The sequence below is a fragment of the Pan troglodytes genome, chromosome 21, assembly GCF_028858775.2.
Source record: "Pan troglodytes isolate AG18354 chromosome 21, NHGRI_mPanTro3-v2.0_pri, whole genome shotgun sequence".
In the NCBI taxonomy this organism is placed as follows: Eukaryota; Metazoa; Chordata; class Mammalia; order Primates; family Hominidae; genus Pan; species Pan troglodytes.
In genome coordinates, this window is record NC_072419.2 from 28,079,898 (window position 1) to 28,368,255 (window position 288,358).

General features: G+C 42.5%; 1 protein-coding gene and 3 long non-coding RNA genes across 8 annotated transcripts; 2 read left to right on the forward strand and 2 right to left on the reverse strand.

The window, feature by feature from the left end:
- Window positions 1-34,009: 34,009 nt before the first annotated feature.
- On the forward strand, window positions 34,010-82,485 carry LOC104003533 (uncharacterized). Of its 3 annotated transcripts, XR_008541187.1 has the most exons (6): window positions 34,010-34,333; window positions 41,597-41,877; window positions 75,653-75,835; window positions 76,472-76,607; window positions 79,311-79,455; window positions 79,541-82,485. It is a non-coding gene; the product is annotated as an uncharacterized LOC104003533 (long non-coding RNA). The 3 variants fall into 3 exon arrangements; XR_008541186.1 differs by having other exon boundaries at window positions 79,311-82,485; XR_001712148.3 differs by lacking the exon at window positions 75,653-75,835 and having other exon boundaries at window positions 34,012-34,333; window positions 79,311-82,485.
- On the reverse strand, window positions 74,729-167,210 carry LOC134809195 (uncharacterized). Its single transcript, XR_010154297.1, has 5 exons — window positions 166,947-167,210; window positions 91,322-91,415; window positions 90,311-90,394; window positions 76,278-76,601; window positions 74,729-75,213 (listed from the first exon to the last, which is right to left on the reverse strand). It is a non-coding gene; the product is annotated as an uncharacterized LOC134809195 (long non-coding RNA).
- A 2,065-nt stretch (window positions 167,211-169,275) lies between these two features.
- Window positions 169,276-182,087, forward strand: PAX1 (paired box 1). 3 transcript variants are annotated; one of them, XM_009436913.4, is made up of 5 exons: window positions 169,276-169,610; window positions 170,050-170,679; window positions 172,179-172,321; window positions 172,843-173,065; window positions 178,073-182,087. In XM_009436913.4, the coding sequence occupies exons 1-5, from the start codon at window positions 169,325-169,327 to the stop codon at window positions 178,162-178,164; spliced, it is 1,374 nt and encodes a 457-aa protein (XP_009435188.2). In that variant the 5' UTR covers window positions 169,276-169,324; the 3' UTR covers window positions 178,165-182,087. The 3 variants fall into 3 exon arrangements, with proteins under 3 accessions (XP_009435188.2, XP_024207872.2, XP_009435189.2); XM_024352104.3 differs by having other exon boundaries at window positions 178,083-182,087; XM_009436914.5 differs by lacking the exon at window positions 178,073-182,087 and adding an exon at window positions 173,259-173,638.
- Window positions 182,088-220,864: 38,777 nt separating this feature from the next.
- Window positions 220,865-222,302, reverse strand: LOC107969897 (uncharacterized). Its single transcript, XR_001712028.2, has 3 exons — window positions 222,225-222,302; window positions 221,365-221,524; window positions 220,865-221,187 (listed from the first exon to the last, which is right to left on the reverse strand). It is a non-coding gene; the product is annotated as an uncharacterized LOC107969897 (long non-coding RNA).
- Between the last annotated feature and the right edge of the window lie 66,056 nt (window positions 222,303-288,358).

Here is a 288,358-nt window from a genome sequence, read left to right on the forward strand (position 1 = left end):
AAGGTGAAGGTATCTCTGTAATCCCACCCCACCGAGATTACAACTGTTAACAGTTTGATATGTGTATTTCTTGATTTCTAAATGCATAGGTATAAGCAAATATGTATAAATAAAATAATTGAGGTTACTTGGAATCCACTGCTCCATAAGCTGCTTTTTCATTTGACTGGATCTCTAGGACACCTTTCCATGTGAGTAAATATAGATCTAACATTTAAAAAGATGCTCCATAATTTATTTCACTAGTCTACCAACAGGTATTTAGTTGGTTTCAAATTTTTCACTTTTATAATCAATGTTGCAGGCATTATTTTGTACATACCTTAGAGTATAGTTTTTCAATTATATTCTTAGAATGAATTATCACAAGTACTGTTGCAGCTTTCTTTCCTCCTAATTTTTTAAGCAAAATACCTAGGTTTTAGGGTATAAGCCCCTCTCATTATCTACAAAGTGATTTATTATCCACAGTGAGACTGAATTCCTGGCTGAATTTCTCCTGTTACCAGCAGTCGTGGGAGATGGAATTCTAAGGGGGCCCCTGAGGTTCCAGCCCTCTTGTGTACACACCGGTATGAACCCTTCCCTTCTGCAAATATGACAGGATATCACTTTTGTGACTGGGTTACTCACCAGTTAACTTTGAGTTAATCACAGGGGATATTATCCAGGTGGGTCTGACCTAGTCATGGGAGCCATTTTGAAGAGGGTAAAACATCCAGGGTGACCTGGTGCTTGCCAGGAAGGAAGCAAACAGCCACTTTGGGAATTACCTAAGGGCCTGATGGCCGGGAACCAGAGCACCCCCTTGAAGGTGAGATGAGTCCCTGGCCAGAGACCTGTGTCCTACAACCACAGGGAAATGGATTCCATCAACAACTCGTGAGCTTGGGTGAGAACACTGAGCCTCATACGAGATAACAGCCCCAACCGACATCGTGAAGTCCCTGAGCAGAGAACCCCCATTAACCTGTACCGAGGCTAAGTTTGCCTTGGTTAAGTTCCTAACTTAGTGGTAATTTATCACACAGCAATAAATGTGACAGCAAACAGAGGCAGGGTACTTCCGGCATGTTCTGGATTTTCTCCAGCTATCATACCTGGGGAAGAGAACCCTTCCCTAGCACCCATCCTACAGAGAATGTGGTAGCCAGCTCTAGGGGTGAGCCTGAGGCTCTGTGGCCATAGCCTTCTTTCTAGACACCATAGTCTTGCCCTCAGGAGGATTTCTCCATATAAGAATCCAACTTTGCCTTCTCAGTTCTTAGAACTTAGGTCAGCTAACTAAAAGGCCTTTCTTAGTGACTTTTGTTACTCTAGCAGTTTTAAATTATTTAATTGACTTTACCTTTTCTCAAGAGATAAATAACTAATTAATACTGGTATGGTCTATTGATTCTTATTTTATTACAAGGATTATGACCTACTACCATCTTATCATTTTGATGCTCAGGTGGTCCTGGGTTTTTCCAGAGGGTGCTCCATTAAGCCGGCCCCAGTGTCCTTCTGGCCCATCTCATTATTTTTTGAGCACTTCTTTATGTGTTCTGGCACAACAATGTATTCCAGACTTATCTGGTACTTTCCATGGATCCTTTCCTTTCTCTAGACATATCTGGTACTTTCCATGGATCTCCTCTCCTCTCCTCTCCTCTCCCCTCCCCTCCCCCTCCCCTCCTCTTTCTTTCTTTCTTTCTTTCTTTTTTTCTTTCTTTCTCTTTCTTTCTTCTTTCTTTCTTTTCTTCCTTTCTCTTTCTCTCTTTCTTTTTCTTTTCTCTCTTTCTTTCTTTCTCTGTCTCTTTCTTTTTCTCTCTCTCTCTCTCTCTCTCTTATTTTGTTTGAGGAAGGGTCTTACTCTGTCACCCAGGCTGGAGTACACTGGTGCAATCATAGCTCACTGCAACCTGGACCTCCTGAGCTTAAGTGACCTCCCACCCCAGCCTCCTGAGTAGCTGAGACCACAGGTACACACCACCATGCCTGGCCAAATTCACTATTTCTAATTCCCTTTTTTAATGGTGGGAAACCTGGCTCTGATTATTTATTCATTTGCTCAATCCCACATAATATAGAAAAAGCTTCAGTGTTGCAAACACATACCGTTGAGATAAACAAACATTCTAATTGAAGTTCAATATCTATTTAGTTCTTTTTGGTTTTAAACTGAGGAGAAATAGAGTACTGCATTCAAAATTACTTGGAATAGGTTTTTTTAATTAATTAAACATTTTTTTCTTTTCTCCAGTATGGATATGTTACTCATTTGAAGTAATATTAGATTCATTTGTTTCTGTTTGGTTTATCCTATTTTAATTTTCTTTTCTTTTTTTTTTTGAAACAGAGTCTTGCTCTGTCGCCCAGGCTGGAGTGCAGTGGCGCAATCTCGGCTCACTGCAAGCTCTGCCTCCCGGGTTCACGCCATTCTTCTGCCTCAGCCTCCTGAGTAGCTGGGACTACGGGCACCCGCCACCACGCCCGGCTAATTTTTTGTATTTTTAGTAGAGATGGGGTTTCACCGTGTTAGCCAGGATGGTCTTGATCTCCTGACCTCGTGATCTGCCCGCCTCAGCTTCCCAAAGTGCTGGGATTACAGGTGTGAGCCACCGCGACTGGCTTAATTTTCTTTTTTATCCTTTTTTAATTACCCATTTTATTCTTTTTTTTTTTTCTTAAGAGATGGGGTCTTGCTATGCTGCTCAGGCTGTTCTCAAACTCCTGGCCTCAGGTGATCCTCCCACCTCAACCTCCCAAAGTCTAGAATTACAGGCATGAGCCACGGCACTCAGCCTTTTTTTTTTCTTACTGAGCAGGAAATATCTCAATAAGAGTTTATCTTCAGAAGTCCTTTTTGCCCCAGAAACTGAGTTTTAGATGCAGGGATCCTCTTGATCTTAAATGGCGTCCTCTAGGGAAAATGTGGTGGTTCTCAGCTGCTTCAGCACGAGCTCTCCAAGCCCGTCTACTCAGCATGAAAATCTAGGAGGGGTGAGCTGAAGAAGCGTCCTCATCTCCAGGAAAGTCCTTATGGTGGAAGGATGCATCCTTGAATGGATGACATCTCCTTACCAAACACAGTGCCCCAGTGCACATACATGGATGTAGCATCAAAGTACAGACAGCAAGCAAAAAACACGAAGAGAAATGTGCACAACACAAGTCTGCCAAATCTCTCTCAATCATACAGGTTAAAGGGAACAAAAAAATAAGTATCCTGGATCGGAATATGGATTGAAAAAATATTGCTTTGGAGGAGAATATTGGGAAAACTGGTGAAATGTGAATAAAGATAATATTAAATATATTTGATATTATATAATGGCATTGTATCAGTATTCAATTTCCCGAATTAAATATTTGCTCTGTGGTTTACAGAGATGGTTCTTGTTCTTAGGAGACACATGGTAGAGAATCTAGGGGTGAAGGGTCATTATATCTGCAACTTACTCTCAAATGGTTCACACACACACGCAGACATATACACACATCCACACACATCTACATATACACATACACACATTCACATACATATATATACACACAATCCACATATCCACACATAGACATCCACACACGTACACATCCACATACACATATTCACATCCACACACACACATACACACACCTCCACATATACACCTCTACATATACACACATCCACATATACACATATACACATTCACATACATCTACATATATGCACACACACATTCACGTACATATACACATACATGCACACAGCACACATCCACATCCACACGTGTACACATCCACATATTCACATACATACATACACACATCCATCCACACACATCCACATACATGCATTCACATACATATATGTATGCAGGCATCCACATGTGTACATATACACACCCATACATTCACATCCATATACATCCACATATACTCATCTGCATATACACATGTACACAATACACATATCCATACATACACATTCACATACGTACATGCGCACGTACATGTACACACATACACACCTGTACACACATACAAATGGCAAAGTGTGAGTAGCTGGTGAAGCATATATGGCGGTTCATTGACATTATTCTTATAATTTTCCTGTAGTTTTGAATTTCTTCAAAATGAAAAGTAAAAATATTGATAAGTAATAAGACAGATCAATTTTACATATGACAGACCAGCCACATCATGCATCTATGTTGAAATCTCTACACTTTTATTCAGACACCCATGTCAGAGTCACAAAAAAGGGACCACATTTTAAGCTACAACAAAACTTCCATAAATTTCAGAAAGAAAGTAAACAGTTTCATTATTAAACAAGAAATAATGAAAATAAAGGGTATTCTATTCAAGAAGTTAAGAAAACGATCAACAAAACATCTAAATAAAGCAGAAGGGTGGGATTAAAGTAGATAAAAAATCAGAAATAAGTGAATTTGTAAACAGAAAAACAATCATACCGAAGAAAAAACCCAAGCACTGGTTCTTTGAAATAATCAGTGATGTAGATAAACTATCACTGGTTTAATTTAAAAACACATTGTTATGGAGAGTTGTGCAAAACCCACTCATGTAGTTCAATCTATTAATAAAGCAATGAAGAAAAATTATACTGGAATCTCAAGAGTTGCCCAAAGTCACTTAATAAATTGTAATGCTCGATATGCGGGGGCCCTTCAGGCCTAAGCTTCATTAGCTGTGTGCAAAATCCACCGAACTTTGCCTCTGGATCCCAGGGTCCTGCGGGGACAATTCAAGTGTCTGCCTAGCATAGAGTTGTGCTTGCCTTAGCCAAGGGATGTGCAGGAGAGATTGGCTGCGGGAATCTCCACAGGACTCAAGGCAGTGTCCAAGAGAAAATGTCCAGTGCATACCTGCCAGACAGAGGGGAGCAACTCCTAGCTGAGTAAGGATTGCTGAGTGCCTGGCCTCTTCCCCACATGCCAGTCATATTCACCCAGGTGGGTTCTGGGGAGGAAGCTTGGCCCAAAACAATGACCAGGAAATGGAGGAGGAGGTGGACATAGACAGGTGGATAGCAGAGGCTACCCACACCTGTGCCTGAAGGGGACATGAAGACGAAGATGAGAAAGGTGGGGAGAAGTCTTACTCTTGACTGAGGGAAGCCTTTTGATAACTAACTGGACACCCTGATTTATGACTCTGAGACTTTGGCTTAAAGTGTTTGTAAGACTTCTGCTTCCCAGGAATGAGCTGAAAAATCAGAGGCTCTGGCGGAGTTTCCATCTATGGCAAGGAAGGATTCCCCCGCACTGAGTAAAGTGAACAGGGCCAGTGGGAGATAAAAGTTAGGTGTGTTTTGCTGTCATCCTTCTCTCAGTTTATCTCTCTTCTTACATTTTACTATAAATTACAAGAAGAGACCAAATGATATCTTCAGCTCTTTTCTTGGAAATCTCTTTAGACAAACAGGTTCATCAGAAGCATATTATGCTTTCTACGTAACTGCAGATGACAACTTTGCTAAGCTTTCTGCCACTACATAACAAGGATCCCTTTCCTCTAGCTTCTAAGAACATGCTCCTTACTTCCTTTTGAGCCCTCACTGGTGGCACCCTCAAAGTCCAGATTTCTGCTAACCAATCTTTAGACTTTTTCTATGACACCACTCAAAATCCTTCCCGCTGCTGTTCACTGCCTAGTTCCACAGCCACTCTTACATTTTCATTTGTTATGGAAGCACCCCACTTTCAGGTACCAAAATCTATACTAGTTATCCATTGCTTCATAACCAATTATAGTAAACTTAGCAGCCTAAAAGAGCATACATTTATTTCCTCACAGCTTTTTGTCTTTTGTATTGTATTGTATTGTATTTTATGGAGACAGGGTTTCACTTTGTTGCCCAGGCTGGTCTGAATCTCCTGGGCTCAAACAATCCTCCTGCCTCATCCTCCAAAGTAGCTGGTAGTACAGGCATGTGTCACCACATCCAGCTAATTTTTTTTTTTTTGTAAAGATAGGGAGGGTATCTCGTTGTTGCTCAGGCTGGTCTTGAACTTCTGGTCTCAAGCAATCCTCACTCCTCAGCCTCCCAAAGTGCTGGAATTACAGGCGTGAGCCACCATGCCCAGCCTGTTCACAGTTTTTGAAGGTTGGGGATTCAGGCATGGCCTAGCTGGATTATCTGTTCCAGGGTTTCTCACACAGCTGAATCAAAGTGCAGACCGGGGCTGGGGTCTCATCTGAAGGTTCTACCAGGGGAGCTTCCACATCCTGGCACACAGTAGGATTCAGTTTCTTCTGGATTGTTGAATTGATGGCTCCAGCTCCTAGCTGGCTATTGGCTGGAGGCCACCCACAGTTCTCACCATGTGGGCCTCCTCAACATGGCAATTTGCTTCATCAGAACTGACAAGGAAAAGAGTCTACTAGCAAAACGGAGTCACAACCTTATGTAATCTAATCATGGAAGAAGCATCTCATCATCTTTGCTATATCCTGTAACTTTACAAGATAAAGTTTTGTAACTGGCCTCTGATGAAGAGTTGAAGATGAATTTTGAAAATACAGTCTTACTTCAATTGGAATAAAAATTTAAAGTGAATATTATAAATTTATTGAAATTGTTTAAAGAAGTTCCTAAAAAGGCACCTTTGTGGACAGGTTTCTCTACTGTGAGTGTTATTCAAGCCAAACTAGAAATGGTTTAGCTGTATATTATGCCCCTTGAGCAGAACTGTTGTCAATCCAATCTGGGTTATATATGTTAACAAGCGAGAAGAAGGCTCGTTTGCTGTGTTAAAAACTTTACATATTTTTCTTTAGTTCTCTTTTTGGTTATGCTATAGAACAAACTGCCCTCAAGACTTAATGGCTTAAATACAAGAACAATTTTATTATCTTTTTTTTTTTTTTGATGCAGGGTCTCAGTCTGTTACCCAAGCTAGAGTGCAGTGGTGCAATCATGGCTTATGGCTCACTGCAGCCTCAACCTCCTGGGCTCAAGCAATCCTCCAACCTCAGCCTCCTGAGTAACTGGAACTACAAGTACATGCCACCATGCCTGGTTAATTTTTGTATTTTTTGTAGAGACAGGGTCTTGCTATGTTGCCCAGGCTAGTCTTGAATGCCTGGGCTCAAGTGATCCTCCCACCTTGGCCCCGCAAAGTGCTGAGATTACAGGCGTGAGCCACCATGCCTGGCCCATTTTATTATATGTAGTGATTTTTTATGTTAGGATTTCAGACATGGCTCAACAGGCAATTCTGCTTTACCTGGCATTTGCTGGGATCCCTGGGTATTATTCAGCCAGTGGCTACTCTGGTCTGGAGGGTCTAGGACATTTTTGCTCACCTGCCTGGAGCCTTGGAGGGGATGGCTGGAAGACCGGGCTGTACCCCAGATAGAATCAGGGTTCCTCTTTGTGGTCCCTGCAACAAGGTCACTAGATTTTCTACTTGATGTTGTAGGGTTCCAAGAGAAAGGAAGTAGAAATTCCCAGCCTCTTGAGGTTCAGCTCCAGAAAGTGGTAAAGCATGACTTCTCCCACATTTAATTGGTCAATGTGGTCACAGAACCTGTCCAGATTCAACGGGAGGGGACACATCCCACCTCCCATGGGAGGACTGTTAAAGGAGGTATTGCCCAGATTAACTGTCCCACAATTGTAACTGCTGAGCAGCAAAAAGCTTAGAGTGTCATTGCAATTGTATATGATAATTGCCTATACACATCTTCTCAAAGGAGCATGTCCAGTTTTCACAATTTTTTTTTCCTCATTATGTTTGTTTTGATCATATTTACTGAAATGTATGTTCCCTCTGATTAACCTAAAAATAAAGTTTGGGCTTATATTTTTAAAATTTTATTTTTCTGATAATTTATTTTTGTTGTATTTTACAAAAGTATGAATCTGAGGATGATAAAAAATTTAGAAAACCCTGGTTCTTACCCTCAGATAGTTTGCATAGTGCTATTATAGAAGATAAGAGTGTTAAATTAGGGAGCAATGTACACATGCTTCCCCCCTTATCATGGGGCTATCCCCTAACAAACCCATTGTAAAGCTGAAAAGTCTTAAGTCCAGTGATCATATATCGGGGACCATCTATACTGGATGGACTACCTGATGGATTGGAACAGGAGGGCAGTGGGGAGGGAGCCAGGACTCAGTCCCTGCTCCTATTTCGAAGCCCAGCTGTCTAGGACCTGGGCGTCCATTCAGAATAGGGATAACTGTTTATTCTCACAGACATGGGATTTGCTCAGCAAACCTGCATGGCTGTTCCCCAGCAGAGTGAGTGCTTTTTCCAAATCCTCCCAGAGAGATGGCTATCCATGGTTAAGCCATGAGCTGTCCAGTCAGAGGGGCAGCCATCTCTAGTTGGCATGGAGGCCCATAGATACTTGTGGCCATGTGAATCAGAGTCCTCATGGTCCTCATAAGTGGGACATCAGAGAAAAAGATATTCAGAGTGTGTTAGGCTGTTCTTGCACTGATATATTTTATAATGAGCAATTATAGACTGGGTAATGTATACATAAAAGGTTTAATTGGCCCACAGTTCTGCAGGATTTACAGGAAGCATGGTGATGGCATCTGCTTGGCTTCTAGGGAGGCCTCAGGAAGCTTACAATCATGGCAGAAGGCAAAGGGGGATCAGGCACTTCACATGGTGAGAGCAGGGGCAAGAGAGAGAGTAGGGAGGTGCCACACACTGCTGAACAACAAGATCTCGGGAGAACTCACTCACTATCATGAGAACAGCAACAAGGGGATGGTGCTAATCCATCGTCCAATCACCTCCTACCAGGCCCTGCCTCCAGTACTGGGATTATAATTCAACATGAGATTTTGGCAGGGACAAATATCCAAACCATATCACAGAGTTAAATGTAAAGGCTTGCATTTGGAAAGCCATACCCAACAGCACAAGGCTGGAGGAGAGATGACATGGAAAAGAGGGGCTTTAGTTGACAGTAAGGTCAATATAGGTCAAGATGTCTCCCCCCACCAAATTAACCTAAAAAAAGAGAGAATGTGTTCTTAGATTCCGGTCATGGAAATTCATATCTGGAACAAAGGAAGTGAGAGTTCCACTGTATTCCACCCTGCTGAGAAAATGTATTCATCCACTCATCAATTATGAATGAGCTATCTCCTGGGGTGGATGCTAGGAATACAGAAATGAAGGATACAAGGCTAGCCCCGGGGATGCTGCTCTGTCTCTATTAATCAGAATTTGGTATTCCTTCGTGGGATACCTGCAGAGGGGTTCAGTTCTGATGCTACCCTTTCATGGGGATGTGGAAAATTAGAGTGAATCCCTGAGGACAGAACTGGGATGTGAAGGACTCAGATGATCACATATAGATGATGTGTAAAGGAACAGACAATGTTTGATTTAGTGAATAAAAGAGAGGGGACTCTTGTTGCTTTTTTAATGTCCAACACTTATGACCAATCTGAAAGCCACTAGCCATACGGGACTATTTAAAGCTAATTAAAATACAATAAAATAAAAATTCAGTTTCTTAGTTGTAGCAGTCACATTCCCAATGATCAATTGCCGCAGGTGCCTAATACTGGAGGCACAGATGTGGAATATTTCCATCGTCACGGAAGTTCTACTGGAAAGTGCTGGAAAGGCTTCCACGTGGGAGATAATTTATTATCTCCATGCTTTATTTAGATGTGAGGGTTGAAATAATGATGATAGATCGCTGAAAATTAGAGCAGAATAGATTTTAACTTTGTATTAGGAAAAACTTCTGAGCAGACATAGCTGTCCAGAGACGCCTGCAGGCAGTAAATCCCCTGTTACTCTAAGAATTCAGCTCAGAGTGGCCTGACTGAGATGCTCTGTATGATTGCTGGGGCTGGCCTTTCTCCCCTGGAGGCTTCTCTGTGGTGCGGAAGATGTTCTTTATCACATGCCTCTTCTGTTCCAGCGGCTCAGCTCCATGCCTTCCCTGCACAATCACATTTATCGTTTCATTGCAATTCTGCAAGTCAGGTAATATTATCCCCCCTTTTACAGATAAGGAAACTGAGACTCAGCCAGATAAGTTGTTCAGGTTCCGGTAAGTGCAGTGATTCAATGGATCCAGGTTGTCAGATTCCAAAGCTTGTAACTGGGACAACTTAATTCTGATTTTTTAAAATTATGCTCAGTAAATATTAGTTGATTGAACAAATTGCCTCAAGCACATGTTAGTTTCTAAAAAAACAAACACTTTTTTTGGGTGGCTTATATCTCAATGAAAGTAAAAATAAATTATGTACAGAAGAAAGGATATTAATAATAAAACATTAACATCAGTTAATAGTTCTTGGTAGAATTAAAGGTATTTTTTTCCTATTTGTCCTTTTTTTTAAATTGTTGTTTACTCAGCAAAACAAACAAACAACTTAAGAATGTAATATGGGCCCTGAGATAACTTAGTGCCTACACAGAGTATCAGTCAACTGTTGCATAAGAATCCACACCCAAAACATAGTGACTTAAAACAGCAGAGGTTTATTACTTCTTGTGGTGGTGTGGATTGGCTGGGTGTTTCCTTTGTTGGCTTCTCCAGGGCTTTCCTCTGCGGTTGTATTTAGCTTGAAGTGGGTGGGACTGGAAGGTCTACATGGCCTCACTCAGTGCTGGCACTTGGAACTGTCAGCTGGGGTAGGCTCTCCACGTGGCCCTTGCCCTCCAGGAGATTTCACCCACTTCCTTACAGAGTAGCTTTCAACATCATCCAAGGGTGTTCCAAGGGGCAAGGGTGAAGGTTGTAAGTTCCCTTGCAGCCTAAGCTCTGGACCATGTCATGTTCTGTGGCTCAAAGCCAGCTGACTTGAGGGATGGGGAAATAGACTTAACTTTTTGATGGGGGGAGCTGCAGGACATTACAGCTATGTTTTTAAAAACCTTCCATTTATTGTAAAGCATGCATTTAACCTCACAGAACAGGGCAGAGAATAGTCTAGGGATTGTCTCAAATACCATCTTGAAACGTTGGATTAATTTTTTGGTGGTCTGTGGATAATTTCTTTAGAATGTTCATAGCTGCTATTCATGGTATTCTTACCTCTATATACATCCTATTTTTGGCCTGTGATGGCTACAATATAATCCTGAACATTCAAATACCTAGGCTTTTCCCTTTTGAATGATTACGCTCAAGTAGAAATAATAGATGGAAACCAATAGTTTTTATCCAAGTGAAGGCACTCTAAATGATATTTTCAGGAGGGATTGATGATTGGGAGATAAAAGAAATAAAAACATGATCAAGGAAGCAAACCCAAATGTTTACCAACAGATGAATGGATAAAGAAGTGTGGTATATAGACACATACAATGAAATATGATTCAGCCTAAAGAAGAAACGAAATTCTGTTGCATGCTGCAACATAGATGAACCTTGAGGACATTATGCTAAGTGAAATACATCAGTTACTAAAAGACAAATACTGTATGACTCTGCTTATACGAGCTACCTAGAGTGACAAATTCATAAAAACAGAAGGTAGAATGATGGTTGCCAGGGGCTGGGGAGGGAGAATGGGGAGCTGTTGTTCAGTGGGCACAAAGTTTCAGTTTTGCAAGATGAAAGACCTCTGGAGATCTGCACAATAATGTAGATATACTTAACCCTACAAACCGTACACTTAAAAATGGTTAAAACGGTTAATGTTTATTTTTTTTTAAGCACAGTTAAAAATTTAAAAATGAAAAAAAAAACTTGATCAAGGGCAAAAAAAAAAAAAAAAAAAAAAAAAGTAGTGCATTCATTCAGAGGTCTTATCCCAGAGTATGGTTCCCAGACATGGTCTGCTTCTGTGCCTTTAGTTCTGGAAGCCTTGCTTCCCAGTGAGAACAGAATCAGGAGACCCTTTGAAAGAAGAAAGTAAGACCGGGCGCAGTGGCTCACGCCTGTAATCTAAGCACTTTGGGAGGCCGAGGTGGGTGGATCATGAGGTCAAGAGATCCAGACAATCCTGGCCAACATGGAGAAACCCCGTCTCTACTAAAAATACAAAAATTAGCTGGGTGTGGTGGCACACACCTATAGTCCCAGCTACTATGGAGGCTGAGGCAGGAGAATCGCTTGAACCCGGGAGGTGGAGGGTGCAGTGAGCCGAGATCGCGCCACTGCACTCCAGCCTGGCGACAGAGTGAGACTCTGTCTCAAAAAAAAAAAAAAAAAAAAAGGAGGAAAGTAAATAATATCTGGAGAAGATAGGGTTCCTGTCTTAGAAAAGCCCAAATGCAGCCTGTTGGTTGGAGCAGTTGAGTTAGTAAGCCACTCCACAGTGACCAGAAGACCTGCTTTATGCCATTTGTTTTAACTACGTTGCCGCGTAGGCACCCACTCAGCTCAGGGCCTTAAATGCCACCAGCAATAAAATCAAAACCTTACAGTTGCCAACCGTTTCATCTGGTTTTGCCCTGAGAATCTGCAAATCCTCTTCCATTGGTCAGAAGTTTCACAGCTGAAGAGATAGGTAATATTCTTGATGAAGTCAGTTCAAGATCAAGACAATGGAAATTTCTTGCAACGACTTTCATCTTCTGTGTCTATTGGCTGCATAACTTAAGCGTGTTGGTATCTCTGTTAGTGGTGAAGTCGGCTGCAAACCACAAAACACCTGACTGCTAGGGAAGATATTAACAGGGACTTTTTTCCTTCTGCATAACAAGAAGTCTTGAGTAGGTAGTCGAGGTTGGGTAGAGGACAATTCTGTTTCAATTCCACATCCCTAGGGCTTTGGAATATGAATGATTCATATTGCCTTGTGGTGGCTAAATGGCTACTGTCCCCCGTCCCTGCAGGCCTCACAATTCTTTTCCAGGTAGGGAGAAGGGTGGGGCACACTAAATGGCAAACAAATGTACCAGCTGAGTCTGTGTGTTCATCTGGAATGCAAAGCTTTTCTGGAAGCCTCTCCTAGCAGACATCTCACTGGCCCAAACCAGAACCCTACCCTATGACCACTGCTAGCTGCAAAGTGGCTGGGGGACAAGAGAGTATTTTTGGAGTGGGCTTGCTCAGGCAGGTAACAAGGCTACTGAAGTTAGTCATTAAAACCTTCTTTTTTTTTTTTTTTTTTTTTTTTTAGACAGAGTCTCACTTTGTCACCCAGGCTGGAGTGCAGTGGTGTGATCTCCGCTCACTGCAACCTCTGCCTCCCCGGTTCAAGCAATTGTCCTGCCTCAGCCTCCCGAGTAGCTGGGATTACAGGCGCCTGCCACCAAGCCCGGCTAGTTTTTTTATTTTTAGTAGAGACGGGGTTTCACCATGTCTGCCGGGCTGGTCTTGAACTCCTGACCTCAAGTGATCTACCCTCCTTGGCCTCCCAAAGTGCTGAGATTACAAGTGTGAGCTACCACGACCTGCCCATCAAAACCTTCTTAAAGGGGCACACATCCATATAATGCCCCCCAACTCCACACACCACTGTCTCTCCAGCAGTCACAAGCTGAAATGGATCTCCACCTTTGTGGCAGGGAATGCTTGTGCACAGCCCTCTGAACAGCCAGCCCATGCCTACCATCCACGTCCCAGGTCCTACTTCTAATAACTTCCTTAACAATGATAAATCCCTTAAAGATGGGAAAATTCTCATATCTTGATCTATTTGCAGGTATACCATACCTTGAATTTTGTTTGTGCTTAATATATATTTGCTGATTTTCTGAAGTGATTGAATTCTTTTCCTCTAAAGACAATTCCAGACTGTTCCAGGAGTGAACCTTGGGAATGGAGAATAGGAACACTTCTTAGCTGGATCTTAGGAACATTGGAGTTTTCTACCAGATAACACTGAATGACATTATCTTTCTGTAAGTTCTCTGTTACGGCTGGTGCTTTAATCTCATGCCTCTCCCTCCAGCCTCCATCTCCTGCTGGGTCTCTGTTGGCAGGTGTGTACCCAGGTACATCCAGTAGCTGAGTTGGTGACAGAAAGAACTGAAAAAACACAATCTCCAACCTCCACATGATGAAAATCACAGGGTTGTTTAAACGGAGGGGGCTATTAATATAGATTTGTCCTTTTCTCCCTTCTTCTGCTTAATCATTGTCAGGAGGGTGGTAGAATAGTCTGCACACCGACAAGGCTCTGGAATAACTAATTGAATACTATAAACTTCCAGCCAGGATTACAAGGAGGGACAGTTGCCCCTCCAGGGTGCTCATTTTGTTTTCGGATCCTGGCACAGGTGGGTCCCAGGCTCCTCTGCCGGGGCGACTATGTCCAGGGCCTCTGGGAACCATGGGCTGATTTGTATGTTCTCATTGTAACAGTTTCTGAAGCCTCAATTTCTGAGGTCTTCCATGGCACACTATAATTTCAGGATTGACAATGATGCTGACAAGAGTGAAAAGAAAACATATTTAGGGAAACGGGAATTTCTCTCAACCTTTATTTTGACATTCAGCAGTAGATGATGGATGTTTTAAATTACTCTTGATAAGAAGCTATCAGTAGGAGTTATTTTGTTTCACAGATACCTGGCAGGTCAAAAACACACTCAAATTGAACAAATATTCTCAAATTAAGTATGGGGAATAGTAAGGCCGAGTAGCTCGTGCTGCAGAGAGGAAGCACATCTAAAGCTACAGTGAGTGCTCAAGGGAGCCACTCCTACATCATTTCCACAAGAAGCAAAGAAGAGACAATGGCTGGGAGTCAGAATGGAAATTAGGTGCTTGCTAGTTTAATCTGGACAGCTGGAGCTGACTTAAGGAAGAGGTGGAGAAAACCTACCACCCGGGCTGTCGGGAAGCTGGGGAGCTTGGACTGAAAGAACACGTTGTTTCAAGGACTCTTCATTTTCAAATGTCTTTCACAATTCACTTAATCTCTCCGAGGCCTTAGTTTCCTCATCTATAAAATGGGCTGGTAATATCCTCATTGTTGCTGTGAGGGCCAAGGAAGTGATGCATATGAAACTGCTTTGAAAACTGTGATGTACTCAGCTACGTGGGAGACTGAGGCTGGAGGATTGCTTGAGTCCAGGAGTTTGAGGCCAACCCAGGCAACACTGAGAGACCCTGTCTCAAAAAACAACACAAGAAAACAAAACTGTGATGCATTATGCAGCTGCTTTTCTTTGGATAAATAATATTTGCTAAGTAAAGATAGTAGATGTTCCTCCTTTGCAAACCATTTTCAACTTCTAACACAGCTATTAGAAGTTGCAAGTTACATATATAAAATTTATATTATTTGTAAATAATATTCATTACGCAAACATTTATTGAGCACCTCTGTGTGCCATGCACTGTGCTTGGTGGCAGAGATATAAATCCAGTGATAATTTTCTCACTGTAAATTCCTACAAGTTCTTTCTTTCTTTCTTTTTCTTTTCTTTCTTTCTTTCTTTTTTTCTGTGACAGGGTCTTATTCTGTCACCCAGGCTGGAGTGCAGTGGCACAATCATAGCTCACCGAAGTCTCAACCTCCTGGGCTCAAGCGATTCTCTTCTCTCAGCACCCGCAAGCAGCTGGACTACGGTAGGGGCATGCAACCATGCCAAGCTAATTTTTGCATTTTTTGTAGACGTGGTTGTGCCATGTTGCCCAGGCTTGTCTCAAACTCCTGGGCTCAAGCCATTTACCTGCCTTGGCCTCCTGAAGTGCTGGGATTACAGGCATGATCCACCACACCGAGCCCCTATAAGTTATTTCTTTAAAATTATTGGGTTTACATGGAATACTATGCAGCCATAAAAAAAATGAATTCATGTCCTTTGCAGGGACATGGATGAAGCTGGAAACCATCATCCTCAGCAAACTAACACAGGAACAGAAAACCAAACACCGCATGTTCTCACTCATAAGTGAGAGTTTAACAATGAGAACACATGGACACAGGGAGGGGAACGTCACACACCGGGGCCTGTCAGGGGGTGGGGGCAAGGGGAGGGGGAGCATTAGGACAAATATGTAATGCATGCAGGGCTTAAAACCTAGATGACGGGTTGATAGGTGCAGCAAACCACCATGGCACATGTATACCTATGTAACAAACCTGCATGTTCAGCACATGTATCCCAGAACTTAGAGTAAAATAAAATAAAATAATTTAAAAGATAAAGTTATTGGGTTAAAGTAAGTGCAAATTTTAAAGATTTTTTATGTGTATTAACCAGATTGATTTCCAGAAAGAGCTTACTCTTTCATAGTTTATGAGAAGTGTTGGTTTTTCTGCCCTTTCGACAACACAGGGCATCATTTGAAATTTTTGTGCTGTTCTGGTTTATTATTTTAATTTTCATTTATTTTGTTGTTAATGCAACTGGATTTTTATAAAATGTGCTTAATGTATTTTACTATTATAATCATATTGAATTAGTGTTTTGTATAAAGCGCCCACAGCAAAACCAAGCAAAAGAGAATATTGTCCTGTCTCTTTCTTCTACTTGCTGGATCATGGTTCTCATGAGTGGTTGAGAAGGAAGCTGTGGGCTTTGGCGGGTCTAGAGAGAAGCTTGAAGTCACATCTAGGAAGGAGGGTCTCCCTTGGAGTCTTGGAGGGGCCATCGAGGGCTGAGAGAGACCGTGGTGGGGCAGACAGCACTATCCAGCCTCATCCACAGAGGTGGCATTTTCCAGGCTCTGGCTCCTATAAAGGTGTGGGTGACTTCTGAAGCTGGATCTATGGGCCACCCCACAGGAACAAATGGTCATGGTTGGAAATTCAGATGCCTTGGGAAGTACCAGTGAAAACACTGCCTAGTGGCTGTCTGCTACTACTGGTTGCTTAAAAAATTTTTTGTGTGTGTTTGGTAGAATACATATAATATAAAATTTCCCATCTTAACCATTACTAAGGGTACAGTCCAGTGTCACTAAGCACATCCATATTGTGCAACCATCGCCACCGTCCATCTCCAGAACCTTTCATCCTCCAGAATGGAAACTCCGTATGCATTGAACAATCACTCCCCATTCCCTGGTCCATTCAGCCCCTGGCAAACTCCATGCTATGAATGGAGGCTCTGTCTCTATGAATGTGGCCACTCTAGGTACCTCATATAAGTGGGATCCTACAGGATTTGTCCTTTTGTCATGGGCTTATTTCACTCATGTGTTCAAGGTTCATGCGTGTTGTAGCATGCGTCAGAATTTCCTTCCTTTTTAAGGCTGAATCATATTCTGTTTACTCTTGCAGCCCCCTTTGGGGCCTTATGAGGCTTCTATGTTCATGGAGGTGCCAGCATTGTGCTGGGGACCCAGCCTAAGATGAACCCACCTGGGAAAACCTCATGGAACTGAGCTACAGGGCCTTCCTCATGGTCCTCCCCCTCCATCCCTCTCAGGTCCCCAAAGGAGACCAGGAGGCCTCTCCTGATTCATCTGAGGAGGGTTTGGTGGGCTGGGAAGTGTCCTTCCACTTACTTGGAGCTTTTCAGCAGCCAAATCTCTATCTTTCTCCGTATAATAGGTTCTCTCCCTGTTTTTGCAGGGAGTTGGTGGTGGGATTTGTGACAGTATGGAAACAGTAAAGACAGGCCCAAAGGGTAACCGTACAGGAAAATATCTATTACTAGGTGAAAATTCCCCTTTTAAAAAAATGTGGGCTGGGCACAGTGGCTCACACCTGTAATCCCAGCACTTTGAGAGACTGAGGTGGAAGGATTGCTTGAGCTCAGGAGTTCAAGACTAGCCTGGGCAACACAGTGAGACCTCATCTCTATAAAAAAAATACAAGAAATTGGCTGGGCATGGCGGCATGCACCTGTCCCACCTACTCAGGAGGCTGAGGTGGGAGGATCGCTTGAGCCCAGGAGCTGTGATTGTACCACTGCATTCTAGCCTGGGCAATCCTGTCTCCAAAAAAAAAAAAAAGTGTAGAGTTTGAACACTTCACTTTTTTTTTTTTTTTGAAATGGAGTCTCACTCTGTCACTCGGGCTGGAGTGCAGTGGTGCAATCTTGGCTCACTGCAACCTCTGTCTCCTGGGGTCAAGCAATTCTCCCACCTCAGCCTCCCGAGTAGCTGAGATTACCGGCACCCACCACCACACCCAGCCAGTTTTTGTATTTTTAGTAGAGACAGGGTTTCACCATGTTGGTCAGGCTGGTCTAGAACTCCCGACCTCAGGTGATCCACCTGAGGGATTATAGGCTTGAGCCACCAAGCCCGTCCGCACACATTTTTTTAAAAAAAGAAATTTATGCACACCTTTTTGGAAAAGCAGGCAACTGAGATGGAATGGTCATTCTAGTCCTGTAGAGGATTTAAAAATATGAGAGCACTTTTGCCTTCTCCTACTCTCATGAAGCTGAAATCTTTTATTTATATAACTCCCACCTTAGGCGTGAACTTCAAATTAAACATAGTGTTATCAATTAATGTAAGAGAAACCCATCCAGAGAGGGGAGTGAGGCAGCTATAAAACCAGGTGGAATTGAATGCTTATAAAAGAGGTTCGACAATGTGATCTTCATGTCCTGGACTCCTGGGAGATTTTCCTTGAACTGGTTCACGTAGTCAAAAGCCTTACATTCTTTTCTGAAGGACAGTTGAGATCATTTTAATCATAATGGAGACTATATGCCGTGAAAGTCTTTAAAAGAATGAGCGGGAGAGTTTGCACGGTGAAGGATATAGAGCAGGCTGGCTTTGAGCTTACATTAGCATGCACCACCTCTTGTCTGGAAGCACCGCGTACCCTCACCAAGACTCATGATAACTACGAAAAGTGAAGCGAGGCTGGAAGAGAGGCCACGGATGTTAAGCATGTTAACATTTCCATTACGTCTAAAAGCAGAAAATGGAACAAATAAAGCAGGTTGGGTTTTCTTCCCCCAGTATAATGTATGCCGGAATGTCACAAGACTCATTGTCTGCAGTGAATACAAAAATATGGGCAATTCAGGCTGAACAATGGAAACGTTGGTGATTCCATAAAAGCATCCCATTCGCATTAAGTTCATCTGGCTTTGTTTTACCCTTATTTTTTCCCCCAATAAAGCTGTGTCTTGAATAATATGATCTTTAAAGTTTAAGCTGCATATAGAAGTGCTTCTTCTTTTCCTCTCCACTTTCTCTGGTTCTGAAATGCAAGAAATGCAGAATAAAAGACAATTGAACCATCGTATTTGTTTTTTCTGCCCCTTCTCTCCAGTTAAATGCTGTTGTGATTTTGATGTAAACATCCTAGTAATTTTCACAGGAAGTGGGTGCAGGGATCCTAGCAGTGTGTCTGCTCAATGGTACTGTTAGGCGTCTTTTTGTTCAAAGGAGGACTTGTTCCAACGCCCTGGCACTGATCCAGTGCAGGCAGCCCGGGGACTTGGTGGGCCACCAGGGCAGGTGGTCCAGGAGCTGGACTGTGCACTTAGAGGGGAGGCTGGGTGGTCTTTTCTTTCTACTCGGGATCTCCTGCTCTTAGAAGACCGGCCTTTTGGGATTGAGTCTTTGAGGACTCAGAAGTGATTTTGACCTTGAGCTGACATTTTCAGAGTAAACGAGCTTGCTGAAAGGATGGCAATGTGCAATGTTTGGCTCTCCCCATGATTACAGAGTTGAGTTTAAGAGACAGAGGGAGTAAAAGAAGATGACATTTGAGTTTTTGTGAGTCTTCATCTTATTCCTTTCTGCCTCTCGTTGGAACTGACTGCCAATTCAGAACAAAACAAATTGTGAAAACTCCCCTCCTGTGTCACTCACCCCTGGCCCTCGGGGCCCAGAGTTGGAACAAATTAGGATGGCTTTTGACATTAGGCACAGGACATAAAGCCACAAAAAGTTTGTGTATCCACAAAGAAGCAGAACCTTTGGGTAGACCCATACACCCATACATATATCTACACAAAACACTGTGTTTTCAACCCAACAAGAAAATCATATTTCTCAGTTCTGTTTGACTTCCTCAGCCTTGTTTTCTTATCCCTGTTTCCTCCCTCCCTCCCTCCCTCCCTCTCTCCCTCCCTCCCTTCCTCCCTCCCTTCCTCCCTCCCTTCCTCCCTCCCTTCCTTCCTTCCTTCCTTCTCTTTGCTGATCCTTCTGAGTCTTGAGTCAGGATACAGGGCAACACTCAAGACTGTCCTCATGCCCTTTCCTTTCCCCTGTGATGACGACTCCCAGACGTGTTTCTCAGGCCTGCAGCTTGAGTGCACATGATGAGCTGAAGGCTGGAAAAGTTGAGAGGCCAAATCAGTTCAGAAAATTTATTAATTTAAATTTTTTAATTTAAAAAAGGATTTCATATTTTACCCAAACAGAAATGATTGATACCCATGTACCCGCCAGCTTAATCTGACTGATGTTAATATTTCCCCTGTCTTATCTTCGGATCTCTCTCTCTCTCTCTGTCTCACACACACACACAGACACACACACACTCACACACAAAGTTTTTATTATTTTACTGCTTGTGCTCCTAAACTTTAGCTTGTGTTAGAATCCCCTGGAGAATGTGTGAAAAGGAAGGTTCTGAGTTCCCAGTCCAGGAAATTGGATTCAACAGGATGGTGGTGGTAGGGAGGTGACCCACATCTACTCTTTCTCCTGGTGGATTGTAAACCTTCAACGAGTGTTATCTTTTAGTAGTAATTTTAACAGTGGCTGCAGCAATATATATTTCTTTTTTGTAAATCCTTTGTATCTTGTAGTAATTTTAGACTTACAGAGGGGTTGCAAAAACAGTACAGAGAGTTCTGTTTATCCTTCACCCAGCTCATCCCACTGTTATTGTTTTATGCAATCATAGTACAATGGTCAAAACCAGGAACTTACCATGGATGCAATGCTAGTGACTGAACTCCAGGTTTTATCTGGATTCCCTCAGCTCTTCTGCTATGTCCTTTTCCTGTTCTCAGGTGGAAGCCAGGACCCCACATTGCATTCACAGTCATGTCTCTGTAGTGTCCTCCCATCTGTGATGGTTCCTCCGTCTTTCTTAGCCTTTCATGACCTTGGCAATCTTGAAGAGTACTGGTCAGTTATTTTGTAGAAGGTCCCTCAGTCTGGGTCTGTTGCACATTTGCTTTGTAACAAGCACCCGAGTGCCCCTGACACAGGCTGTCCTCAGACCACGTTTTGGAAGCACTGCTTTATACCTGGTTTTGGATCAAGCTTTTTCCAGGTTGATCCCCATATGGTTCATAAACATCGAAATTCCAAAATATAATCCGTCCCCAGATTTGGGAGCTCCTCACCTTTGGAGATAATCAAAAGCATGTGTTCTAAGCCTTGACATGTTTTGAACAATTCCAGTGAACTGTACCATGTACCATGGCTTTCTAAAGTGACTACTTTGCAGAGAGAGACACTCCTTGGAGGCGTGACGGAATGATAGCTTTTTAAGGGATGGCAGAGGGACTGGAGAGCTTACTTAATTCTATCTCTCTTCATTTTACACAGAAGAAAACTGAGGCCCGTTATAGGGGCATGATTTGCTCAAGGTCTCAGAACTGATTGTTGGAAGAACCAGAAATAGAAACCAGGTTTACTCATTTTCAGCCTCGTGTTCTCCACCCCTCATCCACCCCCTGATTGTTGTTTATAAGCAGTCGCTGTATCACACCCAGCGGCAGTGATGAGCTCATACCCCTCCCTGGGCTGGCCCAAGGACACAAGCGGGCACAGGGCTGAGGGTGGGGCTCCTCAAGGAGGTGGGCGGGGGACATGCTTTGCAGCCTCTGTCATCCCCCAGTGGCACCGCTGCTCTTGGCCACACCTGCCATACTCAGCTCCGACCTTGCAGAGCTTGCTGCATGGCCCCACATTTTTAAACAGAGCTTTCTCCCAAGTCGCAGGAGCTTTTGTTACCCAGCACAGCGGTGGGGGCTGCTCATGGAGTGCAGAGTGACTCCAACAACGAGGAACGTGACCGGGTAAGTGTGGTAGCCTCCTGACCTGCGAATGAAGAACCCAGAGGATGTGGAGGCTGGTTCTACAAAGTGCCTCAGGGTGACTGCTGTTCAGATGAAGCAAACCATCAATGCGCCCTCATCTACTCTTCTTCGTCACTCTTGCTTCCTGCCACCCCCTCACAGGGGAGCTGCCTGTCCTGAGCACAGGAACCGCATCGGAGGGAACCCAAGCTAAGCCAGGAGGTGAGTGCCCGTTGCCTAACCGCCAATTGTGGCTGTGCAGGAAGGTGGGCCCAGGGGTGCTAGGTATATTTTTTAGGGTGGGGTGCGGTGGTCAAGTTTACTGAGGTATGATGTATCGGTAGGACAATTCACTCTTTTTAGTGTGCAGTTCTGTGAGTTTTCAGCAAATAAATACAATAGTTGTGTAGCCACCACCAAAATCAAGATATAGAGCAGTTCTGGCACTCCCCACAAAATTCCTTCATGCTCATTTTAAGCAACACCCTCCCCACCCCAGCCCCTGGCGGCCATTGACCTGAAGTTTAGCCTTTTCCAGTAAGTCATGGAAATGGAATCAGACAGTGGACAGTCTTTGGAGTCTAGCTTCTTTTCCACTGCGTGAGGCATTTGAGATTCACTCATGTTGGTCATACCAGTCATGTGTTCTTTTATTACTGAGTGGTTTTCCAGGACATGAATGGACCAGTGCTTCTCTTCATTCACCTGTTGAAGAAGATTTGCGTTATTTTGGGGTAATTATGAATAAACCTGCTATAGACATTTAGGTGTGTATTTTTGTGTGAAGATAATTTGTCATTTCTCTAGGGTAGGGGAGGACATACGGTAAGTGCATGTTTAACTTTATAAGAAGCTACCAGGCTGCTTATGGACGCAGGTTCCAGTTGTTCTGTGCCTTCTTCAGCACTTGGTATTGTCAGCTTTACTGATTAAGTCATTCCAAGTGGTATCTCATCGTGATTTTAATTTGCATTTCTCTGATGACTAATGATGTTGAGCATCTTTGTTTGGGCATATTAGCTTCTTGTATATCTTTCTTTGGTAAAGTGCCTATTTGAAGTTTTTGGACATTAAAAAAAATGGGTGCTTGTTTTGATTTTTAATTTTTTTCAAGAGATTCTGGAAACTGAGATTTTTACACAAAATCCTCTGATTTTTAAAAATAAAAACCAGACGAGTCTCGATGGCTCACACCTGTAATCCCAGTGCTTTGGGAGGCCAAGGAGGGCAGATCGCTTGAGGCCAGGGGTTTGAGCCAAGACTGACCAACATGGTGAAACCCCATTTCTACTGAAAGTACAAAAATTAGTAGGGTGTGGTGGCGCGCCTGTAGTCCCAGCTACTCAGGAGGCTGAGGCAGGAGAATCGCTTGAACCTGGGAGGCGGAGGTTGCAGTGAGCTGAGATCCCACCACTGCACTCCAGCCAGGGTGACAGAGTAAGACTCTGTCTCAAAAAAAAAAAAAAAAATTAAAAAAAAGAAAAATTAAAATGAGAACCAATTTAAGAGATTTAGAGAGAGCAGGTGGCTTCTCCAAGATAACGAAGCATTGGATTTTCAGTCCCAATTCTTCTGAATCTAAACCCAGTGTGCCTGCTGCTACCCCAGGGATGTTCACATAAACAAATCCAGAGCAAAATACTGAGCAGAAAACCCCCACTTATGGCCACATTCTGTGAGTTCTGCTTTATGGTCATACTGGTATCCCAGAGATGCCTGAATCCGAAACTTGCTCGCTGAGGGGCTGAGACAATTTTACTCTCATTAGGATTTACCCAGTAACGAGTCGGGTAAAGGTCTCACTCAGAAACAGACTAGGGTCAAATTCGTAGAGACGGAAGGTAGAACGGTGGTTGCCAAGGGCTGAGGGAGGGAGAAACGGGGAGTTGTTTCACTCATAGAGTTTCAGTTTTGCAAAATGAAAGGAGTTGTGGAGATGGATGGTGGTGATGACTGCACAACCATGTGTGTTAATGCCCTGGGCTGCACGGTTAAGAATGGTTCAGATGATCGCTTTTATGTTATATGTATTTTATTCCAATTTTTAAAAAAAAAAACCCAACAAAAAGAAATAGACTACAAAGAAACAAAATGCTGTTTTTCATCATTCTCACACCAATTAATCCCCAGAGCTGTCTTCTGATTTAAGACCACCACTGTGTCTTCATCTCAGGGACAGATGAACCCCGTCCTGAGACAGCACCTCTGGATTTTATGCCATCCTCATGAGTGACCAAGGTTTCTTTAGAGCTTTTATGCTCACGAGTTATATTTTGCATTTGGAGTCGAGGGTACACACAGTGCTGCGCTATAAAGACATTAAATGCGAGTCTGCTATCTTTTGAACGTCAGAGAATCCCACATAAACATGGTTAAAGAAATAGACGAACCCTTTAGGAAAGGGGTCTCAACAAAGCACTCTGCTCTCCTATTCAGTGGGGAGGTGGGTCCAACGGTGGCGACAATGATTTTCATGGATGTGGTTCAAGGCTGTTCTGAGCAGATGCGTCAGATTCACGAGGGACTGCAGCCCCTGGTGGGGCTGGGTTCAAGCATTCTGAGGGCCCCGCCTGAAATCCACGCTCTCATTATCAAGGAAACCACGTGCATCCCTGGTCCTTCTTAAGAATCTGTGTTCAAGGTCGTTATGGATGCTCTGTGATTGTGAAGGCTCTTTCAGGCCCACCCTTCCCATGTGACGGGATGGTTTCACTGGGTCTCATGTGCTCAAGGTGAGCTGGGTTTGTATAACCAGCAGTGACTGTTATTCACCGGGAAATGTTCAAAGCCTTAGGGCCAAAACCTGTTTATCTATAACAAAGGGAAAGTCTCCAAGTCATCTGGGTAGATCATCTTAAAAGAGAGGACTCTTCTACTTTATAGTTTTCCAAATAGTGAGGGATAAACAGTCAAACAGGTAAACTCTCTGTCCCTCAGCAAAACAACACACAAACAAGTGATAAAGCCCCCCTTGCCAGCATAGGGGGACTCTTTCAGTGTTTGCGGGTGGGTTTAATCTCCCTGGGCTGTTATAGACCTTCCTTCCGTTGCACTCCTAGAGGATTCAGTGTTATAGGATGGCACTTCTTCATATTTGATCACTTCTGTACAGCTTCCTACATTTTTGCTATATTCACAAATCATTTACATTTACTTTGTAATTTTCATTAAATCGATTTTAAACCAATTTAAAAAATTTACTTAGCCGTAGCCAGTGGCTTTCAAAGTTGAACATGTATCAGAATCACCTGGAGGTCTTGTTCAATGACGTATGGCTGGATCTCCCCCTCAGGGTGCAGTAGGTCTTGGGGGGGGCTGAGAATTTGCATTTTATCAATTTTTCAGGTGATTCTGATGTTGCTAATTAGAAGGCTACAGTTTGACAAATACTTTTCTAAGCAATAGTATCCCAGGAATCATGGATTTGATATGGCTTTTTAAAAAGGGGTGTGTTGGCTGGGGGTGGTGGCTCACGTTTGTAATTCCAGCCTTTGGGAGGCCGAGGTAAATGGATCACCTGAGGTCAGGAGTTCAAGACCAGTCTGGCTAACATGACAAAACCCCGTCTCTACTAAAAATACAAAAATTAGATAGGCATGGTTGTGGGAGCCTGTAATCCCAGCTACTCAGGAGGCTGAGGCAGGAGAATCGCTTGAACCTGGGAGGCGGAGCTTGCAGTGAGCTGAGATTGCGCCACTGCACTCCAGCCTGGGAGACAGAGTGAGACCCTGTCTCAAAAAAAAAAAAAGGGTGTGTTTTTTAGATTGCAATTAGAAACACGGAGACATTGAGAAGTGGGCAATAATAAAGCCACTTTTCATGAAGTAGTGAGATCCCCTCCCTACAGTGGGTGTCCTTGTGAAGGAGACCAGGGTGGCGCTCCCTGCTGGCTGTCACCCGCCCCCTGGCGTGGGTGTGCCTACTGATAGAGCCAAGGGCTGATATCCTATCTGGCTCTGTCGAAGGCACAACTTGGGGCAATTCCTTACCCCTCTTTGTCCCCCAGTCTTCCCATATAAGCAGGGAGGTGATGACACTGACTGACATCTAAGGGTTCTGTTGCTCCATCCTGGGGCCTTTTTGAAGATGGTTGCCTGATGGAGGCAGCCTCCAGAAGAGAGGCTGGATTCCCCCTCTGTGGGGTGGCAGGTGCACTGTGATGTTTCATGTATCAGCACTTTCTGAACTGCACTTGACAAAAACCCACCTCAAACTGGCTTGAGCAAGAAAGGAAACTTATTAGCTCATGCCACTGAAAAATGTATGTCTGGATTCAGGTTTGGCTGGATCCAGGGAATAAAAGGGTGCCATCTACTTCATCTCACAGTCTCTTTTGCTTTCACCTGCCTGCTCCATCCTCAGGCAGATTCCTCTTAGGCAAAGGTAAAATAGTCACCAGCAGCTCCAGGCCTATGTCTTGCCAACTTAGCACCTTTTCTCAAGGGTTTCAGCAAAAGTCTCAGCACTGACTCTCACTGGACTATATTATGCACCCATCACTGAACCCATTACTCACTGGAGCAGACACAGATTCTGTGGATTGGCCAGACTTGGGTCTGGTTTCTGCTCCTGAAGTGGTGAGGTATCACCTACACCTAAGAGTTGAGGAGGCATGGCTCTCCAAAGCATGTTGTCAGGAGCTATTACTAGAGAACAAAAGTATGCTGGGAAGGAAAAAACCCACAGTGGTCCTCCCAGATTCATCTGCATCAGTGGTGATCAAAGTGTGTTCCCTGGATCGAATGGGAAGCATCAACATCACACGGGAGCTTTTAGAAATGTGATTCATGGCTGGGTGTGGTGGCTCACGCCTGTAATCCCAACAGTTTGGGAGGCCAAGGTAGGAAGAGAGCTTGAGGCCAGAAGTTTGAGACCAGCCTGGGCAACATAACAAGACCCCATCCCTACAAAAAATTTTAAAATTAGCTGATGTGGTGGCCTGCATCTGTGGTCCCAGCTACTTGGGAGGCTGAGGCAGGAGGATTGCTCGAGCCCAGGTGTTCGAGGCTGGAGTGAGCCATGATTGTGCCATTACACTCTAGCCTGGGAGACAGAGTGAGACATTATCTCTAAGAAAAAAAAAAAAAAGGAACAAGAAAAAGAAATGCAATTCTCAGGCCCAGCTGTGCAGTCACTGATGTAAACCAGAGGCTCTCGACCGTGATTTCAATTTCAATCACCTGGGGTATATTACACCATCTAGACTCTACTCCCAACCAATTTTACCACGGCAGGGAGGGGACGGGGATCCAGTCACTGGTGTTTTAAAAAAATGTTTCTCCAAATAATTCTCATGGCAGCCAAGGTTGACAGAACCACTAGCTTAAACAGACTCTTGTTCTCTGCTACTTCTCACTTATGAAATGGCAGTAAATAAGACTGTGGACAGTTTTTCTGTTGAGAATGGTGGTGCATTAAAGGAGCTATTACTAGACTTGGGAGATGGCAACTTGAGCTGAGGATGTGACGGTTTTTAGTTTTTTTAATACACATTAAAATCAATATAGAACTGATTAAAATTTCTTCTGAGTACCAGCTAAAGTTACCTTGTACGCTATTAAGTATCCCTGGTGTAGGGGCAGGAACACTGGATTTGAATCCAGAAGACTTGCAGTTGAAAGCCAAGTTCGGTGATAGCTTGGAGAAGCCATGAAATCTCTCTTTATTTGCATGATGGGAAAGAACTCAGACACCTTTAAACCCCAAACAGAGAAACAGGTGGTGGCTTCAGTGGAGATGATAAGTGGGGTGAAGGCAGCCATTAAAGACAAGCACAAAAACCAAAAATACAAACAGGCAGTGGGATGGTTAGAATAGGATTACAGAATGTCTGTTGCTTTTTTTTTCTTTTCTTTTCTTTTTTTCTGGAGACGGGGTTTCACTCTGTTGCCCAGGCTGGAGTACAGTGGCACGATCTCAGCTCACTGCAACCTCAGCCTCCTGGGTTCAAGCAATCCTCCTGCCTCAGCCTCCTGAATAGCTGGGACTACAGGTGCACGCCAACATGCCCAGCTAATTTTTGTATTTTTAGTAAAGATGGGGTTTCACCATGTTGGCCAGGCTGGTCTCGAACTCCTGATATCAAGTGATCCACCTGCCTCAGCCTCACAAAGTGCCAGGATTACAGGCATGAGCCACTGTGCCCGACCCACCAGAATATCTGTTGCTTTTGATGGGCTCAGTTTTGTGGAGAATTGTGAAAGTCTATGTGGAGGAAGGATCTCAGGTGGAAAAGAGGAAGAAATGACATTGGCGAGCTGGCTAGGACTGAGGGTACGGGATGGAGAGAGTATGCAGGAGTTGACTGAATCCAGAAAAAAAGAGTTTTGGAGTTGGCTTAATTCAGGCAGGAAGTCAGCCCCTGAAGCAGACGTGTGACTAAACGAAGTGTGAAATGCAGGAGAGGCTCAGGGCAGAGATAACATTAGGAACCCAAGAAAGGGGCTGGAGAGCCCAGATGGCAGGCAGTGGAGGCCTTTCCTGGGTATTCCCACTGGGAAAAAAAAGGAAGGAAATAAGAGACTCAAGCGACTTTGAGGAGAGAGCGACTGTTTTAGTGTGGAGATGCTGAAGACCAGCATTTCAAGCTTGGGGAGCTGGATGGGTGGGCGGTGGCGGGGTCAATAGAGGGGAACCTGTGGAATGAGATGATCTGGGGGGGAAGCACCTGTGCGAATGGCAGGGGATAATGTGTAAGAAGGACAGGGTGCTTGTCCCTCAGGGACTCTGGTCTAATGGAGTCTTTCCAGGGCTGAGCGCCAGAAAATAGACCCAGGCTCTGCCCCAGGTTTCCGGCCGACTGCACTTCACCATGTGCCCTGTTGGACTCTGACCTCCTGTTCTCACACCGAGACATTTTAGCCATGGTCAGTGTTTATTTAAGTTACTTCCCCTTGAGTTCACTGGCACAAAACACTGCCCGGTAGGCAAGTACTGCCTGTGCCCCATGGGGTCTGGGACAGTGCCCGCGGGTGTGCGTCCAAGGGCATCAGGAGTGCAATGTCCAGGCTCTCTGCTCTGTGCAGAGGCTCCTGCAGAGCCAGAGCGCTACGAGGGGGAAGGGGAACGTCTGGTTTACATTTTAATTTTAAAGATACTATTCAAATGCGGTACCATTTTTCAGATCCAAACTCAATTTTGCCCGTTTCATATTAAATTAGTCATCTCATAGTTTGCATTCTGTTTTGTCATTTGGAATTTTAAACACAAAAACTCCACGTGGTCCCATGGAGACAGAACTGAAATAACTCAAAGTTTGCATCTTCACCTCTCTAGGCATCCTGCTATCATTTTTTATTTGGAATCCGCCATTCATGGTGAATCTGCAGCATCCCAGGGCTTGTCTTGTGATTGCACCTGAAGGAAAGGCAGCTCAGACAACACAGCCATAGAAACCCACTTTTGAAACAGCCTGAGTCCACATGAGTCAGGTGCCGGCTGTAGAACTGAGAATTCTCTGAATTAACTTCTGAATAGGATGCAATGTTTATTAAAGGATCTGTAATAAAAAGATGCTATTTTGAAACTTACATTTATTTATATAAGATTATAACTTATCAGTAATCATCATGAATTATTTAGACCTTTGATCAACAAAATATTTTTTTTTAGAGAGGAGGATTTTATTCCTGATCTCTTTAAGAATTGCTGGACCATGATAATAAAAAGCAGAAAAGTTTTATCAGGATTAGTATTATTGTTAACTTTTCTACAGACAATGCCCCAGTGACTTGCCCTTGGTAGATCACTGACTCGCAAGGTGGTTATGAGGATTAAATGAATTAAAACAATTAAAGCACTTAGAAGAGGGCTTGATATTAGCTATTACTGTTTTTTCTACAACACATAAATCCCACTGCTAAAAGAATCCACAGGTATTTGATGAGGGCTGCTCATGAATCTCAAAAATCCTTACATTAAGAAGGTGGAAATAGGCCAGGCACAGTGGCTCATGCCTGTAATCCCAGCACTTTGGGAGGCTGAGGTGGGTGGATCACTTGAAGTCAGGAGTTCAAGACCAGCCTGACCAACATGGTGAAATCCCTTCTCTACTAAAAATACAAAATTAGCCAGGCGTGGTGGTGCACACCTGTAATCCCAGCTACTCAGGCATGAGCCACCGTGCCTGGGAAGTTTATTTATTTTTATTGTTTGTATGGTATTGTATTGTATGACTATGCCTCCATTTATTTATCCATTCTACAGTTCATGAACATTGGAGTTGTTCCAGATCTGGGCTAATAGGAACACTATGTTAGTTACCTTTCCTTGGTTACTAACAGGGTTGGGCATCCTTCATATGTCTGTTGGCTATTTGGATTCCCTTTTTTGAAACGCATATCAGGGTTTTGGGGGCCCATTTTTCTATGTTTTGTTTATTCCTTACTGATTTATAGACATTCTTTATGTAGTTTGAGCTCTCTGTCAGTTTTATGTGCCCCTAATATTTTCTCCCACTCTGTGGCTTGCCTTCTCGCTCTCTTAATGTTGTCTTTTGATTAACAAAATTCTTATATTTAATGTACTCGAATTTATCAGTTTTCTTTAACCTTCTAAAAGCTTTTTTTTCTTGGTCTTTTCAACTTGGTTTTCACATATACTGCACCTGGAATTGAATTTTGTATATGGTTTGAGGTAGGGGCCTCATTTCATGTTTTCCTTGTGGATACTCAATTGTCCCAGCCACATACATTTTTAAAATAGTTTTTTCTCTATCCTCCTTCAATTTTATCTTTGCCATAAATCAAGTGTCCATATATGTCTGGATCTCTTTAAGAACACTCTATCCTATTCCATTAATCTATTATCTGTCCTTGAACAAACACTAGGCTGCTTTAATTAATGTAGTGTTATTTTAAGTCGATACTGGGCAGAGCAAATCCACTCTCTTCTTTGTTCTTCAGGAATAGCTTAACTACTTTTGGTCTTTTCATTTCCATATACATTTTAGAATCTGCTTGTTGGGATTTCAGTTGGGACTACAGTAAATCTATACACCAGGTTCATGTAGGATTGGTATTTTTATGACATTGAGCCCTTCAGTGCATGAATATGGTGTTGCTTCTCATTTATTTAGGTCTTCCTTAATAAAAATTTACAGTTTTCTGCATAGAGGTCTCGAAATGTTTTGTTAGATTTATTCCTAGGTACTTGATATTCCTTTCAACATGAATGTAAATGATATATTTTTCTTTTAAATTAATATTCTAGCCATTTGTTACTAACACAGAGAAATGTAGTCAATTGTTGTGTAATGAGTAGCCTTGTGAAACTCACAGTTTCTAATATCTTATTCTGTCAGTTTTCTATGTATTCAATCATTATCTTCAAAATAACAATACTTTTGCTCTTTCCTTTTTAAATCTTTGTGCATTTTAGTATGTTTTTCTTGTCTTACTCTATTGGCTGAAACCTCTACTCTAAATGTTGAAGGGAAGTGGTTATTATGGGCATCTTTGTCCTCATCATGATTTCCAGAGGAAAGTATCTAATATTTCATTATTAAGTTAGATGTTTGCTGAAGATTTATTGTAGGTAAACAATATCACATTAATAAGTCCCCTTCTTTTTCTAGTTTGTTGATAGTATTTATTTTAAATAATAAATGAATGTTACACCTTATACTTGATTTTTGGATCTGTGAAACAATCACGTTTTTGCTTTATATTCTCAGTGTGATAAATTATATTGATTGATTTTTTTAACATTAAGTCAGCTTTGTGTCTTTGAGATAAACTAAATTTAGTAATGAAGTATCCTTCTATTTCATATCCCTGGATTCAGATTGACTTTTTCTGTTGTTTAGAATTTTTGCATCTACGGTCATACATGATATTCATCTGTCATCTCCCTTCCACTACGAATTAAGGTTTCAAGTCTATACTAGTCTCAAAAATGAGTTGAAGAATATACTTTCTTCCATTTTCTGAAAGACAGTCTAAAAGATTGGAGTTATTTCTCACTTAAATATTTTGTGAAATTTATACATATGCAACTTCATTACCTAAAAAGGGCCATCTTCCAAATTACATTAAAATTTACACAATTCTATAAAATTTCAATTGTAATAAGTTATAATCATGTAAAATTACAACCACATAATTAAAAAATTTAAAATGACAAATAGATAAAAATCACATAAATTACAATTTTATAAAAACTACATAATACATTACAAAATTACATGACAAAACCTTCCTCAAAACAGGCTTTGGAGTCAGACTGTCTCTGTATGAATTTTGGCGCTGAGGACAGGCTGTGCAATCCTGTGCCAATCTCTTTACTCCTCTGACCTCTCAACGTCCTTATCTACCATGGTCCCTCTACCTCCTTCAGATGTCAGGAGGAGTAAATGAAACAATGATATGTAAATCAATTCGCCCTGAGCTTGGTCTATAAAAGGTGTTTAATATTTGGTAACAACATTCATGATTATATGTTAATAATTTATTCACTCAAGTGTTTATTGAGCATCTATTGTGGGGCCAGGCATGCTGGATACTGGGAAAGCAACGGGAGGCAAAATTGGATGCGGCCTTTCATGCACCCGGAGCAAGGATTCAGCGTTTGTTCCCGCAGAACCATGACCCACCCCCACTGAAATGAAATGGAGGCCAGTGTTTACCGGGCCACCTCTGCGTACCTCTTTTGAGCTCTGCATATTGCTTTTGTGCCAGATGGGCAAGAATAAATGAAAGCAGCCATTTCTGCTAGGGAGCAATCAGAGCTTAATATTGAGCTTTTTGGAAACTGAACTCGTAGCAGTCATAGGCAAGGGCCACTTCCTTGAGGAAATGAATGAAGACGTCTTGCTTTTCCTAAGCTAGGTTCCCCGTTTGTATTTCTTGACAAGGGCCAAATGTGTCATACAAAGGACTGTTTTCATTGTCCCTGTTTTTCAGTTTCCTCCAAGCCCCACCAGCTTCTCTGCTTCTGCAGGAAGTTTACCAGGAAACAGGTGCACAAAAGGAAGAATTTGCTGAGGCCCTGGCAAACTGGAAACTGAATCCAGGTGACCAAGGTCTAATCCTCCCCTACACCAGGTAATTTCTCTCCCTTGCATCTGACCTTGTGAAGTCAATAGTTCTCAGGTGGCCCATGGCTCCTCCAGTACTTCTGGAAATCTTTGCACCAGTGCCTTTTTTTAAAATTTTTTATTTTTTGCCATACATGGCTTTGATTCTCTGCTACACATTTCTCAGATGGTTTTATGAGACCTCAGGAATAATACCTATTTCTTGGCTTTGTGTGAGGACTCAGTGAAACATGTTAGGAATGCTGAGATGTCTGGTTGGCAGCGCAGAATAAGGGCTCATTTATTGGACTGGTTGTTGGGTCAGGTGGGGCAGTCTATCTGTAGATATACAGACACATAGATCAATGAACATACAGATGGAGATACAGCTATAGATAGATGCACATGTACACATACATATAGTGTATTCACATACATGTATTAATTCAACATTTTTTCTTTTTTGAGATAGAGTCTGAGTCTGTCACCCAGGCTGGAGTGCAGTGGTGTGATCTCGGCTCACTGCAACCTCTGCCTCCTGGGTTCAAAAGATTCTCATGCCTCAGTCTCCCTAGTAGCTGGAATTACAGATGTGTGCCACCACCACGCCTAGCAATTTTTTTTTTTTTTTTGTATTTTTAGTAGAGACAGTGTTTCGCCATGTTGGCCAAGCTGGTTTTGAACTCCTGACCTCAAGTGATCTGCCCTCCTTGGCCTCCCAAAGTGCTGGGATTACAGGTGCGAGCCACTGTGTCTGGCCTAATTCAACACTTTAACAAATAATCCAGTGCCTACTATATGCAATTCACTGTATTCATATTTACATGAGTGGATCAATTATTAGTCCTATTTGTGAAATCCAAAAAAAGAATCTAACATTTGAATTTACGTAAGAAGTGTTGGAAAAACTGTTTTCCCAAATGAGCTAAGATGGAGCAATGGGACTTTTAGGAGTGGGCTTCACAAGTTACCTGCTAATCATTGATCTCAATGTAGGCTAATCCCGGGCAGTGAGAGATGGCCATTCGAGGACATCACTGCAGAAGACCTGGCATTCTGCCTCCTTGTGGAGTCAGACTTTGGTCCCCTGCAGTGTTTGCCATTGTGGGGGCATCAGATGCTGATGGGCAGAATGAATGTGGAGGAAGTTGGCTTCACTAGGGCAAGGAATGAATGGCCACCACTGCTTTTGTGCCAAAGGACTAAGCCTCCCTGGGAGAGAGGACAAGAACAGGCTGGAGGAGGGGTGCCCTTCATCATCTTGTGAGCATCTGGGCCAAGTTCAGGGCTGGTGCTCTCGTTCAGACAGATTTAGCTGGTGGTGCAGAGATCCGTGAGCTTGCTTTTACAGGACTTTAATGATATATAAAAGCAGCACGAGGTGCTCCTGACTGTGGATTAATTTGGAGATGACTTTCTCTGTTGAAGAGTAGCAAGACTCTCGCGAGTTCTTAAAAATGCACTTGTTTGGTATGAGAATGAAAAGCAGTGGCTGAAGAACCAATCTTCAATGGGCAAGCCTTCTCTGGTAAGTTAAACAAATTCAGGCTGGGATTTAGAGGAATTCGTGCTTGTGTAAGGATTAGGGCATGCCAAAGTGAAAACTCCAGTATGCAAAAGTATTACTGAGAGGTGATTTAGAAATACAGATACTTGCGTTTATTTGACAGATCTGGAGCAGTTACTGTCTGCTGCAAAGGTTGCCACTACAGGTGCAAGAGGAAAGGGCCCTCATGATTTCTGTTTGATTGTGGCCACCAAGACTAAATGGCGGAATGTAGGAATTACAAAAGCATGGAGGAAGGGAGGGAATTTTTGCAACTCATGAATAACCTTGTAAATGGAAAAGCCTGTTTTACCCCTGAAAAAGGAATAAAAGACTTGAGTTTACATGAGAAGTGTTAAAAAAAATTTCCCGTATACCCTTGCCTTCTGGTTAATTCCATTTTAAAATTGTAATTTAAAGCTAAATTAAAAGTAAGCCAATGTTGTGGAGGCGTGGAGTTGAATACAAGTACCTGGGCCCCACTTCCCAAGATCTGGATTTAGCTGGTCTGAGATAGATCCTAAACTCTGAATTTCTAACAAGCTCCCAGGTATGCTGATGCTGCTGTTCTGCACGTCATACCTGGGGTGGCACTGAGTGAGAGGTTGTTAGTTTTCCATTTTTGAAGGTATTAAGCAGAGAATGGTTCTCAAATTTGGTTGCATTAGAGTCAACTGGGGAGCTTTAAAAAAGCCCTAGTATCCTGACTGCATCCCAGATCAACAACAGCAGAAAGTCCCATAAAAGCAAGCTCATGGATCTCTGCACCACCAGCTACATCCATCTGAACAAGAGCACCAGCACTGAACTTGGCCCAGATGCTCACAAGATAATGAAGGCTGTGGGGTTCAGGCATCTGTATTTTTAATAGCTTCCCACATAGTTCAATGTGTAGCCGAGGTGAAGAACTGCTGCTCTAGGAGGAAATTATTTGAGGCAACGGCAACCAAAGGTCTTAGTCATCATGAGGTGGCAGAATCACTTTGGAGACCCCGAATATTTTGTAACGCTTCCTGTCCTATCTTGAAATGAAATTCACAGATTGTATAATCTACTTACATGCATCATTACAAAAAGTTCTTTCTGTAATATAAAGGAGAAACAAAAGAGAAGTTGAAAAAGGTAACTTTTGGTAAACACACACACACACACACACACATATATTCGATAGGTAAATGCTTGGGCACAAGCTCTCTAGAAGACGTAATAAAGTATCCAGGTGTTTGTCTTGTAAGAATGTGATCCCGACAACCCCAGAGCCAGGCCAAGCCTGGAGCACAGGACCAGTGACTCAGACACTACCGGCTTGGCGTCATGGTGCCGTGGTTTTCCACACTGGTGAAAAACGCTCAGTAAATTGCTGGGCACAGCAACACACGTTGACTGACTCTGGGTTCCTGCATATTCCGCTCATACTAAACCAGGCGATAATGCTCTATGATTACGTGTCAGAGAGTTAGGGTCCAGGGTAGGTAATTAGCAACGGGTTGTTCACCGACATGCATTTCAGGCTGAATTTTGAGCATTTCAGAAATTCTAGCTTCCCTCTTCCTCCCCCAAATGCGAAGATGTCTCCACTATAATTGAGCAATCACAAACGGCCCCCTCCAATGTCTCAGGGCTCCCCGTTGAACACCCATGTGGAATAAGGAGTGAAGGTGAACTCACTGAAATGCACTCGATGCCAGTTCCACCTTCCACACCGGAGCAGCGTCCCGCAGACCAGGGCTGGTGGGCGAAACTGGTGGGCAAAATGGGGTGGGCTGGATAAAGGACTCCCACCCGAAATGGCTGCAGGGGCCCATTCGAGGGAGTGGAGAGAGAAGGGCTGCGGGCTTCCAGCCAAGCTTTACCCTCACTGAAAGTTCAGGTTCAGGGCCCAGTCCCCCAGCGTGAAAAAGGGACCCTTATAAAGAGGTAAAGGGGCTTCCTTCAAATCCCCTGCACCCGCGCCCCCTCCCTCAAAGATAATCCTGGGAAATATTTAGCGATCTCCAGTGCCCTCTAGTGGCAGATACTTGTCATGCCAGGCACCAAAAGATGGTTAATAATTTTTATAGTTTAAAAACATCACACAAGCCCATGCAGGTTCATACAGTAACAATCTCAAGCTTTCCTGCATTTCCTTTTATCATCCCGATCTTACTACACCCCTAGAGAACATTTACATTCCTTTCCTATGCATTTACAAATGATATATATGTATATTATATATTCGTTTCTATATGTTACACAGAGATGTAGACATGTAGAAATATACATTACATGTGCACATATGAAGTGTATGACTTATACATAAGCATAAAATATATTTTGTATGGCATATATGTGTATATATTTTATATTTACAAATGTAAAAATATTTTAAAACTTTATATAAATATATAAAAATATAATACATTTAATTATATGCTTTATACAATATGTTTATATAAAGTTTATGCTTATATTGATAATATATTTTTATGTACTATATAAAGTCTGAAAATATATTGTATAAGGTTTATTTTTATTTTTATTTATTTATTTTTGCGACAGGGTCTTGCTCTGTTACCCAGGCTGGAGTGCAATGGCACAGTTCACTGCAGCCCCGAACTCCTGGGCTCAAGGGATCCCCCCACCTGAGCCTCCGAAGTAGCTAGGACTACAGGTGCAAGTTGCCATGCCTGGCTAATTTTTTGTAGAGACAGGATCTCCCTGCGATGCTCAGGCTAGTCTTGAACTACTGGGTTCAAGCAATCCTCCTGTCTTGGCCTCCCAAAGTGCTTGAATTACAGGTGTGAGCCACACACCCGGCCTGAGGTTTTTAAACACAAAGTGATCTGACTGTTTTACTGCTGCATGCTGTTGTGCAGTGTGGAAATAATCTGATTTGTTTGATTTTTCTCCCCTACAGATGGACATTTAGATGGCTTTCATTTTTCTTCCATTGCAAGAATACTTTGTACATATATGTGAGTTTTTCTATAAGAAACACTTCCAGCTTTTCATTTAAGTCAGAGACTCAAATCTGAAATGCAAAAGCTTGTAAAACTGTGAAGTGTTAAAAATCATCCCGCCAAAGGAGTGAGGTGAAGGGAAGTTTTATAAAATTGGAATGGAAGGAAAAGGCTGGACAGGAGTGGGATGGCATGGCTGAGAGGGAGATAGGAGGCTGGATATGGATGAGGAGTGGGAAGTGGGGGATGGCGTGGCTGAGAGGGAGATAGGAGGCTGGGTATGGGTGAGGGGTGGGAATTGGGAACACCGTTTTCACCTAAAGCTGTATTCAGGGCCTGGGGTTTTTGTTTTTGTATTTATTTAGAAAATAGATAAAACTTCTATCTGGTTCAAAATTCGACAACAACAGAAAGGTGTTAGATCTCATCTTCCTTATTCTTCTGTCTTCCAGCCGCTCCGTTCTCCCCAGCAGAGCCAACTAAAGTAATCAGCGTCTTCTGTATCCTTCCACAGATAGTTCATGCATAAGCAAAAAGAAAAAAAAAGTTTCTTTCTCTTTCTCATTTTCCCTTCAAAAACCACCAATAATTGTACCTGACATACAGAGCCTGCCCCTTTTCCTCATTAAATAATGGGAGATTATGTCATTAGGAAGAAACAGATTTCTTCATTCCCTTTGCCTGGCATTCCATTATGTGGATGAGGTGTTATTTATTTAGGCAGTCCCCACCTGAAGGACATCTTGGTTGGTTCCAATCTTTGCTATGACAACAGTGCCACAATGAGTAGCCTTGTACAACTGTCATTATGTGCATGTGTGGGGACACATGTAGGATACAGTCCTGGTAGTGGAATTCCTGTCTCAGAGGGTTTTTTAAAAAGAACTGCGAGTTGCCGTCTGTGGAAGCCTTGCCAGTTTGTACCCTTGTGTGATCCGCTTCACCTCTACCAGCACCGGAGTCACTGAGCGTTATGTTATTTGCCAACTAGATAAGTGAAAAATGGTATCTCAGGGCACGTTATGGGACATGTTAAAGTATAAGTGCAGCCAAATATCTTTTCAAACACTGACGAGGGGCCCTGGAGTTTTAGTGCCTTTCTTTAGAGGAATTTTAGGTGCTGGTCTTACTGACTCGGAGCCTCTTCCTCAATCTGCATCGCCTTAGCTGACCCCAGTGCACTTTAGGGCATTACGTGGATTTGGGGTTTTCTCATCCTGCTCTCCTTCCTTTGGGAGTGGCCTCCAAGGCAGCCTTCTTCCCATTCCCCTTGCTTCCTTCCTATCTCCGTCTCAGCCACGCCATCCCGCTCCTGTCCACAAGCCGGGTGCATGAGCCATTCCAGAGGGACTTTACCTTGCTGGAATGAGCGTGGTAAGGGGCCTGGGTGTTGTGCTCCTCCCTCCTTGGGCTCTGGTGCTCTGGCTCCCAGACTGTGACCCACGATCCTCTCGCGTCCCATGTGCGTGACCTCTCCGTCCGATAGCACAAGCAATTCTCAAACAGCCACTTGAGCTGGACGCCCCCGGACATGCCCTGCACTTTTCCAGCTTTACATCCTGGCCTGTGTTGCCCCCTCCATGTGTGATGCCCTCCTTGAGTCCGGCATGGGTGCACGGCTGCCCGCTCCAGCAGGTCAACCCTCGGGCCCATGAACTTCCCCTACACACGCTCTTGTGGCACCAACTGTCTTCCTAGGTGGTGGCCACACCAGGAAACATTTCCCAGCCTCTCATTGCTCTTGAAAATTGTATCATCAAATAGCAGCACATGTTAAACAGTTAAGAAGAAAATTAACATGCAAAATTAACAGAAGAAAGGGAACAAAGAGAAAATGCAATCTGCCCAAAGCTGTTCTTGACAATTTTTGGAGTGATTTAATGTTATTTTAAGTTTTATGAAGAAAGTACAATCTTATCAATATTTGTATCTTGCTATTTCATATTCACTGCAATTTAATATGTAAAAGTTACCACAGGGACACTAAGTGGTAAAGAGTTAATGGTCTTCCCATCCACTAAGTGCATGGAACCAGAACAGAACAGGGGCCTGATTCCCACTGCCTGAGGCCAAATTTCCATCCACGCCAAGCATGCTTTTCAGCATCTCCACCTTCAACTGCTGTTATCTGTCTGCCCTAGCTTCTTCCAGTGCCCCAGGGAAAAAGCTGCATCACATTTTGGAGGGAAATAAAGAAAGAGAACTAAAGACCTATTGGATTTCAGCCTTTGGTTGGTGGTTAATAACCTAGATAGCTCAGGTGTTTTCCAGGCTGGAGTGCGGTGGTGCCATCATAGCTTACTGCAGCCTCGAATGCCTGGGCTCAAGCAATCCTCCTGCCTCAGCCTCCTAAGTTGCCTAGTTAATTTAAAAAATATTTTGTAAAGACAGGGGCTTCACTATGTTGCCCAGGCTGGTCCCAAACTCTTAGCCTCAGGAGATCCTCCTGCCTTGGTATCCCAAAGTGTTAGGGTTACAGGCCTGAGCCACTACACTTGGCCCAAGAATTTAATTAAAGAGGTGGGATGAGCAAAGAGTTCCTGGAGGGAAGCTAGCTTTCACCTGCCTTCCTGCTACCTGGAAGGTGCTGTTTATGAATTCAGGATTCATCTGTCCACATTGATGGTTTTCTTAGCTTGTGAGGTTACTGAAACACAATTATTATAGATAGAAAACTTTCCCCAGTGGCCCCTTGAGACAGGTTGAATAATGTCACTTAATCTCTATAACCTTCCTCTGAAATAGGCATGGTCACTCTCTCTTTTAATGATGAGAAAAACAGAAGAGAAGTCCATAGGAGGATGGAAACTTGGCCTCGGGCGGTGGGGCTCAGGCCCCTGTTCTGTTCTGGTTCCATGCACTTAGTGGATGGGAAGACCACTAACTCTTTACCACTTAGTGTCACTGTGGCAGCTTTTACACATTGAATTGCAGTGAATATGAAATAGCAAGATACAAATATTAATACAATTGCACTTTCTGCATAAAGCTTAAAATAATGTGAAGTCACTCAAAAAAAGGTCAAGAACAGCTTTGGGGCAGATACCTACCTTCCTTCCTTCCTTCCTTCCTTCCTATGGAGATATTGTTACAGGGAGGCCTATGGGATCCTGCCTAACTAGTTTTGGAGGCAAATGCTATGTGGGGGCTCGTAGGAGGCAGCGCTGTGCTTGCTGGAGTTAAGCTCTAACCTGAGTTGGGTTTGCATCCAGCTGCTGGTTGGTCCAGGGAGGTCTCCAGCTGCTGCTTGGAAACCAACAAAAACAGTAGTGAGTTCCAGAAACGTTGGAGTAAGGTGATGACTTGGTGATAAAAAGTCTTTCTGGAGGAAAGGGAAAACACTCCCATTTTATTATCTGTGAAATCTGGTGGCCAATGAAACCACTTCCCACTGACTTGGGTGGGGAAGGCAGATACTTAGATTCACGTTCCCAAAGAAGAACATTATGCAATGGAAGATGTAGCTTCACAGTATATCCCACTCTGTCAGGACTCTGTGCTGCATATAAACTCTGATGTGAAAGGCATTCTTCCTCCCTGGGATTGTGCAGTTCCCAGGCTGGGCAGCTGTATACTCTAGCCCTGGATAGGTTGATTTGTTTAAGGAAGGCTGTTTGCTAGCAGGTATACAGAGATAATGCATTTTATATGCAGAGTTAGTGTCTTTTAAAAAGAGAAAGCTGAAAAAGCCTGAAGACATAAAAAACAATCTATTCACTCCTGCACCTCTCCCTTCTGCAGACACAGAACTTCCCTGGCAGCTCTGATCTGGGGGCTTCCTGTAGGTGCAAAGACCTGGTTCTTCAGACTCCATCCATGGAAGGAGGGAACACCAGTCACGGGGAGGTGGGCTCTGCACTGGGTTCCAGACACAGCAAAACAGGGCCTGGCATAGGTAGGAAGGGGAAAAGGAGGCCCTAGTCAAAGGGCAGGGCAGCCTCAAAGTTGACCCCAAGGCTGGGACCAGGGGGTACTTCTGCTCCTTTCTGTACCCAGAGTCAAAAGAAACAGTTCATTCCTCTTAACCCTTTCATTGAATCCTCCCTGCAACTTGGCACCCCTGAAACCACATAGAGAAATCACTTCTGTTGTAAACCCTTTCTTGGTGGCCCCCTGTGGCAGCAATGACTTAAAGCCTCATCACTCATGATAGTTGTGTTCTATAAAGCTGCCACGAACACTGAACTAGTAGACGCTGAATCGTTGCTCCTAGGAGAAGCATAGGGTTAGATTCCTGCTGGCCTCTGGTCATGTTTTGTCAGCTGATCGGTACATAACATCATTCTATGTATGTTTCTGTTGACAGATGCCTTGTTTGAGGTATAGTGTGAATCCATTAGCACTGAACTCAGGACCAGCAACGGTGTGACTCAGGCCTGAAGGAAGCTTTTCTAGCACATGGATTTCCTCTGTAAGGCACCTCACAGCCTCTCGTGCCTGGGAACTCTAGCCAGCACTGCAGCACGATGCCTAGGGCCATTATAAATGTGAAATCACCAAAGAAACCCCACAAAAATGTGAAAATCACGGCACTAAATAGACCACAAAAAGGATGCTTGTTTGCAGTATGAGAACTGGAACCAGAAGGTAGGATGTCATCTTGTTCTTCCTTAGCACTGGATGACTCAAATTTCTCTCCACTCTGCCAGTGTCTTTGAATGACCAGGAAATTGCTGGGAATATTGATTTTGGGATAACAAATAAATTTTATCGACTAGCTGAATTTGCAAATATGGAGTCCACAAATAATAAGGGTTGTTTGCATCTTGAGTTAATTGCCATTTAAAAACAATGTCCTTTTCCAGTTTGTTCATTCATCGTGGTCCAGGTCTCAAAAGTGATTCCTCCCAGGGGTCAGATGGGCAGTGCCAGGGTCTGGTGGTGACTCAGGTGGAACAGAGGTCACTGGCCTTGTCCAAAGGAGGCTGCAGCTCCTTTCCTCCTGCAAGCTTGGTAGGGGTTGGGGCCTCATCAATTTTTCTTGAGTGGGGCCCATAGTGGCATCTGTGTGAGTGTGGCCAGGGATGTCTCTGGAAGAGGGGGTTGCAGACTGAGATTTTCTGTTTATTTGGAGGGTGAATTTGGGGTGCTGAAGGGCACTGGGGTGTCTAGGGCTTCCTATGTCTTCCCTTAGTGCTACCTCTGGGACTCCATTTTGTCAGAGTTCCTGATATTTCATGAGAAAGCTGGAAATCCAGGTTTTTTTTTAATCAGAAATGTCAGGATTTAAAAATATAAGCATCTAACTAAAAATTCAAAAATCCCTAACCATTGTGCAAGCCAAATGAAACAGGCATAATAAACATGAGCTGCTATGTTCCTAGGTGCCTGGTCAGCTGGGATACAGGTGAGGGGCTGACGGCAGGTGCAGGTGACCCCCTTGCCCACTGCCTGTCCATTCCATGTGTTGTTGCTTGGACCCATTAACATTGTCTGCCTCATATTTCTGTTTGAAGAAAGTTCTGCTACGTGGGTGAGTCTTGTCTATATTGAGAGCAGGGTTGAGCTGCAGTCAGTTATAAAGTCTACCTTCAGTGGGATATTATAAGGGTTCACAAGAATTGAATTAACAACATTTTTATATCTGAGGCTACACAATCCTAAAGGAAATGTGACTTCTACAGAGAGAATGAAGATGTTCCTAGCACTTTCAAGTATATCGAGCATTCCTCCAATAAGTGTATTTTTTTCATCTTGTGCATCTTGTGTATGAAAGCTTTCTGTGAGGTTATGTCCATGAAAACAAACGCCTTTTTTTCTTTTCCTAATAAAAGCGGAATAATGAAAGATAAGGTTAAGGTTACACCATGGCTACAGTGGTTGTCAACAAGCCTTTTGAGATTGTCTTTTTCTGTTGAAATCAGTTAATGAATTGGAGTTTTCCACTGAGCTCACAGAAGGTAGCTTTTCAGATCTGGGAGCAGATAATCAGAGAGACACTTTTTCCATGCAGCATGTTGAAGGGCATCATTTGGTCTTGTGGCTACACCAACTGAGTCTGGTCCAGGACCAATCTCGCTAATTACCACAGGTGGACCTTTGGCCCAAGGAAGCAAACAAGGCTTTGGGGCACTTCTCCATGGCCGCCTTGGGACCCTTTAGAAGTGATAAGCCGCCAATCTGGAAGCTGCTTGGGTGATAATGATTCTCGAATGGGCTTTTATGTGGACGAGCAACATGACCTAAGGCACCAGGGATACCAGAAAGGACACTTTTTATGCAGCTTGAAATGTGAGTAGAGAGCAAAACAGATTTCAAAAGGTGAGCACCGCCGCTCTCTCGACATTATAAAGTGTCTTCTGAGTGACAACAGTGCATCCTTGTGCATGAATTGCACTTAAGCTTTGTATTTTTGGAAAATAACAATCTGTGTTTTCTGGTTACTGTAGACCCAGTGTGGGCCTAGAGGTTTTATGTGTGCAGGACCTCATTCGTGTAACCCTTTCAGTGATTGGGAGAGGCAGGAGTGATTCTTGCCCCCATTTTACAGGGGAGGAGACGGAGATCCCTAAGCTAGTGAAGGATCCAGCTGGGACTCTCGAGCTGAAGTCTGTGGATCCCAAAGCTTGTGCTTGTTGAGGATCAAGAGACGATAGAACTTGCAGTGGCTTGGATGTGGCAGGAACTCATTTCACTTATCTTTTCTCAAGACATGGGTGGTGGGAGTCGTCAGGCTGATAGAGCATCTGACGGGAAGTTAAAAGAACTTTAGCCTGGTTAGTAGTGTGTTTGGAATCACCTTGTAGGGTTTACCTTAAATCATGGGGATTGTTGCAAATTCATTATCTATGTAAAAAAAAAAAAAGCCTCTCAGTGATGCCATGGGAGGGCCATTGTGGATTACTGCTTGATTAATCATGGCTGAGTAGGGAGAGTTGCTGTCATTTTCCTTTTTCTCTTGTTTCTGTGAAGTTCCTCACCTTCCTATCTCAGCCAGATGTCTTCATCAACCCCATCTCCTCCCAGCTCCTTGGGAAACTTACCACATCTGTTTTCTTTTTACTTTTGAATAGTCTTTTTCTGTCAACTGGACTCTTCTTATTTTCTTTTTCACCAATGTTGCAAAAGTTGAAAGAATTGTACAGAGAAAATCACGCACTTACCACCCAGATGCCACAACTGGCATTTGCTGTATGTGCTGGATCACACATCTGGTCTTCTATCCATTCTTCTAACCGCCCACCAAGACTTTAAAAAAATGCATTTCAAAGCAGCTTGCAGACATTATATACTCGCTTCCTACACACTTCAGCCTGCATACCACTGACCAGATTTCAAGATTCATTTTTGTTGCTTTTTCTGTTAAGTAAAAATTTACAGTGAAATGCATAATTCTCACATGTAGCATTGGGCAAGTTTTCCCCATTAGCTTTTAATACATCTGCTAATCTCTTCTATTAAAAAATCAAGCCAAATCTGCCCTCACCTCAGGCCCATTCAGCTACTGCCCCGAATTGCTCCTCCTCATTTCCAATCAGACTTTTCGAAAGCACTGCACCCGTTTCTTCTCTCCAGCCTCTCCCTGCACCCATCTGGCCCCGTCCCTACCCATCCTGCCATCTTCACTGAGGTTACCAATTCCTTCTGTGTCACCAAATCAAGGGATATTTTCTAGTCATCACTCTCCTTAGCCCTCGGTGGCACCTCAAGCTCCTTTCCTCTGGACACACTCCCTTGCCTGACTTGCAGGGTGTCACGCTCCCTGGGCTTTCCCCCCAGCCCTCTGGCCACTTTCTTTCTCTCATTTGAAGTCTCCTTCACCATTTTATCCTCTGAAATTAGGTATTGGAATTGCTTAGGGCTCAGCAATTCCATACTTTTTTCCTGACTCCATATTTTCACCGACATGATCTCATCCTCTTCTGTGGTTTTAATTTCTGCCCCCACACACATGACCCTCACATTTGCGTGCTGCCTGGCATCTCTCCTGGAGCTCTAGGCCTGTATTCCAGCTCAGTGCCCCTTCTTAGATGGTCCAGAAGCACCTAACATGTTCATGTCCAAAACCTGAATCAGTCTTTCCTCTTCACACTTGTTCTCTGTCTTAGTCCATTTTGTGTTGCTAGAATGGAATATCTGAGGCTGGGTAATTTATAAAGAAGAAAAGGTTTGTTGGCTCATGATTCTGATGGTTGGACAGTTCATGATTGGGCCTCTGCATCTGGTGAGGGCCTCAGGCTGCTTCCACTCATGGTGAAAGGGGAACCCCGGCTCTCAGAGATCACTGGTGAGAGAGGAAGCAAGAGAGAGTCGGGAGGTGCCAGGCTCTTTTTAACAAGCAGCTCTTGCTGGAACTAATAGAGCGAGAACTCACTCACTCCCATGGGAGGGCATTATTCTGTTCATGGGAAATCTACCCCATGACCCAAACACCTCCCACTAGTCCCCACTTCCCAGCATTGACACACTGGAATCAGACTTCAGCAGGAGATTTGGTGGAAACAAACCATGTTCAAACCACAGCATCCTCCTCTAGGATTCCCCCAGCACAGGGAGTGGCATTACCATTAACTCAGGGGGCATTGCTTGTCCCTCCTCCATTGCCAAATTGTATTGATTTTGCTTCTTACAATTATGTCTTGATGCCACCTTCTGCTTCTCTCCACTGCCATAGTCAGGGTTCATATCCAGCTGGGCCTCCCACCCTCTTGACGCCCTCCCAGCATGCATTCTCCACCCAGTAGCCAGAGTTCTGTTCTCAAAACACTAGCCTGGTCCTGGTGCTCCCCTGCCTACACCCCCCAGTGGATTTCCAGTGTCTTCTGTCTTTGCAGGGATTGCAAGGATCTTCTGGGTCAGGCCCCTGCCCAACTCTTCAGGCCCCTCTCCCTACCCCCTGACCCCACCACTTTCTGCTCTCCAACCTCACCAGCCCATCATGCCTTGGTTCCTCCCACTGCTGGCCTCTGCCCATGCTTTTCCCTCTTCAGGAAGCCCTTGCCCCTCTCCTTGCCTGCCCAGGCCTCCCCATATACACAACTTGCCCTGCAAATGCCTCCTTCATGTTATGTGTCCCATGATGCCACATGCCTCTCCTTTCAGATACTTAGCATGGCCACACTTTTATATTTCACTGTGAGCATCTTTGATTAATGTCCTCTTCCTCATGGAAGCTTCATGACTATATTTTTTCCCTTCGCCTTTGTTTGATCTTCAACATCTAGTGAAATGCCTGACACATATTAGACACACAACTGTTTGCTGACTGAATACATGAAATTTCATTCTTTACATTTTCCTAATTTTTTAATGGAAGGCAATTAATGTTAGCCAAGGTACCAAAATTGGAGAATTAGTGTAATAGCTGTGGCTCAGATTTTAAAAAATATTTTGATAAATCTGGGACATCTAATTCCTTGGGCAGGAAACAAAGGCTCACTCATGTCACCTCAGTTTTTAAAAAAAATTTGGACAGTGGTCATATACTCTGTGGCTTACAGAACAGGGGCAGGAGACCTGGAGCCTGGAACCTGAAAATCATGTGGCTATTAAGGGTGAATGCCTCCTGGTCGTGCTGTTATTCTTGTTTGCAGAATGGGACAGTCACATGCCCCTGGGGTCTCCAGGACTTGTGAGAATGGGATAATATTTGGGTGTCTCTGCAAAACGATAAAATCACATTAGTCCACTGCGGAACGGGCAATCATGTTTAGGATCAGGATTCCACCAAATTTTCCTGTTCTGTCTTGCAAAGGGCAGGACGCCACCCCTTGGACCATAGTGGAAGGGGCTGCTTTATTGGGTCCTCCTGCTTTGGAGACTTGAGAACTGGGCTGAATCAGTGTCACTCTTATTATTATTAATGTTGTGATGATTGGTATTTCAGTAGGACTGGCTCTCTGTAAGCTCCGGCCATCCCATCAGGATTCAGTGGCCTGCAAGAGCTTGACCATGATGCTCCAGCTGAAGGGCGCTTTGGTCCCTGGTGCCAGGGTGATGGGCAGCTCAGTGGGAATGCACCTCCATCCGAAAGCACAGGGAGCCGGTAACCCAGGGGATGGGCTCTCGAGAAGCTGCCAACCCAATACTTCTGGGAATTGGCTTTCTCTTTTCCTTGTTGTGGAAACCTCACCAGCTGCTTCATGGGGGAGGTTAATTAATGCAATTAACAACAAATGCCTTAATTGCAGATGTTTAGAGAGACACTTTACTATTATTATTGTTATTATTGTTTTGTGTGCAACTCTCTGCACACTTGGATATCTCTTTATTAAAGCAAATAAAACCATAATTAGGTGCAGCCCAATTCAAACAGCAGCAGCAGCTTGGAGCAGGAAACCATAATTCAAGAACAAGAGGCGTTCTTGACAAATATTATGTTGTCTGCCTAGTAACTGGTTGTGTGCCAGGGTGCTGTGAGCCACTTCAGGAGAGCTCTTACCTGCTTTCTCTAAAGCCTGGACAGAGGGGAGAGGCCAGATTGAAGGAGACAGGCCGTGGGGAGCTAGGGCCATGCTGGCAGCCCCCTCAGAGAACAGGCCCTTGAACAAGCCCACGGGCCAGGGGAGCTTGTATTCCAGGAGGCTTTGATCAGAAATTGGGAATTACACAGGAGCTTGGAGTTAAGGGAAAAGAAAAGGAAGACAGTTTACTGCTCTTAAATTGTGGTTTTGGAGGATTAGAAGAAAGGAACCAGAGATCAGGTTAGCATTTCAAGGCGAAACAATCGATAAAACACACATTCCGGGCCTTGACCATGGATCAAGGCCTTGACCATGAAGTCTTTAGCTGTGTTTCCCGATTGCACGGACGGCTTATAGTGTGAAGTTGTGTGCATCGATATGCTAATGACGGCCTCTTTAAGTGAAATTAATGCCCGGATTGTGTGCTTAGAGCAGCCCTTCATTATTCCCTGTGATATGAAGATGTGTTGGAGATTCTTCCCGGCTTCTTAGTGACACTCTTCATACAAAATTTATCTCTTTTATGGGTTTGAAGCTCTTTCAGATACATATCAAAGACCTTTCCATGCCTCTACCCTGCATAATATATTCTGCAACAGCTTATAATAAATCATCCTCCTTCCCTGACTGGTTAGCCGTGAGCAAACATGGCTATTGCTGGCACCGAAAGGATGCGAGATCCTCATATTTAATGCTTTGCCTCTTATGTTACTACTGTCTGTCCTTCCATCTTCCCTGGGGAGCCCCACAAAATAGCAAGGGGCTGGAATCACCGGCAATGCTGTTCTGATTTTAAAGCCATTGTCTGGGTTGACAATATAGAAAATGTAACATGTTGTTCTTTCATGTTGAAAGAATCTTTTCCTCTCGTTTGCCTCATTTTCTGATTTCACAAGTAGACGTGGCACAGGTGCCCACTGTATTTCCAAAGGACTTAGGTTGACAAGGGTGACCATATTGGAGGTTGCTAATGAGCTGAGCATAGATGGGCTTTGTTGCATCTTGTTGAGGAGAGAAATCAAATAGAACAAAGGGAAAGATTGTCCAAAATGGTGGTCTCTGGGGTAGGAACTGCACCATGGCTGCTGGCTGCTAACACGGGAGGCGGATCCCACTCTAACATGGGTGACTTGGGAGAAAGCCTCCCTCAGAGAGGTTCCCTGTGTGGGCACAGAGGGATCAGGCTTTCCAACGCTCATGGGTCAATGGGGCTCTTGTGTTTGGTGTGAGTGGTGGGGTAGAAGGATAGGTATTTTTTTAAAAACAGAAACAGAATTTGCTTTTGGTGTGGTTATTCCCAAAGGCCAATGTGTGTTAAAGGAAATGCACCCTGTGATGAATATGGCTAGCTGCACCCCCTTTCCTCACCCAAATCTGCTGGCTTTATCTTCTGTAGAAATTTATAGCTGGAGAGATGGTTGCATAGAATAAATGGGACACTTTCCAGATTCCCTTGCAGCTAGCTGTGGCCACTGAGGTTGACCAAAGATTAAGTAAAATTCCTGAAGTCATACAGCTAGAAAAACAACAGAGGTAATATTTGAACCCATATCTGTTTGATTCCAAAACCATGATCTTTATTGTCTCCTTTCATTCTCTTAGAGGATGGAGAATTTCAATCAGGTAGTTTTTAAAATTTCCAGAGAATAAAGAATACACTTAACAAAAATGGCTTATCTTAAATTTATAGTATTATTATTAACTACAGATAATCTATTGAATAGGTAACATGTATTACCATACATCAACAGATAAAAACATATCATTGGGACAATTACCGAATGGTTTCTCATAAATTATAAAAGTATTTCAATTAGTTTTATTGAGGTATAATTTACATACAATAGAATCTGTAGACTTCTGTTGGATAGCTTGATTAATTTGGCAAATGTACACAGTCATGTAACCATCCTCGCAATCAAGATGTAGGACATTTCCATTACTCCAAAAGCTCTCCATGCTGCAGTGTATTCAACCCATCCTTGCAACTCCAGCACCTGGTAAACACTGACCCGTTTTCTGGGACTATTGTTTTGCCTTTTCTAGAATCTCACATATATGAATTAACTCTTGCTTTCCAATTATTATGTTGGGGGCAGTTTTTATTAGAAGGCTGTTTTGGAGTAGAAAGTTTGGAGTTTTCCTTTATAGCACTGCAGATTGAAGTCATGTAGACCAAGTGGCTATTGCTTTACAGACTCAGTCAAGTGTTCTTTTCCCTATTGCAGAGGGAATGGGATTTACATTGTAAGCAGCACTATAAAAATGGCTGTGCACTTCCTCAGAGCCACTCTGCCAGTTATCTAAACTGAGCCACCAGAATTTACTGATGACACTTGTGAGTAGGTGAACTCTTTATGCACTTAAAGAGGAATGTTTAATATTTGTGTAGAATATTGGAAATGTCCAAGTCAGAGCAGGTTAATTGGATGCATGCAGTAGTTGGGAGGTGGGCTGAGGACACTTCCAAGCTCTGAAGGCTCTTCCAAAAGTCCCATGACTTGCTCAAAGTCTGAGGCCCCCTGCTAAGTTAGCAAATGTTTTGTCCAAGTGTAGGTCTGAAAAAATGCAGCATTGTCTCTCTGCAGTTCTCACCAGAGCCAGACCTGCAAAATCAGGCACCTCTGCGGTCAGCTGTGTTGGGTATTATTCTTGGAGTCTTATGGACAGCACCAGAGTCTTGACTACAAAAGCCAGTCACGGCTGGACTCCCTCAGTTGCTTCCCTACATCTGCCTCACATTGACTTATAACCCTTGAGTAGGTAGGACTAAGAAAACAACTTTTGTTTTAGGATATTTTAGTTTGGATTTCCCCAGAAGCAGACCCTGAGACAAAGATTCGGTGACCATCTGGATAAACATCCTCAGGGGATGGGGCAGTGCGACAGGGAAGGGAAGCCAGTTACACTGGCAACCGGAGGACGGTTCCTCTAGGAAACTCTGGGAGATGGTGGCGAGCTCGCAAAGAAGAGGCCAGGAAGCTGAGGTCCTGGTGCTGCCAATCCCTGTCTGTGGCTGGGTGAGGGCTGCGTCCAGAAGCATGGGATCGCCAGGACTCCTGGCTCACCCTGCGAGCTTGTGGTCAGTGCATTCCAGAGTACACAGGAAGCAGCCTTTGGTGTGCAAAGGTAGCACTGAGGGGCTTGGGCAGGGCACCTGCAGGGACTGCTACACAGGCCATACCAGGTTCCCTTCCTCATGCACCGTCTAAACCGTGCCTACTCTCCCTGCACCTGCCATAAACACTGTGTTCCTCATCAGTTTGCACTGGGCCATGTCTCTTTAGTATCTTACCATTATTGCCTTTTCTAGAAGACTTCTAGGATCTGCCTAGATAACTTCTCCTCAGCCATCAGATCTCATCTAAGCACGCTTTTCTCAGAAAGCCTTGCCCTGGCATCCTGGTGAGCGCAAGTCCCCCTGCCACATGCGGAGGGGGCGTTGGTGGACAGGACTGCCCAGTGCTCCTCAAGAGGTTTTTCAGCAGAAAATCACATTTTCCAGACTCCCGTGGGGCTGGGCTTCTGGACATCATTGGGAAGTGTCTTTGTAGCACAGGTGGAGTGGAGCATGCCTTCTGATTTTTCCACTTTGTGCTTTCTGCATTCCTGTGCATTTCTGGCAAGCAGACCTGGAGATGTGGGGTTGTTCTGTGGTTCCTTTCCAGCAGTCAAGTTTTGTAGTGTCAAGAGATCAACGGAGGGAAGGTCACTCATTATTTTGTCCTTGTGTATCTATCTGGTGTGCTGTGGTTTAGACCAATAGTTGAGATGATAATGGTTTCCTTACTGATCTTTGGATCAAAGAGAAGGTGGTGTGTTCCCAGAGCCTCTCGATTCTGTCTCTCTGATGGTCCCATGGTTGGTGGTTGTCCTTGAGGAACAGGCCCATGGTATTGTTGAGAGTAAATGGAAGTCTATCCTAGAGTCTGCTGCTTCCGCTCTTCCAGAGATTTTGTAAGCACTCAGCCCACCAATTAAATACTCTCTGCTACAAAATAAGATGTGATGGCTTATGTCTCCTAAAATTGAACTTCAGTGGATATGTCTAATTGCACCAATACTTTTTATTTTCTTTTATTTTTAAAATTAACACATAATAATTGTACATATTTATGGGTATAATATGATGTTTTAATACGTGCATACCTTGTGTAATGATAAAATCAGGGTAATTAACATACCTGTCACTTCATGCATTTATAATTTCTTTGTGGTGAGAACAATTGGAAACCTCTCTTCTAGCTATTTTGAAATATTCATTATATTATTGTTAACTATAGTTGCCCTACTGTATTTTTTAAATTTTATTTTTATTTTCCACATACTTCTACTTGGAAGCAGTTTTATATTTATTTGTGGGAGTATATAAAATAGGGGTCTTCTATTCAGAAGGTGCCGTGACGATGGGCTTATATCAGCTTTGGCTAGTATAATAACTTAGGGCAATGGTTCTCAAACAGGGGTGACTTTGTCCCCCAGGAGACATTTGGGAATGTCTGGAGACTTGGGTCATCAAAACTGAGAAAGGTGCTTTTGGCATTCAGTGGGTAGAGGATGGGGACACTGCTCAGCATCCTACGGTGCACAGGACAGCACCGACAGCAACGAGTTACCCGGCCCAAACTGTCAATGGTGCTGAGGTTAAGAAACTCGGATTTATGGACTTCTGTCTTTTTTTTGAGACAGGATTTCACTCCCATAGCTCAGTCTGGAATGCAGTGGCGCGATCTTGGCTCACTGTGCTTGGGTGATCCTCCCGACTCAGCCTCCCAAGTAGCTGAGACTACAGGTGCACACCATCACACCCAGCTAATTTTTTGTATTTTTAGTAGAGATGAGGTCTAGCCCTGTTGCCCAAGCTGGTCTTGAACTCCCGTGCTCAAGTGATCTGCCTGCCTTGGACTCTCAAAGTGCTAGGATTGGGCCGGGCGAGGTGGCTCATGCCTGTAATCCCAGCACTTTGGGAGGCCGAGGCAGGTGGATCACCTGAGATCAGGGGTTTAATACCAGCCTGGCTAACTTGGTGAAACCCTGTCTCTACTAAAAATACAAAAAATTAGCCAGGTGTGGTGGCAGGTGCCTGTAAGCCAGCTACTGGGGAGGCTGAGGCAGGAGAATCGCTTGAACCCAGGAGGTGGAGGTTGCAGTGGGCCGAGATCACGCCATTGCACTCCATCACTCTTGGGCAACAAGAGTGAAACTCCATCTCAAAGTAAAAAAAAAAAAAAAAAAAAAAAGTGCTAGGATTACAGGCATGAGCCACTATACCTGGCTGGTTTTCTGAAACTATATCAGATAGTGTACAGGATCTTTGGGAGAGCAGAGAGCTTGGTGAAATGCACAAGCACAACCCAGACTGCTCCAGGAATCATCCTGATGCTGCCATCCCATGCCTTTAAGGACTAGATGCCAGAAGCCCTCCTCGGCAGGGGCGTGATTATTGATCCTTACTGTGCAGAGAAGGACGTGGAGGTATGCTTGTCTTGACACAAGCTTGGGTCTGTTCTAGTCCATGCTTTCCTGGACTCCCACACCCTTCCTTTTGTGGGACGTCTGTTTGGAAAAAAAATCACTAATAACCTGACTGAATGACTTGTAAGTTCTAGCAAGTAATAGAATGGCATTTGTCTCTTTTATCCAAATTGGTAATGTTTTAAAAGATTTTATGACTTTAAGGTAGTCATTTTGTCTAGTCATATTTCTGTGTGGGGAGGTGCTACATATTTATGCACACATAGGCTATTTATTTAATTTTTAAATAATTCAAGAATATATTATCATCATAGAAAACATCAGACAATAAAGAAGTGCACAGAGAAAAAAGTGAAAATACCATTTGAACCCCTCTCCTTCTTCACTTTCAAACCCACCGCCCTTCCCAAATGTACCTGCAGTTCCGTTCTGGTGTATATTCTAGATATTTGGTGTACATATATTTTCTATGTGTTTACATGCACAAACATGCATGTAAAAAAGGCATCGTCTTGTTTTCAGGATTTGTCTAATCCTTGTGATCATATGTATTATTCTGCAACTTCCTTTCTCCATCTCCCCTCCCACACTTTCTTTTTCTTTTAGCTTGATATGTCTTGAAGAACTTTATACCCAGGAATGTCTGGCTTCACCTCATTCTATTGGCTGCTGCGTAGTGTGGCTTGGGACAGATATGCTGCATTCAGGCAACTATAGAGTGGTGATCACAAGCTCTCATCCTGCTGTCAGCCTGCTGGGGTTGAAATTGTGGCTTCACTACTTTGTACATATGTGACCTTGGACACTTTACTTAGCTTCCCTGTTGCTTGTTTTTCTCATTTGTGGCCTGGTTCTTCATCTGTTAAAAAAATGTGAGCTTGTTGAAGTCATCCAACAGATTAACAAGATGTGCTTATACTGTAGACACCATCTACCACATTTTCCCCAGGTCTTGACATGAGAATGGATGCAGTTTGAATTGCATTGAAACCTTATTTCTTCTTTTCTAAAATTTTCTTTTCCCTAGCAGAACAATTCTAAGCAGATGTAGTTGAAACCCAGGTTTTGAAAATTCTGAGCTTAAGAAATTATATTTTTTATAGTTTCCTAGAAACTTTTCCTTCATGACCTGCTGGCTACAGGCAGGATATCAGTTGATTCCAATGATTCTTTATTTCACCTTGGCATGTCTTTTATCAGAAATCATATGGAAACTTTTTAATTTATGGGCTTTTATTGCAATCCTCAATTCACCCTGAGTAGTCTATTATGAAGTGTTCTAGAGGTTCTTATTGTCCCTTATCAGAGAATTGTATCTCAGTGCAATTCATCTGTAGTCATTCTTCACAGAGAAAATCTTTCATATTACCTTTCTTTCATCATATAACGACAACTCTTGAATACATCATTATTCCACAATGAGCTTATAAATTATTATCATTAGGCAATTTTTCATATAATCTGATTTTATAAACTGTTTCTTTTTATTATCGTTAGAGGGGAACCAGTAAATGCATCTGTCTGTTTTGATCCACCATGATAACAGTAATAGAAAAACTAAGTAAGGACATCTTACTGAGTCGCAAACATACTGGATTTGTAATGACTTCAGACCAGGATATTCATGTGCAAATGGCCCAGCACCATGGCCCTCTCTTATGAGTCACAGTGCCACCCATAGTGGCATCTTAATTGGTAATGCTGAGCTATCCAGATGTCTTAAATGGAATTTTTTCCCCACAGAAATGAGTTTTTATTTTTATTTTTTCTTTTTTGTTTTGATACAGGGTCTTGCTCCGTCACCGAGTCTGGAGTGCAGTGGTATGATTATGGCTTACTTGAACTTCTGGGCTCAAGCAATCCTCCCACCTCAGCCTCCAGAATAGCTGGGACTATAAGTGTGGATCATCAACCCTGGCTAATTTTTTGATTTTTTATAGAGAGACGAGGTCTCACCATGTTGCCCAGACAAGTCTTTAACTCCTGGGCTCAAGCAATCCTCCCACCTCAGCCTCCTAAAGTGCCGGGATTACAGGCGTGAGCCACTGTGCCTGACTTCCAGATTTGCATCTTAAAGGGCTGTTCCATTGAAGTAAGTTTTAAAAATGTAAAATAAAATATTTTTAAATGAAGAAAAAGCCAAAGTAGATTACAAAGTAGAATATGTGATTTGCTGTGTGTAATGGTAACCCAAGAAAGACCCCTCACCTGTGACCTACCTACCTCCCCGAAACCTACTTACCTGTTCTTAGAGAATGCATATTTTTTTCATATAGAAGTAGAGAGGTACATTTTTCACATATGGCTTTTAGATCAGCATTGTCTAACAGAGCTTACTGTTCTGATGATGCACATATTTATCCTCTGTTCTGTTCAGTATGGTGGTGGTGGCTGCATGTAACATTGGGTTGTGAAATGTGGCTACTGCTACTGAGGAACTGAATTTTAAATTTTATTTAACTTTAACACTGAAACAGGTTCATGTCGCTGGTGGCTATTATCTTGGATAGTGCAGTTTTAGGTTGCCCTTAGTTGTGGGATGTATATTCTGTGTTACTGCTTGTTTCCAATAGTATGGATAATTGAGAATTGACTACCTTTTTTCCCCCAGTCCAATTAACCCTTTAGGTGAGTAGGACAAGTAACATTCATTAGGAAGACAACTTTTTTTTTGAGACGGGATCTCACTTTGTCTTCCAGGATGGAGTGCAGTGATGTGATCTCAGCTCATTGCAACCTCTGCCTCCCAGGCTTGAGCAATCCTCCCACCTCAGCCGCCTGAGTAGCTGGGACCACAGGGGCGCGCCACTGTACCTGGCTAATTTTTTTGTATTTTTTGTAGAGATAGGGTCTCATTATGTTGCCCAGGGTGGTCTTGAACTCCTGAGCTAAAGCGATCCACCCGCCTTGGCTTCCCAAAGTGCTGGGATTACAAGTGTGAGCCATGATGCCCAGCCAGGAAGGCAACAATATCAACAATAGCCAGCCTTCTCAGGTTCTGGTTGTGTTCTCACACATTGCCTGGGTTAACTATCAAATTTTCCCACTAGTTATGAGGGAGGTAGTACTTTTATCTTCATTTTGCACTTAGGGAATGAAGGAAGCACAGAGAGGTTAAGTGCCTTGCCTAAGGCCACACAGCTGGTGGCTGTCCAGCTGCCCTCTTTCATATCCCATCTATGTGTGGGTTTGGCTTTTGATTCTGCTGCATTTACAAATGTGTCTACCCCTGTACTGCTTCCACATAGTTTTATTAATATTTACTAACATTTTATATTAAGTTCTGATAACTGCAGGCAAGTCTCCCCCTGTGTTCTTTTTCAAATTAGTCTTTATCCATTCCAGAGCCTTTGCTTGTTTATATTAGGGCCTCACAACTTTGGTACCATTGGTACTTGGGTCTAGATTATTCTTTGTGGTAGGGTCTGTCCTGTGTGCTCTAGATGATGAATAGCATCTCTGGTCTCTACACCTGGACTTCAGACATTGCCAAATGTCCACTGGGGCCAAAAATCACCCTTTGTTATAAACTATAATTCTGTATAAATTGTAGAGTCGGTGTATCAAATTTCAAAAACAGTTTGGTTTGAGTGTTGATTGAAACCCTGTCAAATTTATAAATTAGTTTTGGGAAGAATCACTATCATTATAATATTGAGTCTTCTCAAACATGGACCTGTTTCACCTCAACATCTTCTCAATCTCATTTCATGTCTTTTAATAACATTTTATAATTTTCCTCATGAAAGTTGTGTGCATCCTTTGTTAAATTTATTCCTGGGCGTCTTGTAGTGTTTTGCTATGATAAAGAGATTTTTTCTTTTCTGATTCCAAGAATTGGTCATTACTGGTGTAAAAGAACATTACTAATTTTTAGTGTGTCTTGCATATGAAAATCTTCTTGAACTCTTTTATTAATTCTAATAGTCTGTCTGCACATCTTCTAGAATTTTTTATGTAGATAATTATATTGTCTGCAAAATAATCACAATGTTGACCCATTGTTTAACATTCTTACACCTTTAACTTCTTTTCCTCATCTCATTGCATTGACTAAGACCTCCAAGAAAATGCTGAATTCTCGCAAGGACAGAGGGACACTTTCATTTTGCAAGCAAAGAGACAAAGACTTGGGCCTGTCCAAGGTCATTCAGCGAATTAGAACAGAGTCAAGGCTAGATTCTAAGGTTTACAAACTTCTTTTTCCTTTATTCCTTCTTGCTGCTTTTGTTTTTGGTTAATTTAGTTAACATAAAAACAATTTGCTGTCAGACCCTTTTCATTTTAAACGTATTAAAGTCTGAAAAGAAAGTTACTTACAGTCTTTTATTGCCTGCGGAGTATAATGCATCAGCACACTAATATTGACACGAAACCTCTGTTATTCTTTCATTACAAAAGCATGTCAACTCTTTAATATCTACTAGTCTGCAAGTATGTTTCCCCTTGGGAAATGCCTGCAGTAGTGTCTTCCTGTTAGTGAGAGATATTAAGAGGATCTGAGTCTTATAATAACAATAGCTATGTTTGATGGATCACTTAAAATGAAGCAGGTACTGTGATAGATACCTTACAAGTATGCCCTCACTATGTCTTTATAACAATACTCTAAGGTGTATATTATTATCCGTGTTTTACAGATGAGGAAACTGAGCTTCAGGGTATTAGGTAATTTGCCCAAGGCCTCTTGTTTCTAAGTTTGCTGAGCCTGGACTCAGACCTGGGTTGGACACCAAAGTAAATGGCCTACTTGCTATAGATTTTGGTTGCCGTTAGGTGTACAGATGTAAAATTAATATGGGATGAATTCAAATTCAGTTTGATGGGTCTAGGAATTAATTCTTTTCACTGCTTTAGCTTAAGCAAATGAAGTTATCTCCTAGCATTACTTCCACATAAATACATACAAAGTAGTAATAGATTTGATTTAGTAAATGCCTCCAATATGCTGGGCACATCATACATATTATCTCTTATCTGCGTAACAAATTTGAATGGAAAGCCTTGTTAGTACCACTTTAGGGATCAAGAGACTGGGGTTCATAGAGATTTAGTAACAGGTAAGAAGGAGCACAGCTAGGTTGCACACTGCTTTTTGCACCACGTCAGGCCCACCAGTTGGCTTGTGAGCCCAAAGCTGTGTTTTGGTCACACTAGATTCACAGTTGAAAGAATATAGTCCAGCAGCTGCATTTTAAAGAATCATTTCCATCATTATGCAGTATTGGGAACCCAAGAGAGGCTTCTATAAACATGAGTACATGTTCCCAGACAAAGGAGATAATATCGATGACAAACAGCCATTATCTAGAACATCTGTTAGGCTGTTTCTCCTGGTTTTAAATAATGCATGGCATGCTCTAATTCAGGTGTACTCTGAAAACCCAGCAGCTTCTCCCGTGATTTCTGTGATCTCTGGGTATGATGAATGAGAATATCTGTTGATCATGGAGTACACCACTTAATCAAGCACTTTGGCTGCAGATCAAATTTTCTATATTTTTAACTATAATTATAGCTATAACCAACACTACTTATCTTGCTTTATAATTTACACAGTGATTCCACATTCAGTGTCTCATAAGCATTTAATCCCCAAAATGGCTCTGCTCGGCAGTCATTAATATTGTCCTCACAATAGTGTTTTTGAGATTGCCCACATGTATCAACAAAGAGAGACATCCAAGAGATATTGTTCTTTGAGAAGAATGGATTTTTACAATATGGTTTAATGTGGTACCATTTTAGTTTAATTGCATTCAGAAGAGAACATATATTAAGCAGTTAGTTGATATCTCTGGGGGTAAGAGTTTCAGAAAAGCTTCTTCATTCTATTTTACATATGCCTGAATTCCTTTTATTAGTTTTTAAATTTAAATTTTATAAATGCAGATGGTTTCTTTAAATATATATTTTACACAAATACAAAGTCATACAGGGATATTGTTTAAAAAATCATACAGTCCCATAAGGCTGGTAATAAGAGAGATATTCTACCTTGTCACCTCCCTCACCCCCACCAGTATTAGAAGGTAACAACTCTGAACTCTTATAGAGCACCGTTTTAGGGATTAGGAGACTGGGGTTCATAGAGATTTAGTAACAGCTAATGAAGAGCAGAGCCAGGTTTGATATTTATTACTCCATCTTAAATTGAGTGGTTTTACTGTTATTTGTTATTGATTGGTTTTAGATATTATATATTGACTTCCTGCTGTGGAAGATGAGGATTCAGACCCCTTCCGTACCTTCCTTCCATCCCTCATCATTCCACTGTGGTCATATCATTAGTCAATGTGAGATATGCACATTATTATGACTCTAGGTCAATACCACTTGCAGCCAAGCCACACCATGTGCTGTGTAGACTTATATTTCTATTCATGTACAACTTCTCCTCCAAAGTTGGTAATAGTCTCTTTTTAAAAAACTTTTGCTTGTTATTAAAAGAAAATCACTCATTCATTTTCAAGCTTTCTGCTGGGATCCTGTTTCTTCTCAAGATGATGCAGGGCAGGGAAGATTCAAAATTGAGACTTAGCATGAGAGGGTTCTTTGCTTCACCCAGGGAAGAATTCAAGGTCAGTGGTGAGAGAAAGCAACTTTTAACAAGCAGTGCCTGGCTCATAGGCAGTGTGCCCAGCATCAGCAGTGTACGCTGGCAACTGTATTTATACCACTTTGAATCACATGCTAATTAAGAGGTGGGTTATTGAGAAGTTTCTGGAAAAGAGGCGGGAAGTTTCAGGAACCATTTAAGTTAACTTCCAGGCTGTTGCCATGGCTTGTTGCCATGGCGTTTACAAGCTGCCATGGCACTAGTGGAAGTGTCTTCATGGTAATGAGCAGTTAGGCCAACTGGAGGTTGCTTTCGTTGCTGTCTGCTGGTTTTGGGTGGCTTCTTCCCTGCATCCTGTTCTGACTAGATCCTGCTTCCATCAGCGGGGTTGTGACTCAAAAATAAGTCCTGCCAGTCTCCTGCCTCAAGGACATTCAAGTATTTTGGGAGCAGTTTCATCATCTTGATGACACCCCTCCTAGATGTCCCCGTCCTTTTGTCCCAAGATTGCAGGCCTCTCTCCTGACCTGCTCGGCCACCCTAGAAGCTCCCTGAACCGTCATCTGGTTCTTTCTGCTTTTCTTTTGGGATGGATCTCACCTCAAAAGAATGTGCTCTGGATCCCACATCTTTCTTTCTTGATTTACTGCCTCCACCCCTGCAATTTCCTTGCCTCTTTTCAATTTCCGCTCCTTTAAATCATTTTAGAAGTGTTTGAGGAAGAAATAGTGATCAATACTTGCATTCGGTCTCCAGGTTTAACCTGAAGTTCCCCATATTTTATGACCAGAAAAAAAAAATAAAGATTTTTTTCCATTTGGGTAGAGAAACCTATATTTTCAAATTCCACTACTTGAATTATTCTGTGCCTTGTCTTCATTGTGTGGGTGTACCATTCACCAGCAACTTGTAAAATCCATGTAGGGAAGCACCTCTCAAGTTGCTTTCTGCAAAAGGGTACCCAAAAGAGACACAAAAGTTTGGCCTCAAAAGTTTGAAAATGTCTTTATTTTATCCTTGTGCTTGTCGACATCTTGCTGAATACAGAATTTCAGGTTGGAAACACTTTTTTCTAGCTTTGGTGGTGTTGTTGAGAAGTCCAACAACAAAGGATTCTTAATCCTTTGTATACACAATTTTATTTTCTTTATGGAAATGTTTAGAGCCTTCTCTTTGTTTCCAATACTCTAAAATTCCCAAATAATAAGCCTTGGTATAAATCTATTTTCACCTATTTTGAAGAATATTTGATATGGGATTGCAACCTGGAGACTCATGTCTTTCAGTTCTGGTAAACCTTATTGAGTTAATTTATTTACTTTAAAAAAGAATATTCTCCTCTCTGTGTTTACATTCTTGAACTTTCATTGCTGGTTATGGACCCTCCTGGACTGATCTTCTAATTTTAAAGGTATTTTAAAATTTAAATTCTAACTCTTTTATTTTTTTTTAGAAGAGCTATACTTCCCAAACTTCTTCTGAGTTTTTTTCTACTATCATATTTTTAATTATTTTTTTTAAGAGACAGAGGCTTGCTATGCTACCCAGGCTGGAGTGCAGTGGCTATTCACAGGTGGGATCACATAGGGCACTGCAGCCTTGAAATCCTGGACTCAAGTGGTCCTCCTGGCTCAGTCTCCTCAGTAGCTGGGACTACAGGCAAGTACCACCATGCCCAGCATATTTTTAAATTCTTAAGAGCTCATTTTTTTGTTCTCTGATTGTTCCCTTTCTACATAATGTTGTTTTAGATTCATTGATATAATAGCTTCATTTGATTTCTCTGAAAATATTAAAGATACTTTTTTGGTATAATTTTTGTCTTTCTACATGGGCTCTGTTTCCTCTAATTTACTTTTATCTGTTTTTTTCTTAGGGGGGATCTACTTCATGCTAGAGCTTTTCTTACATGTCTGGGGATCCTTAGCTGTCTGCTGAAATTTAAAAGTGGAGCATTGAAAAGTAGATTGGAAATGTTGAGCATATAGTTAAGGCTTATCACTTATGGGTTCCACTGTGTGGTAATCTTTTCGGGTCATCATAGGAGAACTCTTGATGTCAGGATCTAGGTCCTTTCTTTTGTGTTGGTCAAATTTCCCAGAGAATAAGCTTCTCATTTCCTTTTGGGCAGTATATTTATTGGCCAGTGAGTCTGGGGGTAAATAGGTTTGAGGGTTCCAATATTCAGTATGGAAATTCCATAAAATGAACTATTTGTAGTAGGGACACCTGTCCTCCCATGTGCCTGGTATCCCCCAGGCCAGAAACGTTCTACTTTATTTCCAAGAGAGTCAAGCTCAGTCTTCTAACACAGTGAGGGACATGCAGCTCTCTGGAAGTGTATCTTCCTCCATAGGTTTGCATCCAATTCCCCTATGTTCAATTCAGGCCCAGCTGGGCTCCCATTCTGTAGAGTAGGTACCTCCAGAATTGTAGACTTCATGGGTTCTGAGGTTTTGCTTCTGGGCACTCCCATGACCAGGTTAGAATTATCTTTCTCAGGTGTGCATAAGTCAGGAAGTCTATTATTTGTTGCAACTCCTTCATCAGCTCTCTACCACCTCCCCAAATTTTGTTGCTGCAATCTACTTTCCCATTCTCCTTGTCTCTTTTTAATCCCTCCTGCCCCACCCCACCCCACTTTAAATCATTTTAGAAGGGTTTGAGGAAGGAGCACTGATAAGTGCTTTTGTTCAACCTTCCAGGATTAACTGGAAGTTCCCTATGTTTTATGACCAGAAAAAAGAAAAAAATATATATTTTGCATTTGGGTAGAGCAAACTATTGTCAAAATTCTACTACTTTAATCATTGTGTGACTTGTCTTTATTGTATAGGTGCACCATTCACTAAGTATTGCTGAAATCCAAGTGGGGAGTGAGTTTTAGTTTGCTGTAATAAGAAACAAAACCACTCAGTTTTTCTCTTTCTTTCTTTCTTTCTTTCTTTTTCTTTTTCTTTCCTTTCTTTCTTTTTCTTTCTTTCTTTTTCTTTTCTTTTTTTTCTTTCTTTCTTTCTTTCTTTTTTTTTTTTTTTTTTTTTTAAAGAAACAGGGTTTTTCTTTGTTGCCCAGGCTTGTCTTTCACTCCTGGGCTCAGGTGATCCTCCTGCTGTTACCAAAACACTAGTTTATTCTAGTGCTTGCTGCACAGAAAGCCAATTACTGAGACAACAAGTATTGCCAAGGAAGAAGGCTTTAATCGGGTGCTGCAGCCAAGGAAATCTCAGTCTCAAATCTGTCTCGCTGACCAACTACAATTGGGGCATTTATATCATAGGGTAGGAATGTAACTAAGTGTAGGAAAACAGGAATTATGGAGGGGTAAGGAAGAGGAGTTGGTCTACAGGAAGCAGGTGGTCAGTTAGGCAATCATGATGAGTGAGGGGTCTGGTGTCTCATTGTCTAGATGCAGTGATCTGGTGAGTTTCAGTTCCTTGATACCATCTGGGAGGTCTGACAGTTGGTATTCTGAGGAAGGAACTCAGATAAGACAAATGCATTTCAAGCTTTAAGACCAAGACAGTATATTTCTATGTTTATCAAAAAAAAAAAAAAAAAAAACCCAGTGAACATCAATTCTATGGGACAATTGGGCTAGTTTCCCCACCTCAGCCTCCTGAGTAGCTGGGACTACAGGTGTGAGCCACCATGCCTAGCTTAGCTCAGTATTTTTCAAATGATTTCCTTAATTCATTAGTAGGCTGTGAAATCAGTTCATTGGATTATGGGCAGTTTTGATTTTTTAACTAATGAAATTGAACAGACTAGAACAAAATGGAGTAAAATAGAAAATATGAGGGTTTTTATATATGGTAAGTGTAGGAATTATTTTATAAAATTGTTTTATATTGATATTAAAAGCATATGTGTATTACATTGTGATATAATTCTCATTTCTTATTCAGAGTATGTCCAACAACATTTGAAGGTCATGCTTTTGCTAAAAGTTATTGAGCTTAGCTAGAGAATTTTTGATGTTTGCCTTTCCAACCAGTTGAATCAAATTCAATTTAGTGGTTGTAGGACATGCCCTAATCTGAGGGCTTTTGGAAAATTTTCTCAGTGGGTTGATGAAGAAGGTAAATGGTTCTTGGTCACTAGGCATTTTTGTTTGTCCACATAAACCTTTCACTTTTCTATCCTAGCTCAATCCAAAACTTTAATGTGAGTGATAACAAACAGCTCATCTCTTCGGACCACTATTATTTTGTGTCTCTGACTAGAAGTCCAATGTCAACCTAACTGATACAGATGGGTACTAGCTGAAATTATCAGAATGGTGGTCACTCTAAGAGTTCTACTGAATGTTAAGTAATACTAAGTACATGAGATTTAATATTTCCAAATATTTAAGATCACCTATTAGGCAATGCATCACTCTTCACTTTTGTTATCTCATCTAATCATGAAACAGACTTAGAGAGTTATTAACAAGGAGCTATTCTTAGCTCCCATTTTATATAAAAGGCAACTGAGAACCAAAGACATGTGGAGAATTGACTCAAAATCACAAAGCTAAGTGACAGAGTTGGCTCTAATTCCATTGCTCCAAGTCAGAAGTTGTAGCTGTTTTGTGGAAGATGGCATAAAATAGCATTTAAGGAGGAAGGATTGGGGGCCACAGAGAATTTAGGTTAGGTCTGTCACATGATAGTGCTTTGATCAGAGGCAAGTAACAAAAGTTCTTTGTCTCTTCATTGGTAAAGGGAAGGCTAACACTATCTGCCTTACAGGGATGCCATGAGAATTAAATGGAATAATGCCTCTGTGGAAGATTGTGTTTTCTAAAAATGGCCACAACAATATTTTCAATCCCCATGGTTGCCTTACAATGTGATTTTGATACTCTTCTCATCAAGAGATGAGCTCTGTGTTCCACTATCTTAAATCCGAACTCATGTGTATGGTGGAAATGGCACTATGTGACATCTACGGCTAGGTCATAAAAGGTGATGCAGTTCTTACCTGGTCCTCTTGTCCTGTTTGTTTTTGAAACCAGCCACCATATTGTGAGGAAGCCCAAGCAGCTCATGGAGAGGCCCACATAGAAAGAAACTGAGAGGCCAGGCATGGTGGCTTATGCCTGTAATCCCAGCACTTTGGGAGGCTGAGGCGGGCGGATCATACGGTCAGGAGTTCGAGACCAGCCTGGCCAACATGGCAAAACCCTGTCTCTACTAAAAATACAAAAATGTGGTGAGCACCTGTAATCCTAGCTACTCAGGAGGCTGAGGCAGGAGAATCATTTGAATTCAGGAGGCGGAGGTTGCAGTGAGCTGAGATTGTGCCATTGCACTCCAGCCTGGTTGACAAGAGCAAGACTCTGTCTCAAAAAAAAAAAAAAAAAAAAAAGAAAGAAAGAAACTGAGAATCCTGGCCTCCCACCCTGCTTGAGCTCTCATCCAGCACCAACTCACCAGCCACATATCTGAAGAATCCTGGAAATGAACTCCTAGACTCCATTTGAGCTTCCCCAGTTGACACCAGATGAAGCAAAGATGATGTTCCCCACTGGTCCAGGCTGACATGCCAGATTCATAAACTAAATAAATGATGTTTTTAAAAAGCCACCAAATTTTTGAGTGGTTTATTTATGCAACAGTAGATATATGGGAACAGATGTGCAGCACAGCATCTGCTGTTTAGTAGTACTTGATGAAAGCTCACAGTGATTATTATTACTAATATTATTCTTATTGTTTAAACTGCATTCTTTCCTCCTGACCACTGATGAAGATATTTGGAAACTGGACCAAAAAAGTCAGGAGACAGAAATCTTTTTGGAGATTTCTCTACAGAGCCTTAATGAAAAATGTAGGATTCTGACTAATGACTACAGTTTAGTGCCCATGGAATTATAAAAACAGAAAGGGTTCCATGTCCCTGTCTTATCAATTCCTCATCTTTAGATTGGCAAACATCCAAACTACTCAAACGTGGTATTTTCTCCTGCTATCAGAGCTTTTAGAGGGGAGGGGCTGCAACTTATTCTTCTAGGGGCAGGGAAGCCCGTAAAAATCTCCCATGACTCCATGGGGAAGCTGAAGGAAGTTTGAACTGAATTGTTGGTCCAGTGAAGTACCCTGGACCAATGCAGGGGAACCATGAACACCACCGAGATGATGATGAAGGTGGCATGGACTGCATCATGGGGATTCTGAGGACAGAGATAATCAGACTTCAGGGTTCTATTCACCGTTTCTCCTGTGAATGAAGCAACCTCTGGCTGGGGTTCCTTTCACAATAAACATCAATAAGCTCGTAGACAGCTATTTTGTCTTTCTTTTTCTGGGCTGGTTATGCAAACTCAACTTTCTTCATTGCTCTTCGCCAAATCTCCTCTACTGTTTTTTCCACACACACTTGAAAGTGAGAAGACTAAATCTAGACACAATTAGAGTTCAACCAAGCCTGCTTAAAACAAAAGGGCTGATCCCTGACCCCCACATTTCATACATGTGCAAGTGCTCCTAAGGGCACCATTCTCACATGCTACCTTTATAACTTTTATTGAGCTTAGGGTTCACTATAACTCCCAGATTTTCTCTATCTCCTGATATCTGTGCTCTTTTTTTCTTCCTCCCAATCGTTACTGCTTGGCATAATGTAGCCAATCCCAATTAATACACTTGGCTGACAGGGCCCTCCGTGATTCTTACCACTTTTCTGGCTTAATCTTACCATTCTCCCGCTTGTTCATTATATTCTTGATGTATTGGCCTTCATTCAGTTTTTTAGTCCAGCTAGCTCTTTTTCTTTTTATTGTTCAATGTGCCTGGTGTTCAGTAATCTGTAGCAAATGCAGTCAGTGCCCCATTCATATCCCCTCAGCATTCACTATCAATGGCTTCCTCCTAAGCATATATGACGTCTCCACCTGAGGCTTCCTGGGGCTTGGGAAGAAAGCTCTACTGTGGGTAGGGAGGGCTGGAGGTGGGGATTGGGTGGAGTGGGGTGGGGGGAGAAGGAAAGGGTTGATCCACTGGAAGCAGCTCTCAACCATGGTGGATGGGAATTTGTGAATCAACAATCCACCTTCATGTTCTACACCATCTCCCCAAATTCCCAAGCTGGAAGGGCTGCGCCTCCATTGCTCATAGCACTAACTTGCTCATTGGCGCTCTTCCCTGCCTTATTTCCTCACTCCCCTACCCATGTTTATTGAAGTCATCTCTCAAATAACTACATACACTCCAATCCTTTTCTCAGATCGAAGACATAGGGGTTTATTGTATGTTTGTGGTTATTATTAACAGCAGAATGGCTATGGTAAAACAAAATGTCTCAACCAGGCACCTCACAAGGTGCAACCAGCTTCAGTTCATAGAGGGTGTTTTGCAGTTGAAATACCTGGTTATACTCCGATAGGGTTCACATTCATTCATTCAGCCATTCAGCAAATATTGATTGAGTGCTTACTCTTAGCCAGAGGTAGGGATTTCAGCATCAGAAGTGGCTGCAAGTGGTTGCAAATCTGAGTTAGAATTACTGTTGGGAAAACAGAAAGGTAGCCCTAATTCCAGGGAAATAGAAGGGCAGCCCCAATCCCTTCCCACTCCACTCTCTGACTCCATTTCCCTTTTCCTCCCCTCAGCATTCTGGCTGCTCCTTAAACAGAACTCAGTCAGCTCCCCTCTGAAGTATTCCACCTTCTTCATGAGATCTTTAGACCTCAACCCCCTTTCTTTAACAGCTGCTCCTCCAACCCCTTAGCCTGAACTGGTTCCTCAGGGTGAATCAGCCTATTTCCTCTATCCCCTCTTCTAAGCATTTAGTTTCACCTCCCTCTGCTTTGGCATCACCTATTACCTAGATATGTCCTAGACTATGGCACGGCACATGCCTACTTGGAACTGTGTCTCCCTTTCTAATTTGTAATAGACATACATGGCGGCTATTGTTGCCATAACCATATCCCACTGCCCTTACCACTTCAGGGGCACACTGGCCCGATTTCCAGCTGGCTGCACCTGCATTTATTGATCTGAGCTTGACTTCCCACCTGTGCAGCGATCACCCACAGGGATGGCAGGCTTGATAATGGGCCCTTTCAAGGCTGCTTCCTTTCCCTATCCCACCTCCCTATTCCTCTACCGATGTTTTATTCACCTTCCAAATAAACCACCCGTGGCTGAATCCTTAATTTAGGATCTGCTTCTGGGTTAGCCCAAACAAAGATTTAGTTTTAAATTTATAGTTAATTTTAAGCAAAATATATGGATTTCTATTTTTTGTTCCGTCAAGTACAGACACTATATCTTAATTCTTTTTTATTTTATTTTACTTTAAGTTCTGGGATACATGTGCAGAACATGCAGGTTTGTTACATAGGTATACATGTGGCATGGTGGTTTGCTGCACCTATAAACCCATCATCTGGGTTTTAAGCCCTACATGGATTAGGTATTTGTCCTAATGCTCTCCCTTCCCTTGCCCCCCACCCCCCGACAGGCCCCAGTGTGTGTTGTTCCCCTCCCTGTGTCCATGTGTTCTCATTGTTCAACTCCCACTTATGAGTGAGAACATGCGGTATTTGGTTTTTTGTTCTTGTGTTAGTTTGCTGAGGATGACGGCTTCCAGCTTCATCCATGTCACTGCAAAGGACATGATCTCATTCTTTTTATGGCTGCATAGTATTCCATGGTGTATATGTACCACATTTTCTTTATCCAGTCTATCACTGATTGTCATTTGGGTTGTTCCATGTCTTTGCTATTGTAAATAGCGCTGCAATAAACATATGTGTGCATGTGTCTTTAGTAGAATGGTTTATATTTCTTTGGGTATATACCCAGTAATGCGATTGCTGGGTCAGATGGTATTTCTGGTTCTAGATCCTTGAGGAATCGCCACAATGTCTTCCACAATGGTTGAACTATTCAGAACTTGTTATCGGTCTATTCAGGGATTTGACTTCTACCTGGTTTAGTCTTGGGAGGGTGTATGTTTCCAGGAATTTATCCATTTCTTTTAGATGTTCTAGTTTATTTGAGTAGAGGTGTTTACAGTATTCTCTGATGGTAGTTTGTATTTCTGATTCTTTTCAGTCTAAGATCAGATATTTCCCCTCCTTTCTCTTCCACCTTTTCTCTACTTTTCTATATGTATTTTTAGTTCTGTCTTCATTTTTACAGTGTTTACGTTGCTAACATTTACTTTCTGTAATAACATTTGAATAATCTTGAGATATTTTTTCCCTATAAGTTGTTTCTAACAGTTGAAAACCAATAAACTAAGTATACATTATTATGCCTTTATATCTATCTAAAATTGCAGGGCCAAGTGGTTTTGCCTTTCCTTCTTCATGAGTTCCACACCAAGAATCCTACATCACTCAAAGGAGGATGTTTCTAGCACCAAGGGCAAATAGAGTCCCCCTTTTACCCACCATTGATTTCTCACAATCATGTCACAGTGTAGTCTGTTTTGCAGTGCGAGCTTGATTCTCTTGTGCAGTTTTATTTCCCTAGTACTCCTCCTCTTATCCCAGGTTTTGCTTTCTGCAGTTTCAGTTACCTGCAGTCAACTGTTTTTATATTTTGAGAAAGAAAGAGAACACACTTACCTAATTTTTATTACAATATATAGTTATACTTTTTCTATTTTATTATTAGTTTTTGTTGTTAATCTCTTACTGTCCCTAATTTATAAGTTAAGCTTTATTGTAAGTCTGTACAGAAGAAACAGTATACATAAGGTTTAGTACCATCTGTGGATTCAGGTATCCACTGGGGTTCTTGGAACATATTCATTGAGAATTAGGGAAAACTACTATATATTTTTTTCTTGTAGAGATATGTCACCACGTCACAGCTATTTTTAAACTTCTTACTGATTCTATCAGTCGGTTTCATCCCAGTCTTTCATGAATATATTCTTTGTGGAGCCTACTTATTTTCTGTTCTGATTTGGAGTTTTGCTTTATAGACCTACTTTACAACTCTCACCCTTGCATTTCTTTTAGTTGCACTTTAGGGCTCATTCTACTGTTTTTTTTGTATATGACTCTTTCAGTCTATTAATTTTTATTCTTCTTTTGTTGTGGCACAGCCTTAAGTAATTTCTATGAAAAAGATATTGGGAAATTTACTTTCTGAGTCCTTGAATTATTAAAAATATGCTTATTTTATCTCAGATTTAATAATAGTTTGGTTGGGTATAAAATTCTCACATACATTAATTTGAATATAAAATTATTGTAAATTAATTTTCTGATAGAAGCTTCAATACTTTTCTGCATTGGCTAATAACACCCAGTATTGTTGATGTTAGTATGATCCTCAATCCTTTGTATATGATCTAAGTTTTCTGTCTTCAAGCATTTTATATTTTCGTTATATCCTTGGGATTCTGATATTTCATAAGTATGTACACAGTTCTGAATCCTTTTTCACTCATTTTGCTGGCATGCTGTGGGCCATTTAAAGATGAAGATTCGGATTAAATTCTCTGGCAGCCTTTTTTCTGTCATTGCATGTCTTTGATAATCCCCTCTCCACTACCCCCGTGCCCCAGCATTTCATCTGAAACTGCTAATGCTCAGATCATTTTCCTGAATTGATTCTCTATGCATTGTATCTTCTCTATTATGATTTTGGCCATTGTGTATTTACTCTGGATTCCAGAAAATTACCTTGACATTATTTCTCAACATTTCCATCTGATTTTCAAAACCAGAAAACATATTTTTAATTTCCAAGAGCTCTTTCTTATTTTTTGTTCATTTTTTTAGAGCATTTCATTCTTGTTTTGTAGATGTGATATAATCTCTAATCCTTCTGAGGTCATTAATTAGAGTTTTTTTTTTTCTTAATTTCTTCTTTGGTTGCCTGAATTGTGTTTGTTTCCTCTGGCGTTGTTTAGTTCTGTTTGTTTGGTGCTTCTGCTTTGTGTAGTAGTTAGTATTCTCCATATTCTTGGTGATCTGTTTCGGTGTTCATTTTTAAGAAGGAAGACATGGATCCATTTTTCTAGGTAACTTGGTGTGCACTTTTGCTGCTGTAAGCTGTGTGGCTTGGGTGAGGCGCCTGCATGAGGGCAGGGCTAACTGACTGATAGGCTTCACATTAGAGAGAAGAGGCAGGCAAGGAGGTTTTGGGCCTGGGGACCCCCAAATGCCAGAATGAGGAGGGCATGGCCATGGGTGCTTTTACACACTCTAGGAGTCCTGGATCCTAACTCCTAGAAAGCGTGTTCAATTTAGAAAAGAAAGCTTTGTCGTCGCTGTTGTCTTTCTCTTCCCCAGGAGCCAGAGGTACAAGCTGGGTGGGCAGCCTGCCCTCTTTGTGCTCAGAGTTGGAGGAAAAGTAGGGCAGGGTGTAAGAAATGAATGGTGCAGTGGGTTGGGAGTACGTTTTTAATTCCTCTCCTCTTTTGCAGTCCTTTTTCCTCAATTGCTCAGCCCTGGTCTGCTGGCTGAGGAGCCTGTGTCCTGCTGGCAGGGTGGCCCTTTCCCTGCTGTCCCCTCCTGTGCCTTCTGAGCCACCGTTTCCCTCACACAGCCTTGTTCATCAATACACTCCGGCCACGCAGGCCCTAGCATTGTTTTTTAGAAACCTCTCATCTTTTGCTTGTTGGTTTCCTTACTGTTATCCTTTGCTCTTAAGAGATTTTTATTCCTTGATTCCTCCATGTTCAAGGTGTCTTAGGTGAAGAGGAAGACAAATAGTATGCCCTGTCTCTATCTACAATTTGTCCCTTTTTTAAGATTTCTACTTTGGGTTAATTTTCCTGGTATTAGAACAAGTCCTGCTTTTGGCCAAGCCCAGGTATGGGGAATAATTTGGTGTTCCTTTCAACAGATGTTTCAATATTTGTTCATTTGAGGAGAGGTGTCTGGGAGGGGTGCTGGACAGCAGCAGCTGGTGGTGGCTTGACAGGTTCTTGGCCATCCCAGGTGACTGTGCCTAGTCCCTAACTCACAGGCCCCAGCCCACAAAACAAAAGCCAGTTCTTAGCCAGCACCATCCGCTCTAGGTAGAAGTTCACTGACCACCTGTAGTTACCTAAGCTTGACTCCTGGGAACTCTGATTCCCTACCCCTAGAAGCTTATTATAAAAATTCTCCTTTGGCCACACTAGATGAGACATGCTCCGGTGAATGCAGTTTTCTTCATGTGATTCTATTTCCAGTGGCGTTTGGGCATCTCTCATGGAGAGCTCTCCCATTCACGGGCACCTCTGTGCAGGTGGGTTTCCAGGAGAGCCCAGCTGGGAGCACAATTCGGGAGAGTTTGAGAGCCCTCCTTCTGTGCCCAGCAGAGCCACTCTAAGATCCACTGGCGCTGGGACTGCGCCCACTCTTGGCTGCCTTTCCAGGCCATTCAGCAGCCCATTGTTTGCCACAGCCACACTCGAGTCTCTCGGGCTGTGCCCATTTCCAGCAACTCTGAGCGGGGTCACCAATTAAAGGAGGAAACAAAACGTTTCCTGAGCCGGCGGCCTCCGGCTGGCTCTGCTTCCTGTTGCTGTGTGAGTGCGGGGTTCTCGCGTTGCCCACGGCTCCCACCGTTCTCCGTGTGTGTCCCTCTCCACGTCTTCATTATTCCTCATTAGCTTTGGTTTCCTCTCTCCCCCTCCCCTTTTTACACGTCTGTTATTTCCAACCCTTTAGCCACACAAAATGAGGGGTGCCCTTTTCCTGTCGCCTCGGGAGTCACTCCTCCCTCTGCCGTCACCTGCGGATGCCGGGCCATGGCACTCGGCCACTTCTCGGCCACAATGGGAGCTCTCAGAGCCGGGCGGCGCGGCCTGGGCCGGGTGCCAACATGCCACAGCGAGGCAGCTCGGCCTGCAGAGGGGCGTGAGCCTGGCAATCAGACCCTCGCAGAGCCGCCACCGACTTGCTGTGGGGTCTGGGGCAAGTCACTTGACCTCTGCTTAGCTCCTCGTCCCGGAGAGGAAGTGAAGATGGCTTTCCTGGGACGCTGGAGGAATTACCAATGAAGGCAGGATGCCTCCTGGCCCAGGCCTAGAGACCCACTGCCAGCCTCTTGGATGGGTGATTTTGTGCATGCTCTCAGACACACACACACACACACACACACACACAAATACACATGCACATGTGTAGACACACATGCAAGCGTACATATATTCATGCATTCATATATGTACTCATAGACAAAAACATAAATACATATGCACACAGACATACAGACATACATTTACACACAAACACACATGAACAACCAATGCAGACACACACAAACACATGCACACTCAGGCACAAAAATATTTCCACACCCACACAAACACATTTATATACAGACTTACACACTTTTTGTACACTTATACACACAGTCACAGACTTATTCTTACCCAAAATATGCACATATACATACACACATTTACACACAGACATACACACTCACATACAAATGCATGTTCACCACATCAAGGATACATATAAGTGTGTGTATATGAGTGGGTTTCCCAATGAAACAAATATAAACCAAATAAAATTTCAACTTCTCTTTATGAAAACAAAACAAACAGCTTGAAATCTCTGGGATTTTGCCTGTTCTTTTCCTGTTATACAGCAGTCAAAAGTCCTTGGCCTGTGTGTGCTAGTCACTGCGCCAGGCACAGTGAGGCATATGACAAACAGCTGATGTGGCCTCAGGCCTTGAGGGACTTATGGGCTATTCGGGGAACACAAGCCAATGACTTAGGGCACTGACATGCTAACACACTCGGGTAGAGAGCTTATGGGAGGGTCCAGCTGTGGCACAAAAGATGGAATGTTGCATCCTGCCAGAGGAGAAGGATCAAGGAGGGCTGCATGGAGGCAGGGGCTCTTGATTTGGATGGCCCCGCCAGATCAGGGCAGACCACTCATTTAGCTGGGCTTGGTGTCAGAGCCACAGACAATGACTCTGACTCCAGACATGCATGTGGAATGTGTGGGAAAGAGCAAAGGGTCCCATCAATTCATTCTTCTTTGAAGAGGTGGCTTCAAGTGCCTGCCATGACCACAGTGGGTTGGGGGATTCTCAGCTACATCTGGGCCACCGCAGGCATCAAAGCTGGAGAAGCAGAGCTGACCGCCCCTCGAGCACCTTCACACCTAGCCTTGCTCGACACTGTCAGTGAACTCCTTGCATGTTTTTCTTCTGTAGCTGTGTATCTGTGGTGATAGACTGTATTTTTCAAAGGCAGTTGCGTCAGTATTTTTGTTCCACATGCTCTTCCAGAACCTTGCCTCATCTGCACCAAGAGGTAGTGTCTGTTTCCCTCCCCTTGCACTTTGTTGCAAGGGTATGGCTTTGTTGACTACCTTGGTGAATAGAATGTGTGACCTTGAGGCTATGTCATGGAAGGTGGTAGGGTTTCCTCATGGCTCTCTCTTTGGGTCAAGTGCCTTGGGAGCCTGGCACACATGGGAAGTCCAACTGCCCTGAAGCTGCTGGGCTGGAGAGACCATGTGGAGAGACCACACAAGGACAGAGAGAGATGCTGGGGTCAGGGAGGACCCCCTGCTTGTCCAGCCCCAGCTGTTTGCATCTCCCCAGGGCCGGCACCAGCCATGAGTGAGGGGCTTTCTGATGACTCCATTCCAGCCTTTGGGCTGCCCAGCTGATGCCTAGTAGAGCAGAGATGCACTCTTCCTACAGAGCCTTATGCAAATGGCATCTTCAGGAACCAAACACACTTGCTGTGGGCTTAAGCCACCAAGTTTTGTGGAGGTTTGGTACCCAGCAACAGACAACTGGAGCATCAGTTCAAGCAAATGTTTGGTCACGTTTGCCCTTAAGGGCTGAGACAAACCTTGCAAAATCTTGTTTACTCTTGGAGGTCTTATTCAAAAGGCAAAGTCTTCACATGTGGACTTAAAAAAAATTGCACTCCTCCTGGAACACTGGAGAGGAAAAGCCCAAAAGATCCAAGGTGCCTCTTTACAAGCAGGTGGCTTTATCTAAACACACGATCATACAAACCACCTGCTGTCCTGCCTTTTCATGAACTTGGCTTCTTTTCTACCAGGTGTAGGGAACACGACCATTCAGCATAAACAACACTTACACTGGGCTTAGAAAGTCTAATGAAATGAAAGTGACAATCCTGGCATATTTGGGATTAGTCTTTGAATCCGTATGGTTCATTCTGCAAGGCAGGCTGACCTCCCACACTAGCAAAGGGACAGACCCTTATAGCCAGGGATCTCTAGAATGGAGAGCCGCCTGTTCCATCTGCTTCATGATGCATGAAGTACCTTGAATGTGCCTGCTAGTCAAGTCATGGAAAGTTAAGAGACAGAGAGAGGACATCTTGACTTAAAAATAGATGTTTAAGTGCATTTTCAATCCACCATAGGTGAGCATTTTCATAAAATACCATAACAGGCTGGGTGTGGTGGCTTACTCCTGTAATCCCAGTGCTTTGGAGGCCAAGGAGGGAGGATCACTTGAGCCCAGGAGTTTGAGGCTGCAGTGAGCTGTGATGGCAACCCTGCACTTCAGCATGGGCTACAGAGTGACTCTGTCTCTAAAACAACAAAAATAAACATACAATGCAATGACAATGAATTACTAAGAAAATGAAATAAAAATATACACTAAAATTCAAGCCTAAAATTATTATTAGATTTAACAGACCTAAAGTTACCCTGCTTAATTGGTATCAAAGTCTCTAAGTGGTTGCCCTCCAAATCTCCACCCATCTCACTGCAGATCAGCACAAATCTTCAGTGCACAAGCTCAGGTGCCCAGGACCACTCATTGACTAGCACAGGTCTAGAGAGCAAACAAGCTATTTTCAGGAAGGCAGAGTTGGAATGGGAAAGGTGCAAAGGAAAAAGCCATAAAATATGTGGGACCCAGGTGTAAGAAGTAAGAGAAGTGGGCTGTCTTCAGCAGGGGAAGCGCCAAGACAGAGAATGTTAGGGTTCCATACAGACTGACTTTGTTCACTCTTTGTTTTTTAGCCTGAGGTTGATCTTAAGATCAGATTAAGAAAATGTGGCACATATACACCATGGAATACTATGCAGCCATAAAAAACGATGAGTTCATGTCCTTTGTAGGGACATGGATGAAGCTGGAAACCATCATTCTCAGCAAACTATCGCAAGGACAAAAAACCGGACACCGCATGTTCTCACTCATAGGTGGGAATTGAACAGTGAGAACACATGGACACAGGAAGGGGAATATCACACACTGGGGCCTGTTGTGGGGTAGGGGGAGGGGGGAGGGATAGCATTAGGAGATATACCTAATGTTAAATGACGAGTTAATGGGTGCAGCACACCAACATGGCACATGTATACATATGTAACTAACCTGCACGTTGTGCACACATACCCTAAAACTTAAAGGATAATAAAAAAAAGAAAAAGAAAAAACACTGAACAGGAAAACACACACACACACACACACACAAAGAGTCTCCACTGGAGAGAGGGTGGACAGGGCATGAGGATTTGTAACTTCTGGCATTCTGGCAGAGACTGGTATTAGGGCTCCTTTAACTAAAAGCAAATTCTATTTCCAGTCCTTCAGAGACACCAAGTAGGCTCCAAAGAGCCTGGCCAAGCACACAGTCCTCACCCCACGGTATTCTTCTTGGACGTTTGAACCTGGGAGTTGCAGGAATTCTGAGGATGCTTCAGCATGTGTGTGTATGTGTGTGTGTGTGTGTGTGTGTGTGTGGTGTATGCCAGCCCAGTATCTAGCAATCAACTTCCATGGTGGCATGACACTTGTAGCATGGCTGACAGATATGTCCTTTCCTTCTTGGATAGTGTCTGTTCTAACACGTGCCATTTGGGATCCCTTGGAATCTTCATGTACAGAACTGGTTGCTGCCTCGTTGAGTCGGTGGGGACAGAATAGCTCCTGGTTGACAGCATGGGTTGTGCAGAAGGACGGATCCTGCAGGTAAATCACAGCAGATCTCAGCCATGTTTGCAAGTATGTTACTTAAAAAATTCCAATTCTAATGCATTTAAGAGTTTTCATGATTCACGTCATTTTCACCCCTCTTTCATTCTGCTGTGCTTTCTTGAGTGGAAGGGAAAAGCATAGCCTTACAATTCACAGGCATCACCCACTCCTCTCTCACCATTATTGCATCTCATGGCCCTCAAATCTTACTGATGTTTTGTTACCACTTATAGCAATTTGAGGTTATTATAGAGTTTCAAATCCCAACATTTTTGGGGGGAGCCTTTATAAAAATCTCATATGATATTTATGTCAGTTTAATAAAATATGATGATACCCAGCAATTTCACTTTCATCATTTAGACCAAAGGAATATTTGTACACATGCATGAGGCAGTATGTGAAAGGAAATACATTATGGCAATTTCTGGAAAAATACGAATTTAGAAATGCCCTAAATGGCCATCAAAACGGGGATGGACAGATAAACTCAGATTCATTCATACAATGGGATGCTCACAAGACATATCTGTAAGTGGGAACATGGAAGGGTCTCAAGATGCACTGTTGACCGAGGAAAGCGATTTCCAAATAATACACGCAGCACGATAGCATTGCTGAAGGAAACAGAACCTCATAAACTATAAAGCGTGACCACAGGTTTTCTAAGGGTACATACCTCATAGAAAATAATTTGTAGTGCAACATCCAAAACGATGACAATATCTCCTGTAGTAGGAGAGGAGGAAACCGAGAGCGGTGGTGCTCAAAGGGGATTTTTAGTCTTACTTGTAATTCTTGGAGTTTTTTTTTTTTAATGAGGAAACATTACTCATGTCTTATTTATGTAGTAATAAAATCATGTCAGAAATCTGGGTATACTGATGAGCATGACCATCACCCCGGCAACGTCTATCTGAGTAAAGGCCAAATAAAGATGAGAGAAAGAGACAAGAGCACTCACAGAGCAGTGCTCAAGGCCAGGGCCCATGACTCCAACTGCCAGAGCCTCTAGCTCCAGCTCCACCCCACAACCCACCCTGGCTGCGGCAGCCCTCAGAGGTTTCCTGGGCTTGCTGCCAGCTGTGGGGTTAGGAAGTTAAGAGAATGAACCCTGGAGCCAAGCCACCTGGCTTCCCATTTTTCCGATCTTTCCAAGCGATGCGATCCCTGGGGAAGTCAGGCACCCCTCAGTGCTTCAGCTCCCTTGAGTGTCAAGTGGGTACAAAAATATGGGGGTGTTATGGGAGTTAAATTAAATGATATGACCAAACCTTTAGAATGGTACCTAGGACAGAGACATCTCCAAGTAAATATTATCTGCTACTATTAATCTTCAAAAGCTTATTTTTCTTCCCTAGAAGTTTCTTTAGGGACTCAGATGTTTAATTTCCACTAAGATCAAGCCAGCTCCAAAGCCTCCTCCTTTATTTCAGATCCTTGATAAGTAGCAACATGGGAAGGTTTAAAAGAAAGTCAGGTCCAACATTTCCTTGTATGAATGGAGAAACTGAGGCCCAGAGACGCAAGTCTCATTGCTGATCCTCCCAGGAAGTTAGCAGAAGAGCTAGCCCAGATGTCCTCCCTCCTGACCCCTCTGGCCAGCTCTGTGACCATTGGCACTACACACTCCTCTGACAGAGGAAAGAGCGGGAGCTGAGCTGGGCGCCCTGGCTCATGCTTGGAATCCCAGCACTTCGAGAGGTTGAGGCAGGAGGATTGCTTGAGCCCGGGAGTTCAAGACCAGCCTGGGCAACATGGTGAAACTCCATCTCTACAAAAAATATAAAAAATTAGCTGGGTGTGGAGATGTGCACATGTAATCCCAAGCTACCTAAGAGGCTGAGGTGGGAAGATCACATGGGACTATAGTGAGACATGATCACGCAACTGCACTCCAGTCTGGGCGATGGAGTGAGACCTTGTCTAAAAAAAAAAAGGAAGCTGGAATTGGCTTGTGGAACAACAGAATTGTAATTTTTCTCAAAAGACTGACTTATTCCACTTTGGAAAATGGGCAAAATACTCCTGCAGCTCCGGCAACATTCTATGGGGTCCTCAGTTATGACCATGACAATGGTACAGACAGGCTCGACCCTGCTGGTGCCACAGAGCAGGGACTGTGGGAGCCTGAAGATGAGCTTTCATGGCTCCAGGACAGGACAGAGAGGAGGCACCTCTGCAGGAGGCTCGGATATTGAGATGTGCTCATTGCAGGCAGGCAGCTGCCCTTCCCATGGATGAGAGCAGCCCCTCTCTTCTGCAATATTGACCAGCAAAGAAAAAAAAATCCATCTTAATACTTTTTCAGTAGAAAATGAAGCAGTTTATTTAATATTATTTGGATAACAAGCCTTCACATGAACAGGATTCGAATGTCAGTTGTCTTAGGGGAAAAAAGATTTATTGGTTGGTAAATATTGAGAAAGAAAAGCTGATAAAGAACAGTTTCAGCTGCGGCTTCTGCCCGGAGCAGGAGAACAGGCCTGTGTTGTATTTTGGGGCCCTGGGAAGGCAAAAAATTGTGAATGTCTTTCTTTGTTGGTGGGTGTAAAAGTGGAGCCCGCTACAAATAATTTCTTATTTCTTGTCGCATAGATTTTAAATTATGTAGCTTCCCTACCTTGTTAAGTATTAAAGCGGTCTTGTTTAAGGAAGAGACACTTAAATAATGAAGCTTATGTATCTTGTTTTCAGACATCAATATCTGGCTTTGAGTGGCACAAAGAAATAAAGGAATGTGGATTCAGACCTCACTGGGATGCTTGGCAATTCTAATTCTACCCCAGACTGCAAATGGACACACAACTGTTGTGACTTTTGTTGAAGAGGAGAAGGATGGGTGAGCATGTGACGTTGGGAAATTGTATTTTCTTCTTCGAGTTCTTCTGTTTCTGAATATTTAATCCTACTGTTCTCTTCTTTAGTGAAGGTCTCTTTAGTCAATAATCTCTTTGCTGAAATTGCTTCGGGCAGCACAGAAGCTGGATTCAGAAGCACACAGGTCTGGGGATGCAGGCTTCGGCCAGCCTGATGCAAGGAAAGACTGCCATCTCGTGGTCAGCTCAATCCTGGCACCTTGGTGAGGGTCCAGGCTACAGAAAACCAGGCTTGGGGAGGAAATGGTGCTGCAAACTGGATTTCTGCCGGACAGTGTGGATGCCCTTAGAAAACACCCAGAAAAGAGCTGAGTGCCCCCCAAGGTAGGCTTCAGTGAATCCTCTGCAGGTGTGTTGTCATCCCTTGAGCCAAACACATGCTTCACACACACACTGCAGGCTGTGTGAAAATGAGGTAGAAATGTGGGGAAAACATAATCCCATGGAGAGAACAAAGAGCTGAACACGTAAATGTCTCCGGCGTGCCTGGCAGAGAGAACACTCAGGCTGAGAGAAGGGACAGTTACTTGTACCAAAGGTAGGCAAGTAGCCTTTGGGGGGGGTCTCAATCAGCAGGGCATCTGGTCAACCCCTCAGACAAAGTCAGGTCTGAGCAGGCAAGATCCATGGATCTGATTTATTAATATTTTTACAATTAAATAGAATCTGATTGTAAAACTGTTACATGTGTTGTAAGAAAAAAAGAAAAAACGAACGATATAGAAATGTACAAAGAAGGAAATAAAAGACTGGAAGCGTCCTCACCTTAGGGACCCATGATTAACGCTTAGGTGGCCAATCTTCCAGACATCTTGCTACGAATATATTCAAACGGAAATAAAAATGTACTTTTACACAAGTGCAATCAGACCTTGTACTCCTCTATCCCATAACCTGCTTTTTCATTCAACACTATGACAGAAGCGTCTTTCCAGGTCCATAAATAAAGGTTGGCCTCATCGTTTTTTATCAATTACATAAAGCTAATGGTATATAATACTGATTTCATACCTGCTATATGCCAGGCACATACATGATCTTGCATAATCTCATAACGACTCTATTAAACGGGAGTTTGTATTATGCCCATTAAGCAGATGAACAGGCTGTGGCACAAGAAAATTGATCAGCACTGCCAGGGTATCTGACCTCAGAGCCCAGGATCTTGACTAGTAGGCTAGAAATGAACATAATTTACTTACTAGTTTTCCAGTGATGGACATTAAGCTATTTCCTACTTTTCTGGTATAAAAAATAAGATTGCAGTGAAACTTCAGGGCATATACATCTTTGCACGTTAGTGAGTTCTCTCTAAGTTAACCTGAAAGTGGTGGGCTGTGGAGTTTGTGGGTCAAAGTGTATGCTCGATTTATGCTTTACTATGTGCCCGACTTCCCTCCAGGCAGCATGTGCCAGCTCACACTCCCAACAGCTGCGCAGGAGAATTTCCAGTGCCCCACGACCTTGTCAATACTAGGCTTCCTCATCAGTTTTTTCTCTCCTTTATTTTTCCTTAGGAAAAAAAAAAAAAACAGCCTTTGAAAAAAATTGTACGAACAAGTGCAATGTGCGCTTGTAAGTGCTTCACCAAATGTAGATCCACCCGGTGTTAACCTTTTGCCACATCTGCTCTCTATTAGTTTTTATCAAACTTTGGAATTATCTATAGACATCATAACACTTGATGCCTAAATACTTCAGTGTGTGTCTCTTAAGAACAAAGACACAACCTTACCTAAGCATAATATAATTGGTACACTTGGGAATTGCTAAAATACATTGCTAAAATACAGTTTTCTAATACAGAATCTATATCAAGTCATTGAATAAAGACACTTCTTGACTTAAAATGAGATTACATCCCATAAACCCATCATAAGTTGAAAAAATGTAAGTAAAAATGCATTTAATACACTAAATCTGCTGAATATTATAACAACTTTGCCTACATTAAATGTGCTCAGAACACTTACATTAGCCTACGGTTGGAAAAAATTATCCAACACAAAGGCTGTTTTATAATAAAGTGTTAGATATCACATGTAATGTATGGAATACTGTACTGAAAGTGAAAAACAGAATGGTTGTATGGGTTCTCACAATACGGTTTCCACTGAATGCCTATCACTTTTGCACCATTGTAAAACTGAAGAATTGTAAGTTGAACAATTGTAAGTTGGGGACTGTCTGTACTTAACAGATTTTTGTCTTGATCCCGAATGGAATCAAGGGTCACATATTGAGTTTTGCAGTCGTGTCTCTTGAATCCAGAACAGATCTCCAGTCTTTTTGTGGTCTCTCATGACATTGGCATTTTGAAGAGTTTTACAGAGTGTACTTAGACCTGGATTTATCTGATTGAGCCTCAGGATTAGATTTAGCATAAATATTGTTGGCAGGTATATTATATAGATGCTGTTGCTTCCTTCTCAGGGCGTCATATCAGGAGGAACAACAAGATGCCAATTTGTCCACAATTTGTGACATTAACTTTGATCACTCAGTTAAGTGAGTGTCTGCTATATTTCTCCATTGGAAATGTACCCTGATCTTTTGTGATTATTAAGTGACCTACTGGGTGATACTTTGAGACAGAATATCGTGCTTCCCAACAATCTCTTACCCAGTGATTTTAGGATCTATTGATTATTCTTGCCTGGATCAGTTGCTGCTTTGCTGGCTATAAAGTGCTCTTTCATTTCCCATTCTTTCTACTTTTAAAAAAAGTTATCACTCTTCTATAAAGAAAAGCTTCTTATCCTATCCCTCAACTTTTTTAGTATCAGATTGTACTCATGGCTTCTTTCTCTATCCAGTGTATTTCTGTAACTATCCATTTTGACAGCCAGATCATCCCAAATTTGGCAAGTGGCAGCCCCTTCAAGCTGGACCTGTGTCCTCTGAGCCCCTCTCTGCTCTCTGGCACGAGATGCTCCAGGCTCATCTTGCATTTTCCTTGCCTCAGGCCTGGCATCAGCCATTTCTCCAGAAGCCCTCCCATCTTTGTTTATATATTTATTAATATTTAATATCTCTTATTATTATTAGTTTTAAAATTTATATAAAATAAAGTTGGCGTTTTTTGTGTAGTTGTAGGAATTTTAATATAGGTATAGGTTTGTGAAGCCACCACTGTAATTGAGATACAGAACAACTCCAAATCATCAAGTTACACACCTTAAATGTATACAATTTTTAATTGTCAGCTATACCTCAGTAAAACTGGGGACAAAAGATACAGTTTCATGCCCAGAAGCTACTTTGTGCTTCCTGTTTGTGGTCAAACACATCCTTCATCCCTGACAGCTGCTGGCCTTATCTCTGTCTTTATAGTTTTACCTCTTCTAGAATGTTACAAGAATGAGATCGCACAATATGCAGCCTTTTGAGTCTGGCTTCTACTTTCATTTAGCATAATGCCTTTGAGATTCAGCTGTTGCATGCATCAATAATTCGTTCCTTTTTATTGCTGAGTGGTAGATATTCCATCATGTGGATGAACCACAGTTTGCTTATCCATTTACCCATTAAGACAAATGGGTTGTGTCCAGTTTTTGTTGATTAAGAATAGAGCTGCATAAACATTTATGTATAGGGTTTTCTTGCATGAACGTAAGTTTTCATTTCTCTTGGGTAGGTGCCTCGGAGTGGGATTGCTGAGTCACACAGTAAGTGTATGTTTCACTTTTTAAAAGCCGTCAAGCCTCTTCCAGAGCAGCCAAGCCAGTCTGCGTTTCCACCAGCAATTTCTGAGAGTTCCAGTTGCTCTGCGTCCTTGCCAGTGCTTGGTATTGCCAGGTTTTTAATTTTTTAACCCATTCTAAAATATGTTTAGTGCCCCCCATTTTTTTATCTTTGTAAATGTTATAGGTGAATTTTAAAAGTCAATCTCAATATATATTGGCTGTTAATAATACTATTAATACCTATTACTGTTAATAATGCTAATAAGTAACTATCAAATCTCATAGATGAAAAAGATGATTTTTGATCTTTAAAATTTTGCATTTTTATTATTAGGAAAGTCAGAAGGGCTCAATTTTAAACAGAGAGAGAAGCGGATAGAGAAGTGTGTTCTTGCCTGAAGGTGTCTTTCATCTTGGGCTGCCTCTATCTATTTCTGGAATCACTGGCAGCCCTTGTACTCCTATCCTCAGCTCTTTCTGTAGGCTTTTTCATTTCATCGAGGACATGGATGGGAAAGAATGTCCAGCCCATTCTCTCTCCCTCTTTTGGTTAAAAGGAGGGAAGGCAGAAGTGGAAAGGGCAAAACCAATTACAGGTTGTAGCCTACACTATCCAAAGCAATGTATACATTCAGTGAAATCCCTATCAAAACACCAATGACATTCTTTAGAGAAGCAGAAAAAAATAATCCTAAAATATATGTGGAACCACAAAAGACCAAAATAGCCAAAGTTGTCCTGAGCAAAAAAACAATCCTGGAGGAATCACATTACCTGACTTGAAATTGTACTACAGGGCTATAGTAACCAAAACAGCATGGTACTGGTATAAAAACAGACACATAGACTAATGGAACAGAATAGAGAACCCAGAAATAAATCCAGACATGGTCAGTGAACTCATTTTCGACAAAGGTGCCAAGAACATACACTGGGTAAAGAAGTCTCTTCAATAAATGGTGCTGGGAAAACTGGCTATCCATGTGCAGAAGAATGAGACTAGACCCCTGTCACTTTCTACCCACAAAAATCAAACCAAAATGGATTAAAGACAAATGTAAAACCTCAATCTACAAAACTACTAAAAACAAAAACAAAAACAAAAAAACATTGGGGAAGTTCCCCAGGACATTGGTCTGGGCAAAAATTTCCTGAGTAATATTCTAAAAGTACATGCAACTAAAGCAAAAATGGAAAAATGGGGTTATATCAAGTTAAAAAGCTTCTGGCCTAGCGTGGTGGCTCACGCTTGTAATTCCAGCACTTTGGGAGGCCAAGGCAGGTGGATCGCCTGAGGTCAGGAGTTCGAGACCAGCCTGATCAACATGGCGAAACTCCATCTCTACTAAAAATACAAAAATAAGCTGGGTGTGGTGGTGCATGCCTATAATCCCAGCTACTCAGGAGGCTGAGGCAGGAGAATCATTTGAACCTGGGGACACAGAGGTTTCAGTGAGCCAAGATTGCTCCACTGCACACCAGCCTGGGCAACAGAGTGGGATTCTCTCTAAAGAAAAAAAAAAACAGTTTCTGCACAGCAAAGGAAACAGTCAACAAAGTAAAGAGACAACCCACAGAATGGGAGAAAATATTTGCAAAATATCCATCTGACAAGGGATTAATAACCAGAATATATAAGGAGTTCAAACAACTCAAAAGGAAAAAAATCCAGTGATTCAATTAAAAATGGGCAAAAGATCTGAATAGATGTTTCTCAAAAGAAAATATACAAATGGCAAACAGGTATACGAAAACGTGCTCAGCATCATTGATCATCAGAGAAATGCAAATCAAAACTACAATGAGATATCCTCTCACCTCAGTTAAAATGGCTTATATCCAAATGACAGGCAGTAACGAATGCTGGCAAAGATGTGGAGAAAAGGGAACCCTTGTACACTGTTGGTGGGAATGTAAATTAGTACAGCCACTAGGGAGAACAGTTTGGAGGTTCCTCAAAAAACTGAAAATAGAACTACCATATGATCCAGCAATCCCACTGCTAGGTATATACCTGAAAAAAAGGAAATCAGTGTATTGAAGAGATATCTGCATTCCCATGTTTATTGCAGCACTATTCACAAGAGCCAAGATTTGGAAACAACCCAAGTGTCCATAAACAGATGAATGGATAAAGAAGATGTGGTACATATACACAATAGAATACTATGCAGCCATAAAAATATGAGATTCTATCATTTGCAACAACATGGATTGAACTGGAGGTGGTTGCATTAAGTGAAACAAGCCAGGCACAGAAAGACAAACTTCACATGTTCTCACTTATTTGTAGGAGCTAAAAATTAAATCAATTGAACTCATGGAGATAGAGAGTAGAAGGATGGTTGCCAGAGGCTGGGAAGAGTAGTGATAGTGGGGGTAGGGTAGTGGGGAAGGGAAGTGGGGATGGTTAATGGGTACCAAAATATAATTGAATGAAGGATGTTCTGTCAATTGAATAATTGATAGAATGAATAAGATCTCATATTTGGTAGCACAACAAGGTAACTAGTCAATAATAATTTGATTATACATTTAAAAATAACTAAAAGATTATAACTGGAATGTTTATAACATGAAGAAAAGATAAATGCTTGAGGTGATGGGTACCCCATTCACCCTGATGTGATTATTACACATTGTATACCTATGTAAAAATATCTCATGTACCCCATAAATACATACACCTACTATGTATGTACCCATAAAAATTTATAGAGTGTGGTTATCAGATCATGGAGTCATGTTCCTACATAGTGCTTAAAACTTCCACTAGGAATTATCATGCTCAATTCAGCTTGTTCCAGCTCTAGAAAAACAAGAGTATCAGCTTGGCTGTAGGTACCAGGCTGCACTTCCGATACATAAACAAGACCCTAGCCTTGTTTTCAAGAAGCTCATTCTAGTGGAGACAGGGTGGGAAGGAGACACAGACAAAACCAGCCATGGGGGTTAATGTGTCTTAACAAAATGACACATATGTCTGACCCAGGAAGAAAAGGAGATAGCTTTCAGAGGCCAGAGCTGAGCTCTGAGTAACTGTGGCTGCCGGAAACTACCTCTTCCTTTCCAGCACCGGCTTTCCCAACCTGAAAAACTGGTTCAGTCTCACATGTGGATCCTGAGGACATTTAAAGAAGACATTTTACAGTCGTCCAGGGAACTCTGATGAGATCTGAAACGTTCTGTTGGTTCTGCAGCTATAAAATAACCTGCCTAGCACAGAAACATATACCGACCATGCCTGAAAGAATGAATCTGGCTTTTGAAAGTGCTCAAATAGAAATCTGTTTACTGAGCAAAGCCATCATCCTGGCTGACTTACAGAAAATTGATAGCACCATTGTCCAAGATTCATGCTGTCTCCTGGCACATCAGAGACAGCCCTGGGGGACTTGATATCTGAAGTCATTTTCTTGGAGTTAAGGGACACTGTCCATGGGAACCACAAACTGCACTGGTCCAAACATTTGGTCAATGCAGCATACATACAAAGCCTGATTCATCTAGGAAAGCCACCTTCTCATCCTTTGGCAATGTGTCAGCATTTATGTAGGGGGGACTCTTTCCTCCCAGATTTGTACCTAATATAGAGCTTTAGTGGTGGTTCATAGTGAGTGCTTTCATCAGTCAGGAGATAAAACCATACCTTTTAACAGGCATAATTTTATATAAAAATTGTTAACTGGGTTCTTTCGCAGAAAGGCAAAAAGAGAACTCTAAGAAATCATGGTGGTGGCAACTGCAGGAAATAGCTACTTCCCCTAGGGGTGAGGGAATAGAAGGAAGAACAGAAAACTATTAAAATATAGAAGCTCAGAGGAGGGGCCCCATGGAGCTGGGACTAAGATGTCTGAGTGAGGACGCATTGAAACTGGGTCTGTGTATACTGTAAAAACTGCAAACTGGATGGAGTCACTGCTACAGGAAAGAACTTCCAGTGCCTGGGTTATCATTGAGGAAGTGATGCAGACAATAAGAGGAAGTATTCAGGAATAGGAGCTAATCAGAAACAGGAAGTGCTCAGGAACAGGAAATATTCAGGAGCAGGAAGTACTCAGGAACAGGAAGAAGAGGGCCACTTTCCCTTCCCCAGCCTCACGGTCTCCTTTTACTACCCACTCTTGGTGGATCCCAAGGAGCAGCTGGCTGGGCAGAATGGTGGATGCAGAGTTCTAGCCCTGGCATTACAAAGCTGGGTAGAAAAGGATAAGTTTGGAGCTTAGAGATAATAGCTCAATAACTGGCAAATTGTTCAATAGATATTTTTGAGTGACTGGATAATTTTACATGCAATAAAAGTCCAAGCTTTGACTTTCATTCAAAAATTTATTAACATTCCTAGGATTGCTTTCTCATGGGGAATTCTCATTTGTGCCAGACTCTCTCTCTCTCTTTCCTTCCTTCCTTCCTTCTTTGCTTGCTTCCTTCTTTTCTTTTCTTCCTTCCTTTTCCCCCCTTTCTTCCCTTTTCCCTCCCTCCCTCCCTCCTTCTCTCCCTTCCTTCCCTCCCTTCTCTTCCTTCCCTCCCTTCTCTTCCTTCCCTCCCTTCTCTTCCTTCCCTCCCTTCCCTTCCTTTCCCTTCCCTTCCCTTCTTCTTCCTTTTTTCCTTCCTTTCTTCCTTCCTTCCTTCTTTCCTTTCTCTTTCTTATTTTTTCCTTTCTTCCTTCCTCCCTCCCTCCCTATCCCCGTGTCTTGTTTCTTTTCTTTCTTTGTTTCTTTCTGAAATTTGGCCTCAATGAATCTTCTGAGACAATTTAGCATCCTCAACTGTTTTCACTGCCTCCGTCTCTATGTTCTGACCTTCCCCATATCTGTTCTGGGGTATTGCAGGTTTCTGTGACAGTGACAGAATGTGACTGATAGCACCTCTTGGCCCATGGAATCCCAGACCAGGACTCAGAGCCCAACATTTCTTATCATTGGATAAAGCATATGACTTCTTTGAGGCTCACTTTTCATGAAATGGGAATGAGAATATGGTTTTCACCCATCTTACATAGATGTTATTAAGATAGAAATGAGACATAAGGCTGGGGGTGGTGGGTGACACCTGTAATCCTAGCACTTTGAGAGGCCAAGGTGGGGTGATAGCTGGAGGCCATGAGTTCAAAACCAGCCTGAGCAAGAAAGCAAGACCCCATCTCTACAAAAAATTAAAAACTTAGCTGGGTGTGGTGGCGTGCACCTGTAGTCTCAGCTACTTAGGAAACTGAGGTGGGAGGATCTCTTGAGCCTGGGAATTTGAGATTGCAATGGGCTGTGATCACACCACTGTATTTGCCCAGGTGACAGGTGAGACTCTGTCTCTAAATTAAAAAAAAAACAAAAAACAAAAAACAAATGAGATATAAGATGGATAAGTGAATTAAAAACTTTTCTAGGTGAAGTTTGCTGATTGAACATATGTGTCTGCATTTTTCTCCTCCTGAAGTCCCACTGGAATAATAACAAGCAATGGATTGTTTTGAAAAAGGCAAAACCCACTACAATGGAAAAAATGGGAGAAGAAATGACAACAACATGGTTTTGGAGTTGGAATACAGATAGATGAGTGGTAACTGATGAAAGAAAAAAAAGCTCAGAAGGCCATAGTGGGGGAAAATTATAAAACAGCAGATGTGTGCTGCAAATTCCACAAACCTTGGGAACTAGGGGCAGCAGGTACCTCTGAAGTTGGGGGTAAGGCAGAAAGACTCAAATAAGGAGGATTTGTTTAGCAAGCCCTCAGATCTCTATGTCTTCACCCCACTGTGGGCAGCCAGGCCACTGCCCACCTCTCTTAGCAAAGACTGGCTGGAGAGGGTAAGGCATGGTCTCTGGACACCTGGGCTGTGCACTGCAGCAGTGCGATGAGGGACAGCTGGATGCTGACGAGCCTCAGCCCGCTTTCCTGACCTGGGTCCCAGGATGCTGCAGTCAGTCTTCACCTTCCAGTCAGGAGACCTGGAGAGTGTTCTCTCGGGAGTCTGTCCAGCCAAAGAAGAAAGAGTTAAAGGTACTGAAATCAGCAGTTTCCCAGAAACATGGCCCATCCGGAGTCTCCTACAGTGGAGCTGCAGATGCTGAGTGTGGTTCTTGCACTCTGATCTTCCAATTAGCATTTAGTTCCTTACTCTGAAATGCTAGCAGAAAACTAAGAGTTACTAATGGGATTCATTTCCTATGACTACTATAACGAATTACCATCAACTTGGGGCTTGAAACAATACACATTTATTTTCTTGCAGGTCTGGAGGCTAGAAGTCTGAAATCAATTTCACTGTCAAGGCAAGGTATTGGCCAGGCTGGTTCCTGCTAGAGACTCCAAGGAATATGTTCCTTTGCCTTTTCCAGCTTCTGGAGGTGCTTAGATTTCTTGGCTTATGGCCCTTTCACTCCAATTTTTGCTTCTGTTGTCACATGTCCTTCTGTCTCTGTTGATCTTGCCTCCTTCTTTTAAGGACTCTGGTAATTACGTTTAGGTCTCACTGAGATAATGCAGGATAATCTCCTCATCTGAAGATTCTTAATTTGATCTGAGAAGTTCCTTTTGTTATATACAAGTCCTGGAGATTAAGGCATGGGAAGCCCATTATTCAGCATATCACAACTGTCCCATGAATAATCAGGATTTCCTTGAAAGAAGTAAGCCTAAGGCCTCCAGATGGACATAGAATCATCCTATTATGTACCATTTTGAGGGGGCAGAATTAAGAAAATAATCACAAATAATTTTCTATGATCTGTGGTTCAAAAGAAGAACCTAGTTGAGAAAGACTGACTTAGAATAAAATAAAGGTGAAAGTAATCAGACAGAAGAGGCATAGAATAGTTAGGAAGAAGACACTCTAGAAACAGACTATTAATACTTTATGGCAGTGGCCTGCAACCTTTCTGACACCAGGCACTGGTTTCATGGAAGACAATGTTTCCACTATGGGGGTTGAGGGGGTTGGGGGTCGGGATGGTTTCGGGATGAAACTGTTCCACCTCAGATCATCAGGCATTAGATTCTCATAAGGAGCACACAACCTAGATCCCTTGCATGTGCAGCTCACAATAGGGTTCACACTCCTATGAAAATCTAATGCTGCCAGCAATCTGATGGGAGGCGGAGCTCAGGCAGTAATGCTCATTCACCAGCCACTCACCTTCTGCTGTGTAGCCTGGTTCGTAACACACCATGGACCTGGCTTATGGCCCCTGGTTTGCATCCCAGGGATTGGGGACCCCTGCTTTGGGGAGATAAGAAAATAGACTGCAATAATCAAAAGAGAACAAGATGTTATAAAAAACGTTCAGAGAATACAAATAAACTCTTGGAAATGAAAATAACATAGCAGCAAAGAAAACCTCAAAATAAGTTTCCAGATAAAATTGAGGTATTCTTACAAAAAACAGAGCAAAAAGAAATAGATGGAAACCAGAAGAGAAAAGAAAATTAGAGAACGAGTCCAACAGACCCAACATCTGATTAATAGAAGTTGCAGAAATAGGATTAAAGAAAACTTATGGAATAAAATAATAAATGGAAAAAATTCAAAAAACTTTCCAAGTTTTTTAGAACATAAGTTTTCAGATTGGAGGGGTCCCCCAAGTTTCTATCATAATGGGTGAAAATAGGCCTATGACAAGGCACATCATCACTGTGGTAAAAAAAAAATGTATATCTATCGATATCTGTAGATATACGTATATCTATCTATATCTGTAGGTATACGTCTATCTATCTATATCTGTAGGTATATGTCTATCTATCTATATCTGTAGGTATACGTCTATCTATATCTGTAGGTATACGTATATCTATCTATATCTGTAGGTATACATATATCTATCTATATCTATAGATATACGTATATCTATCTATATCTATAGATATACGTATATCTATATCTATATCTATATCTATACCTACATCTATAGAGAGGCTTATAAAGAACCTAGGATTAGGAAGGCTTTGAAGTTCTCAATGCCAACTAGAAGGCAGTGAAGCATGCTTTCAAACTAGTGAAGAAAAATGATCTCCAACTAGAATTCTACTCCCACCTGAACCACCACCAAAAGCTATTCAAGGTGTGTGTTCCATCAAAATTACAGAGTAAATCCAAAAAAGGAAGACAAGAGGTATAGGAATGAGAAGATCCAACACAGGAGGTTACCGAGTGGCAGCAGACTCTGGAAAAGACCTGTTGCATTTGGCTGTGCAGGATGTACACTGCTCAACTTCTGGTAATGCCATTCTTTTCATTTTCTCTGTGGATGACATAGAAATAGAGAGAAATCAAGACAATTTAGAGCCCCTCTGAAGGCTCCTGGGGAGACCTCCTTAGGAAATTAAAATCAATAGAAAGCCTCATGCAGTAAGAAGAAATTTAGACAATTGATAGCATTTGTGATTGAATGAATGATAAATACACAGAAATCTAAGCAAATCAAAAGAAAACAATGATTAACTTTGGAGTATTAATAACTACAAAAATTAAATCATAATAAGATCTGAAGAGTATTTACATATTCATAATAATTCAAGCACTGATGATTTATCTCTAACTACAAATTTTGAAATAATTATGTTGGGAGAGCCAGGGTTATGGGAAAGTGGCGTGTGTGCAGAGGGGTGACGTAAAAGTCAAGATGTAGCAATAAAAACATATTCTTCAAGAAAGGTCAGCATATGCCAAAACAGTCAGCTAAGATCCGTGAAGGGGGCTGATGAGTAGGGGCAATGATATTTTATAACAAAACTTGAATTGTTAGGCTCTTTAAACTGTATGTATTTGTAACTTTGCTAAAAATAGAAACTAGTAAACGTTTTAAAAGTTCTTTCAACTCTGGGAAAGTCATTTAATCTCTCTTAGCCTCGATTTTATCTGGGTGAGTGTGCACAGGGGCATATGTGTATCACTCCTGGCACAGCTGAAGTGCAGAGTGAAGGCTAGTGTTACACATGTCATCAGCATCATTGTGAGCTGATGTTACTGCCGTAGAGCTTGCTATGCACAGAGTTGGTGTTTGAGTCAGAGCAGCAAAACTGAGTCCCTGATACACATCATTTAATTACCTGCACCTGTGCTCCCCTCTTACTTCTGGCTTGCCAGGAATTGCTCACATTGACACTGGCCCAATTGTCCCATATAACTAATGTTTATGGTTTCTTTTGAATAAGCATAGAAATTGACTCTCCCAGTCTTAAAACTTGAGAAAGTTACATTTGTCTTACCTGAGTTTCTTCCTCAGGAAACTTATAATCAGGCCTCCCAGATTGTATCAAGGACCTGAAACTCATCAGATCACTGCATCTGGACAATGAGATGCCAGACCCCCCACCCCCACCTGTCATGACTGCCTGACCGGCCACCTGCTTCCTGTGGACCAATTCTTCTCCCCTACCCTCCCTAATACCTATTTTCCCACACATGGTTACATTTCTTCCCTGCTATATAAACCCCTAATTTAAGTCAGTTGAGGAGATGGATTTGAGATTGATTTCCCATTTCCTCAGCTGCAGCACTGAAATAAAGCCTTCTTTCCTGGCAATACTCATCTCAGTGATTGGCTTTCTGTGCTGCAAGCAATGGGACCTAGACCGAAACTCTGGTAACATCAGCAGGAGAAGTTATGCCCAGGTGTGCGTGATGGTTGAGGCCAGAGTTGGGGATCCTGTCCATTCCCATGGCTGGGAAAAGAAGAAGCTTTCTGGTCTTGGAGATGAGGCAAATCTTCAGCTCTTAGAGAAAGATTAGAGATAACCCGTGTGGAAGCAACGGTGCCGATAGACCAAGGCAACACAGCTTTGTTCAGTGAACAATGACAATGAGGAAATCAGTCATTTCTAACCTGGGAACAGCTGGCAGCAACCTGGTCTCCTGGTGGGTAGGGAAACTTTACCTGTCTGAGCTCATCACTGGTGCTGAGGTGTGGAGATGCGGAGATTGTTCTGGATGCTCTTTTAGAAATGTGGGCTCGTAATGACGTGTCGGGGATCTTCTCCCCGGTCCAGACCAGCAAGGGCTCTAGATAAAAGGGTTCTAGGACAAAAGTCCATTCTCCTAATCAGACTCCAGGGGCCACAACAGCTGAGAAAGGAAGGTCTGGCTGTAAGAAGAGCAAGCTCTACAAACATGTGCGAAGGAGGGCCACACAACCCTGTCTCTCTCTCCCACCATCTGGAAAGCTGGTGAATATTTCCCATCATCATCATGTCTCATTTCTATCTTTGTGTGTCCTTAAGTAACCACATTGTATTGTGAGGGAGTGTAAGGAACATGGGTTCAAAATTTTGAAAAAGGAAGACTGGATTCAAGAATAGCCCATGTTATCCCTGACTGTGTGATTCTGTGTAATTTTATCTCTCTGAGTTTTCATTTCCTTGTCTATGGAATAGGGGTAACAATCGCTTCCCTAGCTACTGCAAAAGGTTTAACACAGCTTAACTAAAAGGTTTGACAAAGGGCAAATGGTACAGCATAGGTCAAAACTGCTTTGTAAGGAGCTGAGAGACAGGAAGGAAACCAGCATTTATAAAGCGCCAACCCAGTAGCAGGTGCACGGTAGCTACGGTGATACCTGCCCTTGATGTATATTCTCTTCTTCACATTGATATGGTGCTGTAAGTGTTAGGACTTTTTCTATGGAGCAAGAAACTGAAGGTGGCAGGGAGAATAACTGCCTAAGTCACATGTGAGTGGATGTGTGAATGAGGTCCTCAGGATGTCACTGGCTGGGTGCTGGGGCTTCAGTAATGAACAAGCCATTATATCCCACTGGTGGGAAATGAAAAATAAAGAAGTTAATAAATAAACCAGACAAGTATAGAAAAAATACTGTGCAAAAAATAAATGAGTACATGTAAGATGGGGCTGTCTCACACTAAGGGGTCAGGAAGGGGCTTTCTGAGGAGGTGATATTGGCACTGAGACCTGAACAACCAGAAGAATCAGCCATGTGAGGATTGTGGGGAAAAGCATCCCAGGAGATGAGAAGAGCAAATGCAAAATCCCCAAGGGGTATTGAGGTGTGTGCATATGAGGGGCAGAGAAAACCAGCACAGCCGCCACACTGTGAGCACAAGGTAGGGAGAGGATGTTGTAGAAGATGAGGATACAGAGGCTTATAACAGCCCTTCTGGGCCTTAAAGGTCACAGCAAGGAGACTGATGTTCATTTGAGGTGTGTTGGGAAGACACTGGACAGGTCTAGGCAGGGGCTGCTCCGTCTGGTTTGTACTCTTGGTGTGGTCATTGTTACATGGTTTTGTGTTTGGCGGCTCCCCAGGCTTTGTTTCCATTAACATCGACTTGTTGGGAGAAATCGCACAGCTGGGGGATCCTCCTCTCCACCCATGGTTTCAGCACTTGCCTGCCACCCCTAACCAACTTTAGGCATTGGGGTGGTGTTGGGGTGGGGGTGGCTGTAGGGAAAGAAAGAGTCAGGGAAAAACCCCTAAGGCAAAAAGAAGTGCTCTTCTTCCCTGCCAGTAGTGAACCAACCATCAAAGCAGGGAGCTGGTGATCACTACAGAAGGCAGTCCTGAAGTCTTTGGCAACAAGCACCAACAAGCACCAACAAGCCATCAACAGCCAAGCAGTTCTGTTGTTGTAAATAAAGACCTTCTATCCTTCTACCAGCTGGGGTGGGCTTTTTTGGCCAATAACAGACACATGGAATTTCAGGACCTCCTCAAAAAATACTTTCATTGATCTACCTCTGAAGACAAATAAATAAAAAATATAAAGAAATATTGACTGAGTGTGGTGGATCATGCCTGTAATCTCAACATTTTGGGAGGCCAAGGTGGGAGGATGGCTTGAGCCCAGGAGTTTGAGACCAGCTTGGACAATGTAGTGAGACCCCAATCTCTACAGAAAAATTAAAAATTAGCTGAGTATGATGGCATGCACCTATGGTCCCGGCTACTTGGGAGGCAGAGGTGGGAGGATTCCTTGATCCCGGAGGTCAAGGCTGCAGTGAGCTGTGATTATGCCACTGCATGATCATGGCTCACTGCCCTCCAGTCTGGGTGACAGTGTGAGACCCTGTTTCCAAAAAAAAAAAAAAGAAAAGAAAGAAAAAAGAAAAATATTAATAAAAACATTTTTGCAAGGTAATTATTTGGTAAAATATGTATTTCTACGTAATAATTGATACATATGAAAGACTCTAATATATTTCATTTTGAATTGATGAAGCATTGTATTAAAATAAACATTGAACCCACCATCCACCTTGAGAAAGTGTACATTACTAAAACTGTTGAAATTAACTGTATGTATCTCCCTGATTCCATTCACTTACCTTCCCTGGAAGGTACCCTCTACATTACATTATATGGAAGTACAAAATTTATTTTTCCTTCTTCCTTTTCTAAAGAGTTTCCTTCCACATTTTTGTTTTGAAAATTTTTAAACCTATAGAAAGTTGCAAAATAGTACAACAGATACAAATTTACTCCTCATCTAGATTCACCAATTATTAACGTTTTGCTCAATTTGTGCTTAGTTATCTATCATCTATCTATCTATCTATCTATCTATCTATCTATCTATCTATCTATCATCTATCTATCTATTTATCTATCTATATCTTTCTTCCTTTCTTTCTCTCTCTCTCTCTTTCTCTAATCTTTTCTGAACCCATTTGAGATGCAGTTATGCACACATAACCTTTGATCTGCAGATGCTCTAAGACCAAGGATCTTTGCCTACACCAAAATCAGGAAATTTTGCATTGGAACAACACTGTTATCTAATATGGTGTATATTCAAATTTCCCCAGTTGTCCCAGTATGTGTCCTTAATAACTGTTTTCCTGTGTGTTTGCTCCAGGATCCAGCCCAGGTTCACACATTGCATTTGCTGACTTATCTCTTTATCCTCCTCTATTCTAGAACAGTTCCTCAGCCCTTTCTTCCCCCATGGCATTGACAATTTTGAAAACCCCAGGCTGTTATTTTTGGAATGTCCCTCATTTTGGATTTGTCTGATTGTTTCCTCATGAGGAGATTCAGATTAATAAAAAATCAAAGCCCCTTTAAAGGCTTCAAACTGAATGAAATCTGCTCTCAATTTGCTTCAACACCGGGGACGCTATTGCACAGGGGAATTGAGTCTGGATGGCATAGTCCACCTCTGGAACAGATTTCAGCTAAGCTGGGTAAGGCTGGTAGCTGAGTTGTCAGCCTAACACTCCAACAGAGCTGACAGGAACTGTAGATATCCCTGTTACACCCTGAGTTAAGTCTTTATTTCCAGTTCATCTCTGCAGTGGGCCTTCCCAACCCAGAGGTCTGCTCTGTTCCATGCAGACTGAGATTATCGTCCATGAGGAATCGCTGAGATATGAGAGGAGGCCCTGGGTGCCAGTGAGGTGGACTCGATGGCTGGCAGATGTTCACTGCACTGGCTGCTGGGACAGAGGCCAGCAAAGTGAAAATGCATGTGGAGTCCCAGTAGGCAAAAAGCAATTTCCTGAGCTGGGCCTTGGCCAGGAGGCTGCAGTTTTACCCTTCCCTGCATTCAATGGCTATGGGGAGGCTGACGGCAGGACTTGAGCCTGATGCTTCATTTCCAAAGGCCCAGCCTTCAGGAGCCCTCATGTCCTGCACAGGCAAGAGGCAGTTCTTCACCTCCTAAGTGTGCAGGGCCTCAGCAGTGCTCCCTGGACACTGCTCATGCTGATATTAACCAGCCCCAAATGCGTGAACTCCCAGGAGGCTTGGGTTTCCTCATGAGGTGGCACAGTTTAACTGCAGGCCTAGTCGAGTGGAATTTTTCACACATTTATTTCCCCTCTAAAGGGCTTACATGTATAGCCACATTTCTCTCCATCACTGAGAACGGCTCGTGGGGAAGTGGGAAGCAGAAATGGCTGCAGGGTTGCTTGTTTTGTTCCTGGCGTTGGGGGTGTGGACTTTCCACTTCATCTCCCCTCTTCCTAGAGACAAGGCATGAGACACTGGCTTCACCACGATGAGGCTGCTGAGACAGAAGCAGGAAAACAGGAAGGCCATGGGCTCCAGAGCCGGGTCCACTCACTGCTGTGCCTTCCCATGGTTTAGCCTTTTCCAGCCTTAGTTTCCTGAACTGAAGAATGGGGATGACAACACTCACAGGGCTGCCAAGAGGATGGCTGTAGACACCCATACATGGATGTTGTAATGTCAGACACTCTAGAATGTCACTTGGTTCTTAGCCTGGGATCTGCTGAGAGTCCCTCAAAATTCTGGGAGTAGAATTCAAGAGAATAATATAATTGCACCTTTATTAACATGGAAAGTGATGCACAGCTTAGCATTTCCTTCAATTCTGTGGACAACAACTTGTGGCAGTGTTAGTAGCACCTGTGACTGTCATCAATAGAAACCATAGATATTTTCATATTACATTACATTTTTATAGGCATTTCAAAACATTATTTACACTCATCATGACTTCAAAATCATGTTAACGTTTAGACATACAGCTAGATCCTGCTATTTAGTGTGCCAATTAATAGTCACAGATATTAGCATATCATAAATTTGTTGTAAGATATTTTGATAACTGTAGTTCAGTATAAGTGGTTTCCTTTGTACTCCTGTGTATTTTACTTAATGTGCTTACAAGCATTTTGAGAAGGGATTCAAGGGCTTTACCAGAAGTGTCCTGTGTTCAAAAAGTGGTTCAGAAGCGCTGCTCTAGCTACTCGGGCTTTGGATAGTAACTTTCCCTTCTCAGGGGCTCTTGCTGGGTCCTGGCTGAAGACGTGAGGTGGCTTTCTTACTCGTAATTTCTTCCTTTGCTGCCCTTCTGAAAATGGAGATAGTTAGCGGGAAGGCAAGGGCCTTGAGGGGATCTGAACTGTTCCCCAGTGTCTTCAGATTGGTGGATGACAGACAGGCCTGCCAAGGGCATTCATATGTGCAACAGAACAGACATGCATGAAGTATCAGAGTTGTTGCCCAGATTATACCAGAAAAGTAAAAAACAAACTGAGCTGCAGGTCAAATTGAGGAAGCAATGACTCTCTTCTCTTCTGCAATGAGGCTGAGAATTAGAAATCCCTGCTGGGTGCAGTGGCTTACGCCTATAGTCTCAGCGCTTTGGGAGGCCGAGGTGGGCAGATCACCTGAGGTCAGGAGTTTGAGACCAGCCTGGCCAACATGGTGAAACGCTGTCTCTGCTAAAAATACAAAAGTTGGCTGGATGTGGTGGCGCATCCTCTAATCCCAGCTACTTGGGAGGCTGAGGCAGGAGAATCACTGGAACTAAGGAGGCGGAGGTTGCAGTGAGCTGAGATTGTGCTACTGCACTCCAGCCTGGGTGACAGAGTGAGACTCTGTCCCCCCCCCCCCCCAAAAAAAAAAAAGAATTGGAAGTCCTCACAGTCACGAGCTAGGAGATCCAGGAATCTGCCTCTTGAATTCTGGGAAATAGGGATGTGAAGCTGGAGGCTCTAGTGAAGCCTCTCAGGCTACTTTCTCTTGGATGCCAGCTTTGACCAACAGACAGAGAAGTGCATGATCGCCAAACTACAAAGCTAGACTTGTGGGCCAGCTTGTCATACCCAAATCCAACAGAATGTAGAGACAGGAGCTCCAGGGAGAAAAGCAAATAACTTCTAATCTGGACACGGGTCGAATCATGCCTTCTAATGGTGCAGCACTGGGCAAGTGGCTTCACCTCCTTGACCTCTATATTCTCCTCTATAAAATGGGGGCACTGGGGATCATGTCTACCTTTGAGGATTTAATGACAGCATATAAATAGAGCCTGGCAAGTGGCAGAACCATGATATATGTTCAGCATTGTTAGTTCTTGAGGTGGGTAACTGTTGTTTTTTCCCAACCAAACTCCATCTTCCTCTTGTTCTGGTGACAGTACCTGGACTTTCCTTTAGAAAATCACCTTCCTCAGTTCTGGCCAGGGCAATCAGCAAGAGAAAGAAATAAAGGGTATTCAATTAGGAAAAGAGGAAGTCAAATTGTCCCTGTTTGCAGATGACATGACTGTATATTTAGAAAATCTCATCGTCTCAGCCCAAAATCTCCTTAAGCTGATAAGCAATTTCAGCAAACTCCCAGGATACAAAATAAATGTGCAAATATCACAAGCATTTCTATACACAAATAACACACAGAGAGCCAAATCATGAGTGAACTCCCATTCACAATTACTACAAAGAGAATAAAATACTTAGGAATCCAACTTACAAGTGATGTGAAGGACATCTTCAAGGAGAACAACAAACCACTGCTCAATGAAATAAAAGAAGGCACAAACAAATGGAAGAACGTTCCATGCTCATGGATAGGAAGAATCAATATCGTGAAAATGGCCATATGGCCCAAAGTAATTTATAGATTCAATGGTATCCCTATCAAGCTACCACTGACTTTCTTCACAGAATTGGAAAAAACTACTTTAAATTTCATATGGAACCAAAAAAGAGCCTGCATAATCGAGACAATCCTAAGCTGCCTCAGAACAAAGCTGGAGGCATCACGATACCTGACTTCAAACAGTATTACAAGGCTACCATACATTACATTGATATTGTAATATTACAATATTACAAGGCTACCATAACCAAAACAACACGGTACTGGTACCAAAACAGATATATAGACCAATGGAACAGAACAGAGGCCTCAGAAATAACACCACACATCTACAACCGTCTGATCTTTGACAAACCTGACAAAAACAAGCAATGAGGAAAGGATTCCCTATTTAATAAATGGTGTTGGAAAAATTGGCTAGCCATATGTAGAAAGCTGAAACTGGATCCCTTCCTTACACCTTATACAAAAATGAACTCAAGATGGACTAAAGACTTAAATGTAAGACCTAAAACCATAAAAACTCTAGAAGAAAACCTAGGCAATACCATTCAGGACATAGGCATAGGCAAAGACTTCATGACTAAAACACCAAAAACAATGGAAACAAAAGCCAAAATAGACAAATGGGATCTAATTAAACTAAAGAGCTTCTGCACAGCAAAAGAAACTATTATCAGAGTGAATAGGCAACCTACAGAATGGGAGAAAATTTTTGCAATCTATCTATCTGACAAAGGGCTAACATCCAGAATCTACAAGAACTTAAACAAATTTACAAGAAAGAAACAACCCCATCAACACGTGGACAAAGGATATGAACAGACACTTCTCAAAAGAAGACATTTATGCAGCCAACAGGCATATGAAAAGATGCTCATCATCACTGGTCATCAGAGAAATGCAAATCAAAACCACAATGAAATACCATCTCACACCAGTTAGAATGGCGATCATTAAAAAGTTAGGAAACAACAAATGCTAGAAGGGATGTAGAGAAATAGGAACACTTTTACAGTGTTAGTGGGAGAGTAAATTAGTTCAACCATTGTGGAAGACAATGTGGTGATTCCTCAAGGATCTAGAACTAGAAATACCATTTGACCGAGTAATCCCATTACTAAGTATATACCCAAAGGAATATAAATCATGCTACTATAAAGACACATGCACAGGTATGTTTATTGTGGCACTATTCATAATAGCAAAGACTTGGAACTAACCCAAATGTCCATCAGTAATAGACTGGATAAAGAAAAGGTGGCACATATACACCATGGAATACTATGCCACTATAAAAAAGGATCAGTTCATGTCCTTTGCAGGGACATGGATGAAGGTGGAAACCATCATTCTCAGCAAAATATCACAAGGACAGAAAACCAAACACCGCATGTTCTCACTCATAAGTGGGAGTTGAACAATGAGAACACATGGACACAGGGAGTGGAACATCACACACAGGTGTGGGGGGAGGGGGGAGGGATAGCATTACGAGATGTATCTAATGTAAATAATGAGCTGATGAGTGCAGCAAACCAACATGGCACATGTATACCTGTGTAGCAAACCTGCACATTGTGCACATGTACCCTAGAACTTAAAGTATAATAATAATAATAAAAAGAAAATCACCTTCCTCTATGTGTTTTACGTGGAACCAATGCTGCCTAAATCCTGCAGTGCATACGCAAGTTGGTGTTGGCCAACCAGAGCATCCTTACTGCTCTACACCATGATAGATTTAGGGTTGGCCCATCATCAGGCCAGATTCGTGAGAACTCCATCCTAGACTTATACTAGAACTGTCAAGGAAAAATAGTTCTCCTTGCACTGAGGCCACTAATCCTGGCGCTGCAGGCATCAATCTCAGCCCTCTAAGGATACAACCCCCCTAAGAAAGCAGAACTGAGAGATGGAGGTGGCATCATTTGAGCTCCGGACTCCCATGGTGCCTGAAGCTAGAAGACTGCTGGAATTTTTAGTTAAGTGAGCAATAAATCTCCTATTTCTCTGAGCTAATATAAGTTTGGTTTCTGCCCTTTACAGTTACGAGGGCATTGCATAATTCCATTCATTTTTGTCTCCCTCTCTATGGAAAGAGTGGCTAGGATGGGTTAAAACCGGTAGTCAAGAGGACAAGTAGCAGAGGTGAGGACCAAGGGGACAAACTAGGGGATTCTTCCTCCACCCCCAGAGATAAGAAGGCGGGCTCGGAAAGCTGCGGTATTCACCGCCACTCCTGCCTGTCTGTGGCTGAGTGTCTCACTAGGGGTAACTCCCCAGCACTTCCAGGGAGAATGCCCTGATGCAGTGATTCCGGAAGCCAAGAATAAGCACAGGGACAGTTCCCGGTGGGAGATGTGGCAGGCCTGGCAGAGACTGGCTCAGAGGTCACAGCACTCTCCAACTCTGCTTCATCTCTCTCTTAAAAAACCCAAACAAACAACACTTTATTGAGGGATGATTAACATACAATAATCTATATATATATGTTATTAAAAGTTTTTATTTTTAATTTTCATGGGTACAAGGTTGTACATATTTAATGCATGCAACTTGGTATGTGTGGAGATAAGTATGCAAGGTGAAACCATCACCACAATCAAGGCCATAACCATATCTATCACCTCCCAAATTGTCCTTGTCCCCTTTTTATTTATTTGTTTTTGTGATAAGAACACATAACACAAGATCTATCCTCTTAACGAATTTTTAAGTGCACAATACAGTATTGCTGGTTATGGACACTCTGATGTACAGTAACCCTTTAGGACGTACTCACCTTTATAACCAAAACCTTGTGCCCTTTGACTAATACCTTTCTCTTTTCCCCTCCCCTCAGCTCCTGGCAACCATCACTCTACTCTTTGCTTCTGAGTTTAATTATTTTAGATTCCTCATGAAAGTGGTATCTTGCAGTAATTTTCCTTCTGTATCTGGCTTATTTCACTTAGCATGGTGTCCTCCAGGTTCCTTCATGTTGCTGCGAAGGCAGGATTTGCTCCTTTGTTAAGGCTCTTTTGTACGCATCCGTTACATACTCATACTCTGCTTCCTCTCTTGAATGCTGCCTCCCAAGATGCTCATTTTATGCATGCCCTCTTCCCTCAATCATGCATCTTCTCTTTGCCCACTTATCTTAAAGTATAAATCTCTCTCGTCCCCATCAAAACTTGGCTATCTGGTGTTCCAGTCTGCTAACATTCTGCTAGCCAAGGTGGCACTTTGTAATAAACCAGGGATTCCAACCACACACCAGATTTTATATTGAATGACCCTAATGCTTAAAATGGATAAAAGTGGAGCTGCTTGTCAGAGGGCCAGCAGGCTCCACGTCCAGCGTGCATGGCCTCACTGGCCTCTGTGTGCTGGTCTGGGGGTGCCCTTCGGTATGGTAGCATCCTTATTGCAAGTGAGAAACTAGTCTCCTCTGAATCTTTGATTTCAAAAGAAATAAATTTGGAGCCTTTTTAGATGGGTCGGAGAAGAAAACGAAGGTGAGAAAAGTCAACCAAAGCATGAACATTCCCTGGCAAACTCACAGCAGGGTGTGGTTTGGAGCCAGCCTTGAACCCTGCATGCTTCCAAAATGGCACCTCCTCTCAGGTTTTGTCTTCACAGGCTCCTGGTGGAGCCCAACGTTTCATGGGAATTGGCTACACTTGGAGAGCCACAAGCATGTGCCATGTACCTAGCATTAACTGTCATTATCTCCTTGAATCTGAACAATGCTCCAAGTAGTCATTGTTAATGCCATTGTACAGATAAAGACTTTGATCCTCCATATGGACAGTGGAATAATGAGGCCTATCTTGTTCTCTCTTCTGTTAAGGTCTGTGTTAGCTTGTCTTAGAGATGGTGCCTACAGTCCTCCCCTCCACATAGGCTTTTATCATTTTATTCTTCCTGTTGATAGGTGGAATCTGTTTCCTGCTCCCTGAATCTGGGCGAGCCTGTGACTTGCTTTGATCAGTAGAATGAAGCAGAAGTGACACTGTGTCAATTTCAGGCCTAATGGTTGAGAGATCTGGGAGTTTCTGTGTTGGCCCTCCCGGAAGTGGGCTGCTGTACTGTAAGAACATCCATGCTATCCTGGTAGAGTGATGCCATGGGAAGAGGCCCTGGGGGATGAGTCAATATGTGGAGGAAGAGGCCACCCAGCAGCACATGCAGGTGCAGATACCTGACAGAGGCTGTCTGGGAAGCTCTAGCCCCACCCAGATGAACACAGGTGTGGCCACAGCTGACATGGTGTAGCTTTAATAACTTGTTTTAGTTTAATAATAAATTGTTTCAAGCTGCTACATTTTGAGGTGGTTTTTTATGCAGCAATACATAACTGAAAGAGTTTGCCTCTCTTTTCACTGAAAATTAACTTCTTGTGGCAAATGGTCAGCTCTGATGTTTTTCAAAATTAGGAACAATTGAGCTATATTCTTCCTGGAGCAATGGCAGACAATGAATTGGAACCAGGAAAAGCCTAACTTTAAACCCTGGCTTCCTGAGAAAATCAGCATCAACTTCACTCCCTGCAGTCCATTCTAGCCAGATTTTGTTTGGTAGTGGCGGTGGTCTGAGCTCATAGCCAGGAAATCTGAATGCAAAAATTTCCACTTTTGGTGGGTTGTGACACAGTCTACATTCCACTTTGGGAAATACTTGTGTTTTCCAAGGATAGCTTAGTTTATCATGTGAGATGCTGCTTCAGTGGCCATCCTTATGCTGATACTATGTGAAGAGACAGGATTGTCTTTCATCTTAGAAAGATCTAGATGACGTTTTTGCTTTGCTAAGGGGCGGGATTTTAGGCCCTGGCAAAGGCAGGTAACCTAACAGATGCCTCATGGATAAAAATTCTGCAGAAGCAAGGTGCTTGGGAAGGTGGGCCTGGAATAGTAGTTTTTCTCTGAATGTGGGGTAGTTCATCTCTCTATGTTAATTTTTATTGGGTAGGGCTTGCCTGCCTTTATGTTTTTAAAACAAATGTTGGTTCTATATTTGAACTCCCTGAGCCAACTTTGATGAGGGTCAGGAAGACAGAGCCAAGATGGCAAAAGCATTCTGCAGGCATCGATTCCCTACATGGTGGCTTCTCATGTGATCATTTTCCAGCCCCTGAAAGCCTTTTGGGAACTCGGAAGCACTTATCCTCAGACATGTGGCTCATTCTTGTTTCCTCCAGGAGCCAATAGGTGGTAGCAACGGGCCAGCAAAGAAGCACCTGCTAAGGTGGGTGGTTCAGCCTAGCTGTCAAGGCAATAGAAGCAGCTATGTGGTTTAACTCAAAGAATACCTCTAGAGAAGAACTTTAAGTCTGAATGTATGTGATGCAGACACTAGCTTCTCAAAACAGCCTGGCTTAGCACAGACTCCATCTTCCAAGGATTTTTCATCTCTCTGAATATCTCTCTAGAATATCTACCTTCTTGGCAGATGGGAGTAGCCAGGCACATTAGGAGTAGCCAGGCTGCATCTGAGCACCTGCCAAATGGTGTGCAGCCTTTAGGGGTTGTGAACACATGCCAGTTGTGCTCCTTTCCCTGGTAGGGCCTGACCGTACCCTGGGCATGTGGTCCAAGCCCAGAAAGGTGCGGGGAGGCACAAAGATGCAAACAGCTGGATGGGCAAACACAGGCACAAACATCCCATGAGCACTGACTGTGGGGATATGTGGAGGCTGTGAGGATGAGAAAGACATGATGGAAGGATGATGAGGCAGGGATTGGCATGAGGCTGGGCTGCTCAAGGAAGGTTTGGTGAAGATGTGGAGTTTGGGAAGAATTTGGAAGAAGGAACCCAACTTGGTGGGGAAAAAATACTGTGGAGGTGGAGGAAGCATCGGAGGAGCTGCTGTGATGGACTTTGATTGGTTCAGCAGATGAGAAGTCTTGGGCCAAAGCAGCTGTTGGCTAGGGGGGTACCTGGGAGCTGATGGTGAGAAACATTAGTGTGCGGATCCCTGTGCACCAGGTTATGGCCCATCGGGGGGGCAGCCGCATCAGTGTTGATAATATGAATGCCATCAGCAAACCAGATTCAGAGGCACTCACAAGGCTTGACTTGCCTGACACCTTTTATCCCACATTCATGTTCTTGAATAAATATCTTTCAGGACTTCAGAACTTTCTAGACTCAAGTCTTTATTAGAAAAGGTGGCATCATAAAGAGTCTATCACAGTCTCTAGGGGGCCTCCTGTAGCTCCGCTGACCCCTATTACTGCAGGTGTTCCGTACATTTTCTATTTGGTGTGATTTACACAGACTCACAAGGTGAAGAACCCCACTGGGATAAAAAGACCAGAGATGTCCCAACTTGGGGGCAATGATTTGCTTTTTAAGAACAATGTCTTTCAAATGTTATTGACCACAAGTTATACAAAAGAATACATTTTTACAATATAACCCGGTATACACATTTTAATGTGCAATTCGTAATGGAAATTAAAAGTTCATGAAACAATTTTCACTTTGTATCATATCTTTTTTATTTTTTAAAAAGCTGACAGTGACACACTAAATGGATCTGATAACCCCAGCAGTTTTCTTTTTACAGTTTGTATCTTTCTTTCCAACCAAGATACCTCTGGGTTGACTTCTAAAAACAGATGCTCTCACTTCTTCAGAGACCGCCATTAATCTGCTTCTTGTGATCACTTGACTGGGTACTGGGCAGAAGTTTGTCTTCTCGATAAGAAAGAGCAGTGCTCAGCAGAATGAGAGAACAAATTGTAGAACTTAAGACAAAAACAGTGACAGAAAGCCTAGAAGCAAGGATTTGATTTATTCACATAGAGTTGATGTGATTATGTGTTTAGCATGTAATTGCCTTGGTTGCTTTCTTTGGGAGCGTTTCTCCCCCATCCCCCACCTGTATTTTAAAAACCTTAGGGTCAAGGAGCAGGCAGTATAGCCTAAAATAGGCTTGTGGTACCAATGTCATGAACCCTTCCCAAGGGACGTGCAGTTTACAGCTTCTGGTGTCTTTCTGGGCATTGTGCAGCAAAATAGTTAAAAAGCCAGAACTCCAGCTTTCCAACACTGAGCATGGATCCCTGCTCCTCCATGTCTTTGCTGTGTGAACTTGTGTAACTTCAACTGTCTGTGCCTCAGTTTCTTTACCTGTATGGAGCAATAATCACAGTACCTACACCACAGGGTTACTGAAAAGACCAGAGGAGAGAATGCTGTAACATGAACTCAGTGCTGGGGACATGTGAGTGTCACCTGTTGGTATCTGATAGGGCTCCCTGAGGCTTCCTGTTAGACAATATCTTTTTACCAGCCTACTTCCAGCAATAGGCTGGAAGTGATAATAAAAGCATATTCCTTTCTTTAAAAAACCCTATAAACCTAAACTTTTAATAAATTCTGATAGGCCTTTCCATCAATAGACTGGTTTTTCGAGTCTCATAAGATAAGCTAATTTTTGGAAAAATTTTGCTTGTTAATATCTTACAGCCAACCCAGAGTCAGTAAAATCAGCAGAGAAATGAAATACAGGCAGGTTAACAAGTTTCAGCAATGTGTCACAGTGGAACCCTTTAAAAAATACTGACCAGGCTATAGTGTCAGTAAGATTCCAAATTATTGTCTAATAGTCATCACTTTCTTGAACTACATAGGAATGGACTAGATAAAAAAAAATACATTTAGAAAATCAACATAGTTTTACTCATAAGAGATTGCATGAAAGAAGTTACCTTGAGACGTTCATGGCAAGCAACACGATTCCATATACTGATGAATTTTATTTTTCCATTTGTGGCATTTCCTCCCCTAATAACTGCTCTGTTGTGACCACGGGAATGTCAGGTATATAAAAATACCCAAATAATGAGCCCTCTCCTAAAATGATAAAGAAAACCAATTTTTTTCTTTCTCCTTGTCCTCTCCAGCCCAGCTTCATACTGACCTTAAAACTTTGGGCAATAAACCTGTCATATAGTGTTGCGTGCTTGGTTCCATCAGCATTTTTTGGTGTGTGTGTGTGTGTGTGTGTGTGTGTTAGCCAAAACAAACAGCGTCTTGTCTACTACGAACATGCAAGGACAAGTTTTTTGGAGGAGCTTGGGTAAGCGTTGTGCAGGGGCTTAAATTTCGGCTTCATGTGCATGACGGTTGAAGGCTCCCTTGTCAGTCAGCCTGGGGCAGCACAGGAAGGGGGAAGAAGGTGAGAGAAGGAAAGCAGTTGTCTCCTAGGAATACAATGAAAGGTGGGGCTGAGGGGAAAGAAAGGAGAAGGAAAGACATACAGGAGGCCTCTCTGACCTAACAGGACACCAGTAATCCATGTTGCTTTCCAAGATCCCTGGGATTAGCACAAACACAATTGATGCGTATTCCGCAGGTGCCTAGTATGGAGGCTTCCTCAGGCTACCTGAGAGGAATAATTTTCCTCTTGTGGGATGCTCTGCCTAAATCCACTTTGATTATTTTTCTGGGGTTCACTGTGGTTGCATTAAGATTTCTAAGGTAGGAGGCATTATTGTTTCTTCTCTCTGTCTTGCACCTGCTAAGGGTGATCAGTCACTTCCTATCTGGAAAACCTAACCTTCCACCCCATCGTCACCCTTAGCCCAGGCCCACATCCTTCCTTAGCTGGATAATGGCAGTGGTCTTCTCTCCTATACCTGTTTCCTGTGTCACCTTTTCAACTTGTTCTCCCTCTTGGAATCATAATCATCCTTCTAAAATGAAACGCTGACCATGTTATTGTTGTAAGCTCATGGACATCCACTGCCTTCACAGTGATATTCTAACTCCTTAGCATGGCGTGCGAGACCTTTCACCATCTGACTAGCCCTGCTCACTTATCTCAGGAGCACTTACCTTGCTACAACATAGACACCTATTCTCTATGAGTCCATACTTCAGTTCCTTTGTAGGTGTTATCTTCTCTTCTGAGAAGGTAACCTGCTCCCCATCCCTGACTCATTCCATGTTGTTCTGTGACAAACTCCTACTTATAAACATTAATCACAAATATTACTTAGTTAACCCTACAATGATAATTGGAGACTCCAAAACCCAAGCTCAACAATTGACATAAAAGCCAGAAAGAAGATAAGTAAAGAAACAGAGGACTTGACCAACAAAGTAAAACAACTAGATCTAATAGATATATACAGAACACTCCACTCAGCAACAACAGAACAACTTCCTCTCAAGTGAACATGGGACATTTTCCAGGACAGACCTTATGTCAGGCCACAAATCAAATTTCAGTGGATTTCAAGAAACAGATATATTCAAACTATCATCTGTGACCATGATGGGGTCAATCTACACATCAATAACAGAAGAAAAACTGTAAATTTCACAAATTTGTGGAAATTAAATAAGCCACTCTTACACAATTAAAGGATCAAAGAAGAAATCACAAAAGAAATTAGAAAATACTTAAAGATGAATGAAAATAAAAACACAACATACCAAAACCTATCGGATTCAGTAAAAGTAGTGATTTAAAGCTGTGAACACATTAGGCCAGAGGTGGTGGCTCACACCTATAATCCTAGTACTTTCAGAGGCCAAGGCAGGTGGATTACCTGAAGTGAGGAGTTTGAGACCAGCCTGGACAACGTGGTGAAACCCCGTCTCTACTAAAAAAAAAATACAAAAAATTAGCTGGGCATGGTGGCTCATGCCTGTAGTCCCAGCCACTTGGGAGACTGAGGCAGGAGAATTGCTTGAACCTGAGAGGCAGAGGTTGCAGTGAGCTGAGTCACGCCACTGTACTCCAGCCTGGGTGACAGAGCGAGACTCCGTCTCAAAAATAAATGAATAAATAAATAAATAAATAAATAAATAAAGCTTTGAACGAATTAAACAAGAAGAAAGATCTCAAGTGAACAAATGAACTTTACAACTAAGGAACTAAAAAACCCAAATTAAACCCAAAGTTAGCAGATGAAACAAATTGTAAAGATTAAAGCAGAGATGATAAGATAGAGAAGAGAAAAATAATAGAGATCAACAAAACCAAAAGTTCACTCTTCAAAAAGTTTAACAAAATTGATAAACATTTAGCTAGATTGGCTAAGAAAAAAGATAGAAGACTCAAATAACTAAAATCAGGAATGGAAGTGGGGGACATTACTAACTGGTTCGCAGAAATAAAGTAGATTATAAGACAGCACTATGAAAAACTGTATGCCCACAAATTAAATAAACTAGATGAAGTGATAAATCAGAGACACAAGTCCTATCAAATCTGAATCATGAAGAAATAGAAAATCTGAATAGACCTGTAGTTAGTAAACAGACTGAATTAGTAATCAAAAACCTCCTGAGATAGAAAAGCCCTGGACCTGATGCCTTCTCTGGTGAATTCTCTTAAGCATTTAAAGAACTAACATTAATCCTTCTCAAACTCTGCCAAAAAATTGAAGAGGTGGGAACACTTCCTACCTAATTCTGTGAGGCTGGGTGTTGACTGATACCAGGCCAGACAAAGACATTACAATAAAAGAAAACTACAGATCAATATATATGATAAACTTTAATGTAAAAATCATCAACAAAATACTGGCAAAATAAATTCAGCGGCATACTAAAAGGTTTATACACCATGACAAAATGTGGTTTATTCCTGGAATGCAGGGATGGTTCAATATGCAAAAATGGGTCAATGTGGATCTGTCTTTATTTTGCTTTGTTTCACCAATGAGCTTAAGCCATTTTTAAAAAGCAAGAAAATATATGTGAATATAAAGGTATTCTCAAGTTAGAGTGACAAAGAATGCAAATGATTTCAACACTTTTTATATTGATTGCATGTTAAAATGATAATATTTGGATATGATTGGGCTAAATACAATATATTATTAGAATTAAAAATTTGGTCAGTGTAATATACCACATTAACAGAATGAAGAAAAAAAATCCACAGGATCATTTCAATTGATTTAGAAAAAGCATTTGACAAAAGTCAACATCCTTTCATGATTAAAAAAAAAAAAACACACACTCAAGGTAACTACCTCAACAATATAAAGGTATATATAAAAAATCCACAGCTAGAATCATACTCAATAGTAGGAGGCTGATAAATTCCTTTAAGATCCTGAACAAGGAAAGGATGCCCACTTTCACCCCTTCTGTTCAGCGTAGTATTGGCAGCTCTATCCAGAGCAATTAGGCAAGGAAAACAAATAAAAGGCTCCAAATAGGAAAGGAAGAAATAAAAATATCTCTGTTTGTAGATGACATGATCTTATATGTAGAAAACACTGAAGGTTCCACAAAAAAGTCTTAAAACTAATAAACAAATTCAACAAAGTTGCAGAATACAAAATCAATATGCAAGAATGAATTGCATTTTCATACACTAACAATGAACAATTCAAAAATAAAATTAAATGAACCAATTCCATTTACAATAGCATCAAATATAATAAAATACTTAGGAATTAGTTTAACCAAAGAGTGAAAGACTTCTACACCGAAAATGATAAAAAGTTGGCTGGGCACAGTGGCTCACACCTGTAATCCCAGCACTTTGGGAGGCTGAGGTGGGCGGATCACCTGAGGTCAGGAGTTTGAGACCAGCCTGGCAAACATGGTGAAACCCCATCTCTACTAAAAATACAAAAATTAGCCAGGTGTGGTGGCATGTGCCTGTAATCACAGCTACTCAGGAGGCTGAGGCAGGAGAGTTGCTTGAACCCAGGAGGTCAAGGTTTCAGTGAGCCATGATGGCACCACTGCACTCCAGCCTGGGTGACAGAATGAGATCAATCTCAAAAAACAAACAAACAAATGAAAGAAAATGATAAAAAGTTGCTGAAAGAAATTAAAGAAGACATAAATAAAAAGAAAGATATTTATGTTCATGAACTGGAAGACTTAATATTGTTAAAATGACAACACTACACAAAACAATCTGCAGCCTTAATGCAATCCTTATCAAAATCACAATGGCATCTTTTGCAGAAATAGAAAAATTTGTCCTAAAATTCGCGTGGAATCTCTAGGGGTTCCAAATAGCCAAAAACAATTTTGAAAAAGACACAAGTTGAAAGTCTCACACTTCTTTATTTCAAAATATATTACAAAGCTACAGGAATCAAAACAGTGTGGTACTGGCATAAACACAGACATATAGCTCAACAGAACAGGAAAGAGAGCCCAGGAATACATAACCCCACATATAAGTTTAAATGATTTTTGACAAGATTGCCAAAACTATTCAATGCAGAAGTATTATCATTTGTTGAAGGCACTTAACAAATGATACTAGAAAAACTGGATATCCATGTGCAAAAGAACGAAGTTGGACCTTTGACTAATGTTATATATAAAAACTAGAGATCATGGCGGATGGGAAGCAGGACTAGATTGCAGCTCCAACTTGGACGGACAGAGAAGCAGGGGGAAGATAACATCGTGAATTTTTGCTCCAGAGTGATTAGAGGAATAAATCAGAAAACCTGAGAGGACCCACAGACCCCCTGAAGGAAGTGGATTGCTCCTGCAGGACCCAGGAGACACCCCAAATACTGTGCTGTTATCCATAGCTGAGAGACCCAAAGATGGTTCACATCACAGGACTCTGCAGACAACCCCTAGTACCAGCCTGGAGCCTGGGTAGACTTTCTGGGTGGCTAGATCCAGAAGAGAGATAACAATCACTACAGCTGGGCTCTCAGGAAGCCACAAAGAGTACTACAACAAGGGAACCCCTGTGGGAAGAAAGAAACTGAACAACAGCCTTCAGCCCTAGATTTTCCCTCTGACAGAGCCTACCCAAATGAGAAGGAACCAGAAAACCAGCTCTGGTAATATGATAAAACAAGGTTCTTTAACACCTCCAAAAAATCACACTAGCTCACCAGCAATGGACCCAAACCAAGAAGAAATCCCTGATTTACCTGAAAAATAATTCAGGAGGTTGGTTATTAAGCTAATCGGGGAGGCACCAGAGAATGGTGAAGCCCAATGTAAGGACATCCAAAAAATGATACAAGAAGTGAAGGGAGAAATATTCAAGAAAATAGGTGGCATAAATAAAAAACAATCAAAACTTCAGGAAACAATAAACACACTTATAGAAATGCAAAATGCTCTGGAAAGTCTCAGCAATAGAATTGAACAAATAGAAGAAAGAAATTCAGAGCTCAAAGACAAGGTCATTGAATTATCCCCATCCAACAAAGACAGAGAAAAAGAATAAGAAAATACAAACAAAGCCTCCAAGAAGTCTGGGATTATATTAAACAATTAAACCTAAGAATAATTGGTTTTCCTGAGGAAGAAGAGGGATCTAAAAGTTTGGAAAACGTTTTGGGGGAATAATTGAAGAAAACTTCCCCGGCCTTGCTAGAGACCTGGACATTCAAATACAAGAAGCACAAAGAACATCTGGGAAATTCATCACAAAAAGATCATCACCTAGGCACATTGTCATCAGGTTATCTAAAGTTAAGACAAAGGAAAGAATCTTAAGAGCTGTGAGACAAAAGCACCAGGTAAACTATAAAGGAAAACCTATCAGATTAACAGCAGATGTCTTAGCAGATACCCTACAAGCTAGAAGGGATTGGGGTCTTATCTTCAGTCACCTCAAACAAAACAATTAACAGCCAAGAATTTTGCATCAAGTGAAACTAAGCTTCATATATGAAGGATAGATACAGTCTTTTTCAGACAAATGCTGAGAGAATTTGCCACTACCAAGCCACCACTACAAGAAATGCTAAAAGGAGCTCTAAATCTTGAAACAAATCCTGGAAACACATCAAAACAGAAACTCTTTAAAGCATAAATCTCACAGGACCTATAAAACAAAAATACAAATTAAAAAAACAAAAACAAAAAACAAAAAAACCAATGTATACAGGCAACAAATAGCACAACGAATGGAATGGTACCTTACATGTCAATACTAACATTGAATGTAAATGGCCTAAATGCTCCCCTTAAAAGATACAGAATTGTGGAATGGATAATAATTCACCAACCAACTATCTGCTGCCTTCAAGAGACTCACCCAACACATAAGGACTTGCACAAACTTAAGGTAAAGGGGTGGAAAAAGACATTTCAGGCAAATGGACACCAAAACTGAGCAGGAGTAGCTATTCTTATATCAGTCAAATCAGACTTTAAAGCAACAGCAGCTAAAAAAGACAAAGAGGGACATTACATATTGATAAAAGGCCTTGTCCAACAGGAAAACATCACAATCCCAAGCATATATGCACCTAACACTGGAGTTCCCAAATTTATATAACAATTACTAATAGACCTGAGAAATGAGATAGACAGCAACACAATAATAGTGGGGGACTTCAATATTCCACTGACAGCACTAGACAGATCATCAGGACAGAAAGTCAATAGAGAAATAATGGATTTAAACTATACTCTGGAACCAATGGACTTAATAGATATATCTATCCACCAACCACTGATTATACATTCCATTCAACATTGCATGGAACTTTCTCCAAGACAGACCATATGATAGGCCACAAAATGAGCCTCAATAAACTTAAGAAAATTGAAATTATATCAAGCACTCTTTCAGACCACAGTGGAATAAAACTGGAAATCAACTCCAAAAGGAACCTTCAAAACCATGCAATTAATATATGCAATATTAAATATTTTATACAATATTTAATACATGGAAATTAAATAACCTGATCCTGAATGATCATTCAGTCAAAAATGAAAGAAAAATGGAATTAAACAACTCTTCAAACTTAATGACAATAGTGACACAACCTATCAAAAACCTCTGGGACACAGCAAAGGCAGTGCTAAGAGGAAAGTTCATAGCCTTAAATGCCTACATCAAAAAGTCTGAAAGAACACAAACAGACAATCTAAGGTCACACCTCAAGGAACTAGAGAAACAAGAAAAAGGCAAACCCAAACCCAGCAGAAGAAAGGAAATAACCAAGATCAGAACAGAGCTAAATGAAATTGAAACAAAAAAAAAATACAAAAGATAAATGAAACAAAAAGTTGGTTCTTTGAAAAGATGAATAAAATTGATAGACCATTAGCAAGATTAACCAAGAAAATAAGAGAGAAAATCCAAATAAGCTCAATAAGAAATGAAACAAGAGATGTTACAAGTGACACCACAGAAATGCAAAAGATCATTCAAGTCTACTGTGAACACCTTTATACACACAAACTAGAAAATCTAGAAGAGATGGATAAATTCCTGGAAAGATACAACCCTCTTAGCTTAAATCAGGAATAATTAGATATCCTGAACAACCAGTAACAAGCAGAGAGATTGAAATGGTAATTAAAAAATTACCACCAACAAAAAAAGTTCAGGACCAGACAAATTCACAGCAGAATTCTACCAGACATTCAAAGAATTGGTACCAATCTTATTGACACTATTCCACAAGATAGAGAAAGAGGGAACCCTCCCTAAATCATTCTATGAAGCCAGTATCACCCTAATACTGTCAGAGGCATCTGAACCAAAGCGACACCATCTTGAGTGAGGGCTAGGAAAATGAGGCTGGGCCTTGCTGGGCTGCATTCTCAGAAAGTCAGGCATTCCTAGCCTCCAGATGTTTATAGTTAAGGGAACAAATTAATAATGTTTACTAAACAGACCCAGACTTGGGGGTGTCCAGCTATCCTAATATCTGGAGAATGAAGGCATTCCTAATTTTGCTTTGAAGACAATATTGATTCTTGCAAAATATAGTAATTAAGAAAATTAATCCTTTATCACAAACCCTTGTAGCAGAACACATCTCCCCATATATACAAGCATTGTACCTAAGGTGCACGCGTTCCTTCTCTTACTTTCAGGAATGTCCTACACTGTCTATGGAGTAGCTGTACTTTCACCACTTTATTTTCTTAATAAACTTGTTTTTACTTTGCGTTGCAGACTTGCCCTGACTTCTTTCTTGTGCAATATCCGAAAACCCTCTCTTGGGGCCTGGATCAGGACCCCTTTCCTATAACATCTTTCTGGCGACAACAGAGGGACAATGGTGTGGAATCCCCCTTCCCAAATGCTACTTTTAGGTAAGTATTGGGGTCCTGTAACACATTTCTGGCAAACCATGGAAAGGACAAGACTGAAGAAACTCGCCAACCCAAAGGATATAGACTGTAGCACTGATTGGACGACTCTGAGCAAGTGGTGGGGTACCTGGGTAAAGAATCGGATGGGATTAGAGGCCCAACTGGGTGAGTTAGAGTCTCTCCCAAGCCAGAGTGGGTTAGAGGCCCCTCTTAGTGAAAGGCAAGGACGCTTGACCCACCTTGGGTGGGTTAAAGTCCCTTCCAAGATTTAGGGGGCTGGAGGCCCCTCTCAGTAAAGTCCCTCTCAGCTAAGAATGAGTTTGGCACTGCAGGCTATGCTCTTTGTATTAATCTTCCTTGTTCTTCTTGCTGCATCAATCAATTTCTCGGTTGCTGTCTGTTTCGCTGTCATTTTCAGAAGACTTTATTTAACGGGTCTTAGGGATTTTAACTTACTCTTTTCCTATGTGCCTCCTGATTTTTGTCTGTTTACTTGTGAAACATTGGGAGCAAAAACCATTGAAGGCTCTGTCTCTAAAATTGCTCATTGAGATTTGGTATTTAACAGTTATAAGCAATAAAATTAAACAGATGTGGTTATGTTTGGTTGCCGCTATGCTGACTAGGTGTGATCGAGAAGCACTAGGATGGAAATCAGGGGACTTTTCTCCTTGCTGTTTTGTTTTATTTTACACACTAAAAAAACTTCTTTCCTTTCTTGGATTCAGGCAAACTGGCTTTGCTTGTTCAATCCACACTGTCGCTATTTCCCAGAACCTGCTTGCTCTGGTCATTCCCATCTAAATCCTCTTCATTTCCTTTGCCTTATTTGACATTTTTGTCAAAGTCCATGTTGTGGTTTATCTGAGATTCATGGCTTGGCTCACTTATGTTATTTGGATAATGTGAATCATGTTTGATGAGAGGAAAGGAAGGAAAATAAGAAAAAGAGCTAGATATACTAGATGATTCTTTAATACACCCCTCCCCTCCCCGCCATTCAGTGGGCAGTTTTGGGTGGAGCAGACCCTCCTTCTCTCAGTTCTGATGGTTCAGAGCTGGTCCTTTCTCCCTCCAGTCCACCTGAAAGTTCAGTTGAGAACCTTTTGTCCCCTCTTCCTTACCTGTCTAGCCTACTCTATACCCACCACTCCCTGAGGAACTTAGCCCAGTGAGTACTACTCATAGTGAAGCCTACTATCAGCCTCCAAAGGGAAATCTTTGTCTATTTAGGGAGGTGGCAGATGGGGAAGAAGGCACTGTGAGAGTACATCTTCCCTTTTCTATGTCTGATTTGGCTCTATGTAAAGAGAAGTTTGGTCATTTCTCTGAAGATCCAGGAAAATTCATAGACGAGTTTGAGAAATTAACTCTGACCTATACTTTAACTTGGCAAGATCCGCATGTTTTGTGTTCTCTGTGTTGTACAGTGGAAGAGAAACAATGCATTTTGGGGACAGCTAGGACTCATGCAGATGAAGTATTGGCTCATAATCTGAACCATAATATATATCAGGCAGGAGGTATAGCAGTTCCAGATCAAGATCCAGAGTGGAATTATCAAAGGGGCAGTGAGGACTTGGGGAGGAGAATTATAAGGTCACTTGTTTGTAAGAAGGGATGAAGCAATGTATGAAAACTCCCATTAACTATGAAAAGGTTAAGGATGTTTCTCAGGGCAAAGATGAGAATACAGCTTTATTTCAAGGGCATTTAGTTGAGGCAATGAGGAAATATACTAACACTGATCTTGCTTCAAAGAAGGACAAACCCTCTGGGAGTGCATTTTATAACCCAGTCTGCCCCTGATATCCATAGGAAACTACAAAAACCAGCTATGGGTCCCCAAACTCCTATGGACAGCTTTTGGAGATGACATTTTTAGTTTTTAACAACAGGGACAAAGCAGAGGAAGCAGAAAGAGCAAGAAGGACCTCCCACAAGGTGCAGCTCTTGGCTGCAGCCTCAAACTTACCTCCCACGTGGGGCTGCCCTCCTGGCTGTTGGCCTGGACAAGGGAAGCTGAAAGGTGGGAAGCCCAAAGCTGGTAGTCTGAGTCACCATGCCTTGGGCATAAATCAGTGTGCACACTGTAAGAAAACTGGCCGTAGGAAGAAGGATTCCCCAGGGCTCGGAAGGGAGTCACTGGGACCTGAACCAATGATGGCCGAAATAGCTGGGCAAGCCCAAGAGTGATGGGGCCCGAGACCTTCCACTGAAGCTCCCATTGGACAACTAGCCATATCTCCAGAGAAGCCTTGGGTAACCCTTAATGTGGCAGGTAAGAATATTAACTCCTTTATGGACTGCTTACTCTGTTTTGACCCATTATAATGGGACTTTGTCACCCCAAAATGGTATAGTCATGGGGATAGATGGACAATCCCATAGACACCATTTTAAGAATCCTTTAAGCTGCTCATCAGGGACTTTGGTTTTTCTCCTGAATGCCCCATACCTTGTTGGGAAGGGATTTGTTAACTCAGCTGCAAACAGTAGTATCTTTCATAAATCACAAGGCAGACAGAAATTGCTCCTTCTCCTTTCCTATGAATAAATATCAGGCTTTGTTGCTAAACATCCTTATATAATTCTTAAATTATGCCAGACTGAACCCAGCTACCTATTTACCTGAACTGGCACCCTAGATCATTCTTGTATACAAATTATGGAGCTAGTTTACTCCAGCCATCTGGATTTAAACGATCAGCCTCTAGATAATCCTGAGGTAGAATGGTTTACAGATGGAAGTGGCTTCGTGCACCAGGAAAACTGGCAAGCTGGGGCTGTTGTCAGTCAACATGAGGTAATTGGATCTCAAGGCTTACAAGCTTCTACCTTAGCTCAAAAGGCAGAATTAATAGCTCTTATTAGAGCCCTGCAATTGGGAAAGGACCTAAGAATTAACATTTACACTGATTCTAAGTATGCCTTTCTGGTACTTCTGCTCATGCTGCTATCTGGAAGGAATGGGGACTCCTAACTGTTAAGGGTTCCCCTGCAAAACATTACTTAGAAATTCGGAGAATATTGGGTGCTGTTTTGCTGCCCAAGGAAGTAGCTATAACCCATTGTAGAGGTTATCAAAGAGGAGACTCTGGTGCGGCTAAGGGAAACTCCTTTGTAGATGCAACTGCTAACGCAGCAGCACTAAAGGAGCCAATAGGACTTATTGGCATGTTGGTGCCCTCAGCCACTGCATTGACAGACCCTAGATATACTAAAGAGGAACAAGAATGGGCTAAAGGTCAGGGTTTAATTAAAGATCCTCTGGCTGGCTTATCAATGACAACAAACTGTTATTACCAGGTGCTAATCAGTGGAAAACAAGCATTTGTGTGACTCTAGTCATTTGGGAAGATATTCCATTTCAATTAACTTTTTATAGGAAAAGACTTAAAACAGTAAAGCAGCTAACTCAGGCCTGTGAACTATGTGCCTGGAATAACCCAAATAACCAATCTTCACCTCCTCCTCTAGTAAGGCCTGTTCAGCACAGGGGAACGTACCCTGTTGAAGACTGGCAAATAGATTATACTCAAATGCCCCTATGTAAAGGGTTTAGGTATTTATTAGTATTTGTTGGCACCTTTTCTGGTTGGATCGAAGCTTTTCCTACCTGGTCTGAAAAGGCAATTGAGGTTTCTAAACTCCTGCTAAAGGAAATAATTCCTAGATTTGGTCTGCCTTAAGAGCTTGCAGAGTGATAATGGCCCATCTTTCACAGCGACAATTACCCAAAACATATCTTTAGCCCTAGGAATTCAGTACCACCTTCACTAAGCATGGAGACCACAGTCTTCAGGGAAAGTAGAAAGAGCTAATCAAACTCTAAAAATGACTCTTGCAAAACTATGCCAAGAAACATCAGAAACCTGGTTGTCTTTATTACCTGTAGTCTTATTACTGGTTTAAATAGCCTCTAAGGGAAATCTGCAGCTCAGTCCTTTTGAAATAATGTACGGCAGACCTTTCTTAACTACAGACTGCCTAATAGACATAGATACTTTCAAGTTACAGAATTATGTGATCAGCGTAGGACAAGTGCAAAACGCACTCCTTGAATATGGAAATCAAAGACTCCCTTCCCCCACTAAGGAAGAGAATCTTGTTACAACCCAGCCGGGAGACTGGGTCCTATTAAAAACTTGGAAGAAATGATCCCCAGCAGATCAACTGTCCCCCCAAATGGAAGGGATCCTATCAAGTTCTCCTTAGTACCCCAACTAAAGTTAAACTTCTGTGAATAAACAGCTGGGTCCGCTTATCTTAAATTAAATCTGTCTCTTATGAAGTCCCACAGGCCAGTGGAACACAAGAGACTAATCCTGTTTATTCCTGTGAGCCAATAAGTGACCTCTGACTCCTGTTCAGAAGAAATGAGAGGGATGAGTAACATAAAGATATGAATTGGCATTCTACTTTTGGGTGTAAGTTGGAATCATGCAGAGAGTAACTTATTTACTGAGTGGGCATAGACTTTAGCCTCTTTACATAATCAGACAAACTGTTGGATATGTGGACATTTTAACATACCAGCGGCCCAAGGGGGAACTTGCGTATGATCGAAACTGAATGTTTTGTGTATGTTCCAGACTATTCACATGACATTACTCAGGCTATGAAAGCTTTAGACACTCAGATCTCTGCCACCGACGTGCTATCAGTCAACCCTATATTGGCTTGGTTCCAACAACTGCCCAGTTCTTGGAAAGCTTTCCTGTTTAGTTTACTTGGAACGACTTTACTTATTTTGCTTTGCTGTTGTGGAATATATTGTGGCTGTACTCTTTGTGTAGAAATGCAAGACAAGCTCACTCAATGTTTTTTAAATTGAATACTTATTAATCTTCCAGATATCACCTTTTGTCGGAACTCGGAGTTGGTAATGACCTTCACCATACCACCACTCTGGGACTGAGCTTCTCTCTACCCTGATGCAAGAGACCCTAATAGGCAGGAATATGACCACCCCTATTCAGCCTGAAGAAGTTACAGAAGTTCTGCAACCCTTAGAAATGAGGGTTTTCTTGTAAAGGGAGGGGGGAGATATATCAGAGGCATTTGAACCAGAGCAACTCCATCTTGAGTGAGGGCTAGGAAAATGAGGCTGGGACTTGCTGGGCTGCATTCTCAGAAAGTCAGTCATTCCTAGCCTCTAGATGTTTACGGTTAAGGGAACAAATTAATAACGTTTACTAAACACACCCAGACTTGGGAGTGTCCAGATATCCCAATATCTGGAGAACAAAGGCATTCCTAATTTTGCTTTAAAGACAATAATATTGATTCTTGCAAAATATAGTAATTAAGAAAATTAATCCTTTATCACAAACCCTTGTAGTAAAACACATCTCCCCATATATACAAGCATTGTACCTAAGGTGGATGCGTTCCATCTCTTACTTTCAGGAATGTCCTACACTGTCTAAGGAGTAGCTGTACTTTCACCACTTTACTTTCTTAATAAACTTGTTTTTACTTTGCACCAAGGACTTGCACTGAATTCTTTCTTGCGTGAGATCCAAAAACCCTCTGTTCGGGTCTGGATTGGGATCCCTTTCCTATAACATCCTTCTGGCAACCATAGAAGGGACTATAGTGTGGAAACTCCCTTCCTAAATGCTGCTTTTGGGTAAGTGTTGGAGTCCTGTAACATATTTCTGGCTGTCACAGAACAGATTATAGTGCAGAAACCCTGACCCAAAGGCTACCTTTGAGTAAGTGCTGGGGTCCTTTAATAATATCAAAACCAGGAAAGGACATAACCAAAAAAGAAAACTACATTCCAATATTCCTGATGAACATAGATGCAAAAATCCTTAACAAAATGCTAGCTAACCGAATCCAACAACATATCAAAAAGATAATCCACCATGATCAAGTGGGTTTCATACCAGGGATGCAGGGATGGTTTAACATACATAAATCAATAAATGTGATACACCACATAAACAGAATTAAAAACAAAAATCACACGATCATCTCAATAGATGCAGAAAATGCATTCAACAAAACCCAGTTAATATTTATTATTAAAACTCTCAGCAAAATCAGCATACAAGGGACATATATCAGTAAAATAAAAGCCATCTATGACAAACCCACACCCAACATAATACTGAATAGGGAAAAGTTGAAAGCATTCCCTCTGAGAACTGGAACAAAATAAGAATGCCCACTCTCACCCCTCTTCTTCAACATATTACTGGAAGTCCTAGCCAGAGCAATCAGGCAAGAGGAAGAAATAAGGGGCATCCAAATCAGTAAAAAGGAAGTCAAACTGTCACTGTTTGCCGATGATATGATTGCTTACCTAGAAAACCCTAAAGACTCCTCTAGAAAGCTCCTAGAACTGATGAAAGAATTCAGCAAATTTCTGGATACAAAATTAATGCACACAAACCAGTAGCTCTTCTATATACCAATAGCGACCAAGCTGAAAATCAAATCAAGAACTCAACCCCTTTTACAATAGCTGCAAAACAAAAGTAGGAATATACCTAACCAAGGAGATGAAGACCTCTACAAGGAAAACTACAAAACACTGCTGAAAGAACTTATAGATGACACAAACAAATGGAAACACATCCCACGCTCATGGATGGGGAGAATCAATTTTGTGAAAATGACCATATTGCCAAAGCAGTCTACAAATTCAACACAATTCCCATCAAAATACCACCATCATTCTTCACAGAATTAGAAAAAACAATTCTAAAATTCATGTGGAACCAAAAAAGAGCCCATATAGCAAAAGCAAGACTAAGAAAAAAAAATCTGGAGGCATCACACTACCTGATTTCAAACTATACTATATAAGACCATAGTCACCAAAACAGCATGGTGCCTATACAAATAGGCACATAGACCAATGGAACAGAACAGAGAATCCAGAAATAAACCCAAATGCTTACAGCCAACTGATCTTCGACAAAGCAAACAAAAACATAAAGCGGGGAAAGGACACTGTTTTCAACAAAGAGTGCTGGGGTAATTGGCTAGCCACATGTAGGAGAATAAAACTGGATCCTCATTTCTCACCTTATACAAAACTCAACTCAAGATGGATTAAGGACTTCAATCTAAGACCTGAAACTATAAAAATTCTAGAAGATAACATTGGAAAAACTCTTCTAAACATTGGTTTAGGTAAGGATTTCATGACCAAGAACCCAAAAGCAAATGCAATAAAAACAAAGAAAAATTGCAGGGACTAAAACTAAAGAGCTTTTGCATGGCAAAAGGAATAGTCAGTTGAGTAATTACAGATAACCTACAGAGTGGGAAAGAATCTTCACAATCTATCCATCTGACAATGGACTAATATCTAGAATCTACAATGAACTCAAACAAATCAACAAGGAAAAAAACAAAAAATCCCATCAAAACGTGGGCTAAGGGCAAGAATAGACAGTTCTCAAAGGAATACATACCAATAGCCAACAAACATATAAGAAAACACTCAACATCATTAATGATCAGGGGAATGCAAATCAAAACCACAATGAGATACCACTTCACACTCATTAGGATGGCTATTATCAAAAAACAAAACAAAACAAAACAAAACAAGTGTTGGCCTGGATGTGGATAAATTGGAGCACTGTGCATTGCTGATGGAAATGTAAAATGGGGCAGCCACTGTGGAAAACAGCATGCAGTTACTAAAAAAAAAAATTAAACATAGAATTACTACTTAATCCAGCAAGTCTACTTCTGGATATATCTACATATCAATTGAAAGCAGGGAGTAAGACAGATATTTGTACTCCCGTGTTCACAGTAGCATTATTTACAATAGCCAAAAGGTGGAAACAACCCAGGTGTTCATCAATGGATAAACGGATAAACAAATATGGTATACACATAATTAATGGCACTGAAATACCTTCAGCCATAAAAGAAAGGAAATTCTGACATGCTCTATATAATATGGAGAAGCCTTGAAAATGTTATGCAAAGTAAAATAAGCTAGACACAGAAGGAAAAATATTGCATGACTCCACTTATATGAAGTATATAGAATAGGCACCTCATAGAGACGAACATAGGTTAGAGGTCACAGGGGCTGGGGGCTGGGGAGTTATTTTTTACTGGGTACAGAGTTTCTGTTTGGGTGATTTTAAAAGTTTTGGAAATAGTGGTAACGGTTGTACAACATTGTAGTGTAATTAATAGCACGGAATTATACACTTAAATATGGTAAAATGGCAATAATCACTGATCATACTTATATCATATTGATCATATATATTTCACCACAATTAAAAAATAGTAAAAGGAAACCCTACCCACAAAAAACATAAATGATTAAAGCATTTTAAAATATGATAGTAAGTATTTATCTGATCTTTAAATGGGAAAGGTAATTCAAAGGATAAATCCAATAAGAAACTCATAAATGAAAATATTAATAGAAATTTTCCAAACAGGAATTAAAATCCCTTTAATTTCCAAAAGGGTGTATAAACAAAATAAAGATGCATCCAGAAAGACATTTAATAATTATAACATTTGACAAAAGGTTAACCCTTAAAATATAGTATCATATAATTTAATAAAAATCACACCATGCCCCACAAAAATTCATGGGCAAAAGCAAAATATGATAATTCACCAAAGAGAAATACTTTTATTTAATAAATATTTTATGCTTTTCAGCCTCATTGGTAAAAAAAATAATAATTTTTAAAATGAAATATTTCTTCCCAATTATCATGAGAATATACAGGACTGGTGAAAGATTATAAATTTCTCCAACAATTTTTGAATGCCTTTTTAATAGTATGTACCAAAGAATGTTTGTATTTTTAAAAATAATAATTTCACTTCTAGGAACTTAGCCTAAGAAATGTTTCCCTGACTGCAGTATATAATTAAGAACTATATTCATTTTGCATTATTTAAAATTGTGAACAATTGGTAACAGAATGAACAATAGGGGAATATTTTGGAAAACCACATTTCATCATGTTAAGGAGAAAAGCCAGAAGATAAAGTTGGATATAATGTAGGATCACAATTAACTAAGTGTGCATGAAAATACGCCAACAATTTTACAGCTATTGGTGATACTTTGGCCCCTTTTTTCTTTTTTGTACTTCTCAATTTTTCTATAATTAACTGTCACTTTTGTAATGAAGAAGAGAACTTAACCAATGGTATTGTATAAGATAATGACTTAGAAAATCTGAAAGAGTACTATTTATTTTGATTCTTTGGAGGCAAATAAAGTAAAAAAAATCTTCTTTCTAATTAAGTCAAAATGATTTGGGAACAAAATGAAATCCTGATAGAATAAGAGGGCATGAAAATGTCTATTTCAAGAGACCTGGCTTCTGGCTTTTCTAGAATCATGTGTAGGCAACAATTATTACTGTTATTCCTGCAGACTCAGTAGTTTAGTCTCAAAATATGTGATCTGATCTTATTTGTTTGGGTTCCATATTTATGCAACAAATATTAACTGAGCCCCTACTCTGTATCTTAGACTGTTACAGAGGGAAAAAAAAGAAAGTTTGTTAATAACAGCTGCTGCTTATTGAGTACCTACATGAATGTTGGAGGTGTTACAACTCTACAAGGTGGAACTATGATTCCCTCTTTACCAAGGAGGTAACTAAAGACCAGAGAGGAACCTGCTCCAGTTCCTTTATTGCTTCCATAGCAATAAAGTAATGGATGTGGTTTTTAACCCATCCCACAATCTTTCAGTTGCTCCATGCCATCATGCTTCCAAAATAGTGAGTGATGGCATTCCATTACAGAACATAGATACATCTTGCCATGAGCAGTCTTACGGCCCCAGGCTTGGCTGTGCTCTCTCCCCTGGCATACTCTCCTGTGCTATGTGCCCCTCCCACCTCTGAAGTGCAAATGTGCCAGCTGGACAAAACACCTAGATCCCCAAGAAAGGTGCGGAGCAGGCAGCTCTCCCAATGCATGCTGGTCTGACAGGTTTGCTTTGGTGCCCAGATCCTATCGAGGTCTTGAACCTGTCCTGAGGGAGAGTTGTTGACAGAAAGGTGTAGAGGGATAACATATTTGTCAGCAAAATCACTAAGGGGTAAGCAGAGCTCTGCTGGCAGCCGAGTTTCTGTGGGATAAAGAGACACATGCCCTTAGTTGGTTATGCACACAAAGCAACCAATAGGTCCAGGCTTTCTGGCTCTCCTTCAGCTTAATCAGACAGAAAATCACTGAGGTATTAAAACATTTTGGAGAAACTCAAACAACTCAGCCCTCAGATGCCTCATCTTGTAAAGTTTGCACGCTGAGCCAGAACTAAATAATTTCCAAGGTTTCCTACAGTTCAAGGAGCTTGTGATTTGGTTTGCACAAGGCTTGGAAAATCATTTGTCATTTGATATTAAATTAAAATCTAAGATAATACTATATTCCTAGAATGGTCCCAAATAGATTTAAAATAATTACATTTTCATAGGAAAAAGGATGGGAGAGATTTCTAAAAATATTTATAACGTGTGATCATAGGTGATGTAAATTTTTTGCTTATTTCTCTTATGGGTCTTGTTAAATATTAAATGTCTATATTATTTAATTATTAAATGTGTATATTGTTTAATTATTAAATGTTTATATTGTTTAAGCAGTTACTTGCAGCTGAATGTAACCTAACTAATAGAAGAGATTATTTTAGAGTGTTTGGGGAAGGGTCTCTGAGCAGGTGACATTTAACTGATGTGAAGAAGTGAGCCATGTGAAAGAATAGGGAAGGACATTCTTGGCGAATGGAACAAGAACAAATTGGTTTGTTCCAGGACAGCAAGAAGGAAGACTAATGTGTCTGGGGCACAGGGAGGTGGGGGATGAGGTCACCAAAGGGGGCAAGGCAGATAGCGAGAGTGAGTATGGGTTAAGAACCAGGGCTGGAGAGGGAGGCATGGACTAGACCACAAAAGCCTTGGAGTTGTACCATGTTCTGTGATTCCAGGTACAATGGTAAGTAAGCCATGGTTGGGCTTCGAGTATAGTGACATGTTCTGATTTTTGGTTTAGAAAGCAAACTGCTGAAGGCAGAGAGATCAGTTAGGAGCTATGGCTGTAGTCCCTGTGTAAGATGATGGTGGCTTGGAGAGGGTGTCAGCCATGGGGGTGACAAGAAGCAGTCAGGCTTTGTTGATGGATTGGATATGGGGTGTGAGAAGTACAGAGGAGTGAAAAATGACTCCCAGGTTTTTTGTCTGAGCCACTGGGTGGATGGTTGTGCCATATTCCAAGATGGTAAGACTGCAGGAAGAAGGAGCTTAGGATGGGTTAAAAAGAAAGTTTTGCTTGGACATATTGAGTTTTAAATGCTTATTTGGCAACCACATTGAGATGCTAAGGAGATAACTGATGGCTGCATCTGGAACTTAGGGAAGACGTATGAGGCAGAAATATACATATGGGTGTCATCAGCATAGAAATGGTGTTTGGAATCAAGGGACAGAGATCGCCAAGAGAAGGAGGTAGAGAGGGAAGAGAAGAGCCCAAGGCTGAGCCTCAGGTACCTTAACACTTAGAAGTGCAGAAGGAGGAGCCTGGAGAAGGGGCTGTGAAGAAGTGGTCAGTAGGGTAGGGAGAACGAGGAGGGTGTGGGGTCTTAGAAACATGTGAAGAAAGTGTTTTCAGGAGGTGGAAGTAACCAACTATTCCAAATGTTGCTCAAAGTTTGAGTAAGACAAAGATATGGCATTGTCCATTGGATTTGGAAAAATGGAGATCCATTATGACCTCAAAGAGTGTGCTCAGCGGCATTGATTAAAGAGAAGAAGAGAAGTGAATCAATGGAGTTGTCAAAACATGTGCCTTTGTTATGAGTGCACATGGGGGAATGGTACAGTATGTAGAGAAGAACGTAGAGTCCTGGGAGGAGCTTTTGAAGACAGAGAAACCGGAACATGTTTGCATGCTGCTGAGGATAGTCCAAGAAGAAATCCATGATGTAGGAGAGAGAATTACAGGGAAGAATCCCTGGGAAGAGGTAGAGGAGATGGTGTCTGGGCAAGAGTGGTGAGCTAAATTTGGATAGAAGATGGGTCAATTTATGTATGGAGCTGGAGGGAAGGAGGCTGCATGGAGACAGATGCAGCTGGGCTGGGAAGTTAGTGGTGGGAATATGAGGCTGTTGTCCTCCCTCCTTTTTTCGAGACAGGGTCTCACTCTGTCTCCTAGGTTGGAGTGCAGTGGTATGATCATAACTCACTGTAGCCTTGAACTCCTGGGCTCAAGCAATCCTCTGACCTCAGCCTCCTGAATAGGTGGGACTACAGGTGTACACCACCATGCCCAGCTAATTTATTTTTATTTTTTAGTAGAGACAAGGTCTCTCTATGTTGTCCAGGCTGGTCTTGAACTCCTGGGCTCTCGCCTTGGCCTCTCAAAGTGCTGAGATTACAAACGTGAGCCACCTTGCACAGCCAGTTCTCCATTCTTCTGATTGATTTTGCTCTCTCTGTGAAATAAGAAACAAAGCCATTGTATTGGAGTGGGAAAGTGAATGAACTAGGTTGGGCAGTTTTCAAACTTTTTGGTCTCAGGACCCCATTACTCTCTTAAAAATTGAGGACCTCAAGGAGTTTTTATTTGTATGGGTTATCTCTATCCAAATATACTGTTTTTTTAACTGAAAAAAATTAAATTTAATTATACATTTTTAAAGTAAGAGTACTAACCCCATTACATATTAGCATGACTCATTGTATTAAAAAATAACCATTATCCAAAACAAAAAAATAGTGAGTGTGGTAAGAACCAGGGCTGGGAAGTGAGTGAAGTGGCAGTTTTACCTTTCTTTCCCAAATTATTTTAATGTCTGGCTTAATAGAAGATAGCTGGATTCTCATAACTGCTTCTGCATTCGATCTGCTAAGATGACGTACTTCCTGTAGCCTCTGGGAAACTGCACTGTACAGTTGTGAGAAAAGGAGAATGGAAAAAATAACTTCTTGATATTACTATGAATATTTTTAGACCACACAGGCCCCTGAAAGGGTCTCAGGCACCCCATTCACACTTGGAGAAATGCTGGGCAAAGGAAAGATGGTAAGATTGCTTGGCAGAGCCTGGGCTCAAATTCAGGTTTGTCTGATTCCAAGTTCATGGAAGATTATCAGAACAGTGAGCCTGGGTTGACCAGCAGCCTCAAATAAGGAAACACGGTTTTCAACTCAGCCAGTAAGTTAATGCTGAAATGCTGTGGTTCAAACACCTCTTGTGGTACAAAAACCAAGAGGTATCAGTTTAACCAGGAATATTTCAAAGGCTAAAATTTTCCTGAAGTTTCTATAATCTCAGGAAAGGAGAACCCTGAAGGGTGGGCATAGTACTGGCTCAGCTAGCACTGTCTGGGGCTTAGAGCTGTACTTTGTGTTTCCAGCTGCAGTTTCTGATTTCTTTTGGTTCTATTCTATTTAACCATTCTCGGAAGGTCCACTGGATAGCAAGCCCTGTGGGAGAAGCTTGTATGTGGCTGCTCACTCCTTACACGCTGTAGGCAATGGGGAAACATTTTTTGAGCAGATTGACCCTAAGGAGACAAACATGCATGGGTAGCCCCATTCCATCTCTTCAAAGGGCTCCCTTGCACTCAGCAGACCCCTGCTGCAACCAGGGGTGTAGAGGAGTGTCTGAGGACGTGAGAGCAATGCTTCTGCTGACCTTCTCTTGGAAGCTCCTACCTACCCAATACGATGTCCTGGGGTATCTAAGCCACCTTGAGTTTCCTTTAAGTGTTATCAACAGTCACCTTCATGTTCACGTCTGGGGTCAGGATTGCAGCTGCAGGCGCAGCTTAACTTGGGAGCTCACTTTGCATTACAGCAGGAAAGATGTTGATAAACCCTCAATCTTCATTTCCCACACGCACTTCACTACCGTTGGTGTATTGCTTCTATCAATTCTACTGGAAGGTAGGGAGCAGAATATCCACCCCAAAGGGAGAAAACACTACAAATGCGGATTTGGGATGATGAAAAAAAGCTCCAGCGAGGGTAGAATTAGGGTCTAGCTCCACCCTTTGTGCAACAGTGTCATGTGACCTCCACAAATACTGGGACTCATTTTAAAATGATGTGCTCACCCCCGACCCTTTCTGCTGTGTATTTACTGACTTCCTTTGTCGTCAGTGATTCAGATCTGGGTGTTTACTTCATGAGCTCAGCCAGTAACCTTGAAGAACTTGAGTTTCCTCTACTAACCTTTTAACCAAAATTCCTTTTTCCTTCTCCAGGCTGTTTCCCATATAAGGTTCATGACCCCCAGTGAGGATGAAACTGCCTGCAAGGTTTGTCTTCTCTCCTGTTCACTGGTTACTCAACCGGGCTGATTCACGGGCTTCTCAAAGGAGCTTGTTTATCAGAAGCTTGTCTAAGACACCATGTCTTCCAGAAAATCTCACCTGAGTCACCAACAGATTCCTCTAAGAATCTGTAAGCCACTCCTGACCAGCAGGAAATCCCAACAGAGGCAAAGAATAGCAAATTAAATATTTCGTCAAGAAAAAATGAGAGGCTGGGTGCGGTGGCTCATGCCTATATCCCAGCACTTTAGGAGGCCTAAGCGGGCGGATCATTTGAGGTCAGGAGTTTGAAACCAGCCCGGCCAACATGGTGAAACCCTGTCTCTACTAAAAATACAAAAACAATTAGCTGGGCATGGTGGTGGGTGCTTGTAATCCCAGCTACTGGGGGAGGCTGAGGCAGGAGAATCACTGAAACCCAGGAGACAGAAGTTGCTGTGAGCCGAGACCACACCACTGCACTCCAGCCTGGGTGAGAGTGAGACTGTCTCAAAAAAAAAAAAAAAAAAAAAGCAAGAAAGCTCCCATTTAGATCACTCGGACAAAAGATTTCTTTTTGTGCCAAAATGTTCCACTAGGCTTCCAGTTTTCACCACATAACTTGACAGTCATGCAAGACTTAAGTGTATTTTCATCTATCCTTTCTCTTTCATTTATTTCTGTTTAATAAGCTCTGTCCATTGATTCTAGTTATTACATTATATATCTTTTTAATCACTTACCTGCAGTGAGCATCTTTCCATGTTGGTAAATACCGGTGCTACTACTGTTACTACTGAGTACTTACTCCATGTCAAATCCTCTGCCAAGCATTTTCAAGCATTGTCTCATTGCCTTCTTGCCACAACCCTATGAAGAGGCCATGACTGTCCTCATCCAATGGAGGAGGAAGCTAAGGCTGAGAGCAATTAACACAGCTGTGAGTGAACAGGTAGGATTTAAAGCCAGGCAGTATGATTCCGGAGCCTACGCTTTTAATCACTGTTATTTTACTCTCCTCCACTCCCCAAATATACTGCATTTTTTGTGTGTGATTGTATTGTATTATTCTGTTCTAGATGTACTATGATTGATTTCACCCATGCTGTAATTACACTTCGGTTGGTTTTAGTTTTCACTACTACAAATGGTGTTGCAACGAACGTCTTTGTGGGCAAATCTTTACAGGTCATGAATGACCCTTTCCTTAGGACACATATTGCCAAGCTGATCTCCACAAAGGTAGTACATGCCCATCATATTGTACAAAAGTACCCTTTGCCCTCCACCCTTGACACTGGGTTGCATCTATTTTTTAATTATTGCTGTTAGGATAGAAGAACAAGGCTGACACATCGTTGTTTCAGTTTGTAAGCTAGAACACTTCATTGCACATTAGCTGTATTCCTTAGGTGTATTTCTTGTTCATGTCCTTTGCCCTCTGAGGTTTGTCTCTTTATCACAGATTTGAGAACTTTTTGTATATGTCTTATATTTTTAGAATTAATAAATTTAGGGCATAAATCCAATAGAAAGAAAAACAGACTCATTCTGTGTTTTGCATAGCATCTTACCTCCTATCCTTCCTCCATATTGACAGTAAAGCATAAGAAATTATTCCTGTGCCCAGAGGTTGAAAGCAGGTCCATTTTAACAAAGTCACTTGGAAGCATCCCCTTTCTCCAAAAGAAGCTCCCAGCTTCTCCTCCTGCTCTTCGGTCTCAGAGGAAGGGAAGATGTTGGAGAGGAGCATAAAAACTTACTTTGGGCCAGGCGCGGTGGCTCACGCCTGTAATCCCAGCACTTTGGGAGGCCGAGAAGGGCAGATCATGAGGTCAGGAGATCGAGACTATCCTGGCTAACACAGTGAAACCTTGTCTCTACTAAAAATACAAAAAATTAGCCAGGTGTGGTGGCGGGTGCCTGTAGTCCCAGCTACTTGGGAGGCTGAGGCAGGAGAATGGCATGAACTCGGGAGGCGGAACTTACAGTGAGCCGAGATGGCACCACTGCACTCCAGCCTGGGCGACAGAGTGAGACTTTGTCTCAAAAACAAAAACAAAAACAACAAAATAAAACAAAACAAAAACTTACTCTGTAGGGGCCACATAATCAGACAACTGGCTTGAGCAGGCCCTATGCCATCTTTTATTGATAATGATGAATCGGAGTGGCCAGGCCTGGTATGTGAGTTTTGGATGTGATCCTAAGTGGAGTTGTCTTGTTTATACTTGTTTTCCCTTTGTTATTATTTTGGCATTATCATGGATAATTCCATACTTCTAGGGTGTAATTCCAGTGTAATTAAATTTGAACAGCCCAATATCACACAATTGATTACATACAGCATTTATTTCTAAGTATTTCAGGGCTACGAGTGTGACCAATGCCTGGGGGTGTTGAGAGCTAATTCAGGTGCCACCCTGCTGGTCTGATGGCTCAAGAGGGCTGGTCACACACAAACCATGGGGTTCATGGGATGTAGATCTTCAGAGCTGGTGGGTTGGGTGGGACCAATGGTTTGGTGCCTGAATCTCAGGCCTCTCTTGGAAGGCTGGCCTCTCCACCCATGCCCCAGAGATCCCATAGGTCCCTATTGTTCTGTCCACAGTCTCACAGACCCTTGATCCCACCCGCCACAAGAAGGGTCCTCAGGAATCAGGCTCGACATGGAGTGTAGTGTGCAGGCTGTATATGAAGCAGCACCCTTGTAGAAGGGGAGGGAAGGAGGCAGGAGAGGGCAGAGAGAGAAGTGGAGCTGTGATTCCCATCCAAGGACACCCTTGGCCAGCTCCATAGGGAGATCTGCAGCAGGACGGCCCTTTCGAGTTGGCCTGAGTTGGTCAAGATAGCCAGCTCTCCACTCCCATAACAATCAGCTGTGGGACCTGGGACCACCTGGGAAGGGGTTTCATTGTGGGTGGGGCACTCTCTGACCCAGACCCTGAGGCTCTGATAGTTGGAGGCCCCTGGAGGCAGTGCTTTCCCCAGCAGGGCTGCAAGCGTGGAAGGAGATGGGGTCAGCATGCCTTGCTGTCCACCACACCCCTCCTTTCTCTGCTTCTCCTGCGCTACTAGGTCTTCTTCCTCCAGGCTGTCTGCATCTCAGAGTCTTTTCTTGACACTTGCTCTCATTCCTTCCTTCTGCTTCTAGGTATGCCTCTGTTTTGATATCATCACAGCCCCTTCCAGTGTGATGTGTCCTTCCACTCTACTGAAAATATTCCCCTAAGTCGCCAAAAGTCCAGGTACCCAGCTTGTCTCCCCTGACCCACCTCTGACTTCAGCTGCAGCTGGGAGACCATCCCTGGCATCTTAAGGCATCTGGATTGGTGATGGGCAAAATGCCTTTTGCCAAGTCACTGGCTGAATGTGTAGGTGCTGCCAGCCTTGCAGGGGGTTGAGGATGGCTTTGTCCTGCCCTGATATTCCACAGGTGAACACTTGATCCTAACCTCTCCTGGCCTCACTCAGGTGTTCACTAGGGACAGAGAGCAATGCCAGGACACAGTTTTGTCCTACTGATGTAACCAGGTCACTGCCCCAAGCAGAGGGTGGCCATGGTCATGAGGAAAGAGCAAAGGGAAGCCTGGGGTGCCGGGGAGTTGGGGTCAGGGAGCGGGTGGCCTAGAACTCATCCAAGGTTTTGGACTGCAAGACCATGTGTGAGACGCGGCTCCAACTACCTGGCCTGTGCCCCACTGTCCCATGGGATTCAGCTGCAAAACACAAATCCAAAAATAATACAAGAATTTCAAGATGGCAAATGCAGAACGATAAGCCCCAAGCACGAGTTCCTCTTGCAGCTTCCAGCTCTGCCAACTCGTTTCAGTCCCAGTCTCAGGTTTCTGGGTGCCAGGAGGGCAGTTCTGCCTGCATCTCCGTCATCTCGCAGATTCGACAGGCCCAAAGTCAAATTTCATATGCATCTCTGAACTAGTGTTACCCCCCAAAACCTGGGGTTTGTTTGCCTGGTGAGTAACAAACAACTCTCCACGAGAATTCAGGTTTTGATCAGGACTTTTATTCCTAACGTAAGGAGAGCACAGGAATACTTTCCAAAGGCGTGCTTCCCCAAGGGAAAGCGACAGGAGGGCTTTATGGGGCGATGGTGAGGGGAGAGGATGCGTCATGGCACGTGGAGGAGGGGTCCCAGTGGCACAGAGGCAGCGAGTCATCACGCCAGCATGTAGGTCGCATGTTACGGTAATGAAGCTGTGGCTCCTCCCAGGGTGGAGACGCTAGCATGGTCATGTGGAAAGTTCACTTGGGCCTGTCTGTAAGTTGCTGAGGTCTGTCAGGAGCTGGTTCCAATGACTAGGTGACCTCATTCCACTCAAGGTTTGGGAGAAAACCAGCTGCAGGCCAGGCGCGGTGGCTCACGCCTGTAATCCCAGCACTTTGCGGGGCCGAGGCGGGCGGATCACGAGGTCAGGAGATCAAGACCATCTTGACTAACACGGTGAAAACCTGTTTCTACTAAAAATACAAAAAATTAGCCGGGCGCGGTGGTGGGCGCCTGTAATCCCAGCTACTCAGGAGGCTGAGGCAGGAGAATGGCGTGAACCCAGGAGGCGGAGCTTGCAGTGAGGCGAGAGAGCGCCACTGCAGTCCGGCCTGGGCGAAAGAGCGAGACTCCGTCTCAAAAAAAAAAAAAAAAAAAAAAAGAAAAAAAAGAAAAGAAAACCAGCTGCAAGGCAGGAGGCTGTAAAACAGGCCGATTGCTTAAGTCAATTAAATTTCTATGGTCCCTGGAGACCCTCCCCATCTGCTTACATTAGCACCCTACTGTCAAAGGTACCCCCATTCACCCAGGACAGGTTTTAAACTGGGGAATCATCTGTGTTTTATTTTTCAGAAGAGAGTTATTGATAAGCACAAGGTCAGTCTATCGGGTTTCCAACCTCCTTCCTACATTCACACACACACACACTACAGCCCCCCCCCCCACATATACATACACAAATTCACACCAACACACACATTTACACACTCCCACATGCATACACACTCCCACACATACATGCACTCACACACATTTACACACACACACATGCACACACATCTACACACACACATGCACATATACAGCCCCCCCACACTTGCACATTCACACATTCTCTCACACACACACTCACACTCACACCTCCCTTTGATTCTGTGGGTCCTGGCATAAGCCAGAACTTGACTCCTATCTTTGTGAATGTGGCCTGAAGCAGGATGGACTCAGAACACACTTTTTTTTTTTTTTTTAAAGACAGAGTCTCTCTCTTTCTCTGTTGTACAATGGCACAATCATGGCTCACTGCGGCCTTTACTTTTTGGGCTCAAGTGATCCTCCCACCTCAGCCTCCTGAGTTGCTGTGACTACAGGCATGTGCTGCCATACTTGCCTATTTTTTTTTTTTTTTGTAGGGCTGAGATCTCACTATGTTTCCCAGCCTGGTCTCAAATTCCTGGGCTCAAATGATCCTCCAGCCTCAGCCTCCCACAGTGCTGGGGATTACGGGCATGAGCCACCGTGCCCATCATGAGGACAATTTTGATGATGAGTGGCTTTTGCTCATGGTCACAAGGATAAATTCCACGTGCCTGGGAGTTATTTTTTATTTAACCTTTTTTAGGCTTTTAAAATATATTATCACTTGAACAGCATTAGGAATTATTGTAAAGTTATATTTGTATTGATGTAAATTACATTGTAAAGACTTTTTGAAGTGTGAGTTTTTGTTGGTGTGCACCCTTTTCTTTCTTTACTTTCTTCTCTTTTTTTCTTATAATAATTTTGTATCAGATTTGACTTCATTTTTTTGGTTCTTATTTTTCCATGAAATTACACTTTTGGAGCTTTTAAAAAGGAAGTATACTTTGAGAAGTTTTCTAATGTCATGGCTCCCAAGGGCTCTTCCCTTGTCGGTGTGAGTGTGAACAAGCCTGGCAGCTGGCATTGAGATCTTCTGGGTCTGTGCCTCTTCCACATTTCTCTGGACTTTTCCTTTCTGTTGTCTCTTCTGCACCTGCACTGTTCAGGTTGGATTCTGATCTCGGCAGTTTATTCTGAGAGAGTTTAAGGGGTCAGTTTTGACAGCATATTGTTTGCTCCGGCCACTCAGACCTTAACTAAGCACTGCGGCAAATGCCTCCTGGCTCTGAGGAGAAAACTGGGTTCAGGGCTTTCAGACACCCCCTCACCTCCCTCTCCTTCCCCTTGCACAGCCCATGCTGACCCTGTAGCTACTGGGCGGTTCATCTCTATAGGCTGGTATTTTTCGGCTTCTGGGGTTTTGGTTTCTCTGTTTTAATATTTCTGTGTGTTGTGAAGGGGGCGATGGGAAGTCTTCAAAAATCATGCCACCCTTGCCACTGCCTTCCAGTATCCCCTCTTTATACTCTGGGATCCTCTGCTGCCCTGAAGAAGAAAGGCCACTCAATACCGTAACATTTCAGAGACACCTTTATCATCTATTTTTATTTATTTATTTTGAGACAGGGTCTCACTCTGTCAGCCAGGCTGGAGGGCAGTGGCCCAATCATGACTGACTGTAGCTTCAACCTCCAGGACTCAGGTGATCCTCCCACCTCAGCCTCTCAAATAGTTAGGACTACAGGCAAGCACCACCATGGACGGCTAATTTGTTTGTAGAGACAGGTTTTCGTCATGTTGTCCAGACGGGTCTCAAACTCCTGGGCTCAAGTAATCCATGTGCTCCTTTGCTCACATTATTTGCTGCCTGTCCCAAGGAGAGCCTTTGAACCTCTCTGAGCCTTGGTTTCTTCATCAGTAGTGAGGCTCGCCCCTGCTACGTCACAGGATGGCTGTGAAAATGCGGTAAGTTATTGTCGAAGAAATCACATTCCAAAATGTACAACTCACAATGTAAGATCTTGCTATTATTGTCATTAGAGCTCATGATCAGTCTGAGTATCCATCTATGTTTAAGGCATAACTGAAGTACTAGGGACAATGTTTATGAATATATCACTGTCTTTGCTCTTTGTGGCTTCCCCCCAGTTGCCTCCAGGAAGAACAGGATCATTAGAAAAAGAATGCCGAGACAAGAATCTATGTCCAGCTTTTGAGATAGAAAGGAAGTCTTCTTTTTCTTTTTTGGTTCTCAACTTTAATATTGGAAGCTAGGCTTCGGGGAGAGACCAAATTGTTTTCTAATATCAAAAGCCCAACACTGTGGGCAATGTCAAGACATTTACTATGAGTCAGGAATAGAGGGAATCTCAAGACATGATGTAAGAGAAGCCCTTGACACATAGAAAAAAGATAAATGGATGAAGTACCTGCTGGACTTGGTACAATAGGAAAGGCACGTGGTCAGATGTGCACATGCTCTGGTTTTCTGGTTCTGAACCAAAATCCTGCAAAGGATATGTTGGATATTTTGAAGGGTTAAATGTAAAATCAGGGGGACTTACTGCCTTTGCTTGCTCTGAGACTTGGAAGGAGGAGCTCACTCACAGGGTGATGTGTGGACTCCATGAATGCAGGAAGGAATGGTGCCATGATAGAAGAAAGAGGTGGCCAGACAGATGAACCAGAGTTAGTATTCTCATCTCATGGTTCACATGTGGCACAGAAGGAGCCACATGACCAAGTGGGATGACAATGGCTTCAGTTATCTTTATTTAGCTGCCCTACAAACCATCTCAAAACTTAGTAGTATAAAAACAACAACCATATTTTTATGCTCAAGGATTCTGTGGGTCAGGAATCCAGAAAGGCCACTGTGGGAATGACTTGTCTTTGCTCCATAATGAGGTCTCGGTTAGGAAGATTCAAATTTCTGGGGGCTGGAATCATCTCAAACCACCTTTCCGTCATGGCTGGTGCTTGGACTGGAATGCCTGAAGAACGGGTCAGCTGAGCCTGTTGACTGGAGCACCCACATATGACCTTTCCATGTGGCTTGGGCTTCCTCTCAACAAGGCCGCTACAGGGCAGCTGACTTCTAACATGGCAGCTCACAGTTTTAACAGAGAGCATTCCAGTGAAACAAGGCAGAAACTTTCATGGTCTTTTATACCTTAGCTTCAGAGGTCATAAACCTTTACCTCAGCCATAATCTATTGGTCAAAGTATCCACAAGTCTTCCAGATTCAAAGAGAAAGTACAGAAACACCACTTCTCAATGGAAACCATGTTAAAAAATGTGCAGCTATGTTGTAACAATGTATCTAAGAGTGTGGTTTGAGAACCACATGGACAGGGGAAAATGCTAGCGCCTGAAAGCTCCAGGGAAGGTAACCAGGCTGAAGACCAATTAGGAGCCAGGAGGGCTCTGCAGTCATGGTGTCATGTAAGAGCCTTGGTGTTGTGACTCAATAAGAGAAACCATCTGACCCTTAGAGAGCTGAGAGAAGACCATGAGTTCTCCAGGTGCAGAGACTAGAAGAAATCACCAGCAAGGTTCCCTGGGATAGACTCACATGAGCCACACCTCAGCTAAATCAGCCTGCACACACTCAAAGACCAGACCCACTGCCCCTCAGCCACATCTCCACAAGGATAGACAGGAGTCCAGGGAGACCTGCCGCAACCTCCAGGGGGACTCTCAGCTGCCCCAGGCGACATCTTGGGAAGGAGGCAGGGTGCTGCAGTTTGAACATATTGAATGTTTCATGGATGGAGCCTCTTTTAAGTAGAAGGTAATTAATTAAACCAAAGAAGGCAAAAATACTGTGAATTAGCAACCTATGTCTCCCCACTGGGGATGGCGGGGCCCCAGAGAATGATGGAAGCAGTGATGGAAAGTAAGGAAGCTGCATTTTTCGGCTGGGCACGGTGGCTCACACCTGTAATCTCAGCACTCTGGGAGGCCGAGGCGGCAGATCATGAGGTCAGGAATTCAAGACCAGCCTGGCCAACATAATGCAACCCCATCTCTACTAAAAATACGAAAAATTAGCCGGGCGTGGTGGCAGGCACCTGTAATCCCAGCTACTAAGGAGGTTGAGGCAGGAGAATTGCTTGAACCCGGCAGGCAGAGGTTGCAGTGAGCTGAGATCACACTATTGCACTCCAGCCCCGGGGTCCGTGTGAGATTCTGTCTCAAAAAAAAAAAAAAAGAAGTTGCATTTTCTTGTACATCTGAGTGGAGTGAATATGAAACACACCAGCAAAGGACACTTGCACATATACTATTTTTGGAAGTGATGTCACAGAACTTCTGCAGCAAATTCATGACAGACCATGCAGCTTCCAACGTGGACACTGGAACATCTCAGTCTTAAGCCACATGTAGGAAGTCCAGTATCCTGAGGCCACCATGTTGTTAGGAAGCCCAAGTCATGTGCAGGGCCTTGTGTTGGTGCTCCAGTCAGCAGGCTCGTTCTTCTGGTCACCCCAGCCTGGGAACCACACATGTGAGTGAAGATGTCTCCAGATGATTCCAGCAGCTGCAGTCACTCCCAGTCAGGTATCCCCAGCTGAGGCCTCAGACATGGAGGGGCAGAGACAACCACCCTCCCTTTTTCCCACTTTGACATACAGAATACTTGGGTGAAATCAAATGGGTATTCTTTGGCACCGTTAAGTTTTGGGGTGGTTTGTTATGCAGCGGGGATCACAGAAGAGCAGGGATGGCATTGTTCTTGCCAGTGTGTCCTCAACCTTATGACATACCCGGTGCCTTCAACCTCCTTCAACCCTCAATGCTCAATGTGTAGCTGCAAATTTAGGCCAATCTACTTTTAGCAGAACACTCAGAAAAACTTGGCTGCTCTATCTCACTGGGGGCCATTCTTGCTTAGACTGTTGTGATCAATTTGAATATATATATTTAAATTTAAGTAAAAATGTCACAGTTTCACATTGTGGACAGTTCCTGATTACCTTATGGAGAGGTCAATTTTCTTCCTTATTTTTTTAGAAAAAGAATTTGGCAAACAGAAATCCAAAGCAAGCAAGCACACACACACACACACACACACACGCATCAAGGTCATAAATTCAATGCCTAGTGCTCTGGAGAATTGATTGTGTCTGACATGACTAGAATTAGGTGAGACAATGGCCAACATTCCTCAGTAGAAGTTCTTTGAATACCCGAATTTAGGAGAAAGAAACAAAGTATTGGACCCATATGAAGCAGCCCTTCTGCCTTGCCGCGTCCAGAATCCGTCCCCCGCTCCCCATTGGTAGCCTCTAGTTCCTGGCCCTCAGCTGGACTCTTCACTGTGCTTTTCCCTAAGTTGTTCTTCAGTTTTCAGAGGGATTCAATGGGCACAGTGTCTGGAGAGACTTGAGTTGTCAGTTCAACCATGTAATTGGATTGTAGAATGGAAGAGACATATAGGATGTCAGGGTGGGAGAGGAGGGGAGCTTTTTCAGAAAGAAAACCCAGTTCAGAAGGCAGGGCTGGAGTCCTGGGGCACAAGTTGAGTGGAGTGATGGTGACGGGAGAGTGGGACTGGAGCAGCCATCGAGGTTAGGGAGCAGTGGGAAGCAAGGCTGGTGAGCAGGAGGGATGGTACCAGGCTTCAGAGCATGACAGGAGGAGATGGGAACCAGGACAGGCTCAAGCCAGCCCAATCAGCGACTCCACAAACACAGGTGGTGAGATCCTTCTTCTCCCCAAGAGCCATTTCCTGGAACTGTTTTTGAATCCCCAGTGAGATTTGAGATTTCAACGTCTACAGAAATATGATAAGCATGGACTACAGCATCCCCCTCATCTCCTCAGCATGGGCATGCTGGTGAGCAGGACTGCAGGCCTAAGCAGGGGTGTAATGTGTCTGTTGATGGCGGGCCTGCCTGACAAACTGCAGACAGCTCTTGTTCAAAGCCAGTGTTTTTAGGCAACACAGAGGGGCCCTGCCTAAGAGGCATCCTCCACAGTCTTCCCATTCCAGTCTGATGCAGTGGGGAAAGGCATCCCAATGTGTGACGTTCTTGAGCCCATGTCCTGCACACTGTGGGCAGGTGTAGTAGGCAAGTGTGGCTTGTCAATTACTTTAAAGAGAATGTCTTCCCAATTGGCTTCCCATCTTCCCTGGAACAAAAGCTTTTGGGATTTTCTTCACCAGCCTTCTCTCTTGGTAGAATTTTCCATTAAAAAGCTGCCTGAAGTCTGAGGCACATTCCCCTCTCCTAACATTTTCAGTTTTGTATTCCATGTGACTGGGTCCAGCATATACATTTGAAATAGAATTATATGCATAGAAATAGGATTTCCTGATTGTGTGATAAAAGTTTATCAATTGCCTACCATGTACCTAAATCCTCATTTAATGTTTACAGTGCCCTTATGCGATTAATGTTATTATGACCCATTTTACAGATGAGAAAACTGAGGCACAGAGCAAGGAAGCATTTTGTCCAAGGTCACACAGCTAGCCAGTGGCAGAGCAAGGTCTGAGCCCAGGGAGTTTGGCATCAGCATCCATGCCCTAATTAAATATCACCGTTGGCTCCTGCACCATCCAGCTATGCTCCACATTTTGATTTTGAACTTATATTGCAAAAAATATCACCTTATTTACTCATACAGAGTTCCCCCCACTCCACACCTTACTCAACTTTTCCTACAATCTGATTTATTTCAAGAAGAGGATAATGTTCAAAAGTCAAAACTTTAAATACCATTTTTCAGCAAAGAGGTTCCACAATCTTTATGTAGCCTCTATTTCTCCAGGCATAAAATAAACTGAGCCAGCCGTGGTGGTTCACACCTGTAATCCCAGCTACTTTGGAGGGTGTGGCAGGAGGATTGCTTGAGCCCTGGAGTTTGAGACCAGCCTGGACTACGTAGTGAGACTCAATCTCTAAAACAATAAAGAACTGAAACAACATTCCAAAGCATTGCCACAGCCAGAGGTTCAAATATTTATATGTGTGCTTCTTGGGAGAAAAGATTACGTCTTGATTAGGGTTGTGGTTACATGACTATGCATTTGTCAAAACTCATAGAACTGTATACCAAGAAAATGGAATTTCACTGTATGTAAATTGGAAAATTTTAAAAGTTAGAATGAAAGGGCATAAGTATTTGTGTCAATAATTCAACAGAAGAAAATAAATCTTTCATGTCTACTTAAAAGTGCCAGGGCAGAAAATAATACAAATGTTCCCTTCAGTAGTTCATCAAAAATGACGTGTTCGTAAATTATTCTATGAGATCTACTTCTCACCACATAGTGAGGGTACAAGACTCACTTAGCACATTTGCCACAATAGCTGTAGGATTCACCCCCCACTTCACATTGAATATGCCTTATCATTCCCGTAGGAAACACTGGGGAAAAAACAGAACTGGGATTTAATTTACAACTTCATGGAGCTGTTTGGAAATCAAGTGTATTATCACATCACCTCTGATGATTATCTTCAAGCCATCTGTAGTTTGGTCTCAAAGAAAGAAAGTTTGGCCTCAATTTATAATTGAGCAACACACCTCTGAGGCTTTAGAAACTGCATGACAAACACACATTTATTTGTGGTCGTGATCACAAAATCTATTGGACCTCACGTGGGAGAGGTCCTCAGTGGCCCTTATAGGGTGGGCTGGAGATGCAGAACCTGTCTACTCTACCTGGCAACACTGGCCTCAATTTCCACTTCGAGCAGTGAGAGAAGCAAGGTTATAAAAAGCAACTTCTAATTCAAACTGACACATTTTCTCAGAATGTGAACATAAGCAAGCCATTTCTAATTCCAATACTTAGAAATAACCCCTTTTGACATTTTCACAAAAAATGGAATGAAATATATTTAAATATCAGGAGAAATGTCATTAAATATTCTCTGTCATCCTGTTCCTTATATTTTTAATAACAATTTCAAATACAGAAAGGTGACAGAAATTATAGGCAGAGAACACCTGCATATCCACCACCTATTTCTGTTACTAATCTTTTGCTATATTTGTTTTATTAACCATCTATTCATTTCTCCATCACTGTATCCATCGATCATTCCATCTTCTGTTTAACAGATTTCAAAGGTTTTAGTCTGTTCGGGCTGCTGTAACAAATTACCACAGACTGGGTCACTTTCAAACCAGAGAAATTTATTTCTTACAGTTCTAGAGGCTGGGAAGTCCAAGATCAAAATGCCAACAGATTCAGGGTCTGGTAAGGACCCACTTTCTGGTCCATAAATGATACCTTCTTGCTGTGTCCTCACATGGTAGAAGGGTTAGCTGTCTTTCTGGGGTCTCCTGTACAAGCGCACCAATCTTGTTCATGAGAGCAGAGAGCAGAGACCCCATGATGACCTAATTACCTCCCAAAGGCCCCACTCTCCAACATCATAATATTGGGGATCACGTTGCAGTGCATGAACGTTCGGGGCACACATACATTCAGACTAGCCTCAAGTAAGTTGCAAAAACCAGTACACTTCAGCATGCACACAAGTAACTAGAGCTCAATATTTCTTTATGGCTGTTTGCTTAGGGAGATTTACATACACGGAAATGCACAAATCTTGAGTGAACAATTCAAAGAATTTTGACACATGCATACACCTGGGTAATACACACCCCTGTCAAGGTATAAAGCATTATCGTCAACCTACAAGTTCTCCAGTGTCTCTTCCTGGTCAAACCCCCACTCCACTCTCAAGAAAGTACTGCTCTGATTTTTTCACCACATGTTAGTTTTTTGATATCATGTTCATTTTGGTTGCATATTACTCTATTGTACCATAGTTTAAGCAATTTTCGATACAGTCATGTGCTATGTAACAATGTTTCCGTCAATGTCAGACCGCATGTATGACGTGGTCTCTGGCTGCATAGAGAGCACATAAGTTAAGTGTTTCGCTGAGACTTAGGATGCCTCGAGGATGGAGTGGTTAATTCATTCCTATGGATTAAAAATGTTTCCAGAATGCACCACTTAACAGGGCAGAGACAAGTGATGTGGTATGCTCTCTAGGACCTGTATAGAATAATGTCTCCTCGGCAGAGCTTGCAGTGAGCTGAGATCGTGCCACTGCACTCCAGCCTGGGTGACAGAGAGAGACTCTGTCTCAAAAAAAAAAAATAAAAAAAAATAAATAAAAGTATAATGTCTCCTCAACCTTTTTATGGCATAATAGAATAGGCTGGTTTATGGTGTAGGCTTATGGGAGGAGAGAGGAAATAGATAAATAGATTTATTTATTGAAAATAAAAGAAAGGGCTGGGAGCAGTGGCTCATGCCTGTAATTCCAGCACTTTGGGAGGCCAAGGCGGGTGGATCACCTGAGGTCAGGAGTTTGAGACAAGCCTGGTCAACATAGTGAAACCCCATCTCTACTAAACATCCAAAATATTAGCTGGGAATGGTGGTGTGTGCCTGTAATCCCAGCTACTCAGGAGGCTGAGGCAGGAGAATCATTTGAACCCAGGAGGCAGAGGTTGCAGTGAGCCCAGATCGTGCCACTATGTTCCAGCCTGGGCAGCAGAGTGAGACTCCATCTCAAAAACAAAACAAAACAAAACAAAACAAAACAAACAAAAAACAGAAACAAAAACAAAAAGCCAAAAAAAAAAAAAGAAAAGAAAAGAAAAGAAAGACTGAATTCTTAAGAGCTTTGGGTCACCAAAATGAAATAAATATATGTCCATGTCACCATCATGCAAAGGCACTCAGGCCTTTGAAATATACTCCATTTATTTACTTTTCAAGAGTTTGAGCTGAATTCACTTAGAAAACCCCATGTTCTGTCAATAGACTAGGTTTATGATGATGATTTTTAAACCCAGTAACCCATACATTCCTCACTGCCACTGCCTTATGCATGGGTGGTCACTGTATTACTCCCATTTTGCAGATGAGGGAGTGGAGGTGCCAGGTTGTTAATGAGCTGGTCAGGGACTGCTGGAAGTAAGTGTCAGGAGTGAGACTGGAACACTGTATATCCCCACCTGGCTGCCTCTCTCCCACAGAACGTGTAGATTGAAATAAAATGAGCCTGACAGGGGTTTCACCCAGTTCCGGACCATTGCTTCTCCCTGCAGAGCTGGCTTTGATGAGGGCCACCTCCATAGGAAAGAAATCAGCAGAGGAATCAGCTCTGGATTCTCAAGAAGCCAAGGTGTATTATAATAATTCTGCTTTCAAAACCCCCGGGACAGGCTAAGTAGCCCACCCACCAAATGCACACAGAATGACCGTCATCTGTCCAGCAGATGAGACGCCTGGGAGGTCAAGAGAGGAGACTGAAGCCCATGTGGAGGCTTGTGGCTCACAGTAGCCTCAGCCACCAGGCCTCCCTCCCTTCCTTGAAAGCTGCAGAGATATGCATGCCTGCAGCCTGTTGAGAAATCCGGTCTCGGGCCAGACAATCTGAACTCCACTCACACACACTTTTCTAAGGTCTGAGCTGAGAAGGGGCCCCCAGATGTAGATGTCTAGGAACAAATCCCAGGCAGCTGGTGGGATTTGCTCTCTGGTTACTGCTCATGCCTCTTCCGTCTTCCCCACTCTTGCATCTACTCTCTGTTTCAGACACTTGGTTTTGTGCAGCTTTTCCCATGCCAGACAGGAGGCAACACCCATTGGAAGCTGTTGGTGCCGCAGCGTGCTGGCCTGGGCTGAGATGGTGTGAAAACCCTGCCTGTCCCGCTGTTTCCTAACTCTCCCAGGCAGTGACAGCCTCTTGGCCTGCTCCACTGGCAACGCCTGCCGTGGGGTCCCACCAATTCATCATATCTCCAATGTGCAGTTGCTGCAGGCAGTGCGATCTCTTGGCGCTTCGCTGGGCTGCCACATTTGGAAGTGATTTGGGACTCAAAAAGGCTGTGGATCGAGGAAACTCTGAAGCATTGTTCCCTTCTATTTCTGGCCACCTATTTCTGAGCTGAGGGAGTGGGATCTGGCCAAGTTGAGCCAAAGTGAAACTGCTGAAATCAAGAAAGATAGTAGCCAACGTGACGGCAGTGGGTGGTGAGAATCCCCTCCTCCCTCTCAGTTTGGTGGACTGTCAGTCCGGACGCCTGAGTGGGGCCTCGCTAACCCTGCCTGCTGCTCTTGCTGCCAGGCCTGGCATCCGTTTTCCATCTCTATATGATTGTTTGCCCTGAGCCCAGTGAGTGCTGTCTGCATCTCTGGCTGCCGCAGACAGCAGCCTGATTTCTCAAGCTGGACATTGCTTTGATTTCCCCTTGGTCTACAGACCACACCACAGTTCCCCCTCTTCTCATAAGCGCAAGCATCCCTTTGCAGTATCTAAAGGCTCCTGACGCAGTGGAGGTCCTCAAGACTTTCCTCCCCTTAAGCTGGTGCACCGTCCCCTCCCCATTCCGCTCTTACGCCTCAAATCCAATTGCATGGACATCACCAACTGCATGTCAAGTGGTGATGTTAGAAACGACTTTCCCTAATGATCCAGAAAAAGTCCCATTTTTCACAAAGGTTTTTTTTTCTTTCTCCTTGACTTAGTTTTACATATGACTATTGTTTGCAATAAAGATCAAGTTTTGCAATCCATCATGCTCCCTTCCGACTCCCCTGTCCCCATGGTACTGTCTCCCACTCCATGTCCGAGTGCCCTCCCTCCTCCCTCAGCCCCCACCCTTTGGTGGGCTGTGCCAACAGTGTAGCAAGAGGAATTTCTGGAAGGAGGCCAAATTTGGCTTCAGATCATTTCTCTTCAACACACACTGGCCTCTGAAAACCAGATTCTGTTTGTCATTTGGTTTGCTCTCCCAGCGTTGTGTCATTCCGATGGTAATGCTGATGGATTTCAAGCTTGCCTTGTAGAGTAACGCACAAGGTTTTCATAAGCACATTAATCTTAAAAGAAAAACTGTCAGATGCAAACAATACCCATATGACTGATGTTGTAAAGACACAAACTAACTCTTAACATCCATTCCCAAGGAATATTATCTTACAGGGGCCTGATGCTGCCTTTAACTCTCTTCCAACATAGGTACTTGTGTTGCAGGATTTTGTGGCACCTAAAAAGCTTGCTTTCTACACCAAAAGGCTGAGGATTAATGGCCTATCTGCTCATTTGCCAAGTCCAAATAATAGGCTTGGTCACATGGTGGTGTAAATAAGACCATGATTACAAGAAATATGTAATTTCATTAGTTTTCAGAAAATATAATATAAGCAGTCCTTATGAAAACCAAATTGGAAAATCATTATTCCTCAAGAAAAGGGATTCTGATCTCCGCAAAACCCTAAAATCTCATTAGCAGATGAGACATGCTGCCCCAAACTCTTTCCATGGTGGAAGAGTTCTTAGCTCACAAGCTGATTTGAAGGCATTTTCCAATTTTGTTCCGAGGTTTGCAAAATGTGTGGTATGAATTAAATATATGATATTGCTATAAATGTGTGCCAGGCCATGATCAAGAACAAGCTAGTAGCTTGCATTAATTTAATGGTGTTGAAGTGTTCCACTGTAATTAAGCATCTGAAATTCAAATAGAGACAGTCATTAGGCTCAGCGATACAAAGCCACCAGACCAAAGACTATAAATTATTTCAAATAGAGGCCTCAAAAAAGTGTTACAGGGTCTGAGATGAGGTTCTTCAACAGGGTTGAGTAGTCACTGGCACTTAGGGCCATCAGTATTAATGAATACGGTTATTAATGAATACATTGAGACTGTCAACGGAGGAGCCTGCAATTTGTTAGCAATTGCCATATTTGGCTAAAAATTTCTGGACAAGGTTAGGCCCAGGTACTGTGATTCCACCTTCCTCCTACAAGGTCAGTGTGGTTCATCACCTGAAACAGAGGTGGGGCCAAGCAAGACAACTCCATAAAAAGATAAAGGAGACTCAAGCCTTTAATGTTCACTGCCAGGCCCTGAATTCTCAGCGAGGGTCTCCTCTGGCTGTAGACGGACCTCATGGCACTTGGGCCGCTCAAGAGTCCAGAGTCCTTGCAGCCTGAGAAGGCAGCAATATTTCCCAACGTTCAACATAAGGACAAGTACCTGCTTTTCCTTTCATTTTAATGCCCACCTTTCATGGAAGTGAAAGATTGTTGTGAATTTGGCCAGGCAAGAGGATTGCTTGTCCTTCAGATCATTCCCTGAAGGACAAATATTGTCCTTAGGAAATATTATCCAAAGCTTAGGAAAACATTGTATCTAAACTCCATGGACATTTTCAAGGGCTAATGTTCTTTCACAAGACAATGTAATATTTTTTAAACCCATAACTGAACCATTGGATTTAGCAGGCAGGGCAAAATCTTGCTATCCTCCTTCTACGAAACAAGCCAGCTGAGAAATACAGGCCTTTCCTTGGGACACACAGCTGGTGAATGGCTGAGCCGGCCTAAGAACCGAGGTCTTCTGATTTCAAGATCAATGTCTTTTCTAAAAAGCAAAATTGACTCCTGGTAGGAAACAGAATAAAACTTGTGCTACCTTAAATGACTGCATTTGCCACTGTGTTGCCTATTTCACAATACACTTTTACTTATTCACAAGTTTGAATAACAAAGATAGCAATGATTTTAGAAATTTTTTAGTAAGACTTTTGACAATATAATGAAAACAAAGGATTATTTAAGGTACACAAATTTGCAATCCGTGTTAGTGGATTTGTGGATCCAGAAGCCATCCATGGCACCTGGGATCTCCATTAAAATGTAATGGATAGATAATTAAAATCTGTAAATTCTATTAGGTCTTCACCTTACAAATCATCTACTAAATATTTTTGAAAAGAGGCTTAGTCAAATTCCCCAATTGCCTTCTTTGCCTCTCCTCCCATCAGCCGCCTCCTGGTGGAGGCAGTGGTGAGCACTCAGAGCATCCCAGTGGGGCTCTAGAGGGGGCTACAGGAGTCGTTCAGGGACTGGGTAGCCCGCTGGTCAGAAATCCCTCTGGGAAATTCTGAGTGGGCTGCATATTAAACCTTAGAGGAGGGTTGGATGTTCCTGAATTGAGAACAAAGTGTTTGTGCCCCAACGTTCTCATCCCTTGAATAGCACAGGGAAGTAATGTGCACTCTGGAGTCAAATGCCAGGTTCAAATCTTGGTTCAGGCACTTCCTGGTTTGCATGGCTGGAGGTGAGTTGTCATTTATAGCCCTCAATTTCCTCATCTGTACAATGGAGATAACTTGGTTAGTTTAGCCTCCCAGGGCTGTTGTGAAGCTCAAGCAAGATAGTAAGTGGAAATGCCTGGAACGATGCCTGGCACAGAAAAGTTGCTCAGCAAGCCTCAGCTCTTCCTAGCAAGGCCAAGAAGGAGCACATCAGTTTACGACCATATGGACCCAGTGGAGTGGGATAGTTGACAGTGAGGCAGCTGCTGTAATTTCTTCGGTAACCAAGCAAGACCCGACCTTGAGGTTTGCTCATCAGCTGCATTTGTAGTCCTTGTGGGGCTAAACATCCAAGTTGGCATTTTTCTTCACTTAAATTGGTAAGGTAAAGAATGTTTTATCAAAAAGGGGCCTGTTTCCTTTGGAAGTGACTGCGTTGTCTCCTTTGTCCCCTTTAATTGTTCATTTGCTCTATGTGTGCGGCTACTGTGATTTTCCAGTATTTCAGATGCAGGTCCTCTCATGCAGGGGCTTAGCACTAGGTCATAAAACTATCCTCACCTCACAAGTTTCACCTTGGAAACAGCTTCTATTCCTAGGCATAAAAGGAATGTTCCCTGGAAATAGTCTTTTTTTTTTTTAAACTTATAAACACCTTATCTTCTTTTTTTAAAATTTATTATCTTTTTAACACAGGAAGCCTCTTCACCTCTTTTGAAATTCAGAGTTCCAATTCTGCTTTCATGACCTGAATGGTGAGTATAATGCAATTCAGGTGATTCGCAGCTGGAAATACTAAACAACACTTTTTTTTTTTTTCTGTGCTCCAGTGACTGCTGCAGAAAGGGACACTTAGAGGAGCCTTCATTATTAATGAGATACAGTTGACTCCCTGGCTTGGGCAGCCATTTCTCAGTGTGTGCTCCCATCTGGGGCAGCTCTGGCTTGGGAGTACAAATGACTCAAGTCAATCCACCAGTGGTGGGAGAACTCAGACTTCCTTGCACTGCCAAGAGCCAGATGCAGATGCCTCTGTGGCGGAATGTGCAGTTGAAGCAAAGGATCAAGAAGTCCTAGGAATGATGACACACTGAAGGTCATGGTCAGAGCATTGCTGCATCTGAGCTCCAAGCCACTCTGTGGTTTCTGAACAGAATCTGCTTGTGGTTATCAGGAATAATGTGATAATCTCTTTGCTGTCCAAAGTTACCCACACAAAATTTCTGAGACTAGAGATGAGAAAAACAAATGGAACGGGATGGCCAATGTCCCATTCCAGAGAAAACAAAATGTATCCATTGGTAGAGTGTTTTATGCAAGATCATTATGAATGGTGAGAGGACTTCCCCTCAGATCACCAGGCCATCACCCATCTTTGCCTCCCATTACATCAAAACCTGACATTTTTCAAAATCATATCCAATAGCATCTGACAGCTTCTACACATGTTAGGCTTCCATAAAAGTTCTAAATATCTGCTTTATTTTATATTGGTGTGTCAGTAGGGTTGTATGTCAATAAAGCTAATAAAATAAAAAATTAAACAGCAAGGCCAAAAATGGATGATGAATATTCCAGCAGTGATAGCCAATATAGTAGTTGAAGTTGAACATTAAAATGTTGGGGAAACATGATGGAGTATAGAGTAGCGCATCTGAAGAGGAAGCAGGCCAGCTCTTTAAGAAAGACAATTTGGGTCTAAAAAATGTTCTCCTTGATGGACATGTTTTACTGGTGTTCTTCATGCTGATTTGCTGATAAAGTTAAAGCTGGAAAACTGTGCTTCATATGACATGAATAAACTCAGCCTCAAACTTTACATTTTTTTTTTTTTTGAGATGGAGTCACTCTTTTGCCCAGGCTGGAGTGCAATGGCATGATCTTGGCTCACTGCAACCTCTGCCTCCCAGGCTCAGGTGATTCTCTTGCCTCAGCCTCCTGAGCAGCTGGGATTACAGACACGTGCCACCATGCTCGGCTAATTTTTGTATTTTTAGTAGAAACGGGGTTTCACTATGTTGGCCAGGCTGGTCTCAAACTCCTGACCTCAAGTGATCCACCTGGCTCGGCCTCTTAAAGTGCTGGGATTACAGGTGTGAGCCACCACGGCTGGCCTCATCTGTGTATTTTAAGTGAGCAGGAATTGTAGCTCTCTAAATTGCAGGTGAACAGGAGGTTAGCATTTAGGAAAAGAAACAGAGCAATGGACTCTGGCCTGTCTTTAGAGAGCTCTTTGAGTTCAACTATGTTTGGGAACAAAACACTAAAAGCCTTAAAGACCATTTTAAGTGGACTACATAGTGTTTTATTTTCCTGTGCTCCACACAAGGGGGGTTGGATGTTACAATAATGAAGCTCTTGTTACTGCCATTTCCCAGGCTTCTGTTGGTGGAAGGAGACTAGGTGCTGAGCATAAGTTTGGCAATGTTTTCCATGAAAAACTAAGAAGGCCAACTCTCACCAGACTCCTATCATCTTGTCATATTCATGTGATGACCCAAGTTACCCAACCCTCAAAATGAGGGACACTTGGCAACCAAGCTCTGCTCCTCTGCTGATGTGAATGTGTTCAGAAAATTCAACATATGCCTCCTGGAAAATCTACACTCAAGGACCAGTGGAAGAATGTCTGCTCCCTGACCTTGAGTGGCTTCTGATATAATAAGCATGGGCAAGAAATGCATTGGAATATAGCTTGTACATTTGCTGGATTGTGCTGAAGCCAATCTCAGATGCCAATTCATCAGAAAATGTTTCAGTATGTCTCGCTAAGAGATTAGGACGTAAAAAAAAAAACAAACACACAACACTACTATGCACCTAAACAATTAACAATAATTTAAAAATATTTTCTAACATTTTGTCAGTGTTCACATTTCTGTGGTGGATCAATAAATGAATTTTCGCAGTTGATTTGTTTGAATCAGAATTCAAACAAGGTCAACCCTCTCCACTGGTTGATCTATCTCTTAGGTGTCTTTTATTCTAATTTTACTTTTATGTGTTACATACCCTTCTGTTTTCCACTGCCATTTATTTACAGAACGTGTTAGGCCATTGTTCTGTAAAATTTCCCACATTTCAGATTTGGCTAATTGCATCCTCATGAGGTCATTTAATAAGAACCTTTATCTTATAATTCCTGTAAGCTGGTGATTAGATTCAAAGTTTTTATCAGATTCAGTTTTACTCCATGGGCCTGGGGCTTCCTACTGCACCATACAGAGACACATAAGGTCCGGTTGTTTCTCTCTTTGTGATATTAAGATTAATAATTGGAGACCAGGAATGGTGTCTCACACCTGTAATATCAGTGCTTCAGGAGGTTGAGGCAGGAGGATCACTTAAGTCCAGGAGTTCAAAGGTGCAGTGAGCTATGGTCGTGCCACTGAACACTGCACTCCTCTAGCCTGGGTAACAGAGAGACACCCTGTCTCCAAAAAGAAAAAAAAAGAAAAAGAAAAAGAAAAAGATTGATCATTTGGTTCAGATGTTGACAGCCTTATTGATGAATAGGATTTCATTAGGGCCGTGAAAGACCTGAAGACAATTTTTTAACTCTAAAGTGTTCTGGGTATAGCTAATAAACTAATATCAAAAATGGAAACCTCATAGAGGGAAGCAAAGCAAGATGAAGCTAGAAATATGGATAATAATACTTTAAAAACACATATAACAGGCCATGTGCTAAGTGCTTTGTATATATATACTTAGAACAGAGTCTGGTGCATTGCAAGACTAAATAATGATATTATTGCCATTGTTAGCTTGAACCACTTTATTCTACTACCTCCCTAAGTCAGCCTGGTAATACAGAGGAGGTGAAGATTCCTCCCTAGGCAGAATGACCTGGTTGCTCAAAAGTGAGAAATGGGAACTCCTCTCCTTTCTGTTTTTGGTAACATTGAGCCTGGACCATTTGTGGAATGTTTGGCCATAGGTGCTGCAGAGTAGGGAGGAGGAGTATTGAAAGTTGTAGGTTGGAGAATAGCATTGTCAAAGGCATTTGAGAATGAAGAACTGGTCAATTACTGTACACAGAAGGAACGGCATAGAATGGCAGGATAAGATGCCAAGAGAGTGGGTTCAGAGCTTTGGTAATGGTCAAGCTCAGACCTCCAATTCTATGGGTTGTTCCTCTACTAGGTGACTTGAAGAAAGACAGATTCATAGCTCACACCACGCACTTAGGTTTACCCTAGCGGGTTAAATATGGAAAATGATGCCATGAAAGTACTAGACAGAAGCATGGAATAATTTTTTATATCATGGAGGAAGGAAAGCTTTTCTATTTGTAACACAAAAATCCAGACTCCATTAAAAAGAAAAGACTACTCTGACTCCTAAGAGTCAAGAACTTGTACATCAAAAAAAAAAAAAAAAATCACCATAAGCAAAATCAAAAGACAACTGAGAAACTAGGAAAAAATATTTGCATCTTATATGACAGAGAAGTACAAATCTTTCCAGTATGTGAAGATTTCCGAGAATCTGAGAAAAGGGCCAACAACCCAACATAAAAATAAACAAAAACATTTAACAAAACCACTACAAAAGGGCTTAAACATGTGAAAAGATGTTTAATCTTATTCTGAAGAAGAGAAATGCAGATGTAATTGTAATAACTGTCATGATATGTAATAATAACTTACCATCCAGCCCTATTAGATTGGCTGAAAAAAGTGACTGTTGGGGGCAGAAGATGGTACAACCCTTGGAAAGGACCATTTAGGAATATTTATCAAAATTACAAATGCATATATTATCTGCACAGAAATCCTACTTCTGGAACTTATCCCACAGATGCATACCTGTGTGCCCACAAAATGTCAAAGAACTAGACACAATTCAAAGGCTAAAAACACTTTGGTACCTCAGTCAGTGGAACACCACGCAGCTATTAACAGAGACTGTGAGGTTTTCCATGTGCTGTTACGGAAAAATCACTGGAGTCAGTGAATACAGTCAAGTGCAGAAAGAGTACCTGGCATGCCGCCTTTTGGGTAAGAAAGGGAGAGAAAAGACCATGTACTCTTATTTGCATGTATTTGCATAAAAGGAAACAAAAGAAACAGATTAAAAACTGACCTCAGGGAGGACAGGGCAGGGTGTGAGTAAGAAGAAGGCTTCTCAAGGTGGACCTTTATGTATCATGTGGACCCTCAAGTCACGTGAATATCTTACATATTTACAAAAAATAAAATTTAAAAACGGCTGAGTGCAGTGGCTGTAATCCCAGCACTTTGGGAAGCTGAGGTGGGTGGATCACCTGAGGTCTGGAGTTCAAGACCAGCCTGGCCAAAATGGCGAAACCCCGTTTCTACTAAAAATACAACAATTAGACGAGAGTGGTGGTGGGTACCTGTAATCCCAGCTACTCAGGAGGCTGAGGCAGGAGAATCGCTTGAACCTGGGAGGCAGAGTTTGCAGTGAACTGAGATCATGCCACTACACTCCAGCCTGGGCAACAGAGCAAGACTACGTCTCAAAAGAAAAAAAAAATTTAAACATGAATGGTACTGGGTCTGAAAGATATACAGCTTGTTCAGGAAGGAGAAGGCTTGTGTACCAGTATGTGTAACAGGAAGCCCCAGCAACAAGGTGCACCCTGCAAAAAGCACTCACTGGGGAACAGTGGCCCATGATTTTGAGGGGGCAATTTTAAAAATGTGTCATGGAAGGGGAAGCACTTGAGCTGGATCTTGGTTTCAACAGGTGCTGATTGAGGAGAAGCTGACAGGCAGTGGATAGCAGGAGGAAAAGCTCAGAGGAGCAATGTCTGGGTGAGTGTGGGCAGCAGCTGAGAGCACCATGGGCCTGCTGGGAGCAGAGGGCACTGGAGGACAAAAATGGCCCTTGGGGTCAGCACTGGGGGGCCCCACCTGTCCAGATGGGAGCCTGAACTTTATTCTGCAGGTGGTGGGGTGCCATTAAAGGGTTTTGAGTCTCTTTGAATCCACTGGAGCTGCAGTTCTATTTATCTGTTCATGCATTTCCTGTGTGCCTAGGACAGTGGGCACTGCTCCAGGTGCTGGGGCACGGAGATGAACACCACTCAGCACCCAGCCAGTAGCTGGTGATCTCCTGGGGACACAGGTTTATCAAAAATGACTAGGGGCCATGTGCTGAGGGAGGCACTAGAAGTCTGAACCAAGTAACAGGAAACAGGTTCAATTCATTCATTTTAGGGGAAGATGGAGGCCTAGGGGAGCCTCCAGAGAAGTTGGGATGCTTAAATAAAAAGTGGAAAGGCTCATCTGGTGGATGGTTACTGTTGTAGGGATTCGGGAGGAGAGAATGGTTAGTGTTGTGGAGATTTGGGAGGAGAGAAGATGCTGGAGTCAGGAATCCAATCAGCAAAGCAGGTGAATCAAGGCATCTAGGAGAAGTTGCCTGGAGATGGAATGAAGGGGGTTCCAACTGTACGAAAAGTACCAGTGAAGCAGGACAAACAGGATTAGGGGTGATGGTTGAGGTGAGGTCATGGGGAGGTGGTGAAGTGGAAAACAGGGTGCCGGAGTCACAGCCAGGAGAGGGGCAGAGCTGGGAGAAAGAGCCTGTCAGCCTCCCAGGGTCCCGAAGGCCTGTGTCATGGGGCGGGAGTGCAGCTGGTGGCTGGAAGTGAGAATCAGGGCTCTGGGAAGAGGTGGCAGCTGGGGAGGGGGCTGTGATGTTGGAATTCCTGTGAGCATGGCTTGAAGCAGTGGATACAGCAGAGGTCCTCCAGAGAGGAAAAAGTAAGACTAAAGAGATTGAGAATAGTTACATTTTAGGGTGCAGGGGCTGAAAGGAGGAATGAGTGAAGGAAGAGAAAAAAATCACAAGATTTGGGCGATCTTGGGGAGATTAGAGCCTTGAGAGCAGAAAGGCAGAAGGGACGGAGGGCAAGGCATGGTGCAAAGACCACTCCGGAGAAGCCTGGAGCACGTTCTGACACAGGCAGCAGCAACGGAGGACCACAGCAAGAGAGGCTGGCTGAGCCAGAGGTGAGGAGAGTGAGGAGGGAAACAGCACTGTCCTTTCCATGGAGCTCGAAAGTGAGAGAAGACAGGAGGGTAGGCCAGGGGTCCATGCGAAGCAGCGGCACGGTCCCACAGCAGGCTGAAGATGGGGCTCCCTGAACTGCAGGGCTGACCCCACCATCACATAAGAAGCCTGAAGGCTGGACCCAGCCCTTGGCTTTGGGGAACCCCCAGTTACTAGCAGCTGGGCAGAGACCCAGAAGACAGACAATGGCGGAGAAGTTGGTGTCTGAAAGTCAAAGTTAAAGGAAGCAAACAGGTGATTCTGCCCAGAGTCCTCCCCCACTGAAGCCCACGGGGGCCCTTGACTGGGCTCCTTGACTCCTGCCTTTGCTTCCCTCTGCGGTCCGGCCCCTCAAGGCCATCCTCCAAGGGCTGCTTTGATTTCCAGGGGTTGCTCCCAAGACTGAGTGTTTTAGGGTGGGAGCACAGAGAGGAAGAACATTGTGAAAGTGCAACTCAACTCAGAAGAGATTTTAAAAATGAGGCTTTGTTGCTTTCCAGGGAGGAATATCTAGGATGCCAGCAGGCTAAGGCTTGCAGAAATTCTGCCTTAGTGAATAGCTAAGATCGTCTTATAGTTAGCCAAGCAAGGAAATCTGTCTGAGCATCTTTCCTCTCTTGGCATTCTGAGCTCACAGCTCATCTGGCTTCCTCTTGATTTCTCAGTACTCTCATGGTTAGTCTTGAAAACCATGATAACAATTATGTATTATATGAAAATTGTCATCTATTATAGCTATATAATATTATTATAATAACAATCATTTATTGAGCACTTGTTATGCAGCTGACATTGTACCAAACTCCTTATCTTTTTCATCTCATTTAATTGTTGGCCATCCTCACAAAATGGGTTCTGTTGTAACTTCATTTTCCAGATGGAAAAACTGATGTCGGGAGGTTAGATGACTTGCCTGGGTCACAGGATGCAAGTGGGTGAGTCAGGAGGCCTCTTCAGGCTGAAGTCAATGTTCTACCTCCCAGGACTTGGGCCTCTCCCCTCGCTGGATGCCCCCCTCAAATCAGTAACCGCACTTTAACCTGCCTTTTGGGCTCATGAGTGATCAACTTCAACCCTCTTTCCTGCTCTCCGCGCCACCACACCCCACACTGCCCAGCTCCTTTCTTGAGCCAAACTGTCTCAAGCCTGCTTTCCTGTGACTTTACCTCTGCGACCACCTTTGCTTTCCCAGGGAGACGTTTCCTGTCCTTCCTTTGGCCTCTGGACTTCCGCCTGTCAAACTCCACCCATTGGTCAAGGTCCGTCTGAGATGCCAATTCCTTCCTGAAATGCCCCGTATTCTTTGGCGGCCCGTGGCCTCCTCAGTCTCAGAAATGTGTGTTTACCTTGTTCCCTCTGCTTACAGTGGGGCTCAAAGTATTCTGCTACAGCACCCCCTCCTGGTTCCCAGAGGTAAATGTCCTGCCACTCCGGAAAGGGACCTCAACCTGTTCTAGACAACCGGGGCGGCATTTTTAAATGTTTTCTATTCTGTCCTACAAATGGACAAAAATTTCAATCCTGCGCCAGGAAGAGTTTACACTTGTTTTGATATCAAAATAATGTTATTTTCCAAAATCATTAGGTGAGGTTGAGATTTCAGGAAGACGTGCTTTCCTGTGGTGGGCCCTTCCTCCATCCCACTGCCAAGTACTAAAAGGAGAGGCACATCCAAGTTTAAGAAGCAGGTGAGCAGAACACAAAGTCCTCAAAGGCAAAAACTGCCTCTCGCCCTGCCTCACCAGCGGGTGTCGACTGTAGAAAGAATGAACTTTATATTTGCTCAAATGGATTACACGTTAACATCACCTCTTAAAGGGTCTGAAAATCATTTATTTCTCAGCAGATGTGGGTTTTCCTTGTGATCAAAATGACTTGATTAATTTGCTCAATGAAGCTATTTTTTAGAGCTGGTATGAGCCCACCAACATAGTTTATGTTCCCAAGTTCTAATTTGTGGGGTCCCTAGGAAGTTCTGTCGCTTTTCCATTTCAGAAGTCTACATGTGCTGGAAACAGAGCCAGACCACATTCTTAAATCGCTGCATTTGTCCCAGAGCCCTCCCACCTCCATATTCGTTGCCTTTCTCTTGCCGCTGAGATTCTAAGAGACCCGATGTTAACCTAACTCTGACGTGGCCCTGCTGTAGCTCAGCCTGTCCCCTCCTTGCTCTTGGGGCACCACAGGCTAAATAATTTCCTTTGGGCAAGAACTCCCACTTTCTCAGAATAATTCCTCCTGACAGGGCAGGGGGTCTGTGGCTGGAGCCACAGAGATAGAAATCTCTGTGTGATTGGGTAGCAATGATTTTATCTCCATGCCTTCATCTTTGCAGCAACAAAACTGTTATAACAAACCCACATGGTTGGCATGGCATGGGCTGGATTTCCCGGCAGGCAGCTGGTGTACTGGGAAGAGTTATCGAGATTGATGCCTGTGAGGGATGAGGAGCAGGGCTGACCAGGAGAGAAGTCTGACTGTGATGCAGTAGCAAAACAGATCCAAGCTGATCTTCCGTGGAGCTCTGGTGCTGGGATGGTCCTCAGAGTTGTCCTCCATTGAAGCTTTTGTACCCCACAGTGAGTGGTCCCCAGGAAGGGGGTGTTTGCTTGGGTTTTATGGTTCTCTTTAGCCTAAGGCAATGGAAAGGAGGCTCTGCTGTGAGCCACCAGCCTTGAGGGAATGAGCGTCTCAGTGCTGGTGGGGGGATCTAGGCATGCTGGGCAATGTTAGCTACAATATACAGCTGCCCAGCCTCATGGTGAACAGAGGCCATGAGCTCCCTACAGCACTCCACCGCATTAATAAGGACGAATAACTAGGAGCCTGCTTGTCCCAAGAGTACAACATTTTCATAACAGAAGATGTCACTTCACTAAAATCTTAGACATCAGGCACCTCAGGGAATGGGGAGAAGTTATAGATGGGGGCAACCCAAGAGAGGCGTGAATTTTTTGAAAAATGGTAATTTGGGATAAATGGAAGAGTCAAGTCTCACTGTTCCTTAGTCAGGAACCCTTGTCACAAGCAGGGGCCTGCTCAGAGAGCCAGTCCCTGAACCCCAAGCCCAGGCTTGATTTGTAAGGGACTGGGCCCATTCCCTGAGGGAGCTCCTGGTGAAAGAACATGTTCAGAAGGCAAACAAGGAAGGGGAAATACCACACTCAGGACAAAAAAGCATAACAGTAAACACAGAAGTAAAATATCTTCTTTCTGGCAAAGGAAGAGCTTGATGTTACAGTGGGTTTAGCCAGAACAAGCCGGTGATTCCTGTTTAGCGCAGGGCCCAGCATTTCAAGAGGACTGGACCTCAGGAAGAACCATAGTTCTCCCATGATACAGGAAAATACCTGGCCAGCTGTGGATTGCCGTCTTCCTCAGCTTTCTGAAACTGGAGAGCGTATAGCTGTCACTCACCACCTCCATCACTCATCTTCTATTGGCAACAGACGCTGCTGACCCTGTTTCCCTAGTGAGTGTCACTTCAGGGTCTTGAATGCAGCCCTGTGAAGTGCTTCTGAACCGAGGAAGAACGTGACAAGCTAATGGAAACTCAGAAAAATAGGGCTGTTTTCTTCTCAAGACTCAATTTAAGATGGCTTGATTTATACATATTTCTATTGGCAAATCATTCACTGCATGTTTAACAGATGTCCTATAAAAGAGACACAAAGGCCGGGAGCAGTGGCTCACGCCTGTAATCCCAGCACTTTGGGAGGCCGAGGTGGGCAGATCATCTGAGGTCAGGAGTTCGAGACCAGCCTGACCAACATGGAGAAACCCCATCTCTACTAAAAACACAAAATTAGCCGGGCGTGGTCGTGCATGTCTGTAATCCCAGCTACTCGGGAGGATGAGGCAGGAGAATCACTTGAACCTGGGAGGCGGAGGTTGCGATGAGCTGAGATCATGCCATTGCACTCTAGCCTGGGCAACAAGAGAGAAACTTCGTCAGAAAAAAAAAAGACACAAATTAAAATGTATTAGTTTTTTAAAAGTATAGAAAAATAAGCAGGGCATAGTGGCTTATGCCTGTAATCCCAGCACTTTAAGAGGCTGAGACAGGAGGATTTCTTGAGGCCAGGAGTTCAAGACCAGCCTGGGCAGCATGGCGAGACAAAAAATTAAAAAATTAGCCAGATGTGGTGGCGTGCACCTGTAGTCCCAGTTACTCAGGAGGCTGAGGTGGGAGGATGGCTTGAGCCCGGGAAGTCGAGGCTGTAGTGAGCTGTGTTTGTGCCACTGCACTTCATCCTGCTTGACGGAGCAAGACCTTGTCTCAAAAAAAAAGTATAGAAAAATAGTGTAATGAGAATAATGGCCAGTGATTCAGCATCTCCTGTCATCAAGTGTTTTCTGTGGTTAGGTCATTTGGCCCTGGCCATGACCCTATCATATAGATGAAAACACTGAGGTCCATGAGATCCATGAGATTAAGCCTCAGGAGGTGGAATCCAGAACATGGATTTCAGCCTGAGGACTTTTGAGCTAAAAAAAATGGCTGGACTTGTCCATATTGTGCTTTTCTGTAGCCAGGTGGTTTTCTGAGTTCGAGGTGCATATGCATTTTTTGACCTATAAACACTGAGCCTTAAAGAGCATGTGTAGATCCTCTGTGTGCTTACTCGACAATGAAATACACACACACACACACACACACACACACGCAGGCACTAGCCATGGGTAGTAGCTCTAATAGTGTCTGGTCACAAATTTCTTCAACCTTCCTAGCAGCCTAAATACTAGAGCTGCAAAGAGAAGCTCTGAAGGCACAATGAGAACAGAGGGTCATTAATTAAGTCCCCACTCCCTCTGTAATGAAGGGCAGGTGAGTACAGCCTAAAATGGCAGAAAAACCTCAAGCCTGAGTCGTAACAAAATGCCATCAAACCCTGCCTAAAGCTATTCGTCCAAATTAAAATTCTGCTGAATGTCAAGCCCCAGCCAATTCCACAGCTCCTCTTCCACAGTTACCTACACCCCAGTTTAAAGAGAAAGTAAGATGAAAGTGCCTGATTCACTCTGCCCAAATCAGCTGGCTGACATCGCAAACATGAACACATATCCCGCACATGAAATGACCAGCCCCTTGCAAAACGAACTGGGTTATATTTTGGATAACAAAATTGCATAACAGAGATTAAACCACACAGAATTTGGGCTCAGCCAGAGGTGTTATTATGCAAAACGAAATGGACAGTACCGTTACAGGGTACCCATTACAGGGGAGCAAACCTCTCGCCTTGTTGGCCTGCCAAAAACAGATATTCCAAGTATAGAGCATTTCCCAGTCTGACGGATGTTGATTCAATTAGCCACTTTGCCAATGTTGAAATGCCTAGAAACCTTGTCAAAACTCATTTTCTCAGCATACCCGTTCATAAAATCTACAGTCCTGCACCCTCGTTCAGCATCTGTTACTGCATTTCCTGTAACCCTATAACCCTTAAGCTTCTGGGTGTTGCCGAGAAATACCATATATTAAATGTCATTTTAAGGACATTTTAGTTTCTGTTGTTGCTATTATTAATTTTCATGTACCTATAAATTATTTTAACATCATCATGTAACACACAGTTAATTTTACTAAAGTAGATGAATGTAAAGAATATTTTACAAGATACTTTAAAAAAACCGATGAGGTTTCTAAAATATGCATTTCAAGATCTTCTCAAGAGGTGTCCATGCAAGATTTTAAAAGATAAACGAGACCCAAAGCCCCTCAAGAATTTGTGTATTTGCTCTTTTAGTCTTAATAGTGACTTAGTAACAACATTTTACAGCTAAAAAGAATCTGAAAAACCATTGCTTACAATGCTGCACATTTATGTACCTTTTGAGGACACAAAGGTCCTACAGTGATGCGGTTACTTCCAGATTTTTTGCAACTTGTTTAAAAAATGAAATGAGGTTTGTATTTTAGAATAAGCTTACAAAACAATAAAAATCAAATCAAATCAAGCAGTTGAGATTTTAACATGTATTACCAAGGTGAGGCTAGCGAAAATGAAAAGGAGCTTTCTTTTATTTGATTTCTGAGACTTGGAAGAGCATAAGTGAAGTGTTCTATGAGGACCACAAGTCTGGGTCTGGATGAAAGCAACACTCAGATCTGCAATGCAGTAGTCCCTAGCCAGTGTGCAAAAGTCACTTAGAACACCCGTTCTAAGCTGCATGGCAATGAAATAATGTTAACAACCCCACTAGTCATAAAGATACAAACTACACTGAGCCCTTCAGAAGATTCTGTATTTCTCAGATGGCATCAGAAGCTTGAGGGTTATGATTGCTCTGTGACCTTACATATCTAGAGAACTGTGCTATTTAACAGTGCTAACAGTCGAGTTCAACTCCCACCACCTTGGACAATGAAATCATTCTGACTCCCTCACTGGGTAGCATTTATGATTCATTGCCACCTCTCCCAAATTTGATCTGTCAGCCCGAGAGGCTAAGTCAGCCGCTGACTCTCTGCTGCTCCCCAACCCCTCCAGCTTACTGTACAGTGAAGCTGTACAGACGGTTACACCTAAGCAGGAGGCTGGGGTCACCTGTGTGAGGGCAGGAAGACAAAGGGATCTTTAAAGACGACAAACGTCAGGCAGCCAACCCAGCCTGGGAAGGCAGTGTTCTCCCTGTTTCCAGGAGGGGTCAAAGTGACATAGTGTGAAAATGCACAGGAAGGCTGTTTTAGACATGGATTTAAATATATTTTCGTGAGCCACTGTAAGGTGTTCACAGAGGTGAGACCAGTGAGCCACCAGCCTTTCCTCTGGCATCCAGGAAAACACTTGTGAAGCAAGAAGTATCATGTTACACCAGCCCTTCTCTTCCCAGTTTCTCCTAAAGCAGATTCTCCAACTTTAATACGCATTAGAATCACCTGGGCAGCTCTTAAAAATCCCAGTGTCCAGGCCACAGCCCAGAAAAATTCAATCGGAATCTCTGGGGATGGGGCCCAGGCATCAGGGCCTTCTAAGTCTCCCTTTGGTGAATTCAACATGCAGCACCAGTTGAGATTCGGTATTTCTTAAAGAACCCTTTACAAAAGCAGGACTGGTTGAAGTGGTGTCTATTCAACGGCACAGAACTGAACATCGACTCTAAATGACTGTTCAGTCGGCTTATTGCTGGACTGGGGAGAAGCACTCACCCGCGGTGGTGATGCGGGTCTTTTCCTGCATAAAATCTACAGACCCTGTCTAATATTTTCCATGCCAGGCAATGAGATCACAAACTCCAAAACATTAAATCAAAACCGGAGGCATTACAGGTCTTCAATAAAACTTCATAGTCCGTACACAAGGGGGAGGGAGAAGAAAATTAAAACCATCACCAAGCTGCGGACATATTATATGTGTGTGTGTGTGTGCATTTTTTTGTGTGTGTATGTATGCATGTACGTATGTATGTATATGTAGCAAGCATTGGGATGTCATAGCAATTAGAGACAAAAATATGTAGAACAATAATTAGTTAAAAGTGATTGGCTAGGCAGACAGTAAAAAGTTACTCACAAGTAAAAAGAATCCATTTGTGCCTTAAAGAAAGCTCATCATAAAAGATCCTTGATTTCTAACAAGGAAAATGATTTATGCCAAGGTGGGTGGAAATAACAGTGATATACATATGATAAATTAAATGAACATGAAGGAGATCCTACTTTCATGAGAATATTCAATTATAAAGGACTTCAAGACTTCTGAGTTTACAAAACCCTGTAACAAAGTCTTTATTCCAAAATAGCGGTGTTTCTAAATAGTATGCTGGATATAAAAAATAAAAGCCTTAACATCTAATTCTAATCATAATTTTAATAATGGAAGAAATGGATAACTGAAGATGAGAGCAGTACTTTGGTTTTAACACCTGCAGTAGCTGCAGGTGTTAGCGTTCCTTTGGCAAACCTTCTACCTATCTCATTTTCAGGGCTTGAATTATGTTTTTGTGTGGGTGTGTGCTGAAGATTGGAGAGGACTGATCTTTAATAAGAAACTAGACAAATCCAGGCAAACAAGGACTGGCTTGACATTGTCTTTAATCAAGACAAAGGGCTCCACATGGGTCCTTCAGCTTCCTTGTCCATTATTCAGGTTCTATTACCATGTAGGAACAGAATTTCCAAAGCACTACCCTTGCATTCAAGGGCAACACACTTCAAGCTGGTTCCAATTAGGCTGGGCCAGTGTGGATGTCTCACACGCGTCAATATTTGCAGCTGAGCTAGTCAGATCTGCAGGGGTATCCTCTAGACAGCAGGAGACTCTCCTTACTGCTGCCTTTGTGAACAATCCTGCAGGCATTTACACCACCTCCCTCTCGCCTCCCTTCACAAATACCATTTCTATCCTTTGTACCCCTGTGGCTACTCTTAGATCTCCCCTTTTCCAAATACCTGGGAGATATGCCACATGGACATTTCAAGTTTCCCAAATAATTTCCATTTTATTAGTGACATTTAGACTTAATACTGTCACTTAAACATTTTTTGAGTGCTCACTGCAAAGGTGGAATTTTGACCCATGTCTGGAAATTTCTGCAGGCATTAATGTTGATGAAATGAAATTAAATAAGATCTAATTGCACGGTAGAGGTCATTTTATATAAGAGGAAATTGAGGCTTATTTGACATGCTCATTGCCAGGGAAAGAGAGAGACATAATAGCAATCTGCAGAACTCGATTTGGGGCTAGTGAGAATATACACACAAGAATGGCAAGAATGCCAGATCCTCCTGAAGGCTCTAGAAACCGTTTCTTCCTACGAAGGGCACCAACCCTCTGTAGTTTACTTTTATCAGCCAAATTCCACGTTTAAAATATTTCTACTCCAAAATAAATGTTATTAATGTAGTAGTCAGATCCCTGCATTGCAGGGTAGAAAGTATCTCAGATCTTCGTTGCCAATACTCAATTTCCCCCTATTTATTTCTAGTGCAGGTTTCACAGCAAATCTGTTTTCTAATTTGCTTTTTTCTTACATCTCTGAACAGAATTGAGGAGCACTGGTCTTCCACCGTTTTGTTAATCACATTGAAAATGTTCACCTATTCTTTTTTATTCATTTCACTTTAGGAAAACGAAAAAAGTTTTCCTGGCTTCTCTCGCCATGCATTGCCAAGGACGTTGTTCGCTGGTAGTGGCCGGTGTCAGCGGAAACGGTGCTCCATCCACCACTGCTGACCCGACTCATTTTCGATAATAAACATTTCCAGGGTAGCGAACATCATGGAGGCCTAGGCAAAGAACCAACTTTACGACCGCCTTGGTCAGCAGCAGGCCAAATGAAAATAAGCCGCGGGAATGGGTCCGCGAAGCCAAGGACGTTATTTCTCGCTCTTGGGGGCTCTGTTTTAATGCCAGTTGGCAGGGTCCTCAACACCTTCCATTTGGGGTCTGGAGAGTGTGTGTGTCCTAGTCAGGAGAGGCAGGTTCTGTGCAAAACGCACTCCCCACCTCGTCCTTGAGGATCCACACTGTTGGGAGGACGCTCTGACCTTGCGCTCCGAGGCGGCGCTCACAGGCGCCAATTCAGAATCTAGTCTTCCTCTCCCCTTCCTCGCTCCCTCCTTCCACCGCCGCAGTCACTCCCCGCGGAGTTTCGTTGCTTTGTTACACAAGCCAGCTTTTGGTTTGTTAGTTGTTCGCATTCCCCCAGGGTTTGCAGCTCCCCGATCTGGCTCAGCTCTTCTTCCCATAGTTTCTTTGCAGCTAGCAGCTCCTCATTTCTCTTTTCGTCAATTTTCTTCTTATTTTTAAGTATGATGTGGCGGATCTTTTTTGCAAAACTATGGGCATGTGTACGTGTGGAGCTTGGTACTATAACCTGATGCATAAAGTGCGTTTTTAGCCCGAGCTGCTTTTTTCCCCCCTTCAAACGTAAATTTAAGAAGAAAATTAAGAGACTCAATTTGACTTTGATTTTGAACCACAGGACTCACGGCTCAGTGCTCTTAAAACTCTGAAAAACACAGTAAAAGCGCAGGTCCTGAGCAGAGCCAGGACTCATGCAGGAGCGAAAGCGGGCCTATTAAGGCCTGAGGCTAGGACGTCGTGAGGAAGACCCGGGATCCCGGCCCTGCGGCCCCTGCGGGCTGCTGCTGGTGGGTACCAGCTTTCGTTGTTAGGCCCAAGTCTGGTCAGGGCTCTCGGGGAGTGCCACCTGTGTTTTCTGCCCTCTGTTACTTCCCGCAAGAACCGAAATGCGCACCTGTATGCCCAAGTTGGACTTAAATCAGCTTTTTCTTAAGGTTTCTCCTGGAGTCCTTGAAATGCATGGGCCCGGGGAACATCCCGGCCTATTGCTTGTTTTAACTCCCGGAAACAAACCCACCAAAAATCAAAGCCAAGTATGAGACATGAAGTGGGGGCGACTGTAGCTCCAAGAGCGGCCCTGTCACCGAACCCCTGGGTGTTTAGCAGTGTGAAGTTTCGGGTGCTGAGTTCACGGCTCAGGTGGCGTGCAGCAAGGGAGTACTCATCAGTAACCCCCCTTGCCGCCAACCCCCAGTCCCCAGAAGGGCAGGCACCCCTTCGCGCCTCCTTTTTGACTCCCGCTTTTGGCAAAGAGTTTTCCTCTCTTTCTTTTCCTGCCTTGGGAAAACTGGGCGAGGGCCCGAGGCCTCTCGGGTGCCCTCAAATCCATCCTCTGCCCTGCTAGGAGTCCAGCCCCAGGCGGAGGAGTTTTGCCCCAGGTTTCTGAGTGCGCCCTCAGCTAACAGGCTCCCGCGACCCTGGAAGCGGAACTTTGTTGCACTCCGCGTCCAGAGGACGCTGAAATACGGTGCCAAACCCAGCCAAGCAAAAACGCAGAATCCGCGAGCTCTTTACCTCTGTGCGCTCAGCGCTGACTAGTAGCTGTCCCCGGGCCATGGAGAGGGCTAAGCTGCCTCCTTGGGAGGTGGGAGAGACGTTTCTTTTCCTTCTGCAATCTCATCTTAGGGCCATCTCTCACCAAGCCTTGCCTGCAGCTCGGGAACCCGCGATACCCGGCCGGGGAACGACAGGGGGCGACAAACTGTAAGGTTTTCCCTATGCCCGACCGTACAGAAGGCTGCAGCGAGGGCTGTGTGCTCCCGATCGCGCACAGCTGGCTGCGGGAAAGGGGCCAGGATTGAGACGAGGGCTCGCGGACTCTGCTACCGGGGAGAACCACCCCCTCTCATCGTGCGCAGTCCCCAGACTCACCCCTCTACAGTAGCCCCCAGCCACGGGCGGCCTTCACGGGGACGGGGGCGGAGTTTTGTCCTGGACTGCGACTCCTTGCCACTTTTCCAAGCTCGGCAGCAGAGGTCGGGTGGACGTTCCCCTGAAAGGGTAGTTGGGCGAACCAGCTCTCACGGTGTCACGACCGGCTTTATTTCCTCGTCTTTAGAGTGTGCCTGTTGGCTCCTCACCTACTGGGGGGAAGAAGCGGCTTTAGCTGCTTTTCTGGATCACGAGTATCCACTGGACTGGGGCAGGGATGTGGCGTTCCTTTATCTCAGAGACTCCAAGGTCTGGAAATCAACCTTTCTTGGTATCTCGCGCCCGACGAAGCTAGCAGATTCCGCAATGGAGAGCACTGGGCAGGGTGCGTCCCCACTCCCCGCACCCCCGGAGCCCCGGGCATACTGTGCGTGCTTAGTCCTCTCTTCGCTGCCTTCGCGGAACTCCTGGCTTAGGCGTGCCCACTTTAATCCAAACCATTCCCTTTCCCTGTTCCTTACTCCAAACCTACGCTGTCATGGACAGGCCTAATCTTCTACATAGGTTCCCCTGCTCCCACTCTCGCACCCTCCTGCCAGTGCACTGACCCTCAAACCTCCTCCAGGTCTCCAGGACCTCCCAGAGCCAGAGACTGTACTGTGTTCATGCCGCCGGAGAGGAAGAGTTCACTTCTTTTAAACCTGATTTTTCTTTTTCCAGGGGTAATTCTTGTCTGTGGCCCCACCGCGTGCTCTCTCTAGAGAGCCCAGGAATTATGAGCCAGTCACTCCTGACAGATACATTTAGACAGGTGGATTAGGAGCCAGGGATGCTCTCTGGCCCTACAGCGGAGGCAAAGGTGTCGGGGCCTCCGCAGCCATGGCACCCCAGGGTGGGCTGATAGGGTCCATGTGCTCCTCAGCCACTGTCACCGCGCTGGCGCCATACTCAACTCTGGGTGGCTAAGGAGAGCTAGACCCTTGGGGTGGGCAGGAGGGAGGGGAAGGGGGTTCTCTCCTCTAGGGGAGCGCTGGGAGTCTCAGAAACCTCGGCTGTTCCTACTCTCTCCCCTATGCCCTCTTCCTGGTCTAGCACATTCAGCCCAATGCCTTTCGTGCTTACTGGGCTCAACCTCAGAACTCTCAGATCCTGACCCCCTCAAATCAGTTCATGTTCAAAACCACGAGTTTCCTCCTCTTGGCCCTCACCGCATGGCTCCCGGACACAGTTAGCTGCACAGATTGGGGAGTTCAGAACTGCTTTGGTGCAGGGTAGAAACAGAGAAATTGTTGATGTTCAATCTCAGGGGTAAATAATTCAGGGCTGCGCAAAACCTCATTTAAATGAAGGAGAAATGACCATTCTGTGGTTTAACAGAGACTTCCTGAAGCTGCAGGTGCTGGGAGAAAGACGAGGCCAGGCCACCTGGGATAGAGTGGTGCGAGATTCCACCGCCAGGGAGAAAGGAACTTGTCCTTCAGACCTAGAGCTGGAGCTATGCATTTGGCCTCCCGCTGGTCGCGCTTGGGGACAGGAGGGCGCCGGATCTATGCGCCCCTTAGCAGCAGATCGGGATCCTTTTGCCTCCTGCCCCTTCTGTCACTTCTTGGAGAGGGATGAGTTCTGGTGGCTGGGCCTGGCTGTAGGAGACAGGATTTGGATCGTGCCCCTCTCGCGTCACCGAAATCACCCCCACTATTCCAAGAGTGGTTGGCTATTAAACGTGAAGATTTCCTGAGAGAAGGATTGAGGACCTGGCCAGGAATGGGACACAAGTTCCGCCTTGTGTCTTCCTGACAGGAGCCCTGCACCGCGCTGGACGCTCCCCTTGACACTCCCAGCCAGCTGGGGTACTGATCCCACCCTTCCCCGGCCGCTGCCCCGGGAGTGGGGAGGTAGAGAGAGCCACACCCGAAACACCTTTCCACGATAAACTTTTATTCTCTATCTTATTATTAATGGTGGCGGAATTAAAACTAAAACCCAAACGAAAACGAGTACTAGTACTAACACACTAATCAATTTGAGATGACTTCCCCATCATTCCCAAAGCTAGAGGAGGAAGGGGGCTGCAAGGGGCTTAGAGCAGTGGAAGGTCCCAGGCCCAGCTGGGGTTGGGACGAGTGTGTGTGTGTGTGTGTGTGTGTGTGTAGAGGGGTGGGTTCCGGGGGAGGGGGTGGAAGAGGGCCGAGGGGGGAGGATAGAAGGAGGCGGTAGAGTTTCAGGGCGGGGAGGGGGGCGCTGGGGCGCAGTGACGGGAACCAATGAGCTGCCAACTCGCGCGTCTCCGGCGTGACTGCCGAGATTGACGTGGAGGACACGTCAAATTGATTCCCGCACGCTGCAGCCTCCCGGTCAGACGAATTTCTCCCAATCGGATGAAGTTCACCCTGGGCCTGGGGTCGCGGGCGTGGAGAGTGTCCTGGGAGGGGGCAGCAGCGGCGGGGGCAGGCCCTGGAGCGGGCGGCAGCGCGCTCCGCTGCCGCGCACAGCGCGTCTCCAGCCCGCGGCTGGGCCGCCGCGGCTCTCGGCTCTCGCGCGCCCTCCCTCTATGCCTCTCCCGCGGCGGCGGCGGCGCCCAAGCTCTCCCGGACTGCGCCGGGCCCAGCCCCGGCCACCCCGGCCACCCCGGCGCCAGGCAGCTGGCCGGCCCGCTCGCTATGGGTAAGGGGCGGGCGACAGGCAGGGCTCGGGCGGGCTGATGAGGTGGGTCGGGTCCGCCTGCCTCCCTTCCCTCTCGTCCGCTTTCCCTGGGCGACCCAGTCCTGGGTCCTGGAGAAGCTGCATTCTCCTCTGATCCCCAGCCTTCAGGGGGCAGTTGAGCAAGTCTGGGAAGGGAGTGTTCCAAGTAGACGCGCTAAAAGTCGCGAAAGGGCACGGAGGGCTACAATGCGCCGCGCTCCACTCCGCGGCTCCTCTGCGCCCTTGCCCACTCCAAGCCAGACCCAGGCGGTTTGCCCTTGGACTCCGAGCTGTCTGGGGACCCACAGGTCACCTTTGGAAGTGCGCCTGGGTGCAGTCCCTCGCTCCGCGTGGGGACCCTTGGCTAACCCGCCGGGTGTTTTCTCCCCCTCCGGCTCACTCTTGTCTGGCGCATCCGCAGAGCAGACGTATGGCGAGGTGAACCAGCTGGGCGGTGTGTTCGTCAACGGCCGCCCCCTGCCCAACGCCATCCGCTTGCGCATTGTGGAGCTGGCGCAGCTGGGCATCCGACCCTGTGACATCAGTCGGCAGCTCCGCGTATCCCACGGCTGCGTGAGCAAGATCCTGGCGCGCTACAACGAGACCGGCTCCATTCTGCCCGGGGCCATCGGGGGCAGCAAGCCCCGCGTCACCACTCCCAACGTGGTCAAGCATATCCGGGACTACAAGCAAGGAGACCCTGGCATCTTTGCCTGGGAGATCCGCGACCGGCTGCTGGCCGACGGCGTCTGTGACAAGTACAATGTGCCTTCGGTGAGCTCCATCAGCCGCATCCTGCGCAACAAGATCGGCAGCCTGGCGCAGCCCGGACCGTACGAGGCAAGTAAGCAGCCGCCGTCGCAGCCTACGCTGCCCTACAACCACATCTACCAGTACCCCTACCCCAGTCCCGTGTCGCCCACGGGCGCCAAGATGGGCAGCCACCCCGGGGTCCCGGGCACGGCGGGCCACGTCAGCATCCCGCGCTCATGGCCCTCGGCACACTCGGTCAGCAACATCCTGGGCATCCGGACGTTTATGGAGCAAACAGGTCAGTTGTGGCGGCCTCCGTAGCCTTCTATTAAGGGGCAGAACCTGGGGCGGGCAGGCTTGCAGGAGAGGACTCACACTCGCTCTCCTCCCGGGACCGGTTCTGGCTCAGGGGAGGGCTCCACACTGGCCAGGGAGGCTGGGGGTCCTGGGCCTTTTGTAAGAGACCTCGGACATCTTGAACTTTTTATGACAAATATGGAAAATATTTCCCAAATAGAAGAGCAATCGCCGACCACAAATTTGGAGGCCTGAAATTGTGCTTTTTCATTCTTGCAAAAAGTATGCAAGCCCCTGTTGCCAAATCTAAGGGGGAAAAAAAACCCGCTCAATTTTGAGACCCTTTCTTTAGCTCTCAGAATCCTTCACGATTTCCCAAGGGTTCTGTCCCCCACTCCCAGGCCCAGTGGCTCTTCTGAGTTAAAGGAAAAGGGATCTTGTGGTCGATTGAGTGGCCTACATCTCTAAGGTCCTGTGGCCTTGCAGGTCCTGGAGTTTGCGGTGATGGCTGGTGGGGCTGCAGCCACCTTCACAAGGATTTGTCATTTATCTGCAATTAAAGCTTAACACACTATAGGTCAAGTGGGTGACGAGGAAGATGGGGAAGGCGGGAGGTTTGGAACAACTTTGATGCCTGGCTGGGAAAGAAACCAGCCAGAATCGGGTCTGGATTTCTTTGCGCTCTCCCCAGCTGCCAGCAGCTGGCCAGGGGATGGCACACTCTTAGGTGATCAGACTCAGGAGGAGGGCAAGAAGCAAAATTCACCATAGCCTAGGAGGAAAGAGTGGTGGCTGGAAAGAAACTGTGAGTGCTCAGCTCCAGCAGCAGCAGCGCCTCTGTGGCCCTGCTCTGGCTTTGTGTCTCCTGGTGGCTCTAACCCAGCCTAAGGCTAAAGCTTCCCATGGAATGGCAGTGGGCAGCTGGTCCGGAGGTGACCCCACCAAGCCTGCACGCAGATCTGGAGGTTTCCCTTGGTTCCTGGCACACACAAGGGCCCGGGGAGCAGCTGTGTGCTTCTATCTGACCGGTGGGGACAACAATGTTGACGCTTCTTTTGGGAAACCCTGGGCGTTTCCAGAGGCAGTTCTCGTAGAATCGTCTCCCTGCCCTCCAGATGCTTGTGCAGATGTTGAGAAATCAATACAATTTTCATGAGGTTGCTGTAGCTTTGAACTCGGAAGTTTCTGGGAGCCGTGTCTGGACAATGGAGCGGCCGCTTTGGCCGAATCTGCCCAGGCTTTGACTCAGCAGCAGCCTCCCGTTCGTGGGAAACGGGTTGAAGGCTAGGAGGACCGGGCAGCAGGCCTGGCTGCCTTTCCTCCGCCCCACCCGGAGTGGTGAACATCCCAGTCCCTGCCGCCTCCTGGTGGAGTGTCAGGCCACCTACAAATTTTGTGGGACCCCTGGCCGTGTCTTCAGATACAAATTGGGTGGTTGGCCACACGTGTGCCCAGGGCAGATTCGGAGGCACCTTTTAATCCGTCCTCTCTCTCCTGCAGGGGCCCTGGCTGGGAGCGAAGGCACCGCTTACTCTCCCAAGATGGAAGACTGGGCCGGCGTGAACCTCACGGCCTTCCCCGCCACCCCCGCAGTGAATGGGCTAGAGAAACCTGCCTTAGAGGCAGACATTAAATACACTCAGGTAACCAGGAGGCACGTGAGGCCGTGACCTTAAGTAGGGAAGCAGAAGGTTTGGGGAAGTGGAGAAAAAGAGAGAGAAAGAAAAGAAAAAATTTCCAGGCAGAGAGATGGTTGTATCTGGCAGCCGGCCAGCAAGCGTCCTTTCTGTCCTTTCCTCAAGCGTACTAGTTTGGGAGAGTCTGACTTTAGAGGGGGTGACTTGCCTTTGCCAAGATAGCTTAGCTAAAAAAAGCTGGAACTCCAGATGACGAATCCACAGTCAAGGGCCTTCTTTCTCTAAATCCCGATATGAATACCATGACCCCTTCAAATCGTTATTTGTAACAGTTTGAGTGAATTCTTAGAAATCACTTTGCCAAAGAGTCCTGACTAGGAAATTTAGAGGCCAGGCCTCGCATGGGGATAATGGATGGGCACAGGACGTGGGGGAGCGATAATGGACGAAAACCCCCGTCTCAGTGATGGCGTGGGCTAGAGAAGGCAGGATTTTCTGCTGCTGACGGTCCCTCTCTATCCCCACAGTCGGCCTCCACCCTCTCTGCCGTGGGCGGCTTTCTCCCCGCCTGCGCCTACCCGGCCTCCAACCAGCACGGCGTGTACAGCGCCCCGGGTGGCGGCTACCTCGCCCCGGGCCCGCCGTGGCCGCCTGCGCAAGGTCCTCCTCTGGCGCCCCCCGGGGCCGGCGTAGCTGTGCATGGCGGGGAACTCGCGGCAGCAATGACCTTCAAGCATCCCAGCCGAGAAGGTGAGGAGCGCAGGGAGTGGGGCGGGTGGATGCTGGAAGGGTTAGGAAGGGTACTGGGGAGCGGGTGTGAGCCTGGGAAAAGGGAGAGCGGGTGGGGAAGAGGTGGGTCCTGGGCATGAACCCTTCTTCTGGGTTAACCTTTAAGCATGTAGCTTCTTGGAGCAGATTAGTTCTGACAGGTGTCCCTATAAAGGTACCCGAGGTTGAGAGAGACTGGCCCCAAGACTGTCCCCTCCACTTATGATGGGAGAGGAGAAAGGAGGTCCTTCTGGCACACGGGACGCGTGGGTTTGGATCCGGTTCTGGCACCTTCGACCAAGTTCCTGCTTCTTTCTGGGTTTCTGTTTCTCCATCCAGAGACACGTCTAGCAGGCACCCTCCAGGCTCACCTTTCTGTAGACCTGTTCTGGCACCTAAGCCCTTTAGGTGGGGTTGGACTTGCTAGTGGCACCTAACCTCCATCCCAGGACCCTTCCCGTCTCTGCCCCACTGCCCATCTGTTTTTTCCAGGTTCCTTAGAGAGAAAAAAAGGCGTTTGGATTCTTTTTCTTAAATACACACTGTGGGAAAGTAGAGGCCATGTGAATCAGTGTCCTTTACTCCAGGCTCAGGAGCTTTCTGTGGTTGTGGGTGGTGGTGGTGGTGGGTGTGGGGGGGGGGGTTCTCTCTTTCTGTGGAAAATGTGCCTGGGAGTCTTGCCTCCTTTTCCGCTTCCTCCTCCTCTTCCTTTTCCATAAGTCCACTTCCTGAAAAGTCAAGGAACAGATTTTAGGTATTTCACTGACAGTCAGCAGTGTGAGGGGGATCTTCTCACACAACCAGGAGGGTTCCAGTTTTTCCTTTAACTTGGGAAAAGCTCACCAGCCCTTGAGTCCTCATTTTCTTTGTTGTTAAAAGGAATGGCTTGATTTGCTAAGTTCAAACTTGCCAGTGCTTAGGTTCTGAGCACCAGAAATTTGCAACTTCAACCAACCTGGGAAAGGAAAGGGTCACCCCAGGGCGTCCCAGCCCCAGCAGAGAAAGAGACAAGGCACAAACCTGGGGGACAGCGTGGAGTTCCCAGATTATAAAAGGATTTTTACTAGCTGCTTTGCCTCCACCTGTCCAGGGCTGGAAGCGAGGTGGATGTAGTGGCAGGTGGCAGTGGGCAGGCAGGGGACAGGAGGGCCATCCTCCTTGGTGCTGCCCAGGCAAAAAGTGCTATTTCCAAGTAGTCTTGATAAGATAGGAGGGCATGCCCTGGGGAGTGGGGGTGGGGTTGGGGGCAGGAAGGAAATAAAGATGCCATCCACAACAGTGAAATGAAGGGAGAAAAATACTTTTTCTATTTCTACCTTTCCTAGAGCACAGACATCCTGGGATATTAGGATAATGTTCACTTGCATAGTTACAGACAAATCCAAATAAGGAAAATTTATAAAAATTGGGATTTAGAGCTCTTTTAAACTTTAAGTTTAATTTAAATAGGATACTATCATTTACTCATTTATAGAAAAATCCAAGTGAAGGAAATGTTAAAAGTTGAGAGTAAGAACTCCTTTAAGCTTTATGTTTAAGGATAGTTAAGGGGTCGCAGATGAGCTCTTCACTCATCCTCAGCCTCCAATCAACCTGTTTTCTCAACAACTGAGGTTATCTGTCGAAATCGAAATCAAAATAAAATTTACCACATTACACAAATCACTTAAATAAGCAGGTTCTTTTGAATTAAAAATGTATAACCACAGATTTGAAATATTTCCCTGGGTTCATCTTAAGGAGAAGGAAGACTTAGAAAAAAGACCCACAGTCTTCAGAGGAATGCATTTGTTTTCAATAGAGCCACTTTGCTCTGGAGGCATTTTAAGCTCTACATTAGACACAAATTATAAAGTGCAGATAATAAGCCAAAGGTAACACACACAGTTCCTAATTCTAAACTACCTGTCTTAATTTGTGGTGAAGTTGCGGGGAAGCTGATTTTAACATTAAGCCTCACTGGTGATTGCTTTTCTTTAGAAGACACTTTCCTTTTCAGAAATACAGGGTCATTGAATGGTGCTGGCATAAGTCCCTTTTACCATTATATCGGTTTCCTATTATGTAATATCCCACCTGTTTTTAAAAACTACAGCAATAATTTGTTACTCTAGTTATTAAATTAATAATTTAATTTTGTGGTCCTCCAAGTTCTTTAAAGGTTCTAATAAAAGATAATCAGATAACTTGGGGACACCATTAGCAATGATTTCTCAAGCTGGCATGCAACTGTTTGTGTTCGAACAGGAATATAGAAATAATCATTCATTATCTATCTATTTTCACAGCCTGAAAATTACATACATGCTTGGGTTATGGATTTTTACTCCTTACTGGTAGAACAGCTGACTTCAAAGATCTATTCCCTCAACACAACTGGTCTTTGGAAAGACAGAAAAATAATAAGAATCACTGCCTTTTATTTTCTGATCAGTTCTTAAGAAATTAATATCTTCAAAGAAACCTGTCCCAGAGGACAATTTACTATCAGCAATTGTTCAATTCATAAGAATAGTGAGAATAGTATTTAGTGAATTCCTTTTCAGTAAGAAAAAAATTTTCTGTGTAATGAAAAGCAATTTAATACAATAAATGCTCAGTAAAAGCAAATACCTTTGATCACCTAACACATACACACCACACACGCACAGTGCAATATATATCAATATGTCCTCCAAATTAGTGCAAATGAACAGCTTAACAGTTACTCTAAGTGAAACTTAATCAAATGTCAAATCGAAAATTTAGCATTTAGTTAGATATTAATTGATTAATTGTGTTATTTAATACTATAATTAATTTTTTTCTTATTTTTTAAAAAGGTAGTGAGTCTGGGTTTCCTATTATGTAGGTAAAAAGTATGATTTACATTTCCCATCCCCTGAAAGGAAACTTTAATTTTTGGGAATTGAGAAGAATAGAAAAAGTTTCGCTTAATCTTCACTTGGAGAGGCTGACATTCTAGCAATCTCCACCCACATCCAAATGTCTTTTCACAGCCAGGGCACGACCATCTCCCCTTCCCCACCCTTAGGTGACAGACACCACCAGATGTTCCCTCAAGACAGCTGGTATTTACAGGATGTTTTCAGAGACCCTCGAAACCTCAGGGTTTTAAGTCCCTCCTCGTGGGGCACTGGAATGACTAAAGATTTGGAAATCAAATCTATAAGATATTGCATACGCACAAAGAAAATGTATTGCTTATATTTGTTAAAGATAACTTGCAGCTTCGCTCCAGTTACCTTTGCCTCGGGATTGGTTCTTGGAAGATCCTAAAAGTAAACTTTGTCAAAGAGCACTAGGGCGCTGGCATTGTCGCACCCGGACGCTGGCAACCCCGGCCTCCGTTTGACCCAGCCCCGGGGATCCCTTCCCAGACCCGTGCCTCCCCTCAGCGGTGGTCTCAGAGTGCCCTGCAATTGCAGTTGAATATTTAAAAAATGCCTCTCCCCATTCTTAGCCCCTGAATTAAATGAGCCTGACCTAGGCCCCGGCCTCCGAGGGCCCAGAAGTACCCACCCATGTTGTCCTATGGAGGGAATGGAGGGCAGGAGGGGCCCTATGAGGAAGGATGGCTCGGACAGGGCTAAAAACACAGCAGGATTCGCCCCTGTAGGGTGGGATGCAGTCTTCCTGGGTGTTTATTTTTCATGAGTTCAGTTTCTTGCTTGTCTCTAAGGTAACCGTCCCTTGGCTGAGAAACCTCCACCTCCTCAGATGTTTTCTAAACAGGTCCTCACTTTGAAGTGTGTGTCCACGGTAGAAAGAAAAGGTCTGAATACTTGTTGGCTGGGCGGCCACAACTTTGTTTAGGAAAAAGAGCTGAGAGCCAGGGAAAAGCAGAGGGGCCACTCTGTCCTGGGAAGGTCTTTAGACCTCTTTAAAACCTCAATGAAACCGTGTGTTTTCGTGTGTGTGTGTGTGTGTCTTGCACAGAGGTGGTTGGCCCAGCTCTGCGCAGCCACAGCAAGTTGCGCCTGAGGCTGAGGCGAGGGAAGCTGCAGGAGAAAAAAAAATCCAGAGTTCCCCTTACTTCAAATCGAGGCGCTCCAAGCTCCCCCTTTAAAGGAGGACTTGGGGAAAAAAGAAAATTGAAAATAGGCCCCTGTAGGTATAAACAAACTGTGGATCCTAGTGTAGGAGAAGCAGAGTGGCCCAAGGTTGGGAAAGGAAAAACAGGCTTGCGCAATCGTGGCGTCACTTTCTGGCTTCCGGTGGCAAAACTTGGGCCCCTTCCCAAGCCCCTAAATAATAGAGTAAGGCGCAGAATACTGCCCGATCTGGCAATCCCACTGTCACTTAATCCGGAGGCCCACAGGTCCCAGGACGTGCTTTGCCCACAGTGGTGAGCGCATCTGGATCCCCGGACCTCGTGGGCACAACGTAGTTTGCCGCTCACTTAAAGCGCAACTGCCTCCTACGTCGGAGGAATCCAGGCCGCTCCAGGGAAATCTCTGGTGGCTCATTTCCCGCAAGATTTCCCCCTGCCCACAGCGAGCTCCGAGCCGCGGGTGTCAGCGGACTCGACGCATTGGCTGCTCTTCGCACTTGTGCGCGCGCCTGGGGTTTGGAAAGGGTGAGGGTCCGCGCAACGTTAGAGTCCCGTTCCCTTCTGCGGAAGTCGCCATCAGACCTGAAACCTTCCCAGCCCTCAGCGCCCTTCACTTCCTTTACTGAGCAGGTGGTGAGGGGGTTGGACGGCAACGGGAATTGCACCTGGCCAGCGGTCAGTGTTTGCAAATGGCCTTGCGAGGAGTCCCGCTTGCCAAGGCTCTCCTTGCAAGTGGCTCTCCTAGCGGGAGAGGAAGGGCTGGTCGCCCACGGAAGCTTGGGGTCTCTGGAGAGCGCGAGTCTCTGCTTCACTCTTCCAGAGCCTTCAAGGGTTGAGCGCTCACGACCTCGCTCTGCAGGCGTCCTGAGTCCCAGTGCCTCTCGCACTGCGCGGCGCTAGGTAGTGATCCGACGCCTCTGTGCTTCCTCCCGCAGTGGCTGACAGGAAGCCTCCCAGCCCCGGCAGCAAGGCCCCGGACGCCCTCAGTAGCTTACACGGACTGCCCATCCCGGCCTCGACCTCCTAGGGGCAGCTCTCCCCGGACCCGAGCCCGGAGGGAACGGCAGGCGGACCCGGGCGCACAGGTCTGCGCGGCGGCCCCGGCAATCGGCGCCGGCAGGATCGGAGGACTCGCGGAGGAGGAAGCCAGTGCCGGCCCGCGGGGTGCACGCCCAGCCAGCCCCCAGGCCCAGCCCTGCCTCTGGCCCGACCCACCACACTTCCTTTATTGGTCTGGGTTTTTAGGCTTCTCTGAACTTTGGTTTTAGACTGTCGTACCCTCCTCACAATCCTTGCTCTGACGTGGCCTCCTTCGCTCTGCCAGCTTCAAATTTCTTTTTTGTCACTCTCTTGTCCGTCTCCGTCTCGCCTCTCTCCCTCTTTCCTTCCCCCCTCTTTCTTTCTCACTCTCCCTCCCTTCCCTTTCTCTTTCCCTTCCGCCCTACCTTCCACCCCGGCTTTCCCCGACCTTCCAGGGCTCCCTCTGCCCTTCCACTCTCTTTTCCTTGCTCCGACCTCTGCTCCAGCCCCGCTCCTTCCCCCGTCTCCTCTTTCTAGTCCTCTATATGCTATCAGCCCTTTTTCCTGGTCCATCCCTGTCGTTCCTTCTCTCTCTCTCTCTCTGGTTCTACTGCCAAGGGCCCTAGTTCCCTTTGTTTTACTGCTTCCCCAACCCTCCCTCAGTCCCTGAGAGCCCTAGAGCCATCTCGGTGACAGTCCCTTCTCTGGCACCTGGGACTTTGTAGCCTTCACTCCTCTGAGCCCACCAGCCCTAATGGAGGGGGGCTCAAACCTAGGAAGTGGACAGAAAAGCCACAGCCTTTATTTTGTATATTTTTTTGTAATAACAAACCCTAAATAACCCTCCATGAACTGTCCTCTCCCGTCGATCCCCGCAGCATATTGTCTGGAAATCTGTTTTCTTTCTCAGAGCCCAGTGGCCGCCGGGCTTCTCTTCCCTTCTGAGATGATGTCACCCCAAAGAAGACTGGGGTAGGAGTAGGGAGCACAGGGGTTGTTGGTGTTTTCAGTGCTTAGAAAACTGGGTTGTCCTGCAGGTGTCTCCTCCCACCCCTCCACTCGCAACACTTGCTAGGGAATCCGACCAGTGGTAAACACATCAGCACCTTTTGGTGTTCAGGGGTCAGCACATTTGTTAATTTAAACCACAGACTGCTTCCAGGTACAAAGGTTCATTTGGACTTCTGGTTTGCAAGGGATGAGGGTTAAAACAAAACAAAACAAAACAAACAACAAAAACAACAACAAAAACAACCCAGAAAGTATCTTCTAGAGCCAGCCGCAAGAGCTGTGAGCTGCTTCCAAGTTAGGCGAGCTGGTGGTGGTACCCTGGACATAATGCAATTCTGTAGTCATAGCAATATCCCTGGCGAGAGCCTAACATTGCCTGTTAAAGGTGGCTGCCTCTGAATAAAGGAAAGCGTCTGAAAGGTGTGTGGTGAGGTGAGCAAGTCTGTTTCTGAGCGCAGAGTGTTGAGTTCTTACTCCGCAGCTACCCTCTCCCCTGAGTTCCTAGGATGAACACTATCAAGGGAAATTATGCAGAAACCACCTTAAAATGCAGTTAATTCTGAAAAGAGTAAAATGGGCAAAAGGCAATGAGGCAGAATGGAGGATTTCTTCAGAACATTTCTAGGATTCTAAAAGCTAAAGAAGACAATCCCAGGCTACCAAGTAATCTAGGGGGTTTGCACTACAAAGGGGCTTCCGGCTAATTGTTTTTTTTTTCCTCCCTCTGTTTGACTTTCTAAAACTGATGGAAGAGATTTTTGAATTGAAGTTGCTGTTTGTGAGTGGAGCTGCCTGCTTGGTGTGTGCACTGGTCCCACCTAGGGGACTAGTGGTAAACAGTTTTTGTCTCAACTCTTTGTGATAGTATCTGTTGAAGGTATCAATTATAAAACAGTACTTACTTTTTTCCTAGAGAGACTCTTCTTCTCAGATTCAAAGTCTCTTGTATTTTTTTTTTTTTTAAAGTTTCACTTTGTAGACAGTGTTAGTGATGGCTAGGGATTTGATTTATTTTCTTTAGACTACATAGCAAGGTATGAATTAGAGGGCTTGTGCTTGGAAACTGGGTGACACTATCTCATCAGAGAGGCAGGATTGAGACTTGGACTTTGAGACTGAAGTCCTCAGCCTTCCATGGCAGCATATCCTGTAGAAGAGCTTGTCATACTGATAATAGGATAAAAGTATGACAGAGAAGCATGTTCGCAAGTCCCCCATCCTCTCAGCCTGTCTCCTTGTGCTTAGATGAGCATTGCATGCTCCATCGTGACGTCCTGGACAGAATTTTCATGCACCCATTTGTGCTGCCTGGAGAAGGACTGGCTTGCTCAGGCCAGGAGGAAGACATCACATCCCTTTCTGAAGGAATGAGAAGAATCTATATGACAACTTCTACCTTTGAGTTGTCACCATCCCCATTTCCCTGCTACGGCCCACTTCTGTGTTTGAGCTGATCAGGGTTATGGGGGAGAAGAGCTGGGAAATGTGCCCCAGGGTGGATGCAAAGCACCTGTGTTTTAAGTGCCACCTGCAAAGGGAGGCATTTTTCAAATCTGCCTCTTGTTCCCTGTATCCTGTGGCTGGAGGCGGGTCTTTGAGTTCCCTGGCTCTGGGGCGAGCATTCACTGAGGATAGGCAGCCTTCGTCCCAGAGACAGCAGGCTCTGACATTTCATGTGGGGTGTGGAGGGACATACCCCCTCTCTCGCGGCTGGGGGTCACGGAACATCTTAGTGAACTTGGCTTAAATCTCTGCTCCACTGTATGTGTCAGGGGACTGGGACCTCTTGGAACCTGTCTGTGAAATGTAGCCTTCAATGCAGTAACGCGCAAGGTGACCTGGCCTGTAGGAAGACTGCCACTGGTGTGGCTTCACCTCTCTGGAGACAATTTTGCTTATCTGTTAACAAAAGTTAGAGGAATCACTTGTAAGGTTGGTGGGAGACCCAGAATTTAAATATTTTCCAAAAGATCCCATTGGAATATTGCACTTTTGCTCTTTGTTCGTATGGATCTGTGGAGGAACTGAGAGCTCATAATAAAATTATGCAGCATCACGTCAGGTAGAATAATTTGAGAAACAATCACTCCCTAAACGCAGTTTGTCTTTGCCTTTTATTTTTTTAATTTAAGAATAAGTTTTTTAAGAAAAATATAGAGATGTAACCCAAAGAAAATAAAGACATAATCAGATAGCCCTCTGATTTTTTGAAAGAATAGAAATAATATATGCATATCACTAAAAAACTCAAGCAGTACAGAAACATTAAAATGAAAAGTGGAAGTTCTTCCTGCTCTCATTTTTGTTCTTAAAGGTGAATGCTGTTATAGTATTTTGTGAATCTTTCCAGGAAAAACATGCATGCGGGAAAATATCTGTTTCTGTCTATGTGTTATTTGAAAGTGCACACTAATGAGTTGTGCTGTGCACACACAGACATGAGCTGAAGATCTGCTCTTTGTGTACCACCAGCTTCAGCTCCAACGTACCCACTTTATTCTCGTGAATGGATGTCTATTACCGAGGATTTATTAAAAACAGGGTATTTGTAAAGAGGGCCAGCTTTGTGCTTTAAATGAATAAAGACAGGATTTTGTTGTGTTCATTATTGGAGGAAGTACTTGCAATGGATTGTAATAACTTCCCTGCCAAAGGTAGCTGTTTTTTGGCAAGAAGTAAGGAAAACAAACCAAAGGAAAGGAGGATTGAGGGGCAAGAGGCATGAAGTTTTGCCCTTCTTGAATATGCCCCGAGTTGTTCTACAGATCACTGAAGGGCATTTGAAAGTGTGAGGGGAAGGCTTCCTCTCCTTTGGAGGGAGTCAGTCTCTCTGGGCCAGGAAAGAGACATGGAGGCAGAGGGGTGCGGGAAAACCTTGTGTGAAGAAATACTGGCTACAAATAAAGTTTAGATTTTCAATACTGGCACAAGCATTTTTTTAAACCTATCCCAAATTCAATTTACTAAAATCCACGTGGAATTAACCTCCTGACGAGTGAACTCCACTCACTGACAACTGTATTTCTGCCATTTGTGTGTTTCTGGTAAGAAGGACGGAATTTATTTAATTGAACTGTGGTTTCGGTAAAGCACACTGTAGATTTCCTGGCATCAGCTTCCCTAGCTAGGATTACGTTGGCCTGGGTTTCTTTTCAAAAGAAACTCTACCTGCCCCATGTAATGCTGGATGATATGAATTTAGAATCTTGCTAGAATGTGCCTGAGGAACTCAGTTGAAAGGACTGTGCATCCAGACAGGCTATATAATAAGAAACATTTGAATCCCTTCTTTTAATGGGCAAGATTTATGCACAAAGTGGTATTTGGTTTTCACCTTGACCTTGCTGTCTGAACCATAGCCTTACTCACTGAAGAAATGTCCTATGGTTGAGATATTTCTAGCCAAACATTTGTATCTCAACCTTAAATTTTTTTTTCGGTTTTTTTTTTTTTTTTAAACAGAACAAGGAAGAATCACACTGTCTTCTTTTTCAAGGCCATAAAATGAGAACCACACATTTAGCCCCAGTCCAACTTGGGAATTCTAAACACTTGGAACAATTATACTCAGTTTAGTCTGGTCCTTTCTTTGGAGTTGAAACCAGTTGAAACTCCTGCTGCACTCTAAAGAGCTCTTGTCCAGGAGATGCAGCCTGTGATTCTTGTTGGAACACACATCTGTTTCTGGCTGGCCAAATCCAAAAGTGGAATCCCAATTGCAGTTTTCATGGGTGGCAGAATTTCAACTGCATTATAATGTAACCACCTGGGTTGGCTTCACTTTCCTTTTTCTTCTTAAGGATGAAATAGGCAGATAAGTATTCATTCAGCTATTAAATTACATTTCCATCCTGTAACGTCTTATTTCCTTTTTCTCTGGTGAAATATATTGACTTGATGGATTATCTGCAGTGTCATTTCTTATATAGACCTCACAATTTTAACTTTCAGAGTTTCTTCCAGTCATTTGCGGATGTGGTTTTAGCTTTGTAAGATTTTATTTTACCCCAAACAACAAACAAACAACAAAACAAAAATTACTAGATGGTTTTGATTTAACAACAATCTCTTGGATGAAAAGTAAGCAAGATATTTAAATGAATGGAAAGAAATTGACTTCTTAAAAAGTTGAATTGGAGCCTGAAACTTGTGAAACATAAAAAATGCTTCTCTGGCAAACAAGTTGTAATATGATTAGCTTGAACCGGGAAGCTGAAAGTATTATTCTGGCCACCAGGGGGAGCACATATTGTTCCAGGAGATGAAGACAAGCATGAAGATAAATAATACAATGTAAAAGATTTGTCGTTTTGTTAAAGTGGCGACTTTCCTGTTGTGAAGGTCTACTTACAAGAGAAGGGCTCTTGTTGTTGTTGTTGTTATTATTATTATTGTTAGCCAGATGCTCGCACATGTGGTAAAAAATGGACTTTCTAGGCTCATCAACACATGACTTAGCAAACAAGTTAGCTTAGACATCAATAGCACCTCGAAAATAAGTTTCACTTCCAACTTTGACTGTAATATATACATAGATTGAAGTCTTTGAGTTTAAAATAAACATATGTGAATTTTAAAAGCAACTAGCCAGGCACAGTGGCTCACACCTGTAATCCCAGCACTTTGGGAGGTTGAGGAGGAAGGATTGCTTGAGCCCAGGAGTTTGAGACCATCCTGGGTGACCTAGCGAGACCCCATCGCTACCAAAAAAAAAAAAAAAAAAAAAAAAATTAGCTGGATGTGGTGTGCATGCCCATAGTTCCAGCTACTTGGGAGGTTGAGGCAAGAGGATTCCTTGAGCCCAGGAGAGGGAGGCTGCAGTGAGCTGTGATTGCACCACTGCACTCCAGCCTGGGTGACAGAGTACGACTCTGTCTCAAAAACAAAAAACAAAAAACAAAAAACCAACCTAATCTAAACTGATATTTTTGGGAAATAAAATCAATTTCATTTATATTTGTGAAATTTTAATTTTTTTTGGTTCATTTGAGTTTGTCTCTCATTTTAAGCAACTTATCTATATTTAGTGATCTTTTTGAAAGTTTTAATCATTTAAAGTGACAATACAATATTCTCTGTAAGGACCAACATATTACAGAGGCAACAAACAGCAAGGAAAATGATTATCTTGTCACTCTCTATTTATTTTAGGATAAAATCCAGAAAGATTACCATGGGCGAGGCAACGATAATTTATTTCTTAGATTTAAAAAAAGGAGCCTCTCTTACCATCTGTAATGTGGTCGTTTGCACATATTTAACTCAGAATACCAGCTGTGGAACATCTTTATGCAGGAGGCAGTTTAGGAAAAGATAGGGGATGTGTAGCTAAAAGTTGGCAGAGCTATCTGGTTCAAAGTCTCAGTTTTACCACTTACCAGTTGTGTTGCTTTGGGTAAATTTAGGCAAAACCTTTCAGCCTTAGTTTCCTCATCCGTTTAATGGAAATTATACCTCTCTCCCTGGGCTGCTGTGAGAACTAAATGTAATAATATACATAAAGAGTAGGGACTTGCTTTGGGTCACAGTCAGCTTTTATTAGTGTTATTATTGTTGCTGTTTTCTTCTTTTTCTTTGTACATCAACATTTTATGGTGAATTAAATCGTGTTTTAACCTTGTAGACCACATTGGCTATTACATATATATTTAATATATATGTAATATATATATAATATATGTAATGTATATAATATATGTAATGTATATATGTAATGTATATAATATATATGTAACGTATATAATATATGTAATACATATATAATATATGTAATGTATATTATATATGTAATGTATAATATATGTATTACATATATGTACATATATGTACATTACATGTACACATATATGTAATACATATATAATATATATGTTATACATATATATATATATAATTTTTTTTAAAATTGTTTCTTGAGATAGGATCTCACTCTGTCACCCAGGCTGGAGTATAATGGTTTGATCATAGTTCACTGCAGCCTTGAACTCCTAGACTCAGGTGATCCTCCCACCTCAACCTCCTGAGTAGCTACAACTACAGCCATGCACCACCACACCTGGCTAATTTTTTAATTTTTAATTTTTTGTAGAGATGCAGTCTTGCTGTGTTGCCCAGGCTGGTTTTGAACTCCTGGGCTCAAGCCATCCTCCCACCTTGACCTCAGCCTCCCAAAGTGTTGGGATTACAGGCATGAGCCACCGCACCTGGCCTTGGCTATATATTAGATTCGTTGATGATCCAGAGCCCATCAAGACTGCTAACGCAAGTCTCTGAATTTACTGGAGCACTCGACAGCATCAGAGGGAAGAGCCACCATCACCTACTAATCATATCTGATGGCCCTGGGACATTCACCAAGACCTTAAGACTACTTGATGATTTCATGGCTAGACCTGTGAGGATTAACAGCCAGCAGGTCACTGCCATTACTGCATTGAAGCAGAGTTTGTGTAGCAAGTCCACTTAGATCAATTTTATGTGATCATGCTTTGTGTCATGTCTACAGATCCAGAATTGGTGTGCAGAGACCTCGTCCTGCTTGGAAAACGCATTCACCTCCAGGGGGCTGAAAAGCCTGTTGCATCTGCTGCTGACTTTAGTGCAATGATTACGGGCAGCCATGTTGGGCTTCAGTTTGTGTCTCTTTGATGAGTAAATGACTTTCGTTAAGGCAAAGCTACGTATTCTAGCTGCTACTGGAGACACCGCAAGATAGCACAAAAGCCTTTAACTCATCATCTTCGGGAAGAGTTACATTTCAAATCTTCCCTCTTTGAAAGATCCTATCAGATTTTTATGGCCATTGAGAGAGGAAACGTCCTGTCCATCTCAGATGTCATTTGAAATTCAAAATGTAGGTAAGAGCTTCATATATTGCTGAACTTTAACTAGAGGAAATCCTCAAATTCTCAAAGCCTTCCAAGGCACACACACCAAATTAGTGACAAAAGATGACTTAAAAGGTAGCAGTAGAATTTACTGTTACAGTAACATTCACAAGCATTCATCAGGCCTTCTTACTTAACAGTGCGTCTTAGTTTTAGAGTGTCCACGAGTTTGTTCCAGATGTCTACAGCCCTATTAGTCATCTGTGAAGGGTGCATGCTAATTGAATATGGCAGCTGGGTTCTGATTCCAAATTTTTGGAGTTTGTCCTCACAAACCGGATGCTTGCAAAAGTAAACAAAGACATTAAAAGATTTATGAAGAGACTCTGTCACACATTTTGAAGTGCAAAGTGTAAATGAATTTTTACAAGCATATGGATTTCATTTCTCTGATAATATGCATGAATTTAAAAATTAAAAGAAAATATGCTGGCTACAATATGTTTTTCGTTCTTGTTGAAACTTTGAAAATAATCAAAGGTGCCTAACATATTCAAAACCGCGCAGACTCCTCTATCCTATGATGTCATTTGAACCATCAGATAGTGATTAATATTACCCCAAAAGGATGCTTTTCTGAAAGAAGCTCCAGAGAGGCACTTGCAATTTGAATTTCTGTTTTTAAGCACATTCCACAGCTTATGGCCAGTCTCATTTCTTCCTGTATAAACTTCCAGGTTTCTATGCTCAGCGCACTATCACTCTCTTAAATTTGGATAACACCGTAGTCAAGTCTAACAGTTGAGGCTTCATGATAATATTTACATTGAGGCATAAGAGGACTGAGAGAGGAAAAAAGTGCAGGGAAAGCATGTTCAGTTCCTTGTGGTCACATGGAATGGATTCTGTCAAGAATGTAAAATAACATTTGTATCTGAGTGGTGCTTGGAATCAATTAAGATCTACCAGTTCAGTCAAGAATGCAGCCAACATTTTATTTTTAATTGTCTTGATAACATAGCCTTAGAGAATTATTCAGGTTACACTAGGCTCAGCATCAGAAGGAATTTTGGCTGCAAGAATTTCATTTTGTTTAGTTAAATAAAAACAAATTAGCACAGATTTTTTTTTTCTTGCAATTTCCATTTTTAGCTGTGATGTTACAATCGGTAATGGTGGTAAGTATTGGTCCGGTAAAAGGTTTATTTTGAGAGTTTAATACAAATGAAAATAATAAATGGTCTAGTTCACTTCCATCTGTTTTTATCCATGTAGAGCTTTTAAACCTGTGATTCCCTTGGATAAAAATAAATTTCTCATACCCTCACATGTGTAAAGTATTCAAAAGAAGTATTATGGCTTACAAAAGAGAGAATAGTAGGAGAAAAAAGTTAAAGGCTTGAAAGAGCCATATTTTTTATGAAACTCTCTTGTATAGGTATAAATGTGGAGTCCCTTGTTTTCCCCAAACTTTTCTGGAAAGAAAGACGTGACACTGACGGCATCCAGTGCGAAGGCTACAGTTTTAAAAGTCAGAGGACAGGAAAGCCAGCTGCACAAATGGAGGCTGTCATCTTCTGATATTAAATTTGCTTTTATGAAGTATGTAGGCTTTCTCTACCTCCAATGATAAAGGCTAATATTTATTACACTCTTACTAGGTACCATGTATGTTTCAAAATATGAACACTTTCTAATTCAGTCCTTGCAGACTTCAGGGGAAGTACTTGTTTCTATCCCTGCATCCCAGATGAAGAAATTGAGGTAACATAACCTGACTGAGGTTACCCACCTAATAATGGCAGGGCCAAAACTTGAATTTATACAGTTTGGCCTCAGAGCCCTGCTTAATCCCTGCAAAACCAGGAGATACTTGTAAGTCCTTCAGTGGCTCTTCTCTCCCTGCCCACAGGTGAAGAGTCTACCCTTGAGATCTCACTTGTTTCTGGTGTCTGTATAATGTCACAGTTGGAGAGTCCCTACATTTGCAATAGCCTCCAATGCAATGCAGAGTTATTTGTATATGACATTTGCAACATTACTGTATATATATCAGCCATCTATTGCTGTGTAACAAACCACACCAACATGTGGTAGCTTAAAGCAACAACAATTTATTATTTATCATGATTCTGTGTGTTGGCTGGGTGGTTCCTTAGCAGGTTTCCCCTGGGCTCACTTATGCAGCTTCCTTTAGCTGGAGGTTGGCTGGGCTGGAAGGCCCAAAGTGACCTCACTTACGTGGCTGGCCGTGGCTGCTGACTGTTGACTGGGGCTCTCAGCTCTGCTCTGCATGGCTTCTTTTCATCCAGGAAGCTAGACCAACTTTCTTACCTAGCAGTCCCAGGGCAGCAGTCTAAGAGGGTGACAGTGGAAGCCGCAAGGTCTCTTAAGAGCCAGCCTTGAAAGTTGGATAATATCACTTCTACAGCATTCTAATGGTCAAAGCAAATCACCAGGCCAACCCAGATTCAAGAGATGATAAAGTAGACTCTACCTCTTTATGGAAGAACAGCAAAGTCACATTACAAAGGGGCATGCATACCTGGATGGAAGAAACTTATGGCCAAGTTAGGCGATCTACCAGAGTAGACACCACTAAAAAGATAAATAATTGATATTAAAAGGGTTTTTCAATTTCTAAAATATTATAAAATATAGTTTTTGCAGCATCATATTTACAATATTATTTTTAATGGTTGGAAGTCACTTCTGCATCTTATTTCAGGGTTCTCATTAAAAGCACTGGCTATCACTGTGCTAAACAAACATTAGGTATGAAATTGGGGGGCCCTCTGAATTCTTATCAAATGAGATATGAGTGAGAAAAACAAATAAATGTCTTTTGAAAACTTCAGTCCAGTTGTCTGCATCCTGAAGGGACTGTGGGAAGTATGAAAAGGTAAATATGTTTGATATTTTATTTTGATGTTTATATGCAGAAAGTAAACTGGAAAACTGAAGAAGTTACATATATACATGGAATATATTTAAAATATATATATTTTTTCCCTGATTTTGGCTTAAATCATGCAGATGGTTCAATTCTTGTTTTTAGCTTTGTTTTGGGTCTGTAGGCAGCCACAAAAGCAGATAAGTAACACAGTGTTATGAACAGGTCATTTTGATTCTACTGTTTTTGGCAGGATCAAAGGCAGAAGGTTAATCTAATGCAAATGCTTGTAACTGTCGGCTTTTAAACTCTGCTGGGTGAGGGCAAGGTTTAAGTAAGCACCTGAAATGCTGGCCACTTACATGGAACCTGAACACTTGGGATTTTGAGATGCAATTGCCCAATCCTTAATGTTCTATGCAAAAAAAAATTTTTTTTTTTAACTGAAGCTTGGCATTCAGTTTAGAACTAGGAAAACAACCTGCTGTTTATACAGAAGAGAAAAAAATTCCTTGCCTTTATACGAAAACAGAGTAGCTCCACCTCCTTCAGCCCTGAAATGCAGGCATACAAGTTCAGTGGCATTCAGGAGCTTTGGCTCTTTTACAAGTACGAGGATCATCTTAAGAATGCATGACATGCAATACGACCAGGTGAGCCTCCCTACTGCCTTCCTGTCTTGGTCCATTTTCTGTTGCTTACAGTAGAATACTTGAAACTGGGTAATTTATGAAGAACAACATTTATTTCTTACAGTTCATGGAGGCTGAGAAGTCCAAGACTGAGGGGTTGCATCTGTTAAGTGCCTTCCTGCTGGTGGTGGACTCTGTGGAGTCCGAGGTGGTGCAGGCCATCACGTGGCAAAGGGCTGTCTGTGCTGGCTCTTGTCTCTCTTCCTCTTATAGAGCCTTTAGTCCTAATCTCCTGATAACTCATTAATCAATAACCCATTAATTCATTAACTCATTAATCTTTTAATCCATGAATGGCTTAATCCATTCATGAAGTCAGAACCCTCATGACTCAATCACCTCTCAAAGGTCTGACCTCTCAATATTGCCACATTGAGAATTAAGTTTCAACATGAGTTTTAGAGGGGGCAAATATTCAAACCATAGCACTTTCCAGATTTTCACTTGTGTTTGTAGAAGGTGGGACCAGTCATCATGATGTCAGAACAACATGGAGGCCAAGAGTGAGGCTCTGAATTCAGACCCGAATCTGAGCCCTTGTTCTGCTGCTGACTGTCAGTGTTAACTGGGGAAGTTACTTGCTCTCCTTCAAGCCTCAAGTTCTGCATCTGTAAAATCGGTGAGCCATCCATGGGTGAACCATCGGTAAAATGGGTGACTCCTTGACCCATGAGATTGCCATGAAGGTTTTCCTGTAAACACTCTTAGCCCAGGATCTTGGCCAGAGATCACTATTGGCAGTTATTATCTAATTATGGAATTATACTTTGGGATCTTCAAAGATAATAGATCTCAGATTTTAACTTCAAATATTGCCCCCAAATTGTTTGCAGAACTTTCAGCCTAATGACATCCTCACATTTCCCCCCATCCTAATAGATCCACCTAATTCAGTTAAAAAGAATTCAATCACATCTTTTTAAGAACTAATCAAGTGAAAAACTCATGAAATATATTTTTGACTGACTTGACTAATCTAATTGGTAAAAGGAATTGATCTAGAAGGTTTGCTCTTTGTGTTCTGAGCAGGATAGTTTCATGGGTGTGAGACCCCTGTGCAACCTCATACTTAGTTTAATGCTTTGTTGTTACCCTCTTGACATTCTTAATACTTTTTGAGCAAGGGGCCCCACATTTTCTTTTCACACTGGGCCCTGCAAATTATGTCGCTGGTCCTGGTCCCAGGAAATACAGTTTACAAGGCAATAAAGGCCAAGATAGTCCTGGAGAAGACTGCACCAGGACACCTGGTTGGCTTGTGAAAATGAATGAGTTCAGAGTCTGCAAGAGGGAGGGCACAGGCCTTTCTGAATGTCATAGTCGTTGATTTTTATCTTCTCCCTTGATAAATTAAGAGTTTTTTTAAACATTGACAAAACAAATAACAGTTTTTCCCATTTATAGACAGCTTCATAATGTTCACTGAAATAATTATAGACATCTTTTCCCTCTGGTGAATATTCATATAATCATGGAGGGACTGAGAATTGTGTATATATGATATTAGAAACGCTAAGTCACAAAGGAAAAGACTGAGACATTTGGCCTAATACAAACAAAAACCAGCTTATTTCAAAACATTATAAATAGCATTAGACAATAAAGAATACATCTAGGAATAGAATTGTAATGTATAGCAAAGCTTTAACAATTCATCTAAGAAGCTCTTACCAATCAGTAGGAGAAAGTGGTTGAGTGAAAATAGTATGATTTATATAACAGTCACAAACTGCAAGTGAAAATGCCCAGTAAGCAAGAGAAACAAATGTCCACTTCAGTAGTGATCAAAGAAAGGCAAAATAAAATCAGCTACCATTTTTTTTTTTTTTTTTTTTTTTTGAGACGGAGTCTCGCTCTGTCTCCCAGGCTGGAATGCAGTGGCGCAATCTCGACTCACTGCAAGCTCTGCCTCCCGGGTTCACGCCATTCTCCTGCCTCAGCCTCCGCAGGAGCTGGGACTACAGGCTCCTGCCACCACACCCAGCTAATTATTTTTGTATTTTTAGTAGAGACGGGGTTTCACCGTGTTAGCCAGGATGGTCTCGATCTCCTAACCTCGTGATCCGCCCACCTCGGCCTCCCAAAGTGCTGCGATTACAGGCGTGAGCCACTGCGCCTGGCCCCATTTTTTTTTTAAATGAATATACAAAGATCTGTTAAAATGTTGAGGGGCCAGGGGAGCCTGGGTCCGCAGAGGGAGGAAAAATCGGTGCTGCTGTTTCTGGGATCCCATCTATCAGTGCAAGGCTGGGGTCCCCAGTGAGCTGACTCAGATGGAGATGAGCCTGAGGGATGCCTGTTGGTGAGAGGTGAGGCCAGCTGAACTTCCTGGATGGAGTGGGGACTTGGGGAACTTTTCTGTCTTACAAGAGGATTGTAAAATGCATCAATCAGGAACTTTCTCACTCCACAAGAGGATTGTAAAACACACCAATCAGCACTCTGTAAAATGCACCAATCAGCAGGATACTAAAAGTAGCCAATCGCAGGGAGGATTTAAAAAAGGGCACTCTGATAGGACAGAAATGGAAAATGAGAGGGGACAGTAAGGGAATAAAAACTAGCCACCCCAGCCAGCAGCAGCAACCCGTGCGGGTCCTCTTTCAGGCTGTGCAAGGTTTGTCCTTTCACTCTTCACAATAAACCTTGCTACGGCTCACTATTTGGGTCCGTGCTATCTTTAAGAGCTGTAACCCTCACCCCTAAGGTCTGCGGCTTCATTCTTGAAATTAGCGAGACCATGAACCCACCAGCAGGAGCAAACTCTGGACACATTGGGAGCTGTTCCTGGGATCTGCACCTGGAGGGCAAGGGGCAAGAACGAAGCAGGAGTGGGCGGCAGAAAACTGTCTGCCAGGCTGTAGGGGGCAGCTCTGAAGATGAGTGGCCCTCCAGAGCGGTCCCAACTTCCGGCGAGAGAGTCGGAACTTTAAATCCCGGAAGTGGGCCAAGTTGAGCATAGTTTGGGGGTGACTCTGCAGCTAAGGCCACCCCTCAGGGTTGGCTGCTGTGGCCTGGGCGCTGTGGCACTCTCAGCAGCTGCTCGATGGGTCCTGCGTTCCAGCACATTCCACACCATCAGAGGCGGAGCACGGAGGACCTAGGATGTGAGGACTGGGGTGCTGGGGAGGAGCGGGGAGGAGGTGGATGGATATGATTCCCTTAGCTTTTTGAGGGCCAGTATGGGATTCCACGGATGCAGCTGACAGCACGTCTGGGCCCAGAAGTGGGGCACGCGGACGCTTCCACGGGTGTGCTGGGACATAGCTGCTTCCTCTCCACGCTGCGCCCCAGGGCCAACCACAGGCCCGCTCGCTGCTGCCAGTTGTAGATTTCCCTGTGAATTACCTGCAATTTCACTAGGCCTATCCACAAATATCAGTTTACAGTATGCTTACATTTTAATAAAAACTATTTACATAGCAAAGGTCTGGAAGTATATACAGTACATCGAAGTATTGAAAATGCTGTCCAAGCGGTCGTTCAGGAGTTAAAAAAATTTTAAATCTATCTGTATTTCGAAAATTTTTCAATAAAGATGTTTAATGTGACAGTATATTTTAAATTTCTACTAAAAGTGGTGTAAGAGTAATAAAAACTGCCCAATAGAATCATTCGAATTTATTAAAATATGTGACTATAAAATTAGAAATAAAGAAGGTTTAGAAAAAATAAAGAAATGAAAAACTGTGGAAGTGTAAGCATAGTAGAAAAGAACAGTAAAGGAATAATGTAGGGAGGATGTAAAGACAGTGAGGTAAGAAAAAAGAAGGTATGGCAAGAAGAAGGTAGAAAACTAACTTTATTCATACAATTTTTCTTCTGTGAGTCAAGAAGTTAGAAGGTGAAAGTGTATTGAGAAAAGATTAAAAGTGCAAAGAAAAAAGATCTGAAATTTTCATACATCAGTGGTAATAACATTTAAATCAATACTGGAATTTGAATTTTAAAAGAGAACTCATTTTTTTTTAAGGAAAGAATCTTTGAATTATTGTCAGAAAAATTGAGGAACAATATTTTAGTTTTCCACTATTTAAACATTTTTACTATTAGCAGGGACCTACGATGACAGCATTTTATTAGTACAGGAGCAGAGAAACAATGGTTTGGGAAACATAATTGAAACTGGAAAATAAATTGACCAGCCTTATTTTATGAAGAAGACAAGGGAAAGGAAAATATCACCATAGGAATTAAATGTGGCTGTGTTTAACTTATAAGTGAGAGCTAAATAATGAGTACACAAGGTCATAAAGACAGAATTAAGAGACTCTGGGGACTCCAGAAGCTGGGAGGATGAGAAGGGGTTGGAAAATTACCTACTGGGTACTGTGTCCTCTATTTGGGTGATGGGCTCATTAGAAGCTCAAACCCCAGCATTACACAATATACCGACATAATAAATCTGCATGTGTACCCCCTCAATCTATGTATGAAAAAAATTCCCAGAAATCTAAGCCATTGATTTTCAAATGTTTTAAGTTGGGAACCCCTGTTTTGCTTTGTTTGTTTTCTAGAGGGGATCTTTGTGCAGGAGCCCAGTGTATACAGCAGGTAAGGTGGTAATGATGGCTGTTCTGGCTGGGGGTGGGATCCAGCCGCTTCTACCCTGACAGTTACGCACTTTCCCTTCCCCTCTCCCCCGTGCATCCCCCGTTCCCAGCTCAAAGTACAGGTTTTTAATATTTATGTAATAATGGATAATACAGGTTTAATATTTGTGTAATAATGGATCAGAGCAGCCTTGAGACCTCATACTTAGCGTTACACTTGAACAGATCCTTTCACCCACATATCTAACTAAGCAAGTATTACGTTTAAACTTTCTCCTGAGGCCCAGAAAGATGCCCTTCACATCATGGAGAGTCATTTATAGTATTTTGGAAAACAAGTCTAAAACACAAATTTGTGTTCTCATTAGGAAGATTTAAGTTCCCCGAGGAGAAGACCAAATTCATTTATTGAAATGTGCGTGTAGGAGTTGAATTGTTGAATTGTCGAAAGATGTGTTGAAGCCTCAATCCCCATTACCTGGGAATGTGATCTTATTTGGAGACAGGATCTTCGCAGATGCAACTAAGTTAACATGAAGTCATTAATGTGGGCCCTAATCCAGTATAACTGGTGTCCTTATAAGAAGAGGAAAATGCCATGTGGAGACAGACATACTGGGAGGATACTGTGTCACAACAGGGCAGAGGTTGGAGTTGATGCAGCTACAAGCCGCAGAATGCCAAGGACTGACAGCTACCCTCAGATGCAGGGAAGAGGCAAGGAAAGGTTCTGTCCAGAGTCTCAGAGGGAGCCTGGCCCTCCTCACACCTTGGTTTTGGGCTTTTGTTGTTGTTGTTATGAATGGCAACCCTAGGAAACTAAGGCAGTATGCCTTAGTTTTTAATGCCAAATAATTCCTATTTTTAATAATTTTAAGAATAAAGGGAAAACATTTATTCTCAACATCTTAGGTAAAGGCAAGTCCCTCAAAGACAGTTTCTATGTCTGATTTATTTTTCCACTCATGTAGTTTACAGAACTGTGCCTGGCATACTTTGGACACTCAATGATTGCTGGCTGAACAAATAAGGAGATAACCACGTGGAAGATTTGAGTCAAATCCTGATAGAGGGAGGTTAGAACCTGAACCTACGCAATGCTGAAATAATCATCTTTGGAGGTGAAATGTCTGTCATCTTAATTTTGGGGATTGTGTGACAGTCATATAATGTTTTCAGAGGTAAAACACGGGAGAACGGAGTCACATGAAATTTTATACTCTGACTTTGGTTTTAAATATAAATCCAGGCAGCACCAGCAACATTTTAATTAGGGTTCACGCTCTTGAAATTTTACTTTTAACCAGAATTTGAGCCAAAGCTGTGGGAACAGTTGAGGAACCCAAGATGAAGGTCTTTGAGCAAATTACCCACTCACCCCTATTTTAAAGGGCCACTCTGCCAATTAATTTGATTCCTAGATGGTATAAGTTTAGGCACATTTTGCCTTTGGTTTCAACTTACTGTATCAATAATTCCTCGTTACATAAATATGCAAGAATGAGCAAATGGATATCCTCAATTTTATCAGGTACTGTGGGTGCTAGATGTGTTCAGGCACACACAAACACAGACACACCCACACGCACACACTTTTTTTCAATTGCAGAGTTTTAAAAGTATTACTTTTCTGTAACTGTTTTTTTTTAATTTTGAAATAATTCTAGACTTACAGAAAAGTTGCAAAAATGATACAAGGACTCTTCACCAAGATCCCCCAAATTTATATTTATGTCTAAATCCTTAAGTGAAAATTTCCAAAAGACAAGAACATTTCCTATAAACCACAGCACAATTACTAAAATCAGAAATTAACATTCATATGATGCTATTATCCAACTGATAGACTTTCTTCAAATTTCATCAATTGTTTCCTTCGTCTGGGCCAGAAGCCAGTCTAGGATCACACATTGCATTTAATTTGTGTCTATTTAGCCTCCTTTCACCTGGAACAGTTCCTTAACCATTGTTTTCATAACCTTGAGACTTTTGAGTACAGGTTAGTTATTTTGTAGAATATCCCTCGATTTAGGTTTTCTTTTTTTTTTAATGATGAGATGCAGGTTTGAGATTTCCGGCAAGAAAGTTGCAAAAATGATGCTGTGAGACTTTCAATTTCTTCTATCATGAGGCCCACGGTGCCCTGTTGTTTCATGACTGGTACACATTGTCATGGGCTGAGTCATGTCCCCTAAAATTCAGATGTTGAAGCCCTAACCTCTAGTTTCTCAGAATGTGGTAGGATTTGGGGACAAGTTCTTTAAAAAGGTGATTAAGTTAAAACGAAGTCATTAGGGCGGGCCCTAATCCAACATGATTGGTGTTTTCATATGAAGAGGAAATCTGCTGGGTGCGGTGGCTCGTGCCTGTAACCCCTGCACTTTGGGAGGCCTAGGTAGGTGGATCATTTGAGGTCAGGAGTTTGAGACCAGCCTGGCCAACATGGTGAAACCCCTGTCTCTACTAAAAATACAAAAATTACCTGGGTGTGGGGGCACACCTCTATAGTTTCAGCTACTTGGGAGGCCAAGGCATGAGAATTGCTTGAACCTGGGAGGCAGAGAAGGCAGTGAGCTGAGATTGCACCACTGCGCTCCAGCATGGGTGACAGAGTGAAACTGTCTCAAAAAAAAAAAAAAAGATAAAATTTGGACAGACATGTACAAATGGAGGATGCTATGAAGACTCAGGGAGAGAGTGGCTGTCTGCAAGCCAAGAAGAGAGGCCTGGAAGAACAGTCCCTTCCCTCATGGCCCCCAGAAGGAAACAGCCCTCCTGATGCCTCGATCTTGAACTTCCAGCCTCCACAGGTATGGGAAAATATATTTCTGTGATTTAAGCCACCCAGTCTGTGGTACTATGGTAGCCCTTGCAAACTAACACATATGTTAATGTTGATAAGTTGATCACTTGGTTAGATGGTGTCCTCAATTCTCTTTATTGTAAAATTACTATTTTTTTCTTTGCGAGTGATAAGTGTGTTGTGGGTAGAGAGTGAGACTCCAGATCTCCTGTTCTCCATCATGCCTTCAGGCCACACAGTTCAGCATCCACTGATGATTCTGTCTTTTTCCCCTCTGTGGGGCTTTGCTTTACTTTTATTTATTTATTTTTATTTCAATAGGTTTTTGGAAAACAGGTGGTGTTTGATTACATGAATAAGTTCTTTAGTGGTGATTTCTGAGATTTTGGTGCACCCATCATCCAAGTAGTGTACACTATACCCAATGTATAGTCTTTTATCCCTCATCCCACTCCCACCCTTTCTTCCGAGTCCCCAAAGTCCATCATATCATTCTTATGCCTTTGAATCTTCACAGCTTATCTCCTACTTGTAAGTGAGAACATATGATGTTTGGTTTTCCATTCCTGAGTTACTTCACTTAGAATAATGGTCTCCAATTCCATCCAGGTTGCTGCAAATGCCATTATTTCATTCCTTTTTATGGTTGAGTAGTATTCCATGTTATATATATAACATTTTCTTTATTCACTTGTTGATTGATGGGCCTTTGGTCTCGTTCCATATTTTTGCAGTTGCAAATTGTGCTGCTATAAACATGCATGTGCAAATATCTTTTTCATATAATAACTCATTTTCCTCTGGGTAGATACCCAGGAGTGGGATCGCTGGATCAAATGGTAGATCTACTTTTAGTTCTTTAAGGAATCTCCACACTGTTTTCCATAGTGGTTGTACTAGTTTACATTCCTACCAACAGTGTAAAAGTGTTCCCTTTTCACCACATCCATGCCATCATCTATTATTTTTTGATTTGCAGGAGTAACATGTTATCTCACCGTGGTTTTGATTTGCATTTCCCTGATAATTAGTGATGTTGAGCATTTTTTCATATGTTTGTCGGCCATTTGTATATCTTCTTTTGAGAATTGTCTATTCATGTCCTTAGCCTGCTCTTTGACGGGATTGTTTGTTTTTTTCTTGCTGATTTGTTTCTTTGTAGATTCTGGATATTTGTCCTTTGTCAGATCTATAGATTGCAAAGATTTTCTCCCATTCTGTGGGTTGTATGTTTACTCTGCTGATTATTTCTTTTGCTGTGCAAAAGCTTTTTAGCTTAATTAAGTCCCATCTATTAATCTTTGTGTTGCATTTGCTTTTGGGTTCTTGGGCATGAAGTCTTTGCCTAAGCCAATGTCTAGAAGGGGTTTTCCAATGTTATCTTCTAGATTTTTTTTATGGTTTCAGGTCTCAGATATGTCTTTGATCCATCTTGAGTTGATTTTTATATAAGGTGAGAGATGAAGATTCAGTTTCATTCTTCTACATGTGGCTTGCCAATTATCCCAGCACCATTTGTTGAATAGGGTGTCCTTTCCCCACTTTATGTTTTTGTTTGCTTTGTTTAAGATCAATTGACTGTAAGTATTTGGGCTTATTTCTTGGTTCTCTATTCTGTTCCATTGGTCGATATGCCTGTTTTTATACAAGTACCATGCTATTTTGGTGACTATGGCCTTATAGTGTAGTTTGAAAACAGGTAATGTAATGCTTCCTGATTTGTTCTTTTTGCTTAGTCTTGTTTTGGCTGTGCAGGCTCTTTTTTGGTTCCATATGAATTTTAGGATTGTTTTTTCTCTATTCTGTGAAGAATGATGGTGGTATAATATTTTGATGGGAATTACACTGAATTTGTAGATTGCTTTTGGCAGTATGGTCATTTTCACAATATTGATTTTACCCATCCATGAGAATGGGATGTGTTTCCATTTGTTTGTGTCATTGATGATTTCTTTCAGTAGTGTTTTGTAGTTTTCCTTGTAGGGGTCTTTCACCTCATTGGTTAAGTATATTCCTAAGTATTTTATTTTATTTGCAGCTATTTTAAAATGGGTTGAGTTCTGGATTTGATTCTCAGCTTTGTTGCTGTTGTTGTATGGCAGGGCTACTGATTTGTGTACATTAAGTTTGTATCCTGAAACTTTGCTGAGTTTATTTACTAGTTCCAGGAGCTTTTTGGATGGGTCTTCAGGGTTTTCTAGGTATGCAATCATGCCATCAGCAAACAGTGACTGTTTGGCACCCTCTTTACTGATTTGGATGCCCTTTATTTCTTTCTCTTGTCTGATTGCTCTGGCTAGGACTTCCAGTACTATGCTGAGTAGAAGTGGTGAAAGTGGGTATCTTTGTCTTGTTCCAGTTGTTAGTGGGAATGCTTTCAAATTTTCCCGTTTAGTATAATGTTGGCTGTGGGTTTGTCATAGATGGCTTTTATTACCTTAAGGTATGTCCCTTCTATGCCAAGTTTGCTGAGTGTTTTAATCATAAAGGGATGCTGGAGTTTATCAAATGATTTTTCTGTGTCTATTGAGATGATCATGTGATTTTTTGTTTTAAATTCTGTTCATGTGATGTATCACATTAATTGACTTGCAGATGTTAAACCATCCCTGCATCGCCTAGTATGATACCCACTTGATCATGGTGGATTATCTTTTTGACATGCTGTTGGATTTGGTTAGCTAATATTTTGTTGAGGATTTTGCATCTATGTTCATCAGGGATATTGTTCTGTAGTTTTCTTTTTTGTTACGTCCTTTCCTGGTTTTGGTATTAGGGTGATGCTGGTTTCACAGAAGGATTTAGAAACGATTCCCTCTTTCTCTATCTTTTGGAATAGTGTCAATAGGATTAGTATCAATTCTTTGAATGTCTGCTAGAATTCAGCTGTTAATCCATCTAGCTTGGACTTTTTTTTGTTGGTAACTTTTATATTACCCTTTCACTGCTTGTTATTGGTCTGTTCAGAGTTTCTGTTTCTTCCTGGTTTAACATAGGTAGGTTGTATATTTCTGGGAATTTATCCATCTCCTTTAGGTTTTCTAGTTTATGTGTGTAAAGGCATTCGTAGTAGCCTTGGATGATCTTTTGTATTTCTGTGGTGTTGGTTGTAATATCTCCCATTTCATTTCTAATTGAGCTTATTTGGCTCTTCTCTCTTCTTTTCTTGGTGAATCTCACTAATGGTCTATCAATTTTATTTATCTTTTCAAAGAATCAGCTTTATGTTTCACTTATCTCTTGTATTTTTTTGGTTTCGATTTCATTTAGTTCTGCTCTGATCTTTGTTATTCCTTTTCTTCTTCTGAGTCTGGGTTTGGTTTGTTCTAGTTTCTCTAGCTGCTTGAGGAGTGACCTTAAATTATCTATTGGTGCTCTTTCAGACTTTTTAATGTAGGCATTTAATTCTGTGAACTTTCCTCTTAGCACACCTTTGCTGTATCCCAGAGGATTTGATAGGTCATGTCACTATTATCATTCAGTTCAAAGAGCTTTTAAATTTCCATCTTGATTTCATTGTTGACCCAAAGATCATTCAGGAGCAGGTTATTTAATTTCCATGTATTTGCATGGTTTTGAGTGTTCCTTTTGGAGTTGATTTCCAATTTTATTCCAAGTCTGAAAGAGTACTTGCTATTATTTCAATTTTCTTAAACTTGTTGAGACTTGTTTTTTGGCCTATCATATGGTCTATCTTGGGGAATGTTCCATGTGCCGATGAATAGAATGTATATTCTGCAGTTGTTGGGTAGAATGTTCTGTAAATACATGTTAAGACCATTTGTTCTAGGGTATAGTTTAAGTCCATTGTTTCTTTGTTGACTTTTTGTCTTGATGACCTGTCTAGTGCTATCAGTGGAGTACTGAAGTCCCCCACTATTAATGTGTTGCTGTCTATCTCATTTCTTAGGTCTAGTAGTAACTGTTTTATAAATGTGGAAGCTTCAGTTTTAGGTGCATATATATTTAGGATTGTGATATTTTCCCCTTGGACTAGTCCTTTTATCATTATATAATGTTCCTCTTTGTCTCTTTTAACTGCTGTTGCTTTAAAGTTTGTTTTATCTGATATAAGAATAGCTACTCCTGCTCACTTTTGGTGTCCATTTGCATGGAGTATCTTTTTCCATTCATTTACCTTAAGTTTATGTGAGTCCTTATGTGTCAGATAAGCCTCTTGAAGACAGCAGATACTTGGTTGGTGAATTCTTACCCATTCTGCCATTCTGTGTCTTTTAAGTGGAGCATAAGTGGAGCATTTAGTCCATTTACATTCATCATTAGTTTTGAGATGTGAGGTGTTATTCTATTCATCATTGCTATTTGTTGCCTGCCTGAAAACCTTCATTTATTTTTTAATTTTTTAATGTTTTTTTAATTGTGTCGTTGTTTTACAGGTCCAGTGGGATTTACGCTTTAGGACATTCTATTTTGGTGTATTTTGAAGATTTGTTTCAAGATTTAGAGGTCCTTTAAGCAGTTCTTGTAGTGCTCGCTTGGTAGTGGCAAATTTTCTCAGCATTTGTTTGTCTGAAAAAGACTATATCTTTCCTTCATTTATGCAGCTTAGTTTCACTGGATACAAAGTTCTTGGCAGATAATTTTTTTAAGGAGGGTAAAGATAGGACCCTAATCTCATCTAGCTTGTAGGGTTTCTGCTGAGAAAATCTGCTGTTAATCTGATAGGTTTTCCTTTATAGGTTACCTGATGCTTTTGCCTCACAGCTCTTATTTTTTTCCTTTGTCTTGACTTTAGATAACCTGACGACTATGTGCCTAGGTGATGATTTATTTTTATGATGAATTTCTGAGGTGTTCTTTGAGCTTTTTGTGTTTGGATGTTTAGACCTCTAACAAGGCCAGGGAAGTTTTCCTCAATTATTTCCTCAGATATTTTTCCAAACTTTTTGATTTCTTTTTTGCCTTGAAACACCAATTATTCTTAGGTTTGTTTGTTTAACATAATCCCAATTTCTTGGAGGCTTTGTTCATTTTTTTATTCTTTTTTTTGTCACCATTGGGTTTATTTGAAAGCCTTGTGTTTGAGCTCTGAAATTCTTTCTTCTACTTGTTTGATTCTGTTGCTGAGACTTTACAGTGCATTTTGCAATTCTCTAAGTGTGTCCTTCCTTTCCAGAAGTTGTGATTGATTTTTATTTATGCTATCACTGAAGATTTTCCTATTCATATCCTGTATAATTTTTTTTTGATTTGTTTAAGTTGGGCTTCACCTTTCTCTTGTGCCTTCTTGATTGGCTTAATAGTAAACCTTCTGAATTCTTTTTCTGGCAGTTCAGAGATTTCATCTTGTTTTGGATCCATTGCTGGTGAGCTAGTGTGATTTTTTGGGGGATGTTAAAGAACCTTGTTTTTTTCATATTACCAGAATTGTTTTTTTGTTTCCCTCTCATTTAGGTAGACTACGTCAGAGAGAAGATCTGGGACTCAAGAGCTGCTATTCAGATTCTTCTGTACCACAGGGTGCTCCCTTGATGTAGTGCTCTCCCCCTTCCCCTGGAGATGTGGCTTCCTGAGAGCTGGACTGCAGTGATTGTTATTTCACTTCCGGATCTAGCCACCCAGCAGAGCTACCAGGCTCTGGGCTTGTCATGGGGAGTGTCTGCAAAGAGTCCTATGATACGATCTGTCTTCAGTTCTCTCAGCTGTGGATACCAGCACCTGCTCTGGTGGAGGCAGCGGGGAGTGAAGTGGACTCAGTGAGGGTTCTTGGTTGTATTTTTGTTTAGTGCGCTGGTTGGCCTCCAGCCAGGAGGTGGCCCTTGCAAGAGTGCATCAGCTGCAGAAATATAGGGAGGATCAGGTGGTGGGTGGTAGAGCTCCCAAGATAATATGTCCTTTGTCTTTGGCTACCAGGGTGGGTGAGGAGGACCATCAGGTGGGGCAAAGTTAGGTGTGTCTGAGCTCAGCCTCTCCTTGGGCAGGGCTTACTGCAGCTGCTGAGGGGGATGGAGGTGTGGAGGCCAATGGAGTTATGTTTCCAGGAGGATTATGGCTGTCTCTGCTGTGTCATACAGTTTTCCAGGGAAGTGGGAGAAAGCCAGTAGCCACAGGCTTCCCCCAGTTCCCATGCAGCCCAAAAAGCTAGTCTCTCTCCCAGCATGCCCCGCTCCCCCTGCCACACCCCAACAGCACTGAGTTTATTTCCAGGCAGCCAATGAGCAGGGCTGAGAACTTGCCCCAGGCTATAAGCCTCCCAGCGGGGAAAGCAAGCCGACTCACAGTTCCTCAGCTGTCTCACAGAGCCTGCAGGGGCAATTCACCTCCTTCAAAGGGCCTGTGGATTCTCTCAGCTTTCCTGGTATGTTCCTGTGGTAGTTCCTGGAGCAAAATTTCACAATGTGGTCTCTGCATGCTGCTCTGTCTGAGTGGGGCTGCAAGTTACACCTGCCTCCAATCAGCTATTTCCCCCAACTGATGATTCTTGCTTGAAAGAATGATTATTGTGGTGGCAGCCAAATATATTTTTAAAGTAAACTATTTTATCAAAGTAAAGCATATACAGAAAAGTGTACAAATTAAAGGTTCATATCTTGATGAATTTTCAGATGGTGAACACATCCATGTGGCCTCTGACTTGCTCAAGAAGAGAATAATATCTGCACCCAGAAACTTCCTTTTGTCCCTCTCAGTCTCCATATCCCACTTTCCCTCAATGCTAACTGCTCTCATGATTTCTTATCCCAAATGAATATTAATTTTTCCCAATTTGTCCTAATTTCCATTTATATTGTGGAATAATTCATTGTGGATTATTTTTGTGTATGTTTTCTTTCAGTTAGCATTCCTTTTATGACTGTATACTATTCCATTGTGTAGAATATACCACTATTTATCTATTCCAATGGGGATATATATTTGGATAGTTTCCAGATTGGGGCTGGTATGCATAAAGCTACTGTGAATATTTTAAAAGTATTTTTGTTGGCATGTTTTTGTTTCTCTTCAATATCTAGGAGTGAGATTTCTGGGTCATAGAGTGTGTATATGCTTCTAGAAACTATGAAACACTTTTCCAAAATTGTTGGCTTCAACATACTCTTCCCACCAGCAATGGGTTACTCCAGTTACTCCACATCCTCACCCACACTAAGAAAGTTTTGCCTTTTTCATTATGTCTATTCTAGTGGGTGTACAGTGATATCACATTTTGGTGTAAATTGTATTTTTGGATGACTAATTATGCAAATGCTTTTTATTGACTTGCTGGACATTTGTATAATTTCTTTTGTAAATCTTTTGCATATATGTATGCAAAAAATCTTTTGGGAGATAGAGATAGAGAGAGAGAAAGAGAAAGAGACAGGTCTTGCTCTGTTGCCCAGGCTGGAGTGCAGTGGCATGATCACAACTCACAACTCACTGCAACCTGGACCTCCTGGGCTCAAGCAATCCTCCAGTCTCAGCCTCTCAAGTAGCTGGGACTACAGGTGTGTGCCACCATGCCTGACTAACTTTTGTACTTTTTGTAGATGCAGAGTTTCACCATGTTGCCAGGCTGGTCTCAAACTCCTGGGCTCAAGTGATCTGCCTGCCTTGGCCTCCCAAACTACTGGGATTACAGACATGAACCACCCTGCATGGCCCTTTTGCTTATATTTTAATTGGGTTGTTTGCCATCTGCTTATTGGGTTATAAGACTATATTTCCTGTATTGGTTTCCTAGGAATATCTCTTTTAATTTAATTTTTAAGTGGTTGCTCTATGGCTAACAATATGCATCCTTCAATTATCAAAGCTTACTTAAAGTCAACCTTGTACCATTTCTCAGTTTGTACTTCACACCTGGTCTGAAATGTTTCACTTCCTACTTTACAAATGTAATAACCTTACAAGAGTAAACTCCCCTGAACCTGTTCCCCTGACATGAACTTCAATATACTTTGTAAACCTCACCTTACAGTGTTATATTTTTCTCTGTATAGTCAGTTGTGTTTTAAGACAATTATGAGAAGAAAAGAAACTCCATGTTATTTTATGTTTTCCTACTCACTTATCATTTCTCATGCTTTTCCTTCTTTCCTGTAGATAGACATTCCTATCTAGAATCAATTGCCTTTGGCCTGAGGAACATTCTTTACTATTTCTTATAGTACAGATCTGCTGGTGATGATTTTTTTTCAGTTTTTATTTTCTGTGAAAATGTCTTTGCCCTCATTTTTTGAGGTTCTCGGTGTTCTCTTTCTATTGTTTTGCAGCAGAATGCCCACATAGAACATAACTGCAAATATTTGGCGGTGCAAATGAGGAGCCAGTGCTTAAGTACAAATCGGTCACATGTTTCTTTTGTTTTACATAAATATTTACACACATCTCAGGCCCTACAAACAACTAGACTCTAGGTCTGAGCAGCAGAGAAAATGCCCCTGGGCCTGCTTCCCCCCAGCGATCAGTTCATGGAATTGATCATGGTCATTGACTGTGATGCTGATGGTCGAACGTGATCACAATGCACCCATTTTCTAGAGCCTTCCCCCACCCTCCACAGACATATCTGGCCAGGACAGACAATTGGAGTTTCTTGAAGGTCAATGGTCTGCAGCTGTTGAGTACTCACCATGATTCTGTTGTTTCCTGTTTCTGTGGAGGAGACAAACGCACTTCATGACTTTCTTCAGCTCCTCTTACAGGACCAGCACCAAAGCCCCTGACACCTCCAAGGACATTGGACCTCGCCCTTGAAGAAGCCTTTGCCCTTTTCATCTTTAAAGATCTTCCTCCAACAATCTAGGGTCCCTGTATACATGATGTGGGCTCCTTTGAGCTCCATGTGGGAGGATAGGAGATCATGTTGGCCATGGCCCTCATAGTCTTTGCAGTAACTCAGCTTGCCAGGATGTGCATGTTCTTGGGGCTGGGGAGTATGCCCTCAGCTGTATCCTACTAGTGGAAGGAGGCTGCTGGGTAGATGATGATGTCTTGCATGAGATGCTGAAGCCCTGGTACAGGCCCTGGGTCCATTGGATTTGGTGATCCTCACCGGCCAGGCTCCCAGGTCTTTGAACTCATGCACTGTGCCCAATTTCCCAATGTCTGCTGCCAGGAGGTTCTGGGAAATCCAGGGAGTACATGAAGCAGAGTGAGGTGGTGCCAGCCAGGCCACCCAAGGCCGGGTGGCCAGCGAAGCACCTCCAGAACTGCATGCGCTTGTCTGCACCCCCAGGAAGAACTGCTTGTACTTATCCTTGAAGGCAAAGTTAAGGGCTTGCATGGGAAGTAATGGATGGCACTGGCAAGGTTGCCCTTCCAGGAGGACAGCCCCATGCTCCTTGGAGATGCAGAGGACGCAGTCCATCCACCATGCTTCGTGCTGCTTGTGGGCTGCAATCTGCTACTGGCATGTTGCCCCTGCAGCAGCAGCAACTTGACCTGCTGGATCTGAGCCATGGCCATTTGGGAGTCCTTGGTGAAGGAGTTGGACTGTTCCATCATGGTGGCAGGCAGGACAATGGAGTGTGGAGAGCTAGGGAGCAGAGGGAGGTGCTGGTGGCTCAGCCCTGCCACCTTGGACCAAAGGCTACCCTCAATGTTGAAGGGTATTGTCACCGGATATTAATCTCTGGGTTGACAATCTGTCTCTGCCTTTCAGCTGGCACTACAAATGTAGTGTTCTATTGTCCTTTAGTTTCTATTGTTTAGGACATGAAGTCAGCTGTTGTATTTGTCTATTATTTTCATACTGCTATGAAGAAATGCCTGAGACTGGGTAATTTATAAAGTAAAAGGTTTAATGGACTCACAGTTCCACATGGCTGGGGAGGCAAAGGAGACAAAGGCACATCTTATATGGCAGCAGGCAAGAGAGCATATGTAGGGCAACTGCCCTTTATAAAACCATCAGATCTCATGAGACTTACTCACTATCACGAGAACAGCAAGGGAAAAGCTGACCCTCATGATTCCATTACCTCCCACTGGGGGGGTTTACGGGATTATGGGAGCTACAATTCAAGATGAGATTTGGGTGGGGACATAGCCTAACCATATCAGCTGTCATTTGTAATTATTTTTTTCTTTTATGTAATACATCTTTTCTCTCCACTTTCTGTTTTTGAGATTTTTCTTTTTACTTTTAGCAGCTTTACTCTGATATAGCTAGATGTGCTTTCTTTGTATTGTTTGGGGTTTGCTGAATGTCTGGAATCTCAAATTGATGTTTTCCATTGTATTTAGTTATATTTTGGAAATTATTTCTTCAAATATATATATATTTGGCATCATTCTCACTCTTTTCTCCTGTTGGGCTCCAGTTACACATATGTTACATTGTTTGATATCATCCCATAGTCTCTGAAACCATCTTTTTTCTTTCTACCCTGTAGATTGGATAATTTAAGTATCTTTAGAAAAAAGAAGTCCGGGTCCAGGTGCAATGGCTCATGCCTGTAATCCCAGCACTTTGGGAGGCCGAGGTGGGCGGATCACGAGGTCAGGAGATCGAGACCATCCTGGCTAACACAGTGAAACCCCGTCTCTACTAAAAATACCAAAAAATTAGCTGGGTGTGGTGGCGGGCGCCTGTAGTCCCAGCTACTTGGGAGGCTGAGGCAAGAGAATGGCGTGAACCCGGGAGGTGGAGCTTGCAGTAAGCCAAGATTAGGCCACTGCACTCCAGCCTGGGCGACAGAGCGAGACTCTGTCTCAAAAAAAAAAAAAAGAAAGAAAAAAGATGTCCGGATACTATTGGGATACTATTGATATGTGATCATGTAAATTTTCCATCTTTTTCTTTAAGATTGTTTTGACCACATTGGCCCTTTGCATTTACATATAAATTCACAACTTTCTACATAGAAAAAGTCTGTCAGCGTGTTGATTTGGATTGCTTCAGATCTAGAGAGTAAATTGGAGATAATTGATATAAATACAAATTTGAGTCTTCTAATTCCTGAAGATGGTGTACCCCTCTATTTATAGTCAGATGTCACTTAAAGATGGGGATACATTCTGAGAACTGTGTCAGGTGATTTTGTCATTGTGTGAACATCACCAAGCGTACTTACACGAAGTTAGATGGCCTAGCCTACTACACACCGAGGCTATGTGGTATAGCCTATTGCTCTGAGGCTACAAATCTGTACAACATGTTACTTTGCTGAATACTGTAGGCAACTGTAACATAATGGTAAGTGTTTGTGAGTGTAAGCATATCTAACATAGAAAAGGTACAGTAAAAATATGATATAAGAGATAAAAAATGATGTACTTTGTATTAGCTTGTTCTTGCATTGCTATGAAGAAATATCTGAGGCTGGGAGAATAGAGGTTTAATTGGCTCATGGTTCTGTAGGCTTTACAGGATGCATGGTGCTGGCATCTGCTTCTGGTGACACCTAGGATGATTACACTCATGGTAGAAGGCAATGGGGAGCCAACATGTAACATGGTGAAAGCAGGAACAAGAGAGAGCCAAGGGGGAGGTGCCAACTTTAAACAACCACATGCTCATGTGAACTCAGAGCAATACTCACTGGTTATTTTGAGGACAGCACCGAGAGAATGGTGTCAAGCCATTCATGAGGGATCGACACCCCAATCGAATCACCTCCCACCAGGCTCCACCTCCAACATTGGGAATCATATTTCAACATGAGATTTGGTTGGGGGCAAATATCCAAACCTTATCACACCTGTATAGGGCACCTACCATGAATGGAGACTGCAGGAATGGAAGTGGATCTGGGTGAGTCGGTGAGTAAGTGGTGAGTGAATGTAAAGGCCTAGGACATTACTGTACACTACTGTAGACTTTACAAACACTTTGTACACTTTATACAGAGTGTATCATTTTATAAACTGTACACTTAGGGAACACTACATTTATAAAAGTATTTTTTTCTTTAATAATAAATTAACCTTGGATTACTATAACATTTTTACTTTTTAAAACTTCAAATTTTTAAAAAAGTCTTGACTTCTGTAATAATATTTAGCTTAAAACATGAACACACTATATAACTGTATAATTATTTTCTTTCTGTATATCCTTATTCTATAAGCTTTTTTCTACTTTGTTTATACTTTAAGTTCTAGGTTACATGTGCACAAAGTGCAGGTTTGTTACATAGGTATACATGTGCCATGTTGGTTTGCTGCACCCATCAACTCGTCATTTACATTAGGTATTTTTCCTAATGCTATCCCTCCCCCCTCCCCCCACCCCACAACAGGCCCTGATGTGTGATGTTCCCCACCCCCGTGTCCAAGTGTTCTCATTGTTCAATTACCACCTATGAGTGAGAACATGTGTTTGGTTTTCTGTCTTTGTGATAGTTTGCTGAGAATCATGGTTTCCAGCTTCATACATGTCCCTGAAAAGGACATGAACTCATTCTTTTTTATTCCATGGTGTATATGTGCCACATTTTCTTTATCCAGTCTGTCATTGATGGACATTTGGGTTGGTTCCAAGTCTTTGCTATTGTGAATAGTGCCACAATAAACATACGTGTGCATGTGTAGTTATAGTAGCATGATTTATATTCCTTTGGGTATATACCCAGTAATGGGATGGCTGGGTCAAGTGGTATTTCTAGTACTAGATCCTTGAGGAATTGCCACACTGTCTTCCACAATGGTTGAACTAATTGACACTCCCACCAACAGTGTAAAAGCATTCCTATTTCTCCACATCCTCTCCAGCATCAGTTTTTTCCTGACTTTTTAATGATCGCCATTCTAACTGGTGTGAGATGGTATCTCACTGTGGTTTTGATTTGCCTTTCTCAGATGAGCAGTGATGATGAGCATTTTTTCATGTGTCTGTTGGCTGCATAAATGCCTTCTTTTGAGAAGTGTCTGTTCATATCCTTTGCCCACTTTTTGATGGGATTGTCTTTTTCTTGTAAATTTGTTTAAGTTCTTTGTAGATTCTGGGATATTAGCCCTTTATCAGATGGATAGATTGCAAACATTTTCTCCCATTCTGTAGTTTGCCTGTTCACTCTGATGGTAGTTTCTTTTGCTGTGCAGAAACTCTTTAGTTTAATTAGATCCCATTTGTCTATTTTGACTTTTGTTGCCATTACTTTTGGTGTTTTAGTCGTGAAGTCCTTGCCCATGCCTATGTCCTGAATGGTATTGCCTAGGTTTTCTTCTAGAGTTTTTACGGTTTTAGGTCTAACATTTAAGTCTGCAATCCATCTTGAATTAATTTTTATATAAGGGGTAAGGAAGGAAGCCAGTTTCAGTTTTCTACATATGGCTAGCCAGTTTTCCCAGCACCATTTATTAAATAGGGAATCCTTTCCCCATTTCTTGTTTTTGTCAGGTTTGTCAAAGATCAGATGGTTGTAGATGTGTGGTGTTATTTCTGAGGCCTCTGTTCTGTTCCATTGGTCTATGTATCTGTTTTGGTACCAGTACCATGCTGTTTTGGTACCAGTACCATGCTGTTTTGGTTACTGTAGCCTTGTAGTATAGTTTGAAATCAGGTAGCGTGGTGCCTCCAGATTTGTTCTTTTGGCTTAGGATTGTCTTAGCAATGTGGGCTCTTTTTTGGTTCCATATTAACTTTAAAGTGTTTTTTTCCAATTCTGTGAAGAAAGTCAGTGGTAACTTGATGGGGATGGCATTGAATCTATAAATTACCTTGGTCATTTTCACAATATTGATTCTTCCTATCCATGAGCATGGAATGTTTTTCCATTTGTCTGTGTTCTCTTTTATTTCATTGAGCAGTGGTTTGCAGTTCTCCTTGAAGAGGTCCTTCACATCCCTTGTATGTTGGATTCCTAGGTATTTTATTCTCTTTGAAGCAATTGTGAATGGGAGTTCACTCATGATTTGGCTCTCTGTCTGTTATTGGTGTATAGAAATGCTTGTGATTTTTGCACATTGATTTTATATCCTGAGACTTTGCTGAAGTTGCTTATTAGCTCAAGGAGATTTTGGGCTGAGACGATGAGGTTTTCTAAATATACAATCATGTCATCTGCAAACAGGGACAATTTGACTTCCTCTTTTCCTAATTGAATACCCTTTACTTCTTTCTTTGCCTGATTGCCCTGGCCAGAACTTCCAACACTATGTTGAATAGGAGTGGCGAGAGAGGGCATCCCTGTCTTGTGCCAGTTTTCAAAGGGAATGCTTCCAGTTTTTGCTGATTCAGTATGATATTGGCTGTGGGTTTATCATAAATAGCTCTTATGATTTTGAGGTATGTTCCATCAATACTAGTTTATTGAGAGTTTTTAGCATGAAGGGCTGTTGAGTTTTGTCGGCGGCCTTTTCTGCATGTGTTGAGATAATTGTGTGGTTTTTGTTGTTGGTTCTGCTTATGTGATGGATTACATTTATTGATTTGCGTATGTTGAACCAGCCTTGCATCCCAGGGATGAAACTGACTTGATTGTCGTGGATAAGCTTTTTGATGTACTGCTGGATTTGGTTTGCCAGTATTTTATTGAGGATTTTCACATCAATGTTCAAAAGGAATATTGGTCTAAAATTCTCTTTTTGTGTTGTGTCTCTGCCAGGCTTTGGTATCAGGATGATGCTGGCCTCATAAAATGAGTTAGGGAGGATTCCCTCTTTTTCTATTGATTGGAATAATTTCAGAAGGAATGGTACCAGCTCCTTTTTGTACCTCTGGTGGAATTTGGCTGTGAATCTTTCTGGTCCTGGACTTTTTTTGGTTGGTAGGCTATTAATTATTGCCTCAGTTTCAGAACCTGTTACTGGTCTATTCAGAGATTCAACTTCTTCCTGGTTTAGTCTTGGGAGGGTGTATGTGTCTAGGAATTTATCCGTTTCTTCTAGTTTTTCTAGTTTACTTGCGTAGAGGTGTTTAGAGTATTCTCTGATGTTAGTTTGCATTTCTGTGGGATCGGTGGTGACATCCCCTTTATCTTTTTTATTGCATCTATTTGATTCTTCTCTCTTTTATTCTTTATTAGTCTTGCTAGCGGTCTATCAACTTTGTTTTCAATCTTTCCAAAAAATCAGTTCCTGGATTCACTGATTTTTTGAAGAATTTTTTTGTGTCTCTATCTCCTTCAGTTCTGCTCTGATCTTAGTTATTTCTTGCCTTCTGCTAGCCTTTGAATTTGTTTGCTCTTGCTTCTCTGGTTCTTTTAATTGTGATGTTAGGGTGTGGATTTTAGATCTTTCCTGCTTTCTCTTGTAGGCATTTACTGCTATAAATTTCCCTCTACACACTGCTTTAAATGTGTCCCAGAGATTCTGGTACATTGTGTCTTTGTTCTCATTGGTTTCAAAGAACATCTTTATTTCTGCCTTCATTTTGCTATTTACCCAGTAGTCATTCAGGAGCAGGTTGTTCAGTTTCCATGTAGTTGTGCAGTTTTGAGTGAGTTTCTTGACCCTGAGTTCTAATTTGATTGCACTATTGTCTGAGAGACAGTGTGTTGTGATTTCTGTTCTTTTACATTTGCTGAGGAGTGCTTTACTTCCAACTATGTGGTCAATTTTGTAATAAGTGTGATGTGGTGCTGAGAAGAATGTATATTCTGTTGATTTGGGGTGGGGAGTTCTGTAGATGTCTTTTATGTCCGCTTGGTGCAGAGCTGAGTTTAAATCCTGGATATCCTTGTTAACCTTCTGTCTCATTGATCTGTCTAACTTTGACAGTGGGGTGTTAAAGTCTCCCTTTATTATTGTGTGGGAGTCTAAGTCTCTTTGTAGGTCTCTAAGGACTTGCTTTATGAATCAGGGTGCTCCTGTATTGGGTGCATGTATATTTAGGATAGTTAGCTCTTCTTGTTGAATTGATCCCTTTACCATTATGTAATGGCCTTCTTTGTCTCTTTTGATCTTTGTTGGTTTAAAGTCTGTTTTATCAGAAACTAGGATCGCAACCCCTGCCTTTTTTTTTTTTTGCATTTGCTTGGTAGATCTTCCTCCATCCTGTTATTTTGAGCCTATGTGTGTTTCTGCACGTGAGATGAGTCTCCTGAATACAGCACACTGATGGGTCTTGACTCTTTATCCAATTTGCCAGTCTGTGTCTTTTAATTGGGGCATTTTAGCCCATTTACATTTAAGGTTAATATTGTTATTTGTGAATTTGATCCTGTCATTATGATGTTAGCTGGTTATTTTGCCTGTTAATTGATGCAGTTTCTTCCTAGCCTCGATAGTCTTTACTATTTGGCATGTTTTTGCAGTGGCTGGTACCAGTTGTTCCTTTCCGTGTTTAGTGCTTCCTTCAGGAGCTCTTGTAAGGCAGGCCTGGTGGTGACAAAATCTCTCAGCATTTGCTTGTCTGTAAAGGATTTTATTTCTCCTTCATTTATGAAGCTTAGTTTGGCTGGATATGAAATTCTGGGTTGACAATTCTTTCCTTTAAGAATGTTGAATATTGGCCCTCCCTTTCTTCTAGCTCATTGGGTTTCTGCTGAGAGATCCACTGTTATTCTGATGGGCTTCCCCTTGTGGGTAACCTGACCTTTCTCTCTGGCTGCCCTTAACATTTTTTCCTTCACTTCAACCTTGGTGAATCTGACAATTATGTGTCTTGGGGTTGCTCTTCTCGAAGAGTATCTTTGTGGTGTTCTCTGTATTTCCTGAATTTGAATGTTGGCCTGCCTTGCTATGTTGGGGAAGTTCTCCCGAATAATATCTTGAAAACCATTTTCCAACTTTGTTCCATTCTCCCCATCACTTTCAGGTACACCAATCAAATGTAGATTTGGTCTTTTCACATGGTCCCATATTTCTTGGAGGCTTTTTCATTTCTTTTTACTCTTTTTTCTCTAAACTTGTCTTCTCACTTCATTTCATTAATTTGATCTTCAATCACTGATACCCTTTCTTCCACTTGATTAAATTGGCTATTGAAGCTTCTGCATGTGTCATGAAGTTCTTGTGCCATGGTTTTCAGCTCCATCAGGTCATTTAATGTCTTCTCTACACTCTTTATTCTAGTTAGCCATTTGTCTAACCTTTTTTCTAGGTGTTTAGCTTCCTTGAGATTGGTTTCAACATGCTCCTTTAGCTCAGAGAAGTTTGTTATTACTGATCTTCTGAAGCCTACTTCTGTCAACTCATCAAAGTCATTCTCTGTCCAGCTTTGTTCCATTGCTGGCGATGAGCTGCAATACTTTGGAGGAGAAGAGGCACTCTGGTTTTTAGAATTTTCAGCTTTTCTGCTCTGGTTTCTCCCCATCTTTGTGGTTTTATTTACCTTTGGTCTTTGATGTTGGTAACCCACAGATGAGGTTTTGGCGTAGATGTCCTTTTCATTGATGTTGATGCTATTCCTTTTTGTTTGTTAGTTTTCCTTCTAACAGTCAGGTCCCTCAGCTGCAGGTCTGTTGGAGTTTGCTAGAGGTCCACTCCAGACCCTGTTTGCCTGGGTGTCACCAGCAGAGGCTGCAGAAGATCAACTATTGCAGAACAGCAAATATTGCTGCCTCTGGAAGCTTTGTCCCAGAGAGGCACCCGTTTGTATGAGGTGTGTATTAGTGTCTTCCACCTCCACATCTCGTCCCAAGAGAAGATCTTCTGGGGCAATAACACACATGGAGCTGTCATCTCCTATGATAACAATGCTTTCTTCTGGAATACCTGGTGAAGGACCTGCCTGAGCCTGTTTTACATTAAAATGTTTTTTATGAGTAGAAAGAGTGCACTCTAAGGTAATAAAACAGTATAGTATAGTAAAGATGTAAACAAATAGCATAGTTATTTATGATCATTATCAAGTATTATGTATTATACATAATTGTTGTGCTATACTTTTATATGACTGACAACACAGTAGGCTTGTTTTCACCAGTATGAGTAATGTTACAGTGACTAAGACATCACTAGAAGATAGAGATTCTCAGCTCCATTATAATAATCTTATGAGACCACCGTTGTACGTTGTATATACAGTCTGTTGTTGTCCAAAACATTGTTATGTGTTTCATTACTCTATTTAGGTTTTCTTTAATTTCTCTCAATAATGTTCTCTAGTTTTATGTGTAGAGATCTTGCACTTTTTTTTAGGTTTATTTCTAGAAATTGGATGCTATTATTAGCATTTGTAGAATCAGTAGGATCTGTTTAAAATTTCATTTCCTAGATGTTTACTGCAGTGTATCGACCTCTGTTGCCCCAGCTAAAATTCACTTACTGATTTAAATAATTTATAAGTAGATTATTGTGTATTTTAAATACATGCTTTTATGTATTCTGTAATTAATCACTTTATCTTTTTCCTTTTCAACCTGTATTTTTTACATTTCCTTTTCTGCTTTATAATGTTCTAGACTAATATTTAACAGTGGACATCTTGTGTCAATCCTCATTGCAGGTAAAAACTTTAAATAGCTCACCATTATGTATCATATTTGTTTTAGATTTTCACATATCATTTTTATTATATTAGGAAAGTTTCCTTATATTTTTAATTTGTTAACAATTTTTGTTTTCTATTATGAGGGTATTGAATTTTTTCAAAAGCTTTTCTGCATTTCTTATATAGTCATATGATATAACTTTCTTTTTATTCTAACAATGTGGTGAATTATGTTGTCATCTTTGAATTTTAATCACCTTTGCATTTCTGAAATAAACTCAAGCTGGTCATGATATATTATTCTCTTACGTATAACAACTTGGTTTTCTAATCTTTTGTTAAAAATTTTACATCTGTATTTACAAGTGACATTAGTCTGCCAATTTCCTTTTTTGTAATGACTTTTTCAGATTTTGGCATCAAGATTATGCTGGCCTAATAAAACGATTCAGAAACTTTTTCTGTTTTTCTGTATATAGGTCATAGAAAATTTTCAGCTGTATTATAATAATCTTATGAGACCACCATTGTATATACAGTCTGTTGTTGACCAAAACATTGTTATGTGGTGCGTTACTGTATTCAGATTTTCTTTAATTTCTCTTAATAATGTTCTCTAGTTTTATGTGTAGAGATCTTGCACAGTTTTTCATTTATTATCATGATAATAATAATAAATGACTATGTTATTGATTAATGTCTTTTCTATACTATATTATAGTATCTACTATCTACTATACTATACTGTTTATTATTTTAGTGTACTCTTTTCTGTTATAAAAAAAATTAATGTAAGTCAGCCTTAGGCAGGTCCTTCAGGTCCTTCACTATATTGCCCAGGTTTTTGGTACATGGTTTTAAATTAGTTGTTTATCATGTTCTCTCATTATGTAGAGATGTTCTCTCTTTCATTCCTGATATTAGTAGTTTGTGTTCTCCTCCCTTCATTTCTAGAATCCACTTCTGACTTTCTAGATTTTTCTCTATTGTATGTTAGTTTTGTTTCACCAATTTCTGTTATCACTTTTATTATTTTTCATCTTTGTCATTTCTTTGGGTCTAATTTGCTGTTGTTTTCCTAGTTCTTTGGTTGCTCATTAATTCTACCTTTATTACTTTCTAAAATATTCACAGATGACCATACATTTTCCTCTGCGTATGGTTTTATCTGTATCCCAAAGGTTTTCATGTCACATTTTTATTACTATTCAGTTTCATATAATTTATAATTTCTATTGTGATTTCTTCTTTACCCCATAGGGAATTTAGGGTGTATTACTTACTTTGCAAACACTGGGATTTTATTAGTTATCTTTTTTCTATTAATTTCTAGTTTAATTCTGCTGTGACCAAAAACATGACATCTCTGATGTCAAACTTCTGATATTCATTAAGATTGCTTTATTACCCCTTACTTACATTTACTTTTATCTTTATGTTTACTTTTCTTATTTTTTACATGGGTTTGAAAACAATGTCTATTCTGCTATATCCTACATATGTCAAACAATTCAAGCTTATTCATTGCCTTATTTAAATCTTCTATATTCTTCCTGATTTTTTCTTCTGTTTGCTCTATTTAACAAAACCCTGATAGGCCTTTGTGGCTTTCTTTGTATGTTTTTCTTTTCGGGTTCATAGCACTTCCTAAATGTAAGACATTCTGTCTTCCATTGCTTTTGGAAAGTTTTGGGTCATTATTTCTTTAAATATTTCATCTGTCACATTCTCTCTCTCCTCTACTTTGAGATTCCAGTTATACTATGTATTATGCTTTTTCATGTGTCCTGTATTTCTTTTATGTTCTTTTCTGTACTTTCCATCTGTTTTTCTTCTGTGCCTCAGTTTGTTTAATTTCTGCTGATCTTTCTTCCCCCAAGTCTAGTCTGCTTTTGGACCCATCTAGTTTAGCTTTTATTTCCAGTTTCTTTATTTTTCAGCACGGAACCTGGATTTAATTCTTTTCTCAAATTGGATTTATATGCTGAAATTTTTTGTCTTCTATTTTCTAGAACATGTTTATCACAGCTGTTTTAAAGTTCTTTTCTGACAACTCTGTTAACTGGATTACATTTACATTTACATTACATTCTATAAGACTGTTCTTTAAACTTCTATATTGTCATTTTGTCTTATCTCCTGGTATGCCTGGTATTTTTTATTAAATACCAGATATTATATATAATACATTTTAGTGATAATTGGAGGTTCTGGACAGTCGTATCTTCCTGTAGATAGGGTTTACTTGTGCTTCAGGCAGGCTGTGATGGAAGGAGAGATCATCAGTCTAGCCCCAGGAGGTGAGCCAGTGTTTGTCATGGCTTGTTTAATTCTAGTTTGCCTTACTCCTAGGGTTCATCCCTGTGACAGTCCCAACCCAAAGCCTGTGGTGTTTTCCAGAGCTTCTCTTCTTTGTCAGGCTCTGAGTTCTAATTTTTGTTCCTCCCACCCAGCTTTGTGAGACTGCTTAAAGCTATGCCTAGTATATCTCAGACTTTTGGAGCTGTCACTTCCTTCTCTGTTCTCCTCCCCTTCAGTTTCTAGGTCCCTAGGCTGCTGCTTTGGAATCCGTCAGTCTCTCAAGGAGAAAGGCTGGACTTTTTTCTTCTGTCTTGGATCATGGCTCTTCAGATTCAAGCAGCCTTCACAGTACTCTGATATCTCCAAACAGGTATTTTTCATGATTTGTTTTCCAAGTTTTCTAGTTGTTCTGGATAGAGGGTTTGGTTTATTCTAAGCTAGCCCACCATAGCTGGATTCACACATACAACTTTTAGAAGGCTGGGCACAGTGGCTCACACCTGTAATCCTAGCACTTTGGGAGGCCGAGGTGGGAGGATCACTTGAGGCCAGTAGTTCAAGACCAGCCTGGGCAACATGGTGAAACCCACATCTCTAAAAGGAAATAAAAATAAAGAAATTAGCCTGCTATAGGGGCAAATGCCTGTGGTCCCAGCTACTAAGTAGGCTGAGGTAGGAGGGCTGCTTGAGCCCAGGAGTTGGAGGCTGCAGTGAGCTTTGATTGTGCCACTGCACTCCAGCCTGGGTGACAGAGCAAGACTCTGTCTCTACCCCCACCCCCTGTTTTTAAAGAATAAATTCTCGTCTTGTAGGTTATAAATCTGAGACTAAGAATGATTTACTCAAGGTGACATGCCTATTAAGTGCAGAACCAGAATTTGAACCAGGTCTTTTGAAATTAAGTCCTATTTAAGACTCCCCAGCTCCATGTATCAACCACATCTAAGGATTGGCACCTCAGTGAAGGCAACAGTGAAAGTGTTTGGACATGTCAAAAAGGGAGGGAAGGGCTCTCGACCTTAGCGCCATTTTTTTGGAAACCTCTGCGCCATGAGAGCCAAGTGGAGGAAGAAGCGAATGCGCAGGCTGAAGCGCAAAAGAAGAAAGATGAGGCAGAGGTCCAAGTAAACCGCTAGCTTGTTGCACCGTGGAGGCCACAGGAGCAGAAACATGGAATGCCAGACGCTGGGGATGCTGGTACAAGTTGTGGGACTGCATGCTACTGTCTAGAGCTTGTCTCAATGGATCTAGAACTTCATCGCCCTCTGATCGCCGATCACCTCTGAGACCCACCTTGCTCATAAACAAAATGCCCATGTTGGTCCTCTGCCCTGGACCTGTGACATTCTGGACTATTTCTGTGTTTATTTGTGGCCGAGTGTAACAACCATATAATAAATCACCTCTTCCGCTGTTTTAGCTGAAAAAAAAAAAAAAAAAAAGGGAGGGAAGGAGTGAGCTGAGTGGTGGCTGTTTTGCCAACAGGGGTCAGCTTAGCTTGTTTGTTCATCTAGCTGGTGTTCTTACCCTGAGCTTGGTTGTAGCCACACTTCCAATGGAGACAGTCACATTCATCACCCATACACAAACACAACCTACGACTTGCAGCCACACATATGACTGTGTCTGCGACAGATCCAAAGAAGTATATACAGTAGGAAAGCTGTTCAGGCAGTATTGGTCCCAGTAGTCAGTTGACTCAGAAAACTGGGCAAGGATTTTTATTGCTTTTGGGACATATAGGCAGTGATACAAATTGTACCTTAGGCCGGAAAGACAATTGGCTAGGCCTAAAAGGGATTAGGCATGTAAGTGCTTTATTCATAACATAAATAGTGCAAGCCACAAAACTACTGTTACCATGTTCCCTCCTCCAGGGACCAAGCCAACAGAAATCACCAGTGTGGGATGAAGTTTGACCTGAATTGGAGCCACATGGAGAATGCTGCCTCAGGGTTGGGTGTGGATGGGGAGGCACTGAGTACGATGAGGGAGAAGCCAATTTGATACTTTGTGGAAGAGGAAAAATCATAAGATTACTGCTTGGTGGCCCCAGAGGACTGGGATGACATGGTCTTGATTGTTTCTGTCATTTCTCCCTGCAAAGTCATGGTAGCTGGGTAACTGTGATTGTCAAAATGGAGGCTGGGATTAAATTCTTGCCCCAATTCCTTTGCCCTCCACCCTCAAGAATGAAGAATATTAGTTATGTTTACAAATAAAAAAGTTTTTTCACTGACCCCCCTCTTCTGACAAATGCATGTGAAATGGGCAGACTTACAGTTGACTTTTGAATAACACGGAGGTTTGGGGGTACCAGTACCACCCCCAACATCATCTGCCGCCAAAATCTGCTTATAACTTTTGACTTCCCCAAAACTTAACTACTAATAGGCTAGGTTGACCAGAAGCCTTCTTGATAACATAAACAATTTACCCATATGTCTATGTTATATGTATTATATACTGTATTCTTACAATAAAATAAGCTAGAGAAAAGAATATTACTAAGAAAATCATAAGGAAGATAAAATATATTTACTCTTCATTAAGTGGAAGTGGATCATCATAAAGGCCTTCATCCTTGTTGTTTTCACGTTGAATAGGCTGAGGAGGAGGAGGAAGGGGAGGAGTTGGTCTTGCTTCTCAGGGGTGGCACAAGTAGAAAATCCATGTATAAGTGGACCCACAGAGTTCAGACCCAGATTATTCAAGGGTCAGTTGTATTTCCCTTCTCATGTTCTTTCTCCGCTTTTCAGGGGGAAGCAACATTGGAATGGGGACTTTTAGTGTTTCTTCTGCTTCCTCTTCCCCCAAGGAAGGAGCTAATATAATTGGTAAGGACCTACTGTTTTTAAGGTCTGTGCTGCCCAAGGGTGGGGTTATGGGGCTTCAAACACAAACCCCAGGGCCCAGTTTCTCCTCTTTTGTGCTGTCTCTCTCATGAGTGAGTAAAACATCCCTGGATCCCCTGGCTCCCGTACCACAGGCAACCCAGGGCAAGTCTTTCTCCTCCTTTCACTCTTCTGAAGCCCTCTGCAGGGAGATCCAGTGAATCTACCTGGAACTGGACAGGGAGCCAAAGAGGTGTAGGTTTCCCTCTTTCAGAGTCAGGCTTAGAGAGCCCCACTGCAGCCTCAAATCTAGTATCTACATCTTTCCATCTAAATACTGCCAAATCTCCTATTAAAGCTGTCACTTTGACCCCCACAGGGTTATGTGCCATTCTCTGGGGAGAATCACCTTGAACCTAATCCTACAGGAAGAAGAACATCTGTCTCTGTTTCTTCAGACATTTTTGCTCCCAGCGGCTGGATGTGCATTCACTGGCACTTTGACAAAAGCAGGACATGCTGTAAACATTTCTCAGTGTGCTGATGCATTTATTGAACTTGTAATATATAAAAGGGTGAATCACCATGTTGCAATCATAAAAAATTCCATTTTTAAGCATGTCTTCTTGGTCTTCTAGATTCCTAAAACATAAGTCTCAAGTGCTTTAGGTAAATGGATATAACAGAACACCATTACAACCATGAGCAGCAATAAGCAAAAGAAAGGGAACAAAGAACCCACAGCGGAAGCAGAATTGAGCAACCAAGCAAACAGGCATGAACAGAAGAACCATATATAATGTTGACTTGTGTTCAAACAGCCCCCTGATCTTCTCGGAGAAAGGTGCTACCTGAAATAGAAATAAGATAGATATTTTTCACACATTCCTCATACCCTTTTTCCGGTCTTGGTTACAAAATGTATAGGGCTTCAGGTTACTCCTCAACCAAAATTATATTACAGGAGACCTCAAAACAGTTGCTCTTGGGAGCTCGGGTGCTGACCTGCTGGTATGTCATAAGATTACCTTGTTTTTCCATCAGTTCTGATGCCTGAGCTCTGGGAAAGTGAGATCTCTGGGTTTTTGGAAGAAGAACTTGAGGAAGGTAAAGTCCACCTTTGTCAATCCTGGTCCTCATTCAGGGTGGTGACTTGGAACATCACTCATCTTATCCCAGGGCACATGTCTGCACTCATAGTGATGGAAATTACTTACTGTCAGAAAACTGGACTGCAATCCTCTAACTTGAATTGCAGGTGGTTCTGTGAATTCTACACTGGTGAGGCTAAGAGATTTGGAATGCTGTCCACATTGTCACTTGCTGCCTGTTCTCCTGAGTACGCTCAGCATTTGAGTCCCCAGTAACTGTCAGGGAGGCTTAGTAGGTAACAAGCATTCTGTTCTATTTTCTGAATGAAAGTATGAACACTTTTCCTAGAAAATGTACCCATGTGGAGTGGGAAAGGTGTATGTGGAAAAGGCGAGGAATTGACAGCCTAAGGAGGAAAAGGGGCGGTGGACTGAAGAACTGCTTCTTTGTAGGGGTTGGCTTCATCTGAGGAGATGACCAGCTTGCCATTGTGCCTGCAGGCCTGACACATGCACATACATGCCTGTTAGGTAATCAACCCTGCCAAGTCCTCAACATCACCAAGCAAGGAGAGAATGTGTTCCTTAGTCCCTCAAGAAATGACTCCTAGAATAGCTTGGAGAGATGCAGCAACCAAAAATCTGGCAGAAGTATTCAGTAACAGCCTCTATGGTTTGGTCTTTGATTCCCCAGCGAAACCCAAGGAAACTCTTGGGGGCAGCTTGTCCTTCCTGAATACCCCTTTTGGGGCCACCCTCCAAGTGGGACCCGCTGACCCTCCCTTCCTGCTGCTCACGCTCTTTGGTAGTCCTTTCCCACACTGATTAGAGCTGATCCATGTTAGCAACAGGACACTGTGGACATGAGAGTGTGTGACTTCTGAGATGAGGTCATAAAAGACACCGTGGCTCCCACTGTGCTTCAGAAGGACAACTTGCTTGGGGGAGGGGGAAGCCAGCTGCCATGTTGTGAGGAGGCTCAAGCACCTCATGTGGAGGTTCATGTGTTTAGGGACTGAGGCCTCCTGAAAACAGCCATGCTGAGCCTGTTTCCTTCTCGGTAAAGTGTGAATGATAATAAGATACACCTCATATAATTTTATGAGAATCAGATGACATAATCCCTGTCAAGTGCTCCATACATTCTTCAAATAAATAACTTTTACTGGTTGCATGATGTTCCATGATATGGACATATTACAGTTTAATTAGTTCCTTTTAGGTGGACATGTAGGTTGTTTCCAAATCTTACTATTTTTATAAATCACTTTGCAATACATATTATTGAATGTGTGGATTTGTCTAGGTCTTAGATTATTTCTTTAGGGTATGTTGTTTACTAAATTGCATCAGAGGCTGTGAGAATGAAGGTTATGAAGTCTAATATATGAGCAGGTCCTCCTACTTCTACTCATCTTTATCTCACCAGGGTACCATTATCAAAAGCTAAAAACTGGGCACACAAGAGACCATGCTTTAATGCATGGTTATGGAGGACCCCCAGGGGACATCATCTGTACGAAATGGGACTGATAAGTGGATGATTTTGCCACAAAATAGAAAATGGACAGTAACAGGCATATGTCTCTTGGGTAGCCTCTGAACCCCTGAGAGAGGAAGACCTGTGGATATTTCTGTGAGCTTCTGACCACACTACAAATGTAAACATTTGTACTTCTTCGAATATGTTCTTGGTTAACTCAGTGTTCATAATCAATATTTATTTCAGCTTTTCTGCAAATGCTTATCTTTCCTAGTAATCAGATCTCCTAAGACCTCCGGGCTTTTTGGCCTGTCAGGGGAATGGATCTGATTCCACACTAGGCTGGATATGCAGGATTTAATCAGTTGTATTAACCTAGCTTATTGAACATTTTCTCCATCGTTGCTCATGTTGGACAGTTCTTTTATAATAAATTAAGTGGTGTTTTTTTCAGGGTTGTCTAGTTTATTCACTTAGTTTGTCTGTGTACTCTTGCACCTTTGCACATTGAGTTTTCTTACTTCTTTAGTATATTTTGATATGTAATTATAGGCCACTTTCCTCTACCTCACTTTTTTCTTTCAAAGTTCTAGTTGTTATTAAATTTACTCTTCCTGATGAGAAAATAGGAGACTAGAAGATAGGTGTGAAGAAACTGTAGATCATGTAAGATTCTACACAGATTAAGTATATAGTTAATTCATTTCTTTTCTTTCATTCAAAATTAATGCTTTTCTTTCTTGCTTCTCCTCCTCCTTCTTTCCTCTCTGTTTTCATTCTGTATTCCTCTGTTATCCACTTATATTCTGAAACTTTTACTTCCCATTTTTGATTTGCTGGTTTCCTGTTGGATCTTTTCTATGATCACCATTTCTTGTTTTAGAGTTATTTACAGTCTCTTAAATTTTCATTTTAGGGCTTTTTAAAATTAAAGGTTAGCATAGATACAGGAAAGTGCACATAGTACAATAGTCTTAAGTACAGCTTGCTGAATTTTTATGAAGGTATAGATCCGTGTAACTACCATTGGGATCAAGAATCTAATAAGGCTTTCTCATGCCCCTTCCCAGTCTACACCTCATCTCTACCCAGAATGAACCACTGTTTTGACTTTTATCAGTATATATTGGTTTGCTTGTTCTTCACCTTCATATAAATGGACTCATACTGTGAGCACTCGCCTGTGTCTGGCTTCTTTTGCTTATCATTATGTCTGTGAGATCCACTCATGTTTTATGGGTACTAGTAGTTTGTTCTTTTTTATTGTGGGGTAGTATTATATTATAAAAATAAAGCATAATTTGGGCCAGGTGTGGTGGCTTATGCCTGTAATTCCAGCACGTTGGGAGGCCGAGGCAGGAAGATCACAAGGTCAGGAGATTGAGACCATCCTGGCCAACACGGTGAAACCCCATCTCTGCTAAAATACAAAAAAAAAAAAAAAAAAAAAAAAAAATTAGCCGGTCATGGTGGTGCGTGCCTGTAGTCCCAGCTACTCAGGAGGCTGAGTCAGGGGAATTGCTTGAGCTCGGGAGGTGGAGGTTGCAGTGAGCCAAGATCGCGCCACTGCACTCCAGCCTGGTGACAGTGAGACTCCATCTCAAAACTAACAAACAAAAAAACAAAACAGCCCCCCATCCCATAATTTATTCATTCTCTTCTTGATAAGACAATCATATTCTTATACAGCATTTTAGTAAGCTTCACTAGAAAGAATATCCCATAATTAAAATAGGAATCTTTGTATTGTGTTAAAAAAACTCTATTTAGATTCTTCCATTAATTTCCAGCTCTAACTCACTCAGCAAAATAATAAGACAACCACCAAATTGGGACCCTTTGCAGTTCATTATCACAGAATTGACTGAAGTATGTATCTTCTCACTTATGATATAAGCATCTTTTTCTTTATTTTATTGTAACATTGAGATACTGAAGCTTAAATATGCTTTCCTCAAAGTTCCACTGGTAATCAGGAAAGAATTGTGGTCAGAAAAGACAGAGAAGACAGTCAAAACTGGTTTGAATGCCTTGAACATTTATTCATTAGTTACATTTCAGGTAACATTCTTCTCCCCTTGTATAGAGAGTTTCAGGTGATATGAAATAGTTGAAATGAAGAGGTCTATGTAAATTTTAAGACAATAAGTAATTCATGATCATTTCCCATGATCACTTGAGACAGAAAGGGGGCTGAAGGACTGACAGCTGGCAAAACAGGTTCCCCAAAGGCAGGACCGGACAGACACTGCCCTGTTTTCTTTGGAAGCCATTTGTCACTGTCAAAAACACATAGTGGCCTCTCTTTTAGCTCTATTCAAACAAGAATATAATTTGTTTCCTGACGTTTCCCTGAAAATAGCAAGTTTCATTTGTCACCCGGGTGGTTTTCAAGCTTCATATCCACTGTTGTAAAGGTGAGTTGAGCTTTTTAAGAGTGGCTTTGTTCAGCAATGTTATTTCCTCATGAAAACCCATAACTTGACTTTTCAAGCTTATATCCTTTCACATCCTCTTGCTGTCTCCATGAAACTTGACAATTATTTATTTTTGTATTATATGCTTATTAAGCTCAACTTCATTCTTTAAATAATCATATTAGTATTCATGTTTATGATTGTGGGTCACTGATTCTTCAGCTATTACTTTTCATTCATATCTCTTCTTATAAAAGAAGGTAATAATTTAAATATATGAGTCAAAGATGATATTAAGACTGTCTTTTAGAACAATCTAAAGCTCAGCTTTGAATGGAAATTACAGTGTAGCCATGATAGAACTGTAGTTTCATTGTAACTGGGAATAAAATGAATTGCTTTTCACGTGAGGTAGGAAAATATGGAAGAATTAAGAGACTTTCATATTAGAAGAATGCTAAGAAAGTGACTACTATATTATTACATGTATGTATCTCATCCAGCCCATTTTTCCTTAAAATAATTCCTAAAACTATGAAAGAGAAAGACTTGTGAAGTTGTATTACTTTTTTTCCTCTTATAAAGGAAGAGCGCCTAGATTGTAGAAATAGTAGAAAATAAACACACTTTAAAACAGAGAAAAAATTCATGTTAGAATACAGCAACTCCTATATTGAAAGCCTGGAATTCTGGAGCTTGATGATACCTAGGAGATGTTTTAGTTCAGCAGTTGGCAAACCATGGCCCCTGTGCCAAATCCAGCCTGCTGCTTGTTTTGGCGAATAAGATTTGATTGGAGCCCAGCCACATGCATGTGTTTATAGTTTGTCTATGGCGGCTTTCATACTACATGACATAGTTGAGTAGCTGTGACAGAGACCAAATGGCCTGCAAAGCCTAAAATATTTGCTATCTGGCCCTTTACAGAAAACATTTTCTGATGCTTGATCCAGTTCCCAGTAAAGAGTTGATTATGCAGGAGAGTGCTCTTGAACATACTGTGATATGCCTGGGCCTTCCGCACAAAGCTTACAGTCTAATTGGGAAAGTTAAGTCATGGGCATTAGTACAATTTGGAGGAAGAAAATGACTAGTGCCCTGGAAAATACAAAGGGTTTCAGGATTTCAGTGGAGCCTTGGGGAAGGCACCATGGAAAAGTTTAGGCTCAGTTTGATGAATGGATAGGGTTCAACTATGCCCAAATGTCTGTAGAATATTCCTGTTCAAAGGAACATTGATAAGAAAGGCTGAAATATGGGAAAGCACTGTGCATGCATGAGGACCACCAAGCAGATCAACTGGGCATGTGCAAGAGTGGGCTAGGGGATCCAACCATAATGACGGGGCTGGGGGATCTAAATGTAGGCTGAGAATGATGTCTTTTATGTCATAGGCTTAGAGGGGGTTGGAGGAAAACATGGTCATTATAGTGGCTTAAAATATATCCACAAACCCTTTGATACTCTCTTCAAAAGATGGGACTGGATTCCTCTCCCTTAGGTGTAGACTGGATTAGATTTGGTGAGCTGCTTCTAAAGAACAAAGTCATGTGAGGATGATGGTGGGTGATTTTCAAGACTAAGTGACGAAAAGCACTGTGGCTTCCTTCTTGCTCTCTCTTGGGTCACTTGCTCTGTAGGACGCCAGGTGCCCTGTCTTGTGGATACAATGATAGCCCTATGGAGAGGCCCATGGATTGAAAACCTGAGTCTTTCTGCTAACAGTCATCAAGGAATGGAGGTCTTCTGACAACGGCCATGTGAGTCAGCCCTCCTGGAGGCAGATCCTCCAGCCCAGGTTGCGCTGTCAGATGGCTGTGGCTGTGGCTGAGAGCTTGGCTGCAGCCTCATGACATATCTTGGTCCAGAATAACCCAATTAAGCCACTCCTGGATTCTTGACCCTCAGAAACTTTGTAAGACGTTTGTTGTTTTAAGCCACTAAGTTGGGGGAAATTTGTAATATAGCAATAGATAATGAATAGAATTATTGCCTTTATGGTGTCACTTTGGGCAAAATAAGCCTAGTAATTTTCATTAATTCATTAATTAATTCACTGACTGCATTCAATGGCATGTGCTCTGTGCAGTGCCCTGAGGGAGCCTTGGTCTTCAGGCTTCATGGAATGTTGCAGCACATGGGATAGGCCTTGCTAATGAGTGACTACCGTGGGCATTCAGTCCCATTGCAGTCCAGGAGAAGGGGAATTGTGGCACTCACTTGTTGCTCTTCCCATAGAGTTCCCGACACACCAATAACCTCCTACCTCTCTACCCATGGGATTTCGGACTGTTTCCAGTACTCCCCATCATTGTAGAGTTTATTTCTAAAAAGCCCACCCACGCTATAGATGAAAGCTCAAACACAGAGGCTGAGAAGTCCAGGGACCTACAGCTCATAAATGACAGGGTCAGGACCTCAACCTGGTCAGTTGACTCCTGGCCAAAGTTGTCGTTGGCCCTTTTTTGAGAAGCTACATATAACTTTGCTTACAAGTTCAAAGGAAAGTGATTCAAAACTTCCTCCGTCAAATGTCTTGATTTTAGGATTCACAGGTAGAAATAAAATGAGTGAAAAAGCACTGAATTCATGTGAGAATGGGTTCCAAAAAATATAGCAGATTTATTCACTCATTCATTTATTTATTAAATATGATGATCAGGCCATTACGCTAGTGATCCAGATAAGAAATGATTCTGATCTCTCCCAAGCTCAAAACAAGAGACTTCTTATGTGAGAAATGCTAAAATAGAGGTATCAACACAGTGCTACCTCTAGTCAGGAAATAGTGCAAAGAACACACACACACAATACACACACATACACACTACTTTTTCTACCTCAACAAACTTAGGCTGTGGATTACCCACTGCATGTTTTATGGTCTCTAAAATAGGGGACATTCTCTTGTATTTTTCCTGTAATAGCCAGGAAGAGAATTTTTTTATTACATTTTTTAATTTCCATAAGTTATTGGGGAACAGATGGTGTTTGGTTACATGAGAAAGTTCTTTGGTGGTGATTTGTGAGATTTTGGTGCACCCGTCACCTGAGCATTATACACTGCACCCAGTTTGTAGTCTTTTATCCCTTACCCACTTCCCACCATTTCCCCCTGAGTCCTCAAAGTCCATCGTGTTATTCTTATGCCTTTGCATCCTCATAGCTTAGCTCCCACATATGAGTGGGAGCATACGATGTTTGGTTTTCCATTCCTGAGTTACTGCACTTAGATTAATAGTCTCCAATCTCATCCACCTTGCTGCAAATGCCATTAATTCATCAGGAAGAGAATTTCTTTGTGGTTAATTCAGCTTGGCTTTTAAAGCTTTTAAGGAAAAGATAATACGTGGTTATATGTAAGGTGTAAAGTTCATGTCATTAAAAGGTGCTTGTCTATATGGCATGATCTGAGGCCCCATTGGTTTAAATATCTCATTTCTTACTTGTCAAAGTGCATGAATGTCCAGCATTAGAAATGCAGTTCCTTGGGGTCTGGAGGGCATTGAGAGCTCCCAGCCCTGCTTCTTAAGTGCATCTGCTGCTGCATAGTATCAGGCTTAAGTCTTAGCATCCACACCTTGTCAGCAATTAGGTGACAGCTAACTGTGGTCAAGGCTTTCTGGGGACTGAATGAAGAACTGGGGTGGCACAGGTAGTGAAGGAGGGTGAGAGGCTGGTGGGGCCATGACAGGGGATGTTGGGGGTTGGCAGAGCCCAAACTTCCCTGCTTTCCCTGGAACTGGCTGCACCAAGAAGTTGAGGCTCCTGGTTTGTTTGGAATCAGGTATGGTACAATCCATTGTCCCGTGGACCAGTGTTGTCATAGAGGCCCAGGTCTCCTAAGACCAAGTAGAGGTGTACTGTTTTTGTTGGTGTGTGCACTAGTTATCTGTTCAAATGATCATTCTCTTGGGCAACAGGTAAAAAAGTTCCTTGCCTTAATTGGTTCCTCAGGTAAAGCACAAATAAGTCACTAGCTTGACAGTAGAATCAGCAGCAGTTTTTTTTTTTTTTTCAGTAAGACAACAGAGAGCTCACAGTCCCCAAAAGAAAAAGTTAATTTCTTGCCAACATTGGTCAAAAGTATGATTCTTTTAGATAAATTCAATGAAGATTTCCTCTCCCAACCCCATCAAGGCAGGAAATGGAATTGTATTTCCTAAATGAATGAATGTTTTCATAATATTTATGGTTTTGGATATATGTGATCATTAAAATGTGACTTCTATTTGCTATGCGAAGTGGAGACAAATTAGAATTGATTGCATATGGAGATTTTGTTTGTTTTTTATCCTTTTGTATATGCTACGAAATCTCAAAACCATTAGACCCGGAGGAACCTGGAGAGGCCATTGGATCCATCTTATGTCTCTCTACTTTAAAGTGTGGCCCTTGGACTAGCAGCATCAGCATCTTCCAAGACCCTGTTAGAAATGCAGTGGACCCCATCTCAGACCTAATAAACTAGAATCTGCTTTACTACAAAAAAAAAATTCCTTGCCTTAAGCTTCCTTCCTACCACATTAAGGGGGTTTTCTATTGGTCGGTGAGGTATTATTTCTGTAGTATTAATTTTCTGTGCATCCTTGTAGAATTATTTTATTTATGTGTTTATTTTTAACAGATAAGGTCTCATTTTGCTGCCCAAGCTGGAGTGCAATGGCACAATCATAGCTTACTGCAGCCTTGAATTCTGTGCTCGAGTGGTCCTCCCACCCCAGCCTCCCAAATAGCTGGGACCATAGGTGTGTACCACCATGCCTGGCTCTTATAGAATGTATAGAATGACTTTAGCTGGAGCATTGGTAGATATTTTTATATCACCTTTCAAAGTTATGTATCAGCTATGAAAGTCACCTTCTATTTATGGTAATATTGGTTTTCTACTTATGGTAGTGATGTCGAGTTTCCATTTAAAATATATTTATTTAAGTAAGAAAGCAACTAGATTTAATGGCATGTTTTAATTAAATACTAGCTGAACAGTCAAGGTGGTAAGCAAATAACTGATATTTGATGGAATGGGAAAAATTAATTTCGAAACTTGTTCTGGCAGAAAAGGAACAAAATTAACTTTGAAACAGCATTTTGTCCAAGCTGAACTGGATGCTGTGAGATTTTTGTTTTTAACTCTGAACGCCCTTACCTTATTCAGGTTTTGCTTTGTGAGGAGGAAGTTATAGGGAGTGAGTTATACTGAACCCTGGACAGTCTAGCATATCTCTGAAAGAGATATAAGTTTTGGAGTTAAGCCAAGCTGGGTTTGAAATCTGGTTTCTCCACTCACTGATTTGAAATCTTGTCTTCACTCAGACCTCAGTGTCATCATCTGTAAAATGGGTTAGCAGTTCTGGGAAGGTTTGTGGTAAGAAATAAACGAGGAAACGTTTGCAAATACTGAGCACGCAATCAATACTCGATAATCGGTGGCTGCCAGTATTACCTCCTTGTTTGATGTTCACGAGGAGCCTGGAGTTGGCGGTCATTCGGCTGCACGCCTCCTGGCTTTGTGGACAGTTATCTTGGAAGAAGAGCTGGGGGCTTGTGGCTGTTTCAGGTGTGTGTCCAGGCCGTGCTCAGCTAGCATGACTGCTGCATGTTGCACACTTTTTGTGCTTTTTACTTTTAATGCCTATAAGAAAGCAACTCATTTTCTTCATTTGATGTGATTAATGGGTGTCCCTCGGAGAGGCCGCACCCGGGAGAAAGCGCTGACGCCTCCGACCCAGCTCCGCGCACAGCAGCGCCCCCTTCTGGCCCTCGTCCCGCCGGAGCTGCGCTTGCGTGAACAGCCCTCAAATGCGTGTTTGCCCTGCTGCACCTTTGTCCCAGACATTTGTAAAGAGTGCAGGATTAGAGTCACACTAGCACACAGAGCATTTTTCCGCTTTCCTGTCGTGCCTGTAGATATACTTGCTCTGGATTTCCTTTGTCACAGAGAGCGCTAGTCATGGAGGCAGAACCACGTAGGAGATGTGCTCCTGGAAGGGCTGAACTGGCTGCTGCTGACTGCCTTATCTACTGATCAAGGCTCCCTGGCCACTGGAATGTGACCTTCCGACCACTGGCTGAACAGGGTCAGTGCAATCACGCCTCAAATGAGCTTTTGATGAGCCTAAATGGAAGGAATCTGCACAATACAGGTGTGCTGTGATATTCTAGGTTGGCCTTTGATGCTTGAGCTAAAGGACTTCATTTTAAAGTCCCTTGGTGGAGACAGTGAAAGGCTGGCAGAGGGATAGGATCTGGAAAAGAAGCTTAATAGGCATTGCATTTTGTTAGTAATGATAATAATTTACATTTTAAAAAGTATTCAGATACAATATTATTAAATCTGTTTGTTTAAAACTAAGCTGATCATTAAAAAATCAGCTTTAACCCAATTAAATTTTTTTCCAAGGGAGAGACTAAAACTCGAATATTATCACTGTAAGCAATCAAGAATTTTATTATGAAAACTGTCAAACACATAGCAAAGATGAAAGATTTCTACAGGAAACTGTTATACCCACTCTTTAAGTCCTGCTACCAACATGGTACTGTCCTTGCCCCATCGTATGTGTATCCATCTATCCAGAGAATGTGGGGATTTTATTTTGATTCACAAATCTCAGAAATTAATTTTGACTTCTTAGAGTTCTTTTGCACCATTACTATAAAACTATCCAGAATAACTTAAGATCATCTGATTAAATGTGTACTAGATAATAAAAATAAGAACAGTATAAATATTTCCAAAGAACAAAATTTAACCATTCGCACAATTTCAGCCTCATCAGAATTCTGGATCTCAAATAGAATGCAGTTAACTCTTTGAAAATGGAATTGGAAGGGTCTGTCCCTTGATCTAGGGGCTGGTTCCATGGGTGTGTTCAGTTTGTGCAAATTTGTTAAGCTGTAGATTCAATAAGTAGTTTTATAAATAAACAATAAAAATGAAACTGTGCAGCAGTTTTATATTTTGGGAGCAAAATGTTTGTCTCCTCAGTTTCCCATTTGTCCAGCTGGCCCTGGAATCCTGGCATCTTTCTTCCTTGGACAAGGCATAGCCACCTCTGAGCCTCTGTTGTCTAACATTGGGCAGGGGGTGTAAAAGCACATGCTTGATTTGGGGTCTCGTATTTCTGTTTGTCCAGGTTTCACTGTAACGGTACCAATGATTTGAATTCCTTTGCAGGTAAATTGGCCTTTATTCTGTAAATGGTGCTGAGAAGTCCTATTAGTGAGGTGCAAGGAGAAGTGGGTTTGAGATCAGGGAGTCCTGGTTTAGCACTAGGAACACAATACAACCTTTTTTGTCTTTGTTTTTGAGACAGGATCTCCCTCTGTTTCCCAGGTTGTAGTGGCGTAATCACAGCCACTAGAACCTCTATCTCCTGGGCTCAAGCTATTCTCCCACCTCAGCCTCCCAAGTCCAAGTAGTCGGGACTACAAGTGTGGGCCATCACGCCCGGCTGAGTATTTTATTTTACTTTTGTAGAGATGGGGTTCTTGCTTTGTTGCCCAGGCTGGTCTTGGAACTCCTGGCCTCAAGTGATCCTCCTTCCTTGGCCTCACAAAGTGATGGGATTACATGTGTGAGCCACTGGGCCTAGCCGTGATACAACTTTTTAAAAATTTATTTATTTATTGTTTTTAGTATTTTATTTTTTTCCAACTTTTATTTTAAGTTCATGAGTACATGTGCAGGATCCACAGGCTTGTTACATAAGTAAATGTGTGCCATGGTGGTTTGCCGCACGGATCATCCCATCACCTAGGTATTAAGCCCAGTGGCCATTAGCTATTCTTCCTGATGCTCTTCCTTCCCCCACCTCCACTCCTTTCAAAAGTTCCCAGTTTGTGGTTCTCCCCCACGTGCCAACGTATTCTCATCATTCAGCTTCCACTTGTAAGTAAGAACAGGCGGTGTTTGACTTTCTCTTCCTGTGTTAGTTTGCTGAGGATAATGGCTTCCAAATCCGTCCATGTCCCTGCAAAGGACATGATCTTATTCCTTTTTATGGCTGCATAGTATTTTCTCTATCCAGTCTTTCACTGATGGGCATTTAGGTTGATTCCATGTCCTTGCTATTGTGAATAGTGCTGCAATGAACATAGTGTGCATGTATCTTTATAATAGAATGATTTATATTTCTTTGGGTATATACCCAGTAATGGGATTGCTGGGTCAAATGGTATTTCTGCCTCTGGGTCTTTGAGGAATCACCACACTGTCTTCCACAATGGTTGAACTAATTCACACTCCCACCAACAGTGTAAAAGCATTCTATTTTCTCCACACCTCGCCAGTATCTGTTGTTTTGTGACCTTTTAATAATAGTCATTTTGACTGACATGAGATGGTATCTCATTATGGTTTTGATTTGCATTTCTCTAATGATCAGTGATGTTGAGCTTTTGTTCATATGTTTGTTGGCTGCATGAACGTTTTCTTTTGAGAAGTGTTTATTCATGTCCTTGGCCCACTTTTAAATGGGGTTGTGTGTTTTTTTCTTGTAAATTTGTTTGATTTCCTTGTAGATTCTGGATATTAGACCTTTGTCAGATGGATAGACTGCAAAAATTTTCTCCCATCCCGTATGTCATCTGTTCACTCTGATGATAGTTTCTTTTGTTGTGCAGAGGCTCTGTTTAATTAGATCCCATTTGTCATTTTGTTGCTTTTGTTGCACGATATAACTTTTAAATGTCATCTCCCCTTTCCCATTACCTCCTGCCTTCCCCTGCAGGGGCCTGGGCCCTGGGCCCTGGGCCCTGAGTCATAAAGGTATGCTTAGGTTTTGTCCAACTATTCTGAGAGCTGTGAGGGCATGGAGATGAGGTGGGGACCAGGAGGCAACGTTTGGAAGTAAAAAAGCCACATAGAGGCATAAAAAATAAAAGAGGGGCGCTATAGGAATGTATTGATTGAATTGCTAGAATATCTCTTATTTAGACTTTGGACAGATAGAAATATCCTTTGCATATCGTTCTTGCTGTGGCTGGTAAAAGAAATCTATGCAACATGAGATTTATGAAAACACAAAGTGTGACCTCAGGCTCTGAGTTGGAAAGAGAAGCTGGTAAGTTTCATCCTTCCTGTGCGCCTTCAGAGTTTGCCTTGGTTGCTTTCTCTGCCTATTTCCTGACTTGAAGTCCACAATCAGCTATCACCTACTTTCCTGCTCCTGTTTGTGACAAATGTCCAGAGATCTTCATGGGTGCTGTCTCCCTTCTTTGATTTATTCCATACTTTGTGTTTTCCAGTAGGGCTGTCATCCCCATCACTGCATTGTCTCTCATCAAGACCACCGGTGGCCTGGTCTTGGCAAAGCCGATCTCCAAATCTTACCTGACATCTCAGCAGTATTTGACTTTGGCGACCACTTTCTCCTTTTTGAAATGCCATCACAATGTGCTTACCTGGTTTTTTTCTGTTGCCCTCACCTCTCCTCCGCCCCCTTTCCTGCTAGATGTTGGCATGTCTCAGTCCTTGGCCTTCACATGTACTTTCTCGTATGTTGATGATGTCAACAGATCCATAATGTTAAACATCGTGTATACTTTATGATTCCTAATTAATTTTTCCAGTCTGAGCTTCTCCCCTGAGCACCAGACTCATGCATGAAACTCCCCCTTAACATGTCTTTTAGGAAACTCCAGCTTAACATAGACTAAGCATTTTATCCATCCATGGTATTCCTTTCATCCCAAGCCTTCTTCATTTCAGTAACCAACATTACTATCTCTTCAGTTGCCCAGACACATTTTCTATTAACCTTTGTAAGCCTCAGTTTCTGATCTGTCTAGCGGAGCTATGCTAATAGTATCAGCCTTAGAGCCTCAGTTCCTTCATCTGTAAAAGGATCATTGTAATAACTGCTTTTCCTACTTTATTGGGTTGCCATAGGATAAGATAAAAATGCTTTGCCAATTGTAAAGTGCTGTGCAAATGCAAACTACTGTTATATCATTGGAGGATTGGAGGTACCTTATTTAAATATTTATATAATAAATTTATCTTAGATTCTTTTTGTAAACAGACTGTGTTTTTTGATGAACTGGCACATTTCCTTCTGGTAGTTGACAAGGGTCCTGTCACACAATATGTTTGTTTCTTTGCTTTGACTTACAGGAGGCTCAGAGCAAAACGAAATGTTTAGCTGTACTCGTTCTTCTTCTTTTTTCTTATTTTTATTTTTGAGACAGGTTCTCACTCAATCGCCCAGGCTGAAGTGCGATAGCACAGTCATAGCTCACTGCAGCCTCCACTTCCTGTGCTTGGGTGATCCTCCTGCCTTAGCCTCCCAAGTAGTTGGGACTACGGGCACACACCATCATGCCTGGCTAATCTTTATATTTTTTGTAGAGACAGGCTTTCACCATGTTGTGCAGGATGGCCCTGAACTCCTGGACTCAAGCCATCTGCCTTCCTAGGCCTCCCAAAGTGCTGGGATTACAGGTGTGAGACACCATGCTTGGCTACTCAGTATTCTTAAGTTAGCTTTTAATTATGATTATGTTTTCTTTCTAAAAACATGTTTTATTAATTTTTTCTCCCTATTTTAATCGCGGTGGTACATTCATCTTTCATTAAAAACATTTTTAATGAAATGTGTGTGTGAAGATTCTAGGTATAAACAAATAATAGATCAATAAATGAAAAAGTAGATCCCATGGCCATGACCCATTCTATTCAGAGATACATTATCATTATTTTATCATCATTGACCTGAAATACAATTTTTTAGTAGGCTAAATTTAGTGGGCAATGAAAATGAAATAATTGTTAATTTAAATCTTTCTTATTTTGTGCATATTTCTTAAAATATATATTTTTTGATAAATCTAGTTACTGTTTTATGTTATCACAGAGCCAGTTTACTTTTTTAAAACAGTAAGCCCTGTTTGTAACGTATGGAACGTTGGAAATATAAGCTGTAAACTGAAATAATATATTTTCTATAATAATTATGAATTCAGCTGGATGGAACAGAAAACTTAAATGACAGCAGCTATTCTTTCCCATCCAGCAAGAAGGCAAGTGGTGGATGGCTGAGGGCCAGTGCAGGGCTCCTGATGTTATAAATGTCCAGGTTGCCTCCCTCTTCAGGCTCGGCACCCTAAGTTGGAGACTTTTGCTCTCAGTATCACAGGATGGGTTTCCAGGCGTTGAGACTGCATTCCAGGTGGGGAAAGGAGGAAAGAGCAAAGGTAAAAATTCAGCTGAATCTACACTGCTTATCTGGAGAACAATACTTCCCCAGAAGCTCCATTTGGTACATTTCTGCTTATGTCTAATTGGACAGAACTGAGTCACATGGCCACTCTTAGCTGCAGGGAAGTCTGGAAGGCTCAATATTTTTAACCAGGCACATTGTTGTCCCAAACGAAATTGGCTTTCTCTTAGTAAGGAAAGGAGAAGAATGAATATTGGATAGGCAGTTAGCACGGTTTGTCATGTTCCCCAATTTCTTTTGCTTTGGGAGTGAAATTTCTGAACACAGAAGATATTTCTAGCAATGTTAATAGCGTTTCAGGAACTTATCATACTTCATTTTTTAAAATGAAAATCTCACTTTGACAGTGGTTTTGAGAATTGGATGAGGCACATAGGTGAAGGACCTATAAGACTTCCCTGACGTAGTGACTCAAATGATGTCAAACATTCATCATCATGACTTCTGAAAAACTGTACCACTTTTCAGCTTTTGTTTCCACTTTTCCCCTTTAAAAAATTTGTAGAAGTTTAAGAGGTACAAGTACAGTATTGTTCCATGGCTGTACTGCATAGTGGTGAAGTCTGCACTGTTAGTGTACCCACCACTCAAGTAGTGTACATTGTACCTATTAAGTAATTTCTCACCACTCACACCCCCACCCTCCCACCTTCTGAGTCTGCAGTGTGCATTATTCCACTGCCTATGTCTATGTGTACACATTATTTAGCTCCGCCTTGTAAGTGAGAACATGTGGTATTTGACTTTCTGTTTCTGAGTTATTTCATTTAAGATAATGGCATCCAGTTCCCTCCATAATGCTGCAAAAAACACGGTTTCATTCTTTTTACAGCTGAATAGTGTAATATATATATATATATATGTGTATACAACATAATTTATAACATTTTCTTTATATATCTAAAACGTGATATATATATATTTCTTTAATCAGTCATCCACTGATGGACACTTAGGTTGATTCCATATCATTGCTATTGTGAATAGTGCTGCAATAAACATACGAGTGCAGGTATCATTTTGATATAATTATTTCTTTTTCTTTGTGTAGATACCCAGTAGTGGGATTACTGAATTGAATGGTAGTTCTTTTGAGAAATATCCATACTGTTTCCCACAGAGGTTGCACTAACTTATGTTCCCACTAACAGTGTGTATGCATTACCTTTTCTTTGCATCCTTGCTGACATTTGCTATTTTTGACTTTTTTTTTTTTTTTTTTGAGCTGGAGTTTCACTCTTGTTGCCCAGGCTGGAGTGCAGTGGTGCAATTTTGGCTCACTGCAACCTCCGCATCCCAGGTTCAAGTGATTTTCCTGACTCAGCCTCCCAAATAGCTGGGTCTACAGGTGCCTGTCACCACACCCAACTAATTTTTTGTATTTTTAGTAGAGACGGGCTTTAACCATGTTGGCTAGGCTGGTCTTGAACTCCTGACCTCAGGTGATCCACCTGCCTCAGCCTCCCAAAGTGCTGGGATTACAGGCGTGAGCCACTGCGCCCGTCCTATTTTTGACTTTATAATGACCATTCTGACTGGTGTAAGATGATATGTCATTGTGGTTTTAATTTGCATTTCCCTGATGATTGGTGATGTTGAGCATTTTTTCATATGCTTCTTGGCCATTTGTATATTTTCTTTCAAAAAATGTCTCTGCATGTCTTTTGCTCACTTTTTAATGGGGTTATTTGCTTTCTTTTTTTTTTTTGAGTGTTTGAGTTCTTTGTAAATTCTGCATATTAGTCCCCTGTCAGATGGATAGTTTGCAAATATTTTCTCCCACTCTGCAAGCTGTTTGTTCACTCTGTTGATTGTTTCTTTTGCTGTGAAGCTTCTTCGTTTAATTAAGTCTCATTTGTCTACTTTTGTTTTGTTGCATTTGTTTCTGAGATATTAGTCATGAATCCTTTGCCTAGACCAATGTCCAGAAATGTTTTCCCTAGGTTTCTTTCTAGTATTTTTATAGTTTCAGGTCTTACATTTAAGTCTTTAATTCATCTTGAGTTAGTTTTTGCATATGGTGAGAGACAGAGGTCTGGTTTCATTCTTCTGCATATGACAATCCAATTTTCTCAGCACCAGTCATTGAAAAGGATGTCCCTTCCCAAGTGTGTGCTGTTGTCGACTTTGTCAAAGATCAGTTGGCTGTAGATATGTGAATTTATTTCTGTGTTCTCTATTCTGTTCCACTAATCTATGTGTCTATTTTTATACCAGTACCATGCGTTTTGGTCACTATAGCCTTGCAGTATAATTTGAGGTCAGGTAATTTGATGCCTTCAGCTTTGTTCTTTTTGCATAGGATTGCTTTGGCTGTTTGGGTTCTTTCTGGGTTCCATATAAATTTCATCACCTTATTTTTGTATAATAAGCTTCTTATTCCAAAATACATTAAATAAATATAATATAAGAATTAATTTTTTGATATTACAGTTTCAGGGAAAGACACACTCATCAATTTACTCAACGCCAAGGTCACTAGTCAAAGAATATCTCATGGGACACATTTGAACTGTGTGCCCTATTTGGGTGAACCCACAAAATTTTCCTTCATGTGTTTACACCAAGTGAGGTGTGAAGTGGCAGCATCTTCTACACATGTTGAGTCTCTTCTACATGTGTGCCATTCATATACGTGTTAAAGCACTTTCATGTTCAGCCTTTATTTTGCCCTATGTTTTTCTGCATCACATTTATTAAGTGCAATTTGTGTGCAACATAACCATTAATTCCCCCAAAGTTGAAGAATTGGTGAATAAAATGTGCAGAAAAAAGAAAAGAGGGAGTAATTTTTACTACTTTACATTTTATGTATAAACTTAATTTTAATTTTCATATTGCTGTTCATTGCTTATGTCAATTTATTTTTGTTGTTCAAGAGATACATTTTTCTATCTGTAAATGTTTTAAAACTTAGGTTGAAATGAAGTACATTCTATTCCCTGCCCATTAGTATTTGTGAAAAAATTGAAGGTTAATGACTTTTAAGTTATGGACAGGTTTTCATGAATAAATTAAAGTTTTTCAGCAAGGGATAGCTGTGTGTGTTTTAAGTCTCTGGGTAGATTTATATAGTAACAGAGAATGGGGAACTCAAGTTTGTGTGTTGAGGCAAAATATATAGGATATTGTTGTATGCATTATCTTGCTTCCCAGCAGCTTTCTGGGAGCAGGCACAGTAATCCGTTATTCAGGAAAGTTTTAATGGCTTTCTGCTCTGTCAACTTAGCTTTGGTGGAACTACATTTCCCAGAGCTCCCTCCCCTGCGTAGCTCTAGTCTTTTGCTGTGTGGGTCTGGAAGGCAGAAGGGAAGCCTCAACACTTGTGAACACTCACTCATCCGGAGGATGTGGGCAGCGCTGCGCTGGACCCTCAGGTCCCCCAGCTCCCATCCACCTCTTCCTTCAGCTTTTCCAAGTCTTGGGCTGCATGGGTGCAGCTCTATGGCATATGCACCCGTTATCTTCTCAGTGTTAACTGCGTCATCAAGTTTGATGGTGGTGAGAACAGAAATGGGCTCCAGTCTGTCCCTGTGAGTTCCTTCTTCACACCTAGCTTTTCTTCCAGCTAGCCCTTCCTGCTGACCTCAGTGACTTCAGGCCCCTGTCAGATGCAGAAGCGATGGCCTTTCTAGGCTTTTCCACCAGCTCCCACATTGCTTGCCCAAGATCTAGTCCATGTAGTGAGTCCCTAATTCTATGCCACCCATGAGGTTCAAACTCCCTGAGTAAGACCTGATTGTTTACTGATCTAGAAATTATCAGACTCAGAGAAATGATATCCCTCAGACTTGGCAGTGAAGCTCCTTCGTGGACCTGGGGGAGGTGAGCACAATTTATTCAACTCCTGTGCCAGGCCCTGGCTCAGCACTGTTATTGCATTTAATCTTCACAACAGGTATTATTATCATTTTATAGGTAAGGCAGCTCGATTTTTCTTAGGGCTAGCTCTACAAATAATTTTTTTGTCTTAGAACAAGCTGATGTCCAAAATTTGCTTTTTATGGAAAATCTGTCGTTGTAAAAATATGACTCTGGAGACAAATTTTCTGAGAGCAGTAAATACCAGAAGCCCAGCCAAAAAACTTCAGCACCCTGTTGAGATTGGGAAAAGGCAACATTGACTTATTTTCACTTAAGTTTGTGACTTAGAAAAAAACTAACAGTGATGGTTTTCTTCTTCTCTGTTAGGCCTGTGGCTGCAAATTCTTTGCATGGCCGTTTATTTCACTGGAGCAAATGATAGCCCAAAAGTCCTTGAGATATGTGAGCTGCAAAATTCTACAGCTGTATGTTCATTTTCCAGAATTCAGAAAAGTGCAGTGCTCAATTTGGTAAACATCACCTCCATGGAAATTATGTTTGCCCAGGTTGTGTATTTGAATATTAAACATACCCCGCCATGAATCATGATTGCTGATTGACCAGCTGCCTAACCATTTCTTTGTGTTCATTCCTCCTCGTGTCTTTGACTACTTCAGGCTGGCATTCAAATGCCAGGTCCTGACCATGTTTCTAAAGAATACATTTGAATGCAATTACTAAGCCTCCTTTAGAAGTCCACCAGCCCTGTCCATTATAATAATTGATAGTCTAGAAACTGGTTAGAGAGAAAGGAATTTAATCAAAGGTAGAAGTAATTTATAGGGTAAGTCCGACATATACATACTTTCTCTAAGCCTTGGTTTGATTGGTTTTCATTTTTGGGATGTGTATTTGACATTTGAAACAATTTTGGTCAATAATGCTTTCATGCGAGGCTGAGAGTTCTTTGACCTATACATATAAAATGAGGGGGAGATCCAAGAGAAATTTGGTGCTGGCAGTGACTGCTGAACTTTCAGGATCATTAAAATATACTGCTAACTGCATGAAATAAGCACATTTGACTCAGGTTTCTCCTTGGGGATGGTATTGGCCAGTTTCTCAGGAGAGAAGCCCTCTTCTTCTCCCTTACCAAAGACTCTGTCTCCAGTTAAACAGGGAGCTGCTTCTTTGGTTATTAGTGGCTGCCCCACCTTGGTGCATCCTTGGTGTTTAGCACTGACCACCTTATGTACCAACATCTTCCTACTAGAACCCTGAGATTCTTCCTGAGCTTTTCCTGGACTTGGGAGCATGTTGGCCTGGGCACATGCAAGTTGTAAATTCTTGGGAGTTAATGTAGAAGCAATGGCCTGTAGCCATTGGTAGATGATAGATAGGAACTGATGGGTAAATACACAGCCACACCCTGCCACCATGAGGGAGAACCATCAGGTGTATTCCACATAGTTCCTTATAGTTCCCCAGTGGGATTGGGGCCCAGTTGACCATAGAAGGAACTTCCTCCTTTGCCCAACCTTTTACTGGATTCCTTCCCTTCCCTTACTTCCTCACTCTTCTAGCAGTGCTTTCTGGGAATATCTCCCAACTAGACTCTGCACATGAATCCTTGTCTCATAGTCTGCACTGGGGGAGCCCAAATCAAGATGATGGTCTTCATCTTTGTACTTGCTAGGTCTTCCTTTGAGAGCTAAGCCTGAAGAGTAAAGCCTCTTGTGCTGATCAGATGAGTAGATTATTACTGGTTGGCCCATTTGCAGAAGGAACCACCCAAGAACAGATGAGAGAACTGAGTTCCAAGGCATGTTTCTGCAGAGACAAGGTAGAGAGGAGCAGAGAATTGGGCACTGATCAGCAGCGGAGTGGACGAAGGGTGAAACTTTACTAACCTGGAGCAGAGGTCTAAGCCCACAGGACACTGGCCAGGAAAGTCTTGTTTCTCTGCATACTTGGCAAGGCACTTCATCTTCTTCTGTCTTCTCTTTACCCTCCATGTATGAGCTGATGACTCTAACATGTCTAGTTCTATCTCTACACAAACACCTAAGAGATGCTGACAGCACTCCTCACAATAAGTGACAATTCCTGCACCTGACGCCCTTGGTGGACCTCAAACTCAGCATGTCCTGAACCAAGTTCATTATTTTCCCTCCATAATCCTCCTTTTCACCCCACCACAAAGCACTGAATATTTTCCATCTTCAGCATTACTTCCTTTAGCTAAAAGCAAGCTCTGCACTTCTAAGCGATTTGCTGTTCCTATCTTCCACATCTGACTCCTCACCAAAACTGCTCCATTCTGTCCTGTGAATACTTCCCGAATGAGGCTTCTCCTCCCCATCACTGGTTTCATGTTCCCATCATCCCTCATCGAACCTGTTCAGTCATCTCATGACTCCTTGCACTCTCCCCCTTCATTTATCCCTCCATTTTGCAACCAGAGCAGTCTTCCTAAATGGTGAATCTGACCATGTCATCCCTACCACCAAAACCTCCATTACTTACAAATAAAGGTTTAAATCATTTTTTCTGGCATTCAAGGCTGTCCTGTCGTCGTTCCATTTTTTCCCCTCTTCCCTCTTTTCCTATCTTGCATGTTCCTCTATCTCCATGCTCCATGTGCTCGAGACCAGCACTTTTCCAAAGTGTGTTCCACAGAATGCGGATACTTTGAGATGCTCCTCTGCAGAAGGGTTTCAGGGTAAGAAACTGGAGAGCACTGCTCCCTTTGCCTCACTCTTGGATATTCAAGTGGTACATTAGGACATTCTAGACTCTTGAGAAGTCCTGAAATGAAGAAATCTGTTTAATTTTGTTTAACTTAATGTTTCCCAACTTATGTGACCATGGAATCTGTTTCTCCCCTTTACAGAATAGCAGCTATTATAATCTTGTAAAGGACTAGTATTCGTTGGATACATGCCACTTTTTCTAACCACACCAGACTTCACATCTGAAACATGTCAAACCCCAGGACTGGAGTTGTTTTTTATTTATTTATTATTCCTTAAGCTCTTTATTTAGTCTTAAATGATTTTACCCCAATGTGTCTCTTAAATGCCTGACTTATCCTTTGGGGTCTAGCTCAGATGCCACGCTCACCATGCAGCCTCCTCCGAGACCCCCCAGCATCCCTGCCCAGCACTTTTGGTGCCACTGTGAAAGGAGTGGTTTTGTTCTGTCTTGTAGTGTAATCAACTTACATACTTATTGAACTGCAAGATCTTTGAGGACAGTGTTTAATTTTCTTTTCTAAAAAATGATACCTACAGTGCTGCACAACTACATTGACTGCAAGTAATGACGGATCAAGCTTTTCTTTCTGAATTGATTTTACCTCAGATCATTATTCTCTGTGAACAACAAGCAACAGAGGAGCATGATTTCTTCTGGGTTGGATCAGGTTTGAATACCAGCTGGGCTGCCCGCAAGGTGGTGACTTTGGCAATCTATGGAGCTTCTCTGAGCCCCAGTTTTCTTACAGGGCTGTTGTGAGAATTAAATGAGTTAATCTATGGTGGTGGTGGTGGAAGGAGGCTTAGCATGGTACCAGCTAAGTACCATAAATTTCAAAACCACAGTGATAATAAAGATGGTGATGGAGATGACGCCCACAGTGATAATGGATGACAAGCACTTAGCGGTCTCCAGGTACCAGGCCCCATACTAAGTGCATTGCAAGCACAATTTTATTTAATCATCACAGCAGCCATATGAGGTACATGTTATTATTCTCATTTTACAGATGATGAACCCAAGGCTGGGGTCTGAGCTGTGTAGTCTCACTCCAGAGCCTGTGGTCTGCTTAACCATCACACAATACTGTAGACTGACCTAGTAAAAATATTTACTAGTTGTTATTTTTATTCACAAATATTGCAAAATATGTGGAATTCAACAGAAAAAAGGATACCAGAAACTGCTGGATTGGAGGAGACTTTGGTGTTGAAATCTATATTTGTCACTGTCACTAAATTGTGAGGTCTGGAGCCAAATAAGGCTGACCTAAACCTCACTTCTTTTATCTGTGAAGTGGGTATCCTTTTTTCTGTTGAATTCCACATATTTTGCAATCTTTGTGAATAAAAATAACAACTAGTAAATATTTTTACTAGGTCAGTCTACAGTATGTGTGATGTACCTCATATGGCTGCCAGCTTGTGGTTATGCAGATTAGAAGCATTGCACATAAGTTGTTAGTTCATCTTTTCACTAGAGGGAGGGAAAGAATAAATTCAACTCTGAAATTGCATCCCACTTTCCTCTGAAAAACAAGCAAGCAAGCAAGCAAACAAACAAAAAACACAAAACCCCAAAACCTCCCTCTTTAAAATCTGGGACTGATGACAAAAGGTATCTGGAAAACACGGAGCCCATGACAGTCTGGGAACAGGTGCAGCTGCAGATCTTTGCTTGTGCGGATGAGGAGCCGAGAGGGTCGCCATCGCCATGACCCCGAAGCCCACTGAGGCTGTGTCCTTGGAGGCTCGCATCCAGCCTCTCCTCTTTAACGCTTTGCTGCTGCCTAGCTGCAGTCTCCTTTCCATCTCCCTCCGCCGCCCGTTAGACCTCAGCTGCTCTCCCTCGGGCCAGCCTTAGGTCCCCTTGTGCCACCCTTACTACTGCTGCGGAAGTGATGTGGGAATCACAGGGCGGAGCGAGTGATATATGGACAAACCCCGTCCGTAAACTCCCAGACAGAGGCAGGGTATGGGGCTAGCACGGCGTTCAAGGCTCATCGTGCTTCACCCCAGCTCACCTACTCAACCGGACTTTCGCTACCCACCTGCAGCCCTTCTGTGTCAATCACCTGGGGCCTCTCACGGCTAGGGTTTCAGGTTTCAGTGTCCTTGTTCACCCTGGAAGCCTGAAAGTTCAAAACAACACCTGATTCGCTCTTGTTCTCTCATTCTGGAATCTATTTTCTCTCCTTTAGCTCTGATTTAAATCGATTTTCAGCACGCTCCATGATGCAGAGCAAGTGTCTTCTCTTCCATGAAGGCTTCTCTTACGGACCAAGACAAAAGGTATTTTACCTGGAAGGTCCCCTTCCCTCATCATCTCTGCCTGCAGAGTGGTTTCCTTATCTTCTACTATAGCCCTTAGTATTTTCTAATCTATCTTATGATTGGAAGTTGACATATTTATGTTTCAACTGTATTGTAAAATCCCTATCAGATTAACCAGCCACGTCTCTCTTTGGCAGCATCCAAGCAGATCTGGTCTTGAATATTGCTTCTGCAACTCTCTCTCACTTTGATGTTGCATGAGGTATCCAATTTCTCTCTTTTATTCATTGTTAGTGTTATAATTATTGAATTTATGTAACTGTTAGCTAATCTCCAAACCCACTTTTTCCAGCTAGACATAATTCTACAGCCACTTTTAGGATTAGGTATGGTCATGTGACAGAATTCCAACCAGAAGAGTGTGAGCAGGAGTGATGTTTTGCCATTTTGGGGCCTGACCCATGAAAACTTCCTGTGCCATCCTCCGTGCTTTTTTCCATTTCTGCAGCAAACTTGGGTGCCATGTTTTGAAGATGGGGGTGTGGTAGCAAAATTTCAAGATGTTCTCCAATGATCCTTGCCTCCTGGTATTCATGCCCCATGTAATTCTCTACTGTCCTGAATACGATGGATGTGTGCCACCAATAGGATATTGCAGAAAGGGCAGTGTGTGACTCCCAAGGCAAGGTCATAAAAGCTATGTGGCTTCTGCTGTAACCTCTCTTGCATCATTCTCTTTGGTGGAAGCCAGTCACTATGTCATAAGGACACTCAAGCAGTCTTGTGGAGAGGTCCATGTGGTGGGGAACTGAGACCTCCTGCCAGCTGCCAGCACAAATTCTCATTTATGTGAGTGACCATCTTAGAAGTGGATGCTCCAGTCCCAGTTCAATCTTCAGATGACTGCCACCTTGCAAGAGACTCTAAGCCAGAACCACCCAGATAAGCCACTCCCAAATTTCTTATGTATGGAAACTGATAATGCCTATTGTTTTAAGCTGCTAAGTTTTGGGGGTAATTTGTTATGCAGAAATAGCTAACTGATACAGGGGGCCACAAAGTGAAAGGGGCTTAGGTCTCTGTGACTCCCTAAATAGGAGCTGCCCACTGAGACTTGGGCTTTGTCTCTAAGTGGGAATCCCAAGGCTTAAGCTCCTTTAGCTTTATGGTAAATCTGCCTTTGTTAGACTCCAGTACATGTCTCTGCTTTTTCAAGTCTTTCTTTTATGGCTGTTAGTAAAGTTTTGTAATTTTTTTCCTGTAGGTTTTGAATATTTCCTTTTTTTCATTTTCTTTTTTCCTCCTGTTTATTTCTATTTCTAGCCATTTAATAGTTGGTTTTGTCTTTGTAGATTGAATGGAATTTAAATGATTTGTGTATGTTGATCTTTATATTCTGCAACTTTGCTCAATTCTCAGGTAAATAAAGAAATTTGCCAGTTAATCTTGAATTTTCTAGGTAATCATATCATGTGCAGAAAATAACAGTTTTCCTTTCCTTTGTCAGTGTCTTATTTCTTTTTCTTATTCTATTGTGTTGACAAGTACTTCTAATAGGATATTGAATGGTTATGGTGAGAGTAGTTTGGTCTTGTCATTTACATGTCTCTCCATTAAGCATGAGACTTGCTGGAGACTTCTAGTAGATTGAATTTAGCACATTCTTTTTGATGTCTAGTTTGCTAAACATGTTTTTTTTTAACCAGGTATTGTTTTGAACTTTATCAAATCATTTGTGACCTCTATCGAGATTATCATACAATTTTTCTAATTTAATATATTAACACAGTTAACATAAATAGATCTTTGTAATTTCAAATGGGTCTTGTATTCTTAATATAAACCTTATTTGGATATAACATATGATTCTTTTAATATATATTGTTGATTTTGACTTGATAGTATTATACTAAGGTTTTTGGGTGCATATTCACTAAAGAGTAGCACCTATTATTTTGTTTTCTGGAGTTGTCTTTCCCTGATTTGTATATTCTTGTTTTTTTTAACTAGTGAAATGAATTAGTAACTTTTCGTCTTTTTCTGTTCCCCTGAGCAATTCCTGTATTAGAGGGTCTGTTTCTTTAATGTTCAGTAGTACCTCATGCCTAAATCTGTGTGGGCCTAGTGTCCTTTTTTCCCTCTCTTTTTTATTGAAGGACTAAAGCTTTGAATGCTTTTGCAGTTTCTTCCAAAGTTTATCATCTACTCAGCCTTTCTGCTTTTTCTTAAAGTTAATTTTACCAATTAAAAAAGTCTTCTCTACAATTCTCTTTCTTATTCTTAAACTTGTTTATTCTCTACTAATTTCTTAGTCAGATTTTCTAAGGCTTTGCCTGTTTTATTGGTTTTTAATAAAATAGCTTTTGGCTTAATAGATTAATTATAATTCTTTGGTGTCATATCTTAGTAGCTTCTTTTACCTTCATTCATTCATTTCATAAATTTCCTGTATGCTTATTTTGATCTTTTTCTAGATTCTTGAGCTAAAAGTTTAGATAATTTATTTTTAGTCTTTCTCGTTTTTAGATAAATGCATGAGTGCTGTAAATTTTTCTTTGAGTACAGATTAATCTTTATCTGATACGCTTTGATATAAAATGTTACATGGCTTATTAATAGTGTATAATTTATAATTTGAGTTTTAGCTCTTTGGTTCAGTGTTTTAAATTTTTAGATAATTCTTATTTTCATCTTCTTTTCCCTATTTATCTTCTCTGTTTCTCTTCTTATTCTAATTTTACATAAATATGGTCACCTTATTGATGTATGACTTTAAATTCATTGATATTGTTAAATCCTTAATATTTTTTGGTCCATTGGCTATATCAATGAGAGCAGTAATTAGGAATTTCCTACCATGATAATAAGTTTGTCAATGTCTCATTTTGGTTTTGAATCAATTTTTGCTTTACTAATTTTGAGGTTACTTTATTAAGTGCATTCAAGTTTAGAACTGTTAACAGCTTTTTGAAGACAGGGCCGTTTTATCATGATGTACCACCCTCTCTATCCCTCTTAATGATTTTTGTCTTCAAATCTATTTTGTCTAATTATAACATAGTTTGCCCAGCTTGTTTTTGATTAATATTTACCTGGCATTTATTTTTGCATCTTTTGTTCAACCTTTCCATGTCCTTAGCTTAAGTTATGTGTCTTGTAAACAGTGTAGAGCTGGCTTATGTTTTTGTCTTATTTCAAGCTGATAAGCTCCCCCTTCCATTAGTGAGTTTCATTCATTCTGGTGTATTGTAATTATTTATACATTTGAGCTTGCCTATTCTCATCTTGCTTTTTAATTTCTATTTGACTCTTTGCTATGCTTCTATTTTCTCCTTCATTGAATTTAGATTGAGCCAAAGTTTCATGATTTATTGATTTTTATTTTTATTTTTTTTTCAGACAGAGTCTCATTTTGTCACCTAGGCTAGAGTGTAGTGGCGCAATCTCGGCTCACTGCAAGCTCCACCTCCCGGGTTCACGCCATTCTCCTGCCTCAGCCTCCCAAGTAGCTGGGACTACAGGCGCCTGCCACCACGCCTGGCTAATTTTTTTTGTATTTTTAGTAGAGATGGGGTTTCTCCGTGTTAGCCAGGATGGTCTCGATCTCCTGACCTCGTGATCTGCCTGCCTGGGCCTCCCAAAGTGTCATGATTTATTTTTATTAGATTTTCTCTCTGCAAGTTTAGATATTATGTACTTATATAATTTACATATGTTATTTCCATTTTATATCATATTTTATTTCTATTATTTCAGTGGGTCCCCAGTGATATTTAACCATATTTATAGAATGTAACAATGTCTAAAGCCTGAGCTCACATTTCTGGGGGATACAGGTGAGTAGGTGAACAGAGGAGAACCTAGGGAGTCTACGATTCATAGAAACTTCTGGCCAGAGTCCAGGCAGCATGGAATTGTGAGGAGGACAAATAGAAAGTCGACAAGACCGGCAAAAGGAGCAAGCCAGGAAGCCCAGAAGAGCACAGAGTCTCAGAGGCATGAATGTCGGTCTCTCATGGGACTGTTTACGGACCTGCCAGTGTGCATGTGTGTGTGCTCCTGAGTATGTGAATGTGTGTGAATCATGCTTGCACATGTGTATGCGAGTGTGTATGTGTGTGTCTGTGTGTGTATGTTACTTGAGAACTGAGGACAAGGAGAGGCAAAGGGTAAAAGGCAAAGGGTAAAACGGAAGCAGTAAATACGTCTGACAGTAAGCAAGAGTTCATTTTCACTGGACATAGTACCAAAGAGCAAAGTCTGAAAGGGAAGAAGGCAGTAAGGGGGCTCAGCCCTTCCTGTGACAGGGGAAGAACACGTTAAAGGTGGATTTGGAAGAGTGGGTTTCTTTCCTGAAGACAAATGGATCAAGAGAAATTCCATCTACTTATATCAGAGGATACAGGTTGACCTAGAATAGTGACCTAGGCAGACAGGACTGGCGTAGTTCAAAAAATCTCCTTTTTCACAGTGAAAGCCGAAACGATGTTATTTCTGAGACTTTTATCCTGTGATGTTGGTGTTCTGTTTTGTACACTAGCTATCAGCACAAGAATCATCTGTTGACAATGGTTACTAAAGAAGTTTCAGGTCTCATCTCAATGTAATCTGTACTCTGATTAAATTATAAACAGATTTCTAGAATTGAACAGTGATAGTCCATATGGTGTAGGAAGGGAGAATTCAAATAGAATATTCTCTCAATCGGTGATGACAGCACTAGTGACATGTCAGTTTATGAGAAACAGATATAGTACATAAAATATTCCCTTGTCTGGTTTACTTCTTTCCATAGTCAGGGCTATGAAATCTTTTCTGAACTAACTGACACACAAAATGAAGTTAATTAATATGATTTTAAAAAATATTATGTTTTTCATTCTACACGGTGTTTTTTGTTGCTAATGGAACTAAAATCTCAGCACATTCACTTCCAACCCAAAATGAAATGCAACCTTTCAGTGTGATGCAGGCTTTCTTCCTACTCTGTTTCCTGTCATAATCTATGTTTTGGTAAGTAAGAGGACGAATGAACTATGCCTTATGCTTATAAAACACCTTTTATTTTACCATCTGTAAGCCTTAGCTAAACACTGCTGATAGTCCAGAACAGATACAGAGACAACAATGCAATGAATTAGAGAATAAAAGCACTGATGGGAGGAAGCAAAAAATGGAAACCGAGGCTGTATGCTTTATTTAAATGGTACAGTTCCTGTTTAGAAAATGAAAATCAAACTATTTGAAGTCACTTTGGACTACTGAGTTCTCTTTATATATATATATATATATATATTATTTCAATAGCTTTTGGGGTACAGGTGGATTTTGTTTACATGAATAAATGCTGTAGCGGTGAAGTCTGAGGTTTTAGTGCACCCTTTGACTTAGTAGTGTACATTGTACCCAATATGTAGTTTTTTTTTTAATCCCTCACCCTCCTCCTCTGAGTCTCCATTATACCACCTTGTATGCCTTTGTGAACCCATAGCTTAGCTCCCACTTATTAGTGAAAACATGTGGTATTTGGTTTTCCATTCCTGAGTTACTTCACTCTTTGAATAATGTCCTTCAGTTTCATCCAGGTGCTGCAAAAGGTATTATTTCATTTTTTTAATGACTGAGTAGTATTCCATGGTGTATGTAGACCGCATTTTCTTTGTCCACTCATCTGTTGATGGGCAAGTAGGTTGTTTCCATATCTTTGCAATTGTGAATTATGCTGCGATAAACATACGCATGCAGGTATTTTTGATATATGACTTATTTTCCTTTGGATACCGAGTTTTCTAATGCAGGTTTTGCTGTGACCACTAACTGGAGAGGCCTTGGTAGCCTGTCATCTCTTTCCACCCTGTGGGTCTCACTGCCTGGGAATTCACATTGTTCCTTTTAGCAGGCCTTCACCTCACATCTTTATCCTGGCCCCTTTCTTTGTTACCACACCTGGGCTTTACACCTCCCACTGGCTTCTATTTGCTGCCACATAAACTCCAAATGGCTGTGACCAAGGGCCAAGTTCACCCTCCCATCCCGCGTTGAGTTCTCACTCTGACACCCGGAATATCAGTACTGGAGTCAGCTGCATGCTCCCCGTGGGATACTGGCTGCCTCTTCTGGACGTGAGACAATTTGAGTGCAGTATTTCTCTAGTTGCTGACCCTTCCCAGCTCCTCCTTTCAGGGGATGCGGTGTCATCCTGGCATTGTCCTGTCCTAACCTAGCCCTGCTGGTCTCCATGGCTGCAGCTGGATATCCAAACACCCAACACACATAATCACGGCTCTGTGCCATGAGGAGGAGACAAGACCCCCCCAAACCATTCTGTCGAGCTTTCCTATGGTTGGGTTCTGGTTGTATTTCTCTTCTTTTCTTTTCTTTTCTTTTTTTTTTTGAGACGGAGTTTTGCTCTTTGTTGCCCAGGCTGGAGTGCAGTGGCGCGATCTCTGCTCATTGCTACAACCTCTGCCTCTCGGATTCAAGTGATTCTCTTGCCTCAGCCTCCCTAGTAGCTGGAACTACAGGCTCCCACCACCATGCCCAGCTAATCTTTGCATTTTTAGTAGAGATGGGGTTTCAGCATGTTGGCCAGGCTGGTCTCGAACTCCTGACCTCAGGTGATCCATCTGCCTTGGCCTCCCAAAGTGCTGGGATTACCGGCATGAGCCACCGCACCTGGCCCTGGTTGAATTTCTTGAGAGAGTTGCGTGATTCACCCTAGAACCCCCTCATTCTGCTCAAGCAGCAGGACAGGCTCCCTTCAAGCCAGGGCCACTGTTAATCAGGAAAAAGAGGTGATCAAGAATGTTCTCAATTCAAGAGGGTCAGAAACATAATCAACTTTTGGTTGATGATGGGAGGCCTGTTTTAAAGTTTGGTCCTGAAGCCCTAAGCATACGTTTTCTGGCCATGAGGCACCTGGGGAGGAGGCTGGTTGGGAGAGAGCTCCTTCAATCAGGAGGCTGCCTCCTTCCAGGGAGAGTCACGCAGGAGACAGCTGAAGATGCTGTCATGATTAGAGTCAGGTCAGTATTTCTTCTCTGTGGGAGCATCCCATTGGCCAGGTCATCATTCCAGAATCTCGGATGCATGTCTTTCAATTTCCCTTCCATCCCCGCTGCAGTCCGGGTCAGGATCTGGCCTCTCACCATCCTGGGCTGCCTATTTCTAGGATCTCTCCCTCTCACCAATCTCATGCAGCAACCAGCATTACATTCCTGAAATATGGGTTGTTGCAGGTCCCTCTTGTCTGCAGGATAGAGTGTCAACTTCTGGGTGTCCGACCAGCTTCCTCCACATGTCCTTATAACCTATTGTATTGATTTAATCTCATTTCCTAAGGGGTCTCTGCACTTGGATGCTCTGAACCTGTGTGTAGTTTGTTCCCTTAGCCTGGACAGCTCTTCTCTTCCTCTTTTCCACTGATCACGAGCCTTCACAATTGTGAAATCCTTTCTTTAATGCTTCCTTTTGTGGGAAGAACCCCTGAGGTAATCAGTGGGGTTCACTGAGGTCCCCTCCTCTTTTCCTCTACACCACTCTTTTATGCGTCCTGTCTAGCCTTGTGTTGAAAGTGCCTATTTCTGGGCTCCAATTGGGCTCATTCATTCTCCCTCTTTTCTTTGAATTATCATGAACTGAATTGATCTGTCTTTTAAAAAATTATCCTTGTAAATTGGGTCTATCTTTTAAGTATTAACTTTATTTCCCTCAATTCAACTTATTTCCAAATAACTATTAGGCCTGCCCATTAGGTGATAAGTTTTTTTATAAATAATTTGTCACTGTAGAAATATTCAAACATATACAAAAATAGAGAGTATAGTCTGTGAACTCCTACATCCCTAGCACCCAACTTTGTCACTCCTCCATATTATGTTGAAGTAAATCTCAGATATCTTTCTACTATAAATATTTCACCATATTCTTTTAACAGCTAAGGAAACTTAAAAAATAACCATCATACAATTTATTACTTAAATTTATTAATACATTTTTAATATCAGATGGTAAGTTACAGGATGGAGCTGTGACACCCTTGTCATGAACAAGCCTACAGTTGTAGACTCATGCTCACAAAGGGTGCTCAGCTCCCTATTAATGAATTGATTGATGAATCAATTAAATGATGTTGTGATTATTGGCTATCACTGACACTTGCAGAAGGTAGCTCTCTCTTGTGCTTATTTCATGTTAATCTCATCTAACTTTAAGGAGCTCATTTCACGACATGTGGAATTTAAAGGCCAGTACTCCACAATTCATGGACACTCTTCTAACTCAAAGTAGCTAGCTATTAAGGAAACCAACCTTAAAGTCAGGCTGACAGGGACCTTAACGTACCAATTCCATTTCCAGCCTTATAGACTCAACCAAGTTATTTAATGTTTCTAAATCCAGTTTTCTTATTGGAAAAAGAGTTTCTAATAGTACCTATCTCCTAGGATTTTTGTGTGGGTTAAATGAGATACGAAAACACAAGGCAGTGTTGGGTACTTAGTAAGTGCTCCATAAATATTATCTGTTCTCATTTTTTATGCCTGCAGAGTATAATATCCTTTTTTCTCCCACTTTTAAATGCTGGAAGAAGATTGAAAATGGCAACTAGCATCTCATAAAATGACATAGGATAATTTAGAAAAGTGGGGAAGTATTTATATCTTAAGTCAGCACTGTATAAACATCGATATGAGCCAACAATATTGTGTGCTCTCCAAGTGTTTTGCAGAAGCAGTGGGGCTCCTGCTGAGACGTGGTCTTGCCAAACCCCCTCAAGCTCCAAAGATGGTCTTTTCAAAATCTTTCTCCTCTATTGCCCCGGGCCATGTTCTTCCAGAAAACTGCCTGCAAGCAATTTCCTTAATCGGGTTGCTAAGGGCAACCCCAAAGAAACAACATACCAAGCTATCTGTCTGTCCATCCGAATCCCAAAAGCTTTCCTTGTGCTTCCTGCTCTGACCAAAGAGGCATTCGAGGCACATGTGAGAGAACAGCTTTCCAGAAACCACACTTGAGTCCACAGCAGAGCGGAAGGGGCAGGAGGCACCAGGACCATTTCCAGATTTCTCTCTGGCCCTGATTGTCTAGATTTGCATCCAATCACTGCAAGAGTTTATACAAAAGTTGTTAGAAAGATTTGGGTTTCACACAGAGTTATGAAAACAAGGTAGAAGTCTGATGTCTTCATTTCCCATGAAATCTTGTGGGTGTAAATGAAACATGTTTTAGTCTCAAATCCTGGAGCTGTGGGGTTCACAATGGAGAAATATCCAGGTCTCTTGAACAAGACTGGACGATAACCAGGGACAGTTCCCTTTTTCCCCCACATTCATTTATGAGTTGGTCAAACTGTTGTCTATTCACAGGAGATTCTTAGACATGAGAGCTATGGGACAATCTCTTTTCAGATCCTGACAGTGTCCCTGGGAAATCTTTCTGTTCTTAGTAAATATCAAGTCAGATAAATCAATAAGGCTGGCGATGGAGCTGAAGGTAAAACAGGAGGCACTAAATCACAGACCATGCAAATTCATGTAATTCTTAGCTTTGGGAGGTGTTTAATGCTGTGTAATAAATACCATCAAAAATCTCAGCAACATAAAACAACAATCACTGATTCTTTAAAAATCTTGGGCCTCTAGGTCAGAGAGCTGGTCTTGGCTTCAAGTTCCCAGTGGGTTCAGGCTTCCTCCATCTGTCTGTCTTTCTGGGACCCTTGATGACCCAGGATGTAGTCAGCTCACGGTTGTTGCTGAAGCCAAATAAGGGTGAGCAGAAATGTGATGTTTCTGAAGCCCTGGGCTCAGAATTGGCACACTGTCATTTTTGCCCATATCTTATTGGCCAAAGCACAATATATAGACAAGCCCAAAACCAACGGAGAAAATGAAGTCCATTCACAGTGACTCATGGCAAGGGTGGGAAGGAAGCAAGGGTTGCAAGCAGAGAATACAGTTTACCCCACAGGGTAACTCAAGCAAGTCAGCCTGGCAGGGCCAAGGTCAGTCTTACTTTCTTGGCAACTGGGGTGGCATTATATACCGGAGCTCAGTGGCCCATGGCTGAGATTTTATATTAGGAACTACAATCCAAGTAGCCTAAAGTACAGCCCAGGCTTGTGAATTTGGAAATTTCCATTTTTAGGAAATTTGATATTGCTCTGTGTGCCACCCCCATATCCCAAGGTATAAGCAGTGCAGTAGCTAAGTATTTTTAGGACATGCAAATTTACTATATTTTGTTGGCTACAAGATAATAGGGCACACAGGATTTTCTAAAGCTGCAATTCCAAATGGCATGGACTAGAAGCCAGGTTTTCTCACTCCATGTCAAGGGCTATTCTTCTTCTCTCTGTCTGTCTCTAACAATAATGCAATGATATTCTGAATTTAGTTGTAAATGACATTTGGAATTTGATATAAGCTATTTGATTTTCCTTCACAAATTTGTTTACAGCAATTTCCTCCCAGAACACACTGATAAAGAGAAGTAGATGACAGTTATTGATGAACCCTGCTGCTGGCAGTTATTAATCAGTCATTGACTTGATGAAGCAGCCATGGATGCCACACCTGATGGCGAGGCATGTGACCTGGGGTCCAGCTGCCACGGGTCATCCATGTGGCTTTGGGAGTGTTGGGAAGCTACTGTTTCCGCATCTCCAAGGAACAAGCGTCCTGTGAGAGTGGAAGTGAGAGGTCAGTAAAGACAGACCCGTTTTTTGAGCCCTTACCCTGCCAGGCATTGGGAAACAGAGAAACAGAGTTTCTGTCCTTGTGAAGCTTCAGCCTAGTGGATTATTTCTTTACAACTGTCGTGGAACATTAAGAAATAATTTCAAAAGAGTGAAGGGCACGGTAGGCACATTTTACATAAGTCATTTAATTGGCGCTTCCAAATGCCTCTTAAAGGTACGTGGCGATCCCATTTTACAGGTGAGAAGACTGAGGCTCAGTGAGTTCTAGTAACTTGACAAAGCCCCACAGCAAGCTGACAGATGAGTCAGGATTCCAGTGCAGATCAACTGGACCCCAACGTCTTTGCTTTTCCCACCACATGACTTAGGGAGAATGGAGCATCCCATTTCAGGAGAATGTGATGTCTCTGAAATTCTGTCTTCAGCAATGTCCTCTTTCAAATTTTATGTGTTCTTTGCTACCTCCATTTGGGCAGAAATTGTGTCTTATAAGAATTTAATCCCCTGAAGCAATTGGAATGGTACTGGAGAATAAACAAAACAAAACAAAACCAAAAAACAAAAAAAAACCCATTAATGTTTTAAAAGTAGAAATGCAAACACAGCAACAAAAAGTAGCCCTAATTGCAAAGCCCAGTAGAATTGTGCTTGAGATGATTTGCTGCTTTATTTTTGGAAGCCCTCCGTATTACCCACACTATTGTCAAACTCTTCTTGAGCAGTGAACATCAAGAGATCATGGATTAAATGGGAAAATTAGTGTCAAGATTACATCAGAAGAAAGGCAAGTATCGCATCATTTCACTGCCCACAAAAATACATTCTTTCCCTTTCCCTCCACTATTTTAAGACTTCATTGACCTTTTCTAAGGTCCCAATTTCCATTTAACCTCTGTGCCAGTCAAGACAGCAGTCCCAAGTCTCTAACTTTCTTCACCCAATGATCACTCTTTGAACTCACCAAGCATGCTACAAACAGAAGGAAGCCATTAGCAGGGGGAGTTCGAACCTATATAGCCAACCATAAATTAGAAGTCCAAGGAAGCATTTTCAACCACTACGAGGTCACTCAGGCTGACTGCTGGCAGTGGCTTCTCATCGATGACAGGTCACTAAAGAATTCTCTCTAGGCGGCTCATTTCTGGTGGCAGCAATATTACTGTTTGGACTTCTGAAATGATTTTTGTGATGCACATGGCTGCCAGAGGCAGGAATTCTGGAATCAGAGAGGAGAAACCACTTACCTCAGGGGCTGAAGGAGCCTTTGGGCTTCCTGGCTAGAGTGCTGAGGAACTTGGTGCTCTCAGGCTGCTGGTGGGAGGAGAGACCTGGGTTTGAGGAGGTGACCGGCCAGGCTTATGGACGGGGATCCACATGATGACTTTCTCCAGCCCCTGTGCACTCAAACTGCCGTAAAATCAGTTAGTGGGTTTGCGCTTTGAGCAGCTCTAGTAATTCATTTGGGGTGTCTTTATAGTTTACAAGGCACTCTTGCTTCTGAGTTTCCCTTGGAGGCTGAGGCCACTCCCAGAAGCCCAGTAAAGAGCAGTGGCCAAGTGCACAAACTGGGCCTGGGCTCAGATCCCAGCTCTGTGGCTTTCTAACTGTGTGACCTTTGGCAAACTACTTAACATTTCTGTGCCTCTGTTTATGCATCTGTGAAATGGTGGTAAGACTAGTACCTATCCCAAAGAGTTGCTGTGAAGTTGAACTGAGTTAATATTTGAAACACTTAGAACTGTGCTAATAAGGCATTAGCCTAAGCTTCTCCATTTTAATAGGTGAAGATATTTGGAAATCTATAGAGGATGATTTGCTATAGTTTACTCAAGTGACTTGAACCTAACTCCCCCTCCAAAGTCTGACCATTATTCCACATGGATGTTCCTTTATGCAATTTTCTATCCATCTATCCCAGCCGGATTCCATTTCTTGCTGTAATTCGAATATTTTCACACTGAATTTTCTAGGAAATGTGGCCGAGGGAGGGCTATCTTAGGTATACACTTACACTTTTTAAAACTGTTCCTGTTTTGTTGTGTGTACTTATGCTCAGGTTTTGAGTTTACCCCTAAATCTCAAAAGAAGTATATTGAAAAGTATGAAATTGCCATTTATTATAATGATGAAATCAACTTCCTTAAGAATTTCACATATGTCAATGCATATAAATTATTTCAAATAAAGTATGTTTCTGTGAACATAAAACATTTACTTGTTATGACACTGTAATCAGGGAGTCACAGATTCTAGGATATGAAATGCTAAGCACCCCATCTCTACCAAAATAAAAAAAAAATTAGCCCGGCGTGGTGGCACACACTGTAGTCTCAGCTTCTCAGGAAGCAGGGGTGGGAGGACAACTTGAGCCTGGGAGGCTGCAGTGAGCTGTGGTTGTGTCACCGCACTCCAGTCTGGGTGACAGAGGGAGACTGTGTCTCAACAAACAAACAAACAAACAAACAATAAATAAATAGAAAGAAAGAAATACTAAGTAGACATTTGATTATCTCATGCCCAGGTTGTATCTGGAGATAAGGTATGCTGGAAAGAATCCTGGACTAAGAATCTGGAAGTCTGGATTCTAATCTCAAATACTTATTGCATTCATGGTGAACCAATTATCTCTTGAGTTTTAGTTCCCCATTTGTAGAATGGCACTGGGTGACCTTTCCATTTCCTCCTCATTCCAATATTTCTATTACTCTGTCTTGGTTTGGGTTTCTTGAGAAGCAGAGAGGAAAAGTTAATTGGGAGGCAATCTCAGGAAGCACTGTTAGGGGTGCAGGGAAGTGAGACAAAAGAGAAGGCAGCCCATAATGGTGCAGCACCAATCCATTTACCTCTTGGGGCCATTGGAGCTTCATCCAGCTGGAAACCCTGGGAGATAGTGTGGGACATGCCTCAGACTGAGGGAGCTGGGGTATTTACACCCCAACTCCTGTCAGTCAGAGCTTGAGGGCTGTTCTCAAAAGGCTCTTCTGGTCTGCCACATGGAGGAAAATGGTGCAGGAAGTCCTTTTGGCTGAAGTGTACTGGTGCTGATGATGAGAAGGTGGGCACTATTCCCTGAAGTGGTGTAGGAGAGGAGCACCTGCTGTTTGCTACACATTGACCTCCCGGATCTGCCTGTGATTTGGGGCTTATAGAGATGTGTTGATTCTGTCTAGTCAAAGTGAGAGTCATTGCAGAACCAAAACCAGAATCTTAGTGGTGACTGTGCAAAGCCATTTGGTCTAGTGATTTTACCCAGAGCATCTCAGAACACTAGTATTGGTAGTATGTAGCCTTGTTAATAAATATATACAAGCATATGTTGAAATGACTTGTTATTATATGGCTAGAGCAAACCCACGTCATCCTCATGATGTCTTGCTGTCACAATCTCATTCTCTCTTGGGGTCTGACCTGACTCCTCAAGCAAGAGAACAAGGATTGGCAGAGCTCTCCAGGAATGCACAGCCCCAGGTGCCCAGCAGAGGGCATCAAGTGTGACAGATATTGGAATGACATCTGTTGTGTGTGCAGAGCAGACTGACTGAGTGGAACCATGACCAAAGAGAACTCAGGTAGACTCAAGTGCTTCTGGGAAATTTGAGAAACTTCCCTGACAGAGAATTTACTTCAAGTCAGATACCTCCCCAATAATTGAAAATCCTACCAATAATGAGGAAAGAGAAGTGGACCCAAATTCCTATTTCCTTGAATCTGCTCTTCAGTTTGTTCATGAAATTTGCTCACCTGATAAATCTTGCTCGAGAGCCTGCCATGCTCCAGCACTGGGGACCCAGCAGTGAAAAAACCAGTACAATCTGGCCCTCACGGAGCTTCCCTGATATGGTTTGGCTCTGTGTCCCCACCCAAATCTTATGTCGAATTATAATCCCCATGTGTCAGGGGAGGGACCTGACGAGAGGTGATTGGATCATGGGGGTGGATTTCCGCCATGCTGTTCGTGTGATAGTGAGTGAGTCTCACAAGATCTGATGGTTTAAAAGTGTGGCACTTCCCCTTTTGCATGGGCTGTCTCTCTCTCTTGCCACCATGTAAGACGCACCTTGCTTCCCCTTTGCCATGATTGTAAGTTTCCTGAGACCTCCCCAGCCATGCAGAACTGTGAGTCAATTAAACCTCTTTTCTTGACAAATTACCTAGTCTTAGGTAGGTTTTTATAGCAGTGTGAAGAAGGACTAATACATTCCCTTTTAGTGAGAAGACACAGGCAATAAACAAACTACTAACTAAATGCACAGTGTCAGGAAAGAGAAATTTTAGGAATAGGAACGAGGCAGGGTAGGGGAGTGTAGAGGTTCAGGAGTGGTGTTTTAGTTTGGTGTTGTGCCCAGGGCAGACCCTCAGATAAAATGCCTTTAAGACAAGATCCTGTGGAATGGAGGGAGGACCTAAGGAGGCAATGCAGATGTCTGGTAACGGAGGGTCCCAGTTAGAAAACACAAAAGATCAGAAAACCTAAGGCCTGAGTCAGGGTCAGTACCTGAAGTGGGGCTGAGCAGGGTGTTGGGGACGAGTCGAGGACAGAGAGGGCCTGAAGGTGAGATCAGTTATCAATCAGGTTAGGCCTTGTGAAGACTTTGGCTCTTACTCTGGATGGGAAGTAGAGGTCTGGCATTCTCTGCCTTTCATTTGGAGGGGAACCCTCAGGAGTGGAAGGGGAGCAAAGCTGGGAAAAGTAGCAATAAAGTACCTGCAAATGTTTAATATAGATTTTGTTCACATCTCCAAAAAAAGTGCAAAAACTCCCCTAGCTCTGCATTTTCCAGCCACTGTGGACTGAATTGTGCCCCTCCCCACCAAGTTAATATGCAGAAGCCCGAACTCCCAATGTGACATTGTTAGGGGTTAGGGCCTTTGCGGGGTGATTAGGTTTAGATGAGGGTATGAGTGTGGAACGCTGAGGGTGGGGTCCTGTGGGTGGGGCCCTCCCTCTCTCTCTCAGCCATGTGAAGACATAGGGAGAAGGCAGCCATCTGCAAACCAAGAAGAGGGTTCTCACCAGGACCTGGCCATGCTGGTACCCTGACCTTCGGCTTCCAGTCTCCAGAACTGGGAAAAAGCAAACAATAAATGTCCATTGTTTAAGCCCTCCAGTCTGTGGTATTTTGTTACGGCAGCCTGCGCTGACTAAGACACCAGCCAATTTTGTTTCTGTTTTCCCTCCCTGAAGTCAGTGAGGATGGGAGCTCTCTAGGTAGCAGTGTGAGGGTCTGAGGGAGACCACCGAGGGACATGGGTGGAGAGGGGCAGTCATGGGTCTGAGAGGCCAGCAGGGGCCAGATCATGCCTGCTTTGTAGGACACAGTGAGGGGCTGATACTTCAAGATCTGTGGGAATGGGAGCGGGAGCCCAGGGAGGGCTGCAGGGAAGGACTTGGCTCTGGCTGCTGTGGAGGGAGAGCAGGTGGTGGGAAGGCAGGGCAAAAAGTGAGGAGTCCACAAGAGACACTCAGGCAAAGTATGGGCTAAGATTGCAGTGGCTGAGACAGGGGCAACCGCCATGAGGATGAACATCAGGAACGCCACAGAGAGGGTTGTTCCAGATGACTCCAAAAGCCCCCTCCAACTCTAAAGTTCCAATCATTGGATGCTCAGCGCATTAGCAGTGTCAGATATATATTTCTTAACCTTACCAGAGGAGGGAGCTGGGGACTATTTGGGAGGTAGAAGTATCAAAACCTGTGGGCTGAATGAGGCAGTGTGTGTGCCTGTGTGTGTGTGTGTGTGTATGTGTCTGCGTGTGTGTGCCTGTGTGTGTGCATGTCTCCATGTGTGTGTGCCTGTGTGTGTGCCTATGTGTGTTTGTGTGTGTGTGCGTGGCTGCGTGTGTGTGTGTGTCTCTGTGTGTGTGTGTGCCTGTGTGTGTGTATGTGTGTGTGGTGTGGGTGGGAGTTGATGAATGGGGAGAACTCTAGGAAGAGTCCCAGATGCAGGCTTGAGCAAATGGCGCAGTGGAAGGGCAGACAGGTGGAGTGTGTCACTGGCCAGAGGTGGGGTGTTGCAAGAGAAATCATCAACCCTTGCTCCAGAGATCCCAGGACACCAGAACTTGCGCAGTGACCTTGGTGACAGGGACACTGCCAAGATCAGATGCTGTAGGGCCGTGTGGAGAAACACATGAACCTGGGGCCAGGTGGGCAGCAGAAAATGTGAGACAAAGCAGAGGAAATGGGGGCTCTGGGGATAGGAGGGAGGGGCTCTTGGGCCACTGTTGATTGGGTTTCCTTTGAGGGCTTGGGGCCTTGTCCTGGGTGAGCACCTTCTTATAGGATGGCACTGGAAGACCAGCAGGTGACAAGGACATTACAATGTGGTATCCAACACCTGGGTCACTGCTGTAGTAACCAGAGTTCTGTCTTTTTTCTGAATGTACAATTGTATGAGCCAAACATTAAATTCTTTATTTTTTAAACATGAAAATTTCAAATACAGACTGGTTCACCATCAGGAACACCACAGAGAGGGTTGTTTCAGGTGACTCCGAAAGCCCCCTCCAACTCTAAAGTTCCAATCATTGGATGTTCAGAGCATTAGCAGTGTCAGATATACATTTCTTAACCATACAATAGATTTCCTACTTAACTACCTAAATTTGTTTCAAAACCAACCACAATTAGGGGAGTTTTGTGAACTTACTTCATGTGCCGTTGAATTTCTAATAGGTGATATCTAATTTTAAATTGTAGTTTAGAGAAAAAATATTGCTATTCTATTGCTGAAACATAATTGATATATAAGGAGAGTTTGGCTTTGAATATATTTCTTTCTCTGTATATATTTATTTTAGATTTCATGAGTGAGTATTTGATTCTTAAAATATTGAGGACATTGCAAAACATGATTTTACTGGATTTTTCAGAATCGTAAAGAAGAATAATTCTTTTATAGTTTAGTAACTATCTAAAATAACTTAGACACTTTTGACCTTATTTTCTTGATGTTTCTTTGAGATGAGGAGGTAGTAATTGCAATTTCACTTTTTCTATTGAATAAAAAACTAAATGAAGTGTATGACACATTGCTTTTCTAACCCAAATTCCACAGTGCAACGTGACTTTGACTAGAAAAGTCTTTGAAACTAGAACAAAAGAGCAAGTGGAAAGGGAGACTCAACTAGAACCAAGTAGCTACCACATCTGACAGAAGAGTAGATTATTTGCAGTCCACTGAAGGATGTGCTGGATGAAGCAGTGTGTTTCCTCTCATCACATTGCCTGAACTCTATTTATATACTGTGAAATGTTCTGGGATATTTGTTGAGCTTTAAATTTAGTAAAGCAATATTTTATTGTTCTAGCAACAAAAAAATTAAGTTATTACATTAATTAGAAAGTGATCTGAGAACCTTATTTTGATATAGGAGGGGGGCAGGGAAGCACTGGGAAGGGAAGGGCATGGTCCCTGGCTAGGAATCCATCCCTGGGTTTGTGCCCATGGACCTAGGTGAGGACAGGGATTTCTGTTTTTGTGTCCAAATGTTGCATTTCCCAAGACCACTCTGGCCAACCATGCCCCCATCCTGTGCCTGTAAAAACCCTGAGACATTAGCAGGCAGAGACACAAGTAGCTGGACGTCGAGAGGAATGTACCGGCAGAGGAGGACATCAACAGACGCCCGCAGACACCAGGCCAGTAGGCCATCGACCAATGGAACTATGTGGTGATGGATTGGCAAGAACCTTGAATCCTGGACATGACCATTCTACAATGTTATTGTTAAATTTTTTTCTTGAGCAAGGTGTGTATAAGTAAGTAAATAAGGGCATAATGTCAGGTAAACTGAATGGCTGGAAAGTGGCAACCAGGATTTAGTTATTTGGCATTATCACAGGTTTTTCAGAAACATTCAATTTTTAGCAAAAAACAAGTCCCCTCCAAAATTCAATCTACTGCAATTGATTTGCATGTGGTTTAATGCTGTTAACAGTCTATAAATAATGGACTCAAATATTTGAAGTTGTAGATGCTTTCATACTGTTTTAAACAAACATAACTTATACGCAAATGGTTAAGAATACCAGAAACATTGCAAGAATGCTCTTTTTAAATCCTGAAGATATTGCTTTATTTTAAAGCATCAAGGATGATTTAGATTCTTGGAAAAACAGAGGTGGCATGAAGATTTCTGAACTCGCTCACACACAAACCCGTCACAGCCGCTGTGATCTATAAGCCAAATTTGTGTGAGAACTTTTCTTTTTTGAATAACAACAAAACAACAAAAACCCTCCTAACTGAAACTGGGAAAGGACTAGAAACTTTGTTTTCTTACTAATGTGAGGTTGGAAACATATTGGCTTTCAAGTGAATTGGCCGTGACCACAGCAGCACTTGGATCTGAGGGAGCTGAGATTGCAGGCAGATGTGAGTTTGGCACTTGCATGCCCACGTTAAAAAACTTTTCTCCTTTCTCCTACCCGCACATTGAGGCTGGCCTTGCTGGAGAGGTGCAAACTGATTACAGACTCACATTACCTGGAAACATGCCATTGACTTAACATGGGGCCTGTCTACTTAGGCTCTGATTTTTGAAAATGCAACCTTTATCCAGAATATTTGACAAATGCTCAGAATGCTCAGAAATGTATTAATATACAGCCAGACAGCTGTCAAAGCAGCAGGCTTCTCCCCTGGAGAGTTCATTAACCTCATTTCCACTTGCTGAGTAAGGAGCTCTGTCTTGCCTGAGAGGGACCATGGTACCAAAATGTATGGATTTCAAGTGAGGAGTGAGAAATATAACTGAAGTATGAGAAAATAAAGATTTCTTGATAAGGCCCAAAGACTAGCTCATTTCCTAGTATGTGTTTTAAATGCCCGTTTTCTGTTTATTTTACTTACCTATGCATTTATCTATTCATCTCTTTTCAAAATGCTTTGAAGGTGCAATGATGATATGCTATTTTATGAACTAATTTCCTTAATATACAAAGAGCTCTTTTAAGTCAATAAAAAGGTCAAAGCTTATGAACACAAAGAGAAGTGTAAATGATTTTAAAAGATTATCACTTATTAGTTGAACAGAGATGAAAACTTTGAAAATACACTGAGGTAACCAGTGAGAATGCATAGTGCTGGTGAGGTTGTGTTAATTGGAGTGTAAACTAGTACAAGGTTTTTGGAAAACAATTGGACAATATCTTTCCAAATTTGAAATGCATGGATTTCCTTGTCCCAGAAATTCCACCAGAATTCTAACAGATTAGAAAGACTCCCATTCTGTAGGTTGCCTGTTCACTCTAATGATAGTTTCTTTTGCTGTGCAGAAGCTCTTTAGTTTAATTAGATCTCATTTCTCAATTTTGGCTTTTCTTGCAATTGCTTTTGGTGTTTTAGCCATGACTTGGAACCAATCCAAATGCCCATCAATGATAGACTGGATAAAGAAAATGTGGCACATATATACCATGGAATACTATGCAGCCATAAAAAAGAATGAGTTCATGTCCCTTGAAGAGACATGGATGCAGCTGGAAACTATCATTTTCAGCAAACTAACACAGGAACAGAAAACCAAACACAGCATGTTCTCACTCATAAGTGGGAGTTGAACAGTGAGAACACATGAACACAGGGAGGGGAACACATGGACACAGGGAGGGGAACATCACACACCGGGGCCTGTCAGGGGGTTGGGGACAAGGGGAGGGAGAACATTAGGACAAATACCTAAAGCGTGCGGGGCTTAAAACCTAGATGATGGGTTGATGGGTGCAGCAAACCACCATGGCACAGGTATACCTATGTAACAAACCTGCATGTTCTGCACATGTATCCCAGAACTGAAAGTTTAATTTAAAAAAACCTGGGAGTTATAACTTTTGTTCTGGGGAAAAAAAAGGAAGACTCCCTCATGTGCACAGAATTTGAATATGGTACAGTGGCTAACTCTGGGGTTGGGAATTGGATACCAGGAGGCAGGGTGGGAGAGAAAGTCATTTGTTCTCTGTGCTATTTGTATTGTTTAGGTTTCCTAAGCATGTGCCTGTGTTACATAGTCACAGAAAGATAATTTAAAAATATATTTGTTGATGCATAAATGACTATAAATTCACTATATAAGAAGAAATGGCTTACAAAATTAATCCAAATCAAACTAAATGATAAGAAAGTGATAAATGAATGTAAAGGGAAAACGGAGGTAGGAGCACTAGGATGAAGCCAGGGTGAAATCCTGTGTTATGCGTGGATGCTGCAGGTGGGCTGAAGTTCCTAGCAGCAAATAAAATAGTGAAGGGAAGTGTCACAGGGTGAGACATGATGCAGGATGTCTACTGAAAGGAAACAATCTTTTGCCAGAAGTATAACTATCCTAGTCCTGAGATTAAGAGAAATTTCTCCTCTGGGTCCTCACAGAAAGGATTTAATAAATAATGTCCTCAAAATCAAGCCCAGGGTAAATGCAACAGTAAGTTTCAATATCAATCTATCCTTAAGGTAGATTAGATTACGGTTCAAATTCTCATTTCCTCCATGTAATGGCTATCCTTTCTACCTTTGCCTGGAGACTTAGCAGTGCCTCCCACCACAGCAGGCAGAAGGTACATCTCACTCTACCCTCTGACATCAGCTCCCTCATGGAACTTCCTTTGGCCAGTGAGCCGAGAGCAGAGGCATGAGTTGTGTCTAGCCAGAGGGTTCAAATGTGCTTGCGTGATTTGGCTTGGCCTTTTGAGCTTCAGCTTTCTCCATGGGAAAATCATGCCCTGTGTAGGCATTGCTCCTTCAACCTGTGTCCTGGAATGAAGACACATGGAACAGTCTGGAACCTAAAACAAAGCCTGGAGTTCAGCTGAGATCAGCTAAGGTGTGGCTGGGACCTGTGCATATGGAATAAATGTTTGCTCTTATAGGCAAATGCGATGTGGAAGTTGTTCATTACTCAACATTATTGCAGCAGAAGCCTGGTGAATATATCCTTAGAGATAGAGAGAAGGAAGTGAGAAGAAGTTCAGGAGGAGGCTTTTGAATTGCTGGGGATAATGGAATAAGCAAGCACTCTAATAAGAGGATATGAGCTTCCCCTAAGATCAAGACCCTATTTGAAGACTCCAAGACGTTACTGATGATGAACGGATTACTATATCAGGTAATACAGTGCTCTGTGAGTGAACTGCAAGAGTAATTACTTGTATCTCAAGAAAACCACTCCATGATTCTGAGGACAAATCCTGAGGTCATTCATTGAAAGAATGAATAGAAATTGGGATGGATAAATAAAATTGTGTGTGTGTATGTGCATGTGTGTGTATCTGAATGTGTGTGTGTATGTGTAAGTGCACGTGCACATGAATGACTATGTATGTTTATGCACTTGTGCATGCATGTACATGTACGTGTGCTTGTATGCATGGGTGTGCATTATGTGTGTGTATGCCTGTGTGTGCATGCATGCATGTGTGTGTGTGTGTGTGTGTGTTCTCTGTGGAGGGAGGAGACTGGAGATTCTCTTCCCCAACATTTGAGGCCAGTTTGCCAAAAATCTTGGTGCTAAATGTATGTCCAGGTTACAGATCCACACGCAAATGCAGACCCAGCAACACTGAGGCTCATCTTTTGGGTTTCTCCCCATCTTCTTCACCATGACTCAGTTCTCCAGGAAAAATGTTGTTGCTACTTTCAGGAACAGTCCAGGATGAGAGCTTAAGGTAGAGTCTGGACATGTGCATGGAAGCACAGCCATGATTCTATCTAATCGGCTCAAACAAAAGTCTTGGACAGTATTCTGGCTTTTTTTTTTTTTTTTTTTGAGACATGATCTTACTCTGTCACCTAGCCTGGAGTTCAGTGGTGCGATCATAGGTCTCTGCAGCCTTGATCTCCCAGGCTAAAGCAATCTTCCCACTTCAGCCCCATGAGTAGCTGGGACTACAGGTGCCCACCACCACACATGGCTAATTTTTTATTTTTTGTAGAGGTGGGGTTTCACTATGTTGCCCAGGCTGGTCTCGAACTCTTGGGCTCAAGTGATCCTTCCGCTTTGGCCTCCCAAAGTGCTAGGATTATAGGCATGAGCCACTGTGCCTAGTCTATATTTTTTGTGATTGGTTTTCTGAGTCTATAAAGAAAAAAGGATGTTCTTCAGCTATTTGGGGACTTTTGGCTCCACCCCAGGCCCATAAGTGAATGCAACAACAAGGTTTAATGACTGTTGGACACTGCGTTTATCGAGAGACATTCTGCAGGGAAGCAGAAACAACATAATTGCCTATAAAAACATCCTTTAAAAAGTTAGCAGTCTAATCCATAAAAATGAATTTTGGCGGGTGCAAATGTAGCCAGGGCCAAGGCAGGGCGTGTGGTGGATGGGGGCGGGAAATCCATTCAGGCGCGGAGGCTTGCCTGCTGTTGTCCCTGGAGTGCGCCGTCCCCTCTCTTGTTCCTGCTTCTTTTTTACTCTCCTTTCTCCTCAGCAGCCATCCTCACAGGTTTGATGTGTGTCCTTCTTTCCTGCCTTCCTGCTAGCTCTGAAGGGCATTTTTATTTGACATGGATGTGTATGGGGGATGTCCCCTTGCTCCTGACGCTTTTTCACTCAACACTGTAGCTTTGAGACCTACCCTTGTTGCGCCCGATGCACCTGGTTGGTTGCATTAACTTCTTCATGGTATTCTTGACTGTTCCTTACTGCATTAGTTCTCCGTCTCTCAATCACCTGCAGCTTCCCACAGGTACAAACAATGCTGGGTGAACATCCTGGTTCACATCTTCCGACGGACCGGGGTGGGGACTTCCCTGCGGTATGTACCTAGAAGCAGATTCCCTGGATCACAGGTTGCTTGTAGATTTAGAAGATGTAGAGTAGTCTGTATGTCTCAACTTGAAGTAATTCTTGCATTTTGTTCTTCCTTCACAGCCCTTCCACACCAATTCCTCCAGTTGGTCTCCCATTTCTGTTGTGATGCTGCCTTCCTGCAGGCTGGGTACCTCCCAGTCATCTTTGTCTTCTCTCTTCCCTTTCCCTTCATATCCAATCAGCTTCCTCATGCTCCTACCTCACCAGGTCTCCCATCCACACTTCATTTTTTCATTCCCACCGTCACAAGTCTGCATCAGATACTGATCATCCTTGAATAGATGAACAGTTTTCTCAATGTCCCCCACTTCAGGACTCTCCCTACATGAGCTGATTGTAGGTAAAAATGCACATTTGAATCTGGTTACTCCCTGGCCTCCAACATCCAGTGACTCCCCACTACCTTCTGGGCTGGAATCTCAGAGCCTGTGGAAAATGACTCTGGTCTTCTGTCCCCAGCCAAGTCCCTCCTTTAGTCTGTCTCTTACACCCTCCTTCCTCCAGCTCCTCCTCACTGCCCTTGAGCAGTACCAACCCTCTCCATTTCTTCCAGTCCAGGATTGTCAAACTTCAGAGAGCAGAGGGAATCTGAAAGAAAGGGTGGAGAAGGCTAATGATCTTATTGTGACAATTCCTGCTGAATGGATCCAATGAGAGAATCACTGTTCTGCTTGCTCATGTATTGTTTTAGTTTGTTGCAATAAAATAAATATTTGCATGGAGGGGACAAATGGCTTGATTTTCCCTGGTATTGTTTCCTTTAACAGGATCTCTTTCTCTCCCAGCCCGTTCCTGTTGATGTCTTGGTTGGGGTGGCCCCCTGACTTTCATTTTTCTGCATCTCAAGTTCCAAATTTGAAGCCTGATGATCTGTCAGTCAGGGTCTCCAGAGAAACAGAATCAATAGGGGGAGAGGGAGAAGAAAGAGAGAGAGAGAGAGAAAGAGAGAGAGAGAGAGATCTGTTTTAAATAAATGATGTATGCAACTGTGTGGCTGTTAAGTCTGAAGTTTGCAGGGTAGTCCTGCAGGCTTGAATCCAAAGGCAGTCCAGAGGGAGAATTTTCTCCTTTTCTGCAGGGACCTCAGTCTTTTCTCTTAAGGCCATCAACCGATGAGACAAGGTCCACCCACAGTGTGATGGGGAATCTGCTTTACTCAAAGCCCGTCGAGTCCAATGTTAATCTCATCCAAACACACCCTCACAGCCACATCTAGACTGGTGTTTGACCAAACAGCTGTTGGGTACCATAGCCTAGCCAAGTTGACACATAAACTTAACCATCATGGGATCAGTTCCACCATGCCCCATGCCCATCTTTGGACCAGTGTTCTAGCCTCCTGCCTGTTCAGGTGAGTTATGGGAGAAAAATTAGGACCCCATGCAAATGCAGACTTTATTTTACATTGTAAATACCACTGACATTCTTGCTTATCCAACTGGGACATTTTTGCCATTCAGTTTGTCAAGCAAATATAACGATGCATATTTTCAGCACACACTTCCACTGTTTGGCAGATGGCACATCTGAAACATGGTACATGGGTGTAGGCAATTATTTGACTCCCTAGTGCCATATGGTGACATATTCCTTCTTGTGATATTAGAATATAAATACGTTAAATGTTTTGTGTATGTGTGTGTAGGCATATGTGTCACATCTGGAATCTCAAAAATATCAAGGAGCCAGATGTATATCCATATGATCATATGTGTATATACACGTATACTATCCACTCCTTTAACATAGTAACAGCTTACATTTTTATCCTTTGGTTTTATTGAAGGATCCTGTAAATGAATAAAACCATATGAAAACATATGGAAGAACAGTCAAATAGGTTATAAATATAATCAACACTGTTTTAACAGCATCACAGAGCGAGCATGGAGGGAATGATATTTTATTGATTATTTAGAGCCTAAGCCAGGCCTTGTGCAAGGCATTTCTCATGTATAATCTTATCTGACCTCGTGAAGGAGGATTTTCCTTAAACTGGGGAGTCTGAGGCTTAGCAAATGAATCGCACAACCAGGATTTGAACTAAAGTTTACCTTCATCTAAATATGCGTTTTTCTTTCTTTCTCTCTCTCTTTTTTTTACCCCTATCGCAACATAGCCACATCTGTGGCCACACAAGAAATACTTTCCCAACACTCAGTAGCTAATTATTCATAAGGTTTTAGGGTGACGGTGGGCCATGTGCAGAGATGCTTTGAAAGTCTTCCAGGAAAATCATGCTTTATGGCTTAGAATTTGGGGACATGACTGTACCTGAATTGAGATGGACAGGAAATCATTTCTCCCTCCTTCCTGCTTCAGCACACCCCTCTTCCCACTCAAGAGATTCTGGAGATGCTTCAAGGCCATCTCCTTGCCAGATGCCTCTGTTTTAGAAAAGTCATTTCAAGTGCCCCAAGGAGAATGGATTGGAGGGGATCAAGTTGGGAGACTGAACGTGTAACACAGGTGGGATATGATGGAGATGGGAGTTGGTGGGAGGCCATGTGGGGAGTATAATCTACCAGACTTGGGGGTAGGTGGCCTGGCAAAGTTGGGGGAGTTAGGCTAAAGATGACTCCCAAGTTTCTGGTTTTGGCCGTGGGGTAGATGGAGACAAGTTTGGGAGGACAGATAGTTCGCTTTGAGTCTGTGGAGCTGGAGGTGCCTGTGGCCACCTGGGTGGTGATGTGGCCTCCAGGAGGGAGCTGGCATGGAGATGGAGCTCCAGGAGCCACAGTGACTGGCATAGTGCCAGGTTTCTAATAGGTGTGCAATAAATATTTGTGAAATGCATGGGATGTGGGGGGTGTTAAGCCAGGCACGTAGACTGGGTTGGAACAGGGAGCTGACAGGTCTGCCTCTGAAGGCTGTTACTGTCTGCTTAGTAGCAGGGGTTGTTATCTGTTGGTGGGGAGGAGTGGGTGGTGATGTCTTAGGATTGAGCCGAGAGGAGCACTATGAGCTGGCCAACTATTTGAAGGAAGTGGGTCAATGACAAAGGATCCACTTTGTCAAAGACAAATGGGAATGACAAAGGGAGCCCTGGGCTGTGTCAAGGGCCTGGTTGAGGTTGATGCTGGAAATCATCAACCATCAACCATCATCAAACATGGTGGTTCCAGCCCACTAGGTGTTATGACGTTGTCAGCAGGTGTGGGCTTGGGTCCACGTAGCAGCAGTTGGATTGATTAGTGATTGGGGTCTCACTGGGTACGTGCCATAAAAGTGAGGCAAGAAAGTTGATGTGATGGACAGGAATGGGGCTGATGGGATAGACTGGGAGGTCCCAGAACACAGGAGAAGAAGGGCCTGCTGCAGTTGAGGAAGTTGAGCTCTCAGTGAGCAGAAGGAAAAGCGAGGTGGGTACAACCAAGCGACTAAGGGGGCAGGAAAGGGGCTTCCGGTAAGAGTTGAAGTGTGAATTTTAATTTCGGTGGTTCTAGGGATGGCAAGATCCAAGGTGTAGCCAAGTGAAAGAGTTGCCAACGTGGGATGGAGAGGGAGGTCGCTGGAGGTGAGCAGCCCAGGACCTGCAGATGAGAAGTGGGATTAGCGGTCCCCAGAGATGCCGTGTTCCAAGGGGAAGCCGGCAGTGGGCAAAGGACTAGCAGAGGGTTCAGTACGAAGCCGCCACCAGGGGGCGCGAGAGAGCAGCAAGCCATAACAGCTCCCATAAAAGGCGGGAGCTGGGGCTTCCTGGGGGTTCCCTAGAAGCGGACCTCGAGACAAGGCCCTGGGTGCAAGCGGTTTATTTGGGGGATGGCTGCAGGAGGCACAGGGTAGGAGCAGGGCTGGCAGGGAAGGGAGAGAAGGGAGGAAGGGCAGTGAAGAGCACACGGATGGAGGGGCTACTCCCGGGCCTGTGTGCAGCGCCTCAGCCCTGGCTCCGTCAGGCAGAAGGAGCTCCCGACACCTCTGTCATCTGCTGGCTGCGGAGAACCTGGGGCTGACGCCGTCCTCCGGGACCTCCATCCAGAAAAGGGCCACAGAGGCTGAGGGCGTCGGGGCGGGCACTCCAGGGTCTTATTCTGTTTGGGCTGCTATGGACGAAATGCTGTAGACGGAGTGGCTTAGCAACGACAGAACATTATTTCTCACAGTTTTGGAGGCTGGAAAGTCCAAGATCGAGGTGCTAACAGGTTAGGTGTCTGGTGGAGCCTGCATCTTGGTTCCCGGTGGCGCCTTCTCTCTGCCCTCACGTGGGCGAGGGAGCAGGCTGGGGCCTCCTTTATACCGGTGCGAATCCCAGTCACGGGCTCTGACCTCAGAAGCTAACCTCCGTCCAAAGGCCCCACCTCCTAATACCAGCGCATGGGTGATTCGGTTTCCCGATGCGAATGCGGGAGACACACTCAGTCCGCAGCTGCCAGGTCTCCTGTTGGGCGAGATGGGTGTGGGAGGGGCAGGAGGAGTGTCAGGACCCGCTCGGGATGCTGTGGATGACAAGGGAGCTGCTCTCACCTCCCCGCCCCGAGACAGATGAGGCACTCGAGGACCTGCAGCAGGCCTCAGAGAGGGCTAGGACCAGGGAGGGGCTGCGGATGGAGAGCAGAGTGACGGCCTAGAAAGGAGGTTCCCAAGGGCTCTGGGGAGGCGGAAGAGGGGACGCGGTGTGTTGAGATGCGGGGAGAAGTTGAGAGCAGCATGGGCATGCAGGTGCCTGCAGAGGGGCCCATCTGGGCTGCACCCCAGCAGGACAGGGCCATGGCGTGGTGTGGGTTCGGCTGGCTGCACAGCTTCTTGCAGTTTGTCCCCAGAGTCCTTGGGAGTAGAGGTCTTTCGGAAGGCACCATCTCCAGAGCGTGTTTCTGAGTAACTCTGAGGATGGGTTCCGGGTTATCACTGCGTGTTGGAAACAGCAGCGCCCAGGCTGCCGGAGGAGGCTGGTCTCCCTGGCAGGTCCTGGCTGTGTCTAGAGTTTTGTGAGTCCTGGAGATAAGGCTCCGGTTTGAGGCCCCTGGGGCTGGCATGCCCCAGAGGAATGGCCAGAGCCAGTTCTCTGTGTTCTGAGGCTGTTTCTTTAGTTTCCTGCCAGAGAGTGTAGCCTCAAATGTGCTGCCTGACTTTCATCCAGCGCTAGACTAGGATGGATAAGAAGGACTTCTTTACTTTTTGTCATTTTCATGTTTTAAAAATTGACATAATCCTTTCTTCAAATGGGGCATTATATCCAACCTAATATACAAACAGATTTAGGTGGAGCTGCTGGGAGAAAGGGTTCTGAATGTCAGATTCACCGTCCATCCACCGCCACCTTCCCAAGTGGCCAAATGGAACCCAGTTTGAAAACCACCATTTCCGATAGGTTAAATCTACCCCAAATTGGAGCCATCATCAGACAGCCATGTACAGACACACTCTTGCTTTGGATGCTGGAGAACCATGCGTGCAGGGTTGCATTTTGGTCTGAATTTGCTGAGGACTGCCCATGGGTAGCATCATGTGGAGTGTGCGTTGTGTTCATTGGGCCTGTGTGTCATGAAGACACTGTGTACTGTTCATACAGAGACCCTTTGATGAGACACCACAAGAGAAACTCCTTGTAGGAGCCTCTGGGAGAAGAAAAATGGTTTTCTTTTGAGCTACCAGATTAAAAAAATTTGTGGTTCCCCGGAATCCTATAACAGCATTTGTCTGCCTGCAAAGCTCAGTTCCAGGTTCGTGGGCCACCCAACTTAAGCCTTTGTGAACACATTTTTGGGAACTGATGCTACCCTGGACTTCACTGAACTATCCTACTTCATTTTTCCTTTACTCGTCTTTCTTTATTTAATAGTTTTATTGAATTATTTATGTAAATCTCACCTCATCATGCTTAGAAAAATGAAAGAAAAATTGTCTTTGGAACTGTAGGGAACTTGGACAATTTGAGGTTGGTTAAACTTGGGTTCCCAAGGGGCAGCCTCCGAGACAAGGATTTGAATGAAGGTCCCAGGGGGTGTGAGCAGGGGAGTGGGGAAGTGGGGCAGGGAAGGGGAGGAACCTTGGCAGTGGTGAAGAGCTTACCACTCTGGGCAGCTAGGCTCAGTCCTGCGGGGACTTCTGGGAGAGTGGGCAGAACACTCCTCAGAGTGGTTCCATGGAAGAGCAGGGGGTTGGGGGCTATTTCTCCACCAGCTCCCATTATTCATGGTTTAAGCTTGGCTCCTGGGCATGTCAATTGCCTGGCACTTCTGTCCAGCCCTGCATGTGGGCCACACATGCTGCTGGGGCCAAAGAATGCCTTCTAGCCAAAAGTCACATGTGTTTGCCATAGGAAGTGGCAGCTGGTACAGGAAAGTGAGAGCCAAGGGTGTACAAATGGAGCACCAATAGTGTGGACTGCAAGGGTCTTCTGGAAGAGTTGACATACAAATGCCCTCATTTACTCAGTGCCTGTTGATGGTTCCTTCTGAGACCCCTAATGCAATGTTTATAATGCAGACTGAAAGAACTTGAGGAGCTCAAGTGAAAACTATCATCATCTTTCCTCTTTTGTTGTAACATCTACATGCGAATGTCATGTCAGAGGTGCTATTGTTTATACACAAATCCTGACCGATCTCCCAGTGGCTCTCGCAGTGCAAGGTTAGCAGGAAGCCGAGTTGTTTCCCTGAGTCGTCCTTCACGGATCTGGAGGGCTGATTTTGTGTTTATATAAATTGGTCCTGGATGTTCTCCCTCCCTCTGAGGGAGCAGGAGCTCGGGTACACTCAGGGGTCAGTCTGGGACGTCTGTTCTCAGAGCAAGGTGCACAGGACATTAAGGGCTGCTGTTGCTTGTGGCTTGCCCACCTTAGGTCTGTGAGCTTGTGGGTCTGGGTCTGCTGCTCCCCCATTTGCCCCTCACAGCCAGGCTTTACACAAACTTCTTACATCCTCACAGCTCAGCCAAGACCAGGCCATAACCCTTGATGAGTCTTTACTGAAGGTTCTGGAGTGACCAAGTTACAATATGAAAAGCCACTAATTCCTCCTACTGGAAGTGTCTGTGTACACAGCTCCTGACAGTTCCTGCCTGCCCGGCTCCTAGCCCAGTGCCGTTAGAAATCTTTCCCAAACAGCTCTACCTTTTTGAAAGTCCAGACCCTTGACATCCATCTCTCCCTACTGCTCAGAATTGTCTGTATCTATCTTTTACCAATGGGGGAAAGGAAAGAAAAGGCAGATAAAGAGTGCTGCTCCACAGAACCTTGGGGGATTAAAAAGAAGCAGGCTGTGCTGACAGCCTAGGATCAGAAAGAATCTCACTGCACCCTCACCTTCTTTAGCCCAGGCATAGACTTCCCTCCATCCATTCCAATACCTGGAGTGTCTCATTGGTGTAGATGAAAACACAGCAGTCAGGTATAAGCAGGTCCTGGAGCTCTGACTAGCTCATTTACTATTTCTGAACAAAACTAGCTTTGTGCACTTTACAGAGACAAGTGGGATGGAGGGTATAAATGGACAGGTTTTTTTTTTCACATTTATAATTTTAATTTCTAATTACTCATGTTAAGTTGCTAAGTGGACGAAATGACAATAGCTATATCAATTAGAGTTTTCCTTTATTGTTTTGAATATTTTTAGCTTTTGCATAGCAATAACGTAATAAACATTTGTTGTTTTAAAAATATTAACTTTTCATGAGGGTATAATTTACAATGCAGTGCACATATATTAAGTGTGCACCTCCATCAGCTTGACAAATGCAGGCAACTGTGTAGCCTACACTCCTATCCAGAAACAATCCCATATTTCTAGAAAGTTCCACATGAACCTTCTCATCCATCCATGCCCAAGACACAACCACTCTTCTGACATCTACACCACAGATTAGTTTTGCCTGTTCTAGAGCTACATAAACATGGAAGAATAAATGTGTGTTCTGTTTTGTCCTTTTTGTCAGCGTAATTGTTCTGAGATCATTCACGTTGCTAAGTGTACATTATTTCATCCTTTTTATTGTTGAGTAGCATTATATTATGTAAGTGTGCCATGGTTTGTTTATCCATTCTCCTATTGATGGGCATTTGAGCTGTTCCAAATCTTGGTGATGGAAGGCATGGACATCTGTAAAGCATGAAAACAAAACTTGATTCATTCCCCTCTTCACCTTTTTTCCTACCTCCAACTGATGGCCAAGTCCTGTCATTCTTCTGCTATTTTTTCTCAGATTTGTTTCCTGTATCATCACTTTATCCCAGCTCTCTAGGCAGGGCCCACCTCATCTCTAGACTACTCTACTGCATCAACACTGGTCACCCTGTAGGCTTCCTGCCCCTCCCTAATCTACTGTCCACCTGGCAACCAGAGTGAGCTTCTAAGAACACAAATTAGGTCAAGTCACTCTGTTGTAAACTGCTTCCCTTAAAGTAAAATCCCAACTCCTTGTCTCTGATGTCCCAGGTATCCAGTCCCCTGCCTTCCCCTCCAGCCTCATCTCATTCCCTTTGCTGCTTTTTTTCACTGCCTTTCAACTGCACTAGTCTTCTTTCGGCCGCTCAAGCACACTCAGCTCATTACCAGCTCATGTGCTGTTCCCTGGTCTGGAATGCTGTTCCTTTCATTCTTCCCTAAACTGGCTCCTCCTTGTTCTTCATGTTTTCATGTTGGGGTGGCATTATCTGAACACTCCTTCCAAAGGGAACTCCCATCTCATGTTTTCTCTCTCACTGTGCTCCGTTGAGGGGGACCCTTGCCCCTCAGCACTTAGCACAATTTGAAGCTCAATATTTATTTGTCTACTGGTCTGCAGTCTTCTTTCTGAAGAGCCCATTGGCTCCATTAGGGTAGAGAACAGGTCTGTCTCATCATTAGCATTACCCCATGGATGCAGCATGCAGTAGGTGCTCATAAGTATTTGTTGAATGAATCACTGGGTTTTATATAGAATGTTATCATATGAAATTCTATTTTACTAAAATCTCCTTTGCTAAACAGTCCTGGGAATGACAACGGTTGTGATCCAGTAGGTAAAATCCTGCCCAGCAAGAGGTGCTGACAAGGCCCTTTGGACTTGTGAGGGCAAATGGAAAAGGATGACTTTCTGAGATACTGATTTGTGTTTTTATTTTTCCTGATTCACAAAGGAAGCCAGACTTTTTCTCACCTGTTTCAGCACAAAGTGCATCTTTCTTGCACGCTTGAGTTTGTGGATGAAGATTCATACCCACTACCCATACTTCATCCTGATAGGTAGATAAGTTAAATCAAATGCAATTTCTGCTTACTAAACACCATCGTCAAATCTTGAAACAGCTCACTGGATTTATGAGTATTGTTTTAATTTATTCTGTGCTATTTTAACTACTTCAAAGATAACAGTTCTGTATTCATTTATGAAAGTAAGTTTGCCTCATCATATTCTTAAAGTTTTAATTTCTCTTAGCGACACTACAAAACCAGCCACTGATATTTAATTTATTCCATATTTGTTGTGGGGCATAAGTGATGCTTTTAGAGTCATTAGTGAACTCACAAATAGATGCCTGTGGGGTAGCAAATGATAAGTCATTAGCCACTGTCTGCAGGGGAAATTATTCCTAGGGCTGAAGATAAGCTATTTTGGGAGCAACATTAAATCTTCAATTAACAGGAAAGCATTTCATAATTTGTAATTCACATTGGCATAATTTACATGATTTGTAAATTACTAAATGGTTCCCTAGTGTACATGTATTTATGCATCCATTCATGGTATAATCTTACCTGATTCCTCAACATTTAAAAATCGTAGCTTCATGTTTGGGAAGGCCCGTCTTTATTTCCAACAGAATGCAAATTACTCACAGACAGGATGTCTGTACCTTAGCAAATGTTAGCAGTAGAAGAATGCATTTTAACACCCTCATTCTCTCTCTCTTTTTTTTATTATTATACTTTAAGTTCTGGGGCATATGTGCAGAATGTGCAGTTTTGTTACATAGGTATACATGTGCCATGGTGGTTTGCTGCATCCGTCAACCTGTCATCTAGGTTTTAAGCCCCACATGCGTTAGGTATTTGTCCTAATGCTCTCCCTCCCTGTGACCCCCACCCTCTGACAGCCCTCGGTGTGTGATGTTTGCCTCCCAGTGTCTGTGAACACCCTCATTCTCTAGTGGCCCAGAATTTGATAGTGACAAAACAAGGATTCAAACCCTGTCTTTGAATCCAGTCTGGCGGTTCTACAAACTTAAGTTGAGAACGAAAGAAGAAACACTAGAGGACAAAGAGGAAGATAGAGAAGGAAGGTGGAGAAATTGTGGAGTGAGTACAAATCTGTCAGAGAAGAAACTAAAGGGTCCCTTTCTTTCATACCTGGTGACTGCCCACTGCTCTCTGATGGAGAGCTGGGCGCATCTTGAAAACGTTAGGAAACTATTAATAAACAGTGGCTTTTGACTCTTACTGCATTTTTCCAGAGTGTTTTAGAAAATTAGAAATTAGAAAGCCATGGGTTTTCTCATTAAAGGGTAGAATGTTTTTGAAGAAAATGGAGGATTTAAATAACTTTTGTTTGCTTAGAATATTAACATAATTAATCTATTTTAGTCTGATGAGATATTTGCAAATACATTTGTTTTATGAGTGTCAAAGGCTCTAATATATTAATATTACTAATATATTAGTACAAAATACTAATATAATACTAATATACTACAATGTATTATGTCTATTATATATAATACATCAGTATATTAGTTATATTAATATATTACTAATGTATTAATAAAGAAAAAAGATGTTAAACTAGACAGGATCCATCGTGTCCTTGTGGCATTTTGATGGAGGCCTTCACCTCAACAGTGAGTTAAGCCTAGAGTATGAGGATGAGTTCTGTGCATTAGGCACTTTAAAGTTTGTTTGTCGTTACTCAATATACAACAGAGAAAACCTCAAAATCCCTCTTCACTTCTCTTCCAACTCTGCTTTTCCCAGTGTGAGTAGAATCAAACCATATGTACTGTTCAGGGATCTCCTTTCTTTTCAATTCAACCATGTGTTTTGGGTGCTCTTGTTCTGACTCATGAATCTGAGAACTCTTCCCACCTCAATCATTAGAGAGGCAGAGGATTGTAGTTGTGAAAAGTTTGTACATTGGAGTCTGGCTTTGAGTCCCAGTTTTCCCATGGACAGGTCATGTGACCTTGGCAAAATTACCACCTCCCATGCCTCAGGTGCCTCATCTGTGAAATGGGGATAATAATAACACCTACTTCAAATAAAACAATGCAAGGAATGCCCTAGAACAAACGCCTGGCACATAGTAAGTTCTACCCAAGTATTTATTATTATAATAATTGTATAAACATTTAACGACTTCCTTAAATTATTTCCTATTACTTGCTATTTTGAATAGTGCTTCAATTAATATCCTTGTGATATGGTTTTGCTGTGTCCCCAACCAAATCTTATCTTGAGCTGTAATTCTCACAGTTCCCATGTATCATGGGAGAAACCTAGTGGGAGGTGATAGAATTATGGGGGCGGGTCTTTCCTGTGCTGTTCTTGTGATAGTGAATGAGTCTCATGAGATCCGATGGCTTTAAAAATGGAAGTTTCTCCACACAAGCTGTCTCTTTGCCTGTTGCCATCCATGTAAGCTGTGACTTGTTCCTCTTGGCCTTCTGCCATGATTGTGAGGCCTCCCCAGCCATGTGGAACTGTAAGTCTAATAAAACTCTTTCTTTTGTCAAATGCCAGTCTTGGGTATGTCTTTATCAGCAGTGTGAAAATGGACTAATACACCTCATATGTATAGTTTTGTATATATGTGAATCGTTTTCTAGGACAACTTTCTAGAAGTAAAATTTCGGAAGCAAATCCTTAGCCTTTGGTAGCTACAACTGCATTGCCTTCTAAAGGTCTTTAACTATTTATAATTTTACCAGCAGTTTAAGGGAGAACATGTTATCTGGATCCTCTCTGATTTTTAAAATCTATTCTTTTTCTATCTGGTGGACAGGAAATGGCATCTCATCCTCACGTGATTTGATGGATTAACATTTTCATCATGAAGGTGGGTGAAAACACAGGTGGACTTTGATCAAGTTTGCCATTAGCAATCTGGGCAGCTGGATCAAAGGCTTAGCATGTTGGCTAATGCAGAATGTAATAAAACGGCATTTAGAAGGGATCAGCACAACGTCTCATAAGGTAGGTTCCAATGCTCAGCAGGCCAAGTTCGAGAAGGGGTGGTAGCCTAACAGCAGTGTGCATGGAACTAACTTGGGGGGTTCCAACTACAGCAAGAATGGGATCGGTTTCCTAAATTAGCTCATATAAGCGTGTGCTGCCCAAGACAAGGGAAGTCCTGGATCACATTGTGAGTTTTGAGGAAAGGTCAGCTCTCTCTTGCTGAGGGTCTGGAGCAAGGCTAGACATATTTTTGGGCATATTGTAGAGATATTTTAGACATATCTCCTTTTCTAATGAACATCTACGGTGGATTCTGGAATAGTGGGAGATTACTTGAATGACAAAACTTAGAAATTCTGTGATTGTCCAAATTCTCCAAGGTTAAGGAGGAGGAAAAAGCACCAAGGCAGATGAGTGCTTCCTGGAGCAAGCAACAATATTTTTCACTGTAGGAGAATAATAATTTTTTTAAAAAAGTAGTTATAATAAATAATTATATAATCATTACCACAATCAATATATAGAACAGTTCCATCCCCCTCTAAATTTCCTTGCTTCCCATTATAGACAATCTGTTCCCCCCGTTCCAATCCCTGGCAACCACTGATGTGTTTTCTGTCCCTTTAATCTTTTTCAAAGTGGAAAAATAAATGGAACAAGGCAATATCCTGTATGGTCTGTTACTTGTTTCACTCAGCATTGGATACCTGTTGACCATGTGGCTATGTATCAGTAGCTCATTTTCTTGTATTGCAGAATAATATCCTATGTCACGGAGTACCACACAGTTTATTTACCCATTTATCCCTTGAAGAACATGTGGGTTGTTTAGAATTTTGGTGTTTATGAATAAAGCTGCTATAAACATTTGCTTATAGTTTTTTTGTGTGTGAATATAAGTTTTCATTTTGCTAGGACAAATACTCAGGAGTGGGTTGCATAGTAAATGTATGTTTAAAAAGTAATCATGTTTTTAAAGCACCATATTTTTGTTTCTGCATACTCTGTGATTTTACTACAGAAGTGGGTTCTAGGTCTGATTTTTTCACATATAGGTGTTCACTTTTCTCTCCCACAGCAAGTGGTGAAAGTACTATGAATATCACAGAGTTCTTTGAGGTTTTAAAGACAAAATTTCTCTATAAGTACAGGTAGCAAGTGTGCAGGAATTTCCTTGGTAATATTTCTGCTGAGGAATAACAAGAGAGTAAGTAAATTTACCTTTTAAAAAATCACAACTAAAGTGTGAAGGTCGATTGCAAAACTTTCATGTAAGAAGGATTTTATTGTTCTTCTATGCTTAGCATTCCTTCTGCTATGTGGAATAGTCCTGGAGTAACTTGACACACAGAAAGTACCATATTTTAAACAGAAGCAATTCATTGTAGTGGCTTCTGCCAGCAATAGAAACTTGCAGAACGTACAAGGAATTCAAACATCTCAACAGAAAAAAACCCACCAAGTTTCCTCAAAAAACTACAAATAGAACTGCCATATGATCTGGCAATCCCATTTCTGGGCATTTATCCAAAGAAAAGGAAATCAGTATATCAAAAAGACACCTCCAAACCCCATGTTCCTTGCGGCATTATTCACAATAGCTAAGATATGAAATCAACCTACGTGTCCAACAACAAATGAATGGATAAAGAAAATGTGGTATATATACATACTATGGAATACTATTCAGTGGTTTAAAAAGAATCCTGTCATTTGAGGCATCATGGATGGAACTGAAGTTTATGTTGAGTGAAACAAGCCAGGAACAGTTAAACACTGCATGTTATCACCTACATGTGGAAGCTAATACAAGTTGATCTTACAGAAGTAAAACGCAGAACAGAGGACACTGGAGACTAGGAAGGGTAAAGGGAAGGGAAAGGTAAGAAGAGATACGTTAAAGAATACAAAGTTACAGCTAGATAGGAGGAATCATTTCTAGTGTTGGATAGCTGTAGGATGTCTAGAGTTAACACTAATATATTGGACAGTTTCAAATAGCTATAAGGAAGATATTGAATGTTCACAAGGCAAATAAATAACAGATGTTTGAGATTATGGATATGCTAATTACCCTTACCTGATCACTATGCATTATATGTATTGAAACATCACTATGTACCCCATGAATATGTCAATTAAAAAAATAGTTTCACCAAGAGCCACTAAATCAACAGAATTTTGTGGCAACATTATGCAGACCCCACTGTTGAGTGTAAACACTATTTGATATTATATCAAGTTCCATCAGTTTGCATCAGATCATCAGATGAGAGGGCCATAAGCTTCTTCTGTTCTCATAATTATGCAGATTTATTGTTTTGAAACAAAATCAACTTCTCTCTAAAATAAGCAAGGACATTGGGGCAACCAACTATTCTCAGAGAAGGAGTGTTTTTAATTTTTTTCAGGATTCTTAGGAAAATCAAATATCAAATAACATATAGGAATGTAGAGTTCAATGACAAAAAGGAAATATCTTGACTATATGAATAGTTTCATGAAGTCACAGCATTGGTTTAATAGCAAAAACTTTTATTTGGAAAGAAACTTACATTTGGATTTAAAGAACAGTGTTTCAAGTCAAATTCATCAAATTAGCAATACACTGTGATTTTTCCACCTTTTAAAATGAAGATTCAGCAATTTTTAGAAAGCATAGCTTTTGGTTAAGAATGACATCATTTTGTCCAAATTAAAAATAATTAATGTTTAGGGTATAAAAAGAGTGTGCCAAAATATCTCAAAGAGCAATATGAAGTGAAATAATAAAAGGTATCATAATTGCTAGACCAAGCCAGACTATTCAAAATAAAAGCATTATGGAGCACTCAGTTGTGGATTGGTCTTAAGCGGCCTTCAAACAAACCCATGAGAAAGTCTGAGGACTGAGTTGAAACATTTCTCTACCTTCTTCCGTAATTTTATTTCCACTATTAAATTTTTAATGACCAGTAATTTGTGACATTAAATTTTAATTTTTATTATATATTTTTTCAGTTGTGCATATTTCAAACATTTAATTTTTAGCAGTAACAGAGAAAAATAATACACACACACTAGAAACCTAATTGGTTTTGAATCTTGAGCAATTGCTTAGAAATGTTCATATGATGAAATAAAATGCTTTGTATTGCAAGCTTTTATTTAGGAATGAAAGCTTCTTAATTCCGGGTCGTTGGACAATATCCAAAGTCAAATGGTAGAGACATATGAAAGATGGTTAGTAATTAATCACGCCTCACCGGTGTGCCAGGAAAGTAAACTCACCAGGAGCCTCTCTCAGTGCCTTATCAAATTACTAAAACTTGACTTGCTTTCCTGGATTAGTAAAGTGATACACTGTTGATTCTGGAAATTCGTAACTTAAGATGATTCCTCTGCATAGTATTCAGCAAACCATAAGATGGTATTTTGATAATTTTGAGTTTCATCAAAATACAGATTATTATCCTGCGTGAGTCCACTGTAATCTTAGCACAGAGTCTGCAAAGTGGTGGCTCCAGGGGCTGGTTTCTCAGAAATGTGGGGCATTCGGGATCAGCTAACAGTGGAATGAGTTCTCGATGACTCCATGTGTGTCAACAAGCAGTTTACGACTTCTCCTTTAAAACAGAAAATGAACAAGAGTGTAGTTTTGAAAAGTAAATTTATTTATTTATTTATTTTTACTTAGGCTTATATAATTTTCTGTTCTGTAAGAGAGATCTTTTAGGGCCCAGGGAATTATTCCATACCTTGGGGACCCGGGAAAAGACTGCGTACCTGGCCAAGACTGATGATCAACCAAGTGGGATGCTTTATTTCCTCTTTAGTTAAAAGTTTCAGGATCAAAGTGAGCCTTTGAGCTATTTGTCATTTTCCCCCTAAATATTTTTGTCACACACACACAATTTGTGTAGTGGCTTCTTCAGAAGCCTGTGGCAATCCTTCCTGGCTGTGAAAACAGATGGCCTCACACAATGTGGTCCAAAACCAGCAGCATCAGCATTCTCTGGGTACTTGTTAGAAATGCAAAGTAGCAAAGTATCAGCCCCCAAGTAGACCTAATCAATCGGAAACTCTGGGAATGGGCCTAGCAATTTACATTTTGACATGCTGAGGATTCTGAGGCATGCTCATGGGTAAAAACGATTGATCTGTATAATGCTACCTTACAAATAAGTAACTTCAGCTTAAAACTTTTTTTTTTTTTTTAAATCCTGGAAGGATTCTGCTCTTGGGCAACATGGCAAGCCAGAAGTGGCCAGGAAATTAACACCTACAAAGGCAGCCCTTGTTCAAGATCTAACTATCCCAGCTCCCTCTCCATTGTGGGGGATAATTCTAGGAGTGACTTTTTCAGTTTCCCTTGCAGAATTAGCTCCAATCACCACCTTGATAGCTGGTGTAATAGCCCAGCGTTTGTAATCTGCTTTCCCTTTTCTGTGTTACTTTCCCTTCCCTGAAGGTGTTCCCTACACCCCCAAATAAGCTACACTCAAATCCTTGCATCAGTAATACTTCTTGGGGGCCCCAAATGAAGACACTCACCTACTGCAAGTGTTCAGTAGAAATCAATAAACTGAGTTTCCCCTTCATTCTAACCCAAGTAAGAGGCCATCATTCCATTTGTGATCCTACTGAAGAGAGGCAGAAATATACCCAAGACTTCAGGGCCATGGTTAAGAATGGGCTTTAGAGCTAAATTCCTGCGATGGAAACTGGCCTTCCCTCTCGGGGACTGTGTGAGTTTGGGTTCATCTTTTAAGGTCCCCACGCCTCAGTTTCCTCATAAAACAGGCAGAACTATAGTATATGTAGCAGGGTATCATTATGAGGATTTAATAAGTTAAACAAGCAAAGTGGCTAAAATAGCATCTGTTACATAGTAAGCATTTTATAAATGTTACCTATTATGATTAATATTGTTTTCTTCTTTGTTTTTTTTCTTGCAAATAGTTTTAAGTCTCCTTCAGTTCTATTCATTTTTTTTTTCTCTAAAGAGCTTCCCCAGCATTCCTCCATTTTCTTGAAACTGTTTATCATGCTTGTTTTGTGTCAAGCCGTGGGGCTCTGTAGAGCATGAAACAAGAATAAGATTCTATTACTTATCCTTCATTTAACAGTATACATTTGCCAATTAAGAGCTTTACACAAATTTTCCTATTAAATCTTTTCAACAACTTCTGGATACGGATAATGTTAATTCTTGTCCATGATACAATTGGAGAAATTGAGGCTTAAAGAAATGAAGTCACTTTTCAAGTGCTACATAGATGCTAAGTGATAAAGAAGAAATTCAAACCCAGGACTCTTGATTGCAGGCCCCCAGCTCTTATCACAGACACTATACAAACAGGAATACTTTGTGTTACTCTGTGTTAATGGTTCTCTTATTTTGCTGTGCATCAGAATACCCTGGAAGGATGACTAACATACAGGTTGCCAGGCTCAGCACCTGCTGTGTCTAAGCCAGGATATCTAGGGGCATTTCTAGCAAGTTCCAGGTAATGCTGATGCTGCTGGTTTAGGGACAACACTTTGAGAAATATGGCTGTGTATTATGGGTCTATTTGAACATTCGAGGAAAATAAGTAGGATAAAAGTGATTTGGGACAACAGTCTCATTCTTTTGATATGATTAATACATATGACACAAATATCTTCTTTGGTAATTTTTTTAAAAATTAAATATAATAGAAATTTATTTTTCTCTTACACAATGGACCTAGAGGTAGGCCATGCAGGGTTTGGCATGGTGCCTTCAATGTCAGAGATCAGATTCTGTTACATAACATCTTATTGCTCTTTACTCAGTATCTTGTTGCTCTACCATCTTCAGCATGCTGCTTCCACTGTATGGTTTTAGATGGCTGATGGAGTACCGGACATCACATCTGCATTCCAGACAACAGGAAGGAGAAAGAACTGAAGGGCATCCTTCTTCATTTTAAATTTATTTTATTTTTAGTTTTGATTAAAGGACCCACACATAAACATAAAATTTACTATCTTTACCATTTTTAAATGTACAGTTCAGTAGTGTTACATATAGTCACATCTTGCTGCAATGTCCCTCCAGAAGACTTCTGTCATCTTCTTTGGAAAATTTTAAGAAATTATTACCAAAAAGTGTACCGAGATATAGTTTTAAGGCTGATGTACCAATGACACCACGTGAATAAATTCTGTACATTCACCTGTAAAGCTCCTCAGCTTTTGGGCTTTTTTCTCCTTATTGGCTGGTTGGTTCTAAATAAATTTTATGAATTCCCAATAAATGGCTTTTGGGAAATGCCTGGTCATCATTGTAATAAAAAGTGGTATAAGGGGAAAACAACTCTCTTAAAGCTAGACCTACTTAGACAACTGTTGTGTTTTTTGGGAACATTCAATATTCCTCATTCAAATTTCTCCAAATTTTCTCCCAAATGAATTTTTAAAAATTACATAGCATTGGAATCTTGTGCCAAAAACAATAGCATTGAAATCTTTTGCTTTAGCAGTGAATCCTTATATCAATATATTTTAAGTAAAACCATCTAATATATAAAATGTTGCAGAAACAATACTGTTGAAGTCAAAGTGGGAACAGGGAGGGACGGAGATCTAGAATTCCATCATTTTGGCCTCTCCTTTAGGTGAAGACCCCTAGGCTGTAAAGCAGGTTCAACTACTGCCCTCTAATAACAGCAAAAATGTCCTAATCTCTTAGGTTCTTAAATACTTGTATGACATCACTGACAGGGACTAATTTAAAAGATTTAATTATTCCCCAATTCACACATGTCTTGACTTATTTTTGATAAAGAGTAGCAAATGGGTACCCTAGGATTCTATACAAATAAGCCAGTGTAATTTGATGGAATAAACACTGGTTTGGATGTTAAGAGATTTTCAGCTAACCCTGGCTCTTCTGATAACTGGCTTTGTTACTTGGGGAAGTCAGTTAATCTCTCGTTTGTAGAATGATGGGGCTAAACTAACTGGTCTCTTAGAAATTGTTTCTTCAAGACCTAACCTTCTGTGGTTCTCCTTAATGCCTGGATGCAATGACCTTACTACTGATGGAAAGATTATCTTGGGAAATGTTGGCCAAAACTAAACCTTCTCCCCACACATCTGTTCTAATTTCATTTTGATGGGCAGATAGACACGTTGGCTGAGTTTCAGTTAAGGTAATTACATTCTGCCACTGTGATTTTCCTTGCATTGTCAATTGGCTACAGTATTCTTCATGATTTCTCTTGACTAACATGCCTTCTGACAATGTTGTCTGAAGCTGTGACTTCATTTGGGAAATGTCTGTGTGTTTTAGAAAATGTAATGCTGTCATCACAATGGGCCATAGACATTTCAGTCTTTCTAGGTGTTCTGAAGGGGTTGGCTCAAAAATAC

What these genes read in the sequence shown, in the direction of transcription:
- PAX1 (XM_024352104.3), top strand. Translation starts at nt 169,325, where the DNA reads ATGAAGTTCACCCTGGGCCTGGGGTCGCGGGCGTGGAGAGTGTCCTGG. An exon ending in GACGTTTATGGAGCAAACAG is followed by an intron (nt 170,680 to 172,178) that starts GTCAGTTGTGGC and finishes TCTCTCCTGCAG; the next exon opens with GGGCCCTGGCTGGGAGCGAA. An exon ending in CAGACATTAAATACACTCAG is followed by an intron (nt 172,322 to 172,842) that starts GTAACCAGGAGG and finishes CTATCCCCACAG; the next exon opens with TCGGCCTCCACCCTCTCTGC.